This window comes from Calonectris borealis, chromosome 1 (genome assembly GCF_964195595.1).
Source record: "Calonectris borealis chromosome 1, bCalBor7.hap1.2, whole genome shotgun sequence".
Lineage (NCBI taxonomy): Eukaryota > Metazoa > Chordata > Aves > Procellariiformes > Procellariidae > Calonectris > Calonectris borealis.
The window spans coordinates 207,898,688-208,125,381 of record NC_134312.1 but is presented as its reverse complement, the minus strand read 5'-3'; the positions used below and the strand labels follow the sequence as shown (position 1 = coordinate 208,125,381).

The following is a 226,694-nucleotide window of genomic DNA, read 5'->3' as shown; positions in this document are numbered from 1 at the left end:
GGACACCACGTAGCCCTGCAGCTTTGATCAGACTTTTGGGAACACGTATGGAGTTCCTGCCTCTGCTGTAGACATCCTGTGAGCCTGGTTATCCAACAGACCAAGGCTAACATGTTCACACTAAGGAAACCACAGGAGAAAGTACAACGGGTTTCTTTATACCAGTTTTAATTTGGTGTAGAGTTCAGTTACTCATAGAGTTACTATGAATAACGTTATGCCAGCTAGAAGTCTTGCTGGAGGACAAGTGACATGGAAAAAAAGCGTCATTCTTAAGAGAAAAAGGAACTCAAGAAAGGAATAAACCATCATTAGCAAAGTTGACGTGCAGATTCACAAAGGGATATTTTGGCCAATGTATGTATTCTTAGACATTCTTCAGTATTCACCTTAAAGACGCTGGTAAGTTTAATGAATCAAATAATATGCAATGTGCATTCTGACATATTTCTCTTTTAAAAACTACACTTTTGGAAAATTTATCAAATTCCTTCTAAAATAGATTTGAAGAGACACAGCCAACTTGCTGAGTCGCCAGATATGCCTTTCCTAGAAAAAATTAGATGTCTTTCATTGATGGAAATTACATTCATATGTGAATTACACTCATATATTAACCTGACTGACGTGTATGATCAGTTTATGGAACTAACCCTATGGGCTACTTCTATAAGAAGGAGCTTTCCAAATCAAATCCTCAAATGATAACACAATAATTTCTAATAAGGATTTCTCAGTCAGCTGGTACCCTGGAGCTAGTGCTCTTCAGGCACTAATTTAAGGTTTTAAAATTTTTTTAGGCCTCTAGAGTTGAACTTCCCTGTTGTACTTAGAGACCAGGTCAGCACAACAGGCAATTTGAATACATACCCTGGTTTTATTTTCACTGTGTCACTCCAACATAACAGTGACAAGGGCAAATTCTGTCCTTACGTGATGTTCATTGACCTTCACAACGACCAGGAACCTTTCCTTTCATGTCAAATCAATATTGTGCGATAGATTTTGCCATCAGATGTGTTAACTTCAACATGAGCTGCATGGATGCACCTACACTCAGCATTTCACCCAAACGCTTAACACCACCGCAGGATTTTCCCAATGTTCCTGGGCACGAAGGATAAAACAGAGCAACTGTGTCCTGTGGAACAAGGTAGACCAGTCAGCCAGAGTGAAAACGTCGCAGGCAGCCCTCCAAAAAACATAGCTAGAGCATCTTTGTTGTCTCAAGCCGTGCAGAGGAATGCACGACACGTCTGGGGAGAGAGGGCTGCGCACCAGGCACGCGCCAGCGCAGCCAGCGGGACTGTAACCGCGCAGCTCCGGGAGACGCCGACTGGCTCTGCAGTTGCACGTCCTGAGGAGGACTAAGCAGCTCATCCAACCTTGATACCCAGGCAGCAGCCACCCAAACGTCAACACGTGGTCACCAGGAGCTGCAGTCGCTTGCTGGGTGCTTGCTCTTCAGCACAGAAGCAGCTGAATCATTACAGAACAAACAATTGTCTAAGCTTCAACTCTTTTATAGGAGTTCCTTATAATGAAAGTGCAGGATTGGCAAATGCTTGTTTGGGGTTGGGTTTCTTTTTTTTTTTGAAACCTAGATTTTTGAGTCCTAACCAGGCTGCTTTTATCAGCTTGCCTGACCTGTTCTGTAGCACATGGATTGGGATTTCATCTTGCGAGTCCTCCAGTAAGACACTAACTTGTGGCTGAGACAGTTTGTAACAATTTTATGAACTAGAAGAAAAAAATGAAATAAATTTTTTATTTTATTTAGACAGATATTTGGGATATGATTTGGAACCCTATTAAAGGGGCTTTGTCAAAGTGGTCTGCATGACCCAGAACGCCTAATTTAAAAATGAGGGTGATGTAAGCTTTTACCATGGTCTAAGCTTTTACTGCGGCGGGATCCTCTTCATGTCATCCCTGGTTCCTGCGGCTGCCGGACCGCCGTGCTGCCGTGGGAGGGAGCAGCGCTCTTGGCTGTGCCGCCCGTCCGAGCTGGTAGCGCTTCCCGCCAAGTGATTCGGATGCAGTGGGAAAGGTCAGCCCTCGCCCGGACCTGCTGCAGTTCCTGCTGTGCTGAGCCTGGCCAGGCCGGGAAAATATTCACTGCCACCCGTGTCTCCCACCCCCTCCATGTGGGCTCGCTGGCTACATCTCCCTGGGCACAGGAGAGAGGTCTGGGGACATTTTCTGGCATGGAGGCCACGTGGCGCAGGGTGACTCGTGTCCAGATTATTATACCCTCTCATCCTGCATCCAAAGTAGGAATGGCTCTTGGTCATAGGACCTGTTTGGGAGGGTGGTCATTGCACCCAAGCACTACCAGGGACCCTCACAGCCTGGTGGCCCAGACAACCGTGCTCCAGGGTGTGGAAGGGGTCCCTGGTTGTTTTTCAGCTCACTGACATAGATGTAGCTTCTCCAGCCAGCAGCAGCCCTGCCTGAAGCTCCCCCATCCCACCTGCCCCGTCTTCTGCCTTTACAGCTGGGATAGACAAAGGGGCACCTTTAGGGCATGAGTTTCTTGACCTATTTCAGACGTACTTTTGGATAAGTGGGACTGTGCCCTATTTTCCACCCTTGAGTGCGAGGGGAGCACCGTCTGCCACCTGCGCTGGAGATGCTGGGAGAGAGCCACGCACCTCCCGGGCACCTCCTCGAGTCAGCATCTCCAGCCGGGACGGGGAGCGCGGGCGCAGCCGGGGTGGTGGGGCACAGGGCACGTGCCAGCACCCCTCCCCTGTCCCTCCCTGTGCAGCCCCCGGATGCCAGGGAAGGACACAGGAACCATTTGCGGGTGGGAGTCAGATATAATGGAGGGACTGAGCAGCACTGGCAAATACCTGGGAGGGCAGCAGCCAGCAGAGCTGGGGTGGCGGGGGCAGCCAGGGAAGGTGTCTCCCCGCTTACCCCATGGGGGAAGGCGAGCGGAGGGGGACTAAAAGGGCGGATGCGCTTCATGGCAGTCCCTGAGCATCACCAACAGCAGCGGAGCAGTTAAAGTGTGGGGAGCCCTTTTTTGTTTGCTACATCTGAAAATAGCAGAGTTTTGAGCAGAGGCAGCGCTGTGCTGACATTTGTCCCTTCGCCACTCCTTGCCGCTCAGTTCATGGGGCAGGAAGAGCCACCCGCTTGGAGATGGAGCCCGGCTAACGAGGAAAGCCTCTCGAGGAATGGGACATCACTTCCTCGGGGCTGGCCTGCTAAAAATAGCTTGGCGGGGATGAATACTTGTGTGAAACAATCCGCAACCCAACATGATCTGGTACACGCTGGAATTTTTTTAGACTAAAATGAGGCATAATGCGAGGCAGGCAGGGAGGGAAGGAGGAGAAGCCCATTGCCTGATTTCTGACATCTCATTAGGGGTCTCTGGCAGTGGGGAGAGAGGGGCAGATATCTCCAGGAGATGACCCAGGGCAGGGCATGGGCTTGGGGACCTGGCCAGCCCCCTTGGGGTACCTAGCTCTTGGGGTACCCAGCTCTCTGCTTTAACTTCAGCAGGATCCCAGAGAAATTTTTTGTGCTGCAAGACTACACCAACCCATTCACCAGGAGCTAAAATACCATGTGCTGTTTGTTAACCCTTGCTGGTAATGAAACCATGTCTTCAGTCAGTAGGAGAACATCGCAGCTCTCTTGCAAAGAGGCAGACTGAGCTCCCAGAAGCTGCCAGATGCACATTTTTCTCACCCCCTCCTAAAATATCACTGTCATTTTAATTTACTCAGACGAACGAGCAGTTGACTAAACAGTCATTCATTATAAAATTCCTATTAAGAAAAGAGACACTTGGGATAATTTTGATTGATTTACTTGGCAGAATTTTGATAGCTACTGAAAAACATACTATTCATGTTTAGGTGAAAAATAAATGGAGTCAAATAAGTGTCACTGCATAGTACTAGGAGGTATATACAGCCACATGTAAAAATGCATAAACACAAACATTTCTGTACAGCAACTTTTCCTTTCAGTCTGTATAGAGAAACACTGGTTTATAATATGGGGAAAATATAAAGCAGACATACATGCAACAAGGACATGACAGTTACATAGGTCCCACCTGCCTCCCAAGAATTACAATAATAATAACAATAATAATAATAATAATAATAAAAGCCTTTTTCAGGGAAAAAATTTGAAACCTGGAATGTTTTCATATTGAGGTTTCCAGAGAGCTTCAGATGTCAAACATATCTGAAGGTGATTTAAAGGCTTGATTCAAAGCCCTGTGAAGGCAATGGAAAGACTCCATTGGTTTCAGTGAGCTTGGGGTCAGACCCAGCTATTTAACCACGATCCCATTCTGCCCTCCCCCAAAATCCAAAGTTGAAGTCTGCAGATAAAAATAAACAATCGTATCATACAAAACTTTGTATATAGAATACAAAAGGTAACCGTTGACTTTTTGTATAAAATACAACTTTTTGATAGTATATTTATTTCACATATGTATAAATATAACCCAAATAATATGATTTTTATTATTCCTACCAAAATATTATTACTTTTTGTGTTTTTTTTTTTTACAAAAGTTTACAAAACAAATAATTCTTTATATTTACAACCCAATACTGCGAAGAGTGCCCGGTCAATGATGAAAAATAGACTATAAGGGTAGTGCACTTAGCCATTGCAAAGAAAGAGAAAAAAGACACTAGCTCCGTTCAGATAGAAGTGTTCTGAAGAAATGATATTGGATTCAAGTTTTGGTTGCAAGAGTCTTTCACAAGCTCACATTTCAAATGCATCAGGCATATGTTTACAGGACTGCAAATGGCCTCTACCTTTGTTGAACTTACTTAAGACAGGATGAAATTTTGATCCCGGGGATGGCACTCACAGCCCAGTGTCTTCTCAACTCCAGGCTGAGGCCAATGGGACTACCTCAGCATTGAATCCACCACCAATGATATCCTGAAGTCTTGGGACCAGCTCCTCAGCTGAACAATTTCTTTACATCATTTGAGGATCTGGAAAACAGTCTGGTCTTAATACAGAAACCAGTGGTGGCTTATTGAATGGCATGTGAGGGTAGTTGAAGTTACCAGACTTCAGCGCCCATCGCTCATGAGGATACTAACTCAGCCTCGGCGTTAGTGTCATCGCAGTTGTCTGTTCCTACCAGAGCTTCGGCAGGCACTGCTGACCTGCTCATGGACGGGGCGTGTGCCTGTCTGTGAGACAGACGAGTTGATCTTCCCTCCACTTTAAACTCATGTAGCTACTATTTCAGTCTAGTTTTGCACAATTTATAGGGGACTCATTTGTTAGACCGTGTCTGTATCTCTCCAAACTTAGATGGGGTGCCAGTGACCCGGGCTGAAAAACTCTTTAAGGACTTGGAAAAATTTGTACTGGCATATCAAAGGGACCGCATGCACCCCAGCCAAAACTGGGGAGAAGAGGGAGCTTTCTGGGCAGCTGAGCCACCACGTTACACGATGCAGGGGTGCACAACGATCACTGGCTGGGGCAGCAGAAGGGACTCTTCAGCAGGCTTTCTCGTCCCTGTTATGAAAAACATGTCTGGGACTGAACAGCATCACGGACCAGCCCGCCTCAACTGGCATATCTAGCTAAATGCCCACGTTACACCTTTCCTGGAGGTGCTGGTGCTCGTTTGTGTGATGATGCTTCTTGAAACATCATGAAAAATTGTGCCCACATGAAATGACAGGGTGAAATGACTGGAAAAGCCTTATTAAAACCTCTCTTGAGAAATAGGTCAGATAAGTGCAGAGGCTATTGTCAAGTAGTCTACTCATCCCACCACCACTAACAAGGATGAATAAAGCACTTGCATGGGACAGAGCAATGCCTCTTGGCACCGAGGCATCTGAACGTAGGCATTGTATTCCTTTGCCACATCTAGTTTTAGCTAGTTCAGAGGAGGCTGTGAAACACGTCGCACCACATCATTTTAAAGAACAGCATTTTCATTTGAATTGCAAGATCTGTTCCCATCTATGAATCCTCCTGTCTGACTCACTGCGGAGCTGCTTTATAGTGACATAGCACCTCCTTCTGATGCCCTTATTGACCAAGCCTGTAGGAGAAAATTTATCACGGTTGAGACTATTCCCTGGCACCGAGGTGAAGCGGTGTGGAACAACCTGTATCCTTACTGCTCTGCTCTGTTAGCCTCTGGGGCAAGGTGGCTGCAAACTGTCTATGGGAATAGTCCTTGCCCCAGGTTAACTCTCTAGTGATGCACAGAAATTGCTCAGGGCAATGTTAGCTGGGCCATCCCCCAACCCGGAACAGATGATTGAGTCCAGTGCCCAGAAATATTCCCCAACACTGTTTCATTTACCAGCACAGATGTGGAGCCTCCTACTGTGAGTAACCCAGGTGGTTATAACTGATCTGCATGCTAGCTTCAGGGGCAGAGCCTCTCGTACTCTGCCCGACGGAGGCTGTGGGGACCTGGGCCATCATTGGACCTCTTTCAGCTCCCCCCATATGGCAAAGGGAAAGCGGGATGGAGCCAAAATGCTGTGCAATCAAAGCGGTAGCCTCTCCCCAGACAGAGATGCTGGCATTTCTGCTGGGGTAAACCTGTTCGATAGAAGAGGACTGGGCTGAACTACCTGACACTCGCCGTGGGTTAAGATGAAAATTGGGACAGTGGCTTAGCTGAGCCACTTCATGCATCTGCCCTCCTCTAAGCTGGACTGGGAAAGTAGTCGGTGAGGGTCAAATCGTGAGCACCCTTCTCACTTAAGTTGTCCATTAAGTCACTGGAGTCCCTGGGGTAGGGCAAGGTGGCAAAGTGAGGATCCTGAGCTTTGGTGTAGTTCATCTCATGTTTCCCTCAATGCCCCAAATGATTGTGCTGCTGGCAGGACAGTAGCCTCCTCTGATACTCGCTGCAAGCACTGATGAAAGGGAGAAAGCGAACGCTAGAGCACACCGAGTCACGCGCCGGATGATCTGTTTCCTTCTTCCCTTGGACGAGACCACTTACCCTTTTGTGTGCTACAAAACATAGAGGGTTTAAACCAAAATCATCGGGAAAGCAAATGTGAGTTTGTACTGTGTAGAAGTAAACAGTTTTTGTAACGCAATGAGATTTACGCAGGGCCTGATGCTGTCAGGGCAGAGAAGTCCCGAGGAAGTTAAGGGCTGCGAACACGATGACTGAAGAGCTCTGGACCACTTGCGCTCTTACTTGCACTCAGAGAAATGATGTTCCACAACCCATACCACTGTCTGGTGCTTGCGTGTGTGGGAAGCTAAACACATTTTTCCACGCAGCCCTCGTGAGAAGAACGGATGGGTTTGCTGTGTGCTGGGCACTGATGTGGGGAACAGACCCTTCACGTGTTCTCACTCCTTTGTGGCAGGCATCAATATCACTTATGTTATCATTCCATCAGGGGAGACTTCAGTTTTGTTCCTAGAGCAACTCTTCAAATAGGGCAGTCGCCCTATGTGGTATTTTAAAGGACAGCCCAGTTACTGGAGTGTAAATTAATAAAGCAGGTTGTTGGCATCTAAAGAGAAAGCTAATGTCCTTAGTGCCTCTTCATCTGGTTCACCCTTGGTACTGTCACTTACGAGTGGTTCCCCAAAATTTCATCGAGGTTGATGTCTTTCATCCAGTCATCGTTACCAGGTTCCGTTTTCAGTAAAGAATCTATAAAGTCTGAGTCACTGTTGAGCGCAGGTCCTATACTGTCACCTTGCTGGTTCAGAAAGTCAAACGCTAGGTCATTACCATGGTCACTTCCTTGGTAAGCCCGAGAGTTTTGGTTGGTAGGTGTGAAACTGGTTGATGGCAGAGATGACGGAGGTGTCATACTTGCTCCTGACTGATTCAAGGTAGGCACAGTCTGTCCTCTCAGCTGGTTAGGTCTTATGCTGAGACCTCGTAGTGAGCCAGCAGATTGTCCATTTAGAGTCTGGTGCATTTGGTTCAGAGGAGGCCTCATTTGGACTCCCGCTGTTAACTGATTAGGAGGTGCCAATGCACGTTGAGGAAAATGCTGGTTGCCTACGTTGCGTTGCAAAGACTGGTTAGGATACGGAGTGCCGGTGGGGAAACGGACACCTGCGGGTTTCAGTGCATCCTGCTGCTTCACTGCAGCTTCTTGCGGGGCCCAGTTCTGGGCAGTGGCAGTAGCTGTGATCATCACGTTGGCTGGCCTTTGTGTGGGGATACCTGTGGCTCCGTGGTTCAAGCTGGGCCTTACTTGCTGCGAGTTGACCACAGACCCCGTCCCAAAAGCCGCTACGTTGTTTCCCTGCGTCATGGTTTGCTGTCGAGACATCATGGGGTTATTCTGACTGGGCAGAACTTGATTTTGGTTTCTGTGTGGCTGCATTTGGTTCATTCCTGAAGTCACATTGTATGCGCTTGGTTGGTTGCAAGGAAGGTTCCCGTAGCAGCCCATACTCCGAGCGGCAGGAACAGAAGGCATTCGGGTCCCAGTGGGGGTGGACATGAGGCTGGAGCTCTGGGGCATGATGCTATGAGTTGAAATTGGGTTGGATAAGGACATGTTGTTGGAACTCATACTCACAGCTGGTGAACCACCTGGAAAGGAGAAAACAAAAGTGTTAAAACAAACATGAGCGCATCAATGCATGGTGTCATTCAAATACCAACAGGTTAAAAATCCAGTTTTCTAGCAGCAGAATTTCTTGAAGGAGATACTTTGCTCTTAAGAGGACTTGCATGAACTTGCTCAAGGCCTTAAAGATGCCTATCATCCAGAGGGTGGTTTGGTCTGTATGAAGCCATTGGTGGTCTTTCCATCCCTTCAGAAGACATCAGATAAGCCAAAACCAGTGCTCATTGTAAGAGAAATACTGGAGCAGGGAAGGACAGACAGAACCACTGGGCAGGAGAGAAGAATTTTCTGCCTTTTTTTACAGAAGCGCTAAACAGCTCAGACAGGATAAAGCCTGTCTAAGTGAGCAGAGGCAGAGAAGATCAAGAACTTTTCTTCCTTACAGGGCATGGCTCATCCTGGTTCCCTCTAGAGACAATGGGGAGTGATAGGCACCATCATCAGGCCCCTTTTCCACCTTTCTTAGACACCTAAGCAGTGGTATCTATCCCTTCTAGAAATGCCTGTCCCAGGTGCTAGCAGGAGCCAAGACTGTGTCTCACACATTTGCAACACTCAGAACCTCCCTCCCAGCCAGGTGCTGGGAGAGCAGCCCAGCCCGGTCTGTGACCTGCTTGTCCTCCCGCGTGGCGGCCGAGCAGGCATGAGGACATGGCCTGGCGAGTGCCACCCATGTGCCCCTTCTGAGCTCCATTCCCAGCTGGGCTATGGCCATTTGCCCCTGCAGAAGCTGACTTGCCCATGAGGGAGCCACACACGATACCCGGTGTGCAGGCATTTGCTGCACATGAACATCACCTTTTGTGCATCAGAAAACCAGAAGTTATAAGTTAGCACGAATCTACCATTTGTGGTTAATTCTGCTCAGTGGAGGACTTTCCTGCACCTGACATCTGCCAATGAATCACAAGAAGAGAGGTTTCGCTTCTCTTCAGCCTCCAAACCTCGACACAAGCTCACTTCTGTGGCAGATTTGTGGCTACATAGTCTCTATTTTGAGGCCACAATAAGTCACTTGTGCGATGTAGGCTGATTACTTATGCAGTGCAAAGCTCTGAATTAATCCCTGAGAGATTGGTTGAGGAAGACCAAACATTTTCTAAACACAGCCAGCGTAGGTGGCACTGTGGAGAACCCCCCTCTGCACACAATCAGCTTCTCCACAGCTTAATTCCCTTTGCTACTGTCGCTTCCAGTACAAGCCCTACAAGAAGTGCAGCTAGGAGAAGTCAGGTTCAAGGCAAATGAAAGGAGATGTTTCTTCACACAGCGTGTGGGTCAGCCGAGGAAATCTTTGCCACATGGCACAGTACAAGCTAAATTCTCGTACCACTTTGGGTGGCTCCCAAGGTGTGAGAAAAACTCTTGAATGGGCTTGCTACCAAGGTACCACCACATTTCGGGAATTCCCTGATCCTCTACCAGAGGAGGAATGGAGGAACATGCAGCCCTGGAGCTTTGCTATTTCATAGGTAGCAACAAGTAGCAATTGTTGGACATGGGACACTGCCTTGGTTTGGTCCTTCGTACACACAACAAAACCAGACTGAATTTGACTAACTTTGACTACGTCATCAAATCTTATTATATATTAGTCTGTGTGATTAATTTTATTAGTTGGTCCATCATTAATTCCTTCTTACCACACAGGTGCTTCAGGACTGTGATCATGCCTGCAGCGTTCTCCAAATACGTGTGGCATGTTTTCCAGTCCTTCGGTCCTTCTAAGCTCTTTTCAGAACTTGACAGTTTTCCACATTTGATTTCAAGGCTGTACATCATAGCCGGTCACAGTAATAGCTCTTGCACATCTCCAACATGGATGTAAAGTAACCTCTTTTTTTCTTGTTCAGCATCATCTCAGACTATGTTTGTTCTTTCGCTTGCAATCACACAGCCTCTTCCCAGTGATATCTATCAGCCATTTCCTTATGTGCCATGTTAATTTTGTATCACTCTGGTTTCTTAACCAAAATAGGCAGTACGAAGTCAGATGCTTTAAAGGACATTGCCTGAAGAACTATTACCTTTATCAACCAAAGTTGTGGTTTCATTGAAAAAAATACCATGCTAGTTTGAAAAGATTCTTTTACATCAGCCCATGTTGCCTGACATTAATTATATTCCCTTCCTAAATTCTTTATTATTCAGGCTGTATCAGCTCCCCAGTATTTTTGCTGAGCTTTGCAGTAGGTCACTAGGGCTGCAATTACCTACTTACTCTTTTAATTTTTGTCATGGCATTAGCAGTCTTCCTTGGAGTTTCAAGACTAAATAAAAAGTGACATTAAGAATTTGGAGAACCTCTCAGCCAGCTCTTTTAAAACTCTTGAAGACAAATCATGCGCATACATATTTAAAAAGTCTATGTTTAGAAACAGCTGTTTAATATACTGTTCCTGTTGAAATTTCACCATAATGATGTTCAGTTCCCTCAGACTGGAACCAAAGAAAAAATTATCATACATTTCTGCCTTTTCTGCATTATTTTTATACATATGCTATTTCCATTTAGTAATGGATGCAAAGGATTCCTTTTTTCCTTAAGTACTTAAAGATAATCTCTTCCCAAATCATTGTTAACACTGAGTGTAGCTCCACAACCAGAGTTGCTTGTTCCAAATCAATATAAACATATATACCTAAATTAAGAAGCTCACCTCATCCTGGAAGGCAGGCTTTTCCACAAACTGGCTCCAAGCAGGAGACACTTGACTGTAGAGAATGTAATTGTCCTAACAATTATGTCGTCCTAACTTAAGCACCTAAATTCAGTCCCCGAGCTGGGCAGTCCCTGGGACAGGAGATGCTATGAGGAGTCCACCTGGTTTTACCCCCACAGGTACAATCAGATTCTCCTCCCCGTTGTCCCAGGGAGCCCCTGAATGAAGAGAAGAAAGTCAGTGCTCAGCAGGCAACCTCACGATTAGCCCCATCTTTGGCTTTGCTAGTGGGTTGTGTGTTGCTCACTCCCTCTTGGAAATACTCTAACAGCTTTTCGCAGGGCTGATAGAGATGGGGGACCCTGATTCTTTGCTCCCGTATGCCGGTGCTGAAGAAGAGGAATGGCACAGAAATCGGTGGCATTTTGAAAGAGCTGGTTCTCTCCCTCCAGCTGAACTACAAGTTTGTGGAGTCACTTCACTTGCTGCTAGGATGAAGGCCCTCCCGGGGTGACCCTGCTAGCCCCCAGGGCCACCATCGCACTGCTCCTGCAAACGCCACGCTCTTTAAAGAGCACAAGTGGTCGAGACGTGGGTTGTACTTGTTGTGCAAAAGATGAAGTTTCCTCTTTCTTTGTATTGCTATTTTTATCCTTTTATTTTTAACGCAAATATTTTCCGTTCTGATTTCTTCCAGATGGGAAGAAATGTCTTCCCCGGCAGTGCTGTGTACAGCAGCTGGGCACCCCAGGCTACGGCGATTCGGAGAAACGCCTTCACTGCCCGATTCACCTGCTCTTGTCTTGGGGGTTTCTTGCCATGACATGGCACTATGGGGAAAAGCATAGAGGAATAAAATGCTTAACCAAGTGTCTCCAAGCCCCTATGTAATTTTATTTAACTTTTTGTCTCTTCTTCCCTGACCTGAGCAAAGCTATTCCCAGAAAAAGGGAACAGATTCCCTGCTGTTACTCCCTTATGCAAGAGTTTCCTAATCCCTCCATCTGGTAGCTTTGCTGTGAGCTCCCAGCACAGCCCTTTCTCCCAGGCTCGCCTGAAAAGCTGCTCCCCTCCTTGGGCTCGCTCAGCGGGGACTTGAGATTTGAATGGACAAGTGCTGCCAATCCCACATGTTTCAAATCCAGGAGATGGGACTCCAAATACCATGAGATTGGCAAAAAGTCCATCAGATTAAGAACAACAAGAAGAGCCACATAACAATGGCGATCTACTTATTTTGGAGCCTTTCACAAATGTGGCTGCAGTCATTTCCATTTTCTCTCTCGGGCTAGAAATGGATTGTTTTTAAGTAAAAACCAAGGATCTCAGTTAATCATTTGATTCCAGGAATGAGCCTTTAAACAACACACCAAATCACGGGATACCCCAGCAAACCGCTAGCAACACATTTGTTTTATGAGTGCAGGAGGTACCAAGCCGGCAAGCAGGGCTCTCTCTGCCCTGTGGCATTGCCCTCACCATGGGTCTTACGCTGGCATCAGTGATGCTTGTGCAAATTTACTGAAGATGATAAATACTCAGGCCCGTTAGAAAGCAGCAGTTTCCAGACTGCAGCAATCTTATCGCTGCTGGAACTTGTAAGCAAAGCAAAGGAGTGCATGAACATTGCCTAAGCAGGCCAGCCTGGCCCGTCCACGCATAGCCAGGCTGTTGGTGTCGTGGCCAGCAGGTTGGGCAGAGGGTTGGCACGTGAGCGAGCTGCACTTGGGAACTTGTTAAAAACATAATAGAAGCTGAAAAAGTTTTGCTACAAAGGACAGGTAGGAAGGGAAGACTCAGATCCCTGGTTGAATCTGCAGAGCCAACAGTTACGGAAAAACAAACCAACCAAACCATCTTTTTTTTCCTCAGTGTGTTGTATACAAAGATATTGTAGAAGGTAAAGGATCCTTTTTATACTTAAATGCACAGATGCTTTACAGTATAAAGACCATCCTTTGATCCCATCTGCTGCATTTCCTCCCACCTCCTCTCTCTCCCCAGCATCTTTTCCTTACTCTGCCTTTGCTCTCAGAGCAGCCTCCAGCTAACCAGCAAGATGAACACCATGAAAAGCCAAATAGGCAGTCCTGTGCTCCCAAAACTAGACCCTCCAAAAAGGTGAGGGCTCAAGAGCTAAAACCACGGGTTAGTCCTGAAGTGTTGGGCATTTTCTGCCCTGGGCAGTTCTGGCTGAAAGCAGGGGCTTTTACCCCACTGTTTGACGGATCTGTTGAAATGCTGCTTGTAGAGCAGCACTGAGGCCATGACCGTGGCATGTTAAACAGACCAAAAGTTGAGATGCTCATGCTGGTTGCCCATGATGGCGTCATATGAGATACTTAAAAATCAGTATGAGGGTCCTCACACTGTACATGAGCAGCCATTCAAAGGGCTGGGTAGTGCTCATCTCAGTCTCTGATGCAAGACGTACCACGTACATGAGAGAAGCATCTGGATAGAGTGAGGTTGCACAGTCAAGAGGACACCTTTGTATCAAGTATTTGGGTTCACTGCCTCAGGCAGTGCTAATGGGGGAGCCATCTCTTTCCCTGTGCCTGAGACAGGCAGCATCAGCCTGGATGAACCACCAGCTGGTTCTCCAGATCATATATCAGCACTTCTCAGTGGTGAGGGGCAGTAAGGCAAATAGCACAGGAGAGCAGCAGCCACCACTCACTGCCTCTGCGGTGATGTGAGTGGATACCCAGAAAATCAGGCCCTTGTTATCAGTGCACAAATGACTCTTCTGGATGGTCTTCCAGCTGGAAGGAAGGAAGGAAGGAAACAGTTTCATTTACTACATGGGCACTTACCAGGATATTGGTTTGCTTGTTGCATGTTGACCACATTCCTTCTTTGGTCTTTATAATCTGGTGGTGGTCGTGTCAAGTGTCTGTTCAGCTGATCTTGTGGAGTGATTTTCTCCTAAAGGATTAGAGTAGAAATATATTAATTTGCTTTTCTTTATGCTTTCCTGGCTCTGTGTTTTGCCCACCACTTTCTTTTCTCGGTATTTACAAAGCTGAAGTGTTGCTTCCTTTCACCCTGTCTGGTGGACAGGGGAGGCAGCTGTGAACCTGTGCCATCACCCACTGAAGGCTGTATGGAAACCTTTCTGCTGGTTGTATTGTGTTTGAGGTATTATTGTATCTGGTCTAACTTTCCTTAAAATCACTGAGAGTTGCTCAGCCTCTGCGAGCATTGGCCACGTCTGCACTGCAGTACAAAGTGTCCTCCAATGTTCTGCACCTTCTTGCTCACCATCCTCATCAGACAGAGGAGCCTGATGGTTCCTCATGGCTCCCTCCCTGCCTGTGCAGCTGGGTTTTCTTTCAGAGAAAGCACAGAGGCAGACCGAACACCCAGGTCTAACCCAAACACACAGCCGGGATGCAGCTGGGGAGCAATGAGGGTCCAGACCTGCAAAGTCCACACCTGCCCCTCGGCTGCGTCAATGTTCATCAACCCATTTCACCCATGCTGACGTCTCAGCGTGCACAGCTGGCAAAGAGCATTTCAGCTTGTCATCCACAACCCCAGCCATGCCCACCCCTCACTCTCTCCTTCCTCCTACCCTAGAGGAGCTCCCACAAAAATCAGCAAAACCCATGGCTTTGTCTTCCCCGGTCCTCTCCTCACCAGGGATGCCAGCAGGACGCATGGCCAGGGTTTAGCAAGGACAGTGCTGGGCTGGGCTGGCTGGTTTTCATGCCACTCATCATTGCCCTGTGCTTCCCCGTACACGTACGTGGTGCTGTCATTCCTCTTACACTGGGCGTGCAAGCACTGGGGGAAGGACAGCGGGGAAAGATTGCAGAAAAAGCTGATTAGTAGGGGAGATTTTTTTATGTTTGGGCACGGACACATCTCTGGTGAAGGGAAGATAGAAATCCAAGTCCTTGAACTGAAATTTGACTACCTGCCCTGTGTTCATAAAGATCTGGGAAGCGCAAGCACTGGAGTCAATGGCAAATCTCTCATCAGCATCACCGTGAATTGATGCCTCCAGAGTGCTACTGCCCACCCATGAGCAACGACTCCTCGGGATACATGGCCCCACGGCAGGAAAATGTGGGTTTGACCACCTCAGTCACTGTAAGTCATTGCCGGTGCGCACGTGTCCCCTGGAGTCGTGGCTACTGGGCAGCTGCTGGGCTGGCTTCACCCCTTCTCTGCAATGCGCCCGAGATTCCTGCCTGGCTGCCAGAATGGCAAACTGGCTTGTCAGCGTGAAAAAGAGTCAGGCCCTGGCTGGTGTTGGATGTCCATCAGAGGGACAATTTGGGGATCTTCTGCTTCAAACCAGCACGCAAACAGACCTTCTCATGAAAAATCTGTTTTTTCTTCTGCCAGGAGCACTTTACAACACTGGGAGGAGAGCCTTTCTTGCGGTATTTAGGTATTTCCGTAATGCACTCTGGGACTGAGGGGTCTGATTAAGATTTATAAGGTTCGTTTTAACATGCCGCTCGACCTGAACCCTTGTGAAGAAGAAAGATGAGTTATCTCCCAGGAAATCCCTGCAATACATGTGAAAACTGTAGGCAGGCTTTGTGTGTATTTCTATGAACATGATACAAAAGCAAATGCAAGCTGATTAAAAAAACGCATTCTGTAGAGCGATTTTTATTTTTGTTTTACTTATTTTTAAGAAAAGCTATATGAGCAATTAACTTTCTGTTCTGCTAAAAATTCTGACAGAAAACTGCAATGTTTTGAGCTGACTTGAAAATTCAGTTTTCTTCTGCATAAATTAAAAAGTCAACAAATATTTCCCTCATAGGACAAATGAAATCCTTAATTTCAAACTCAAGCTTTCTAATTCTATTTTTGGAATGGAAATAAATTTGTAAACAAAAAGATATTCTCTATAAAAAACGGAATAATTTTTTTTAAAAACATCCCCACAAAAACGTGAATGTTTTTCCACTTCTGTGTTGTTCTTTAATTATTGAATGGCATTCACTAAATGTGTCAGTATTTCTCAGTCTACATCTTTATAGAGAAAAGAAAGTTTTGGATTCAAAATGTCAGGCCAGCATGAATGGGTCTACCCTGTAGGCTGAGAGATGCAGGTTGAGGTAAATAAGCCCCAGCCTCGGGGTCTGCTGTCATTGCAGCCTGGGGGAAGCCAAGCAGGTGGTGGTGTCACCTGCGTCCTTCCCCAGAACCCTCCCTGCAGCCCTTCCCCAGTTGCCACAGGGCACCTGTGTTGCTTTCTGCCTGCCCCAAGGGCATGCCGAGCTCGGCTCCTCTTCTAGGACTTCTCTCCTCTCCGTGCTTTGGCAAGCAGGACTACCAAGGAACGGTGAATATGAGGATGCAGAGGGCATGTGCTACTGCTCTGGGCAGCTGGGACTCCCCCCAGTTGCACTGGCCGTGGGTGATGGGCCATGAAGAACCTTCAGCTGACTCAGTTTGTGCAGTATCAATGGCAATGCCAGTTTAGTGGAACAAAGCCAGTGGGTTCTAATATTTGTCACTCCCAACAAGACCACAAAATATCCCCCACGCCTCACAAAATGACCAGAAACTCCCAATTGGTCTCTCAGATTCCAAGGAAGAGAGAAGAACTGGCTACAAATATCTGGAAATGCAAAAAGAAAAACAGAGAAAGGAGGACTCATGTACGATCCCAGCCAAGCGCACAAACTTGTGTTGAACACTAAAATCGATGTACCTGATCCTTGTTTACACACAGGCACTTTATACCATGCTGCCTAGGTTGCAGAGCCTGGAAGTCAACTTTCCTCTGTGGTCAAAGTAGCGTAGCAGTGCACCTTAGCTTATCTTGCAAAGAAAACCACTGACAATATTCATATGCCTCAAAATAAGCATACGCTTAGATGGTTCTTATAACGAAACCATAGTAGCTCAGATACTTGAGTTGTTTCATATAAACTGAAGAAGGTTTCAAAAGGGCTTAGCAAAGTGCTGAAAAATATGAGGCACGCTCTAGAAGGCATTGCCAAAATGACCTCGAAGTTTTGGGGGCTTTCTTCCCCCGGTCTTAGCTTTCCTTTCTATTGTTTCTATGATAATCTTTTCCGTGTAAAATAGGGAATTGGAAAACTTACGGCTTCTGCCAACATCTGCTGCTGTAGAAGGAGTTGTTTTTGCTCCATCATTTGCCGTTGCAGAGCCTGTTTCTTTTCCATCAGTTGCTGATTCAACATTGATTGCTGGGATGAGTTCATGTAACCACTTCCAGTGTTTGGATTTGAGCAAGAACTGGAGCTTGGAGTGGGGCCAGCTCCCTGGCCTACCACAGAGTGTTGATCCTGAAACAGAAGAAATGGTTCATGAAGGATGAAAATGATAACAAGCATCAAGAAAAGGAAATAATGCTTTTTATGCAATTAGCTCAAGTACAGGACACAGCCCACAGAGGACAAGCGACCGATACAAAAGCTTTGACAAAATAAGAAGGGGATTGAGTAACTTCATGGCTCATGGAAGACTCTGAAAACGTGCCAGGTGGTTCCAGTGGAAAACCTCAATGTTGTACCAGGAGCTTGGGAAACGTTAACAGAAGTAACGGAGCCGTCTTGGGGATCTTTCAGGAAACTTGCATCGGGCCGTATGGCAGTTTGTTTGACCACAAGGGAACAAACTCGGCGTCTGCTGGTTCCTACCATCTGGCGAGCAGCAGCAAGAAGTTACAGACTCATTGCTAGAAGTGGCATCTATTCTTAGAAAATGCAGAAGCGGTAAGTTGCTACTTTGCAGTGGGGTGAGTGGTGCCGCTTTCATTCGTCCCATCACCTCCCTGACAAGAGCAATCTCTGAGAGATCGCTAATTGTCTCCCATTAGCGGCAGGATTAAATAGGCTTAGAGTTTATCAGCTTCCTTGGTAAAACAAATGTGTAACTAGACAGGACTTTGAAGAGGGCTTTAGAGTCTCCCTGGTCTTTGTGATTGATCTAGCTCCGCTTCCTCTTCCCCGTGTGCAGCTTCATGAGGAAGGAATGACAAAAAGTCATCTCAAGGCGCAATGGGGAAGGTACTTGGGAACTCAGACCGTGTACATACAGGATGAGAACAAATATGGGATGGCAACATGCTGCTTATTTTCTTTTACCCATGGTTTCCCTTGGCAGCAATATGTTTTCTGTCTACTTGCTCCACCACTGTTTTGTACTTGGACCTTTACCAAATGTAGGAAATAGTTTTCTCAGTCCACACACAAAAATGTGTTACCCCACAAAACTATTCAGCCTATGTTGGATTACTTGATGGTCAGGTATTCCTTAGCTGCCCAGCTGCAAAGAAAATAGGAGACACTGGAGAGGTCACAAGAGTCATGAGAAACATCAGTTTTCTGACTCCACTTTGTTGCAATTCACCATAGGAACCAAACCACTTAATTCTGTATAACCATAATATAGCAGTGTATTTGCTCCGCAACACAGGAACCCCTGACAGCTGCAGTCTGATGGTCCCTGTTATGCAGCGGTTCTCTTAATACCGAGGTGTAACCCCAAGGTCTGGTCTACTACCCAGGTAAAGCTCTGCTCCATGGCCATTGCCTCCCATGGCATCCAGGGAAATACGGACTGACCAACAGCGAAGCAAGGACTGGCCAGGCATAGCCTACTCATGCCCTGAAGGCTGCGGAGCACTGATGCTCATCACTTTGCAAACTCCAGGAAAGCTCATTTCCGTGCCTTAGCTTTGGCACACCCCCCACCCCCAATAACACACACACACTACAAACTAATCCAACTTATCTTTCTACCATCTGGCATGGAAGAAAGACAATGATTGTTATGGGTATTTCTATTTTAAAATAGTTCTGTGGCTTTAGATGGGGCCACACGAGTGCGTAGCTAGCTAGATAAAGTATTTGACGTCTGTTACTGAAATAAAAACCATGACTTTCTTCTGGAGCCACCTGCAGCCCCCAAGGCAGTGTTACAAACCCACCCTTCAAAATTTATTGGGCTCTTACACAATTATATCCCGCACACTTTCTTTCAGTTCCAGAAGGAATCCAGGATTGCTCGGCACTGCCACATTTTTCATCCCTTATGTTAGCTGCAAGATAGAAAATACCTCCTCTCAACAGACCTGCTTGCCAAGTTGTTGCGCAAACTTTTTTGTCTTTCTTAAAATATTTTGAAAAGAAAAATATGTTTCAATAAATTGGCTTTGACTTCTGTATTCAAATGACAACTCTAGCTTGAACCCAGCCACATGTTACATCCATTAATAGAATTCATCTGTTGTGTTTTCGCACAGATAATGCAGGCTCCCCCAAATGCGCTTTCATAGTCCTACATAAAAAAAAAACCAACAAAGCCCAACTTTTTCTCTCCCTTATCCCTTGCCAGCCCATATAAGCCGTGGGGAGGGATTTTGTTTTAAGATAAACCGCGTAGTGTCCATTCAAGATACCTATCAAAGAAAGCTCTTCTGTAATAGCAATTGGCACAAAACACCAGCTGCTTGGCAAACAGGCCCTGAGAAAACAGTATAAATCATCAACTTGGAGCCAGTTTGGGTTTTTTTGCATTTGGTCCTTTCTCTGCTGTTCATGAAACATCAGTGTGAGCCTATGAATCTACGATGTGTTACTTCTGCCTGCTGCTCTTCCATCAGCAGCAATGCGATGGGAGAAGGAAGAACAGTTTCCTAATAAATCAGGGGATTAGCTGCACGGCAGTTTGACCCTTCGTGAACTGGTGCTATCGAGCCTTACTCTCACCCCGCGCTTGCATCGCTGCAAATCAGAAGGCAGAAGGGCTACACTGCTGCCAGGGACGTGGGGCGACCCCGCTTTCATTGAACCGTTTCATCCTGCTCTAAGCCTGGCTTTACCACAGCAGCTTTACTATGACTCCACACATCTAAAGGTGCCGGTGGCCTTTTGAACTTCATTCCTGGGTTCCCATGCCTGCAGTTTATGCACTTTAACTTTAGAAACCCCTGACCAAAGAAAGCCTGGAGTGGGACATGCGTGTCCCCTCGCCCAGGAGCGCCTCTGCCCAGCGGGCTGCAGGGACAGCCCAGCATCTTGCCTGCATGGTGCCTTGCCTGCACGGTGACACCATGTTGTTTCCCTGCATGGGGAAGGTAACGCTCTCCCTGCTTTGCCTCCAAAGAGGTGATGTGATGAGGAGCTCACCGCTGCAGCCAGCTGGGTGTTAGGGATGGGCTGGAAGCATCGTACCTCCGAGAGGTACAAGTGTCAGTCTGGGTTTGCTCCCAACTCCTGCTCCACTTGCTGGCACCGCTTGTGCACGCTGCATCCCTCCAGCCCCCAGAGAACTGCAGCCCTTGCAGGGCCATGCCCGGTGCAGCTGGGGCAGGGACAGCAGCCAAGGGTGACCAAGCACCACAAACCCCATCTGCTCTGCTGGTGCCAAAACTCCAGCACAGCGGTGCCCTAGGTGCAAAGCAGGCGCCTTGCACCCCGTTCTCTGATGTTACAGTGAGATATAAAACCTACGAGAAGCAGGAAGAGTGGCAGAGGCAGTGAAAGCTCCTCAGAGCTGGTAGCACAACTGGGGTTTTGTTCATAAGCATCACAAAGAACATTATGCTCAAATGTTTAAATTAGCAGCAAATCAAAACATGTAAGACTGAGTCTGCCTTTCACTATCCCTGCTGCAGCTGACTTGTGTTCATACAAATGAAGGCAGGTTTTGGCTTCTAACACACATACGGACTTTCCAAAATAGACTTGACTTTTCTTTTCTTTCTTTCTTTTCTCTTTTCTTTTCTTTTCTTTTCTTTTCTTTTCTTTTCTTTTCTTTTCTTTTCTTTTCTTTTCTTTTCTTTTCTTTTCTTTTCTTTTCTTTTCTTTTCTTTTCTTTTCTTTTCTTTTCTTTTCTTTTCTTTTCTCTTTTCTCTTTTCTTTTCTTTTTTCTTTTCTTTTCTTTTCTTTTCTTTTCTTTTCTTTTCTTTTCTTTTCTTTTCTTTTCTTTTCTTTTCTTTTCTTTTCTTTTCTTTTCTTTTCTTTTCTTTTCTTTTCTTTTCTTTTTCTCTTCTTTTCTTTTCTTTTCTTTTCTTTTCTTTTCTTTTCTTTTCTTTTCTTTTCTTTTCTTTTCTTTTCTTTTCTTTTCTTTTCTTTTCTTTTCTTTTCTTTTCTTTTTTCTTTTCCTCTTCTCTTCTTTTCTTTTTCTTTTCTTTTCTTTTCTTTTCTTTTCTTTTCTTTTCTTTTCTTTTCTTTTCTTTTCTTTTCTTTTCTTTTCTTTTCTTTTCTTTTCTTTTCTTTTCTTTTCTTTTCTTTTCTTTTTTTTCTTTTCCTCTCCTCTCCTCTCCTCTCCTCTCCTCTCCTCTCCTCTCCTCTCCTCTCCTCTCCTCTCCTCTCCTCTCCTCTCCTCTCCTCTCCTCTCCTCTCCTCTCCTCCTTTCACCTCCCCTCCCCTCCCTTCCCTTTTCCATCCCTTTCTCATCCCTTTCCATTTCCATTTCCCCAGACCCTGCCTGTGAGTTAGGATCTGGCTGCATATCAGCTCTGTTGCCCCTTTTGGGGCCATTCCCGATGCTCTCACTGAGAGGTGCTGCAGATTGCCTCACCTTGGTCTTCTGCTCCGCGGGCAGGACAAGCCTGACCAGCCTCTGTCCTGCCTGTGCCCTGCCAGGTCTGGCAGCTCAGGCCAGCGAGCCTCTGCCCAGCACCTCCTGGGCTGCTGCAGCTCTTCACTGCGGGCTCTCCCCCGTGCCAGGACCCCTCGTGCTGCTGCTTAAACCTTCGACACAAAATGCTGCTCCCTGGGCCAAGCCCACAGCAAGGAGCTGTGGGCAACGCCGGGCATCGCTCCCTCCACGACCCCACAGCGCCGCCGGCTCCTTCCACACCGCTCTGGAGAGGCTTCTGCATGGAGCTCAAAGAGGTGTATGAAAGGTTCCACGGAAATGCAAGACGTTACTGTGTTTCCCAGGGAAAGAAAGAGTTTTTCCTGATCGTGGCTTTTCTATTGAGCAGCAACAGCAACGTGCGGCTGGAGAGAGGGAGTTCTGCAAAGCTGAGAGCTGGCAGGACAGGACAAAGTGCACCTTCCTCCCTTCCTCGCCTCTCCCTTTCTCTCCAAAGCTTGTCAGGAGCCCCTGAAAGGCTTTTGCAAGCTTGCATTTCTAAATTCCTAGTTCAGAAGCAGTTTAGGGACACTTGGCTGGAAAAAGATGTGCAAACCTTTTGCCTCTTTCTCCTGGAAACGCCTTGAATTGATGAATAATTTTGGTAGGACAGAAGGGAAACAATGGTCAATTTTTTACTAAACCACAATGTCTGCAGAGGCTCTTTGCTTCCCAGCCAGGAGCGTTGGCATCTGTGTCGCAGGACGGGCTTCTGCTTCTTGCAGATTTTCCCTCAAAACGGGGGGGGGGAGATTTTTTCTGCCTTCCAGTTGCTCTGTGGGGCAGCTCATTTTGTGCCCAGGAGTGACAGTGCCGACTTTCGCTCTCCTTTTGCATTAGTTCTGGTTTAAAGATAGAATGAATTTGAAGAAAAAAGTATTCTTTTCACTGAAACCTGCTCAGCGACGGATGCTGTGTAAAGTTTTGTTCATCCTGTGCTTGTCATTCCCACTGAGGAGCAGTTTGATTCAGTTGCATTAATTGGCATCACAGGCAATTCAGAGTGAGGATGGTGCAGATCAAGGCACCTCTGTGGATTTTCTCCTCTTAAATCAGGGACTGGTGGCTCTCCTGACCCTATGAGCTTCTCAAGGGCATTATGCTTTGACTGTGAACCACCCTGAACACTGAGCACTGGAAGGAAGAGGAGGAGGACTCCAAGGAGTGACTCACCGAAGTCCTGCCGCACCATCTCAGGGTGGTGCGAGGCTGGTGGCAAAGCCCAGACCCCCTGTGACCCCCTGGTGTGAACCACCACCGCCTCAGCTGGCATGCTGCTTTCCACAGCCAGAAACTGGGGTTCTCAGGAGGCCCCCGGGGCCAAGCACAGGGCAGTACCAGGCTTATTCAGAAGAGCTGATCTCACTCATAGAATCATAGAACATTTAGGTTGGAAAAGACCCTTAAGATCATCGAGTCCAACTGTAAACCTAGCACTGCCAAGTCCACCACTAAACCGTGTCCCTAAGCACCACATCTACACGTCTTTTAAATACCTCCACAGATGGTGACCCAACCACTTCCCTGGGCAGCCTGTTCCAATGCTTGACAACCCTTTCGGTAAAGAAATTTTTCCTAATGTCCAATCTAAACCTCCCCTAGGGCAACTTGAGGCCATTTCCTCTTGTCCTATCGCTTGTTACTTGGGAGAAGAGACCAACACCCACCTCGCTACAGCCTCCTTCCAGGGAGTTGTAGAGCACGATGAGGTCTCCCCTCAGCCTCCTCTTCTCCAGGCTGAACACCCCCCCAGTTCCCTCAGCTGCTCCTCATAAGACTTGTGCTCCAGACCCTTCACCAGCTTCGTTGCTCTTCTTTCATGCAACTTTAGGAAGCCAAGTACAGGGGGCTCCATCCAACGGCCGGTCTCAGCACTTGCCAGCCCCCTTCTGAGCCACCTCTTTTCTGCTACATCTAATGCAAGCAGAAACACCCCTTTCTGCTAAACGCTGGGGTTTCCATGGACATCTGGACTCCAAGCACTGCCTGCCCATGTCCTTGTCTCAGACAAGAACGCAAAACTACAGCAGGACCATGGCAGAGTGCCTGTCGAGTAAGAGCTCTTTCAGCTATAGTGAAAAAGCTAAAGAGTTTTCTTATTTTTAGGAATAACTCCCACAGTTGACTGGAGCGCAGAGGGCTGCTTTCTGTGCCAGTGTACACTGTGAGAGCCCCAAATAGTTCCTGAGGTTACGCTGATTTGCAACAGCTGAGGATCTGATCTACACATCAGGGCTGGAAATAACACAGACTGAGCAGAAACACAGCCAGCCCAATTCTCCCTTGCCTTATTGCTTGTTCGGCCCAATGGGGGTGCAAAAAGCATCTTCCTGAGCACCTCAAACTCATTCAGCCTTTTTGCATATCTGGAACATACAGCGTAAAAGTGAGTCTCCTGTAAGTTTAGGTCTCTAAGTAAAAACTTAGTTCAGATTCTCTCTAAACTGCCTGTTGCCCTCTCCCTTCACTATGCAGAGGGATGGGGCTGTATAATTAGGCTCTAGATGCCTAATTTAGACAACTAAGTTAGGAGCCCAGATTAGATGATAGGAACATTCCCTTACACTCCTAATTTCAGATGCTTATAGTCACACCTGAGTAAGACGCCTGGAAGAGTGAGTGTGAACACCCCCTGATCTGCCAAGCACTAGTGAATCGCTTTCTGAGGATGTTGTATAGAGTGACCTAAAAGCCTCTAAAGTTAATCATGCAGAAGATACTGTTATAGGTTGAATTTCTCCTAATACCCTGCCAGAGAGTAGTCCTATGCATTCCAGCAAGATCATATTCATATGTATAAAGAGCATTTGGAAAACCTGAATATTGCAAGATCCCAAGACCTGTTTTTCCTGTGTTTAATAACCAGAGATACAGCTGGGTGAAGACTGCAAAATATTTCCCTTCAGTAATTTTGTGGAGTGTTTGTAAGAAGCTGGCTCAGCCACATGAGACCATCTTCCGTGTTTTTCTCCTGTGAACATCTGAGCTCTCAGGACAAAAATTTCAGGGCCAACCATGTTTCCAAGGCACATACACAAGGAATCACGGACACTAGCATTTGCGATTTCACAAGCCCGGGCTGCCTGCCAGAAATACTTGTGCCTTCATCCAACCAGGGAAAAGAAGCAAATGCTGTGTCACTCCTCCAACAAATCGAGCAATGGAGCTCGAAGAGGAAATGTGGACGAATCCCTTCATATACTACAAAGCTGGAAATGATCATGACAGTAGGGACCACACACCTGATTTCTGCAGCCTCACGAGTGGGAGCCACCCATTGGAGTGATAGGTTTGGATATCAAGTGATGCAGCAGATACTCAAGATGCAAAGGGATAGGTACTTCAGCACACCCAACTGCTGCAGCTCTCACTGGGAGAGCCAGGGAGGCCAGGCTTTTTAAAAGGCCGGGTTTTTGCACACACTGAAAGTTAGGTGGACCTCAGAACTATTTTCAGAAATAGGTAATTCTCCTGCTACTCAGTATTGCAAAAGTTTATGCAGAAAAAGAGTAAAAAACAGACACTGTGCACAATCTTCTAGGTAAAAATGGGCGATCAAATACCCCAAAGGAGCCAATCCCCACTTTTGGTGAGAAACCACAGGCAAGAAAGACTTTGACAGATAGTTATTTGGGCAGCTCTTAATAGAAACCTTTTTTAGCACTTTGCCTTTTCAGCACCAACAAAGGAAGCTGCTCACTCCTGAGATATCCTTGTGAACTGATTTTCAGCTGCTCACTCCTGAGATATCCTTGTGAACTGATTTTCAGCTAGTGATTTATTTGTAGCCTTGCCGTAATCCCTTGCCGGAAAGCTGCAGAGCCCTATAGCCACTAGCAGGCACTCTTAGAACAACCTTCCCACCCCAACTCCTTAAACTCGGGCAAAGCGGGAGCTGCATCTTGCAGGGACCGAGGCTCAGATTCAGCACTTGCACAATCGCATAGCAACAGACCCAGGAACAGTGCCTCATTACGAGCCTTGTCCGACAATCAAGTCTTTAACGAGAACAAAGGTTGACAGTGATTAATCATTAAGCAGTTTCTTGTTCCTTGCTGCACGTGTTGGAGGCCGCCTCCCGCCGAGGCAGTCTGGCAGATTTCCTGTCTGCGCTATACCAGGGCCCGCGTCCGGACACACAGAGACGTCTTTTCCCAAAGCCAAGCGCACAGATGAACGTCTTGTCTCCGTTTCTGAGCACGGCAAATTCGGAATGCATGCGCATTCTGCAAAAATAATAAACCCTCAGCTGTACATCTGATTGCTGTATATTCAGGCGAAACGACCTAAAGGGGATTTGTTCACGTCAGAAATTTTCCCAGAGACTTCAAGGATGGATTATTAGTATTTTACCACGTGCACCCTGATGAACTTTTAATGTGATCTTCTGGCATAATGTGTATATGAAGGTCTCCATTTTAGAAAGATTTTGTTTATTTGCAATGAAAATAGCATGCACGTGTTGAAAGTTCAACAGAGGAGGTTATTGTGAAATGTCTGCATCAGAACAGGAATGTTGGCTCCATCAAAGTCGATGGCAAAACTCCAGCTGACTTCAACAGGGCTAGAATTTCCTCCCAGGTCCGCATCCAGCCACAGGGGCACAGTGGCACCCTTGGCGTGGAGTGACCTCAGCGTACAACTTCTAGACAAGGTACTTACCTGGTTCAGAGAGGCACTAGCAAAGAGCCTCCACTAATGTACCCGGGCAAAGACTACCCTGAGATCTGTACGGAGCTCTGGTTTCAAATGCCTCATGTGCTCTAACTTATATTGAAATAAGTATGCCAAAAAACATGAATGATGAAGACTCCTATCAGGTTTTTGACAAGATCAGACACATACTGATTTGTTCTACTTTAGCATTATCGTTTGCAGTGGCTGTAATATGCAATATCCACATTGCAACAAGCCAAGCCCTTTAGTTTATCATCACACAATTGCAGGAAACTAAATTAGAGAGGTTTAAGAAACTGCCACTCCTCCAGCTAGAACAAGAGCTGGGGCGAGTGGACCTGTTTTGCCTAGTACTTCAGGACAAGGTACGTGCATGCTCGCAGGCTCTGTGCCTCCACTAAGGAGTGGTAATTTCCAGCTGAGGCAGTGAAAACTTCCTAAACTGATTGAATTAAACACTTGTGATTATCTATCTGTATCTTTAGTGTGGGCATATATTATCTATGGATATGTATACCTTATTCATCTAAATGTTCTTGTCTTGTTGCCATATGTTTATTATCTTTCCCAGAAATTATCTAGCCTGAGGATGATACAGAGCATGGAAAATTTCAGCCCACTTCGAAAAACTATAAGCAATCAAAACCAGGGTCCTTTAAGACCCAAGAAGTGTTGGGTGAATTCAGTAATAGGTGGCACTCTCATACATAGGTGCTTATATTTAAATGTCCAGTTTACAGAGCAGTGCTAAAAATGACACTGAAGTCTTACATATAACAGGCCTACATATAATGTGTGTCCTTTTTGCCATATTATCCTCATGCTTCATCCTCATGTTTCCCTCCCTGCAGCAGCTCTGACAGTCCCACTAACCCAAGGGCATGTGGGCAACATACAGGGCAGTGTGGTCCAGAGGTCCCCGAGCTCGTGGAGACCTGGGCAGCAAAGACCGCATGGAGCAGTGCGAAGTGAACTAGCTAAGTGTGGAATATTTATTCTCAAAGACCACTGTTTGTTTTCAAAGATAAACCATGCTGAGGGACATTGAGCTGAGGGACGTTTAGCTCATGAGGACGCTGCATGAATGCAGCCGTCTTCTAGACCTGAACCCGCCCAGCGTTGTCACTGTAAGATCAGGTCAACACTAGTGCTGCATTTGCAAAACTATTACTTTCTAGCAGATCTAATGGAAACAGAATAAAACAGTCTGCGCCTTTTCTTCTCAATCATAAAAACTAATGTAAAATTCTATAGGAAATTAGTGTAATTTTTTTATCCTCTTGATTTCCAGGCTATTCTCTAGCTTCCTCAGCTTTTCCCACTGGCATTTATCTAGGTTTTCTTTGCACCTTCCATATCCCTCCTCATATAGGATTCACCCTCCCTATTAATTGTCTGTAGTTTAAACACATTTGTGTCACTTCTAAACAACAACCACAGAAGAAAAAAAAAAAGGGATGATGACATAATGTGAAAATTTTCCTCAAGCAATAAAACAAAGCAAAGCAAACACCATAAAATGCCAGTTTTTCTGCGGGAGGGTATGAGGGAGCAGGCAACCTGAACGAAATATTTAATGAAGAAAGAAAAAATAATTAAACACAAAGAACAATAACAACAACAGAAAAACCACATCACTGGGACCAAACACTTGAATACAAATGGGCACAACATGGGTGACATGACTGTCAGAGACACATATTAAGATCAAAGCCCTCCTGCTGAGAATACACAGCAAGAACATGAGCATCCTTAAACCAGAGCCTCCTGGGATCCGCTTTCTAAACCAACAGTTCTGAACTCTGATGGAAAACAATGCCGGATACTGAAAAGCAATGTGTGAAGAACAGCTCTGACCTGCGTCTCCCTGCGCTGATTAAAGCCTTGGATGGGACACGCGGTAGGACTGGATCTCTTTGTTTCAAGTTGCCCGTCCTGGGACAATGACTGATGCTAGCTGAAATCAGCATGTGGGGCTGGGGACCATGTATCACTGGCCACCGAAGGGGTGGAGGGGACAACAAATCGTTTCCTCATTGTGACAGCCCGTGGTGCTAGTGCGATGCACACCGCAGGGTTCAATGGTGCAGGTATGGCTGCCTGTCTACTCGGTTTTAAATGAGTCCCTAGCACACAACCCCAACAGTGGTCTTCCCTCTTCCTGCTGAAGGGCCTTCTTCTTTTATGACTGCTGTCTTTGTTATAAACCAACTTAATTTGATGTCTGTTAATTTGCGGGAATTGACATAAACCTTAGGCTCCTGCCATCCCCTCTCGCTCTCTTGATGAATGTGATAAAACGATGCCAGTGGCCACAGCAGCCTGAGGGCTTGACAAATCTACCTATCCTTCATTTGTCTGTGCCAACAGCAGTTTCATTAAAATGTGAAAACACCAGGTTTCCTAAAGAGCACTCCAGGGATTTGCCTCATTTTTCACTATGAACTCAAGATGTAGGAAGAAACGTGGTTTTATCCGGTATCCCAGAAGCTCTGAATACCTCTTCTCTGGGGGATAACAGAGTTAGAGCTCACCCACTTCTGCTTTCAGACCTGCAGAGTTTAGCTCTTTGCCTGGCCGGGTTCCCATCGCAGGAATTTATCTGCTGCCTCATTGCCCCTCTGGTAGCATTACCTCTGGTAGCATCTGGAGATGGCAATGCTACATGGTGGTTACTTTTTTTATCTAGCTTCGGAAAAAAAAAAAGGTTAGTCAAAGGTGGCAGAAGGCCACTACCACTGTATAATGGCACAGGCCCTTCAAGGAGAGCCTGGCATCTCACCAAGCTCAAAGAGAGGTGCAACAGTACCTTAGTGAGTTGTTTCTTCTGTTCGTTATCTGCAAGCTTTAGAAAGCTGAAATGGAGCCAGCTACAGAGGTCAGAATAGCTCGATCCACCAGGGACTAGTCCTGCCTTGGACAGCATGCCTGGGAGGAATTATCTGAGGAAAGGCTTCCTTAAATCAGATGAAGTAAAAAAGAATTATACTTCTGGCATTTATTTAAGTTATTTACTGCCCAAATCTTGCAGCGTGGGAAAGAATAACAGACTATCCAGGGCCTGCCATGTTCCAGCTATCAGATAAAGTGCGACTCCGGAGAATGGGAAGGTTGGTGCCAACAAAAACCTTCTTGGACTTCTGTTCATTTTGCATTATTCTTGTGCAAGAGCAGTGAAAACCTGTTTTGCATCCCCGTTTTTAAATAGACCTATTCACATATGGAAAAGAACAGGTGGACAGGGTATCACTGTCCTGTTTTCTTTCTCTGAGCAGGAAAGCGCAAATGCAATTGCCTGTGTCTACAAATCATCCTCAAATTATACTGTGGCATTTCCCACAGTTGGGGAAAGAGCAAAGGTCAGTAGCCCACAGGGCAAGGACTAGGGGTGTCTGCTTAGCCTGTTACATTCATGCTGTCCCCTGCCAGACAAGCCCTGGGCTTGTCCGCCCTGACGGGGACACAGCATTGTCTTCTGGCAGGGCCTGCGAAGAGGAGATGCAAGTTCTGCCCCCATCTTTGCACGGAGGTGGAACTTCGTCCATGGTTTGAAGAGTGACCTGACCTCTTTCTTTTCTCTCGTCCTTTTAAATTCTTAGTCAAGTTACCATGAGCTCTAGCGAGCACAGCCTGGCACCAACAGGTTCTCTTTTCTGCTGCTAAATGTGGCCGTAGCTACATGTTTTGTTTCAGTTTTCCATGTTCCTGCTATTCTGTCTGGAGAGGTCCTTGTGTCCTTGTTTCATGTGTCAGCAAAAATGCAGATGAAGGAAACTTCATTGTGAACTTTGCTTTCTTGAATGTATAGCCTGGCTTCGACTGGCACTCAGCCTCTAATGCCTGTAGGGAGGAATTATTCCAGCGCCCTCCCCACTGCCATTGTGTTCCCTACACCAGCTCTTTCCTCCTTAGTCTCACAGCACATACTAAAAATATATAAGTAGTAGTATATATAAGCAATTAATATAGAAATCCCGTGTCAACATTACATTGCTCTGCTTTTCTCCAACAATTTGGAGAGATCAAATGCAATTTGTGAACAAGTCAGCAAGCAGACCTGAGAATGAAGTAAGGAGCCTTTCGTAGGCATCTGCAATGCCTCTTGAGAGGTGTTGGACCAAGACAGCGCAGACAGAACACTGAAGCAGAAACACCCAACTGACCTCTTAACTGTCCTTTCATAAAAACGAGGAGAGAAAGCAAAAGGAAGACTACAAGGAGAAGCCAGCTGAACTAAATGAACTGCATGGAGTTGTACTACATTCTGTAAATACTTGGTTAGGCAGCACAGAGGTGAAAAATAGGAGTTGGCTGGGTTTGATTTGGCTTGTCCTGTACAGGTCATCCCTTTGCAGTCCTGACATTTGGACAATAATGTAGAAGAAGAGAGAAGCATTCATTTATTGCAAGCTTGGATTATTTTGGATTTTAGATATTCTAAACCTGCATATTTACTATGCTGAAAAAATATCTTGATCTGTGACATCCTTTTTCCTGTCCTAAAAAGCAGAAGTTGGATTCACTCTTGGGCAATAAGCAGGATATGCCTCCTTTAACTTCCAAATAAGGTTTAAATGGTATTTCTTTGGCTCACTGGTTTGTACTATCTTGCACAGAAATAAATTTTACCCAAAGGCTGCTTTGCAGGGTGCTGCTGCAAGTGACCTTTCTTCTGGGCCACATAAAAGTTTCTGGTAAGTTTTTTAGATGTTACAGGCAGGAGAACCCTACCAGGCTGGAGATTGTGTGGATTCAAACAACAGGAGGAAACTCTGACACAGAAGAATTCACCTGCATTTTTAATTAAGGGAAGGGCAAAAATCTTGTGATGTGTCAAACTGTGGGTTCAGAATATTCTGAATATCATGATAAAAGTTTGAGACTGGGTAGCAAGGAGTTCTGATGTGACATTTGTGGGGTTTGACACCAAAACTCTTGATAAATTGTCATAAAGTTACTAGGAGTCTTGATAAAACATCTCTAAAATACCGTGTCCCTCTTGTTATTACAAATATAGAAGTGTTATGATGGGAAATAATATGAGTTTTAACCAATGGCGTAAAGTACCTCAAATGTGTGTTGAAATATGTATGATTATGTAAATTAGATTGCTTGGGATATGTAGGGCTAGAAAGGGCAGGTTTACGAAGTAGTTGCTTGGCGTGGTAAAGAGCTTCTTCCAAGTTCATCTTGTTCTCCAGACCAAAGAAGTGTCAAATTCAGGGAATAACCCCTTACTAGCAAGGTCTTGCTCTGTAAAAATGCTTCCTTGATTTTAGTAATAAGAATGTTAGCTGTGCCTCTTGATTTCTGCCATGCTTCTCTGTAATAATTTTTGTGTGACTAATCAGAGTCGAATCTAATGAAAATAAAGTGTTAATTAAGCTTTATCTAATCTCAATCTAATCTGACAGCAGCAACCCACATCTGCTGCTCTGCTGTGCACTCCTATTTGGACCACCTACTATACATGGATAATTAGGTGTCGCAACTACTATGGCATCTAAATTCAAGAGAGTGCTGAGTGATTTGGACAGCCATCTTAATAGCCAGACCCACCAGTCCCTGCCTTCCTAGACATAGGATGGACAGGAGTTACTGTATTGTCCCATCTAGGAGCCAGAAACAGATTCATTTCATGTCATTATACAGTTAGGTATCTAATCCAGTCACCCAGGCTCTCCCTGTTGTTCATGGAGTGAAGGCAACTCATTGCCTCCAGAGAGTTACTGGTCAAGTCTGGCCTCTGAAATGGATGTGGTGAATCTAGAGGTGCTTCTGTTCTTCTGCTGAGTGGAGGAGCATGGGGGGCTAGCTTGGACATGAAACCATATGTTGAAATGAGACAATTCTCACCTGATGGTGAGAAATCTGAATAAGAAATTGCACAGCCATCAAGTCTGTAGTAACAGATTTAGAAGCCAAAAGCAAACGCATTGGAAAGATCCCACTGGGCTTTGGACCAGGCTCTGTCATAAAGAGAAGTTCTTATCTGCTGTGATATGTTCGAGGGGAAGCAGGCCAAAGGATGCACAAAAATACTGTACACCTTCTCATCACATAAAGAAGGAAAGCAAATGCAATGTAGAGAAGAGGCATTTTGTGGCACTACCCTTGCATACATTATCTTACTTGCAAAGCTTCTTTGTCGTGCTATTCCTTCATTCTAGCCTTGGTAGAAAAGGATAACATAGTGTAAGGCCACTGATTAGAAAAAGACTGGTTTTGCCTTAAAAAAAAAAAAGTTAAATGGTAGCTTTTTACCCTGCTTCCATGTGTATCAAAGTTAGCAATCAAGATCATGACCCAACAAGATGTTTAAGTTTCTTAATTTCCTCAGCCTTGATATCAGTGGGATATCACTGCAATCCAAAGAGCTCTTCATAATTACACATAAAATACTGTTTTTCACAGTTCTGGGTATTTTCAGTGTGTCCACATAAAGACATTTCCCATATTTACAGTGTAGTCCTTTTGCCCAGCGGTAAAGATGAACTGAAGTTTATCCTGTTTGGGATGGTCTGGTTGAAAGCCAGTTAGACTTTGGAAGTAAGGAAGACCACTGTCCTGGTGAATCTGGGCCAAAATATCAACTTTTTCTGCCTCTGATTCCTACAAGGCCTGTACAGCAACACCATTACCAGACAGGAGGGCTGAATGGTGTTATTATTTTGAGTCATCAACATACAATTTTCCATCTCTTCTGCTTTTGAAAACATTAACTTGTTAATAGGATAATGCGTCATTAATAGCTTTGTTTAGTGTGCAGAAACTCTGGTGCTGGCAACAAATTTTGGGAATGTGGGGACCCAACCTCCTTCAGTGCTCAAGCCTGTGAAAGCATGGCTGGAGGGGAGGGGAGTGTTTTGTGCATAATATAGAGATTTCCAGGTTTTACTGGCTGTCGGGGCAGGGTACATTTGATCTGGAAGGACAGAGACAGAGTCATGGAGCAGCCAGGTGGCATTTTGGATGAGAAGAGGTGTACTTTAGAAAAGTCATATTACACCAAATGGCATGGAGGGCAATGCCTGCAATAAAATATTGTTCAGGTGTGGACCTTAGTAGTAATTTACATGCCTTTAGACATTAAACTGGATGTGTTCCTTGTTCATTCTTCCTGTCTTTAATGAGCTTTTGTTTTGTGGCCTGTCTGCTTGTGGCTGATGCTTTAGTAAGTGAGGGACATGGAGAGCCATGTGCAGAGAACTCGAAATCCAAACACCCTCATGGAGAGACGTATTTGCTTCTGGCCTGCTCCTCTCGAGCTCTTCTGGGGGAATTACTCCGATTAATGCCCATCATTTTGCAAGGATAAGGGATGACCTAATGTATTTTCCTTTCTTGCTCAAATCAGACTTATCTAGTCTTTGTCCATACACACTGTATGACCTGGTTTTCCTCTCTGAGATAAGTCTTCCTAAGCTGCTAAAAGCTGGTCTGAAAAGCCAGCTCAGAGGTCAAGTGAGCAGGATTTCATGATTTTACTGAATACCTTTAAGGAGAAAATGAAAGCTTTGGGTTACACTGCTAGTCTGCCAGCATTAGACATAAGCTGGGTCCAATGAAATCTTGCAGTGCTCAGTTCACCAGTGGAAAGCACATCCATCTTGAGATACCAATGGTTCCCTACCCAGGGCAGCGATTAGTTTAGATGAATAAAAACAAATTGAAGGGAAAAAACATTAAAAAAATCCTACAGCCCATGCTGACACCTTACAATCTGGTGTGAATAAAGATCTCCAGAGAGTCACCACGAGGACTGTGCCTCTTTTTTGCTCCATGAGCTCTGGCAGAGAGAAATTCTCTGCTGAAATTAGGGGCAAAACTCCCACCAACCTAAGCGGAGCCATAGGCTCCCTGAGAGTTTGCACAGCTCTGCATGCAGATGGATCACTGGCCTCTGCAAGGAACAGACATCTAAAGTCATGGCACACTGAAAATATGTGGCATAAATGGCACAATGGTGATATAGATAAGCAGACGGCAGCTGATATCTTCCTTCCTAACAAAGAAGGACAGCCCTCTTTACAGCTGAGAGACCTATCAACATCTTTGATATCATTGTTCTTGGGGGAACTGCTGAATAAAGGGGCTCTGTCTTTTTGAGCATAATTACAACTGATTTTTTTTTCCTGATAAAGAATGTAGTCATTGAGCCATAATGACATTATTTGATGACTTAAATTCATCCTCTAATCCCTCCAAAATGGTATAAATTATTGAATAAGTCACCCAACCCTATAAAAGCACTTTAAAAACATTTTGTTCAGCACGATAATGATCAGACAGAATGTAGCAAGAGTTACAGTAAATTAGACTCATGCTCCAAGCTGGCTGCCACTCAATATACTCATAGCTAAATTCTCACCTACTGAGTAAGACACTCTGCCATGGATAAATTAAGACATAGTCAGTTCTAAAGTGTGTTGGCAAGGACCTTTAGTTCCTTCCCATTTTTAACAGAGTTGCACATGCGATTTCTGGAGGTACTATAAGAGAGCTGCACAACGTTGTGCCTTGGAGAGATGCTGTGGTACCTCTGAGCAAGCTCAGAAACAAGGAAAATTAGTTTGCGTAGAGCTAATGTTTCCAGCACACCATTTCCAGCATGTAGATTAGCTTCTCAGACACTCCCAGCTTCTCTGCTGCCAGCCTCAAGCAGTGCCACAAGTTAACCCTAAGTTGCCTACACCTCATCCAGAGATGAACCTCCCTGCTTAGGAATCCGTGTCCACCAGCATCAGAGCCGCTCCTGTAGCGTTCCTGTGCTGTGAGGAAACAGATTTACTCCAGATCCAAGACCACCATCAATGAAAGCCTTGCTGTGTGCACCCTGTCTCATCCTGCCATTTCCCATCTCTTACATGGCAACGGCGATGCCCCAGTAAGGCGAGTCCTCACAACGTTGTGATACTGCGGTAGTGAAGTGGGATCCTCATCTGAACTGAGGTCCTTCACAAAAATTATGATCAGTTGTCATTGGTGATAAAATAACACCAACTATAGATAAGATATCTGAAATACTCAGCTGAGAAGACGGTTTGACAGCATTAGTAATCATACAAAACTTGTTAGTTTTTATTAGTCGTATCAGTTTGACAAAACAATTATTCATGATGCTCCTTAACAAAGAGCATGTTAACTGCTTGAGTGTTACCAGTGATGATGACAGATAATACACAGCAATAATTACAACAACACTGCTGTAATTTCTGCATTTCTCTGAATTGCTGATAGGTAGCTGACAACATTATAGAGCCGAAGTACCTTCCCTAAGTGATTCCCTTTACTACTGCCTAATAGAATGTGCTGGTTTGGGCTGGGATAGAGTTAATTTTCTTCATAGTAGCTGGTACAGGGCTATGTTTTGGATTTGTGCTGGAAACAGTGTTGATAACACAGGGAGGTTTTCTTTACTGCTGAGCAGCGCTGACACAGAGTTAAGGCCTTCTCTGCTCCTCACCCCACCCCACCAGTGAGGAGGCTGGGGGTGCACAAGAAGTTGGGAGGGGACACAGCTGGGACAGCTGACCCCAACTGGCCAATGGGCTATTCCATACCATATGACGTCATGCTCAGCACATAAAGCTGGGGGAAGAAGAAGGAAGGGGGGACGTTCAGAGTGATGGCGTTTGTCTTCCCAAGTAACCGTTACGCGTGATGGAGCCCTGCTTTCCCGGAGATGGCTGAACACCTGCCTGCCGGTGGGAAGTAGGGAGTGAATTCCTTGTTTTGCTTTGCTTCCGTGCACAGCTTTTGCTTTCCCTATTAAACTGTCTTTATCTCAACCCACGAGTTTTCTCACTTTTACCCTTCCGATTCTCTCCCCCATCCCACCAGGGGAGAGCGAGCGAGCGGCTGCGTGGGGCTTAGTTGCCAGCTGGGGTTAAACCACGACTTAGAGTTACTACAACCCTTAGACTTGGGGCACAGTCATGGACTAGCAGATACTTTTGAATCAGGTCCATTCTGAGGAATTTGACCCATCTTACAAAACACTGCCTAGGTTTGTTCATGCTGGAACGGAGAACCAGTGTGCTTGGGAGCCAAGCCAAAGCACTAATTCTGCCCAGTTGCCAATGTATTCTGGGAAATTTCTGCCCACAAGCTAATCTTCGGCTTGTTTCTCTTCATTGTAACTGATGTCTCAGCAGAAACCCTGGCCTGACCTTCTCTGCTGCCCTTAATAGAATCATAGAATCATAGGATCATTTCGGTTGGAAAAGACCTTTAAGATCATCAAGTCCAACCATTACCCTAACTGCCAAGTCCACCACTAAACCATGTCCCTAAGCACCACATCTACAGGTCTTTTAAATACCTCCAGGGATGGTGACTCAGATCAGTACTGTGCAAAAATCAGTGATATATCCACAATACAGCAAGACGCAATACAAGTTTCCCATATGAGTTATAGCTGGTTGTAACAACTTTTTCCTGTCCCAAATAAAAGAGCCTAAGAACTAGCAAACAGCTCCAGTTACCCAAGTATCCTGCTTCCAGCAGCAGCTGGTAATAAATGTCTGGTACAGGGAACAGAGCACAAGGAAAGTGTTTCTCCCCCTTGTATACCTTTTCCGTGTCACTCATACCTGTACCCTCTGTCAGGCCCTCCCAGATTTCTCTTTTTCAAGCTGACGGGTGCTGGACTCTTTAATCTGTTTCCACCTAGAGGCCATTCATACCTCCTGATCATCTTTGCTGCCTTTCTCTGATCCTCTTCTAGGGAGAACAGAACTGCACACAGCCGTCAAAATGTGGGTGAATCATAGGCTGAAACATTGGGATAATGATGTTTTGTAGTCCGCTTTCTATTCCCTTTCTATACTTTGTACCTGCTATTTGCATTTCCGATAACTGTTGATCCTGATATTTTCAGAGAACTACTCATAACAACTCAATATATCTCTCCTGAGCAGTGGCAGCTAAGTCAGTGCTCATGATTCTGTACATATACACAGGATTGTTTCTTTTAACCGTGTCTGTTACTCTGTATTTATAGACATTCACTATTTCATACAGCCCTTCAGTTTTCAGAAACCTTTTCTCCACTTTTTGCATCTGGCTTTTGGTTTTACACTTAATAATTTGTATTATGAGCAAACTTCATCACTTTATCACTTTGTTACTCACCCCTTTTTCTAGATCTATGTGTCTCTTGCACCAGAGGTCCTGGCCTTAATCCCAATGATGAAACTTCTTTATTAAGAACCTGACCATGTATCTCCACAGTTTCTTTCCTAACTTGATCCGACTTTCTCTCTTAGCCCATTGATAGTCTGAACTTTGTCAGATAAAAGTCTCCACATCTCCTTATTTACATAACAGAACTGAAAGGAAGTGGAAGTTCATCTTAAGGAAGATGGGGAGCAGGAAACAGGTATCTGCTAAAACAGACCCAAAATCCATCCACACTGGCACTCCCAAGTTACATTCTTTCTGTAATCAACCAGCAGACCACTTCCAAAACCCAGGATAAAACCCAAGGATCCCAATATCCTACATTCTGGCATTTAGAGACACCAATACAATCCTACATGTGAGCTAAAGCATCTTGAAATCTGTTCTAACCAATGCCAGCTAGAACGGTCCTGCAGGGACTACTGTCTCTAGACAAGACCGTTCTTGCGTGACCCTGGCCATGAAATGGTCCCTGTGCCTACAAAGTAGTGGAAAGTATAAATCTGGTTATGCTGGCTTTCCAGCTACTTGGGGATGCCTGTACCTGAAAAATCTCAGTTGCCCTTTGAGGACAAATATCCATAGCTTTCATAGCACTGGAGTGATGCATTTAATAATCTCCAACCCTGTCTTCTACTTTGGAAGCCAACATGTGAGGTGCTGACACAATGGACACAATCCCAATGTTTGTATCTTGGGGAGAAATAAAGCTACCACATTTGGATTATTACCTTAAGATTTGGATTACTACCTTAAGGTTCCATACTATCATAAGCACGTTTTGAGAAATGGGAAAAATATAAGGATCATTGAGAAATTCCTGTCACCATGACATCTCCTGCAATTTTCTGGGGACCAAACCAAGCATACAGCTGATATCTCCGCAGGGAAGATATGGACTGGAGATTGAATCAGGGTCACTTCCATAATCTCTGAAAATGTAAAGACTAATATGGGCTTTTGTTTCTCCCTAGATGTCAGGCTGGAGCATCATTACATTGAGACAAAGAGGTGGAGAAGGAGAGTACAGATTTGTAGGAGATATAGAAAGATTTGGAAGCCAGGCTTCTGCCTCCTGGAGAAATGAATCTTTCAAAGAAAGCATTCAGTGACAGTAATACAACTTCCCGATTTGATTTCTAAGACCTCCATGAACTTTTCCTTAGGAAGACAGCGGTCCATATTTCAATGCCATCACAAGACCAAACAGCATTGTTTTACCTGAGGTGAAGGTCAACCTGAGAGACGCTTGTGCCAGAGATGCCCAACATAGAAGTCTGTGTGACCACTGGGCCTTTCTACTCGTTGCCAGACAGCTCATTCAGAAAGATTTGCTAAATGGCTCTGCCAAACTCTGTAACCAGCAACGTGAGCCATCAGAACTATACTTTTCCGTGGCTTTTCCTGGAGTTGTGTTGTCCCTGGCTGATGTTTTGACTTGGCAAGGAGCAAACTTTCTTTTCATTCCTTCTCTGATCTTTTGAGAATCCCATCAGTAATGCCGGGAGAGCGAAGCGTGAATCATACGAAGCAGCGATGGAAAACTGGCTGAACATCCTCTGGAGAAGACAGAAGTCAGCTGCCCCGTTGTGCTCATCACTGCTTTCCACCTCTCACCTGACATCCTCTCCCTGATTCTCTCTTGCTCTACTCTGTCGAGTTTTGAACATTCTTCACATTTAGATGGGAGAGGATTTGTCCAGTGGGATATTCCCTGAAAACTGGCCTTTGCTAAAGTCCTCTCTGCAACAGCAGCACTCTCTCCCTTTTGTAATGACTCAGATGAGTAGGCCCAATGACTCAGTGATTTGGAGAGCTTAAATATCAAGGGACTATTGACAATAGCCTTCCTAGCTTGAGTAAGGATTACAAATCTCAGCGCTTTGGGATTGAAGGGTTCCCTCAGCACCCTCCCAGCTCTTTAAGTTGTTTGTACCCTCCCTCCCCTGTGTTGCAAAGGCATACTCAGGTGGTACTCTGATGAGAAATTGGAAATAAAACTTCTTTCTTTCCCGTGTCTGCTTAGGCGTCACTCTGGGATCTTCAGGGAACAGAGTCCGCATGAAGAGATCAGCGTTATCCCACAGTTTCTGACCTCACAAGACCCTGAAGTGTTTTAGCGTTTTCTCATCCTGCACCTTCCCTGTCTCTTTTCTCCAAGAAAAGGGAATATAAGCACCTAAGATCGTTGCCATATTTCTACTGAAATGCAAAGGACTCAATTGCCAGGAAGCCTCTGGACAAACTGGCACGGGAAGTTTGAAAGCCGCAGATGAGGGCAGCGCGCCCTTGTCTCCGTGCCAGGTCCTCCCTCCCGTCCGCCACAACGAATGCACCTGGCAGCATTAGGTTGCACTAGCAAAGAGTAGGCAGCAGAAAAAGAGACATTTCCAGGAGCTGGAACAGGCTGGAGAGCACATAATGGGAGATGAGAGACTGAGCAAAAAGAAAGAGAGAGGTTACTAAATGGACAAGAGCAAAAAAAATTGTAAAGAATTATTATTGATTTGCCTGAATGTCCTTTTCCATATACGCATAGAAAGCACCTAGAACTACAGTGACCAAAATAAAGATGCTATCCAGATAAATATGTGTTTACATGTTTGCTTTGATGTAGGTTAACAATCAGGAGTAGAGGAGATGAAAACATTCTCAAATAATCATACTCTTAAAAGATTACATTAAGCTTTGATACACTGTTGATACATCCAGGCAGGAAGAAAAGATTATTTAAACTCAATGTGATTTTTACATATGTAAGTAATTTTATTTGTGCACATTTTTGTTCTGCTTTCTAGGGGAAGGAAAATGTGATGTGCTCTGAGTGCCTGAAAACTTCATCTTGACATTTATCTCATTTGTTGAAAACAGATCCCTCTGAATTGATTTAATAAATGCTTCAAGTGCCAAGTTTCCTGCTTGCAGCAATTGTTTTAGACAGTGAATGAAGGTATTTCAGTACCCTTCCCCCTTTTTTTGTTCCAATGCCACAAAACCACCATTTTTTTTCTTCCAAATTCTCACTCTTTTCTTTATTTCTTAAAAATTTTCAAGTTCGACAATAAGATTGTTGCTACTTTTTGTTTTGTCCTAAATCCTGTAAATTCCTTCTCCTGCCAAATCAATAAGCAACCAAGTGAAGATGGGAAAGAATTAATACCAAACCTTGTTGGAGGTACTTAGCTTTTTGGCAGTGTGCGTTTTCAAACCCATTAAAAGTAAACAAAACATTTGCTTGTACATATTTGCAAAAAGCTATCAAGTTTTATGACAGTAAGAAGGCAGCTGCTTAACTACTCCCCTGGCATTCCAGATTGGATTTCAGAGCGCTAGGACTGACTCACATGTCATTTGGCACATTTTGTAGAGGGACAGCGTACCTTATTTTTCACTAGGAGGGAGAAGCAGCATTGCAGCACTGAGAACAGCAATGTTCCTTATGGGCTCTGAGTACATGTAGAATTCTTCAAACAGGAGGATTTACAACCTTCCTTCTTCCTCTGGCTACTGTTATTATTGGAGTTGTTATTAGTATTATACTAGTTTAATTTAATTACATTGGGTCCATTATTGCATTCTGACAAAGAAATCCTGCGGTGTTACTGTCTTCTATGGTGTTAAAGTCTTAGGACAAGCACAAAGAAAACTTTTTAGATATAAGAACTAAATTCAGGAAGCTTGGAGAGCTTTAAATTTCAGTAGTAGTTAAATCTCAAAAGACACAAGTTTGTCCTCCCTTCCCTTCCCAGCAATCCACTTCTTTTCTCTTAACTGGAACAACCCCTAAGCTTCTCATGGTGCTGCTATCTGGAGTCCACGTAAAACTCATCGGTGGCAGGGATGGCATAAATCGTCTTATTCTCCCATCTTCTTGTTGTTGGGAAAAATCATGCAAAAAATGTCTCCTTGATTTTGAGAGGAACTGGCAATGATGATTCCAATAGCATAGATTCCTTCTGGAGGAGCAGGTCCATCCGCTCACCCCGACCAGAGGAGTAGGTGAGCCCATACCCGAAGGTGAAGTGCTTCATGAAGTGACCCCTCATGGAGACCAGCGTAAGAGCCCCAGCAAACTGTTAATCCTCCAGTGGCCAGTTTCAGGATCCAGGTGAGGGAGAAAGATTTGAACTTTCAAGAAAATGAAACACAGATCATCCGAGGATCACTTTCTTAAATCCCTGGCCAGCTGGTTGGCTGGTTAGCCATCTACACACCCAGCTACTCAGCTACCTATGTGACTGCCTATTATTTTTCATCACCATTATATCTTAACTCCTCCAGATCTTTGAGATAGAATCTTTGAAGAGCTTTGAAGATTAAACCTTGCAAGTCTTTAACAATTCACAGATTTGCAAGTCATTACTATGAGCTATTGCTTGTGCCAGTGCAAAGAAGACATGGAGTTTCCAAGCTGAATTAAGTTGACAGCACAAAATATAAATATGATGCACCTACATTTCTGCTTTCTCCTTTCTCTTCGCATTCTCTCTCCCACTCCTTTATTCTTTGTCCTTGACATCTTCTTTCTACTTCCCAGCCCTAAGATCCACCAAAGGATGTTGCCAGGGCCTCCTGCTGCTAAAGCAAGACCCATGGTTCACGGTTCCCAAGGGCTTAACACTGGCTTTAAAGCCGGTGGGAGCATCTAATGGTGCACGTCTATTCCCATCCACTCCGACAGGAGCAGAATCATGCCGAATCTATCCATTTTTAAATGCCTCCCTGTAAGGTTCTGAGCCGGGTCTCAGGTAGCATATGAAAGTGGAGCCCTGCAGCAATATACATTTCTGTATGTTCGAACTCTGACGCTGAAGAAGGATGTTTGAGCCTATTATATTTAATTCTTATCAATATGTGCTGTGAGGTATCATTTCTTCTTTTCCATGACAAACTGACACAGGTATCTTTGTTACTGTCAACTCATCCAACTCCAGTTTACAGAGAACTTCTCTCATGACTGCTGCCCAATGAATCTTATTCAGATGGGCTCCCATGTGTGTTGTGCTTGCTTTCTTCTTTTTTAATCAGCTGGCATAGCCCCAGATATTTCCTGATAAATCATGTCTAATGTCTGCCTTGTGGTTTTCTGATGTGAACAACAACAACAACAAAATAAAAAATCAAAGTGGTAAAAAGCAATATTAAAAACACATTTAGTGCAATCACACACTGGGGGGAAATGAAGAAAGCACTAAGCTCTACCTACTTCTCTACAACCACCTTGAAAGTTTGAAAGTTACAGTGAAAACACAGTGGGTTGTAGAGAGAAGCAGTAATGAGAATCAGAGGATTAAATCAAAAAACAATTAACAGTTTTATTCTTGACATGCTGTTTCCTGCATTTGGTTTCATTTTATCTTTATCATTCAAGCATTTGCATAAGTGCTTAACTAAGGTGTTAGTAGCATTGCTCAATGAAGTTCAACATTTTGCTGGATTAGGAACACACATTTATCAGTCCCCATTGATGACAATTATTGTTATTGCGGTTCCCGCTATTAAAAGCTTTCCCTTCCAAGGCTTCTGTAGATGTATTTTTCTTCCCGCTTACATTTCTAGATTTTTAACCTTTTATTCTCCTTTATACCCACTCTTACTGATTGTCCTACATCTTTCTATTTGACCTCTTTCTCTCTTCCCCTCCAGACTCTGCTTCCCAGCCTCATGCAACCGCAAACAGTGGTGGCGGCCGTGATTCAGCAGCTGCTCGGCCAACAAGGGTCAGACAAACATCCCACCGGGAGGAGAGCGGCAGCTTCAGCACTCCGAGCTGCGGAGAAGGCGGGAGGTGGGATTCACCCTAGCTAGGGGCTACTCATGGACATTGAGTGTTAATTTAATCTTCCATATCATTTGCTCACAGCTGCTTTCAACTCTGCTTCTCCTTCTGACAATGTCTAAACTTTCCAGCAGATGGCATCTCCCCCTAACTTCTACCTAAGCTCACCATGTGCCCAAAGACAGAGCCTGCAACCGCTTTCTTCTAAAACAACCAATTTTACAATTTATTTGTGCAGGAAACGTGCTGAAGGAAAGTGCAAACAGGAATGAATCTACACCATTACACGTTCATTTTGCAACTTGAGCTACTATGTTTCTCTCAATGTTCAGACAATTATGTGTTTTTCACTGCTGGAGAAGAACCAATGTTTATTCACAGGTCAGCTCAAAAAAAGCAACCAAAGAGTGCAGATCATTTGCATCTATTACAACAGGAACTCTAAAATGGAGTATAATCTATTACTTCACCAAGCCAAATGGAAGCAACAATAACAAGGGCAATTAGGCTGATGTACAAGACCTTCCCTTCTTAAGCAACAGCTGTCGAGCTGAAGCAGTTGCAACCCTCCACCCTCAGCCAGATACTGCGTGAACACATGCAGTAGGAGAACACTCTCTCGTGCCCCCCTGTGTAGCTGCATACTGTCTTTTCATTTCACCTTGAGGACAATGTGGGCGTGACTGAGTGACACCCAAGAACTTTGTCCCAATGGTTTGCTAAGTTTAGATAGGCAGGATTTAGATCAAGCTTTGACTAGCACAGCCACAGCAGCACTGTCAGCTCTGCACATCTGCGGATGCACCTCCAGATGCTCCTGAGAGCCCAATTCCTTTGTAGGTCATGAAAGAAACAGGGAGGGAGAGGGGACAGAAAGTTGGGGAGGGGAGGTTTGGAGGAGGGTGGTGGGAGAAGCATTTAGGAAAAATGTGAAGAACATATTGATGGGATGCACTGAAGGAAAAATTTAGGACACTACCTCTTCTTGGGACACCATGCTGGCTAAGTCCAGCTCTATTCTATCTCCAGCTGCCATTGCTTCACTGACCAGTGAAAAGCAGTACACTGGAGAAATACGGATCTTTTCTTTCCAAACTTAGCTGTTATGGCTATCGAATGAATAAACAGAAATGATGCTCTTAGACTGGTGTGACCACATATAATTAATTATCACAACTCAACCGCGAAATGTTTACAGAGAATTCTTCATGAACAGTCCAAAGTTTAAAAACATGCCTCCAGATAAAATCATGCAATGCAATTATCTGTATATCAGGAATTTGCATTGATGCCCTACAAACAGAAAATGAGAGTAAGTATGTAGAGTAAATGAGCCACTATCTCAGGTCTAACTTTTGACAAGATGGTTTCCCTGAATGCAGTCTGAGAATACCAGTGAGTTATATTCATAATTGGATTTAAGAAGTACATAAAACAGCAATCACAGAAGTGATAGTAAACAAGAGGAGCTGCATCAAAGATACATTTTTTTCTGCATTAAGACCAAAAAAGCCTACTCATATGAAATGTGATTAGCACTGGCACACTTCTCATATTTATTACATTTATTATCATGATTAAATTGCACCACTTGTGTGCACAATGCTGCAAAGATGATGATCTTAGAGTGCTTTCAGCCGCAAGTGACCTAAGGCTTTTATAACCTGAAGCCTCCTTCTTGGAAAGGCAGACAAAGCCAAGCCAGAAACTGAAGATGAAAAAAAAAAAATCTTTTAGTTCAAAATCCTGTGTAAATAAAACCTGGATCTCTATAATATGCTTGCTGGTACTCTGTTCAGTCACGTTTCTAGATAATGAGTGAGATTTAATAAAAACTTTCAGCCAGAGTCTGTTCCTATTGGAATCACTGGTCATTTTTTTAGTTGAAGAGGGGCAGATAAACTAAAGTTGTGTGTTTTTGAAGTTACCACCCTGTCATTTAACTGGAGTGGTCATTTCCTTTAACATTTTGGACATGATTTCCATTCCCAAAGAGAGAGCAGCTCAATGGCAAAAGCTACTAATGCAGCACGTGCCAGTTTCAGAGCACCTAAGCATTCAGTAGTTCCTTTAAAGTGGCCCTCTAAAATCCCCCAAATTTCTGGGGAAACTGTCTTGGTGAGGACTTTTAAAAAATTATTATTTCAGTTATAACATGGCTTTTTCTCTTCTTTAAATGCCTTGTTTGAATTTTAATTGAATTTTAATTTAATCTCAAATTAATTTTTATTTAATCTCAGATTTCTGGTTTCAAGCACATAGTAAATGAGCAGGAGAACACACATTTGCTGGGCAGTTTTTCCCCCCAAAGGCAGTTTGGTGCCTTAGGAAAAAGTCAGAGTGGAAGATTAGTGCACCACAGGTCCCTTTTTGATCCCCCAGCAGCACAGCAGGAGGTGGTGACCTGGCACCTCGGTCCCCGAGGGGAAGGCAGGCTGCAGCAGGGACCTTCGGGAAGAGAGACGTTGAGGAGGTTTAACAGAGAAGGCTACAGTCCCCGAGACCCTGGGAAACAATTACAAATTTTAAACAGCTCTGGGTTTGGGCTGTTACAGGACACCAAGAAGACTCTTGCCCTGGACTGGCACCAGGGTGATCAGCTCATGCAGGAGACTTGGTAGCAGGAGTCTCCAAATCCACAAGCCAGGGGCTCAAGTGAGACAGTAGCCGCTGAGCGAGGGATGACAGACATGGCCGAACTGAAGTCCTATCGGCTATTTATGCAAATATGTGGGGCCACAGGAGGCTCTCGGTTCCTTACTGAGGGAACAACCGAAAGCAGGGTGATGCAGAGCCATGCGGGCGCACGTGTGTGCCGCAACCAGCACACGCTCAGCGTCTCCCCCTCCCCAAGACAGGCTTGGCAAGGTCTGGAGGGCTCGGGGAGGAAGGATCCCCCCCACAGAATGGCAGTCTCTGTTTTTTCCCCAAGCACCGGCTAAAATCCAAAGACACAGGCTTGCCTTCACTTGCAGATGCGGTAGAGACCATGGGGGATTTCAGTCTTGGAAAACTAAGATCCCCTTCTGCCTATTCACTAAGAGTACAGGCTGCGCTGAGAAATGCCTTTGTGCTGGGCTTGTAAGGGGCAGCCTTAATTATTCCCGTTCCTCTTAAATCGTCTCTTTGTGCTACGGGCTCAGTCGTGATGATTTTTCATTTGAGAGGATTGCATCACATCAGACACGGGGCCATAAATCCCCCAGAACGAGCAGACTAGTGACAGCACTGGCCTGTTTTACAGCAGGGAAGTGTAAAGTTTATTGTCATTTTTAGAAGTGAAATGATTTTAAAATGACATAATCTTAAAGAAAAAAACCACACACTAAAAGCAACACTGCAGAAAGTTAATATCTTCCCCAAACAAAGTGACCAGGTTATGGGAAGGGGTGGGAGTGGGTGTGTTGGTGGAAGCGGCCAGAGATGAATGAAAACAGGAAAGGAGAGTAGCTCTGATGTGGCTGTGGTGGCCCGAACACCTTAACCCTTTGCTGTCCCTTTCCAACACTCGTGTGGCTTTGGGCTGCCTTGCCTCAAAAGATGCTCTGACCGATGAGTGTGCTCCATCTATGGAAGGGATAGACGGGCTCAATCATCCCACAAGGAGCTGCATCTTGCGGCACATCCCTCCCAGGCTGTCCCTTCCCTGGAGACAGCCAGCCGTGCACATAGGAGAGAGCCCAGAGGCCCTGGGATCACGCTTTATTTTGACAAAAAGTTTGGAAAAGACACACTGAGAAGGATAGTGAAGCACAGCCCAAAGATCTGGCTCGGCATTGTGCCGATGAAGTGTTTCAGGCATGGAGGGGGAGGATTTTTTCCCCCGTGCTCTGCACTGGCCTCCCGCTGCCCCTCTGAAGCCAAAAGCATCGCCCCAGGCTGAGAGCTTCGAAAGCCCCAATCTGGGGTTTTCGATTCTGCTGTCACCCAGCCAGGCTGGATGGGAGCACCTCTGCTGTCATGTGGGATTTGCTGAGCTACAAAAGTGGGGAAAGAAGCATCCCAAGGAAAGGCAGGGGACACAGAGGGAGAGGAACCGAGCCCAGCTCTGCCTGCCCCAGTGTCGCCTTTAGTGGGGAACTTCTGTCCTTGGTCGGGAAAAGATGCAAAGGCTCCCTTCTGCTCCTATAAAAATTGTCTCCAACACTCAAAGCCCCTTTGTGATCATGATGCCAGAGCAAAGCAGGACCGAACACTTCCAAGGAGTGCATTAGCAGCCAGAAAATGCAGACCAGCAGCCCTGAAGGACAGTGCGTGGGTCAGTCTGAATTAGCAGAGGAAGGCTGGGAGGTCTGCAGAGAGCCCTGCAGCCCAAAGTCTCCCAAGCAGTATTTGAAGCTGATGATGGTCATCACAAAGGAGCCTGTACTCCGCATGTCCAAAGAGATGGAGCTCCGCGCAGAAATATTTCCAAACCCTGCTCTCGGGGACAGCCCGTGCCACTTGACCACACAACTCCGCTGCGCTCCTGCGAATCAAGCTCCTCGCTCAGTGCCATTACATCAGTTAGCAACATGCCTCAAAAGCCAGTTTTTCTCATATACCCAGCCTCCACTCCGCAAGTGTTGGGTTGCATTTTCAATTCAAAAGGGCTTACGAACTCAGGTCCCTTCTCCACAGCGCGCCAGCCCCGGTGTCTCCAGAGGCTACGGCGTCTCGTGAGCCTAACAAAAGGCAGTGTATGTCTTCCCCAAAAGGCCTGACTTCCACAGTCAGAGCAAGTGTTTCAGTGAGTTACAAGGGACATTTCTGTTCAGACAAACGCATTTCTGCAGCCAGCTGCAAATCCATCTAACAGTAATGTTTCTATTTCAGTAGGCAAGTCTATTATGTCAGAAACCGTCTAGCCACAATCGTTCAGAACACAAAAGCAATCGCATAATCCCCTTACTCTGTGCGAGATAAGCAAGGCTCCAATAAATGGAGCACTTCTTCTCTTGAGGATTTAATCCCCATTTGAGGGCTTTTTTATTGTTATTATTATCCTTTCTAATCACTGAGGAGTAAGCAAGGATTTCAAATCAAAACTGCCCCTAAAGATTTCCATCTTTATATACATGTACATATATGTATACACACATATACATATAATTTTGTGTAGATATATATCACTGCATTCACTCCTAAGATTCACAAGAACTTCTTTTATTCTGATTCCACAAGCAGGATCCCTTCCCAGCAGAAATATGAAGTGCCGCAGCTCCGTGCCAGTGGTTTCAAGTTGCAGGCTTTAAGCTTTCTATGACCTTTGTACAGAATTTTAATTCTTTCTTTTCTTTCTTGCATTTCTAGCTCGAGGGTGATGACGGAGACCTACCGACTCAAAGGGGTCCCATCACCCCAAAAAGCAACCGAAAAGAATAAAAGTTGTGAGCTTCATAGGAATCGTCACCCAGTAGGCAAGGTAAGTAATAAAACAAACTTCATGGAAAATAATTCACCAGATTTCTTTTCTGTTTTGACAGTAAAAGGGGAGACCAGCTCTTTTTCTTAAGTAACAAGACATTTGCAACCAGGGAAAGACATCATCTCCCCAGTTCTGAACCAGGTCGTGGTCTTGAACAGCATCTGTCTCTGTTGGGACTCTGTGTCAGGCACTCAGTAGCGACTTTCTGGACTCGGTTGTCCTGGCTGCAGGCCTGGGAGAAGGAAAAAGCAGCTTCATACCATTTCCTTTGGCCTGGAAAGAACTGTTTTCAGGATAAGTAGCAGATTGCTACTTCAAATGAGGAGTGAGATAGATAGAAGAATAAAAAGTCTGGAGATGAGAGAGTGAATCAAGTTTACAAGAAACCTCTTGGTCATGAATGATTAAGTGAAAAGATATTCCTCCCCGTACTAATGCCTCACAATTAATGTAGCATTTAAAGGATACTTAAGAGATGATATATATGAAACAGATCTTACTGGGAATGATCTCAGGCTCAGCCTTCAAAGCCCGACATAGTTTTTCTTATGCATACATGGCTGGCAGGAAGACCCTGCTCCTTCATCACAGCAAAAGTATGAAAGAACAAAAACTTATACCAAAAAATGCAAAACACTGAGAGCTGCAGAGTGCCTGGGACCACTTCTGGTACTAAAAGCAGGACTGCAAAATGAGGGTCAGCAAAACCAAGTCATTCAAGCTTTTTCCTGTAGCTTGGGGCGTACGTACACAGACGCCAGGGAGGGCATGGCAATACCGCGAAAGTGCCCTACAAGAGCATCTGGTCAGGCCACAGGCAGACAGTAGCAAGGGACCAGCTTGATGCTGCTTAAGAAATTATTGTCCCCTCAACTTCATGCCACCTCAAAGTTGGTTTTAATGAAGTGATTTTATTTTGCATTGCAGACTCCCAGCGGAGATCCTGGACTCACGCAGTTACTAAATACCAGCTGAGAGGTCAGGCTGAAGATGTAAAAGTGCTATTTCAAAACTGAAAAGATACCAACCCTGAAATTTGGCTGAAGACTAAATAATTTAAAGCTGGTGAAGAGCTATCTTTGAAACTGTTGTAACTGACTTGTCTTGTAGCTTTGTATAGGTAAAAAGTAATAGTGACTCTTTTGGGATAGGTAATAAAAATGCTTTTGCTGCGCTTTCCACTAAAGCAATATATGCATGAGTAGTTCTGGTTGTTATATACATACAAAATATCACAACGACATATCACAGTTTATAAATGAGTCAAAGAACATGTACAATTTTTAGTACACTGACTGCCATTTACTTTATCTTTGAGTGCATTGAGGACAACACATCTGTGATCTGGCTTGCCTTTATCTGCTTTTACAATAGAAGCATGGAATAACCTGCAATAATTACTTGTAGTTATATTGTGAACCAAAAAATTCTGATGGTAGTTGGATTATTCTTAGGAGTAAAATTAGGCAAGTGTATAAATATCAGCATGAAGGTATTATATGACAAGCTTCCAGCCTATGTGCACTGATCCATGATTCAGTGATGTCAATGGGAGAGATGAGCGTCTTGCCAGATTTTGGGCTGCTACAAAAATAAAAGTGCTACTGGCGTAGGAGTGAGGATGCACATTTTGAAAGGGTCAAGCATATTGTTTTCAAATCATCAGTGTTTTGTGGAGACATTGATATTTCAAAATGTTTTTTTGTTGAGGGTTTTGTTTTAATAGTTTTGGGGGCGGGTCGCTAGTCTAAATTAAATACTCAACACTGAAATGCCGAAAAAGTACAGAGGGAAATTTTAAATTCTAGTTCTGATAGAAAGGAATTTTTCCTTTATTTCTGGTACATATTAAAGTTGCCTCCACATTTGATAAACATTAGGAGAGCTCAGACTTCACAGATGTTTCATTTGGTTTGATAATAGAATTAAGTCCTTCATTGAAACATGACTTTCAAAAGGTATAGTTAGCATTAGATTTAAATTCAGAAAGCAAGAGATGTTTTTTTCCCATGCCAGAAATCTTTAATACAACTAAATAAGTTAAATAAATACAATTAGAAAAATTATTTTATAGAACCAAAGCCACTGAAGTCACTAGAAGGGTTCCTATTGACTCCAATGGGTCCGTGGGATAATACTGCAGATTTCAGTGCATTTAATTGAATGAATTAAAACCTTTCAGTTAAACTAAATTAAATAATTCACAAGGCAAATCCTACCCTTCAAAGGGACCTACCTAAAGAGTAGGAGATTTGCCCGAGGTTCACTTCTAACTGATTCTTCAAGGAGCTACTGGAGGCCTCTTCCCTCAAACTGTTAATTCAATGGATGCACAGCATGAGTCCTCCCATCCCTCCTTGCTCCACTGCCAGAGGTCTGGCATTAGCCGAGGAGGAACCACGAGACAATAACAGTGACAGGAAATGATAAATGCTTTTTGTCTCCATCCTCTTTTTGCCTCAAGGGCAAAACTTTTTATTGCAGCTGGTGGTTTCACCTCTGCTATGTGCTGGCAGCATGCTTGAGAGCAACCTCCGTTGGGAGCGCTTCCTAGTGAATGTAAATAAGTGCACATACAGCATGCACGTGAACAGCGCTGTGGAAACTGGAGGAAAAAAAGACTGCTGGCACCAGTACCCATCCACGTATACCAAACGTAGGAAAGCTGAGATGATAGACATAGGAAAATTACTATAGGCATAAGGTTCATGCAAAATTGGCACCTAGTAGCCCAACTTATTTCCCTGGTTAAATGGAATCTGTTTTGGTTAGCAACAAACATAAGAAACAGATTCAACAGTGTGAAATACATTGCCATAATCCCAGTTTAGCCGGCCAGTTTGGTTAAATTTTGTTTTCCAACACTGGAAACAGACTGGAGTATTTGGCCCTTAGGCTGTTAAAGCAGAGTCAGTGCACACGTAGGAGACTGAACAGGACTTTCTTGGCCATGAACCTCCTCAGCTGACAGATCAACCAACTGGTTACTTTATCATTCACAAAATCATTCGCATGGCCCAAGTCCAGTTATGGAGATTTTCTTGGGGAGGGAGAAGAGGGCATCCACCCACCCCACATCCCAATTAGTGACGTCTGGTGTGGTGAATGTACATCTGGTCTTGGGACAGTAAAACCCCCTGGTCTCTATGTGGCCTCCTGCTGTCGCCCACCGCCTTCCCTCTCAGCTTTGTTTCTGCCCACCCAAGACCACGTCTCTGTCCTCAAAAAGGGCACGGACTGGCTTAGGGTTTACTAAGGGTAGGACTTGTCCCACGGTTTTCTTTTTTCAAGCAATGTGCTGATCTATCTGTGGGGTTTTATACAGCCATGCTTTTGCATTGTATCTGCTGTGAACGTGGATACTCAGAGGGCTGGGCTCACATTTTCTTTCCATTGCAAAATCCCTCATTCGTGTCTTCTAGCTGCCAGGACTGTGAATGCTACCTGAGGCCTGAAAGTCAGGCTGTGTTCTTCTAGCCTGTGCATCATCATAGCAATAAAAACACAGTTAACTCTTCTGTCAGTGATCTGAGAGCCAGAGTATGATCTAGTCAGTCCTCCCTTAGCTGTAAGTGGTATGTGTCGCTAATAGGAAGGGGAAAAAAAGAGTAAAAACTTGTTTCTGTTAGTGAAATAAGCAGATATGACTCATAATGCACATCAGGGACCGATCAGTTGAGTAAGAAGGTATCTTTTTCATTCCCTTCCTTTCTGTCCATAACCAGTGACGCTTTGGCCTCAAAATGAGTATTGCAATAGTGCTACATATATATAGTCAAAAGCTTATTTTAGATGGTTTTTCTCCAAAAACCTTAGAACTTGGAAGGCAAATGGAAATTTAGACAAGGCAGATACTCATTTTATTCTCCTGCTTCTTTATTTTCCCTACTTCTTCCCATGCTTCTGACAGATCTAGCTAGAAAGGATACAGTCATTCCTCCTTCCAGGGGTGATTGTATTGGGTTTTGATAGAGACCTGCTGCCAACAGTTGGAATCGACTTATGTTTCAACTTTAAAATTCCCGTCAGCTGCGCTCGCTGAACTTTTCTAACTGAAGGAATCAGCCAACAGTCCAAACCCCTCTCTGAAGGGATTTCAGTGAGGTCTAAACTGAGTGCTTAGGCAGCAGCAAGTAGTCTGTAGCTAACGCCTCTGTAGCAGTTCTCAGTTACATGAACCAGTCATTCATCCACCCTTTCAAACTGCAGCTACTCAGCATCAAACCTGGGATGACAGCCACCAGCAGCTCTGGATCAGCTTTTCAAAATCCCCCATTTTTGACTTTTGGCACCAATGTCTTCGGAAGAGATGGATATGGCAGGTGCATGCTGACTGCTAAAATTAAGTTACATGCATCTGAGAGACAGCTGTCAAGCTGAGAGCTCTAGAAAACCTGACCTCCGGCTTGCTTGAGCATCTTCTTCAAAAAAATGTACTGGCTGAGTTCTCATTTTTGCAACCTTTCAACACGCAATAGCTCTCATGTCTTGCTCCTTCCATCATTACACAGCTCTATCGAGCTGAGTCATACAGGACTCATCTGGTGTGTTGGTCATGCGCCTGAGTCACATGGAAGGAGATGGCTCATAGCACCAACCCAGGCCACAGAGATGGCTGACAGCACCAGCCTCGGCCAAGGAGACGGCTCAAAGCACCAACCTAGGCCATGGAGATGGCTCACAGTGCCAACCCAGGCCACAGATACGGCTCATAGCACCAACCTAGGCCATGGCGTGGCCTCTGACCAGGCTGCTGGAGCAGGCGAGCAGGTAGTGTGGTGCGTCCCCAGCAGCAGCGCTTCCCCATGGCTTGGTTTCTGCCCCAGACCCTCTGGCCCACAGTGCATACAGCTCTCAAGGGATCACAAATCCATCCAAGAAGTTTTGCCAGGCACAAGTTCTGAGGCGTGGCAGAGGCCACCACACTCCCTGAAATGGAGGCCTGTCTCTAGGAAGGCATGACACAGAAGTTTGTGAGACTAGCTGAATTTGGGCATCTTTGTGATGCTGGTGAGGTGATGGATGTGCTGTGACCCAGCTGCCTGTATCACTCCAGTGAGGAGTCCTGTAGTCCTAAGCTGGACTGGGTCCTAGGCAGGCGTTTGGCTGCTCCGTTGCATGGCCTCAGAAGATGCTAAGCACTTCTGGAGATCTGGTTGCAGGCGTGCACGCTGAGGACTTCAGAACACTTACCCATCAGCCACACTCCGGCTGACTTGGACGTATGCTAAGATACCTTCAAATCCCTCTGTTGTGTGAAAAAGACTTTATGCAGGGGGTGATACCACCAGGTAATGCTCCAAAACTCCTTCAGGATAGTGGAAGGAGACCCAGGCTTGTCCACACCAGGATGTTTCCCTCACAGCAGACATGCTGGCATAGCCCCCAGTGGAGACTCACTGAAGGCTGACAGGAGTCCTTCTGCTGGCAGCTTTACTGCTGCTGAATGACATAAACTAAGCTGATAATAACGCCTGTCTGTCAGCATAGATGTATCCGCCCCAATGCTTCTACCAGTGCTGTGACCAGCAGGAAGGAGACGGGATGATGGTAAATACTCACTCCTGCAGCTGGCATTGCTGTGCTGGCCCCCGTGGAACTGGGGGTCAGGCCACTGTGTAACTGAATTTCAGGGGGCTGGGCTTTATTTACCTTGTAGCACATTTATATCACTCTGGGAGCATCAAGAACTTTAAGACGAGGAGTGACTGTGACTTCTACAACTCATTTAATGTCCTTGTACACAGCCATGGTGGCAGCATCGGTGAGGATCCAGCCGGGCACATTCCTGACTCATGGCTTTATGTCATGACACTCACAAGTTTGCATCACCTATGTAAAGTTCTTGGGTTACAGCCAGTAATGAGAACAAGGACAAATTCTCATCCTCCCTCTCTTCTGATGAGGCAAATATGCCTTTTCTCCAGTAAAAAGTGGAAATTCCACTAGGAGGAGAGGGTTTTTGTGTGTGAATATTTCACACAGTTTTACTAGCTGTCAACTGTACGAGCTAATTAAACTCACCTTCATAACGAAAATTATTTTTTAATTCCATGAAAATTATAAATTTGCATGATGAATGAGGAATCATATTGCAAAAGAGACAGAACCTTCAAAACATCATTTTAGACCTCATCCTGCTCCTGCCCCAGCATCTTTATTTCTTGTGTCTTCCATGAACCTAAGCTCTTCAATTTTCCCCCAAACACACAGTCACTGGGCTGCAAACGGGACCTGGTGCAGCTCCAGCTGGCCTTCTGCCATCTACCTCTATGGGAGCAGAAACAGCCCTGTTCGTGACCATGTTTGAACGCAACAGATACAGTATAGTATAATTAGAAAAGATTAACACATCACTCAATCCTAAAGGGTCATATAATCATTTAGGACATGGGAACAGTGTCAGTTCCTGATTTAGAGGCCTCATTTACAGATATAACGTGCTAGCTGTAAAGTAGCACAAAAAAATTCACAGTGCAATCTGTCTTGCTTTCTGAACCAAAACTGCCAGTAGGTACACAATGAAATGTCCACCACAACACGTAAATGAATGTTCACCAGATCACACTGAGGTCCATCCTTTGACTGTCTTGTGGTTTCATTTCAGAGTTATTTGTAACAATACAGCCCAAAGGCCACCCCAGCTGCTGTTGCAGCAGTACTGAACTAAGGGCAAAAAAGGATTTTTCCCACACCCTGCAAGCAAGGTAAGGATTTTTTTTCTCCTCTCCAAAGACAATGTGGTCAGAGGAATGTTTAGCAGAACTATACTTTTCTGGCAGAGGTACCCTTTCTCCTTCAGATCTCTTAAATCCATAGTTTTCAGTGTAAGATCAGATGCCTGGGAGTCCACAGATTACTTCGGAGGGTCAAAAAGTAACTAAGAAAAGCAAGGTTTCTTTTTGCTGTATTGGGTCTGTGGATCTCCTTGAAATAATGTGGGTTCACCAGCTGGAAGAGGTTAAAGAGCAGCGTGCTTAGCAGCCTGTGGGAAAGCTAGAAGCTGGAGTAGAGTCACGGAAAAGAACTTCAGATTTTAAAATTTTGTCCCCCCTGAGCAATATTTGCATCTCCAGGCTAAATCATAGAATCATAGAATCATTAAGGTTGGAAAAGATCTCTAAGATCATCGAGTCCAACCGTCAACCCACCACCACCATGCCCACTACACCATGTCCCTAAGCGCCTCATCTACACGTCTTTTAAATACCTCCAGGGATGGAGACTCAACCACTTCCCTGGGCAGCCTGTTCCAAGGCCTGACCACTCTTGCAGTAAAGAAATTTCTCCTAATATCCAATCTAAACCTCCCCTGGCGCAACTTGAGGCCATTTCCTCTCGTCCTATCGCTTGTTACTTGGCAGAAGAGACCAACACCCACCTCGCTACAACCTCTTTTCAGGTAGTTGTAGAGCACGATGAGGTCTCCCCTCAGCCTCCTCTTCTCCAGGCTAAACAACCCCAGTTCCCTCAGCCGCTCCTCATAAGACTTGTGCTCCAGGGCCTTCACCACCAAATGTTAGCAAATGCATCTCTTCAGGATGTTCTTTTGCCATGAAACAGGTAAGCAGAAATTTCCCTCATTCCTTACATACAGTCCATAGAAACTGCTGGTGAATCATAAACAAAGTGGGTGGCAAAGGAAAGAAGACAGAAAGAGAAAAGAAGGAAGTGTAACAGTCTGCACTGGATCTGTTACCCGTGAGTAATAAGGGCAGTTACGGAGAAAAAAATGTTTATCCTTTGCAATTACTAAGTGTACCTTTCATCTTGATCACACAACTTTGGTAGTAAGATCATGCCATTTGGCTGTGAAAAACATCATTTTACCTCTGCAGTATCCTCTCCCCAAGGATTTGTGCAAACATTACCTCAAACATCAAACATGCATATTTTAATGTACTGTATTAGTCTGCCTTCTATTAAGCTACAGTTCAAAACACCAGTGTTAATGAGTTCTCCCCGTTTCCAATAAAATAAAAATAGCTAGGAAAAAAATTACTTTTTTTCAGACAGGGGGGTTGAAATGATTTGTGTTTAACAAGTCAAACAAAGCTAGCCTTATTTTTACATTCATTTTTACTGTACGGCTTGGGGGATGAAGCTCAGCGCTGCCATCAGTGATGCCTTCCTGATCTTCCCCTGTAGGGACCGGCCAGTTTGCTGTGCTGGGCTGTCTCGTGTGTGCGGGTCCAACTCTGCCCTGTCACGGCACCCTGCAAAGTGTAGGGGGGTTTCAGTGCAATTACTCAGGATTTGCACCCAGGTGTAAACGAGAGCAACACCCGAGCGCTGGAAGGAGCAAGCAGGTCTGCCGGCCTCACCCCGTGCAACGCTCGCTGCATCGGCCGGCAAGCGCCGAGCTGCTCCTCCGTCCTCACACACAGGCTGCCACAAATGCAGGATCGTTCCTGCTATCTGCTCCGACTGCTCACAGCGGCTTCCTCCGTTCATCCAAACTAGGATGCAGTCCCAGGGGGGAGCTGAGGCATCTCGTTGTTGGCAAAGAACCTCATTCCCATGAAAGTAAGCACAGCTTTTACACCACCGTTTAATAACATGGCAACATTCTCATGCATTAGACTCATTTCCTCGCTGCCCTGACTTGAGAAATAAATACTGCCGTAAAGCAAGCTTCCGGAAAGCAAAGCAATTTCTCAAGCTTGCCTTCTCCTCTGAGATGATGTTTTAAAAAATACTCAAACATACTTTTGTCCGCTCTGTTTAGTGTCACTGCAGACTTTGTACCCTTCCGCAGTATACACCAGACAACAGTAACCACCTTATCTAGGGAGGAAAGATTTCTGAAAAGCAACTTCAGTTTATGTGAGCACGACTGAGCCTGCACGCACGTTCGCTTAGCCTTGGCTGCCACAGAGGTGGGTGTGAAAACGTAACGGAGTCGTGCAAGAGCAGAGTCATAGGACACAAGGCAGGGTGTGTGCGTGCAAGGTGTTGTCCTGGCCAAAGCTCATAGCCAAAAGTGGAAAGAGCTCACACGGATAAAGATGAACCAAATTACAAGGGTTTAACCTGGGCATAAAAAATACCAGGCTGAGGTGGTTATGCAGCCTACGCCAGCTGCCCAGGTCTAAATTTCTTTACCTGTGCCAGAACAGGATGGTTTGAGACCAAACTCTTGTTGGGTGCTTAAAGGCCAGGACTGTACTCACGCCTGGCCGTACAGCACCCTGCCCGGGGATCCGCCTCATCCGCCTGCCTCTCTCCGGAGCCGGCTGAGCCGTGGCATCATGGCCCCCCGCCTCCGCCGCCACCACACGTCACACCACCTCTCTGGGGCACCTCCTGGGCGACAGTCATTGGTCCCCGGGGGTCCCTGTTTCTCTCCATTGACTGCTGAGGTAATGGGGATTATGAGCGTAAGCAAGAGGCATCATGGTTAGGTAAGTGTTGTCCAGTGAGACAGCGGTGAACCTGAATGATTAGTAATTAAAATTCTTCCTCCAGGCCTTTTATATCATATTCCCTGAAATGCAGGAAATGCCGAAGGAGACCTTCACTTGTGGAGATGAAGAAGCACTGCGTTAAGGTTCCTACCGCACCAGACCTTTCTGTCACCATTACAGTGTATTAACAATTTTTTGTGATTTTTATATGTATGGCATATAAAATTAACAAACATAATTTATTACCCGCTCACACTGTAGCTGAATGTTTTACACAGAGGACCTATTCATCACTCTCTAACTAGTGCAAACAAACAGGGTTCCACAGTGTTGACTGATGGATATATCGGGTTTCTTTACTGCTGCTGCTGCTCATACTGCTCTTGAGTTAATAACTCCAAGTTTACTTTGCACATTGTTGTCTCTTTTTTTAAAGAGCATTTGGAACACCTAAAGCCTGATTCTTATTAACACTAAGTCCCTGTTACACCAAAGAGGCTTGAATATGTAATTAAATTTTTCTTCAATTAAAGGCTCCTTTCTACGGTCATAATGATATAAAAGGGATCTCAGCCTGAATAAGAATCAGACCCAAAATATTTGCTTAGGAACTTGCAATAGCAGGAAGGAGTAAATAAGGATCATTGTCACTATTTACACAAATCACCCTAGTAATCAGCAGAAGTCTTTTGAACGTAATATGAAAAGCAGGCATTAGTATTATGGGGGCTTTACATACTCTGCTTGAAAGGGATCCTGCAATAACTAGTTTAGAAACCTAATTTCCTTCATTTTTTGCAAAAACTTTTGGAAGTGAGCAAGACTAGTACCTTGACACTATTGCTTTTGGCTTCTCCATGAAATGCCATTCCAGTTTGGATCAGTTATAAATGGCTGAAAATCACCATTTCCCTTCCATTGCTCGTGTTCTTCAGGACATTTCTGCCGCCCTGTGAAAGCGGTCATTAAACTTGCCTTGAAGGCCACAACAGGAGGAGCAGATATGCCTGTAGAAACTGCTCTCCTAGAGCTGCCATCTTAAAAAAACCCTTTCCAAGAGGCATGGCGCACGATCACATCGCTGTGCCTGCCCTCACAGGTGAAAAGCAAACAGTAGATCCACTTTCACAAGCCCTGGGGCTGCTGGGCCAAAATGGGCCAGCTCAACGGGAGACCTGGCAGCCGGCAAAAATACTGCTGCAATGAGGGGCTGGTAGGTTAGGTGATCCTAAACTTCATTGGGGAATATACGGCTAAGCTAAACTCCTCCCAAACCAGGCACCATTTCTGGCATTCTTTGTATTAATAACCTTTTCTGCTATGAACAAGCAGTGTTATTTCTGTGGCTCCAAACAGAACTGTGTGTTACAATGGTCACCTTCAGAGCGGCCGAGAGATGTTCACAGATGGACTATAGGAAACAACGTCGCTATATGTTGGGACGGCCTCCAGTATATCTTCCGGTTTCTGCCATTTAGGGATTTTCTGAGTGCAACTTTGCATCTACATCATAGTGTTTGACTGCCCTTGGCAAATATTTCTTCTGAATTTGCCCAACCCCTATTCTGAATCCATGCTTATTTTTGGAACCTACAGTGTGCAGCAAAGATGCCCACAAAAATTGTTCCCCGCTGTTAGGTATAGGGCACCTTCCTTTTGCTTGTTTTGCTGCCTGACAATTTCATTAGGTGCCTGCAACTCTCCTGCTAGGGGAAACAGTGGTTAATTCTTCCCTGTTAGTCCTCCCATGTCACTCATGATCTCTATCTCTATCTCCTCTCTCATACCTTCTTGTTGTCTGAAAAGTCTCAGATTAATTATAAGGAAGCTGCTTCTTCCCTTCCATACGTTGCCTGAGGTGGATGTGCAGATTGCAGGTGGTGTTTGGGATGCAAACACCTAGTGGTACAGTGGCCTTATCCCGAATGTATATATACGTGTGTGTGTGCCCTCCCCACTTCCACCACAGTGACTCCTACCATTCACTTTGCTGTTTTGAGCAAACTTGGTGAGGGTACTTCTGGTGAGTGCAGACTTCATTTCCTTCTCATTCACTACAGGACTTGCCCTGTGTTTCCCACAGGACCTCAGTAACACTCAGAACTGATGGACAAGAAGGGAGACTTGAGTCTGAATGGGGAACAAAAACCTACTTTTCCCAATCTTTGAGAGCATTGTTTTGAAACGTAAAATATTTAAATGTACCTTTTTTTTTAAAATGTAACATAGCACTTATGAATAATATTTTGATTACCATTTCAATAAGGACAGAGTTGCCCTCTGCATTGTCATACATGAAAATATATTTGCCTTTTGTGTAAACAGACATATACAAAGTAGTTGAGATGCAAATTCAGAAGCCTTGGTGTGAAATCAATTTCTCCTGTGATCTACATTTGAAAGTGTAGATCTTACCTTTGCATCTATTTGCTGTTTTGTGAAGTGTGAAGATGCTACTCTAGCGTACATGAGCTCATTTGGATCACACATGAGTATCGACACACACAGCCCCCCTCAGCATGGAATGTAAACCTCTGAATTTTTAAACTGGTTTAAGATATATATATTTTAATATTAATGAAATGAAATTCTGACCGCTTTGGTTGCTGAAACCTCTAAATCTTTAAAAGGAAGTTTCCTGAAAATACTTATTGACATTTGTAGGAATCTTTGCCTATCTGAATTTTTGATGGGGGATTGCTTGGTCAAAAAATTTTAACTTGAAAAATTTATAAAAACTGCAAAGTTTATGCTAATTCTGAATCCAACCCTATTTTGGAGACTGAAGCTAAAGCTGTACTTATGCATCTAAATAGATGGCCTGTTTTTACAAGTACTGATCTACTTCATCTCTCCTTGACTCAGTCACTTTGTACCAAGACGCCTATTTAGATGCACCACATGTATTTCTAATGCTTTAACTTCACCAGCTGTGTTAGAAAAAAGTGTTAATCTCACCATCTCAATTTTTAACCTTTACAGAACAGTTAATAGTTACTCACTTCACAGAAGCTTTATGGATGAATTAGTGTGTAGAAAACAATTAGCATATATTACATAATTTCATTACTTCTGCTATCACTACTATCTCAGCGTTCCTACTGATATTTGTGCATGAACTTAATTTGGTTTAGTTTTTGCTTGTAGCATTTGCGTGGCTAAAATAACACAGAATTTGGGCACTCGACATCTTTTTTTTTTCACTAACATTTATAGCATAATTCTAGCTCCTGCATTGTTTTGTTGCCACAAAAAGACCAGAGATGTAAGAAAAAATTGGGAAAAACACAATAAAGACCATCCCCAATATTTACCTTGAGGGATGCAAGAGACCGAGAGGCACCTTGAAAACGTTGCTCGAGAGGACATGGGGGAGCAGCCATTCGCTTGCTTCTTGCCCTGAGAGTAACGTACTATGTTGTCCACATCCATAGGCTCAAATGCAAATATCAACACAAAGTTATCTAATTAGTAGCCTCACAATTGCCTCTGGGTTTTGTATGTTGTTTTTGCCAGGCTTGGTTTTACATAGTAGTCTCCTCTGTTTGAAAGACTATAATGAAGGTGATTAAAAAGATTCATTAACATTGTGCCCGTTTGAGCACACAGTCCAAACATTTCTGTATTCCCTGGTATCAAGCGCAGTGATCTTCACGCAAATGTCCAAAGGACTTTTAGCCTTTTTAATTTTTTCCACAGCTTGACTTTAAGTAATGATTCATATGCAAATTTATATACAATGACTGTACCAACTGACTAGCTTTCGATTTGCTTTGGATTCTTTGGAAGGAAAATATCCTCAGAGCTCATAAGAACAGTAGACCATATATTTAAGTGAATTCTACAACTAAATGTCTGCAAGTCTATCTGGTGTCCCTAGCCATGTCACCTACTCCACTTTGCTTAGTAGTGGCTGACACAGCTCCCCACTTGGTTCCTTCAAAGAAAGGGCCACATGAGGCGACAGCCAGAAGACTGTATTGTGTCTTTGCTATGAAAACAGAGGAGTAGAAAGGGCTCTCATTTTAAAACTGAGTGCCTTACTATCAAATATCATCTAACATTTATTCTAAATTTTATCTTACAAGCAGTTAGGTTTTTGGCCACCAGCACGCTCCTTGGGAAAGCCAAAGAATTTCTCCAATTGCTGGGAATGTGCTGCTAATTTCCAGCCTAAATTTACTTATGGCCAATTTCAAAGGTGGTTACTACATGCACCGGTTGGAAAACTTGTCAGAAGAAAAACAGGGGTGGATATGTTAAAGTTATATGGTTTTTGGACTAACATTCTCTAGATCTGCATAAATAATTTGGCTATGGACACATAAGTCCTACTCTGCAGCTTTAAAAAGCTCAGGCTTAATAGGGAGATGAATTACTGTATCTCCACAAACCAAATTTCATTAGTATTTTCAGGTGGTGAGTCCAACGCCTCAGAAACCATTTCAGGCAGGATTAAAAATCTGCAGAGATTTTTTTTTAATGCAGCATATATATAACTATGGAAAACCCTTCTGAAGAACTGCTCCAACGCTTCCCGGGGCCCCAGAGCTTGGCCCACAGAGAAGTGCTGCTTCTGAAAAAGGCCACCCTTGATAGCACTTTGAATACGAAACAAGATTTTGACAACACAGCTGTACTTAGCCCATGAAGTAGATTTCATGTTTACCAGAGAGGCCTGTAATTTGTGGATGGAGAGTTATTTACGTCTTTTAAAAATAAAACTCAGCAGTGAAAACTCTACATGAAGAAGAGAAGATGCCAAAATCAAGGACTGTGGCACGTTTGGGTCTCCTGCATCAGTGTGATGGATACTGCTGCCTTCTCGCTGTGTTAAGCAGCGAGATGTTTCTCCATGGTGTTTCAGGTCCCCTGAAGAGGAGCCAGGGCTGAGAAGGGACAGTTGTTGGGATGGAAGTACGAAAGGAGGGCTGCGGGATTAAAAGTAATGATAGGGCTGCGAGGAAGACAGCAAAGGAAGACTTTGCACCCTTCTTGTGCCATGAGGCTGGCATGCACAACAGGCCAATATGGAAGAGGAATTTGGGTTTCAAGTATCTTCGGCTTTTTTTAGGAAACCCTAGCCAAAGACGAAAAAAACAGTCTGTATGCTATTGGTAGGAATATGTTAGTGAAACAAGTGAGCTGGTCATACAACCTGTTTGACAGAAAGCAAACAGAGTGGAGGAAGTCAGGTAAAGTACAACAGCTATGACTGGAAATGAGACACCTAATTTGTTTTGTATTTGCTCTGATTCAGTTGATGCAGCAGATAAACAGTTAATGCAGCCAATAAAGAACAAATGCAACAATCAAAAACCAACAGGAAAAGGCCATCACTTGCCATCATGTGAGCAAAAACACTGCACTGAACATCCTCCCCGCTGGGAAGTGGCAACACCAGACAAAAGCAAGAGAAAAAAAAGAAATATTTTGGAAAAAAACCCTCCCTACCCCAAACCTGTTTCTTCCTGATGGAAATTTTTGAAGTCCAGTTATTACTGTTTAGCCTGTTTGTTCACAGGAAAAACAGAGGATGATGGAGCTGAAGAAAGGCTCAATTCTCAGCCTGTGAAATGCTCGTAAGACCCACTTTAGAGCTTGTGGATCCCATGCATAACAAGGCCCATGGACTCTGCTATAGGGCGAAAACGCTGGAGAGAGAGAGACAGGCAAGTTCATACTTGGCATGCTACAGAAAGGGTTAAAAGTGGTCAGTTCATCACTCTTCTGTATGGTGCCTTGGAAGTTTTCACAATACCAGATGTGCGAAAAAAAAAGAAGAAAGAAAGAAAAGCGAACACTGGTAGACATCCTGGTGCCCTGGAAGCAGTTAAATTAACACCCAGCAGGGACAAATTTGCAGCTTTGGGAACAAGCTTAAAGTTAGTCTGTTTTCATTCCTGGAGCAAATTTGCAAGTGTATGACAGTGAAGTATAGCCTGGGAAGGAGCAGGCGGCTTTGGATTAAGGACGGATAGCCAGAACTCACTCCCACCCTTCCTCCTCCCACTCTGTTTTGCACTTAGGCTGTGAAGCTCCCAATACTTCTGCTAATCCCTATGTCTTCCCATGTCTTTTACCAGTTCCAGTAGGAAAAAAAAGCCATTCATTTCTTTTTTTTCCATTCTAGCTGAAACCAGACAAGACTGGAGTCACCCCAGCAAAGTCTGCTTTAGCTGGGATTGCAGCTTACAGTCATTCGGAGAAATCTAGTTCTCCAATGGATAAAGCTGGATGCTCTTCTAACCAGAACCAAAGCACTAAATCCTTTAGTCATTCATCACTCACTTGGAGCCAGGCTGTGGCCCGGCTTGCAACCACTGCAAATTATAGAAAGGACTGGAAAAAGAAAAGACTGTGAGAGTGCATCTAACCCATCTTCGCAGAATTACGGAAAGGCCTCAGAGTCTCTCCCTCTTACAGGTTACAGAACAAAGTGGCTCCACAGAAGTATCATCTTCATTTTCACACCTTGGTCCTTGCAAATATTTTGGTATCAATCAATCAGGGGGAACTTTCAAACAAGGTGGACTACACAGCTTCTTATGAAGGCCTAAGAGGACCATTCAATCTCCATCTTTCTTCCTCATGTGTATCTTTTGCCAGGCAGGAATAAACTATGTGTTGGTTACTCAATGGCTACGCTTGCAGCCGGGGATGGTAGAAGAGCTGTAGGGTCCCCTGAAGGGAGAAAACCAGAGAACGGGATGCATTCATTTTTTTCCAGTGGGACAAGTATGCTGCTTATTCTGTCTCCCTGACTGATGGAGACTGGCAGGATGAATAGCACGGACTGAAATACGTAGTGTGTCCTTTCAGCTGGCAATTTTAAGTGCTCTGGGTGAGGCAGGTCTGGAAAGCTGCATTTCCTGCCCTGTCCTGAAGACTTCCTGCAGATGCTTTGGGAATTACTGGACAACAAGCCTCTTGTGCCCCTTCACTTATTGCTGGCACACGATAGAGAAACAGTTTTTAGGTGTTATCAATCTTCCACTCTCCCCTTTGCAAGGACCATAGGTGCTTGTCCCCTGTGCGTCAGTAGCTCCTGTTCTGCCCCATTTCCTCCCATGCTATTTCCCACCCTCGGATCTGCTGCCCTCCCACCCGCTGCTCCTCTGCCTGCACCCAGACTTACTCTCATCTTCCTCCTCCTGAGCTCCCTATCCTTCTCCTTCATTCCCCCTCACCCAGACCCAATTTTCACTCTCTATTACTGTCTTCCAGGCTTCTTCCTACCCTTGGACCCTCACCCTTCCTGCACTTTACTCCTTCACCACCTCCTCTCCCAGTCTCTGTCCACCCCATCACATTTGTCCTACTGTGGATCTGGTCCCATTTGACTGTTTCTTTCCCTTGCACTAAACTTTCTGCTCCCTGAGTCTCCCCTACCTTCAGTTCCTGCCCTTCCACACCCGGACTCCCTCTTGCAGTCAGTTGTCCACCTTCCACTCCCTCTCCGGCCGCCCCTGTAGCTGAAGTTCCCCAGCACCAGCCACCTCAGTCGAGTTTAACAACTTGCTGCTGCTGGCAGGAGCGATCCCATCTCCAGCTACGTGCTCCTGCCACTTCCCTCGTGCCAGTGTTGGCTTTGTCTGACCCCACAAGCTGGAGAAAGTCACTACAAGAGCAGAAAACCAACACAGAGAGAAAAGGGATAGTTTTCTGCTGGTTTTGTGAGAGCTCGGACAAGTGCCAGAGTGGTGCCAGAGGAAGCAGTGGACACAGGGCTGGGGTGGGGGAGGACTCCTTGCCCCTTTCTGAAGCTCCTAGCCTTTAGATCAGTTCTGCCATCCTGTGAAACCCCACCTAAGAGTGTCCAAAGCCTCTTGCCCTCCCCTTCCTTTGACATATTGGCACACAATTCAATGCACTGTAGTTTCAATCTGCGTGTGTCTTGCAGGCAGAGCAGCACAGCTGGGCTCATGGATGCAGAGAACCTTCTGCAGTGAGGTTATGCCCCACATATGTGTCTGGCTTTGGTACTCTGAGCTGTGCCTTCCTCACTGGTTACATAGGAAGCTTAGGGGGTTAACATTAAATACAGATAACTGGTATGACAGAGAGGGATAAATATCCCTCCTTTTACCCAATTTCTGCGTTGTCTACTGATTCATGATATGATGTGGACCTCACATGAATCCTCACCTCTTCCTATGAAATTGGATGATGGAGAATCATTCAACTCTCACGTTTCCACAGCTACGTCAAGGCTAAGTATTACTATTAAAAGACTCTATGAAAGGCGCTTGGCTTTTCAGATGGACCAACTGCTTCAGGCACTCAGCCCCCCTCCAAATTCCAGCTGGGGCTTGACAAAACAGAGCCTCGTCAGAGGGGACAAAGAAGTGAGGACTGTTTTTGAAGAGATGACATGAACTCAACACGGTTGGCCAGGTCAATGTGGTGTGAGGCTGCCCTCGAGACCCCACTCCTTCCCTAAGCACAAGGTGGCAAGCAGAATCTCAGGCATAGCCAGGGCATGTCCACCCATGCACGGGTGTCTCAAAGGCCCCTTGGAGAGTTGGCAAGCCGCTGGGTATACCTCGATAGGCTGTCTACCATCAATCTATAGGTACAGAGGGAAAAAGAGGCATCAAACACTGTTGTAACTACTCCAGAGGTCTCCTCTGGGGGTCTGCGCAGGCTGTGAAGGTTGAGAGCTGTAGATGCTGGATCTGTAGAGAAGACTCTCAGATCAAGGAGCAAAGGGCAGTCAGGTCAAGATGAGCAGATGCGGGTTGATAGGTTCAGGCACTATCCTGGGACACAAGGATAGCGTCTCTGAGACTGACACTGGGTCTGGTTCAACTCCAGACTCTGTCAGAGGATTCCTCTGCAACAGTAAATGTGTCCTTATCCAACAACTCCAGTGGATTGATTGTAATGGCTTTGAATGAGCTCTTCCTTCTCTCTTTCCCAAAATATATAATAATATATAAAATATACAGTAACATTTCCTTCCTCTCAAGGTTTGGCTGGCTTGCTTATTTAGATTATAAATTCTTCAGGGCAAAAGCTGTCTTTTACACTGTGTGTGTACGTTACCAGAAACAGGCATGCAGCAAATGAAGCAGGCAGATGGTTCTGGAATAGTTCTGTTGGAGCATCTGGCTGATTTTCTGGATCAGTATCACATACAAATGGTAAATTCACCCGTGAAAACTCACATTAAAGGAACATTTACTAGGTCTGATGCTGTCTTAATGACAGTCATCTGTGGCCTAGGGCAGGTCTCCACCATAAAAACACCAGCAGTAAAAGTAATATTTACCATTTAAATATTCCTTCATTTCGAACCCCTAGAGAGACAAATTACTGGGAGTTGCTCTTGAGGACTTCGGGGAATTAAAATAATAGGAACACTCTAGGGAGAGAAATGGGAGCTGGGGCTTGTTAATTTTTTTTTGTTCCTTGACTTCTTGAGTTATTCATAAATTGCCTACAAACAGGCAAAAACTTACAGGAAAGGGTTTTTCACCATGCCAGCTCTAAATGGCTGTGGAATTATATTGTTTTTCCAGGCTGCCTTTCCAAAATCCCTGCAGGAAGTTGACTCAGGGCTTGACTCTGGCCTCAGATGCACACACAGCAATAGCAGAAATCCTCACTTCAACAGGTAAGAAGCCCTCACAGATATCCCAGCTTTATGGAAGAGATGACAGGTCACGACCGACTAACTTGCTTAGTAGCAGAGAACCCGACCTGAAACATGCCCGGCCCCTTGCCTCCTGATCAGCACTGCATCTTCACAGTTCCTTATCCTAGTCTTGTCCTGTTACACCTCCTTTCCAGTTAATCTAATAAGCACAAACTCATGTCCTGTCTTTAGTGATGGTTCCCTACCTTACCCCACCACCCCAGGCCTGTAAATGGTAATCTCGGCCACCAGCGCTGTGGATCTTCTCACCTGTCCTTTCCTCCTTGCAGCCACCATCATCTTCTCTTATGTACACACCAGGTACCTTGGCTGTCCCTCTGCTTCCCTGCCCTAGCCCATGCCTTCCAGGTGACGGTGGAGTAAAATCAGAGGACTGAAGCAGCTAGCACCCTTACTGTGCCTCCTGTCTCCAACAGCAGTATTTTTCCCCATGGCCAAGACAACTGACTGGCTCATGAAGTGCCTCCTGGATCACTGCAGTCCTCAAGTCAACACCTCTGGACACACAGATGGGTAGAAGCTGAAATCCTTCAAATTCCTTCTGTAAAACTCATCTTTTCTTCGATTCTTACAGAAGCCAGATCAACACTGTCCCTTTGAGACGGGGGCCATTTTTAATCCGAGTTTATACAGTTCTTCACAGAATGACATTTTGCCCTGGACCTCCCAGGCACTTTCACAATGGTAATAAATAATAAATAAGACTTCAAGTGTGCTGACATTAGCAAATAACTCATCCAGGCAAGTGCAATGATGGTTTTTATTGGTATCTTCATGGAAGTACCTTCAAAAAGCAGTCCAAATGAGACAACAGGGACTAGCTCAGCTACGTCCCAAATCCCCAAACCCAGAAGCATTTGACCTAAATGGCTAATATTCTACTATTCTACCAGTGTAAATACTTTATGCAAAGAGTTCAAGAAACCTTATGGAACTGTCAGTGTCTCTGAGCCTTTGAATTACAATGTCCTCAGGGACTGACCATCCACAGTGTGATTGTCTATATATTTCATTCAGCAAACTGAGCATGAATGATAAAAGGCTCTACCAAGACAACTGTCCACCATGACAATACAGGAACTTATGACATTTTCTCTCTGGTTTCATGTTCATAAATCAGCTATGACCCTGCAATCGATGGTGGTTATTGGGACATACTCAAGTTTTTATCCAGAATATTTAATTCAGAAGCCCTTGCATGAAGGAATGCAACCAAAATGGAGCTATCAAGAAAAGCTGTCATCCAAATATTATTTTTATAGCGAGCATTGAAAGAAAGGTCACATTGTTATTTTCTTACACTATGGAACAATTTCTATTACTGCAGATTCCAAAAGCCTGGAATCGTTGTTATTTATGATCTAAGTCAAATTTAAGCCCTGTTTTGTACCAATTACCACAAGCCACTCTAGGTTTTCTCTCTTCATTTCACAAATATTTGCAAAATAATTCCTTCACACTTGAAAACAGAGAGGTTGCCTCACCAATGTGTGCTCTTCTTTTCTTCTTTAGTGGTAAACACAAAGGTCTAGGAAAATATTGTTTTGACATGAATCATCCAAAGAAGCCACATTTTCTTTGAGAAATTTCAGAGACTAAATTAGAGGTGTAAGTTATCGCTCAGCAGTGAACGATAACAAGAGTTTTTCTATCTGCACTTTCAAAAAAGCCATTAGATATTTTGCTCCTGGTGCTTCTTCCTCGTGTAGCACTCTAACAATCTGACAGTTTAACATAGACTTCTTATTAAATCCGTATGGTGCTCATGCTTCAAAAAAGAAGGTAGAAGGCCATATCCTGCTGCTTACTATGCTGCTGTAAGCCCAATTATGCTCTCCTGAAAATAAATAAATTACCCTGGGTTTACACTGGAGAAAACGAGAGGAGAATCTGTCTCAGCATCTCTGCAGAGCTGCCAGGTTAGTTGAAATACCGTCTCTATCTATCCCTTGGAGATATTTAAAAGCGATGCATATATATCAGTTAAGCACTGATTTTCTGGGCATTTGAAGGGCTGGTGTAATGAGGGGACCTGCAAGGGAGGGGGTCACCTCAGCACCTGGAGCTCCTCTGAGTGCAAGCTCCTCACTGGTGGCACATCCCTTGGTGCAGTGCTGCACGGTGGCCGCTCTCCAGCCAGATGGGCCATGCTGTGTCCCTGGGTCATGGAGCACCTGAGAGGCCATTGGCCACATGCTGCAAAATACAAAACCTTGCTGTCGGAGAGCATGAGGCAAGAGGCACGTATGGGACACTCATACTTGGAGCAGGTACTGGAGAAGGGATTGCTCAGTATTCAGTAGGAAGGGAGACTGGTTGGATTTAAAAGGTGCCTGTTAAGACCTGGTGAAGAAAATGATCTAAGGCATGCCCCAATTAGGGCAAGTAAGGGCAAAAAAAGCCCCAAACTGCAACTAATCACACCACATTCCTGGGTTCTTGGAAAAAAAAAAAAAGAGAAAAGAAAAAAAGGAGAAGATGATCCTATCCTCAAAGCGATTATAAAGGAACAAGGACTAACAAGGCCCTGAGCTCTGCACACGGAAACACTGTCATGGGCTGTAACTACACATGGGTTGTAACACCGACGCTTCCAGAGCCTTAAAAATAAGGACCACTGGTTGTTCGTGTAAAGAGGGGGCTGAAGCTCTCATGATCCCTTGTGTTGTCCTTGCCCCCAAAGCCGAGACTAAATAGTGCACATGCCCACATGTAGCAGAGAGAGTGGCCTTGCTCCATTAGGGTTCCCGTTCTCATGAGCTCAGCCTTCTTTTCTCCCCTCCCTTGAGTGAATGAAGTTGAATGAAAAAATTTGGAGAAAAAGTCAGCTTGAAACCTTTGAGTTTAATTTGGCTTTCGGTCAAAACCAGAAGGGGATGAATAATATTTTATTTAGTAGATACAGGCTTTTTCTTTTTTTTTAATTGTTTTTTGACTTCTTCACAGAAGGATAATGGATCTTATTGAACAAGTCTTATGGCTAATCAAAAACTTTGAAAATATGTGTGGAATTTCTTAGACTAGTTAAAAACGTTGAGTTTTTTGTTCAAAAACCTTAAGTCTTACTTCAGAAGCATCTTTCACTGACTGGACTACATTTCTTTACAAGGGTAAAGTTAGACTTCAAACTTCTACCGAAGCCCAGTTACAGATTTTCGCCACATCAGCCCAGGTTCTGTAGAAGTATTGCAAATCTCATTAAACCTGTGCAGAATTTGGAGCTTCTAATTATTCCCTAAACAAAGAGAGTGGTGAATTTCTGAGAGTTTTCTCAAGACTGTGCATATGTTGCATCCTGATAGACAATGGAAAGGTGAATCTTTCCCACAACAATGGAGAATAAAACAGAGAAGCAAACAAAACCTTCATTCAGATCAACGTTCCAGGAAATCAATATGATTTCCATAATTTTTATGACTTTTCCCTAGAGGCAAAAGTCATCTAATTAGCAAATCCCACTACAAGTTTGCTCCTATTTGACACAAAGTGAATGTGACAGGCAGAGAAATTATAAGCCTTACATTTCCAGTTAGCAAGCTTGGGCTGATAAAGTCAAGTTCAAATGCTTTTTTGGGATCTTAAAACTTGGGGAGTAAAAATCCAGAGGGTGAGCTGGTTCAGCTAAAAAAGTGCATTTATAGTGTTCCAGTCAATGTTATCTGATGGCAATGTCACAGCAGCCCTTTATGAATGTGCACTCACATTTCCATCTACAAAGCACACCAGTACTGAGATGGTCCTTATAGTCCACAACTATAATCATCTGAGGAGGAGCTGAAGGGTACCAAGCAGAATCAAACCTTGATTCTTCATGAAGAAAGAGGGCATGAGTAAAATAAATATTAATCATTAAGTTAATTAGTAAATGCCGATAATTAATCATGCATTACCATTAATGATGTGTAGGAATCCACAGAGGTGGGAGATGATTCTCCAGGAAAGAAGACCATGCAGCCTAAATGAAGTGATGTCCCCATTGCTAAAATCAGTGGGAGTTAACCCACCAGGTTGCTTTGACCTTTGTTGTCTTTATTGGAATATAATGTTAGGGGTGTCTTCTCCCACTCTGATTTAATATTGAGACTGGACCTATGGGGACAAGCAGGCCTGACCAAGGGGTTGGTGGGCCCTTGCAGCTGCGCAGGCAGGCCCTAAAGGAGTTCACAGAACTCATAAATATTGCCAGGTAAACAGTTATGTTCAAACCAATCCAAAATTGTCTTTCTAAGTATCATTCCAGCAGCTACAGAATACTCGACTGAGAGAGACCTACCTGATTTTCTGAATTTCAGCAGAACTTTGGAACACCTGGTAAGGATCTCTAAAAAAGTCCAGTTATCTCTCTAGCGCATAGAAACAACATCATTCTTGCTGCAAAAGCCCCGTAATCTATGTTTACAAAGCTTCTAGCTGTGCTGTGGGTCAGGTAGGCACGTCCTTCAGACAAAACTGTGGAAAGTGGTCAGATGACAAGAAATTTTGGAAAGCTACTTGCAGAAGTCTGTGTTGACAGGCAAAACTCCTTCCTTGGTGTGATATCTAAAGTTTGGCACTCAGCAAAATACATTTAGGGAAAGTTTCCCAAGCCAAACGATCTTGTGGCTGCACAGGTGAGAGATCCCACAACACTCATGATAAATCTTTCAAGTACTGCTATGGCCATGTTGCCAAGTACCATCTTGTTGGCTTGCTTCCCTGAGCAGCAGCCCAAGAGGACACAGAGCAAGGAGGTAACATTGCCTCAAGCAATGTTGCTCTCAGTGTTTTTATTCCTTTCCAGAATGTGACCTTGCATATTTTTTTCAGAAAAATAGTAGTGTTTGCAGAAGTCCTGCCTGTCTCCCCTGTGCTGACAGATTGCTGGAAGCTTCATCATGGCTGAATGAAGAAACTGTTAAAATTCATCTCCCTGCCAGTCTATTAAGAGAATGGGGAAATGCGCCTAAGAAGAGAGCACACAGTGGCCCAAGAAGGAGAGGAACAGCCAGCAGAGACCTCCCGTAAACCAGCAAAGCTGTAGTTGTGCTTGCTTCCTGCCAATGCTCGTTCTCCAGCATCTCCTGATAAAGCAGCATCTCCTGATAAAGCAACATCTCCCCAGCCAAAGCTACCTAAATGTTTCACCTCGTATCTCTTGCTAAGGGATTCTCTGTTGGAGAAAGTCCTGGTTGGTTGGTCAGGGAGTTTAAAAGAGTTAAAAGGAGAAAGGTTTCCATGCATACAACTATATTTACTTTACTTTTTTTTAAGGCATCAGCCTGTTTATGCAAACAATTTGACCAAGAAAGTCCAGTTCTGAATGACTCATTCACAATGCTGCTTCTCTGGGACTTTATGGAAGACTTAGGCTTTCACTTTTCAGTAGTTTCTTATAGCTGTTTTTCATATATAAGAAATCCACAAATTATCTCCACACCTAATTGCCATTCCATACCCTCAAATATGTTGAACCACATTTGCCCCACCAAAACTCCCCAGAGTGGCTTAAACGTCCCAAGATCAAATACACGTTTTACTTGTTTTGCACCTGGTTTCCAGTTTCTGGAGTACAGTGAGGTTACATATTCAAACTTCGATTGGCAGGTCTGAAACTTGGGATCCTGGTGCACAGTGACTTGACACAGCATAGCTGAGCTATAGTAATGAATCGTGTCAGAGCAGTGTCTCATGATAACACCGTGGGAGCTGGCCATGTGGTATATAATTGTAGACGTATCTGTGGCAACCTTCACCTTCATATCTAAGCACACATTTTATCCACAGAATATTCCCAGAAGTGTGATGGGTGTTTATAAAGCTCACAGATAAGTCTTAGTTTTCCTTTGCCAAACAGATAACAAATGTGCAAACAGTATTTTTGTCATGTCAGTCAAAAGATATCTAAAACCAGAATTTCCTAACCCTGCCTCCCTGAGGAAAACGATGGCATAAAAATTAACGTTGTAAAATATATTATCTAAGATAACACAGGAATTCATTAAAATTTTGCCATTCAAAAGAGCTTAAATTTTTGAAAGCTAGAAAACTTAGATAGGGGTCCAAAATAAGCTTGCATCTGCCTACTATCTCATCTTTCTGACAAGTATCTACATAATATATATCGGTGACATATTCACTCCATTGCATTAAGAAAAAAGTGTGTGAACATGTCTTTCTTAAAATTCTTATAAATGTGCATCCATGATAAACCTGAATAGGTGCTAAAGCCCTTCTGAAGTATGTGCTGAGATGGTCATTATCTGCCACCAGTACACATCTCCTGAAGGAATGAGCCAGGAAAGGAAAAGCCTTTTTACTCCTTAGGCCAGAATGATTCTGTAACAAATAAGGAGGAATTTGCCTTACCTGTCTGTGCTGCTGAGAGACTGGATACTGCAAACCTGAGATTTGCTGGCTTTGCTGCATTTTCTGAAGCATCAGTTTTTGCTGCATTGCTAGGGGTACATTAGGTGGCCTTTGAAGAGACTGGTTCGGGAGAGGCTGAGCAGGTTGCGGCTGTGGCTGTTGTTGCTGCTGTTGCTGTGGCTGTTGCACAGGGGCTGAACCCTGTGCCTGCTGCGTGTAGTGCAGAAGGGCAGGCTTGTTTTGGGAACCCAAAACTGAAGGCATCTGCTGGTTTGTTTGCTCTGAGTTAAAGTGAAACAAAGGCTTTGTGTTGCCATGATGCTGCTCTAGTGGTGGCTGAGCGCTGTTGATAAAGTTTCTGTTGAGGTCCTGAGGCTTCTGTTGCATGATTATGTCCATGGGATTGCTCTGGGGAGTGGTTGGTTTATAAACATAGTTGTTCATCCCTTTCGACTGGTTTCCATTCACTGGTACCCCGAGCATTGCTGAGCTTTGTGGGCTGAACTGCTGCTGGCGAAAAGAAGGACTGGGGATTTTCTCTTGCACGAAGGGTCCAGGGGAAGGTCCTGATGGAGACAAGGTGGACCAGTTGGCCGTCTGGTTCTGCTGCTGCTGTTGCTGCTGAATCAAGGCATGCTGCTGCCGGTTGGCTGCAATCTGTTTGAGCTGCTGTGCATGAGACACCTCCTGCCAGTTAGGTAATGGCCGACTGGACGCAGAAGAAACCTGCGATACCTGTGTTTGACTCTGAGGCACCGAAGGGATGGGTGAAGAGGTGGACATGGCAGCGGTGGCCATAGTGAAGGCTGGACCTGTAGAAGAAGGCCTCATCTGGGGGGAGCCCGCAGGAGCCTGATTCATGCCTGGTGCATATTCACTCTTTATCACCATCTTATCCATCTGCAGAGATCTCACAGGGCCCCTCTGGCTCTGCTGCCCAAGGTCAATGTTGAATGGCTCATCTTGTTTTATTGTGGCATTTATCATATTCTCTAGCTCGAGATCACTCATTGGTGGCACTGATATGTTAGTCAGTTCATTAAATAGTTCCTGAAGCTCCAGATCCATCATTTGTTCCCATGAGTCTTCCCCATATCTGTTAGGGAACATGTTCTCATGGGATGTCTGGCCATCTAAGTGTTTGCTGCAGGACATTGTTTCTCCTGGTTCTTTCTTTACCTCTTTCAAAGTCATATTAAACATGCCATTCCCACTAGCATGTGCATTGTTTGCTAGGTTGCTGGCCTTTCTTTGTGATCCTTGCCCCACAGACATAGTTCCTGACATTGACTGGCTTTGGCAATTGTTAACATGTTGTCCACCTTGTCCCACTGAGATATTATCACCCACTCTTATCCTCTTAATGTCAAGGAAAGAGCTCTCTGAAACACCATTGGGCCTCTTGTTGTTGACAGGGGACAGATTTACCACCAACTTTCTCTTCAAGGAGCCTTGGAGCTGAATGAAGCAGAGACAAAAAAAAAATCGTTAGATGACACCGAAGAAACAATCTGTAATCAATTTGCTAGAAGGATCTTGCAAGTCAACAGGCAAGTATGCATTGCTTAGTACAAAAAGCTACTCTGGGCTTTCTCAGTCAATGAAACTATGCAGAACTGTAGGAAAATACGTTGTGAGACATCTCCCTGCCACCACCACCCCTGTCCTTGTAGCCACTAGCATTTTTCGAGCACTGCTGCCTCCTATTGATCACAGACCCCCTTTCCCCTCTGGGTGTGAGTGGAGGGAGGTGGCCAGAGCTGTAGCTGGCAAAGCCTAGGGCGTATCTGCCCCAGGTTTGTTCCCATCTACTGTGCCAGACAGATCTAAAGTAGGTAGCAGAGACTAATGCAGTCATGGAATCTGCCCAGTGCTGCAGGATTTCACTCTCGTGATTTTGGTATATGATCCAAAAGACCATTTTTGACTGCTGTGGAGTCCAAAGGTCCTAGGAGATATTTTAATGGCACACATGAGGTCCAGGCATCCCGATCTCACACAGGTTTATACTGGCCAGAGATGTGTATAATTAAAGATGTTAGAAGTTAACTTGTTCAAAACTGAAAATGAAGCCACTGGAGCCATGTCAGGTTATGTCAGCCATGTACTGCCTGATTATTTTCCAGAGATGATATGAATACATTAAGACCTAATTGTTTATGCCCTGAAACATCTGCTATAAAACACACAGTCCATGCAACACTGCTCTGAGAACTGTAACTCTATTCCTTCCCTTGAATGTTTACAAGGATACTTTCATCTGCTCGCAAGCCCTGCGGGCCTACCGAAGGCAAAGAGGTTCACGCCCTGTCCACCTGATGTGGACACCTGCCGCGGTTCTACGCACAAATTCCCACCCCGCGCACGCAGAGCAAAGGTGCGGTCCCATGAACTGAAAAGTTTGGACTTGGGGCAGATACCCTCAAGTAGAGTTGCTTCGAATTTCAAAAAGATGGTTCATAAAAGAATAGATGACTTTTAAACAAGCACAGCTGTCACACCTTCAGCTCTGTACGTTAAAGGCGCACGCCAGGCGCTAGGCACGGTAAACGCGCGCGCGCAGCCCTCGCTCAGTCGGCACACACGCCGTCGCTGTGTCAGCTGTGGGCCACGTCAGGAAACTCCGCGGGGAAACATGGCTCATCTTCTGCCTTTCTGCACCTGGGCAGAAGTGCACCGGCCCTGGAGGCAACGGGACAATGTCGTCTGACAAATACCTGTGAGTGCCAGGCAGGAAACAGCGCCCGAACAAACTGCGATACCTTGGGAGCCTGCGGTGGGCAGAGGGAACACCGAGAACTCTCATTTTCCGGTTAACTGAGGAAGGATGATTTATGAGATCTTGAAATCACATTCTTTGTATCGTGCAGTTTCATGTACAGAAGTCCATGGACACCTAATATTCTCTTGTGGCCCCCATTCCCCTCAACTTCAGGCTTATCTATAGGTAAGAGCCCTTCCCAGATAACTCCAGGTGTGAACACATTTATTCTGGTGTGAATGCCAGTAAGTTGCTTGGGAACTGTTCAACTGACAAATATATATTTCCTCAGTGCTCACCTATCCTTCCATTGCATCAGCAGGTCACTGAGTTTACCCCTTAAAAATAAAGCTTGTAATTTCTCTCTCTGACACCGAAAATCTCATCTCATATCTCAGGTTAAGTTTCCAGCATAGCCTTTGAATCACAGATTCATGTTTTCATTTCATAAAGACAGACATGCTGGTGCCTAGTTGTGCAAGTCCTCAGACCTCGTGCCTTCAAGAGTACATAATTGTCATTAGCTGTCCCCTGGGGGGGAATTTTGGGTGGTCACTTGCGAAGCGCACAGACTGTCTTTGGTTAGCGTGTTCCTTCTGACACATGAGTCACTGTACTTTCCTTTGCAAAAAACCCGGAAAGGTGCACTTCCTTTTACCATCACCTTTGATGTCAGTGTGTTTATTAGAAACCATTCTCGTGCCCCCAAATTAATCTTCCTGGGAAATGGGGAAGTCCCCAGGTCATCAGAATACATGACTTGGCAGCATGTTTTGCTTTCAGATGTGCTGCTGACAGCAAGGCTGAACAAATAACAAATAATATATCCTCTACATGTTTATATGCTTTATGTGGTTAATATGCCTTTCTGAGTTAATTTTGCTTTTGTTTGACATTTTGAATCTGAGGGAGCTGTTTAAAATGTCTTCACATTTTCAGAGCACCTGCACCAGGCTTTCTGATACAATTAAAAATGCAGGTGTTGTTGCACTGCGCTGTGCGTAGGAGCTGCTTTTCTTCTGCATTTGAACCAGCTGCTAGCAGACAGGGCGAGGTGCGAAGTGGTTTGCCTGGTGACACGCACAAGTCAGCAGCAGAGCCAGGGAGAGCACCACGATCTCCAGACGCATCCCTTAACCAAGCGCTCCCTCCCTCGACATGGGCTGGAGGACTCCTGGTTTCGTGACATCTGCTCTACAAAAGTGCCCACCAAAAAGGGCACTATGCATTTCTAAAGAAGAAGGAACAAGTGCTGGCTTATCACATCTCCCCCAAACCTTGCAAACACTGCCCTCTGAATGCTGGCAACACCTTGGTCAATAGATGTCCCCACCTTAAAGCAGTAATGAGAGCGAGTGAGGCTGCAAAGGTGCAGAAGACCCTTGGGGGACTTCACTGAGGCTGCTGAAAAGGTCCTGTTTTCACATCCCCCATGAGTTAGGGATGTGGAGGGCAAGGGCAAGGGAAGGATGTGGCAGCCCACAGCGATGAAGCCCCCTCTCCCTCCTTGCACCGAGCTGTTACCAATTATGCGTCAGGGCGGTTCGCGGGGGACCAGTCTGTGTTTGCTCAGCGAGACCAGCAGTGTCCATCACAAGCCTTTCTGCCTTGCTATTTCATCTGAACGCTGCCTTCTACGGGGCGCTGCTGCCCCAGCATTGTGCCTGGTTTGTTTTCAGAAGGGAGTGGACCAGGGTTCGATCACTCAAATCTTTGCAGTTTTCTAGCAATCACATTTTTCAACTGCTGATTGAAAGTCAGTACTCAAGCCCTTTCTCCCCAAGCAAAGCACAGACTCTTCAGAGGGTAAAAAAAGAGCTTGCTAGATTTCAAGCTCCATCTCCTCCAATTTGCAAGCCAGGATTGATTTGGGTCAGTAGACGTGAAGCAAAAGTTCTTATAACACATAGGCATGTTCCTCAGATCAAACGGGCTCACGATTACACATCTCGAACTGCTTGAACCGTGTAATACTGAAAGGCTCTGTGACGGGAAACGAGTGACATGACAGTAAGCGGGAGAGGAGGAAGCCTTCCATGCGCAGCTCCATCCCACAGGTAGGTGGGCAGCACTGTATGAACCATCAAAGAGTACATGCATTTCCTGGCAGCCTGTGTTATTGTAAGACCTTTTGCTGAGCAGGCTCTGGTGAGTCAGCACGCGTTCACGCACTTACAGCGAGGAAGCGCGGGATGCATTGATTTTCTGAAGTTAAAACTGGAGATCACGTTTGCAAGATAGCGCAGTGCTGTTACTGGCCAAACTGCTGCGGGATGTTAACAGCGGAGGGCAAAACTCTAGAGATGACTTGGTCTAAACGACCCAGTGTGACACCACGTCCTGTGCAGAGGGAAAACTAATTTGTATTTAAAACCTATTCTGAGTCTTAAAAAGGATTTGAGAGAGGCAGCTTCTTCTCTAATGCTCCCTGACACCAGGCCAAATCAGCAGGAGTTCCACCGAGTTAATAATTAGGGCTCATCAAAATTTGGTATCAAATAATTTATCTTTTGGCAAAAAAAAAAAAAAAAAAGGCTTTTGCTTCACCTTTCTTTTGCTTGAGATTTTTTACTAATTGGAAGATTTTGCTGAAAATTGATGATTTTTTCTGGCTCAAAAGTTTTTTTCAGAAAATGGCAACAAAACCTTCTTTGGGGCAAAAGCACAATTTGTCAATGAGAAATTTTAGAGATTTTTTCTCCAAAATATCCATATTTAACAGTATTTTTATCACATCTTAGAGTCATCTCTAACATTACCCATGTGCATTCACCTCATATCCCTTTCTACAGGGGCTGTCCAATATAGCCAAGAAACGAATCTGTCTGTGGCAGCAGGAAATGATAAGGACTATCTGGTTTCACTTTCATTAAAGTCTTATTTTTTGTGCACTTCATGCAGCTTCTTCAGTTGGACTTCCTTTAGGATTTGCTTTTTACTTCATTTAACAATGTGTTGGAGCACAGCACTTGACAGAAGTCCTAGGTTAACCATCCAGCAGCCTTCAGTTTCACAGCTCTCAGGACAAGTAAAACACAGCCTGTCCCTCTGACTTGCCCAAGTATCTCCATAGTGCCTGCAGATCTCCAGAAAAATTCATTTCCCAGTGCAACCCATCCTTGGCCTTGTACAGAGATGTTAGTAACACATCTGACTGTCAACTCAAAATGTTTATAGCTAGACACTTAAGACTGGACCAAAACACTAAAATGCTCCAAGCAAACTACAGGGAAAATATCAGAGTGAGATAGTTTTAAGTCTCCACTAACCCTTATTAGCCGAAAACTAAAAGGAAGATCTCCTACCACCTTTGTTCTCCCATCTCTCACATTTTCCTACCAGCTTTGCAGCTTTCTTAACTTGTGTGGTGGAACAATGGGGAGGAAACTCGTAACGTGCTGCTAACTTAAACACCAAGCGATTATCGCACCTTGTTTGTGAAGCAGGCGGCGCGGCAGCGTTAGCGATTCATGTGGACTAATACTTCTGATGTTAAAAAAGCAGCTTTGGATTTTATGCTTTTAATACAGAAGCAGCAGACAGATCCACTTTAAAAGGTCCCTTTTGGACTTCCCAGACTTTCTCACAATATGTGCTGACTGTATCTATGGCTGCACTGTAAACAAAATCCTTCATGTATCTGGGGAGGGGAAGGGGTAAAGGAATTACATGAAAAATACAGAAAATATTCAAACAATGAAACTGGCCAAAAAAAAAAGAATTCATTCCAAAGGAGGAAAAAATGCTGAATGCTAACTTCTTATTTATGCTGTGAAAGCACCTTTGCCTCCCAGGGCTGGACCCAGCGAGCCCCCCCTGGGACTTAGGGCCTGATCCTGAATGACAGCAGCTTTCATTTTCGAAACAGTGGTTTGCAGTGTTTGCTGCCACCTCCTGCGGTGCCTGGAGCTGAGCCGAGCTGGGGAGTGCCTCTCCAGGCAGGGAGTGGGGTTCACCAGTGCAGAGCCTCCCTGTTGCAGGCATCTCCCCAGCGTGCAGGAGGACCAGGCACCCCTCTTCCTTGTTTTCTTACCCCTTTGGACAGACACGACGGTCGTGGTGACTCACACCATGGCCAGCTGCGGAGCCACCGAGGTGCCCCGGGGCTGACACAAGGACGAGGAGGAGCCACTGCCCTGAGCTGCCACCTCTGGGTCCACCACAGATCCTAACGCCATGATCACACACGCACCCTCATGGCCCATTTCTGACCAGAGATGCACTTTTCAGGAATGGTCAAAAGGGCTCCCATTATCGCTTTTGCCACATATCTCCTGAAATCTGGTGGCTCTGGCTGTTCCCACTCTTCCCCAGGGCATTAGGTTCACCCTGATGTCTCTCCTGAAGATTTCAATAGCATGGTCCTCTTCTGAGCACCTCTCCCCAGCCCCTCTGCTCTGCACTTTCTCTGCACAGCAAAAGGATATTTATTTTTAATCTTTTGTCTTCATTTGCAACTTCTACCTGACATGGCTGAGAATGACATTGTCTTCAGAGAGATTTTAGCACTCCAAGTTCAGAAAGTCCAATCTGCTGGGTGATGCTGATCTGGGAAACAGCATTAACTTTTCATGCAGGACTGAGTGACAGAGCGGAGGCCCCGGGCACACCGCCCAATGCGGAGCAGCGCTGGGAGCTGCTGTGTCCTCACAGCACCGCAGAGCACTGTGCCTGGGTCAAGGCAGTCCTACCGTGGTTGCAAAGAGCTGTGCAAGAGCAGCAGATGCTGTTTCCCACTCCAGCCTGGTTTGCACAGGCTCGGCTCCAGGTGCCTCCTGCCACCCACTCTGTGCCCGCAGGAAGGCGACCGACCGCTCTCGCTGAGCAGCGAGGAGGAGGAGGTGCAGGTGCCTTCAGCCCCACAGTGTCGATGAGCGCGGCAGTGCGAACCAGCACACTTCCACTCTGCCTCACTCCTCTCCCATTTAGCTAAACATCTCCTGAGACCACTCTGATCACAAGGGGCAAGGTTTGCTGCCATGAGATTTTTGCTCTACACATCCCAAACCTTCCCACCGCCCATCCCTGTCTTTCTGCTCATAAGCTCTTTGGGAAGAGACTCAGTGCCTACAGGGCCTCTTGCACTGGCGTCCTAGTGCTGGTTGATCCTTAGGCATAAGCACCACTGTCAACAATAACGCTGACTGAGAGGTAACACAAGTTTTTCTCCCTGTTTACTGTAATAAGTGCCACTAAAACTGAATTTATAGTAACAGATAAGGATGTTCCTTGGCTGACAAGTATCCACTTAATTCTCATTAGCTGGGACCAAGGCTGGAATAGTAATCAGTATGTTAGAAATCCCACAATTTACCTTTGCTTATGGAAAAATTACATATCTTGCCAACTGAACATACCAACCTAAAAATGCATCCATATTATTCACAGTGTACTGCCTAGAAATATAACGTCAGGGCTTTGGTCCAAGTTGCTGAAGCACAATAATTATATTTTTCATGCAGATTTTACATCTGATGGATTATAAAATATCATGTCTAGCCACAGTCTTTTAGAAGAATAGGAACACAGAGAAACAATAGCCCTTTAACTAGGTCAAGATTGCTAATCAGAATGTAGCAGCTATTACTGTGTGCAAAACAAATAGGCATGAAAGATCTGTATTTCTTATCCTGCAAGCTGTGTATTTGTCTTGTATTTTTCTTTCTTTTTTTTTTTTTAAGATCCTTTTCAACCATGAATAAATTAACAATCACTTTATGTGAAATCTACAGAAATTTATGTCAACGTTTATTACCATGAAATGTGGAACAAAGCATAATGCAACCTGAGCTTTGGGAAATGTGACTGCTTAACTGATCCTATCCTGATGAGAAGGAAATATCAAATGCATTATAAATGTTGACAGGATGATCAGGCATGTAAAAGAGGTCATCCAACACCACCCTCCACATTGTTTACCAGTTTCATAAGTCAGCTTAAAGTATTAAAAATACACATACTGTCTTGCACAGGAAGCTCCTAATCCTTAAAAATGTGGCTGCTGTTATTTGATTTGCCTTTTAGAGATCAATAGCATAGCAGATTTCACCTAAGGAAAGACTGCTGAGAGCAGTCTGGTCCTGGTTTTCTGCCGAGCATCGCTTCCAAACTGGCTGTGCTTCATTAGAGCACATATCCATGCCCACACATGGGCTTTTATTACCTGTCTAAGCACTTATCTCCTCTGCAACACTCGGTATCAAAAGTTCGATCAATGGAGGAAGACAGCAGCCATCCATCCAGCCTTGGAAAATAAGGAAATATTTAGACTGTTTCTCTCTTCCTGCAAATCACTGCGTCACACAGGACACTCACGCCAACTGTTTGGCCTTGAGGTCTTCTGCAGGGTAAGTTACAGTTCACAGGAGATACAGTCATCACTTGTCAATTGGGGAAAAAAGATCCCTTCAGCATATTACCCAGTCGTTCTTCCAGCATGAGACTCTATCAGCCAGGACAAGGAAGGCCTGCTTCAATGAGAACTGCCTTCCATCACTGCATCATCTAAGACTTTTAATGAGCAACCGGCAAAATGGCTTCTTGTTCGGAGGAAGGAGTCCTGATCCTCTGCCAAAAACTTCAGTGGAAAAGTGATATTTAGGATCAAATCCAGGCCTGTGGTAAGAGAACGTCTCTAACAAGGTTGCTGCACTTGCTTGATGGCTGGGTTTGACCCTTATTAGCACCTTCCCCCTGCCTCTCCCCATCATGCACGTTCACCCCATTAAGAAGGACATAAAGTAAAAGCAGTACTTAATACACATTTTCAAAACCTTCAGCTTAAACATGCAGCGTCAGGACAGGCCAAGTGCACCCCACCAAAAGTTTGCCTATATGAGCAGAACAGGCAAAAATTTAGTAGGTTTTGGAGACAAGTAACAACAACGATTTAAGAGCTTTGAAGATACTCCTACGAAGAGAACGGACAATAGAAGGGAAAAATAAAAAAGAAAATGATGAAAGTTATATAATAAGACTCTAACAGATTAACTGCAGATCGAGAGGGTATTTAGCAAACTTGAACAGCAGTAAATTCAATCCCAATGAAATGATAAACTTTTTCTTCCAGTGCGGATAGAGTGTGAGGAACTACATGACAGATCCAGAGTTCAACAAGATCTAAAGAGGCACTGAGCATTTGTTTGGAAATGGGAAGATGCTGACTTATGAAAGGTGACGATAAAATATTTAGAAGGGGATGTGAAATATTAAACATCAAGGTTCAAACCTGGTTCATGGGGACTGGCTACGGTTGTCAGTGGGCAGGGGAGAAAGAGGTAAGGGGAGGAGTGGTGGTTTTTGCAGGCCTATCAAGGTGATCGTGTATCTTCTCCTGATATATTTGTCATTGCCATCAATGAGATGCTGCAAGGGTTTAGAAAGGACACGTCTGGCCATGTTTCACAACTTCTGTATTTCCAACACTTGAGAAGTCTGGAAGAAAACTGTAAAAATGGGAGTCATTTGACCACTATATAAATGTTTACTACTAATTGTACTCCTGAGTTTCAGTTAGCCTGAAAACACAGACAGAATGACAGAACAAGAATGAATAATAAGAATTGGTCTGAGACAATGAAAGATCATTAGCAGGTTACAGGAACCCCGAATGCCTTATTGGCTTGGACTAGTATGTGTTGCTGTTCAGGTGATTTTTGGTCTTTCTTTGACTACCACCTTGATGATATTTTATGAGAAGATTGGAAGAATCCAAACCCAAGAAAATGGCCAGAAAGGGTGAATGGAAAGGTTTGGAAACAAGCAACAACCCAGGAAGGAATGCTCCAGGAGCTGGAAAAGGTCAGTGTGGATAGAGAGGACCAGGAACAGTCCAGGGTAAGAAAAAGGCACCTACAAGCTAAAAAAACCCCCAACCATTCAGGTACTGAAAAGCTTACGAGGTCATGCTTAAAAGGAATGTGAGAAATGACAAGCGGAGTGGAGAGAATGAGTGAAAGATGTTTGCACAAGTAGACAAGTCAAATGCATGGAGACGTCTCTGTAGAAAGTGAAAATAAGTTTTCTGTCTTTCTGTTTCTCTCTGATTAGCAAAGAGAATATTTGATAGTGCAGAGCATCTAGCAAAAGCTTGGCTTTTGTAAAAAGATTTGCTTTGGCAAAAGGAGATGACATTGTAATAGGGTTCATGTGTCTCAAGAGCTGTTGATTCTGCACCAGATGCCATCATCACATGGTTTAAAATGTAACATTGAACAGTGTTACACTGGTCACTGAATAGGTAGGAAGAGTACGTGAAGACCAAATCTGGTGCAGGGAAGGGATAAAAGAGGGAAAGAAGACGTGAGAGCCGTGCCTTGGCCCATCTGTGGGAGACAGGCTCAGCGGCAGTGCCCCCAGCAACCCTCAGGTGGACTGAGGAGAGGCTCAAGGAGACAGCACCAAGGCGGGACTTGCAAACCTCCCCGGCGATGAGGTGACGCAGTTTGCACACTGCAGCCTTTCAGCTCCTTTGTCCTGCCCCTCTGAGGCAAAGCCCTGCTGCTGAGCACACACCGTGGTTTGTGGCTTGGAGCAGCAATGCCAGTGACTAAGACCGTCAGTGCAATCCCCTGCTGCGGACGCTCACGTCTCTGCAGCCATCCAGTCTCCTAGGAGCCTTTGTACTGAATGCCTTTATCCCGACTACAGCTTTCTTGAAGGGGATCGTTGGTCCTAGACTCATCATTGAGTCCCATGAGACACAGTGGGATGCTAAGCAGCTGATGAAGATACTCCTGGTAGTTCTGGATAGGAGCCCATCCCTGCCAGCTATGCATTACATCTTCTGTGGTGGTAAACCACGAAGGGTCACCACAAAACTTTCAGGTATTTCTGGCCATTATGATATTTTCAGTGAATGGGACAGAAGTGGATTCATTACAATTGATGCTTCCTATATGCCATATTTCCTATGATGTGCATCAATCACTTGTTGAGTGAATTCATGCAAATAGAAACAGCACTGAAAAATGAGCAGTTCTAGGCTTCTCAAAGAAAACAGCCATTCTCAAAGTCATATTTTCCTCCACAGCAGCCTTAAGCCTGTTTCTAGAGCCAATTGTGATCGCTAGCTTTGAAAATTCAAAATGAGAAAAATTCCCTGTTTGGCAATGACTGAGTGGAATAGCATCTCCTTCCTGACACAACACACTGTGGCAAGTGGACACACTCTTGTAAGACTGGACACAGGTACCACAACCATCACAAGAAACAGCATTGCTTTGACGGCACAGTGAAAATGGCTCAGCCAAGGACTCTAAGGATCCCTCAACTACAACCGAGCTTTGTTGCAACAGGGCTGCATCAGTTTTGTAGCCTACACGTTGACGATGCACCAGGTGTGGCCAGAAGCAGAAATGTTCAGCTGCTCTGCTGACTTGGATAAGGGAGTCCAGGCACCTAGAGTAAGTCCCCATAACAGTCACGCAGTGGAAGCCTTCTGCAGTTGTATAGCTCCATAGCTGGGTATCTTAAATTCCATCTCTGCAGACCACTAACACAGTAGAAAGAGAGTTCATTTGCTACTTGTCCATTTACCATGTTATTCACAGAAAGAAAATAAAAGTATTGTGGCAAGGGTCTTAGTGGAGAGTTCCTTAGAAGACCTTTAGGATCATAAAATGCCATAGCTGTGAAGGGACCTCTGGACATCATGTGGTCCAGGCCTTGCTGAAAGCAGAGCTACCTTCAAAGCTGCATCAGATTGCTCAGGACATTGTCCAGGCAAGTGTTGAACACATCCAAGGATGAAGACTCCACAACCTCTCTGGGCCCCATTCCAGCTCCCCTTTTTTTCCTTATGTCCAGTTAGCAACTTGTGTTCCTTGCCTCTCATCCTTTTGTTTGTTCACTTCTAAGACAGATCTGGTACGTAACTGGAAAATTTTGAATGTAGAGTGAATGGAGGAAATGTATAAATTTGACTTGTCTCCAAGTCAACAATATATATGATGATGGAGGAGACGGAGATGAAAGCATTAAATGACAATGCATTTGAGAAATGTCAATCTCTGTTTCTATGCAGATTCCTTCAGGGAAAGCATCAATAGCTTTTAAATGACATAAACAATCAAAGGGTTGACCAAGCAAACTGATTCTCCATCAGTGAATCCGAGTTGCTAAATGATGCTTTTCCTTAAGCCCGATATTATATCCATTGAGATATCCAAGTCTTTAAATGGACTTTGCTGGGCTTTGTCGGTCCCTCCTTGATTATAAGGTTCCATGGACTATATCTCTATATGTTTTTCTGAAAAATACTCTTCATGCATTTAGACACTGTCAAACACATTAATAACGATCCCTGTTTTCCAGCTAAATTCCAAAAGACACTGATGCACATTCAGATCCTCTGAAAAGCAGACATCTACTTAGGTGTCAAAATATGAATCCCAATATAATTTAGAAAATACTAGACTGGATAAAAAATAATTTTCCATTTTGATAACTAATGTGAAACCTTTCACCTTTACAGCACCAGTTAATGGTGACTAGAAATCATTACAGTCGAAGGGCTGCACAGTAAAATGCTATATATGAAACTCTGGAGGTAGCAGACCGGTTCTTAGTGGACAAATGACCACATCATTCTTGGTGCTAATTAGTTCCTTTCGCCCTTCGTATGCTCCCCTTTCTTTCATAAGCCTTAGTTAGGAAGCTCTGGGTCAAATGTGCTCAGAGGGCACTCACCGACTTTCCACTTTCAGAAAGACCGACCAAAAACTCAGGATTATCAAAGCACTTCAGTGAAACTTTGCTTGCATATTACATAGACTAGACTTGCTTTGGTAGATACATATTTATCCTCATTTATGGTGTGGGAATACGCATTTTATAGCCTATTAAAATATCTGCAAAAATTCAAAGAGATCTCTGTCTAGAAAAAAGTCTTACTTTGTTGGCACACAGACTTCTGTCTATGGCGATCTGTACTTAGGAGAAGCGTTTGGAAAGACAGGCTTGGGACATGGACCAAATCTGAGCAGTCTCCAGGGCAGTTGCTGCTCTGGCGGACACCGATGACTTAAGGCTTTAGGTCATCAATCAGGCACCTTTCACACGCACTTTAAAAAACAGAGGTGGGAAAGTGTTTTGCCACGTTCCCCAAGTGGAATTCAAATTCCAGGGACCCTATATATGCTGATATTTGTCTGCACACATGCCCTTGTCTCTGAATCTGTACTGAAGCCCAATGCAACAGTGAGCTAAATTTTCTGTTGCTGTAAACGGATGCAGCTACACTGACCTGTATCAGTGTTTTATTAAGAACCAGCCCTGGAGCCTGAAATCTGGATTGTGAACCAGCGTTTACTGGAAGTGCGGATTGCAGCAGGAACTTTTGTTGGATGCCTATTGCAACAGACTCCTCACTTCTTTTTAAAGTGCCTCTAGTGTTGCAGGCTTTTACTAAGGGAACACAATGGAGCTGGCAGAAAAGCAACAGCTCTTCACCATCTCAGAAGAGCAAAAAAAACCCAGCAGTCCTTAAGGATACAGCACTGCTAGGTAGCTGGGACAATGAATTAACAAGGGCTGACTTTTCCCTCCCTCTGTTTTCAAGGATAGTAAGTAACAAAATCTGGCAGGCTGAAAAGCCCCTGCTCGGAGGAGAGAGACAAAGAGGCATCGTGTCAGCTTAAAAAGGCAGAGTTTTGCATTTACACAATATGCCCATTCTTGTTCTCCTTGACTCATGGAAAAATATTGAACATCGGACAAGAATGTAGGAATGTGTCTGGTGTCTGATCTCCACAAAACTCTAAACGCCGTTTGCATTCACGTAAGAAATAAAGAGCAGCTGTCCAGGCTCCCTTGATGTGTTAAGAAAACAACAGTAGTGATAGCAATATCGTTATAATAACAGCAGTAATATAATTTTTAAAACTGGCTGTGTAACTAGTACAAATAAAGCACGAGCCCAGGCGCTCCTAGCCCTTAATCCCGAACACAGCTCAGCCGAGCTTTCTAGACCATTTGCCTGTTGCAAGCATCGCAAAGGCTTCTCTCCACCGACTGCATCTGAAGCCACTGTTTGTTTTCCCGGATAGCAGAGGTTAAAGCTTTTTATTGCTTTTTTGACTTTAGATGCCATAATACTTGCAGTGCCTATATTACCATCTATGGCAGACAGCCTGCGTGTCTGCCAACTGTCAGGCAGCCTATTCATCTCCAGTTGCCTTTTGCCTACTTTCTGCAGCAGAAGAATTTCGCTCCACTTGATTTCATGTGCTGGAGTCCTGTTCCTGCCGACGTTTCTGCTGCTTGTTTTTAAACACAGCCTGGCTTCAAGCCTGGGGGGCATGGGAGCCCGCAGCCCCGAAGAACCTGTGGCTCCTATGTCGTGTGCAGCTTGCCAGCCGGCCAGCTACGGCCCTGGGTCTGGGCAACATCATATTACTGGCAGTATGTGACTGGGGGTTGCTGGATAAACCCAATCATTGACTGGAGGAAGAGGCAAGCAATGGGGTCACCATGGCCTGCACTAATGGGCTACTCTAGGATCCCCCAAAAAGCCCTCCTCCTGCTTGTCCAATGGCAAAGCTGTGGAACCTGGCTACTCATCCTCTGCCTAAACCCCTCTCTTCTTTCCCCAGTGCTTCTCATCCGTCCAAGGCATGTGGTCTGTGTGGTGAGGACATTGGTACACCTTATGTTTGGCCACTCCTGACCCAGGTGTTCCTGGAAATCCCCTCAAGTACTTGCCAGCATCTTTAGACACTAGCATATCTCTAACACATCCAATACTGTGGTATTTTACAATTTTACCAAAGCCTGCTTAGCAAGTAGGACGTGCAGGAAGATAGGATGGGCAGGTCCCCAGGCCATAAAGTCCAGACCCTGGATCAATCACAGCCCTATGCTATATCATCCTTTGCCTAAACAAATCATGCTCCCATTTAAGAGAGCCCCTGAAATCAAGAGAGGCAATGCTGATATCTCCTGGTTGCCTCTTTTTGCCCCCCAGTACATTAGTGATCTGAAAACCTGGAGACCTGCATATTTCGTGACCCGCGGCATGAGCTAGTGACTCACAGGAGGTGGAGGGAGGATGAAGAGCTCTGCCAGACCTTGTGACAGGGGTAAAATAGATCACTCAGTTGCATGAGGCTTGTCAAATTGGTGTGTTTATTTTAATTTTTCCTAGGTGTGACCCAGCTTGTGGCCTCCTTACCCAGGCTGTGAGAAGCCTCTTGAAATTTCACTCAAAATCCTAACCCAAAAGGATCAGTCTCCTAGTTCACAATTACCAAGCCCCAAGTCATGGGTTGCCCTTCCTGCCATTACTGCTTTATGAAATTGCCTACAGAAAAGAAACGACACCTTAAAAAACGCTCCCTCACACCCCCCTGCCAGGAAGCCCACAGCCAGAGGCATTTGCCTACCTCCCTGCTCCCCGAGGAGCCCAGGTCTAGAGCTCCTGAAGTCAACAGAAAGGCTGTTGTAGACATCAGTGTGTCTTGGATCAGGCCCCAGCTACCCAAGAGAAGAGATGGGCTTTGCAGCCCATCCAGATGGTTAACAGCTTTAACATACAACCGCTGCCTTATTAAATCTACAGTAAATTAAATGAACACTTAAGACACTCAACTGAAAGTGCTATTGACTGTGGTAATTAAATCGAAATACCCAATTAACCACACCAGAATAGGAAATGAATATATCATGGGGCACCACTTTGTAGTGTCTGAGCCAATCAGTTGTTGTCTATACCTTAATTTGGGCTGAAATAATTTTTAAAGAGAGTTTATGATTATTTAGAGATGTGTTTACATAGCACATGCATATATATGTCTATATATGTGTGTGTATATATACATACAGACACATATTATACTATTATATTTAAGTCTTCTGTCTGGGCTCTTAGTCTTACGTTGGCAGAGCCATACTTTTAATTCCAGGTCAGCCACCATCTTCCAAGATAAACTCGCACATTATTAAAACATCTAAATCAGAAGGATTACAAATGTCCCGCAGCGGATTTTTTTTTTTTCTTTATTAAGAACATTTACATGAAGGTGTCTGCAGTTTCAAAGCCATTTCAGACTGAGGCCAAAGTGAATGCTTGGCAAAAAAAAAAAAAAAAAAAAAAGAAAGAGCCTTTTTTCTCTCTGTTTAGCCTGTGCTGTCAGGTCTCTGCCTGCTGCTCTAACCACAGCCACCCCAAAGCAAAGGTTTACCGTTAATTAAGACATCTAAGCGTTAGGATTCTTAGGCTCTGAACCTCTCTCCCTTTCCTACCCCTCCTTTTTTCAATCAGGAAAAAATCTCACCTACAAAGGTACACTTTGCCCAAATATTGATAGACTGCAGTGACAAACCTTCACTTCTTCACTCCAGGCAAGTCTCCTGGTGGAAGGTGCTCAGCCATCCCCAGTAACAGAGCCCCCCACCGAAATGCGGTGGTTTCGGGGCAGCCTCAGGTCGGAGAGGACCTGGGCACGGCCACCGCACCCTGCTCTCCCGGAGATGTGCACAAGGCCCTGGCTCTGGTTTGGCCTTTGGAGGGGAATTTGCTCTCCACAAATCACGAAATTGCAGCCTTGTAATAGCAGCACTCGGAATGAGAAAAGGCCAAGTCGGGTTACAGTCACTCAACCCTACTAAGTTATTTGGGTAGTGGCAAGAGGAGTTATTTTTAATGACTTCAAATCCCAGGCTCATAGACAATAACCAGATAGTGTCTATGAGCCTGCAAGCCTTAATCTTCAGCTCAGGATCCAGCAGATCCTGAGAAAACATGTGACAGGGTGGAGGACATCTTCTAAATTTCGGGTTTTGAGTAGAGAACACAATTCCTTCCATTTCCTCAGCCATCCCACTCATCTTGGCATTGCCCCTGGCTTGCCCTGGGGTGGTGACCAAGTGCCATTCCTGCCTGGCTTCAGTGTCTTAATGCCCAACGGACAAAGCTGAGGCAGGTGGCTCTCCTTGATGAAGCTGCACCTTGCGTCCCTGTGGGACTGCGTTCGGAGGGTCGGAACTGCTGTCCTCCACCCAGGCTGCGGAGCTGGGGAACGCAGAGGGGACCCTACAATGGTTCTGTAGTGTTTTGGAGAGGCCATACAGGTACCATTTCTGTAGGTCTTCTCTTTGCTTTGGTCACACCTCCATTTTGGCCACTTCCATATGTTTTCTGGACCAAACTGATCTCTTATTGTTCCTCTCCTCATAAGTGGAATTGCAGCCCCTGTGGCCCTCTGCCACTATTTGTGCTGGCAGAGACCAGTGGATATTGGCAGGCAAACTTGGATGGGATTCACACAGTGAGAGGGCAGGGAGGGAAGAAAGGGCACACTGTGGCCCTCAGTGCCTTCGCTTGCCTTGCAGAGAGCATGCCCATGGATGGAGGGAAAGGAGGTCACAGGTGGGGTGAGAGCTCTCCTTGCTGGTCAGGAGACTGGGCTGAGGCAGGTTTTGAAAATCTTAGGTCTGAAAGATACCTTAGATCTTGGTAGGTATCTGTAAGACCTGTTCTCTCTCAGTGGAACCTGCTCAGCTGGCCCCAGAAGCTTTCTTCTGTTCATCTGACAACACTTCTGGATATATTGTGATGCCGACCGTACCTTGTGAAGGAGAGGCGATACAGCCATGTACCAAACGTGCTGGAAAAGATGCCTCAGGCTTCAAAAGCCATGCTGCTTTGGCCATCCCTTCTTCACCCTACTGCAGAGAGAGGCAGGAGAAACGAGGCTGCCATTGACCAAGGTGGCCCACCTTTATGCCTGTGAGATACCCAATTAAACCAGCTCCGACTGAAGTGAACAGAAAACTCATATCGGGCCCCGAGGCCGGTCCTTGCTGCATCAGAGCCTAAAAGAAGAACCTGGCCCAGACTGCCTGGCTACTATTCAAAATGGCTCTTAGTTATAAAGAACAAATTGTAAGTTCTCATGTAATGTCCCTGGCAGAATCCAAACTTGTAAAAGAAAAGCCTGTAAACATCATTCCCACTCAGGAACTGTGCAGTGTTATTTTCTGACCCCGATGCACTTTGACATATCGCAGAACTACGCAGGTTGAATCTCACCCTGCCGGTCCTGAATGACAAATTTCAAAAGGTTTCTCTCCTTTTCTTTCCCTCACTGCCTAATACAAAGAAACGTCTCATTTTGCTCATGTAGATCTAAAATGATGACATACAGCTTAGAAATGACTTCAACTGCAACAGGAAGATTATGAGCAAGAGCAGTTCATAAGCTCCAATTCTGCCTTTACCTGCTGGGAAACCGGGGGCGAGGAGCGGGTCCCTGAGCCCCGTACCCCTCCGCTGAGCCCCGGGGTGTGCTTGAGGGATTTGTTTACGTGCCGGAGGAACAAAGTCATGTCATGGAAATTCTGCAAACGGCTTTGTTGAATTTTACTTTTGCATTTTCCAGCTCTTAGTTGAAAGGAAGCACAGCTTCTCCGAACCTGAATTCTCCTCTGCTGGCGGATTATTTATTAAACAGTGATGGTAGGCTGAAGCTGTTTTCACTTAAGAACAGTTCGTTCAAAGCCTAACAGAGAAGCAGAGTTGCCATAGTTACCTGAGCAAGCCCTCAGCACAGCACAGTTCCTTCCTACAACCCAAGAGTTTAGGTCAACTTGCAAGTTTGTCAGACAAAGCTTAACGATTTGCTATTTCATGCAAGTGAATTGCATTTATCAAGCGAGAAGGTGGTGTGCAAACAACAGACAGGATTGCTCTCCACCCGTTTGGTTTTTTTTTTGCTGGTCCAAGAAGCCCGTGGGGTTCACACCAGCTGGTAATTCTGCAGGGTATCTGGACAGCTGGGGAGGAGTTTGGAGTAAAAACACATTTAGATCTTGGCACTGGTTTCGGCCGTCCAATCCAGCCCATCATTAACAGCTTCTGTACAGCACTGCTCTTCCTCTAGGGGCTGTAAAAATGAACAAAACCTTTGTTCAACCTAAACTTCCTTTCCTTGTCTGCCGTTCCTGCAGACTTTCCATTCTAGTGGTCCTATTGTTTCACTTGGAAATGTCAGAGAGCTGCACAGCATGCCCATTTTATAAGGAATATGTTCCATTTTAGGAGGCCAAAATCGTACACTGTGTTGTTCCACAATTAATTTACTTGAAACTTGGTTGGGCTCACTATGACTTGTCTGAAATGGCCTTCTTTCTTTCTCTTTTTTTTTTTTCTTTTTTTAGGCCCCCGCATCTGTATTTAGATTGGTAGCTACCGCAGGCACTAGCTTTGCACCTGAACAAACAGGATCGCTGAGGACAAGATTAGCTCCTTTGTGCCGGCTGATTTGGACACTGGGCATCTCAATGAATGGGCATTTTGCTTTTGAACATCCCTTACTGGAAGCGGCAAAAAAAGAGTAAATACTCTGATTGTATCATCTGTTAAGTGGGTCATTCCTACAAAGGGGACTGGAAAATCTGCCTTCCTACTCACAGTTTCCTTCAGTTCTCCTTGCTGTAGCGTTGGAGAGAGCAAAAGGGAGAAGCATGTGCGTAGAGACTTAATTCTCCTGGGAACCTGGAGAAGTTGGGCAATCCACAAACTGGCAGTCCTGCGTCACCACAGTGCCTAGGTTTCCATATCATTCTGTCCTTTTCTCCTCTCGGCTTTTGATCACGGTTTCAGGTATAAGTACATCCTTGCCAATGAGCACAACTCCCATTTAATTAGGAAGCAGGCGATGCGAGCACAGCGAAGAGCAGCCACATACACTGGCCACCTCTGTCAGTAATAGCTTAAGTTTTGGGAGACGACATCGGTGGGTCTTGCTAAGGGGCTGCGATGTGGGATGGATAATGTTGCTGACCTGGGACCAGAGACTCCGAGGGATTTAGGCCCCTAAATCCTACCCAAAATCAATGGGGATTAAGCATCAAAGCTGCGTAGCTGTCTAAACTCCTCTGGAAGATCTGAGGCTGAGTTATAAGGTGCCCACTCAAGCAGTCCTCACCTCCACTTCCCTTTCTGACCGATATGGTTGACATACATTTCAGAAGACATGAGTTCATGTAGGTATGGTACAATTCAAGTAAAAGATAGCAAAGAGGATCAGGGGACAGAGAAGAAAAGAGTAAACGATGAAGCAGAGAGGTAAGGATGAGAAGGCAACATGACAGAGGTAGAAAAGCAGATAGAAAGAAAAGAGAAGATGATGGGAAGGCTGAACAAGAAAGGAAAGGACATGGAAAAAGAAGGGAACATCCCATCTGAGAGAATGAGGAAGAGGAGAGTGACAGTGCATGATTTAGTCTTAGGAATATTAGAGAACAGAAGACATTGAAGGAAGAGATCTGCAGCAAGATCCCGGAGAACTAAAGAAGAAAGGAAGAGTGAATGAAGTGAAGGAATAAAGGATGGCAGGCCCGGAGGGGTTCTTTCTCTCTACTGTGGAGACAGGTCTTCACTGCCCTCAAGTTTTAAGGAGCAGCTCATATGGGAAGTACTTTGTCATTAGAGAACCTTTGCAGGACCACCCATGTTACGATCTACTTTTAAGTATGATGGCTATATTAAAATAGCATGTTCCTGGCTGGATGATTGGCACAGGGGACATTTGATTTCCAGACACAATAAGCACCAGGCCATTTGAGTTTTGGTTGCTTAGGATCTTTGCCCCTGTAGCACTTCCCTCCTCGCCCTGCCAACACCGACCCAACTCCAGTCAGATTTGACAGACTGGCAGGAGTCTCAGAGAAGCAAAGCTCTTACACATTGCATGAAAACTAGCAGCTGGGAAGAGGAGAACATCCAACCTGGGGCACAGACAAGGGAGGTGCTGGCTGAACCCGGCCCTATTTGTTCAGCAGAGACTGGCACAGTTACAAATTGACCCAGTTGGCATCTGAGGTCTTTTGCCTGGTGAGGGTGTTACAGGACACAGGAGAAGGAGCTGGGTGCGTTGCGCTTGGTAAGAAAAGGGAATGTAAAGGGACAATTACTCAAATCTGTAAGAAACCCAGCTTCTTTTCTGTTTCTTTACCGTCTCAATTTGCAGAGGTAAATTACCCTGGATGATTTGGGCCATAAAAGCTTATGAGTCATCTTCACTATTTAGCTGTGAAAGATGAGACAGTTCAGTTCAAATCACTCATCTGAAGACATGTTAAATAATTAACAGTATATGGTCTGCAATGCTATTTACCGTCCCACGGGGCTGCTAGTCCTCTGACCTTGTAGCAGCCTTATTTCATAAACAACGATCCGCTGGATTGCACACTGACAAAACTCCTTAAAATAAGGAACTGTAATTCAGCATCAGCCTAATCGATATGTGTGGTGGAGCAGGTAGTTTGTGCCAGTTCTTTTGGGCCTCAAGTAAATAGAGTGAGTTAAACAATAGGCAAAACTGCAGAGGAAAGAAAGGGAATGCAGCGTACGCCAGTGCCAAAGCTTGAATACATTCATACGATGTAGTAAACTAAGGTCACCGCCTTTGTTAAGAAAATCTTGGCAAATTACATCTGCTGTAGAGGTCAGGCAATTATGTTCACAAGGAAACACAAACTTGCACGTTACTTAATGTTTCCAGCCTCCGTAGCGCAGTCCTACGTCAGTTTAAATATACAACATCCCCGATGAGTAACAGAGACTGCTGAACACGCTGCTTTCTTACAAGCTCAGTTCTAACAGTGGTAGAAACATTTATGGCAAAGTTGTGTTTTCACTGAGAAGAGCGACCTCCTTGAAATGGAAAAATGTTGAGAATGACTCAAAATAAAATTAGTGCTTTATTTTGCCTCTTTCCAAGTTTTCTATTTTATGCTAGTTTTTATTTAACTTTGTTTCAGGTTTACTGCTCCTTTTTCGTGTTCATAATTTCATTGCAGGTTTCCCAGTGCTCTCAGCACAGGTCAGCCTCTCTACGCTCTGACTGGCCAAGTGTCCTTTATCACAATATTTGTCAAATAGTGAAAAGATAAATTAGCAGATAATCACTAAATGTTATGAGTTGACATTAGCAGCAAACTAAAATGCCAGGTCATTCAGAATTTTGCAAAAGTAAACTCTTTTCCATGAAAAAAAATCTATATTTTTTCTACCTTTATCTTGATTTAGCTGAACTGCTAACTATAGTGTGCAGTTTTTGGCTGAAAATGATCTTGGCATCAGAAAACCAGAAGGTGGCAAATATGGCACCAATTTTTAAAAAGGTTCTAGGAAAAATGCTTATACCAGGCAAAATGTATATATAAAAAAATTCTAAAGAATAGCTTTAGGTGACACCTGGATAAATAGGATATACTGGAGAAGTCCAGCTCAGCTTTTGCAAAGGAAAATTGTACTTCACAACTCTAGTAAGGTTTTCTGAAGGAGATAGCAAGCATGTGAACAAGAGGAATTCAGCTGACATAGCTTAACTGCAAAGCTTGTGCCCAAAGGCGCTCAGCAAGATCACTTGTTAGAGATGCTTAAAGAAACTACGCTGTTGTAGGGTGAGAGGGAAGCTCTTCACATTGATACATTATTGGTTAAAAGGCAGAACAGAAGGGTAAAAGCAAATTATCAGTTCTCACAGTGAAGGGAGATTACCGACATCTAGGTGATAGAAGAGCAGATGAAATTCAATATAGACAAATATAAAATCCAGCACATGGGAAACAGTCCTTACTCTACGTACAGCGATGGGTCCTAAACTCAGTCTTACTCCCTGGGAATGAGATCCCAAGGTCAGAATAGACAGCGCTGTAAACACCATCTCAGTGCTCAGAAGTGCACGTGCTCAGACAGCAAGCCGAATGCCAGCAAGGGAATAGAGAGCAAAGCAAAGACACATCATGCTGGCACTGTTTAAATCCACCCCCTGTCTCAAAAAGAGCATAGTAGAAAGAAAAATATACAGAGAAGGGCAAAAAGGACAGTCAAAGGGAAAAAACAGCTTCCATAGCAGAACCAGTTAAATAGACTAAGATTTTTCAGCCCAGGAAAGGAAAAATTGAGGGAGGAATATGATGCAAATGTATAAAACATGTTGCATGGACTAGGTGAACAGAGACTGATGAATCTTCCAATGCAAGAGTTGGAGGCCATCATGTAAAATGAGCACATGGCAAGGCAAAAGCAAACAAGGAGGTCCTTACGTGGAGCTATTTTTAGCAAGATGTAAATTTAAATGGGTTCAGAAAGCAACTGGATAAACTAATTGAAGAAAAATCCATTCAGCTATTAAATGCAAATACACCATTTATTCATGGTTAGCCAAAGATGGTTGGAGGCTGGGAGAGCATTCTGGGGAAGGTTAATGTATGCTTATCTGGTTGTTGTGACCACTAAGAGTGACCACATACAGAACCAGACAAACCTTTGGTCTTAGCTGGTCCTAACTTCTTATATTCTTAATTTGTGATTGCTCTGAGATTTAAATCACAACATTTTCATGTGTTTATGAAATGAAAAATCACTTTTTTTGCTATCTCTGTTCATTTCAAACTGCTCTAAGATTGGGGGTGAACATTTAGAAGGAATTGGGAAGGAATACAAGAAATTTTTAGAATCTCATGTCTTCTGGCCTGCAAATGTCATTTGTTATATATATATTCACATAACAGACAGGAAAATGGAGCTTTCATGTGGTAGAGATCATTGGGTGCTGGTATAATATAACAAACACTAATGAATGCTAATGAAGGGATCTGTTTCTTCAGACACAGTTGATTCTGTTCCATACTATATAAAGCAAGCTTCCAAACTCCTCTCTCATGACTAAGCCCAAATTAACCCATCGCAGCGTTGAAACAAACTGCTAGAAAATGGAAGCATTGGTCTGTCTGAAGCATCTCCCTACACAGCTCCGAGGCTGAGTCCACGACACTGCAGTCTTCACCTTTTAGAGATCAACTCAGCCATGACCTCCAGAATAAGCGGGATTGTTATTTCCCTTGGGTGAAATCCGTTGAAACTGATGGATATGTTATTATTGGAAATCCCAGTGGGGCTGAGACTTTACTTCCAGTACTTAAGTTTTGAGAACACCATATGATTTAGTTGTAGTTGTGTAATCCTGAACTGGAAGCAGGGAATGGGTGATCTAAGAACAGGTTTGTCATCTCCAGCCACTAAATACTGACAGGTTAAAACTTTCATTTAAACACAAAGCATGGAGGAAAACATATTATTGTTCTGCACTAAAAATGAGCAAGCAGATCGACCCAGGAGGGCACAGGTGGTCCAGCCCTACCCAGTCCTTGGACCTGACGTCCTTTCTCTACTCCCGGTCCCTCTGCTTGCCTTGTGTTTTCATCCTTCTCACTCCCTGTTTCTCCTGATAAAACTAACAATGCCACAGTTGTTTTGCTCCCTGCCGCTGCTGAGGGCTCTATTTTTAATTGCAATTAATGCGGGGGCCTAAACAAAGCAAAACTTATCTCTCGCCTACATTGTTTGTAAGGGGGCTGTTTAGTCTGAGGTCACGGTGCGTGCCTCTCGCCAGGCAGCTTCGCAGCCTCCTCCGACGTCGAGCAATACCCGGGGCCTGTGTGACTCCTGCCAACGAAAACTGCCTTGCAGGTTTGCTTCATACAGGGTGTTTTTTTTATCACTTGAGGCCTTTCAAATATTCCCTTGAGCACTCAGTGCCTGCAGCCTCACGCTCTCCGCGCAGGTGCGTGGCACGGTGTGGATGGATGCTGGGGAGATAGCACTGTCTCTTCTGCCGTGACCATCTTGCGCCTTTTGGGCAGGAGTCCATTTGTGAGTAAAGATGCCTCGGCAGCTCCTCTCCTGACCATGGGTTATTTTGGCCAGAATCAGGTCATCTTGACCACAGTGGACTTAATGTACCTGACCAAGAGGGATGCAGATGGGTTATCTAAAGCAACAACTCACTCCTGATGGTGCCTGAAAACAACAGCTGATGCTCCGAGAGCCCATTTCCTTGGGTACCAAAGGCTTATGAATATGCCCCAAAGCATCCTAGCATATACAGAGAAGCAGATATCTCAGAACTGTTACAGCTTAGGAAGGACTTCAACTTTCTGTAATTCAGTACAGAGCTCCTTTCAGTTAACGTGTTCGAGCCTTCCTCATCTACCTGAGCAGTTTTGAATACAAGAAATCGTCTACCTATGGCAAACGGCCTTTGTAGTCCCTCAGAGTTCACCACGCAGGCAGGCAGCTTTGGTGCTGCACCACCTGAGCGGGCAGCTGCAGTATGCCCTAATAATATTATAATTTTTTTTTCTTTGGATCTTTTTTTAGGATTAATTCCTAAACTGCTTATTTATCTAATTTATAGAAGCTGGTTACATTCCAATTTTGCACACAAAGAAATAATAAAACCGTCTTAATTTCAAAAGACCTTGCTTATCAAATGCATTTTTCATAGACAAGATATTTGTTGAGCATTAGTGTATCAAGGCAGTTTTCTGTGCCTGTGCCAACAGCCACTTTTCCCCGAAGAACTGAATGTATTTGAAATATTTTGAACCCCCACTTTCTGCTTCACTTGCTAAGTAATTTCACATTTCTTCCAAAAGCTGATCTTCTTTCATCGGATAGCAATCCATATTATTGCAACCTTCTGGAACAGAGGAATGCTACTGAGAGAATGAATATTTAGGTACAGAAGTAATTTAATTTTTTGCTTATTTTACTGCAGGAAAATGCTAAATTTGCACATTTCTAACTAGCATATGTGTAGATGCACTTTTTGCTTAAGCTGTCCAAACCAGGTTATGTTCTACGAGCATGCTTAACTAGTCCTCAGGGTTATTTTTTCCTACTTGCTTTTAACATACCAACAGCCAACAATTCAACTGAAGGTCAGCGCTAGCAAACTTCCATGCATTCGACTTCCCATGCATTCAGGCAACCTTATGTCCATCACTAGCAGATTCTAAAGGCATGCAAAAATGCACAAGGGAGATTTATTAAAGGATGCCTATATTATTAACTGCTTGCAGCTGCCCTGTTAAGAAACAACATCATCAGCCTCAGAAATACTGAAGCTGGTTACTAAAATAGTTAGGGACTAAGCTGTCTACTTAGTTTGAGTATGTATTTTATTTGAGCAAATGAAGTGAATAAGCATGTGTGCAAATGATCAGACATGCTGATTTGTGTGTGATTACTCAAGTCAAATGTTTAATTTGCATAACTGAATGCAAATTCGGTACAGAACTGCAGGCTAATGTGAAGCATGCCATTTGGCGCCTGACAGTTTTAAAAATCAGACTCAAAACCTCCATGCTTAGTGTAACTAAATCAGAGCAGTGGAATTCAGCACAGCAGATATCTATCATTTGATTCTGCTTATAATTATTTGCCAATAAGGGAGGATGACATGTAAACAAGCAGCAGAACTACAAGTCTGCTTCATTTTCTATCTCTCCAAGAGAAACCACTATTCTGAGCTTCTAGTGTATTCTTTCTCGCCTTATATTTTAAATAAAAATCTCTGACAAAGAAAAACCTACAACTGTACAAGGATATGCAAGGGCTCCCTTAGAATAGCTGTTTGGTTGTTTTTTTGGAAGTGGAAGTTTTCCACTGTACGTGGTCCTCAAATTATTTTTAGCTTTGTTTGTTTACAGTCTGGAATGACATATTCAATGTGATTTGATGTTTCCTAGTATTCTTGATCCACTCTTTTCCAAGGGAAGCAGTGGAAAGTCTACAACGTAGTAAACTGAATGCAAGACCTCGTACGAGGAAAATATTTGTAGAGAACAATCTGACACGGATCAGGAGCTGAACTAGATGATCTAATGGACATTACATTGCTGGAGTCTAATGATTCATAGTAGCAAAATGGCAAAATGGCAATTCTAATGCTATTTAAGAGCACAGCGAGTAGGGTTTTTTGGTGTATTTGAAATTCTGGCTGACTGTAACATACAAGAAAGCACATAAACTCTGCTCAGGATGTCTTTTTATAATGTCTATAGGTTGGTTATAAACCCAAACATTTCATAAGCCAGGCTTGGGAGCAGAAAAATAACCAGGAGATCAAAATGTGGCTGTAGAAATCCCAAACTGCAGCCTACGTACATATTCCAATTTGTATTATTTGAAGATACAGTCCAGCTGAGACTGCTGCTGAATGTGGAACTACTGCCTGTTTAAACTGGGAACTACGAAAGAAAGACACCCAAAGCTCCTACAATCTAGGAGGCAAAAGATACAGAGTTAAAAAACACAACAGCCCTAACAGCCCCAACAGCCCCAAATGGCATTATTTTGCATACCCAATTAATGATTTATGAGTGACCGAGGTTGGCAACACTGAGGAACTGACTCATGAATGCTCTGCTTTCTCCATCAAGGAAAAAAGAAGCAGAGGGAAATGTCAGAGCTGCCCTTTGGTTGTCTTCCCCATGGTGGGCAGAGCCCTCTGCAACCCCCCAGTGCGGTGCAGAGGGGACAAGGACTGGAGCAGCCCCACGGAGGGCACCGGTCCCACAGCACACACTTGGCCTTAAAGAACTGCCAATTCACCGTCTGCGTGGAAACTGAAGGTCTGTACATGTGCCTTGTCCAGGTGATGGCTCTGGCTGTGCAACCACTAGAGGAGCAGACGTGAGCGAACCTTGGACAAAGGCGTTCTCGCTGCTCCTGCTGGACTACCTCAAGTCTTGTGTACGAATTTTCTGAGATAAACCCCAAACCCTGATGATAGAAATAAGTTCTATTTATTCAAACATACTAAAAATATCTTTTACTACCACCCTGCATAATGTAAAAACCTAGAAGAAAGGCAAGTATTGATCATGTGTGATGGACTGGTAGAAGAAAAGTTTTCCAGTGACCTGTGTGAGCCTACACATATTCACCACGCGTATGCATTTCTGGGAACACACTGTATGTTAGCCTGCAAATCCCACTGCCTCACTCTAGGTGAAACAGAGCTAAGATCAAGGACAAGGATTGTTTTTCAAAGGCAATAGAATAAGCAAGTCTGTTTCTGAAGAACCAAGATATTAACAACTCTGTGAGAGCGATGCAGATATGTCAGGGAGCAGCTGAAATTAATGGAATAGCACTTCATTATAATTCAGCTAAGAATTTCACCTTCTGTCGATACAAGTTCACTGGTAAATTCATAAAGATCAGTATATATGTACATATACATCACACCTAACCTGTCTGAATTCAGCTTCCAGCCATTAGAGTCCATTCCAGTTCTGCCCGTGTGGCAGCAGGGCTTTCTCACCCACCTGTGGTACCCCAGACTAACAAAGTCAGTCCTCACCCTTCTTTTTCATAAATTAAACAGACTCAGCTATAAGACACCAAAATTTAATTCAGAAGCAGTTCCTTCAATTTTGTCAGACCCTCTACAGATATGCCGGTTCTCCTCCAGTAGAATATATCCATATGAGTTCAGACTTGTAATTCAGCTCCTGCAGCTTGACGTGTTGGCATGTGTCAGCTCAGTCATGGCAACTCCGCGTCTGTGTGTTTTTCTGTGTGCACATGTGTTCATAGTCCCTAGCAAATGGGGTATAATTCAAATAATCGTAAACTAAATCAATGACAATCCATCGTAAACTAATTCAACAACAGCGGGTTATGCTGTCACATTTCCATGTATCTGTCAGGAGCTGCGCCTGTGCACGCGGACAGTTACCACTGGTAACCAGAAGAGCACAATTACTGAAGTTGTGGTAACCTAATCGAGAGTCTGAGCTCTCTGTACATACAAGCTGCGGAAGAGGTGTTGGTTGATATAGGTCAGATTTCCCTGCCTTTTCTTGACGACTACTTTATTCCTTTTTCAGTGATACTACACAGGTCTTAGCAGCAGTTGCCAAATTTCAAGCGCTGATTGTAACCTCACTTACAGAAAAAAACTAAAATTCTTTTGGCCAGGAACTGCTAACTGAAAGAGCTCAATGATTTCAGTGTACTTTGTTAGGATTTATAATCTTCAGGGAAAAACACAATCAGCATTTGCAATACAATGTTAGAATACAAAAAAGCAAGTAGAAATAGGAATATTCCCCCAGCCAAGAATTCTTGCAGACTGGATCTGCTGATGTGCCGGCGGCTGCCGGGGCTTGCAGGCGAGGGGCTTGCGGAAGAGCGTGAGGATGTCTAAGCTGTTAGGGTGGGCACTGACAGACAGCCTAGGAGGTTTAGTAAGAGCAGTGTGCCCGTCCTGGCATTTTCAAGTCTTAGGTTGTGGCTCTGTAGGGAAACTATTCTGATTTAAATGATAGCTGCCGCTGAAAATGGTCCTGCTCCTCTCCTCCCACCCTTCCTTGTGCACTGGCATTTTTCTGGCCTCAGATGAGCTGGGTTGGAGATCTGAGCCAGCTGACGTCTCTCTCCTCATTCCTGTAGGGTTAGCTTTCTGCTGATTTAGCTTTCTGAACAGGTTTGCTGGTGGGGGCAGAAAATTGTCGGTGCCAGCAGAAGGGGAGCGGCGGGGGGCACAGGCGGGGAAGGGAAGGAAGCAGAGCCCTCCTTGGCTGCAGCAGCTAAGCATTGAGTCCATTTAGTGGCATCAAAGTATGACATCGCTAGCATTCCTGTCCCAGAAAGGAAGAACAATCAATTCAACTTTAATTCTTAGGGCTTCAAATCTGATTTTTCTAGCAAATAATTTGTTTGATGATAAGCTACTTCATTTTGCTTACTGCAGGCAGTGCTGGCAGATGCTGCTGAAATGGGTCAGCATTTTGAACCTTTCTTTTCCCCGAATCCTCACAAATGCAAACTGTCCCTGGTCACGTTTGTGTAAGCCCTCTGGGAACAGGGTGTCGTAGGGAGAGACCAGCAGCCAGTCCCACATGTGGGTGCCTTGGCCCTGGGCAGGTGGGGCTCTGAGATAGGCTGAGCACAGCCCAGACCACCACAGAGAAGGACGAGGAGGGGAAGGAGGACACGGGGAAGGGGAGGGATGGGGCCGTGGGACTCAATGGGAACTCAGGCATCCTGACTGCCGGCAACGTACACTGGCCGACACGTCTTATGGCTTCCGTGCAGACTGTGCATTCCCTCGAAGGAGGGAAGGAGGAGGAGTGCAAAGGAGATGCACTGTGGACCTGTCATCTCATGGCAACAGTGACCCCAGAAGGCTGTTTGTATGGCGTCTGGCCCCCTCAGTCCAAACACTGCTTTACAGAGGTCCAAACAGCACAGAAAGTGGGCCAAAACTAACCAAAACCAACCAGGCGGTAACCATCATTCACCCCTTCCTCAGGCTAAACCAACGTAAATGCTTTCTAATTGAATTTCCAGATGTCTAATACAAAATAAATACGAAAAAACAGCTTCAGAAACATAAAGGCTGCAAGTGACGCCAGGCATGTGGAGGTCAGGTTTACGCTGCTCTCTTCCCCATGCTGCCATGCTGTCCTGGTCTCACCCCAACATGCACGCGGTCACATTGGGGGTGCCAAGACTAATCCATTAGTGCTGCACGATGTATGTGGGGCAGTTTCAACAGGGTGAACTAAGAGAACATAAATCATCCCTGACACAGCAGCTAATTAGGCCAGAGAGAGCCAAACAGCGTCAGCGATGAACCACAAGAACAACCTTGTCTTATTTTGACACTCCAGGCTTGTGAGGTCTCCTCAACTTCTGAAGCCTCCTTAGCTCAACAGATTTTACATGGAGCAAATGGCACATCAGCGCCCACATATCCAACAAATATAAAACCGGAGAATTGAAACGTCCCAAATCTCCAGTCTGTGCTTTTATTCTCTCTCCATTCTCCCTCTCTCAGACTTTAATACTATTTTTTGTTATCATCTGGTAATTTGCTGACCTCTCACTTCTTCCCAACAGCTGCAGCTTACAGACTTTGTCTAACATTATTCCAATGAAAGTTTAATGAGATCTTTGCTTTAAATAACCTAATGAAATAAGGGTACCAATTAATCCCTTTGGGCCAAAGTCAGTTCCTCTTTATTTTTGTTCTCTAAAAGAGGCTGTAAAAGTCCCTCCTGCAGAGGGTGGTCCTGTGGAACTTCATGGAGATTAACCCTTGATGTTCGACTGAAACTGTGTCATGGGGAGTTGGAAATTTTCAGTCAAAAAGGTTTTTCCATTGCAGAAATGATGATTTGTCAAAACCAATATATTTTGTGGAAAGTATTTCCAAAGAAAAAAGCATTACAGAATTTCAGTGCTACAAGAAACCAAAAAAGTCTTCCGAAATAAAACAAAACCAAATGTTAAAATATCAAAATTCACCATGACATGGAAATTCTTAGTTTCAGCTGGTTTAGCAGAAACTTTCAACTATGCGAATAGCTTGACCTCCCTGATTACTTCTCAACAGGTCCTCAACAGCATCCACTTTACGCAGCCGCGCAGAATTCCTAAAGCCAGAAGGGGATCTTAATGTAAAATCTGGCTACATCTGTGTGCAAAGCGAGACACAGCATGCCACTCACTAATTTCAACATTCCTCGACGAGATGTTGCAATATTAGCTATGCTTGCTCTTGAGGACTCTGACATGGGCTCTGCCTCCACTGCAGATCGTGGGTCAAGCACTGGGATATTCGGTGAGGTTAAGTGCTCGCTGGACAGCTGGGAATGGCTGGGCTGCAGTAGCACAGACCTCTGGGCAGGCTCTTTTATTCTACTGAGCTAAATCAATCTGGGATCTCCCTGTCGCTGCTGTTGGACGGCGTTTGCTCGCTGAATTAGCTCATTTAACGTTCATGTATCTCAACACTGCGCTGCAATCTGCAGTGTAGACAGAGCATTATTTCTAATCTAAATTTATCCAGCTTCAGTTTTCTGCCACTGGATCCTGTTATGTCTCTGTCTATCCATTCTAAAAACCTGCTATTATTAGAAATAAGCTACAGAGTTGAACGGATCACATCCATCATTGCTTTATGATCCTCCCACTGTTTTCCTCACTTCTAAACCACAGTCTCCCTTCTCTGCATTCGGGTCTCCTTTTCTCAGCCTCTGTTTTACAGTGGGGAAGCAAGCGCAAGGCTGCGAGCGCAGCACTGGCTGGGGATGCGGCTCTCGCTGGAAGAGGGCGATCAGAGGGCAGAAAGTACTGGCAAGTGCATCTGTTGTGTTGCTGGGTTCAGCATCACTGCAGGCAGGCTTGCATTATGTCAATGTTTCACATGGGTGGTGGTGCCTGAAAGATTATTCTGGCTTTGGCTTGATTTCTCACCTGATAGGTATTTAGCTTCTGTCATGCCCTGCTTTGTTCTAACAGTTATACGCCAATAAAACTACCTTCTCTTCTCCCTCAAACTGTCCTCCAAACCTTTAAGCAAAGCACGCTACATAAAACAGGCTCCGTCATTTGCCTGGTTGTCAAATCACGACTGGTTTTGGAGAGAGCTCAGGTACGGATCTCATCGTGCGAGATCAGGTTCATCCACGGGGACGAGGAGAATCCTTTGTCTGCAAAAAGCAGTTTGCAAAGTTCAGTGCAAGTTCCCTGCACAGTCCTGACGTTTGTGCTCTGCCCACACAACCGAACTGAACAATGAACTGAGGGAAACATTCCTCCGCCGCTCTCGCCGAGCTGCCAGAGCGGGATGCAAAGCTAGGATTTACAGAGTTAAGAATTACACAGGGTTATACGGCTATATAAAATGCAATTAAGATGCAAAGAATATTTTATAGCCTGCCTGCATCAGTGTCATAGAATTTCATAGCTGACTCTGTGTTTTTCCATTTCCTAGAGCACTCTTTAAAAGCTGAAGGAAATGTATTAAAAGCCAACGAGATTAAATTATACATAGTTCCTATTACTTTGCTCTTATAAAAGGACCTCACATGGACACCTCAACCTGAAACACAGGAATGATGAGGTTATTTTTGCCATAAGCCAAACATATGTCCTTTAGGTTATGTAAGAAATATTTGTGGTCCCTGCTGGTGTTGTCAGAATGTACATCATATATTAGATTCCCGAATACGCAGAAGTACCCTGCTATTAAAGCTAAACAAAAGGGATTTAACGGGTTGGACTAATGAATTTCAGGAATTGATTATCCACGGCAGTATGATACTGGCTGACGTGTTAAAAACAGTGAAATAATGTAGGACCTTGCCTAAATAAGATTTATACACAGTGCCAGCTAGCTGGTAAAAAATAGCAATAACCTTTTAAAACATTAATTTAGGCTTTTATTAGAATACAAAGAACCTCCAGTTTTTGAAAGCAGGCATTGTCTCCCCTTTTAATTTCAACAGCACCATGGCTTGAATACAACACAGCAGGGTGTGTGTTTTCTGAAGTTGGGTTATTATCAGAGTGCTCAATGCAGTTTGCCAATAAGCCTTTATTTGGCAAATCTTAAAACTGCTGACAAATGAGATTCTTCCTACAGCAGTAAAACAAGGCACAGTTAAATATGCCTAATTACAAAAACACACCGAGAACCACCGTGAAGTACGTAGAGCGCTGAAAAATCAAATGATCTCTGCTTCACAACCGAGGGGCTGGCATCCCAACGCCATCTAACCACATGGATTAAAAATATATAAACCCAAAAGATCTGGGGACAAGCTCCTGCCTGGCTTATGCCTGATGCAGCCAACAGACCCCGTCCTGCCCTCGCTCGGACTGCAGTGAGCCACTGCCGTCAGCCACGCTGCTTCTGCTCCTCCAGACCTCCCGCTGGCTTTTAGGAGCCATCTAACCACAGCGAAATGAGTGCCCGTAAGATCAGAAGCAAGTTTAAGCATGCAGGGGGAGAAATCTGAAAATAAATTTCTCATCTTGAACCACAAGTTCAAATGATAGTTTGCCTACAAAAGTATGGCAGCGCTTATTCTTCTGGACCTCTGCTACTTTTTTCTCCATAGGTGTGAACTGATCTAGAGATGAGAGTGTGATTAAAACCTTGAAACTAAATGAAAAATAAATCTTTTTAAAGTGAGGTAGTTCTTCATATCTTTCTCCAAGGTAAGACTGGGTCACTAACGGACTTGTTTCTTTTCTCTAGTAGTGTAGGATAATGTGGACTTTGAGTTCAGATGTGAATCTCACTCCAAGACAATTATACTTAGCGCTGATGAACTCTATTCTAACTCCAAGGGAATTACTAGTGTTTTGTGGGAGACTAATTTGCCCACTTGGGCTAAAGGTTGTTTCTAATGTACCGTTTTGTTAATATACCTTTCATCCAGCAGCATTTCAGTAGCTATTTGTGAGCAGCATTCTCTGATGAGAGAATATAAGCAATGAAGAACCACAGTGAATGTGACTAAGAAACAGAAAACAATTAACAATTCCATTTTGACTGAGGAAGAGAGTCCATTCAGTTGACATAGTATAAAATTTGCAAACAGAAAACTCTCTTGACCTCAGTTTCGGACATTAATAATATTCCCAGGCAAAACTCAAGACAAACAGGAGTAAATCAGTACAGCTATATGCAACATTGCCGTTTCATGTCTATGCTGTATTTTTTGCATATTTTAAAGATTTCATATTTACTAGAAATATTTATAAAAACACATTAGGAACCACAAAGAGAAGTAGCCCATTACAGCAAAGGCAAGTATCCAGTAAAAATGCCAGAGCCTCAAATAAAATGTCCTATAATATAATGGAGTGTCTTATTTGTTACTGTGTCCCGTCGCTTCCTTCAGCTACACTGAGTGTCCCTGAATGGGGATTTACAGCAGCCACCACAGTGTGTCTCAGTCACTTAGACTGAGACTATATTTAAGACAGAACTTAAGGGTTTCATGTTTATTCTCACTACTTTCAGGATCAAATTGTCTTAGTTTCCAGCATAAGTTTTCTGAGCATTACACTCCTAAACTCAAATTTCAGTTTGAAAATTGAAATTGGTACTTTCCCAGTTCTTCTGTGCTAGCTGAGGTCTGATACGTTTGCAACAAATAAATAAATAAACAACATTAGCAATCTTGTCAGAAATGCCTGAAATGCCTAAGGAACCCCAATTTCCCCTTTGAAAAGCATTTAAATCATAAGGGAGCACCAATTTAATAAAGAATCAATTTACTCAGGTTCCTGAATGCACGAAGTCACTTTTGAAAATAAGCCCCAGCCTCTAAGGTCATGTAAGCGCTTTTGAAAACTTTATACGCTAGCTCAAATTCACCTTAATTGGATTGATAATAGAGTTCAGGCTGAAACAGGATTCCTGGGAATGATGCGTAACCAAAAAAAAGATCCCGGTTTCATTGTGAGATCCCAGGTTAGGCTTGCAGAGCTGGCAGGGCGAAGAGAGGAGCTTTTCATTGATCATATATGATCTGTAGATAATTGAGACACAACAACAGAGCTCTAGATGTGTATCTTTCTGAAAAGGGCAGTTGTTAAAAGGATAGGGGGAAACTTTAGGAGAACAATACACAATATATTAGTCTGGAAATTAACAGCCCTTAGTGGAATCAGTATTAGACGTACGGAAAGTGCACTGTTCGGGTCACTCAAAGCTGCGCTCATACCTAAAACTAAACTCCTGTTTATGATGTGCTCGTAAACGGCTGTGATGTGAGCACGTGGAGTAGTGTGCTGCGGTCCCCAGCGCCAGAGGAGCGGGGAAACTGCAGGAAATTCAGAAAGCAGCAGCAAAAGAGATGAGGCAGACGGAAGGACCAATGTATGCGAAAGGGTTAAGAGTTAACTGCGTATAGCCTGCCTGAGCACTGAATTAAAGTGCCCAGCTAATATAAATGTCTTGGGAGCAGAGTTATTATTTACAGGGGTGTTTTAAACCAGGGAACATCAGGAATGGATTTAAAAATTTGGACACATGTAAGGCATACATCACTTGGCAAGTTAGCGTGTGTCAGCAGAGCCACAGGAACTCTTTACCTGTGCACTTTTAGCCCAAAAGCTCATTTGCCCTAACCTGCCCTGAAATAGGTTAGAGCTAAGCTGCATTTGTTGCGTGCTAGGAGGGGGCAGACAGATACCACCAGAGCTGAGCTCAGCTGGGGTAAGTTGTTCGTGAGGCCAGGCGCTAAGGAAAAAAGAAAAAAAAATGTTCTGGATATCAGCAAAAAGATTCCTGACTCTGAGATCCACTGGCTTTTATTGTTGTGTCTCTAGGAGGAAGTGGAAGGGTTATTGCTTGGGTTGTTTAAAAGTAGACTGACAAAATACAAGACAGTGTACTGCAAGGAATAACTCTGAACCAGCAAGGAGATTAGTTAGATGTCCCAATGGTCTGGACAGCTGTCTTCATCTCTTATTTCTGCAACTTTCAGATGACTTTCTGTAGAGTATTGGGTGAAAGAGTCTAAATAAAACAAAAGCCCCTCAATTTCCCTTTTGTTCCAGGATTCAGTTTACTGGAATTTTTAACCACTCTGATGTTAGAATAAATGTTTTCCCACTTGCTGTCTGAAATTGGGAGTGACAAAATACTCTGAGAAAAGATGTTCTCATAGCATTTCCAGCTGGGACAAGACACAAAGGTTGCCAAAAATCTCGTGAGAAAGTTTATTATCAAGAGATTTCCGACCCCATCTTTCAAAGCTCTGCTCAGCGCTACAATATTGCCAAAACTGATTCCAAGCTCTGCTTCTCCTGAAAGCTGTCCATCACTCCCCGCTGCAATTTTAGGCACAACTACAACATCTGCAAGGATTGAGGCTGCTGGGCAGCGGTGGGGGGAGCAAGCAGGAGATGCCTCAGCCCTGCTCTGCCTTTCCCGCATGGAAGCCCATGGTTTAGCCCACACGACTGCACCAGACTTAGTCCAAAGCAAAACACCCCATAACACGTATAGGTGTGGACCGAGGGTCCTTGGCACCCACAGAGCTCTTCTGTCCCATCACATAGCGTGCTAATCCTTGCTAATAACCTGATCACCTGCATCTCTACTCATGCAAGCACCTCAGTGATGCTACCCCTCTCTATCTTACTTCATGGACTTAATGAGTGCAGAGCTTCCCCACCAGATACAGTTTTAAAGATCATCTTCATGGCAAGTGCCTTGAGTTCTTCAAACAAAAGATATCCTGCAAAATATCACAGAAAGACTGCAATTAGTACTGAAGTGCCCCAGGAGCCTGGGGATATCTCACCTCCATGATATTCCTTACAAATATATACATTGTTCCAAAAGGAAACTATTATCTCCCAAATGTTCTCATGTTCAGTAGAATAACAAAGCTCTTTTTTTTTCAGCACGAAATGGAAAGGCTTTTGGTCTTCACAGGTTTCTTCTCACACCCTTTCATAGAGATAACATGGGAAAAAAAAAGAACAAAGTGGAAAAAAGAAAGGGAAAAAATACAGGATGAAGAAATTTCATTTATCAGCTTCAGATTTTTCACTTTTTATCTTTTCATCCAAATCAGAAAATCTAAACATTAAACTTTCTGATAAGATTTTCATTTCTGCAGAAGACCTTTTTCCTAAAAAATTAGTACACACATTAAAAAAAACTAGCTACTTACATCACACAGCCAAAGCCTTGGCCTTGGGGCTGCACAGGTTTTAGTTTACAAGCATGAGAAGTTTAAATACAAGACTGTAAATGTTCTTTGATACTGGACTGATTGGAAAAATCCCAAAAGCCTTGAAGTAAAGAGGAAAGATGTATATTTAGAATTAGCAAGGAAAACAGCAATTAAATAAAGTAAACAATAATTAAAATATTGCAATATAAAGACTAGGATGTTGAAAACTTGCATCGACTAAAGATCATATGAAAAGAGTGCTTTTTTTGGCTCAAACCACAATGCCCAAGATATCATTAAAGTTAGACAGGACAATGTGGAAGAAAACTGTTTTATACCCATGTTACTCTAACTTCATGACAGTGTAGTGATTTCAGTGGAAATGTACTGGCTTAAAGCTAGGGGAATGGTAAATCAGGACCTTTTAGGTTTTATTTCCTGATAAGAAAGCATCTGACTTTTTAAAGTGTGATGAGCCTGATCCTTGGCTCTATGGCTTTAATCTGGCTTACACCACCTGCAAATCCTGCCCGATGTACTTTGTATTGCTTGAATTTAATTAAGGGCTGGAAAGGTCATGATCCATGTGACTGAGACAAACAGGAAATTCATCTATAAAAAATTCTGAGAAAAACCAAAACTCCCCCAATTCTATTTGAACTTACAAGTTTGGCAACAAAAAAAATAGACGCTCTCAGCTCCAGGCCATGCAGCCTTTGATTGCCAGCTATGGGAATGTGCAGGTGTTAAATCACCCACGGCAGGGCTGCCCCACGGCTCCCTTCGGGCAAACCCCCGCTCTTTGATCCCTCCCCTGATCTCAATGGGAGTTCCCCCCTCCCCGGCTGGACCACGGGAATTGGAAATGTTCTCTCTGAATACGAAATCAGCCTCACAGATCCCGTATCTCAGGCCCCCCTCTCCGCATGAGTGAATTGGAGAATGGGGAACAAGGCTTTCTCCCATTTTTCCGGAAGTGAAACATGGCATCCGTCCAAACGCTTGGAGAGCGATGTGCCATGGACGGGCAGTGGGAAGGAGACATCTAGATTACCTGTGTGGTGCAGACGGTGACATAAATTGGCACAGTCCTGCTGTGGGCTTTGTTGTAGGTGATACAGACCTTTTATCTAACCTAACTAGCGATAGGACGAGAGGAAATGGCCTCAAGTTGCACCAGGGGAGGTTTAGACTGGACATTAGGAAAAATTTCTTTACTGAAAGAGTGGTCAGGCCTTGGAACAGGCTGCCCAGGGAAGTTGTGGAGTCACCATCCCTGGAGGTGTTTAAAAGACGTGTAGATGTGGCACTTAGGGACATGGTGTAGTGGGCATGGTGGTGTTGTGTTGATGGTTGGACTTCATGATTTTAGAGGTCTTTTCCAACCTTAATGATTCTATGATTCTATGATTCTATGATTCACTGGTCTTCCCTGAGACAATACCTGCATTTCAAAGGTTTGGATATAAACTTTGATTTGATAGATTCTCCTAATGTGTACGTATACTTTGCCGTGCTCACCGAACAGCAGCCTTTCTTAGGAAAGTATCTTGCAATGTTATATGGCAACTTTGCTGTAAACTTTGAAAGAGCCCAGATCTACCTCCCCCGTAGGCTTGTGCAGATCACTACGGAGATTAGACTCACACTTCTGTAGTACCCATTTACATACACTGGAAGTCAAATTAAGACTGCCTTTACAGTATATCTATTTGAAGAAATTTAGAGGAGTGCATACATTTGCTACTGCAATAAGTTGTCAGAGATGCCGTGTGGGCACAGCACATCCAAATGGGAGTCAGGAATGAGAAAGAAAAAAAAAAGACATGTTTCAAGCTTTTACAGAGACCAGCAAGTCAACACTACAGGCTCAGCCCCTAAGATCAAGGTGCTCAATGGACATGGATCAGAAACCCAGAAAGTCACTGAGCAGCAGTCAGTATGGATGACGCAGGTGTCCATGGTAAAGGTAAAGCCTGCCTATGCCAGATACAGGACGTGGTGTGGGATTGACCAAGTCTATGGGCTGGGCTCTCTAGAACCTATGAAGACCAACACTTTGTCCCGTTGTTCTTTCACACAATAAAGGTGCAGCAACAGCTGCAAAAAACATATCTCCAAAAATGTGAAAAATCTGACATAACTAATTGCTCAAGGGGGAAGACAGTCACCTATGCTATGGGCTACTGCCATTGCTTAAGGTGCTCAGAGTATCATGAAGACAGTATAGCATGAAAACCTGAGATGGAGAGAAGATGGAGAGAATGAGAGTGGGGAGAAAAAACAAAACCTAGCTATTTTTACATACTTTGGAGATTTTAATATATTGCCTGTTTTTGTGCTGATAATTTGGAGGCAAATGCAGGCATATAATTCCAGCCCACAAGAGGGAAAAGAAATCAGGAATATCAGCATCGGGTTTCATCTGTGGTCTTCAAACAAATTTGATGCCTGTCACTTAGTACAAGAATACTGAATGCTGACCTGAATCCCCTCTCAGACTAGTTTTTATTTCTTATCTTTTAATTCTCGTTCCTCTGAATCGTAAAGAAGAACAGAATCAGAGTCTTGTATCTCTAAATGTGGCATCTTCTGTAGCAATTGATTCAGTAGCTTAATTCTGCTGTGAAACTACAACATGAATAAATGTGGGTACATGTTAAAGCATTCAACACAAAGTACCTTTTGGCAGGCTCACTCATAACTGTTTACCCTGAAGGTTATTCGGTTTGTTTGTTTGCACCTTTTCCTGTAATACCTCCAATAATCACTGTCATGGAGAGGATGTTTCGGTAAATGAATGTTTCCCTGAATTAGTAGGTTAATTTCTAGGCAGTAGGAAATGTTCTGATGAGCGTTTAATCGTCACCGCAGCACTAGCAAACAACAGCAGCAAACAAAGCCAGATAAACTACGCAGCCAAAGACCCTGGAGTATTTTAGAAGTGAGTTGAAAACCTACTGGGCCAGATCCTCCTCTCTCATTTATATTCACACAGCAAACCACATCCTGTCATTGAGAACTTGGTGAAAGCGAAAGTTTGCCGTGCAGAAGAGCCACGTGCAACTACTAACAGCTCCGAGCAGGGACGTTACGCGGCTCCTGCCTGAGCTGGAAATAAAGTGCTCTTAGGAGCACGTTACAAGTTGCTACCTCGAGAGCAAAGCTGCCCTCGGGTAGGATAGCTTGAATGTAGGAGAAGGCAAGAAATGCTTTTCTTGATACTTCGAACAACAGAAATGCTTTTTTGATACTTGGAACGCATCCCCAGCAAGGAATAACGTGAAAATAGCAATGCAAACCACAGGCAAAGGGATCAATCTGCAAATGGTGTAAACTGATAGGGTTGTGAGAACCCAGCTGACTAATGCTTTGGAGATACCTGGGCCTTTTATTTCATTTTACTGAGAAATTTATAACTAATTATCACATAGTTTAGTGAGGAAATTTTTCTGCCTTCCTCTTCCTCCTCCAGCAAATCAGACCTAGACTACGCACAAAGGGTTTGTGTACACAGGAAACTAAGCCAAATTACAGATGTGAATTTAAAGTAGATTAGTTAAAGCACGTTAAATCCTTACATGGAAGGTTTCATTCAGAAATAAAGTAACTGTAATTTGCTTTAGAAATGAATCAAGCAAACTAAAGGCTCCTTTATGTCTGAATAAAAGCATCCACCTAGGGGTTTAATAGGTTTTACCTCAAACACTTTAAATTCACATTTTAGTTATTTCACTCTATCTTCCCTGCAGATAAGCCCAAGCAGTACCACTTTAACTGAGTTTTTGTTTCAGGTTCCAGCTTAACCTCTGCAGCCACTCTTAAACCGAAATACGGGTATCTATACAGGGCTTTGCACTAGCTTTCCTAAATTGGTTTACAAAATAAACCTAATTCAGCTTCTGTGTGGAGATAAGGCCTTAATAGCTGAAAGAATGGGGTTTGTAGATAAATGAGGAGGGATGCCATAAAAGCTCCATTGATTTCTGGCTGTGCTTCTGTTCTAAATCCCATTCTCTCCTAGTCTGCTGCCTCTGTTGAAGACTGTTGGATCTTTCTTATTTTCTTTAAAACTTCAGCTGAGTTTCAACTTGCTTCACCAGACTGACAATGAAGACTTAATCCCTCTTGGAATTTGCAAGATGTAAAAGGCTGTGAGTTAGCCCGGCTTGACAGGACTCTGATTGGGAAATTGCAAGCGCTGTTTGCTGGTACAGGTTGTTCCCATTCATCAGAGCCATCCCCACCTTCAGCCGGGACTCCGCAGAGCCAAAGCCGTTAAAAAACGGGGTGGTAGTGCGTGGGGCAACAAAATCCCCCCCTTTGCATATGAATCTGATCTCATTTCAGCTTCTGGTTAGCTGCAGACTTCTATATGGCCACAATCTCACTCCATGGTTTGCACGCTCTGTGTTGTTCAGGAAAATACTCCAGATTGACACCACAGGCTTTTGGTTTGTTTTTAATCAGTAGAATAAAAACACTAGGAAAAAGCAATCTGATCCCATTCAGACGCTTTGGTCGTGCTGGTAGAGATGGAGTCCTCATTGTGAATGACACCACAGCTGGTAAAGCATTTAGAAGATGCTAACGGCTAACGACAGTGACAAACATCTTTTAGGAGGACATAATTTGCAATCAACTAAGGCAAATATTTATACATGCCATTACCACTTCCTGGTGGGATTATTGTAATCCGTTATTTACAGGCCTCCATGCTACCGTACTTCCTTCAGGGATTTGAATTTTTGCAGAACTGTGGCTCCAAAATGCTCATCCCAGCCAAGATTCATTACTCACATTACAGGGAAAACTCCACTGACTTCCTCTGCAGCATAGAAGTGACTTGAAAGACTTTTTGCTTGTACGCAGAATAAAATGGTGATTCATCCATCATATCTATAGTGCAAAACTGGTTTGGGTCTGAATTCCAAAGGTATGCCATAAATTGCTGTCATTTTACAGAGCATCTGAGGGTTTACTCACAATCTAAACGTATTAAGGACCAAAATCAATGTTGGTAACACAAAAGTGACTTCACTAGTTATGGCTATAGAAAGTGTCCAGAGCCTTTTCAAGGGACTTGATTAACTGAGAAGTAATTACATTCTGAAAATTGGTGAGTAATTTCACATTTGTGGCACTTAGAGGCCAGCCTCCCTTCTCTTTTGCTTTAGTGCAGACAAATGCTAACCCCACGAGCTTCCACGGACGTCAGGGGTTGCTGCTCAGCACTCTGCGAGATCACGCTGCTCCCCGAGGTGCAGTTGTGTGCAATTTCAGAGCCAAGAGGCTTTGAGTCACAGCCGCGCAGCACACGGTAGCAGGAGTTTCATAGATGTTGCCACCAGCTTTTCTTTTTCCTTGGCCACAAACTACTGTCTCCACCACGAAGCTGGCAGACAGGACCACAGGAGGGGTGTTCAGCCTGAAGGAGACAGATGAAAGCCGGTCTTACCCCGCCGCTGAACGGTGCAGCGCAGAGGCTGAGCCAGAGGCCGAGCTGGGGCTGGATAGGAGTCAGCAGAGAGCTGCAAGTGGGAGATGCTTTAATTTTTGCAGCAAACTTCATCAGGGTTTTGTCTGTCAGCACCTTGACTTTTGCAAACCTCAGCCTCCGGGAATAGCTGATGTTGGGCAACACAGCCCTGATCTTTCAGCCTCCTCGGCACAGGCCCACCGAGCCCCGCTGTACCACCTCACCACCTCCCAGAAGAGGCTTTGACAAGGCACACTGCGAGCTAAACACAGAGGGGTTAATTTCCAGGCAACCTCCAGAGACAAATACGAAGCTGTCATCAGCTCAGTTCTAAGCAGATGATTCTGAACATCTTAAAAAGAAGACACTATTTTTGCAACAGTGACAGGGGGATAATAGCATAAGGAGATCACCTTTAAACTGTAAAACATACATGACAAACACAACAATTTTTGGAACATCTTCACTGGCATTAGCTAAACTGGGATGAAAACATCACTCATCATAACAAATTTTGACTGACAGTCCCAAACCCCATCACTCCTGAAGAACACATAATTTTGAGGCTGAGCACAACAATGTGATAAACAAAGCTCTTCAGTGTAGCTGCTGCCAGCTCTGCACTGCAGAGCAGCTTTGCGTGGAGTGTGGGTCTTAGGGTGAAACCAAGTCCTTCTGACAACTTTATTCCTCTGCAAGACGGAGCTCCTTACACAAGCTCACCTGAGCAGGAGACAGCAGTACTCCAGGTCCAGTCCACAGGGTGGTACAAACCCTCCCAGCAATTGTTGAGTATCACAGACCTCACCACCGTCTGCTCCACGGGCAGGATGCCATTCTTCAACCTAATCTTGGAAGGATGTTTAATGTACGTGTTGGCATGCACATTTAACAAACATGTAATTAAACTCCCTTCCAAGCTCTCAACCACTGACACTTCTCTTCTCCTGGAAGAGGCTGGCAGAACAAACGGTGTGTGACGAAGGGACGGTCCCCTTTGCACAACACACTACTCAAAGGTGACACTCAGATGTGACAGCAATGAGCACGCGACTGGTAAGAAGTGAGTGGAGGCAAAGATGGAGCCTAACTAATTTGCAAGCAGCAGTGACGTTTTGAAGTTTTCAAAGTCTAGCTCTGGTCCATGTCTTTCTTCAAAAGAAAAAAGGGAGACAGACCAAGACACCCAAGGGCTAACGTTACTTGGAAGGAAAGATGGAGCTGTAATCAAGCTGACTCTAACAGCATGGAGAGCTGCATAACCGCCTCTGTTTTCTACATAGACAGAAAAGGTCAGATTTCTAGCTACTAATCAGTAGCTAGAAAGCAGCCTCAGGATTGGTCTTGGCATCATTTCTGGAAAAGGTTAAGAAGTCAAAGTTTATTATTGTGACATTCTCAAATAATTAACTTATGAACGAGACATGATTTTTTATCAAGTGTAAACTTAAAAGGCATCTTCTCGTACACTCAGCGATCCAGAAGTCATAGAAAAGTCTGGGAAATAGTTTCCACTGCCTTGGTGTATCAATCTGAGACCATGAGAAAATGAGGAAAGGAAAAGAGGCAAGGTCTCTCCTGATACCTGAAGAAATAACAAAGTAGTAGAAGCCATAAAAGATAAATCTCTCTCCAGAAGGTGGAGACAGTTCGCAGATGCCCTTTTCCCTAAAGAAGGCAATGGGGCAGGCACTAGGGAGAAATGATTCCTCTTCAAAGGTCGAAATCGGTGAATAAGACTTCAGATGTCTCACCCCAAGGGACTCCAACTTCGGTTCATATTTAGATGAGCTAAGTAGCCTGCGATGGAGAAAGGGCATCAGACATGGTGGCAGGTCTTAGCTCAGACAGCAGGAAAGAAACCAGTGGCTGTAAGAGCGATTTGGTATATGAGTGATAGGCTGCATTGCTTGTACGTTGTTGCTTTGAGTCCTTTTTGCAACCCTAAAAGCTTTCTCTGCATTTCTAGGAGCAGTTTGGAAGTGGGACTCTGACTATACTGATATCTAATATTTCACCAAAGCCAGTATTTCCTCCTTGTTTCAATAGCATAACTTGAGATTTGGGGCTATTTTAGCAACTTCTGCATGCAGTCCTGATGTGCATTGCATGCATCTGATCTAAGGCAGAATTCAGGTGCTGGGCTTGGGGTAAATAAGCTTTGAATGTGTCTTCGTAAGCCTGTGTCACCCACGACTATCTGGCACAACAATGCCAAGGAGGTCTTTAATCATTACTTCTGGTTGCTGTCATTGCTGCAGTCAGTGACTCAAATTTTCTCCTAGGTGAAACCTGACAGCAAAGCAAGTTGGAGAATGATTTTTGTGTGGAAAACAGTAGGGGGGCATAGAGTAAGGTTGTGTATCACATAACATTAAATCATCTCCTGGTGGCAGACAGTGACTCTGTCTCATGTAATAACAGTCCATTTGGTCTTAAATCTCGATGAAGCAGTCAGCTGTGCTGACAGAAAAACAAAAAACCAAGAGGGCAGATGGGGCAAAGCAAAAGTTCCTCTGACTGCCTGAAAATGAAGCCCATGTTTCATGAAGGCAACATGAACAGTTAACACACAAGCATCGCTTCCTTCTCCCTGTTGCTTTTGACCTGGTAGCCAAAAAACACAGCGCACATGTGGCGAATTTGATCTCTAGATAACTGCACTCAGTAGAATTGTAACAGTGCATTAGCATGAAAAATAACATACTGCACAGCTGCATGAAAGTGGATCTGGTGCTTGTCACATATATTTTAATAGAAGATGCCTAGAAGGTGATCTCAGAAAAAACATGTCACAAGGCAAAAGACAAAAAGGAGAAAAAACACTCCCAAATCTCTGTATGTTCTTAAAGGGGTTTTGACGTACAAAGTGTAGGTTTACAAGAGTTGAAATAAAATTGTTTCAAGCTAGAAATCTCTGTAATCCTTTTTATGCAGTGAACCTCAGGCACTGAGGGCTTTGGCAGACGGGCTCTGGTGAATCTTGCTGGGGTGGTGCAAGGGAAGAGGCTCGCTGGCACCCCATCCCTTCCCTCTACCAGCCGACGGATGGCAATGCGTGTCAGTGCCTCGGCCACCCACCCCATAGGTGTCGTGGGCTGAGCTCACCCTCATCGGGGCACTGGGGGCAGGAGGTGGGAGAAGACGCTCCCTTCTGCAGACTCGTGTCCCAGGCAGGACAACCTCCCCAGGGCGGTGGGGTGGGTGGCTGAGGTGGCAACAACTTACCATCCCCGCAAGATTCACTAGAGACTATTAACACCCTTAGAGAAACAAACTCACTGGACTACTTTGGTTTAGACCACATTTAGGCAGCAGCCTTAAACGTGCAGCGTTTTCCGTGAGTCCCTAATCACAGCCATCTATATTTGAGCTTTTATTTCAAATTCTTGCAAAGTGATTCCTCCCTTGTAAAAGAAAGAGGGATGGTAGCTACATGTAAATAACAAATATTGCTAAGGCTGCTTATCTTTGGAAGGTTTCAAACCTAACCTCCTCCAAGGTCTTCCCAGCAAATATTTTAGAGCTGTATCTTCCCCGCAAGACCTTGCATTCCTGAACTGTTTACTGTCCACGCGCTGATAACCTTGACAGTCCATTTTTACAAGGTCTCAGCTAAAACTTGGAGGGAGGTTGGCGATCTGTGTGAGCTTTCCAAAAGTGTTGTCTTCCACACTTGTCCATTTTCCAGCATAACAAATCACTGACTCTTTAAAAATCCCTTGTTGTTAGTATTTTGGCATGTTTCACTTCAAGAAGAAGACAAGCCAAGAAAACTCAGTGATGATGTTATTAAGCTAGACACGGAGCACCTGAGGATTTCAGCTCCTCTGCAGTATTAGGAGAGGTTTTATTTTATTGAATACCATGAGTGTATGAGGATGAATACCTCTGTCTGCATCCTAGAAAGCTCCCTTAACTACCAGACTATTGGGTAAAACAAAGGCTTTATCTGGCAACTTTAACTCAAGCCCCAGTAAATATTTTTCATGGATAGAAAACTAAGCGTAAATGACAGATTTAGCTCAGGGGAGTTATGGTCAGGCCTGAACTGCACTGACAGAGCTCTGCTGGGAAGCCCGAATGCTGCCTGCATATAGCCAATATAATCAGCCCTGTGACCTTCTCGGTTCCTAGCATTTGACAAAGGGAAGAAAGTACTGCATGAAAAGCAAACCTCTAAAAACAAACGCGGTGCACTCTTCCTAGGGTGCGCGATACCTCTGTTTGCTGGGATGGCTTCTCCCAGGGATGCACACTCGCACTCTGGGGTGATGGGTGACCTCTTTAAAACAAAAAAAAAAGCAATAACCCCCAAGTCTGAGGTAATTTAGTCCAATTTTTACTGTTGCCTAAAAGGGCTTGATCATCTCCCCTGAAGCTGAATCCCCTGATCTTGCTGAAGGAGACAGAGGGGAGAGGAACTTCTCCCCAGGGCCAGGGCTCCCTTGCAGAGGACAGGAGGGGGAAATGCCTCCCGGCCCCCAAACTTTTCTTTTTTCCAACAAGGAGAGGCTGCAGTCACCGATATTTCCACGTGAAGAGCAAAAAGACCTCCGGAGCGGTGTTTGCGAGGCGGGATGAGGAAGCATCAAGAGAAGACGTGGGGGAAGGAAGGAGGCAGCACCCCCTGCCTGTACCGGCAGTCGTCCCCCTCTGGGGAGCTCCAGCCCCCCCGTCAGGCTGCCAGCGCGACTGGGGCTGTCACGACGGCTGCGTGAGCAGCGTGCGGGCCCTGCCGAACCTGCGCCCCTCCGGGACGTGAGGCCTCTGGGAGCTGGACCGAGCCCACACGTCGGAGTGGAAAGGCCCCATCCTGCGCGGTGTGGAGATCTGCTGGGCAGCCTTGGGGAGGATTCTGCTCTTTGGAAATTGGACTTTCGTGAGGGATTTGGAAGGAAAGCCTACACTTTTCAAAATGCTCCAGGAGAGGGACTGGAGCCGGGCTGTGGGGCTGGCCGGGATTCATGGCCTCAGATAGCCCGGGAGAGCTGGCTCCATCCGGGATGCCAGTGAAGCGGGGGAATGAAAGGGGGGAAGGCAGGGAGTCCACCACGCTCCGGCAGAACTGTGCCGAAATCAAAGCCTCTCGGCGAGGCTGCTCGGATTTGTTGAGTCAGCGAATTCCAACCGAAAAGCATGTTTCTGCATTTTCTTCTGACCCGGCCCAGTGCCGAGCTCCCTCACCCAAGATGGAAGTCCTGCTTGGCCCCCAGAGCAAGGAATACAGTGCAGAAAACTGGCCAGGAGAGGGTGTGGGAAGAAGAGGGCTCGGGAATTGTGGAAAGAGTTGGCACGGGGGTAAAGCCAAAGAGATGAGTGGTACTACTTGAAAATCAGACTACTGCAGGCCTTGCTTCTTGTTCACATGCTCATCCCTTCCTTACACAAGGAACGCAGCTGATGCCAACCACCACAAGTTGCCCAAGTGAGCAAAATTTATTGTAAAATGAACAGCAAAGTCTTATTCTCTGTACAGCCGTGAGTGCGGTCGTACAGAGAAACCCCACGCTCTGCTTAACGACAGAAGCATGGGAGCCCCTGTGAGAGCTCAGCCCTTGAGGAAACTCATAGCCGTACAACACGAGAGCACAAATCTGCGGGGCAGATCCTCCTGGCAACTTGGACTCCTACTGCAATTATAAACAAGATCTCTTAGCCTCCAAAACTGAACCCCAGCTACTGCAAAGTGGCAGTTATTTTGCAAGTTAAAGCCTTTCATCATTGCCTTTCCCCCCTCCCTTCATTTAAATGTCTTGATTTCTTTTTAGAAGGCAGCAGGGAATCCTTGCTAGATGTGTATGTGATGGCCAGCATGCTGGGACTGAGCTCATTTGGAAGACCGGTGATTTCAAAATCAGGCTTCACATTAAGCAATAGCATTGATGAAGGACAAGGTGTGGGAGAAGGGGTCAGATCTGTGTCTGCTGAACGTGCCAACTAAAGCTATGTTTGCTGAGGAGCTACAGGGCTCAAAGCCTGAACTCAGCTCTGTTAAAGCTCATTCCTGCTCCAGTTCAACAGAGGAAGGATTGGGAGTCCAGCAAGAGCAGGTCTAGTTGTCTGTACAAAGTGGGATACGTCCCTACATTGTACGTACACTTTTGGAAATGTGCCACCCCACAAAACACCTGGAGCCCAGCCCTGCAGACCTTACTCAGGCAAGGAATTCCTCGCAGCTCAGCAGCACACTGACTCGTGGGCAAAATTTTGCAGAAGCAGCTCCCACAGTATTAAATGGCATTTACAGTTATCATGCACCTATCATGTAGTTGAGTAATTATTTAATTTCAGAATGAATGCAGAAACTGTTTGTTTCTGGAAAACACAGACTCATATCCTGGTGTAGGACATCACATTGCCTTCAACGGGAGAAGGATCGTGCCCTTCTGAGCATTTATGCCCATCACTAACTGTATGAGCAGGCAGTTTTTTGCAGTTCTTCCTCCCGTCAGTGACCACTGCCCCATCTCTGCATCGCAGGGGCCGCACTGCCAGGCTGTGGGCAGTGCAGACAGCACCAGCCCTCGTTCCTGCAGGCTAAGTGTTGCTGTGCCCGACGCAGGGCTCACCAAAGTCATCTCACAAAATCTCATTAAGCTCGGCTCAGTTTATTTTACAAATGAGGAACTGACTGCGGAGACCTTCAGATCCCTCAGATAGCATAAATCAGCCCCTGACTCGAACAAGCTGGAGGTCTGGGTCCCAGATTTTTATGAGGCTAAGCACAAAAGGCAGTGGAGCTGGGGTAGAAATTGGGTGAAGGATGCCATGGTACCATCGGCTTGCAAACGCCGGGACTGGCAAGCTGCTGCCGACTACCAGGCTGCTGACCAGCGAGACCATGCAGATCAACATGGCTGCTGGAACCAAAAGCAGGTCTTCTAAGCCCGTGGAGATCGGTGTGGACATTGCTATTCAGCGGCTTGACCACCCCGCAGGTTATCAGATAGCTCCTCCACCCCCCGAAACGGTCCCCGCTCGTGCGGTGCCCAGCTAGCACTTGCCTGCCACAGGCAGAAATAGTTTTTATTTTAATGAGAGGGGATTGCAACGATTTCTGAGACAAAATAGGGAATAAGTGCAAGACAGCACCTAACTCCAAAGTAAATTAAGTCATTCCAGCTGCTTCTCGCTCACGGTAGTTTAAATTGGGTCTGCATTTTAAAGTTATTCTGTAATTAGTAATAAATTTGAAAGTGACCCAGAAAAACAGAGAAGTTAATCTCTTCTCTTAAAGTGTGGGAGGAGGATATCAAGTTCTGAGATTTTCACGTTTTCTTTTTCTTCTTGTCACCTTATTTCATTCAAAAGTGATAGCTTTAAAACACAGCGATGAAAAAGTTAGGTTGTTCTGGTGTCTTCTAAAATAAATTTCACATGAAATACAGTATGTGTTAAAGGCATTTGGATTCCCAGGGAATGTGGGTATACATTTCACTTGTCCTGTTACAACTTCCTATGAATTTACTCAGCTGGCTTCAATAAAAAAAAAAAAAAAAAAAAGAAAGGAAAAATCTGTGGGAATCTTTCTGTGTGTACATTACGAAGCTACTAGGCCTTTACACTGATAATTTAACACCAGCTAAGCACATGTGCACAGATGGGAAAATCTGAGTAATTTGGTTGCATGTGCTTTCCAGCTTCTTGCTGTAGAGATGGACGCTGAGCCCTGCCTGAAGGCTGAACTCCCGAGTACCTCTGCGGGGCTGACAGCCTCTTTCCAGGGACTTAGCGTGGTGCTTGCAGAAGATAAAGCCAGGCCACAGGAGCGTGTAGCACTTTACCGTCTCATGGTAGGACCTTTCTAGGTAAGGAACCCATAGGTTGAAAGCTGCTGCTAAGGTTTATTTCCTATAAAGGGACCAAACGGCTGGTGCACAACTGAGAGCCATTATTTCCCTGGCAGTGCCCGCCAGCAGCATTGTGCTCTTGCTCTCAGGTGAGTTTTCCAGCGAGGGAGCCGTCGGTGCTCGCTCTGATGGGAAACATCCCTGCTCGCCATGCTCCGGGAGGAAGCTAGCACGTGTGCAAGGGGAGTAAGGCCCCTTTTGTGAGACCCAGCCAAGCGGCCTGAGTTTAACATTAAAAAGCTGCTGAGTGCTGTAGAAGCCGAGGTCCTATTTGCAAAAGGACCTTCCAGCTTTGACTCATAAACTCTGATAATTCGTGCGGGGCTAATTTAGCACAGCCAGCTGTCTGCACGGCCCCTGAGTCAATAGCTGTGGCTCTGGAGCAGCACTGGTGTGCATACCTCAGCCCAGGGTGTTCAGCTACTCTGGAGTTCACTTTACAAATATATGGGCAGGGAGCTGGTGGTGCTGGTGCATGGTCTAGGTTGGGTTTAGCCTGAATGGCTGAAGGGGTGACAATGCCCAGCTTTGCTAGTCTGTGCTGCTCTCCAACCACTTCTGCTAAGTCAGATAGGCATCATGAATGATATCCCTCAGGCACATAGGGTCAGGCTTCAAAAAGATGTAGGAACCCACAATGTAAATAGATGACTGCACCTGAAGAGGTGCTTTACTCTTCTAGTCTGGTGTCCATGTCCCATTGGCTTCAACAGACTTGGTCTTTACAAAAGCTCCGTGCCAGTTGGCACCTAGATCCCCTTGGTGTCAACGGGATTTGGCTAAAGACCTCTTGATCCTAGTTGCTCTCTACGCCTTTAGGAAACTAAACCTCGCTGCAGATCTAGGCTGGAGGAGGTTAAATCTCATTGAAGGGGAGTCCAATTGGCTGTGGAGCTTATGTGGCTAGGACACACCAAATTCTCTGGCTGGTGGCAGGCGGGAGTGCTGTGGTTAGCATCACGTCGAATGGCAGCCGATTCTCCGCTCCTAATAAGGAGGTGCAGCTGGGTTAATTGGAGGCAGCTTTCAGCACCGAACAATGCTTGAACGTGCTCCATGGTAGCTGCAGCGAGACAGCACAACTGCTGTGCCCCACGCCATACTCTGTGTGGGAGAGAGGGGTTATTAATATTAATGTTAGGAAAAGTGGTCAGCCTATTACAGCACCGGGTGATGGGCGTTTCTGTGGCAGCTGCCACCTTGCCAGCACACCAAGGACCATAGACCTCCAGAGATGAAACTGGGAGGCAGTTACGCTGTGAGCCAACAGACTGAGCGTCTTCTTGCGGTGGCAGCAGCCTCATGCGGAAACCTACAGCACACACCACCCTGGCAGTACGCTGGCGACGTTCTGCAATGACCTCTAGTAACCTGTTCGCAAAGGGTGAAAGCACATCTGTAAAATGTACCGCTTCTGGTTCTGTGCTGCGGTCCAAAACAAGCTATTGAGCAGCTGGAGCTCTTGAAGGATCACATAACCAGATACTAAGCTCTCGTTTAATAATTCTTCAGGCCTTAAAAAACTATTTATAGATCTCCCATTTACCGAATGTATGATTTCACTACATAGCATGGCATCCATTTGGTTGCGTTACCATTCTCAGCCAACCCTTTTGACACCTCCAGCTGTTTTTCAGTCCTAAACCCTCATAGAGGGACTCATCTAAGTGTGGGCAGTGGGGAAGGTCAGTCCACTTCCTCTGATATTGTTGCAACACTCATCTCTACTCTTTTCAGCACTTGCCCTCCATTTTGGGAGTGTAGGAATCTGAGATCCTCTAAGCTGTGCTTTTGGAGATGGCACCATTGCTTCTTGAAAAAAAAAAAAATTAACTTGTGAGCCTCAATTACATTTTTCTAACATCTTAGTGAATTACATGCAAGGCTTATGCTGGCTTTTTTCATTAAGTAACATGTACATTAGGAAGAAGACCTCACATGCCCCAAAGCAAGTGACTCCCGAATCTTCAGATCTGCTAATTTCTACAAGGAAGCTTCTTCTCCCTTTTTAAACATGGAACTAGTCAACAGAATAGCAATAGCCTTTTTCTTAAAACATAATATAAAGAAATCACAAAGAATAAAGCACCTTTCTGAAAAAAAATTCTATGCATTTTTCAGCCCTGTTTAACACCTTACAGAAATAATAGGAATTGGTCTTTCATACATCTCTGTCTTTCTGAAGTCCTTACAGTGTTTTAGCTGTTATTTGCTGAATTGAAAACATAGGCTTTGACCAGAGGCTGGGTGGTGTCATTTGTCTGGCTGCAGATGTCACAGCAGGGGCCAGATTTTCACTACATTACCACAACACAGTTCAAACTGCATCTAATTAGTGGGTACCAACTACTGCTGCCCGCCTTCTCTTAAAATCTCAGGAAATAGCCACGGGTAAACATTTCACCAAAGCAGCACATGATGAAGTTGAGTTTTCATCAGCTACCTCAGCTGGTCCCTCTCAGCCCCCTGTACCAACATCTGGGCCAGCTGCACACCCTTGCCTGGTGCTGGGGTGAGAGACAGGCTGCAGATGATGGGCACGAGCCAAGCAGGTCACTCAACAATTTTGTCTTTCCTAGCTCTCTGAGAGGCAGCTCTTCCTCCCCCATGGTGTCAGAGAATGAAGAAGCTACGGTGGCAACCTCCATGTGTTTGATGTTCTCTTCTTTCCACAAACACCGTGTGCTGCCTTGCAACCCCTGCGAATCTCCAGCCTCCCATGCGAACCTCTTCATGTCAAATTGTGAGTACTTCTGGGGCCTGCGAAACAGCAGCGATGATTATGGTGACCTGAAGCTTTGCAGAATAGTGAGCAATGTTAAGCCATGTTATGCTAATCATGTTAAGGAGTTAAACCATTATATATCACCCCCCACCCTCAACTGCAAGAAGTGGTGTGTGAAACCCCCAGCAGAACAACCGAAACAGGGTCACAGATTACTTCTGAAAGGTAACATCTCTCTAACCTGGGAAGCCGTCCCCTTGCCCCACACATGGAGGGAGCTGCAGGAGGGAGAGGACAAGTGAACAGACAAGTGGATATAAAGAAAGGGCAACAAGGTGGACAAAAAGATGGAAAGGAAGGAAACTGGTGTTCTTCAGCTTAGGAAGAGACGACTGGGGGGGCATGGCTACCAACAATGTCAGCAAATGGGGTTGGGGAAGGCAGGACAGATATCATTTCTAATATGTTGGGCTTGATAACATAGACAGTGCTAGAGCTAAAAGGCTGTTAACCTTTAAGATATCTTTTTATTTAAGTAAAAAACTAAAAGCATCAGCAAGAGTTCTCTATGGGGCTTAACAACTGCTGAAGCCTCATGCAAGGCGTCTCGCTACTGGCTAAAACTTCTCCAGCTCTTTCTGCAAGCACCTGTGAGCACCTCCTTCTGAAGCAGCTTCCCTGGCACGCTCCTCTTCGTGAGGTGCAGCCTTCATCATCCCCCCTCCAGCCACATCCTCTACATCTTCTTCCCATCACTGCCGGTTCTCACAAAAGTCCTGTTACCAAAAGAAAAGCTCTCCCCTCAAGAGACTTCTTCCCAACACCAAACTTCCACTTTGGGTCACAAAAGCTTGGTCCATGCTAAGCAGGAGTAGGAGTCCTCGAAATAATCATCACCAGCTGCAGAGCTGACACAACACGAAAGCTGCTTTCACGGGATCCTATCGAAGTGCAGCCATCGGAGGATGTTTCCTCAACTTCCTGAGCAGATAGCTGATGGTTTCCTGACAAGGAGACCATTCAATCCCAGCTTACCAACATAGTGGGGCCGGGGGGTGAGTCCGGGAGCCACAAGAAAAAGAATGGCAGAAGATGCTGAAGGGTTTTTTGGGTAAACCTGAAATTTTATGGTAACCACAAGAGGACTGAATCCTCCTCTGAACATCTCCTCATCAAAATCCAAAGGTATTTCAAACAGCTCCATGAAGGGAAAATGAGTAACTTCATATATTCCTAATCAGAACGTGCTTTCATGTTAGGGCTAAGCAAAAGAAGGTGTGAGGTTTCCAAATGACAACGCCACAGCAGTAATTTAAGGTTAACTGTATGTACAGCCCTACAATAATGTACGTAGCACTACAGCAAACACAGCTACCTACACACGGTATAATATCAGCATGTGTTTCATAAAAATCGTTGGCTTGAAAATCTGCCTCCCAGGGGTGTTGCAAGCCTTAATTTAACCCTTGAAAAGCCTCAGAGAAAAGAGGCTTTGCAGTGTTTTCATCCCTTTATACAAAAAAAATGGGAAAAAACCCCCCAAACCATCAGCTGTGCAAATCAACCAAATAGCAGTCAAGTCATCACCTAACATTTGCATTTGGAGGTGAAACCATTTGGATTTTTGTCTGTCATGCATGTGCAAGACAAATAACACTATGCGCGTATACTGTCCCTTCAGGGAATTAATAAATCCTCAAAACACCTCACAATGCTCATGAACAGCCCTGTGGAAATGATATTACAAATTGTCACAGCAAAGAGATGTATCCGCCATCTTCATGAGAAATACAACGAAGTAACAGCGCACAATGTGGGTTTGGTTATTTAGTTAATCTGTCTGCAATTGACAAATTCTCTGCCCCTGAATAAGAAACATATAACTATTTTTAGGTCAAACATTAACAATTCGGGCTACCTTATATTATGGGTGGGAAGACAACAGATCAGTTTTTAAACAGAGAAAACAAGAAACTCATGTTTCAGTCACATTGTGACTCAAAGCCAAGAGAAGCCAAGAAATTCGAAGATATTGGCTAACTCCCACAGAACCGCTTGAAAAGCCAACTTTTAGACCCAAGTGAATTTCTTCAGCAAGTTATAAGTCCCTAAACTTGGCTTTTAAACGTTACTTGCTGACACAACCTTAATCACAATGCTGTAAAAGCTGTATGTACATAATAATAATCTTAAACTAAATGTTTCCAGTGTTCAGAACTTTTCAGGACTCCCGCAGATACCCGCATCTGAAATAAAATATTTAGGAAAGAACCACTTGTCTTGGATGTGGTGACTAAAGGCAGTATATGCAGCACTGATTCTGTCTGAATATTGAATAAAAAATTCAAATGTCAAAATGCACAGAGTAAGAACCCAATCTGATGAGATGAGAATAAATATTTGTCCATCTGCAATGCTCTGTCAGTTAAATGTTAGTGCTCAGAGCAAGGACCATGTACCACCATTCTTGGGGTCTTTGTCTCAGTCTCACACCGGTCTGTTCCCAGTGCTGGTAATTATTATAAAATGCTCTGAAACCCCTGCTTGAAGGGTCCTAAGTGCAAAGCATTACTGGGATAGACTGACATTTTTAAAAAGCTTAAGAGATTTCCCGCAAACAAGGAGATTGTCAGGCCAAGATTTTCTCCTTGTCTGAATAGGACTGAAAAACCTGTGCTCCGTTACACTAATACTCTACCGCTGACAGAGCTGGGATTTGCATGGTCATACAACCATTTGCACCCCAGCAGAGACGATTTTCTGAGCACTCTCAGACCCCTGCGACTTTACTGGGGTCCTGCTTCCCAAAAACTTCTGAAAATGAGGCTTCTTTTTAATTGTACTACAGCATTTCTCATGCCAAAAACATCTGGGAAAGGCAAGAGCTGACAAAAAAACACTAACTTTTTTTTTTTCACTCTCTTGTACATTGTCTGAAAAAGGTTTAAAGCTAAAATAAACTTCTCTGAAGCAATGTGCAGTTCACAGACAATGGCAGCAGCTGCAGATAGCAGAGGTTCATTCCTGTTTATTATATTCAGTAAAACTGAAGGGAGAACTGTGGCAGCACCAACTTAATGGTCATTTGAACATAATTATTAAGAGAGCATTGTTCTTTGGAAAGATGCAAAGTGTCAGACGGAACTTCACACCCTTGTCATAAAAACCCCACTTATTTCCTACCATTAATTGGATAAAATGGGCATTGTAGGATCGGAGGTGGAGGGAAATGGGTTAATGAGCGTGCGTAGGAGGCAAATGACACTGGAAACTCGGTTGTCTACAGAGAGTGGGCAGAGGAAACAAAATCAGATGTGAGCAAATTTCTGGAAGGGAATCGGGTCGACAAAACTCATGAGACAGCACTTTGTGTTCTGATCATCCTTGAACAGTACGAAAAGCAAAACTCTGGCCAGTTTGCACATGTGTTTCAAAAAACAAGTCGAGAGAGAAACAAAACCAGCCATGAATCAAGGGACTGTATCGACAGCCACAAAGCAAACTCCTTTTGGAACCCAGCCATATCCTTGCATCCTACAGCGTGCGCTGTGCAGGCGTTCACATTGCGCCTTTTGCTGCCATGAAACTCCCTCCACCTGGCTAAAAGCTGGGGCAATTCCTCCCCATAAGCCCCAGTGAACCCCTTCAGGGCTCTCTCTCAGTCTGTCTTTTCTTTAGCTGTCTTTCTCCTTTCCAAATTGATGTTGACTGTCTTGCAATGGTTGTCTGATATTAAATGTGGACTTAGTTCTCGCCACTCCCTGTAAGCAGGCTTGATGCCAAGAGCAGCACGTGGGTTGGACTCCATCCCCTCCACGTGCAGGCTGTGGGCAGAGCTGCTCTTCAGGCTCTTTGGGGTTGGTGTGTGAGCTCCTGTGGCTGTGCCTGACATCTGGGTGTCCTTCCATGGACAGGCGTGGATGGCAAATAATTTCTGAGTCTATAGCTCTTCCACCAGCCAGTGCTCTCCAATGGGTATGGTGGACGTATCTATAGGGCAGCAGTGTGGGAATGCACGTCCAGACCAAGTGTAAAACCGTTAATCTGTACAGACCATCACATTCCACCCCCCATGGTTCAGGACCTGTATGTGAACCATAAAGTCCATTCCATGCCCTCGCCTGCCCAGGCACAGATCTGCAGCACGTTACATGCCAGAACGTTGTATGGGGCTACAAGCTCAACCAGGAATTCTGCTCCCTTCTCTGCCAGGACCCCCACTGATTTCTGTGAATGTTTTATGCTTCAGGGAAGGAACTGTTGAGTTGTTCCTGGGCTGTAAAACTTATTTTCCTTAGCTGCTAAAAAAAAATGGCCTTCAGACTTGAGCTGGCCAACACCAGCCCCCATTCCGTAGCTATTCCCAATGTTCATTGGTATATAACTGCAAAGGCAAGTTATTGGACCCTTTGGAAAAATACATTCTACCTTTCAGCAGAAAGAACAGTGATTCTTTAACAAAATGTACTCCCTTTTTCTGAGACTGACCTTCCTCTGTACAAAGCTGTGAGTCTTTTTTCCTGTAAGTACCAGGGATTTTTGGTACAAGGATAATTGGTCTCACCTTTCACTCTTATGTTAGCTGGCAATTTTTTTTTTTGTTTAAATTTACTCCTGCTAGTCCTCATGCACAACCAGTTTGTGCATCTAAGTCAAAGACATCCAAAACCCACTTCTTTAGCCTGGTCTCCCACTAGAATGATGTTTATCTGACTGTGCTGCCCGCCTGCCTGTCTAATTGCCTTCTCATCCCTTCCAGGAGTTTCAGAGCAGTTGGATAATTTCAGCTTAATGGGCGGTTGGAGTCTCAAAGGTCACAGCTGAAGCTCTAGGAGGGCTTCCAAGCCCCTCTGAATGACCATCGTGGCCCCTCCTGACATTGCACTGAGATAAAACCCAGGCATGCATCATTCCCCTCTTTGCTGCTGATCTCCCGGCTCCACTGCAGGGGCAACAGGCTGTCCCCAAACAAGTCCCCCAGGAGATGGCTAGAAAGCCAGAGCTGCAGGTTGGCTCCTTAGGTGCTTTAGAAAATCTGATCAAATATAACTGTTAAGTCTACGTTTGATTTGGTTTTGTCTCATCCAGCAGTTCAGACTGCACGGATAAAACACTCTCTGCTCCAGCAAACCGAGGGAGGAGGATACATTCCTCCACTCAGCTGGAGTTACAGGGAACCTAGCCGGAGTCGCTACTTTTGGCCTTCTCGCTAGATCTCGGGAAGTCACTATATGTTACACAAGTAATTAACTGTGCTACAAAAGCCGGGTGAGCCCTAATTCCTTTCTGGCTTTTGCTTACTGGGCTGGGTGTTGACAGTACTTGGAGCAAGAGACCCACACATAGAGTATAAAACTAAACCAAAAGCTTTGGTTAAGGTTCAGATTTGAGGAAATTTTAGATTGTGGTCCAAAATTTTGTGCTTTGAGCTGCTCTGTAGTCTGTGTGTTTCACGGCATAGGGGAATAAGAGTTCTTTTGCCATAATTCATGAAGAAGCAGGAAATTCACCCCTCAGTCCTTTTGAAAGCACACTCTGTGCTCAAAGGGCCAATTAGCCCTTCTGAAGGCAGCAATAATGCTGGAAAATTTCTGGTCAGACTCAGAGAAGGGCATCACCTATAAAACAATTTCAAGGTGACCAAAGCTTGCTGGAGTAGATATGAACCCGTCCTCCCAGCCAAATGCCATTCTCAGATTGCATGTACGGTTTCCATCAAAATTAATGCAAGTTCTTCAGTGGCATCCAAAAATCTCTCAATGACATTGTGAAAAGCAGAAATTTATCATGTTTATTTTACACCATTTAAACTGCCTTGCTCACAAGCTAATTAAATTGTGTGCAGAGTTGAATGGGAACTTACTGCCAAAAGAAGTAGCGGGTTCAAAAAGTGAACAGACAAGTTCATAGAGGACTGGTTCAGTGGTGTCCACATCTGGTCTCACTATGTTGGTGACTACTGCAAACTGGCAATGTTTACCAGGTGAATGATCATCTAATTTCCTGCACTCTGGTCTAAATATCCACTCCTGGTCATTAATAGACACAGGGACCAGGTTAGATGGACCTTTTGCTTTCTACCTCTAGGGATGTCCTTGTGTGCAGTAAAGTGAGCCCTGCTGGATGTTGTCTTAGTCAGATGAGTTCATGACTTCTTACCAGAAAAAAATTCAAAGAAAAATCTGAATTTAGGGTTCACTTTCAGCACAGGTAAGTGAGGGGAATGTTCTTCAAACTATCATCTGAATTCCCTCCAGTAAAAATAGTGACATTTTAAATTTTTTTTTTTTAATTTTATCTACATGTCATAGCCAAGAGACCTCTGGGTACTTCAAAAACTGAATTAAAATTTTAATAATGTATTAATAAACTGAGTAAAGGAGATACAAAATTCTTCAGTAACTCACACATTCCTTCTATTGATTTAAGTAAAAAAGGACTAAATTTTAAAGAATAATTTCAAGAAAAATATTATTTCATTCTCTTTTCTAAAGGCAATGTGTTGGTAATTGAGGATTTTTGTACCTTTATCATTCAGATAGTATTGCTATTTTAATCCAATCTAAATACAGTGTGTTTTTCTTTAAGACTAAACCTGTTTACATTACATTTAAAATCTTGACATCTTTTACGTGAGACTTAAGTAATCTATTTCTATAATTAAAATTAAACACAAATAGTATTCAGGCAGTGCATGCTGTTACTGAAGTTTTAAGAAAGTAAAACAACAGGCTTCGGGGAAGTCACTTGCTGAGCACCTGGAACAAGAAGTTGCTGAAGTGATAAACCAGCTCTTGACAGCTGCAACTTGTTCTGCAGGTGCAGAAAGCACTTCTTCTTCCTCTCAGTTCCTTCAGCTTAGTTCAGTTCAGTAATTACTTCACTCAATGCTAAGACACCACTTGAGAATTAAAAAAAAAGCGAACCAAGCTTCTCTCTCTAGTCTAGGAATAAAAACTATGTACAAGATGTTTTCACCCACTAGCTCGAAACTGAAGGACAAGATGGCCTGAAATAATCTGTCCAATCCCGTTCCTAAAGATGGTTTTCCTATCGTTTAATACATCAAGTAGTTTTTAAAAAATATATTAGTTTTGACATACTTATTCTTGAATTATCTATCATATTCAGTTAATAACAGGCAACTTAATATCATGGTGTTGTAAATTTATTTTTATATTCCGACTCCACGTACATGCAATTTGATACAAATTACCAGGAGAATTTCAGTAATAAAAATGGCTTTATTTCATAATGTTATCTATTATAGATAACATTAAAATTTGAATACATATGTGGTAAAGTATGCTATGGCTTCAATGTGTATGTATTATATATGCTCTAAATTGTTAAAACCACCCAATTTTAGTTTAAAATCCATTTTTAGCTGCAAGTCAATATATTTTAGTTGTTATGAAACAATAACTTCAACTTTTCCTTTGGAAAATATCTAAATTATACAAAGCAAACCAAGACTTAAAAGGATTATTTAAATTAAAGTTATTTACTTGATGATTTAAATCACAATTGTGATCAGTACTTTAACTCATTCTGTCTTACATGTATACGTTAATGGCATACCTTTAGCTTATAAATGAGGCCCAATTTCCAGTGCAGCCAACAAATACATAAGATGAAATTTATAAAAAAACCCAACAACCTGAGTTTAAAATTGTTGTGTTTTACTTTCTACTGCCGGCTATGGAAGAAATCTTTGAAGGAATTAATTTATATTAATACTGGAAAATATATGAAGAATAAAAATTATACAGTTGATTCTATATTAAAGTTTAAAAAATGAAAATGTAGAAGAGGGAAAAATAATGTTTTCAAATGTATATGGGAAGACAGAGATGCTGGGGTAAGGAAAAAAAGCTCTACACGGACTTTGCTTCTGTTGCACAGTATTGAGAGTCAACTCACACAGTTGGTGGAGATTTTAAAAATTATTTCCCCACAAAAAAGCTTTATAATCCAGAAATGCATGCATGAGAATTCAAAGCTGCTGCATCTTTTCCTTTTACTGTTTCACAAAACACTTGGCTCTGATCTCACAAATACTCCTTGCTTCCTTACAACTTGCAGCACTTTTTTTTTTCACTGCAGCTGCAAAATCTATAACTCCAAAGTCATCAAGGCGCTGCACTTTGAGGAGCAGGGGGGAGCAGGGAGGGGGGAATCCGTTTGCTTTGAAGCCCTGTGCTCCAGAGGATGTCATCCCGGTTCCTCGCTGGCCTCTCTCTTAAGCCTGTTAAAGGGTACTAAAAGAACTGTCAAAACTTCCAGTGCAGTGCGGCAGCACTTATCCAAATCCCATGAAAGTAACTGGTCTGGTGTGATAAAACAAGCTAGAAACAAAAATGCTCTTAGTTAAATTGAGCTGAGGTTGATGACGCTTCATGTTGGCCCCTTTCCAGGCCACAAACATACCACCCTTTCCTGCAAGCGCTCGTGATTATAAAGACGACTCTTGAATCACCTAGTTTGATCTTCTGGTTTATCATTGCCCAGATCCTCCTACACTGACCCCAAAGATTTCAGTTCATTGGTGTCCTCAGGAGAGACTGGCATGTGCCCCAGGTGGAGGACAGAAGAAAGTCAGATGCTGCTGATGGTGACTCCTGAAATGACACCTTCCCTCATGACTGCATGATTCAAAAAGCCCCTTGTACCTTCTCAGGCTTGAGCATCAAGTCTGAATAGCATAGTATTATTTTCATCCATCTCTTCATGTCTGCTATAATGTCACATACACAATATGGTCACCAGTTTGCAAGGTGGTCCCTATAGCACTCAGGAGGTACACCCATTTAGCAGACAGGTATAGCTCAGGGTTAGAAATAAAACATCAAGAACAAGCAGCGTCTAGCAGCAAGATGGGAAAATCCATCACAAGGCAAAAAATACCCATTGCATGGGTTGAAAGTGGGAAAATATTTCCTCTTCCAAACACGTACTCAGAATTGCCCAGCATGGCATTGTCCAGAGGAAATGCATGGGCAACTGTAAGCATTCACAAGGCAAAGGATAAAGCCTCAAAAGTCACAAAAATATGTAGAAAACCAAAGGTAGCCGCAGCACAACCAATTTGGGATTTTTTTACTGGCCTCCTGGGATATATTTGCAGAAAGATCAAGTTTAGGTCATATTTTGCCTCCTTTTTCTGCTCAAAACTTAGAGCTACAATGACGGGCAGAAATCAAATGCTTCATGGCATACTTTGTAAAGGCAAGATTCAACTCCGGTTTACAGAGTCAGGAGTAGGTTTCCTTTGCTCCTCACACCTCCCTATGGCACCTCCAGATCAGATAACAGCAGGCTGTGCTAACGAGAGGCTGACTTAAAGGTAAGGTGAAGATGCAGCATTGCCTGTGTTACAACACCCAGCGCAGCACGACGAGTTCAGTGCATTTTGGGAATTCAAAGCCTCGGCTTCTCATGGAATCACCCTAGGGATTGGAGCAAAATGTATAGGGTTTAGGATTAAATCCCAAGTGCTGACAACACCAGCATCCAGCCTCACTCAGGAGTGTTCAACAGAGGAAAGCACAGGTCCCAAGCCGTGGAATCACCACCACTCTCCTCTAGTAGCGTGCAGACCTCTTTCAGCCCCCGTTAAAAACCAAATGCAATTATACGCTCTCCATAGCATAGCACCATGTTGTTCTTCCTCCCGTTAAACGACACTTTAGGCAATAAACATGCGGCACTGCCCGGTCGCTGGGTTAAAGCCAGCCGGCAGCCTTCCACCTCGATCAGCAGGCAGCAAGGCACGCTTGGGGATGCGGCAGGCCACACCTCAGCACAGTGGGGCTTTGGGTCGTAAAGTGAAATTAAATGAGATAATTAAGGAGGCGCTTTGTTTCATTTCATGGAAATGTAGAAGGCACCTCCGCTTTCTGCAAAGCTAGAAGTATGTTCATAAAAGGGACAGTGCTGGTATCCCTATATTAAATAGCGCATTGGCCATAAAAGAAAGAAATCAATGCATCTTCCACCTTTTTATAGGGGAAGCAGAAGTCTCTTAAAAGTGTGGTTAGCGTTGTTGTGGGCAGGGAAGGAGGGCGGTTTTACCACTGATGTCATTGCCAGCATCAGCCTTTTATGGTCATGACTTAATAGTTGTCTCTCTGCTTCAAAATCAACAAAGAGCAGAGAAAAAAGGCTCGCTTCCTCCTTGGGAAATGGTGTACGTTCAGGGAGGAAGCTGCCTTCCTGTTTTCTCCATAATTGCAGCTTTGCATGGTTTTAGCAAGTTCCACAACTGTAAGCCTCTTCCATATGGAACGTGTTCCTCTAAACATCTGGCTTCTCTTTTATTGCAGTGATAAAACAGATTTATTTTCTACAAACCATATAAAATATTACTTTCTCAGTGTATGATCTACTGTGCCTTTAAAAGTAAAAAATATACAAAGAGATCAATAGACTTGCATGTTTTTTCTTTCACTAGTGACAAAATCCTTTTCTAAAGACAACTCAAGGATTAATTCTGAAACTGGAAAGGAAGACAGTCTGGACACCTACATTTATTATCTCCATGTTTCTTGATGCAAAGCAATGGTACAAACTCGGATCTAAAACGAACTATAAATCCAGCCAAAGTACATTTCTTAGATCCAGGTCAGAGTCGAACGTGCATCTCTCACACTGATTCTTAGCCTATACGCATCATCTTGTAACTATCACTGGAAGAGAACGAAATGCTTTGATTAGTTTAGAAGTCATCTTTCTAATTTGCCTGGGTGATATTAGAAAAGAATGGCTCGTGCCAAGAAATTCAGAGGGCTATACAGTAACGAAGAGAAGAGCATTCGTCGATTATCTAACGGCAGTCTGGCTGTAATGTCAAATTTCAGTGGGCAGGGCACTCAAGCAATAAACCAGGAAAAAAGCCATTATAAATCAACAGATCGTCTTGGCTTCCCATTCCATTAGCTGTTATTTTTAGATGTACCGCATGCATGGCTAAGCAACAATGCTGCAGAGTGCTCCTCCAGAAGTTTTAATCTTTTTCTCTCTTCAGCATTTCACCTGCTGCTGCCTGAAATGACACAGGCGTTCACTGCATGCAACAAGCCTAAAAATGAGCTATAAACAATATTGTGAAAGATCTGGCCAACACTCGCTACAGGGATGTAGTCCAAGCGTGGCTTCTTTAGAGAAGTGGAAAAAAATAAATGAGTCATTTTCTAGATGCTTTGACAAACCCTGGATTGAGCAAAGTCTGGCTTCGTGCATCAAAAAACGGTGATGCTTTATACCTCTGCTTGCAGCTTTATACCAGTACCATTTCCAGACTTTTGCTGCCCGCGAAGCCCATCTGCCCCTGTCAGAAGGGACCAATGAGGGGAAAAATGACTACGGATGGGTCATTTATTTGGGAGAAGAGAGGGGGTGAGAAACAGTGATGAAAAGGTCAAGAAATGGGAAAAGGCTTCATAAGGCATGCAAGCTGTGTGAGCGGTGCTGTCTGGAGGTCCTGGTGGTGCATTCCTGTGCCAGACCACCACAGCCTAAATCAGGACAATCAACCCAACCGGCTGTCCTCGCCACACCACACACACCAGACCTGCTCCTGCGGTCAGGACGACCAGGGCTGGGGTGCCTCTCACCAGCAGGACAACACCTGGATGGGACAGATGGAGCATCCTGATACTACCCTGTCAGTGCCCTTTCCAGATCCATCTGCACTAGCATCCACCACCTCCTGACAGAAAGTTTGCTGCAATGTGTTAAGGACAGAGAACACAGCTCTTCATTTAAATGAAGACTGTATCCTTGAACATGCAAGGGTTAAATTTGCATCTTGTGGGTCTACAGTCAAAGCCAAATCTGGGCCACCTAGACTAGAGACTGACTGGAAGCTGAAGTGAAATCAACCGCTCTGTGCCATTGCTCAACCCAAGAGAGGAGTAGCTGTAGCCTAAACCAGCTCAGGAAGGGCTAAATCCCGTGTGAGTGGCACAGGTCCTCTCACTGCGGCTGAACCAAGGGTCTGCCTTCACATCAGATGAGAGTCTGTGCATGTTTAGGGCCTGATGGTGGCACAGCCACAGGTCACCGGTGCTCCTCAGGCCTGCCGGCTCTCACTGCCCTGCTGAGGGGAGGAGACTGGGCAGAGACTTGGCTTTGCTCCTCCACCATCATGTGCCAAGGAGGATCCCTGATGACAGATATGGACCTGCGGCTGCTTATGTCCTGCCTGGAGCAGTCACAGTCTCCCTTCTGTATTTCTGACCAATAATTAACTCCCAGTCTAACTCAACGTAAAGAAGTTTTCTTGCGAATACTTGCTATTTTTTTGGTGCCTAATGGTGCCCGTGTAATGTAGCGGGATAATGTGAAAAGTAATTCACTTGAAGTAGATAACACCCCTTTCTCCTTAAAATGGCATTTCCTACCTTCTCCACATAACTAGCTTTCTTGCAAAATGAATGTATATATTGCATGAAAGACTTATTGAAAACCATTAGATACCCTCTTACTAAACACACCCATTTTTAAAACTACCTCAAATTTACTTGATTTCTGAGCACAGTCTAAGAAGCTGCTGGTGGAAAATTACCAGACATGGAGAGACCTCATTACAAAGTTTACACCTATATTTGTCATAATCACTTTAGATATCAGTGCTACTTTTTCTGATGTCCACCGCACCTTCTGATAAAGGTAAATACAGGATACCGAGAAAAAACACCCCTATACCTTGATGGTTTTGAATCACCAATGCTGAGAGCCTTGTTTCCACGTGAAATAAGTGAATGAGTAAAATCACTCATAAAATTACTCTCTGAAATGTAATATCCTATAATTTCTTTGAATGTGGTCCCAAGCCACCAAAGGACTGAAACACAGTAAGTACCATAGGACAGGCTGCCTTCGGAGGATGAGGAATCTCATTGTTGGAGGTTTGCAGGAACAGGCTGTACAAGTACTTGATTCAGAAGTTGATGATCCTGCCTTGAGATAAGATGGGAGAAGTTGGAGTTGGGCCTCCTCTTGAGGTCCTTTCCAAGCCCATCTTCTATTATTCTAGGTGAGCAGCTCTATTTAGGTGGATAAAACCCACATGCCACAGCTAAAGCTAAGCATATGCTTAAGTGTTTTGCCAGAGTGATGCACAAGTGCAAAACAGATGCAGCATCTCTCCTGGCTTTAGGATATACACTTTGTTCTTCTAACATTCAAACTCTCCCACAGCAGTAAGAAGGCCCAAGCGCAAACAAGCATGGCTGTTGGGAGAGCAGCTTCCTTGCGCTTGCTGTCCCTCACTGGAGAGACAACGGGCAGAGAGAGGTTTCCATCCGTTGTACAGGGCACACAGCTTTCTCTCAGTCTGAGTTGAAAACCTTCACTGTGATCAGAGAGGAATCACCCGGGTTAATGTGTGTTTAGGTTTAGACTGTACAATTTTAACCATCAGCTGCACTGGAGAGGTAGCACCCGTGTTCCTGTCCCACTCTCAAAGACAGATGTGCACGCTCCATTTAGTCAACAAGAAGTCCAGGTTTAACTCCTGAACCTCCCCTTCTCAAGCCGGGAAATTTCCTGAAGTCATACAAATTGTTTCCTACCTGACACAAAGCTTAGATCCCAAGAGAAAGCCCAAGTCCCCTTTTTTCTCTCCTTTGTCCCCAAAGTCCAGCGCTGCCTTGAGTCCCAGGGTGGTTTATATATTTCAGAAGCAAAACTACGAGTGTCATCCTGAGAAGAAACCTAAGAAGAAATGACTCAGCTTGGTGTTCCTGTGCACCACGTCCTTGCTAGCTACAACTGCAAAAGACCTGACCTAGTAGACAAAAAATGATCCTCCTAAACATTAGTAGCATTACCATAAAACAAACAAACAAACAAACAAACAACAACCAAAAAACCAAAAGGAGAGTTATATTTTTGTGTGTAGTTGTGTTACTTTAGGTGAGGCAGTTCCTAAGAACCAGGGACAAGGTAGGTGGCATTTCCAGTTCAATCCCAATTTGCACAGGGTGAATGTGGGTGGGCCTTTTAGGTTCTCCATGCCTCATTTTACATTTGGGCAAACTTGCTTAGAGGGGTATCACACTGATTAACTCATTAACATTAGGAGAGAGCTTTGTATTCCTTGGATAAAATGACTGGGGAAGTGGGAGCATGTCATTATCATGTCTGGGTAATGAAGAAACAGTCCTCAGCTGGTGTCAATGGCAGGGATTAGCTGGTGTATGTAGAGCATCTGTTACATAAACTGGATCTCAGAAGCCTGTAGAGTCAGATGCTATAAATCACTTCACTGTATTTGAGATGTCTATTTTAATTCGTGTTCAGTGAAATGCAGTTAAGAAACTCAATTTAAAAGGCTGGATCCTGAGTCTTTGCTGCAAATGCAAAAGGAAAGCCAAGTGTCTGTGAAATGAAGCCCTCTACCTCCCTAGTGCTTCAGGTTTCCATAGTGCCAGCCACAGTGAACTGGGTTTTAAAACCAAGTGAAGCAGCTGCCCAAGACCCTGATTTCTGAACACGTAGGAGAGTTTGGGTGGACCACATGAGAGGAAACACAGCTGGTGAGACAACATCAAGTTGACCAAGTAACTGAGAGGTTACTGCATGGAAGAGGTCCCTGAGACCTATCATAGCCTCTCCCTGCCCTAGGACCAGCATTGCCCAAGCTCTTTCTGCAAAGCAGATCATGGAGGAAGAGAAAGGCCAGCATCCCCTCAGCAGAGGTGGACGATATGGGCCTCACTGTGACACAAGGAGGAGCCGGAGTCAGCTTTGAGGACACGTGCTCCAAAGAACCCTTGAGAGGGCTACAGAAAGGGTGGCAATGGTGAGGCTTGTGTTAAGCTTTGTCATCTTGGCATCCCGCCTTTGCTGCTTCCCAGTTCTCTTTCCCACAGCTAAACAGCCCTGCATGTTGTGCCGACATCTAGCATGGGATTCAACCTCCGTCCTTTCCCCAGGACTACAGTCCTTCAGTCAGTGGGGGAAGAAGCACCTCCTGAGGGCAATGCAACCCACCCAACAGCCAGGACAGGCACTTTCTGAACGTGCTTGTCTCTTTCCACTGCCTGCAGAGATAGTCTAGATAAGCAGCTGAGACAAATGGCCCAAGTTTCTAATCACTAAAATGAAGTAAATCCCTCTTCCCAGGGATGCTGAGGGGAAATCTGGCTTCACTGAAGTTCATGGGGTTGCAATGGACAGGGATTGCTTTCATCCCTGTCTGGTGCTCCACACTTCGTCACTGTTCAAGTACAGAGAGCTTGACTTAAAAGATATATTCTGTGCTGTTGCAGGCAATGATTGACTGTAGTTTTACCAATTTCCTTCCCTAGCAGACCAAAGGTTTTTATTCAAAGTGCTAAATCCCTCCTCAGATTAGCTGCTTTGGTGAGAAAAAAATGGCTTTTTTATAGACGCTCCAGGATTTTATGAATGTAGACAAATTAAAGCACCTTAAAAATAAAGTCTGCAGAGACTAAGGGAAATCTGGAGGGCAGTCTAAGTGCAACATGCTGAAAAGTTGTGTTGTTTTTTTTTCCCCTCAATCATTTTACTAGTTAATCTTCCTGGGAACAGACTGATATTTACTCATCCCATGACAGAGCAGATTTGTCAGGAATCCAAATGATACCAAGGGATAAGGTTTAAGGAACTCTACCATTAGTCATCACATGGGAGGAAGTGGCACAGTTCTTTGGTGATGGACTGTGCTTTTCTCCTCTTGTAGATTTTATTTTAATTTCTCCACATTAAACAGGGAAATGTTATGAATTTTCTGTGGGGAAAATAAATTACAAGCTCAGAGAATGATCCCCCATCACTAAGGCATAGGGGAAAGTCTGTGGCCATTGTGGCTGTACAGCATCAAACAAAATGACAATGTTCTATTAGAAAAATAATACATGGAAAGAGTCAAACACTACATTTTCCGTACTAGCTTCCCCTGACGTTCTCATGGCTCCCGGCTGGCTCCCAGCATTGCTCCATGCTGTGCCGTGCAGACTCACCAGCACAGATCTCCACCAGCCTGGGCACCACTGTCCTGCACTCTTCTCCAAGGGGAGGAAGTGCTGTGGCTTTTTCCATCTCCCTACAAGCCATGCTTTGCTTTCTTTTCATCTGGTTGCCAGCTATATTAAACTGCTGTTAAGGCAAGGGTTTAGAAGGCTGAAGATCAGAGTTAATTTCCTTGCTCTGCACTAACTCTTTGTATAACTTTATGGACAACCATATACCTGTGTCTCTACTTGGAAATTAAATACCCCTGGGGTCATTCTCTGGTGTTCACCACCACCAACACAACACAGACCACATCCAAATCATTACACTCTTCTAACTTCCAAAGTAGGGTCTGAATACACATTCAAATTGTCTATTGGGAATGGTGAACTGTACCAGTGAAAAATTTGAGTTGGTTTGAGACAGAAATCAACCATGGGCCATTCAAACAGGTAATCACATTTGTACAGGCAATCGTGTCTCACTACCTTGGGACATGATTGTGTCACCACTTTTTGTAGGTGCTGGGTCTCTGCCTCCCCGCACTCCATCTATCAATGAAGGATCATAGCAGTTCTTTCGCTATGACATGGAGTTAAGGTGTCATAATATGTCATCTCTCTGTGACAGAAGTAATCACAGATAGGAAAGATCAATATGAGTATAATCTTATGAAATGCTGCATTCTTCCAACACGCCCCTGATTTATTCTATCCAATGAGTCAACAAAGGCTGCTATGCATCTTGCAGTTTTGGTCCCAGAGGTGCAAAGCACTGACAGTATGCAGCCCTTTGGAAACAGCTGAAATAAAAGCAAGAGTGTGGCCTGACACAGTACTTTGCATCTCACTGTCTCAGAGTATTTGATGCCCTTTTCCAGGATGTATACAGCCTTGCTCCATAAATGGTCCCAGAGGAAGTCAAGTGACATGCTACACACCGTGAGCTCAGTTTGGGCAGGCTCTAATATGCACAACATACATACTGAGATGGATGAACACAACCCCATTCACATACAGGAAAAGGCAATGTTTGGTCAGTTGAATTGCTCCTAGGACTCCACTGATTGCATTGCCTAGGTCTCCGTTGAGTAAAGGAGGAGTTTAGATACTACAACGATGTGCTTACAATCTGGAGCTGGATCCTCCCACATGGGTCAGCTGAGCCATGGTAACTCGCCTTGCACGTACTGGAAGACTGCAGCAAAGTAATTTGTCCTATTTTACCCTGTAATTAACTGGGGTTGAAATAAGTCTTTTACATTGGCTCCAGGCTAAGAGCGTGTATGCACATGGAGAACTCCACGCCTCAGCTAAGGTGTTGTGGCTTCAGTCATGGTAACTTGGGCCTAAATCTGACCATAGCATTTTTCCAACTAGATCCAGGTAGAAACTGCCATGCATAATGGGTAAAGTTTTTGCCTAAGTGCTGTGGAAAATAAATGGGACTTGCATTCATATGTTTCTTACTCACCAAGATTTATCCTGCTTACTACCATTTCATTGCCTTCCACAGAATTATTATTAATTCACTGTAGCATATGTCGGAGAAAAATCAGGAGCGCTGTCTTCCCCTGATAGTTCTCAGCTACTAAATCATTGGTTTTAAACTCAGAAAGGTAAGAGGCAGAGAAAATAACCCCTCTGTGAAGAATAATCTACTTGACGATACCTGTATTTCATAATTCTATTCTATTTGTAAGTGAACCTCTAGTAAATCAAGATAAAGCAACCATTTAAGCCATGAATGCAGTCCAATCTGAGAGACCGAGGTCTGTACAAAGCCTGTGACAACTCAGGCAGCTCAGTCAGTCTTATCACTACTCCTGTTGCATGTATATATGCCACTCTTCCATAGGTCTTTGCAAAAGTTGAAGAATATTTTGGACATGCATATATGGCTGTGTGAAGTGAGGCCACTCCAAACCGAGTGGATGGGAGCCAGCTCTAGTCCAGAATTACGCTTCAGCTAATGCGTCCTGCTGATCTGCTGACAGCAAGGAGGAAATAAACAGGAGGTGAAAAAGAGAAGACCCACAGAGCAAGGAGGCATTGGAGAAGGAATCCAACCTCTGAGACTGGTTATACATGCAAGGAGCCCGGAGTCTGTCCTCAAGCCACACAAACCACCTGGACAAAGCTTGTCAGCTCCTACACACCTATGTTTGTCTAGCGCCCTCAGAGAGGCCAATAACAAGATGGGAATGAAGCAGCCACACATCAAGAGTATGTGCAGGAAATGCAGCACGCTGCTTTTCCATAGCACAGCTGTGGAGATCCAGCTATCAGAGGCATGGAGCTCACCACCAGCCCTCCAGTCTGGTCCCACCTGAAGACAATCAGGATGCGCAGTGTCCCCTCAAATGTTTGATTGCTTTTCAAGAAGCCCTGTGCCCACCATCACTCCCGAGAGATCACTTCAGCAGCTCCCAGCCAGAAGGGCTGACCCGCGGACAGAAGTTGCGCTGCTTTAGCTAGGAGGGAACACAGATAACCATTCCGAATGTGCATTACAGAGTTATACCATGGCAAGTTGCTTAAGCCAGGACGTACGTGCAAGCTGACACGTATGGTGAATAAGCAGTTGAACATTGGAGAAAGCCCACTCAGAGCCAAAGCAGTTTAATGGACCCTGGGAAATGTCTCACAGTCACTGAAACCGGGATAAGGTCTGCATACAAAATCAGGTCAAGCTTCCCTTGGGAGTCAGAGGGGAGAAACTCCCAGCACACTGACAAGCACGAGGTCTACAACGCAAGCAACAGCCGCCTTCCCCTGTTCACACACACCCCGATACTCAGATCCTTGGGCAGGGGGATGGACAGGAAGCCCACACCAAGCTCTGCGGTACCTTCGGGAGTCCAACATCGGGGCACAGTGGGGTTGTCACCTTGTTAACCTCACACAGGAAAGTAAAATAAGTAAGTGTGGCTGCCAAAACTGTACAGAGGCATCCTCGGCTCATGAAACCACACCACAGTGTGATTATTTTCCTCTTAGCACCCTCGACATCATTGCAGACCATGCTGACCAAAACCACCCTCTGCACTCCACAGGTGTATTCAGAAAGGAGCCCAGGGATTAATTTCACATCATCATGGCACGGTACACAACAAACCCCTACTAACACCGAGCGCATTGTGGTGGTGCTTGGCATTGTCTTTCCCTACCTCCTTATCTTCTTTTCCTCTACTTAAGACAAGGCAACCAGCTCAACCTCATGGTGATGGCAACATCACACTGATGCATGGAGTTATCGTTACAGTCTTCTGTCATGGTCACTGCTTGTCCCATCACACAAAGTAGAGTCTGCATGAACATCAACAAGTGCTTGGAACAGGTTTTCTCTGCACAGCTTGGCTTTCATACAGCTGTGGAGAACGAATTTCTGTGGTCCCTTGCAGGGAAGCAGTGTTCTTCCAAAACAAACAAAAACCTCAAACCAAATGAAACTAAAAAGATGGTTTTTTTTCCCCCTAAGTAAACCCAAAACTGGAAACTTGCATTGTCGTAAAAGAAGTGCTGACTGGTTCCCAAGCAGGTAACAAAAATGTTTACCCTCCGGTAAATCGGATCATTTTGATCGTAGAGTAATACAGCACAGCATGAATTTGTTCTCACAGTCAGGTCCTTCCCTCCAGCATATTTCTGCTCAGGGCAGGCGTAGCATTGCCTTAGACTCCTCTGAACTTTCCTGACAGGCCCCTAAATTTTCAGAGCTACCCAAATGCAATGCAAAAGCAAATAATTCCCCACGCTGGTGTCTGGCTGGCGAGCAGCATGTTAAATAAGGCAGAGTCACTGAGCTGAGCGGCGCGGTCCTGCAGAGCACAGCTCCGTCATCAGAGCACAGCCATCCCCGGCAGCTCCCCACACCAGCGACGGGCACACCAGCTCTCCTGGCCGCACGGGAAGACTGGATTCAGCTTCCCAGGTTGCAAATGGCATCCCTTGGAGCAGGCTGTCGGGGGCTCGTGGGCTCTCAGTCCCGTGTCCCATTCTCCCCGTGTACAGCCCCGACGTTGCTCTGCATCAGCCCGGGTGCTGCTGCAGCTGGTCACTGCGAGCGGTTGGAGGCAGCGTGCATTGTAAGGGCTGTCAGCACTGCAACCAGTTCCAGTGACTCTCTTTTTGATTTACATTTTCTACATCCTTTCTGAGAAACCTCAATTGTCTATTTAATCCCTTAGCACTGGAGCAAAAGCATTCAGCTGTGCAACCCAGTATAGCAGGCGCAAATTTGATACCCATTAAAGCTGAGGAGTTACCAGGCATAAAAACCCATATGGGGACAGTATAATCTCTGGTGTAATTCCATTCATTTTCATGTACCAGTGATGAATCTGACACAGCATCTCACACCAGCTTCCCACATCCTTCTAGCATGTTCAGTAGAAGCAATTTCAGCTTGCATTTATATAGGTGTGAGCAGAATTAGGTTTATTCTGCTGATGTTCTCTGATGTTCCCCTGCATGCTCTGGTCACGAGCAGGGACCACAGCTTTGCTGACTCTGTACAAAGTTTTCCATACCAAATAGGTCTCTTGATCACCACCCCATTTTTAACTCTGCTTACCTCCAGGGTGTGATGGGAGGTGGGCGTAGGGGCAGGCACACAGGGCAATGGCATGAAACGCTACGCTGCAGCAAGATTCAATTAGGGCACGACTCAACCTTGGTGCACGAGTCAAGCACTGCTCTCCGCAAAGAGCAGAGATGTGCTTCAAAGGGCTGTCACACAGGAGGTCCAAAGATGAGAACACGGGCCTGACGGTTTGTAATATACTTACCACTGGGTGCAGCTGAGCATGTGTGTCTCTGTGAAGTTTTATCGTCCGGATAACAAATTACACATCAGGATGTATGAAAGTCACAAGTATTATACCCTCACTTTTTAGGCCTGGCACTAATGTATGCATTGGGGTTTAAAGCACTTTCTTGCAAGTTAAAACCCAGCCCTGCTAAGAATTGGTGTAATTCAATACTTCCTTTGAAAAACCTCCCGTAGGAAGATTAGAACAATTTTAGTGATTACAGTCTATCTGGGGTCCACAGATGCCAGTAATCTATGGAAATTGTGAACTCAAAGGATTTATGTCTAAATGTGATTTAAAATCCGCTACCAAATCTCCATCGTGGTGGGGTTTTTTTTTAATGATTTCTTTCTTTCTCCTCTCTCTCTCTTCTTTTCCCCCGCCTCAGAATTTCTGTAAGTGGCTGTAATGTCTGTCTCGAAGACAAGCAGGCGCAAGCCAAACAAGAGCTGCCTCCTTTGTTGCAGCCCTGCCCGCCGTGTGCGAGCACCGTCCTCCACGGTAGTTGCAGCAATTGCCCCAGACGAAGGCTCCGCTCTGGAGCCTGTCTGCAGCCCTCTCCCTGATGAAAGGCAGCTGCGGACGGGTTTCAGTTTATTCTGCTTAAAGATCTATCACGGACTCCCACGTGAATGGGAATGTAAAGAGAAGTCACAAATCAAACCTGAACCGTGCAGCCCACTTAGGCGAACGCTATTTGCGCCATATGTTTTGCAGGTTCATTTCATTGGAATAGTAAATTGGTCTAAAATTAGGGCCAGATTTTAGAAGGCAGCACCGAAGATGTGTCCTCTGAGCATGCAGGCACGTGAACTCAGCCGAAGGGACAGGTCACTCCCAACCTGCGAAAAGGCAGGGTAAATGGACACCTACACGCAGGACACGGGGATGGGCACATCCCCTGAACTTTTTGTGTGGGGCACTTGTGTACAGCTCCTCCCGTGCCTGTCTGCTGGACTCTGACCTTGGCACCGGCTCTTCCCCGTGTGGATGCAGTTTTTACTTCCCAGTGTTGGGTACTCCACACGCAGATCCTCACGTATTTACGTGGACATACATCCACAAATCTTTAGTATAAGCTTTTCAATTACAGGGCTTTCAAACAACAACAACAATAACCTTGCCTTCCCAGCCTGTTCAAATAAACTGTTGCAGATTAAGGGCCTGAAGTTTGTCAAGTTTAAACAAATACATAGAGCACAAGGGCTCTGCAGTATTGCATTCCCGTGACAGCCGGCTCCCAGCAGCTCTCCGAGGCAGAGGGATGCACTGGTGGGATTGCTCGCCCATCAGCTCCCCTCTCACCAGCTCAGAAGATGCAGATCCAGCGGGTCCTTAATCCAAACCAGGGTTTTGGTTTTACAACTCTGGAACAAGGAGGTTTTGCTTACCCCAAACCTGGCTTCAATTTTATCTCATTTCCATAAATAGCACTAGGAAACTTTGGCAATGTTTTGCCACATTTTCCAGTGGAGGACAGGCAAAGACTCAAGGCCAGTGCTATGTAAGGGTATCTGAACAGTGTTTCTCCTGCCTCTTTGCACCTAAGAGCCTCTCAAGTCTCCTGCTCAGGTGTTTTATCCCCTTCTGCTTTTCAGTCCATATTTTCGAGCTGTCGTTCCCTTGTGTTTCACCTCATTTCCTCCCAGTTTCCACCTCCATTTTGTCACTTAATCATGTGGGCCTCTATAGCCTCTCATTTGCTTGTGGTAAATCTGGCATCTTTATTAAATCCAGACTGCTTCACTCTGGGGGCACATTTACAGGTAAATCTCCTTATAGGCAGCCACCTCTGACTCGATAGTACATTTAATCCTGCAGCTGTCAAACGAAAGGTGATAAATCATCTACCTCTGATCAAATAAATCCCGCCTCTTTTCGTTCAACCATGGTACTTCTCCTGCCTTACTGAGGACGGGGTGTTGGCTGGGGCCATGATAGCTACGGGCTGAACTTTTCAATGCTTGAAGATCAGCTCCCTCGTCAGCAACATCTAAACTCCTGTTTGTTTAATTTGTGCTGAATCGGGGCCCAAAGAAAGTGATTTTTTCTTTTTTGTTGTTGTTGTTTGTTTGTTTGCTTTGGGGGGGAGGTGGGTTTTGGGGTTTTTTTGTTGGGTTTTTTTTTGTTGTTGTTTTTTGTTTCCCGAGGCTGGAAGAAGGAAAACAAAGCCCAAAAGCAAGCTTGGACCAAAATCCTGCTGTAGAGCCAGGAAAGGGTTACAGGCAGCCCGTCTCCATCCTGTGAGAGAGAATGGGTAGGCAGCTCTGCCCGGGCAGCCCCTGCCTCTACACAAAGCCGCATTGAGCCGGGGCAGGATCGGGGCAGGAGGGGTTTGCAGAGCAGTTGTAACTCCACAAGCCCGCTCCTTTCACTGCAAAGAGCCAGCAAGGCCCCTTGGCAGCTCCCGCCGAGTTCGCAGGCTCTGCCAGCCAACGGCTCCCTGTTTGTTCCTTTTTCTTAAAACAACAAGGCACACAGGGAAAATAAATACAAAAAGCCCCCGGTATGTGTGTAGCATTAAGCTGTAAGAGCCGCTGCTCCAGTCCAAGGACTTTAAAAACCTACGTTTTCTTCTACCGCGCTAATTTGGCCGTGTTGCACCTGCAAAGTATTTTTTATTCCAGCATCCTTCTTAAACACAGATGTACATGCTGAGCCGGGAGCCTTCTGAAGTGCTCTGTGTTGACTTAACTCTTTCCCTCTGGACTCCAGCGACTTCAATAAGATCACTTATGCCAAGGCTGAATGCTTTGAAACCCCCCCGCTCTCAGGTGCACGGCCCATGTGCTCCAATTTGTGTGCCTAAATTTCTATAGCTACCTATATCTACCCCTTGACTTCCAATATAGGCTGATCCATACAGCCCATAAGTCCCTTGACTTCAGTAAGGCTGTTCAGTACCTATAAAAAAATCAGGCCACTTGTTTTGAAGTGCTCAGACATGGATTTAGGCTCCAGACGCTCAAAAACTACAGCTCAGATTTAGACATCTGCATCTGTACCACTGGCAAAGTGTTTTTATTTTTGGAAGCATTGAGCCCCAGCAGCTCCCATTAATTTCAGTAAGAGCTGCTGGGAGCAGAGTCTTGGAAACCTCTTCTGGGGAAGCTGTGCTAACATTAGACTCTTGTTTTCAGAAGCGTTGGCTTGAAAAGAAATGACACACAAACAGGAGGAAGGAAAATGTTTGTTTAGCCTTCCTATTTAATAAACTCGTTCCATGAGCAATGGATCTGGTAAACTCCAGTTTCTTGAGGGTTGGTGCCCTGTGTCCTCAAAATCCCACCACCAAACAGCAGTTTGCTCAACTCCTTTTACGTTCCCAGCCTGTTTGGTGGGACAAACTGCTGTGGCCAGATCTTGCTGGCTGGCTGGGTAGCTGGCTGCTGCCATTGAAAACTGAGTGACAGCTGACTTTCCTCCAGTGCCAGCTTAATTTCTTCCCCTTTCTTCTAACCAGACTAATTTTCATGGAAACTGCAGAACTTATGTGTTGCAGACCTTTAACCTTCTATCAAATCTGGTTGAAAAAGTGCCCAGAAGTTATTACAGACAAGAAACACAACTGGATGAGATTTGTTTCCTTAGGAACCTAGGCTAAAAGGAAAAATTAATCAGATACTTGTGGATATCTGAAAAATTCAGGCTAGAGAACTGAGTTATAACCAATAAAAAAATCTACAAAAGACAAAGCCAAAAAAGTTTACAAGGCTGTGAGACCTAAAGGCAATTAGAAGTTTAAATGCAGGCACAGACCTGAAAAACACATACAATAGACAATATGTGGCATTTTCTTCCATTTTAACCTATGCCTGTGTGAGACAGGTGAGAGCGGTGGTGTGTGTGGTTCCTCTATATGGAGAGCACGTGGCTCACATGAAGATTCAAGTAAGTGTCGCATCCAGGTAAATCCCTGAACAATGCATTGAAGTGTCTATAGCTACGAAAGCAATCATTCACACCAAGCCGAGGATCCCTGCCTCGTGTGCCGCCGCAGTTGCGAAGCGTGCGGTGCCTGGGGAAGAAACAGCCTAACTGGAGTTTGTGTAGATGACATTTGCCATGCTTTTAAAACAGTTATAAATACAACCCAAAGAGCCATAAATTCCATCTGTGTTCACAGCCGAAGGAGACAACAGTATCTCGGTCTCCTCTTCCATGAGATGGGAGAAAATGTCAAGGGAGAACACTGTGATTTTCTAGAAAGCAAGAAAATGAGGAAGAGAAATCCATGGCAAAAGCAGTTCAAGTATTTTTAAAAAAGGATGCTTGGGAAACGAAGCCTCTCAGAGCAGTGGAACTGTATTGAAAAACGTAGGAAATGTCCCATCTCAGGATGGGAGGAAGAGGTGCCAGGCTGAATCAGTGGTCTTGTATTGCTCTTTGAACCATGATTGCTCTGGCTGTGGTCTCCAGGACTTGTTTTTGGAACAGGCACCCCAAGCTGCAAGATGAGAGAAGATTTATTCTCCTTCCCCTTTTATCTTTCACATAAGAAGAAACTGTTGATATAAAATTTTGCTACTACATCTTCCGAACAAGATATATATATACAGAAGTTGTATATGCCAGACATAAGGGCTCAGCTGCCCTTGCTGGCAGGAAATATTATTAACAGCTTTGGCTGCAGATAGCGATGCAGTAGGCAGTTAACATAGCTTGGGGGATGGCGGTGCTGAGATGTTCAGGAGAAGAACACAAGGCGAGTCCTGGGGTGGGCTGGGACAACATACAGGAGTTTCATGAACTCCATACGTGACCCTTCCAAACTTTTTCCTCCAAGAATTGTGAGGAAAATCCCCAAACGCCACATTTTTGCGAAGCAGCAATCTCACAGTATTTCATTTTGGAAGCTGTCAAATACGATGCTTTGAAAATCCACTGCTGTGGCTGCCAGGGATGGGTGACGTGGGCACCGGGTGTCCCGGCTGTCCTGGCTGATAGGTGCGATGCTTGCTGTTACGGGGTGGCAGAGAGGCTGCCGGGGCTCCCCTCATCTCTGCCCATCTGCTCACTGGGCTGCATTGGAGGGAGAAGCTGGGAAAGCCTATGGTCGGCCTCCCAAGCTTTAAGGCTCCCTGAAACCTTTCATTCTGCTAACGAGCTGGTAGGATGCAGCAACGGCCAGGGCTCCCTCGTTAAGCAAGAGGTCCCCCCATCTGCAGGACACCAGTAAAGCCTCCACCACTGCAGCACTGAAGCCTTTCCTACTATTCTCCTGCATCTGTGATCAAGGAATCCAGTGCTAAAACTGGTAATAAACCCTCATCAGATCTATACCCTCCAGTTTCAGTAGCTGGCCATGTTTTAATCCCTCTCTAGGTTTTAGGTTATCAAATGTCACTCGAAACCTGGCAAGAATACATTTTTTTCCCCACCTTCTCTCAGGGCAGTGGTAGTGGGAAACACGACTCTGAGGGAGTCCTGCCCCACGGAGTTTTCCTACCTGCTTGTGTTTGTTCAGTTTGATGGCAACATGGGACAAGCTTTGGCCAGTCTCAAGTGACTCGCTAGATTGCTGAGAGCTGTTCAAAGAAGATAACTGAAGGAACAGACATCAGGAAAATTTTCTAACTATGGCTATGGACTAAGCCAGATTCTGAAATGGGTGCTGAAGTGAAAAATGGGCTACATGGCAATAATATAATGGTACTGAATTTAGAGTGTGAACCCAAGATTTAGCCTCATTCAGGTTTTGTAGGCTGTCCTCAGAAATGCTTAATGTAGGACTAACAAAGAGCACTGTAATACAGACAGATCCTTTCTCTCGCTGGGGGCCTGCACCCTGCCATCCTCATTCATTCCTTATTCATAGGGTGAAAAACCCCATTGATTTCCGAAGGAGATATTTCAGATCAAGGGCTGAAGCATTTATGCCTAGATTTCCAGCCCACTTCTGAACACTAACGACAATGCTGTGACTCTGTAGGGATACATGCATTTAAACCAGCATCAAAACTCCTTTATGGCCAAGATTTAAAATGTTGAATGCATTAGAGAAGAGAAACATTTGCACTGTGTTTCTTATTGTTGGTTGCCTTTCTGTAAGTGCTTTCAGCACCACCAAATTAGTCCAGAAGTGGTTAAAAGCAGCTAAAGGGAGCTTTGGAGGACTCGGTGTCAGCTGGCATTCTAATGAGAATTAGACAATCGGAAATAGACAGCTTCGAGGCCAAACAATTAGCCAGACAATTAAAAGGCTCTACTGTACAGGGTTTTATGTGGGATACGATAATGCAGCCGCAATATTTGTGCTAATAAGGTAGACGGATAAGAATGAAGTTAATTTCCCTTCTCAGCAGCTAAATGAACAGATCGCTCCATTTTAGTCAAGCCCAAAAGGACGTAACTTTCCCCTGATCGGAAAAAAAGGTAAAAGAAAGAGATAGAAATGGTAGTCTTTGACTATGGAAATAAAGCTGGATATTCAATTGCTGTGCAGCTTGCAGTGTCCGGCGCCAATGCCGCTCTGCTCTGGTCTCTCTTCTGCCTTCTGCAAATGCCACTTTTGCCTGTGTCATGGCTAAATGTCTCCCCGTTCCCATTCTGGATTTTTCCACATGTACAGGATAAGACCATTATACCCATCTATTTTAATATTTTTGAAAATGTGTTGCTCACTACAGATGAGAGGTATGACAATTTCATGTGAAAAATGAAAACAGGGAAGAGCATGACCACAAGCTGCCACTACCCCAAAATATGCAGGTAACTTTCCTGCATTTGGAGAAATTGCAGGGTACGGCACACCACGGGGTGTGGAGGATGAGCCTCACCCTGGGAAAACCCCCTTCCTGACCACGGTGTCCCCCGCGAACACAGTACACCAACTATGGAAGAGACATGGGGGAGGCCAGAACGGCCCCAGAAACATGCCCAACTCCAAAAGGCTTATCCTTCCCCTATATTCTGAAATCCTATACCTCCCTAACCCTACAGCATAGCAATGACATGCCAAGAGACAGCCAAAGACCCAAGTCCCATTACACATCCAGTTTTGTGTGGGGCTGGCTCAGTTACTGCAGCAGCATCTTTCACTGGTGCTTGCAGTCTCCCTCAAGGCAAAAGCCTCTGAACTTTAACATCCACCTGGGCTAGGGAGAACTGCACCCAAACCCCATGGCACGAAGTAGATGCTACCAGCTCGGTGCAATGGACATGGTCCATTCGCCTGGATGTGGTCCTGGGCTGTAGGTGGCCCTGCTTGAGCAGGGCGGGTTGGACCAGATGACCTCCAGAGGTCCCTTCCAACCTCAACTGCTGTGTCACGGTGTGGCTCTGTGATGTGCCACGCACCAATGATGCAAAACACCACTGAGGCTTCGGAGACTTTCTCCTGCACTGCAAGTGTCACCTCCAGGAGGGAGGGCTGGGAGTTTGCAGAGATGTGTCTAGAAGCCCCATTCAAAAAACCACACACACACACACACACAGACACAGAGAGAGACACACACACAGACACACACACACACAGAGACACAGACACACACAGACACACACACACACACAGAGAGACACAGACACACACACAGACACACACACACACAGAGACACAGACACACACAGACACACACACACACACAGAGAGACACAGACACACACAGACACACACACACACAGAGACACACACACACACAGACACACACACACACACAGAGAGACACAGACACACACACAGACACACACACACAGACACACACACACACAGACACACACACACACACAGAGAGACACAGACACACACACAGACACACACACACACAGAGACACAGACACACACAGACACACACACACACACAGAGACACAGACACACACACACACACACAGAGACACACACACAGAGACACACACACACAGAGACACACACACACACACACAGACACACACACACACAGACACACACACACACACAGAGACACAGACACACACACACACACACAGACACAGACACACACACAGACACACACAGACACACAGACACACACAAGACACACAGACACAGACAGACACACAGACACACAGAGCCATCTGAGGTTTCTGGTTCCCTGTACTATCTTCCCCTCTCTTTCAGACGGCGCAGGCTGCTGCCAGAGCCTGCCATCACGCTTTGCATTAGGTTACTGGCTTCTGTGGTGTACCAACAGTCATGTGTTGCTATTTAGCAGAGAGCACCACCAAAACAGTGAAAATGAGCTACTTTGGTTTGGTGTCTCCTTGCAGTTACAAAAGACCAGAAGCAAATTGTTATACACGGGATAATTGAATCCCCAGGAAAACAAGCCCTTTGGAAAATGAGTCGTTGGTCCATTTTATAGTGGGGCACACTGTTGCTTTTCTGCTGTGATGGTAGGGCTTTTGTATCTTCAAGATTTACTGCACATGCATAGGATAGGTCAGGCACGGCCAGCTTTTCACCCTGCTCCTCTCTCTCCTCCCTCTCCCAAAAAAGCCATCTGAATGGACACGTGGCAATATCACACACTCAGAGGCAAACGTATTTACAATGCATCGGCATGGCTCAGTTCAGTCTATAATTACCCCATTATGGCTTCAGCCAAGCCTTTTCTCCAATAACACCCAGATGTACCAATTACTTCTCCTCTATAATGAAAACAGATGAGAAACAGGTGACGAGCCCTGTTTGTAGCAGAGGGAGGGAAAGAAAGTTTTGGCTAATCAGAAAATGGCCCTGACAAGAGCCCTGTATCAGAACAGCATGGTGAAGGTGCCTTCCAGTCGCCGCTGTCTGGCAGGTCTGATGCGGAAGATCATATAGCTATCTATCACTTTAATATATTTAATACAGGCATCTGTACTATTAACCAAAATCTCTTCTGGGCCACTGGAAACTGGAAGCATGTGTTTGAGGCTGCGTTCCCATCTCACCGGCCCTGGCACCATGAACTCTGGTCAAGGTCTGCTCTACCAAGCGCCCCACTTTCCAGACCGACCCTGAGCAGGAGGCCCCTTTGGAGGACCAGGTGTACATTGGAGTCCTTACCCCTTCCCTAGCCTGTTTTTAATAAGGCCTTTTTGTGTGATTGCTCCTTGGTCCTTGCTCTTTTTCCGAGCAGGCACACGTGGAGTTGAGGATCTCCACGGTGCAGAGATCACCGTGCAGTGGAGCCGCAGGGGCTCAGTTGCCTTTTCCCTGGCCACACTGACACAGAGACCAGGGCAGGAATGTAAGATGCAAATAGCATCCCTCTGGATGACTGGATATTGCATTTCTAACCAAAAAGCCTTTCCCAATGACTGCTTTATCAAAACCTGGTAGGCAAGCAGTTTTGTCCAAAAATTCCTGACCGTATCAAAACCCCTGGAAAACAGGCAGCGTCTTCCTCCATTTGAAATCATTCTGCATTCACAAGCAGCAATAGGGGAAATTTTACCAGGCTGACATACAGAATGCTCATATTGATACTAGTACTGTTGCCTACAAACCACAGCACTAGCAAAACAGTAGTTACCCCCAGCTTTATGAAAGGACTTCAAGGATGCATTTGGTCTGCCTGGCATATACAACTGAAAGCTACTTAATTTTAATTTTGTGCCTCACGTACATAACATCCTCACTAACGACAATGAGTAGAGTGATGGGTGGGAAGGTTAACAGACTAACACTAGTCTGTAAAAGAATAAATTCTTAAAAACCTTATGCAATAGCCAATGCCTCCCAGCAAATACATTTAAGTGCGAGGGCTTTTTCTGCTATGACATCATTACTATTACGAATGATGCTGTAGCACTTTTACTAGTATGTGGAGAAGTGTCGTTCACATATGACTAATAGACACTTGTTAATCATTTACATGATTGACGTGTTAGTGCTTCCCCCCACACTGATTCAGTCACATTTGTCAATTTGCTTTTGTTTATTTTATTTTAAGCAGCTCTAGCAACAAGATGCGTGAAGCCTGGCTGTGGGTTAGCAGTGCCGTTATCCGAAGGACTGAATCACCAGTCCTCTGTGAGCATCGCTGAAGGATTTCACTGGAGACGCCGGTGCAGAGCTCAGGCGATCAGCAGTGCTTTACGGATGGGTTTTGACATACTGCCTGTAACCAGATGAGACCTGGGTCCTCCTGAAGTCAATGGGAAGTCCACAATTTCACCCAGTAAGATCCAAAAATGCCTGTTACTCCAGGATATTTACTACAAGGAGGGCCAAGCTGCCCAGCTTTTGTTTTCTATTGAATTTAGCTATGATTTCCGAGGTTTTCCCATTGTGTGGCTTTGGCTTCTGAGCCCATCTGCTACACTTCAGGGTATGTTTTCATTGTGGTGCGTGGGCTCTTGGCTCATTAACGTGGTGTTAATGGAGTATGGCAGCTAGAGCCTTCCTCCACTCACTGATAAGACGCTCTTTCGGGAAGGAGGTTTGCCCACAGCAGATTCAGCAGCTGAAGCATTTATCTGCCGTGGAGTGTTAATAACTGTCGGGTTATAATTACCAAATCTCAATATTTACAGAAAACCAGCCTCTCTATTGTGCAGCTAATAGCGCAATCTTGAATGTACGAAATGCCAATTTGCTATGAATGAGGAGCTGCTTGCTAAAATTCAAAAGCAATTAAACCGTAAGCAGTAGCTGACATTTCATGATTATACTGTTTACCAAGACGCCACCACTTACTGGGCACAATTTTGGCAGTGAAGATGCTCTATGGGACAAAAGGACCTGGGGAGCCTCCTCCTCAGCTACACCACAGAGAGGGTTAGCGCACGCCATGCCTTGGGTGGGAGACTGGAAAACTCAAATCATTTTCAAACCTCTAGAAATAAGGAATAAATTTTTTATGATGAGGGTGGTGAAAGACTGGCACAGGTTGCCCAGAGAGGTGGTAGATGCCCCATCCCTGGAAACATTCCAGGTCAGGTTGGACGGGGCTTGGAGCAACCTGATCTAGTTGAAGATGTCCCTGCCCATGGCAGGGGGGTTGGACTAGATGACCTTTAGAGGTCCCTTCCAAGCCAAACTCTTCTGTGATTCTGTGATTTGAGTTGCCTCAAACAGCTGGCTGGCAGCCAGATCCTACCGCACCTTCTTTAGCTGCTCTGATGTGAGATCAGATTGTGCACTGAACAGATGAGGTGGCTCCTCTGTTTTCTACTACTAAAGAGAGGGAAGGTACATTCAGTTCCCCTGTCTTTATCCCTTAGCTCAACTGGTCTAGTGTGTAAGTCCTTAAATGTGTTATGTGTCTTCTCCGCATGAATGAGGGATCTGGCCCTCCACATCTGATATGTTTCCTCATACCAGTGATTATACTGTACATCCAAATAAGCAGAAATAGGCAAGTAATTTTTTTTATTATTACTCCTTACGCAGCCTTTTTTGGTTTTGATGGCCCAAAGCCCCTTTTTTTCTTCCTCAAAGAAATGAAAAGTTCTATTCAACTTAGGTCGAAGAGAAAAATCTTCATTCAACTTAAACTGAAACATTTTTGTTTCCCTGGAAGGATTTTTCTTTCTTACTGTTTTTTATTATTACAAGGCTGAGAAAATTTCAGAACAAAACTTTGTTTCCTAGTGAAAAAACAAACCACTTCAGTTATTTCAAAAATGTCAAGATATGCCTGCTCTGTCATCGCCAAAACCACTTGCTAAATTTCACAAGTATTGGTAAAAAGTTTTGGTTAATCCAAAGCTGTACTTGTTTTGCAGCAAGGAAAGTCTGTGCCCTAGAACTTCATCCCAGCCTCCAGAAAGCAGCCTTTATCCGCATTATCCCAGAGCACCCTGGAAATCATGACTGCAAGGCTCCCTCCAATACATCTATATAATAAGAGGGTCACCTGTAGGAACTTTACAATGGATTAAATGCGACAGAGGAAGCCTGCCTGGTTATCACGGCAGATCTATGGATATTGTGCTTAATGCAAGGACCAAGACCTGCACAGGAGACACTTGGTGCAGAATGGGACCCAGACCCACCCCTGCAGAGGAGGAAACCTGGCAGAGGATGCCTTAGTGTCCTCATCCCTCCTCCGAAAGCCTGGCCAAGGGGGATGGAGGGCAGCCGGTATCCGTGCGTGGGGCATATCCTGGTTATCGCTTCTCGGCTTCAGTCAGGTCATGCATTTGCTCTGGGAAATGCAAATCCAGGACTGTGACCCTGAGCTTTAGGCAGCTTTTGCAAGCCCTCTCTTCCATTTTGCCTGCTCCCACACAGCCTGCAGCCCGGTGCTGTGTCCCAGGAGCACAGCCCAGCATCCGACCCTTTCTGACAAGGAGTGGTGTAAGGATAAGCTGTTCAAAACAGTTTCTGTGCCTACTCTTTTAAGTTTTTGGATAGGAAAAAAATCCACTTTTGCTAATACTCATTACAGCTAGGGATAAAGTTCCCTATCTCTCGGCACATTTGGTAACTATTTACTTAACTAAATGGTGAAAAAGAGAAGCCTCAATTCTCCAGAGTTGCCTCCCTCAGCTTGTTTATCACTGTGTTGCAATGGCTCTGTGGTTGTGAAATCTCGAGCTGAAAACTCAAAAGGAAATTTCTAGTGACAAGCTTTCCTTGAGGCTGTAAACAAATAGAATTCATTAGGAGGAAGGAAGAGAAGCAGAAAACATCAAAATTAACACATGTGCGCACGCGCCTGCACGCACACACACACACGCACACACACTGCTTTTTCAGAACTGTGCTGAGGGAAAAAAGTAAAAATCCTTATGCCAGGCTTTTTTTTTCCCAGGATAACCAGCTTGATCTAATGCTCCCCGCAGTCGGTAGGAAGCTGAGCTTTCTCAGACTGCAACAGAAGTTGGATTGTACTTTGAGGCAGCCTATTTCATCTGCCATGCCCTGAAAGTGCTTTACCCTTTCTACACCTGCTTGTGCAAACTCCAAAACACGGCTCTCTAGGAGTTCTCAGGTGTTTGCTGATAGACAACGTATTTGCTTAAAAGAAAAAGAATGAATAATGAATTAAAAAGAAGACTCTGAGCCAACTGTACTAATGGCTTTTTACCTGTAGCACCAAGAGCTTGTATATTCTGGCTTCGTGTTAAAAAGCGTGCTGATTAAACCATAATATTATGTTTTGATCTAGCCTACAGCTGAATGAATTACTGGCAGGAAACACAGCTCATGAATTCAATCAAAAATCCTTTCATTTGTCACAGCCGCTTCCTGTCCGTCTTTTAAACATCTGCTTCTCTTGTTCGCGACAGAAAAAGTCTTTGTTAAAATAATAAGCATTCACCGATCCTTCCCTCGAATAAAATGCGCAGTTTCTCAATGAAACATGCTTTCCACCCTGCTTCAAGTTTATTTTACGTATCTTTAATAGCTTCCTCGTACCCCTCTCTTTCTTTCCGCTTTGAAATTCTGGAAAATCTCAAGCTGACAAAAGAAGGCACTTCCAAAGCGCGAGCTCGAGCTGCCCCCGGCCTTTCTGCCAACAGGACCCAGCGTTTGGGAAGCTTTGCTGCAATCCCTGCCAAGAACCGCTCCAGCTCCTTAAATGGAAGCCACTTCCTCCCCGAGGAGCCGAGCAGCCACCCAGCCTCCCGGGGCAGAGGTGTTTCTCCAACGTCCTCGCTCTCCCCTGCCTGTGAAGCTGCAGCTGGGACGGGCACAGGCTTGCGGAAAGTGTCACCGGCCCCTCCTCATCAGCCCCGGGCCGCCGCGGCTGCTCCCGGCCGGACAGCCGGGCTAGCAGAGAAACCGAGAGCAACTCCCGTCTTAACTTTTCATCTCCAGTCACTGCAACGACCGCTTCGCTTCGTGGTATCTCGGATCTAGGCTATTCAGTCAGTTGTTTGTGCAAGTGATGGATATCGGCTGTGCAGCCCCCTCCTGCTGTCCTTAAATGTCTCGCAAATCCACAACCAACACGCTGGTCTTTATGCGCACGTTTGGCACTATCAGCAACTCCACATTTCTTTACAAGCTTCTAACAGGGAAGAACAGCAGCCTTCCCATGAAATTTTACATCCCTACTTTGACGTAAGCCTCTTTCTTTGCTAATTACTTCTTAATAATTAATTACCTACTTCCTGTAGTTCTTCTGATAGCACTCTGAGTGTTCGCTTCTAAACTTGAAGGTCCATTGCCCAGCATCAAAATGCAGCTAACTCTGGGGTGAAGCCTAGGAGTCGTCTAACAAATCTCAATAGCACCCAGCAAACCCGCCAGCGCAGGCGTTAGGCTGCACAGTTTAGGGCTGGGGGAGAAGCAGCTGTGTTAGAAAGAACCAGTAGTACCTCCCTGGGTCCTCCCGCAGGATGGCTCACGCTGTGTGTGCCAGCCCTGTGCCTCTCCCTGAAGCTGCCCGAGGGAGGGTGACCCTGAGTGACTGACGCGGTCAGGGTAGGGGCAGACGGCTATTTATCTTGTGAGAAGTGGGGTTGAAGTATTCTTCCCCATTCTGAGGAGCTGGAAAAAAGGAGCCAGTCCGGTTAGCACATTTTCATGGGTTTTTGCATCATGCGAACTTTCAAAATGTGAGACTTTGCTTGCAAGTGACTGAAAGCTAAGATTGCATGTGAAATAGGCTGATGACAGACAGGAGCAGAAAATAAATAGGGATACTTGCATGATGTTTTTCCAATGCTCAAATGACTATTTTTTTAATTTCCAATTTTCCACTGTATGCTTTTTTTTTAATATTTATTTTAATGTAATTATTTTTGAAGAATAGATTACTTTTCTTGCAGGAGAACCTCACTTTTACTTTGATTCTTTACTACAATACAGCTTCACCTCATGATCCCAGCGTTATATCTGAATAAAAGTGATGTAAATTAGGGTTATCCCAAACTTAAGAATTCCTGCAGTGGGTCAGCCCAAAGGTCAGTCTGTCCCAACACTCCATCTCCAGCTTGGGCTGACAGCAGGTACACGGGGAAGACGATGGGAATGGGGTAAACACATAGGAATAAATCCTTTGTATTTTCCACCAACTGCCAGCTGTTTGTAGCTTAGGGATCTCCTAAGACAGAGCTGGGGTGTTTGCATTTCATGGCTGTCAATGGATTTTTCTTCCTGAGATATGTTTAATTGCTTTTTACCTTGCAAATTTTTAACACGTACAGCATCACGGGGCAACGAGTTCCACGGTTTAACTGCGACAGCTCCCTCGGCCTGTCTGGAGCCCGGCACCACCTCGTCATATTGGATGTCCCTTAGGTCTTGTATTGAAAGAAACAGCCCAAATGTTTCCTGCTGACTCCGCTGGAGGGCATTCATGGTTGTCAGCACCTCTGTCCTATCCTCTCACTTATTCCCTTTTCTGACAAGGGAGTCCCAAACATCTAGAAATTGTCCTATACTTTGGTACCTTTTTATTTCTAATATACCCTTTCTGAGAAGGAAAGGCAGAACTAGTGAATTCGTACGGCTCTGGTTTTCCTCTTTTTTCCTAACAGCTCCTGATGTTTGATGGGTTTTGCACTGCTATCAAGGAACAAGCTGCTGTTTTCACAGAGCTATTACAACTCCGGGATCTCATTCCTGAGCAGACACAGCTAACTCGCAGTCTATCAACTGGCATCTACAGTTAGGAGTTTTTCCCATGCACAACACTCCGCATTTATCTAAATTAATCTCGTCTGCTCTTTTATTGCCTCACTCCTAACTATAGTGAGTGCCTTCTGCAAGTCTTTGCAGTAAACTTTCATTTTTATTACTCTCAATAGCTTACTATCAATAGCAAACGTTGCCACCTCACTATCCACCTTCTTTTCCAGATCATGGGAGATAAGAGCTCCTCCAGTCCTGCCCTGAGCCATTTCTCCCCTCGTCCCAGTTACAGTGACAAACCCATGCTTCTACTGGTAGAACTGGTTTTGCCTGTGGAAAGAGGTTTTCCAATACTGGTACAGCTTTGCCAGATGTGTCCACACTAGGAGTACTTTGGCAGATTAATCTGATGATATTTTTGTGCCAATACAAAAAAAACCCTCTTATGGTTCACAAGCATCCCTCGGACACAGTATGAAACCTGGAAGGAGTGCATCGTTCCAAAAAGGAGCAGGGCAGTTTAAATAGGGAGACATCAAGGTACTACATAACTTTGGATGTTTAACCTTGGGGTCTAAATCAGGAGGGTAGTTTCTACTGGTCGATGAGCAAAGAACTCCTCCAGGGGTATAAATTAAGAAAGGAAAAATGGAGCTGACAGCAAACGTAGGAGCATAAATTATTTTCTGTAAGTAAGTAAGCAGACAGTTGCTGTCAGAGCTTCTGCTGCACATCCCCACACGGCCACATTAAGATTTCTGTGGTGGCCCATGCAACTGCAGTAGTGAATTTTAATAGGTACTTGGAGGGCTTCTGAAAACCAGTTACTTAAGATCTGCGATATCTTTCTGCTCCAGTTGACCCAAGCTGAGGCACTTCTTCAGCATCCCATTTTCCTGCCCTCTGCACTATTGGGCCTCCAAGGGGTGTGGGGCAGCTGACTGTGTGCAAACGCATGCATATGAAAAACGCCAGCCAATACCAACTTGACTTCAAGCTAGAAAAAACAATAAGAGACAGGATGGACCAGGATGGGAGCTGGAGTCACTGCCCATTCACCTGCTGAACTGCAACAAGAGGTCTTGCACGGGGGCTTTGCCTGCTGGATGCTGCTGGTGAGGAGATCGCAGTTCACCAGGTGGTGTCAGGGCAGGAGGCTGAGCCACGCAGTGAATGCGCGAGGTCAAGCATAAGGCGGTTGTGTATGTCTTGCATCCAGGCACCTGCAACCTGGTGAGTTTGGAGCCTCCCACCCCTCCTTTTTTTTCCAAAAAAAGACACTAAATGCAATTAGCAGGCAGCAGGTTTCATGCAAACCAAAGCAAGCACTTTTCAATCCAGTGCAAATTAAACAGTGGAGCTCATTGCCATCAGCTGTTGCAGAGGCCAGAAGTTAAAAGAGCAATTAGACAAACTTGTGGAGGGAAAGTCACTTGGAATTACTAAACACAAAGATACCATCTCTGGCTCAGGAGCTCCCAGCCCTATAATTGCATCGGGAAAAGGACTGTGCCATGTTTGCCTGTTTTCAAACATTTTTCCTCCAGCATCCACTCCTGGCCAGAGCTACGACAGGATCCTGGACTTAGAATAGAATAGAATAGAACAGAACAGAATAGAATAGAATGGAATAGTATAGTTCAGTTGGAAGGAACCTACAACGATCATCTAGTCCAACTGCCTGACCACTTCAGGGCTGACCAAAAGTTAAAGCATGTTATTAAGGGCATTGTCCAAATGCCTCTTAAACATGGACAAGCATGGGTCGTCGACCACCTCTCTAAGAAGCCTTTTCCAGTGTTTGACCATCCTCTTGATAAATAAATGTTTCCTAATGTCCGGTCTGAACCTCCCCGATGCAGCTTTGAATCATTCCCACTTGAGATACCCCTTTCAGACCCAGGGTGGTTGTTCTTCACCCATGTGTAAAAGTCCTGCGGCTCATTTCAGAATAGTGCGTGTGCTACTCCAAGAAACCCCTCTTGCTTTTGATTGTGAGGGCTTGGTTAATAGACCCAGGCAAAGTAAGCTCCACAAAATCTGATTTGTCTAATGCACAAGGTCCTAGATATATCAGTCCTGCCAGCATTTCTTCTTCCCAACTGTTCCTGTGCTGTGTATCACCTGATCAAGAAAGGCAATGCAATCCACCGGCCTGAGCGCTGTGCAGTGCCAGGGCAAACACGGGAGATTTAGAGCATGCAGGAGTCTGGCCTTTTGTACCAGATGTGTTTATGTCAGCCTGGGGTTCAGAGGTGACTATTCAGGCTAAAGAATTACCCCCCCTCTGGCCTCTCTGTTGAGCATCTAATTGTTAAATGCCAGAAACTAATTTCGTTTTAAATGATCTTTAACATCATGCATTTTAAAAAAGGCTAGGAAGCTCCTACGCTTCAGAATTGCAACTTGACACCCAATTCCCATCTGTCTCCTATTAACAAAAACAACCCAGATAATCTACAGTCGCATGTGGAAAGAGATTCGACAAACTGATGAAGATGATACAGTGCGGACCACAGTATCATCATCAGTCAACAGCATCTTAACAGTACTCGTCTGAGCCAGTGGCTAGTTTAAGGAATGACCAAATGAAGAGAAGGAGATAAAATGAACGGATAGGGCCAACTATGTACATTGACAGAGTGAAACTCCATTTAGAAAGGTGTAGAGGGTGACTGACTTGAGTTCGAGGCCACTCCAAAACTCCATGTCATTATATAATGCACCAAGTACATGGGCAATCTTGGCCCCAGCTGCTCATCCTAAGTGCCTGAATGAAAAGAGAGGAGACGTGCCAGGAATAGTTTGGATGAGACAGGACACGTGTATACAATAAGGTGCAGACTGGCCTACGATCCGCACTGCTGCCTCACAAGCGTGTGCCCTGGCAGGGGATTCAGGCAAGCTTTATCAATGGGGCGAACGTGAGCGGTTCCAGGGATTTCCTATGGACCTGAGCTTGTGTGGTCCGGGGAGAGCAGATGCAGGTAGACCGGAGCGCAACAGCCGGATGCCCCAGCAGTAACCCTGCAAGGTGGAGGCTTTGGGCTTGGACGACAGCCAGGGATGCGGTAGAAAAGCCCTGGAGTCAAAGGGCTCAGTGACTTTCAACTCAGCCTATACTGCTCAAACACTCAGGTGGCCCATTGACTTCAGGCCACCAGAGAAACCATCTGCACCCCTTGGAGGGCTCCCACTACCATGTGTCCCCACAACCCCACACAGCCCCTCGCCTACAGCCCGCAGAGCTTTGCAGTGCCCTTCCCTGGAGGCACCATGCTACACTGACTGCCGAGGGGGAGGAAGAGAAACCCGTACAGCGGAAGAAGAAAAGGCTGGATTTCTGATCCACAACTCCCAGAAGGGATGGGACAGGTGCAGAGGGGGAAACCATGGACAAAATCTGCTGCTGAAGCCCAGCACTTTGCAATATTTCCCATCAGCAACTGTGGAGCTCACTTTCCTGTTGCTAGGGCCCAGGGTGCCTGCTGCTGCTGTTGCTGCTATAAATAAAGTTTCCATTTCAGGGTAAACTAAGACAAGCGGTGGTCGCTTTTTAGGGAAATCTCCTCTGAACACACAGAGAAACAAAGGATCTCCACATCCGCCTGCCGCTCGGCCGGCCCGAAAGCAGTGAGCGAGCTTGCACGGTGGAAGGCAGCTGAGGAAGAGCTCCGTGGTGGCAGGCAGGGACCGTCCCTGGCTGCAACCTCAGGCTGACTGTCTGCGGAGCAAATGGGAGCTTTCTGCAGACACACAGCCGGTTCCTCACGCCGGGAGGATCACACGCGATTTTTGTGTTCGGAGAATTCCACTGCGAATAATTATTCCTTTGATCATGTTAAAAGAGGAGCCACCGTGTGCTTGAATCGTGGCTTTGCTGTGAATTACCAATTTGGACAGGGAAAGAAGGCTGTGAGAACAGCTGGTCCAAGGAAAGGGCCTCTCTGACAAGTTCCTCTTTTATTCCTTTTTTTTTTTTTTTTTTAATTTGTACATATTTCAACCAAACTGTGCTGCTGTCAGGACAAGCAAATCATTCCAGGAACTGCTTTCATTATCGTTACCAAAGTGGAAGTCCTGTGCAGTGTTTGCTTTGGGCCCAGGCAGCTGCCCGAAGACTGCACTTCAAAGGTCTTTTCTCGGCTCACATCGCAGCACCACCCTGGTTTCCTAGCCACAGTCTCCTCCAGCTCGGGACCTGCTTCTCCTTTCATTTCTCCAGTCGCTTTAGCGTCACCAAACATCAGTGGGCTCGGTCAAGTGCAAGTATCTTGCAGCAGAAAATGAAGGGTCCAAGGCAGCTGACTTTCATTACCTCACTGAGTTGCTAATCCAAGAGGACAATTTGTAGCTAGCAAGTGGCAAGAATTGGGCTTTATTGGAAAAAAAAGCTGGATTTTCCTGGAGGATGAGGAAAGCTCCCTTCTGGGGCATTCACCAATGTCCAAAGGACTCAGATCCAAATGAAGGTCAAATGCTACCAAGACCCTGTGTGCAACCTAGCCAGGAGTCCTTAAGTCCCATCACCATCTCACACCATGGTCTATCCCAGGTAAACACTGAGATAGAAAAAGATGAGCCTGGCTGTGGTGTGCAATGCTTCATCCCACACTGAACCAGACTATCCAGCTATGGGAAAGAGAAGTCGTCAGTGGCTCTGGCTCTTAGGGCTTGCCCGGTAACCTCACCGCTGGTGTTTGTACCACCAAGGCTTGCCTCTGACACACTGGCACTCGCTGCATGCAGCCACTGGAGAAGAGCAAACCAGAGACATGCAAGCATTTCAGCTTGAGTATGCCCAAATGCTGAGCTAGGCTGGGTTTGACAAAGTAGCACTGACTCCATCAAGCTCTTTGAGGAGGTTCAGAGGCTGCCTTCACTTTTTGCTGCCTAACGACCCCGCCGCCACGGGGCATGAATCTGCTTTGCGCCCGCGTTTGAGCAGCTTTGCATCCCAAATGCGGGGGTCCCCCTGGGCTGATGGGCTCGTGAGCTGTAAAGCCACTATGCCCTCTGCTACAGTCAGATTGCTACAGACACTGCCCTGCTACTGTGCCAGCTCCCGGCTTATATTGACTCCAATAATTAATTGCTTTTTCTATTTTTAAATATGAAAGGGTCTCTGTTTGGCTGTCAAGTGCAGTTATCGCAGGCATGAAAGAGCCAGTTTTCAGCTGAAATTTATCCAGAGGTTGTTTGGGATTTGTAGGGTAGATCTAGGGGCTGCATTTCTCTCCTGAGCATAGTTCCTCCGGGTTTCGTGCAGATTTGCCAAATCTCACACAACTCCAACCTCCCTTTCCCTGCAGCTTTAGGGCTGGGATGGAGCGTCGCAGCCCTGGGGGCTGCCCTGGCTGGGCTAGCCGGAGGTCTGCCCCACCGCGCTTGCTGGACTTGAAAGGTGGATCCTTCCTGCTCATAAATCACATTTACTGGAAACGGCAAAGTAGGTGCACTTCCCCTCTTTGTGCCAGACTCCACTTGAGGGCTGTGAAGGCATCACCCTCCCGATCTGGGAAATGTCCCAGCGGTGGGGAAGCAGCACAGGTCCCAGCCGGTGTCACAGCAACACCTGCTTGCCTTTACTGAAACAGGATCACAACCGCCTCTAAGGACAGAGGTTTAAACTGTATTTTTTCTGATGGGATGGAAATAAATGTAAGCCAGCAACATTAAAGCAGCAGTGAGGCCAGGCTGCCAGTGTGACCTGGGGTGGCTGGAGGCTGCGATGGGGACAGCCAGGGCAGCACAGGATCAAGGCAAAGCCTTCACAGCATCTCCCTCCCTGTTGCTGTTTATTGAAAGAGCTACTTGGGCAAGTAGTTAAGAGTATCTCTGTCCTATAAGTTAAAACACTAGTGAGCTTTACCTATATTTTTGATTTACCTTGACTTGCAAAGTGAGTTGACTGTAGACCGCAGGGTGTTTTCCCAGGCCACGTTGACAAACCTGAGTTTCTCTGTCTGGATGAGCACTGAGCTTGCTGCACTGCTGCATGGCAGCATGCTGGCTGCAGCCACGGGGTACCACCTCCTCCCTCTGAGGGATGGGGTTGGCATAAACCATGGTGCTTGCTGGGTTAGAAACCATCAGTTGATGGCTCAGGGATCTGAATCTGTTTGGGTCACAGAAAAGCTGGCCAGGACTTTTCATCAGGCTGTTATGACGTGCACCACTGCAGTGACAAAACCAGCTTCTGCTGGCAAGGTTTCGTAGTGCCGGCCAGGTCTCGCCATGGACATCCATCTGACACCACCTTTCAGCTGGTTGTATTCTCACCCAGCCGCTCGTTAGCTAAAATGCCTTTCTGGAAGCAGCTGCAAGTGGCTGTACCTACACCAAGGAAAAGGCTTAGGTTAAATCAGGTTTGCTAGCTCATGTTAGCCAAACCCGATGGAAGACTGACTCACTTTTGGTAAACAGCTGTGGTTGTTTAAGATATTACCACCCTGGGTGTTTGACTCTGTCGGAGTCACAGCCCTTGGAGCAGAGCCGGCTGGAGAAAAGAAGCAAACATGCCTTGGGCTTCCTTGTTCGCTGCCTGGCACCTTAGCGTGAAGCAGCCTCCACGCGGTCGTCTCAGCCCTGGGCTGCCGGGATGCCCGTGGCTCGGGTACGTGTTGCTTTCTGGGAGGCTGGGGAGGAATAATCTAGCAGAAAAGGGGGGATGGATGGCACTGCGGCGTGAATTCCTGGAGCTAGACTTTCAGAGCAAGGGTGGTACTCGAGGGGCAACTTAAGCCACCCAGATCCGACATTTCTCCCTCTCCTCAGCCTAGCGTTAGGGGGAAGACAGGCAACAGAGTCACAGTCCAGCCGTCAGGAAGTCACAGGGACACCCGTGGTCTGCGCAGGTACTGCCCATTTGTGTGCGCGGCGTTATGATTCCCTGGAGCACGCCCGAGGGCTCACTCCAACCAGAGCAGGCTCCAAGGCTCTCCCAAGGCTTTTGCAATAAAATGGGGGAGAATTCCTCCTTCCTTTCTGGGAAACCTGGCAGCAGGGATAGGAAGCCAGACATGCCACAAAAGTAGCAATCAATCAAATAGTTTTCTTAATCAGGACTCACTTTGAAAGAGCCCCAGCAGGCTCCTGAATTTTGCTGACTATTTTGGAGGGCTGGTATTGGTAGTGCTCTGAAATCTGAAAAAAACTTACTTATGCAAGTAAGATGGGTATGCATATTTCTTAAGTTACAAAGGATGTCTCCAGCGTGACAGTGTGTGGTACCTCACTCTACCCCCATCTGCACAAACCAGGAGGGATTCCCACACCAGGCAGGGGAGAGTCAGGGCCTCTCATTTTGTCTTTGCCTCACCCTGACTATTGAGTTGAAGCAGGCATTGAGATAGCAGTCCTTACATTTTTTCACTGAGTTGAATACTTCCTTTCCAAGACACTTTTGCACCGACTCCTGCAGAAGCCAAAGCCAACAGTGTACTAATACCTGTGCAGCACTGCTGAGGAAGAGGTCAAAATCAGGCTCACTCTATCACTTATGCTCCACGTCTGAGGAACCGAAGGTAGTCTTAATGATTATGTTAGGGCTTTTGCAGATTTATGATATAATTCCAGGCTGTCTATGGGCTTTCTCCCCACCTTGTCTAGCTGCCTACAAATTGGAAACACTGAATGCCTGAATATCTAATATCCAGGGTTCCTGACACAGCAATGGCTGTTATTTGGAGTTTCACTTCTCAAAGTGAGTAATGTCAATGTGTGTGACCGCGGTCAGTTTATCACTGTGACAAAGACCCAGCTAAAGTGATCGGGGACACTATATATCAGAATATATCAAACCCCAAAGGTTGAATCTGGGATGCATTTCTCCACTCTGATTTCATGATGTTACACTGTCGTAAAATGGGAGAGCTGACTCTAGGGGCTGGAGACTGTGATTCTGTTATCGATCTGCTCCTCCTTGTCCCCTCACTGGATTTTTTACTGGAAACACCACAAGAGTTTTGTGGGGTTTATGAGCTATGCATTTTACGAACCAATTTATGCACCATGCTCTGCTCTCAGCTGCACCACAGTAATTCTGGAAATATTCCATTTCTTATTCAGTAACAGGGCAGAGAAATCACTGCAAGCTCCCGAATTTCGTTCTACCTTTAGGGCTGCAGCACGGTGGTTTTTACAGGTAAACAAGAGAGTTCCAGTGAAATACAAATGTCGAGTCTGGTGGGAGAATTTAACCAACTAAACAAATTCCCAGCATTTGATCACGCTTGTAAGGTACCGGAGAGCAAAAAAAAAGTTATGCTCCCACACAAACAAGAGCAATATTTTCAAACATGATAGCTGCATCTGAAGTTAAAAAAAAAAGAAAAAAAAAGAAACCAACAACCTCGGCAGCAGCACAAAACATCCTTTGTTGCCGGACGTGAGAAAAACACTACAGTTCTAAAAAAAGCCATAGGAAGGAAGTGGAAGAACCTCAGAGGCGAGTGGGAGTGCGAAAGGAATGTGGCTGCATTTTTCCCCCTCTCTGCATGTAAGCTTGCTGTTTGCAGGCAAAGGGAGAGCTGTTGGGGGAGTTTTACTATTTGGGAACTTTGCTGGGCAGAAGTGCAGTGCATATTAAAGCATCTGACTTTTCCGGGTCCTCTTTCTGGATTTTGTAGCAAAAAAACCCCAAACAACCCCACCCCAAAGGACTAGCAGGTTTAGCATCTAAGTTCTGCTCTTGGTTCTACTTCTGTAAGCTAAAAAGGATCTCATTTCTGATGATTACTTTAATTCTTGCATTGAGTTTTACCACCCTGATGCCCCTGCTCTTTGCAGCCTCCTTGGTGCACCCACGACCAATGAAACATGGGAGGCAGCAAGCACTGCCGGCATCGGCACTGAAACATTCAGAGAAGCTCTGAATTATATTCCTTGTAGCTCCCGAGCCACTGAGATTGCCAAAAACCAAGCAGAAGAAAACAGAAGAGTCATTTGAAAACAATGTCATGAAAAGGAAATCAATTTCGTATGCATTGCTGAGATTAATGGCCAGCATAAAAGAGCACGAACGTGCGGACCGCAATCTTAGAAGGTCTTTATGTCACGCTATGGCAGAGACTTACGGGCAGAGTAACATGTACTCTCTGCTTACAGTTACCTGCATCTTTAAAACGCCTAACCGGACCACCAGGCCAGCCAATATCCCAGTGGCCCAGAATAATGAATTACTTGCTAAGCCACAGCCACTGCTGGCAGCATGTCTCCAAAAGGCATGCATTTGCTGAACAGTGCTATATGGGCCACATTCGCTTAACCTGAGAAAATGCTTTATCATTTCAGCAGGAATTTGAATTCTCTGGAGAACCAGCAGTAAGAAAGAAAATTGGAGATTTTGAACTGAAATAGAAAAAAAAAAAGAGGCTGAGATAGTGAAAATCTCAATATACAAGGGATTTCTTTGTTTATTTGTTAGTGTTTGTCATCCCACTGCCTGGCTAAATGTTGCGGTAACTGTGAAATAGCTAAATTTTGTTTTACAGGGGAGTGATGTAAACTCTGAAAGGCTTCACTTTTCATGTTCCCTCTTTGCAGTGGTGCAGTACGTTCCCTCTCTTCCCAACAAGAAATATCATTTATATTTAGCATTTCTCTTCACTCGCTCTCCATTATTAATGAGGTTTGCATGAGAACATACTTTCTGTTTTGTTCTAGAGCTTGTTTGCTCCTCTGCTGCCTGCAGCCACACTGTGCATCTCCATATGCTGCTGCAGAGAGCAAAGGCAGTCAATGAGCACAGGGGGGACAAGGAGCAGAAGCAATGACCCTCCTGACAAGCCAGGCTAGCCAAGGGTCTGTCTCCCCCTTCCCAGGAAGGTGAGAGGGAAGCAATTTTGCTTCTTCATAAAAAATGGGACAAAGCCCCCACATAGCCCGTGGCTACTGTGGCTGCCATGCTTCACGTTCCTAGTTGCTAGAGATTTGCTGTTATCTCAGTGTTAATGTGGAGGAGCTTATCTCTGTGTCCAGTGCTTCCTGTGGGAATGCATGGACCCAACTGCTGCCTTGCGTTTAGCAGAACTCCTCACGCCAGTGCAAACCAGGTGGAAAACCGTGTCCCGCTAGAAGACTTCTCAGCCACCTCTGTGCAGCATCAGGGAATGGGAACCTCATGTCTTCTCTTGCCGTGGGCTTCCTCCCGAGTACTGAGTCCAAGAAGGCGTCCCAAAGATGGTTTGCTCCAAGCTGAAGTTTTTAAAGTTACTTGCATGAGCAACCACAAGAGCCCTTGCAAATTGGAAATAGACCCTCTTTTACAGCTCCCTGATGAGGCAGAGCAAAACAACACCTCCATTTTACAAAGGGGACCAGCAGCCAAAGAGAGCTGAAGGATGTGCCTAAAGCACATGTGGGAAGTCTTTGGCAGAGCAAAAGGAGCCATGACTTCCAAACTGGCAGGACAAGCTCTTTCCGACACAGGCCCTTGTTCCCGTCCTTCATAACAAAGGCCTGACTCAGGCCCTTGGCTCTGGGTCCTCTGCACTGACCCACTCTTCACCCAGACCTTTCTCCAGGGGCGGTCAGAGCTCTTGAGTTTTTATGTGGACTTCTCAGTGCTGCTAGCTGACAGCAGCTCAGGGCATTCCAGATGCCAGGGTGAGGAGTGCGTTCCAAACATACTGATAGACAGTTCCTGTGGTTCTGCTTTTTTGTTTACGCACGCAAAACCAGCCCCGACTCTTCTTCAGCTCCTTCTGCACTGAGAGACATCTGGAGCCCTGATGGCCAGGGAGAGCCACGGGAGGACGTCCCGGTGGAACGCACGGTTACAGCACTGAGCTGTGATAGAGGAGCTTGGTGCCCAGTCCTGTCTTAATCTTCCTGGGTGATCCTGAATAAACCTCAGTGGATCCACAGCCCCTCTGTTTTCTCTGGTTGCCTTCAACACCTACCAGGTCAGGATTCAAGTTTCTCTAAGGCTATGGGCTACAGTCATCATGACTACTGCATCTTAGCAGTAAGCTCAAGAAGAGATGCAAACTGTCTGCAGAGAGACCATCGGTCACTATAGCACTAACAGAGAGGGACGGGCTTGACAACTAACGAGCATTTCTAGTGGGCAACGTGAATCCTGCCTTCAGTGCCCAGCTTGCTTGCTGTATGGGGCAGCTCTTCCTCCCATCTTAGTTCTGCAGCTCTTCAGGGTAGGACCTGTCTCCTACAGCCTGCGGTACAGCAAGGACTCCCTCTGGGGTGGGGGCCCACCATTCGTGCTGTAATACTGAAAGTCGTAACAGGACGCCGGCTCCGTGGTGGGAGGCAACACCCACACGCGCAGGGAACGACGCTGGGAAAATTCCTCGGCGCTCCTCCCACGGCCCGTGTGCCCCAGCTCTGCCAGCAGATATCTGCAGGGGGCCCTGGGCCTCCTGCGCACCGCCTTCCCCACAGCCCCTCTGCTCCCACCGCTCCCTCCATCGCGCAGCAAGACCAGTACGACGCGCTGATGAGGATGCAGCTATGGTGGTATAAGGCTGCCCTGCATTGCCTGCTCTTGTAGGCTCGACAGCAACCAGTCAGGACAAGACTATTCCCAGAAATCATTCTGTTCTCACATTAATGAGATCACTTTTTATGAAACAGTGTGAAAAGTTAGATCAGATGTATTTTTCTCTGTGGGAAATGCATTGCTATTGTCTATGTCTATGCGTTTGTCATTCATAGCACCATCAATAGGATGACGGTGCGAAGAGCTGTGTGCACTCTTCCCTTCACTCTCCATCTCCACACTTGGGTGAGTGGGGTGTTTTCCCGGTGCCTTCACCATCACCAGAGTTTATTTTTAACTCCCTGACTGTCATTGTGCCTGTTTGGTGACTTCCAGTGCTAACAACAGCTCAAAATTGGCTGTTGCAAAGCTGACACTTGAGTTAGTACCAACCAATTCAGCTTTTGGTTCCTGCTCGGTGGCGGTGAGCGAGAGGTGAAAGTGCTGTAACCCATTACCCAGCCCCTGAGTCAGCCCAGGCCATTTTTTTTGTTGTTTGTTTTCTTTACAGCAATCTCTTGAGTGGTTGCAGAAATGCAAACAGAAAGCACTTCTGACAGATTGAAAACAATTAGGAACGTCTCAGAGTCACTGGAGCAGAGATTTTGTTATGATAATAAAGAATGTTCTTTGCTGGTGTATTATTTTAAAAGGAGAAAATTAAAAAGAAATATATCATGAAGGAGCTGACAGTGCTCAAAACCCACATCCTGTTGTTATCCATGGGCCTGGTACTATATACCGCTGGCAGCTGTGAGATGAACTTTCCCATTAGGCCCCTTCCAAGCCCTTAACCCTGACCCAAAGGGACCTTCTTTCCCTCTTTTAAAGGGAGAGAGAGAAATCAATCTCCCTGCTGATTCAGCTGCGGGCCTCTTATGTCCAAAGAATATTAGCACTGCAAAAAGAAGAAGAAAAAAAAAAGTGCAGATTGAGGTTTTTTAATGATGTGGATCGGTGATATTTATGGACTAAGGTTCCTATCCCTGGGACCCATTTGATGCAATCAAATTACTTTCATAAAGCATCAAAGACTCAGATTCTAAACTGAAAACCCTTGTTTGGTCTTAATTCCTTCCAGCATGCTTAGAACTAATAATTTCCAAGACCAGATTAAAGTCACGGATACTACTACTCCTAGCTCTTGTAAACTTCCTCCTGCAGGACTGCCTTGCTTGAGAACCATAGACACTTTTCTCAGGCTTTTTAACAGCTACACACATGTCTTTTTAATTTCCTAAGACAAGGCTAGTTCCTTTCAAGATGTTGCACTGGCTCACTGCTATTACTGTCAAAACTTGCTTGCTCTCCCTCTTTTGCCTGTTCTTTCTCTGCTTACAGGCTTCTAGGAATATATTAAGCTGTATTTTTTAAAACAGCAGTGTTTCCTCCTTCTTAGCTGCCTTGTTTTACAAAAAAGAGAGAGAGAAGGGAAGAGAGACAAGCGGAGAAAGATAAAGGCTCAGAAAGAAAAAAGAAAGAAAAAGAGAATGAGAAAGAAAAAGAAAGAAAAGAAAGTGAAAGAGAGAAAGAAAAGAAAGAAAGAAGAAAGCGAAAGAAAGAGAGAACGAGAAGAAAAGAAAAAGAAAGAAAGAAGGAAAGAAAGAAAGAAAGAGAAGGAAAGAAAGACTCCCGCCACACTTAACCCTAAAGCTCAAATCTTTTCAATCTTTGTAAAAAGCTAACAGTGCCTCATTTAGAGGCAGAAGTAAAAAGTTCACCAGAAATGCCCCCATCTGGAAACATTTACTGGCTTAAGGTATCTCTGTCTTTTGCCATGTTTCTGTGAAGTCAAGCTAAGCCAGCCTTTCTGCTCAGATAGTCAGGATACAGAGGCAGAATAGCCTCTAGCCCGGAGCCATGAGGATACTCGTAGTGCCTTGTACTATGCCGCTGTCACAAAAATCCTGTTAGCGCAGCACTGCCTGCAAGACACGCTCTGAAAGAAGAGAACGCAGTCATTTCGGGAGGTCTTATACCCAGCGAAAGGTTTGTGTCTGGTCCTGTATACCCAGAGTGACTCCTCTGAAGCTACTGAGCAGATTGCAATGGTCTTTGAGGTGGTACCTTAGCTTCCCCTAGATGAGCTGGGGCAGATCCAGGCAGGGAGACTGGGGGTGGATAAATGGGGGCAGCTCTCTGGAGAGCTCCAGCCAAGAAGAGCAGCCCCAACAGCTCAGTGAAGATCAGCAGGTTAGCGCACCCCAGACTTGCCACGCAGGCAGCTCAAGGAGCACTCCAGGCTCCTTGGAGTCTCCACTCACAGCTCTTGTCCCCAGCATGGTCCCAGGGTAACTGACTTTTAACTTTGGCTGATTTCACATGGATTCCCACTGGCCTAACTGTGTCCAAGCCATCATTTTGTTTTGCAGATTCATGGCAAATCTCATATCCTCTGTGTGCAGATGGTGTCCATGGACGGGGTCAACTTCTTCAATGCAAGAGCTCTGAGAAAGGGAGTGAACGCCTGACGGGAGATGGCTCTGGGGCTGAAGGTGCTGAAAGCTCCAGTATCTCTAGTGCTTTTGCCATAGTCCTAGACACAGAAAACCAGAGGGAGGGAAGAAGAGAGGGAAGAAGGGAGGATGCTACTACTTTGTACACTGAGAAGCCCTCCCTTCAGCAGAAAATAGCAAAGCTGCCTCCTCTTCAGCCTTTCATAGATAATTCTCATGGGGGCAGAGGCAGTGTCTGGTGTTACCAGATCAGAAGTAGGCTACTGAAGTAGGCTACAGTCTGGTTAAGTCCAAAATTAATCCAGGTAATTCTTTGCTACTGTGACAGTAGAAGGATGGACAAATGCACTGTAAACACACTACATTTTAATGTTATTTCTAGCTTTGGTATCTAACATGAAGTATCCAGGTTGGAAAACTCTGACCTAAAGGTTTGCTCCATCTCATCTGTGAATGAACTCAGCAAAGGTTTTCCTGGCCTGAGTAGGAAGTGGTGAAATTTAACTCATTCATGTGCCAAAATCACTTTAAGATCCTTGGTGATGAAGCGTTATGGAAGAGCTGAGTGCTCAGAAATTGTGACTCAGCCTTTCCCCTCTCCTGTCCCACTCCCAAAAATTACAATCAGGAATTGGCTCAAAAAGCGCTATTTTTTTTTTTTAAAGAAGTAGTAATGGAGGAGGGAAGTATTTTATTGGACTCTTAGATCTGAAGTGACCGTGTTCATCTTTCCAAGCTCTTCTCTGCTCCTGAAAGGGACAACTCTGATTTTTTCTCCCTTTTGGTGCAGATCTAGATGTCAGACATAGGATGTGACTTAGGAGGAGCCACTGTAGCTCCAGCGACTGGGGGGCTGTGCAGTCTGTGTGTCTCCTAAAGTACTCCCTCTCACGGCAATGCAGCTTCACAACTTCTCTTCTTGTCTGTGATCCCTGAGTGTGCCACGGACCAGGGGTGAGCTGCGCCTGATGCGGGGATCTCATAGAGGGAGGGAGGCCACAGGGCTCCAGCTGCAGGGCAGAATGGGCCATGGTGGAAAACCTACACCTTTGGAGTAATCACAGGACTCGGGGACCTGGAGGTTGAAGTGAGACCATCCTCCAAGGTGAGACTGCTGCTGCAGTCAGGCAAGCTGGCAAGCTGCCAAGGATAAGGTGTTATCATCATTCTAATTAGCTGCTGAGTTACGATCCCTGATTTCATCATTTCGTGGAGTGCACAAAGAGAACTCCAGGGGGAAAGAGCCTTAGCACAATGCGCACTTTCAACACAAAAACTGGGCTGCCAGGATCACATCATCTTTTGGCTCGTGGACTTACACAGTGGAGGATAGGAATGTGCTGAAAAAGGAAAGCCCTCTCTACTTCTGAGCAGCCCCTAAGGTTAGGGATGTGACAGAAGCTTTGAGGGGAATGAAAATTAAAAAAGAACTAGCTATTTGTTTAAAAAAAAGATGAATTAAAAAAAGAATATAACCATGCGTAATCATCTAATTGTGTGAACACTTTCCTGTTGCCGTCAGAGATAGAAGTTACAAAGAGGACACTACTGCACATCACAACACTGATAAAAATTATTGTAGGAAGAGTGGGTTTCTGTAGGCTTCACATTTGGAGGGAGGAGATCTAGAAGAGAGGATGAGGAGCTGGTGATAGAAAGGACAGTCTGGGAGTTGGAAGTTATAGCCATGCGATGTTGTGACCTTTCAAGCCTTAGACTTCAAATGAACCTTGGCAAAACAAGACTCTGTCCAGAGGGCCAGGCATGATGGCAACAGGGTCATGTCACATGAAATGTGAGAAAACTCTGTGTCGGACAAATAAGAAGCAGTGAACTCTGCAGCGGGCCTCATCAGCACAGCTTCCCACCCCAGAGCGAGCTCTGGTGTCTGCCACCACCTCCTCAGACCGGCTCTCCTGTTCGCAGGCACCCACAGCTCTGCCAAGGACTCAGAGACCTTTGCTCCCCTCTTTGGCATCTTCTTGCCTTGTCCTAACTATAACCCATGGTTAGAAAAGAAAAGGTTAATGTAATTCATCTTCTCTAGTGCTTGTCTCTGAAAGAAAATTAGTTTTCCTGAAGTATGCAGATATGGCATCTTATCTGTCATTCTGTAGCCAGCGGAGCCTTTTAAGCCTACGTGTCTTCTCCCCAGAAATCCCAGTGAACGTGGGGCTCTGGTGGCTCCACGGAGACACAGGCACATAGAGCACCTACACCAAATCCCTCTGCTGCTCCACCTCACAGTCGCCAGAGGCTGAAGAAAGGGTCTCACAAGAAACTGTTGCTACCACGTATAACCAGCTATTGTAACCACCACCAGTAGCTGTTCAACACGAAAGGTACAAGAAGCTCTAATAAAGTGCTTACGATTGCCTCGGGGATAACAATCCTTTCTGCTATTATCAGTGGGGAAACTGAGGCATGGAGAGGCAGGGAGTTGCTCATGGCCACACAGAGAGCGAGTGGCCGGACTCCAAGTTCCTCCACCGACGCTCTCAGCTGCGATCACCCCTCCAGGCCATGCTGCCTGCCACCAGGAAAAAACAAGAAGCAGGTCTGCAATTCGGCAGTTTACAAGACTATAAATACAGTTCAAGGTTGCGGTGATACAATAATAATCCGCAGGAGTGAAACCTGAGCCATTTATGTGTGTGTGTATAACCAGGGCTGGGAGATGTGTTTATAACGCTGCTCAGAGATTTCCTCTCCATTATACTTTGAGCAAATGCGTACTGTGGCAAACATTGCTGAAGACAAAATACTCTCTTCGTGTAGCTGTGCTTTCTTGGTCCTTTCTCATCTTCCAGATGCAGATGTTTTTCTTTCTCCCCCTGCCACTCGTTCTCCTCCTTGCCATCAAAATCCTTCTTTCCTTCCACTCCAGCCTTCACACTCACCTGGGACAACAGGAGCAGCCAGCCAGCAGATTGGCCCAGCTGGGAATAGCGCAGTCAGAGTCCTTCTCTTGCAGAACCAGTAGCATGGTACAGAGGGGTAGGAGGCATGTATAAGGGAAGGGAAAAAGCTAAAGGTAGTAGAAGAATAGTCTGGCTTCCCAAATGCTGCCTGGGAAGTTTCTAAATTGTACAGTTGATGTACAGGTGTACACCAAACTAACCAAAAATATGGAGTAAAGATGGCTATCCCCACCTTCTCTCCAACACAGTTTGGGAGTCAGCTGAGAAGAGAGGTCACTACCTCCTTTCCCTCATACACATCCCTCCAGAGATGCAGCTTCCTTGCAGCTTTCTTTCCCTCTCTCCCTGGCTGCCTTGCTTTGCTCAAACCACAAGACACAGCTGGAATCAGGGACAGGCTGCTGGGCCAGCACGCCCCCCCCCTTTTTTGGTTGATTGTAATCTCACCTTCTTGTGTTTTCAACGTACTCATCGATTCTCTATTCCGTAAACAAGTCAAGGCTTCACCTATATTCATTCACAGTTTTTGCTTCGTGAGCTTCTCCTGTGAATTCACTCCATGTGTTATAATACTGGATCATGTTTAATTTATGCTATTGAGTCTCTCCTTCAGGCCAGCCTCCCTGGGCAGCAGCCCCAGCTTTTTTGTGCCACTGTCCCAGGACAAGGGCTTGGAAACTGGACCCTTCCCTCTGGAGCTCTCTTGGCTTTTCCACTCTTGTTGGCTCAGCTCCTTTCCCTCCCAGCCTACCAGCTGTTCTGGGAACAGCAGCTACACCCAGAGCACCCCAGGCAATGACCCAAACTGCTTTGTGCCCTTAGGACAGTCGAAGTATGCCCTAGTTTGGGGTGCTTTCATGTACCAAATCCCCACGTGGCCTGATTTCTCAGAGTGCTGGGCAACTGAGGTCAAAGTCAGTGCGTACCAAAGAGGTACACCATCCCTAGGCATTACAGCCAGGCATGTGAGAAACAGTAGCACCCCAACTGAGGGGACAGATTAGACTGTAGAGCATCATTCAATTCCCAGGGGAATAAGCTAAAATCTTTAGGTGAAGGTCATAACTAGTCCCAGTCATGTCAAATAAGTAACTCCCACAAGCACAGTTCGCACCAACTGGTTCAAATGCATCACATTCCTACTCTAATCACTGATTAAAGAGGAGGAAACTGCACATAAATTCTGTTATTGCATGGGCTGGACTTAAACTCCTATCAGTTCATATCTTCTTGTAACCATAAATCTTCTTCAGTGACAGCAAGTTTTTACCAAGAAGTAACCATATATTCCTAATATCTGGCAGCTGGCCTAAGATCCATAGTTTATAAAACTTGTTTTAAAATAAGCCATAAAATTTGTTACATATATTACTGTAAACCCCCAGGGTTTAAAAGGCAAGAGTTGGACCACAAAATCATGAGACTGGCTTAAAAAAAACAATCCAGGAGATTTAAGAAAGAAAATAATGAAAAGAATCCAACATTTATTCACTACCAGGTTTCTGAAGCTATAATACACATTGACTAAATGTTCACAACATTTTTTTCCCTACAGCCATGATGGGGTCAAATATTTTTGAACAAACTTGAGATTTCTACTTTCTCACTGTCTTTCAGGGGCTGCTGGTTTACCAGGGAAATAGTATTATTAGAACTTGCCATCATAAACGTATGAATTCACTGCACAAACCAAATGAAATTGGTCATTACAGAGTAAATCTTTTTGCTAATAATGACACTGACTATGATGGAGTCATGCCAGAAGTCTGATGCCATTCTGGTTAAGATTAGAACATTATATTGTCCCACAGATACTAGCAGACATTCGAATAAGCTGTCATAGTTGGCAGTCAAGCCAGACCTGCCCAATCCAATACATTCTTCAGCTGACGAAACGGACCAAAATGATACAATGGGATCTTCATGGGCATTAGAAGGAGTTGGAAAGGGTGAGGCGATTTGGCAGGTGTAGAAATGAGATTGGGAAAAACAAGATAAATATTTTCCCTGTGAATAATTGTCCACAAATCTGCAAGTGAGACAATAAAACCCGGCTTACTGGAATAACTCCAGTCCGTGAAAGAAAGGTCTTTGGTGAAGATGGTGCAGAAGGGTGAGAGCAAAGGAGCATCCCATACAAACGTGGCTGTGAGGCAGCACTCTGTGAAGGCAGGATGGCTTTGGGAGCACCAGTGTCTGGTGGGGACTGTGCTGCCCAAATCCTGTTCAGTTCTGGAAGTGGAATAGCACAGCCAACAGCTTCCAGTGGTTCCTCTGGGAATGGCAAGCAGCTTCTGGTGTTTGTGCATGGTGTTCCCATTACAAAGGCTACTCATTTTTTATAAATATTTTGGGCTGTAGTCAGACCACCTACTCTAAGTATCTAATGTAGTACCCTACCACTTTGATACCTAAGGTCAAAAAAGAGGCTCATGTTGCTATTCACATTGCCTGGCTCTTGGCACAATCAATACATAATCTGTTCACAGTACCTTCTGGCATCATGTCTGAGCTAAGAACCTACCTACAGAGTGGTAAGGATTTGGTCGGGTGGTGTTTGGATGGTCCACTGATTTGAGTGGTGAAAGCTTAAAGCAGCCCAGAAGTAACTGGGACATTTAAATAAGGCACAAACCACAACTAGTCTCCTGCTCTCCTACTCTTTCTCTCTGCAGACATTACAAGGAGCTGGAGTAAGCCCACCCTACCTAGCAGGTGGTTTGAATCATAACTAAGATAATGCCTGTTGCAGACAGCCTGAAGATGACCGTTTTATTATCTGCTTGTTATTGATTCTGGTTATTTTCATGTCAAAATTGATCTCCAAGCCCCCACAGATCTCTGGTACAACAGGCATCTAAAGATGGATAAAGAGGGAAAAGGTTTATACTTGCTGAGAGAAATACTGACTTGCATATTTGCAGTTATGTCTGTATAACCTTCTGAGCAGCATTTGGCCCTAAGTGGCTGGCTGGGGCTCAAAACATTTCTAGAAAAATGCATCAAAATAATCTTTTTGCTAGGCTGTGAGATGATGGTTGTGTAGCTCCCCTGAGGGTGCTGTAGCCCTGTAACCAACAAAGGCTTTGTAAGCCTTTCTGGAAAGGCTGAAGCCCAAGCAGAAGGCGAGTCTGGCCCAGGTCTATCTGGAGTAGACGTGCTCAGTCCTGAGCAAGCAGGAGGTCCAGTCTCAAAGAAGGGAGTGCTATCCTGCAAGGGCAGCTCTGCAGAGTCCTGTGCATCTTCCCCCTCCACTGGGTAAGAGCAGCACACAGAGTCATACAAGCAAAAGGAAGGATTTTGCCCCTACAGGAAGCCTTGAAACCTGTATTGGAAATTTTCCTGAATATAACACATTTATGAACAAGCATATTGCGGGAAGCACATAAAACGGATATCACTACCTGGTCAACTACAAAGGATCTGGGGCTCCCTTGATTTCATAAGGTATAGAAATATTTACTTTATCCATTGGATGGTGCCAGAGGTTTTGGATATTTGGCCATACTTAAACTGCTTTACTTTTGTAAATAATTGATAGGAAAAGAGGAGAAAAAATGCTTACGAATAGTGCTGGTAGACACCAAGGGTCCCTCCCGCACACTCAAACAACATGAAAGTTGTGACACAAACTGACAAAAGAAAGGAAATTTATAGATACTGCTGCACCATTAAGCCAATCCAAACATGTCCTTTGCGACACACAGCTGAAGGAGGTCACTTGCATATTTTGATTCCCAAAACAACAGAACAACCCAAACTCCCTGCCCAGAGCCACCCAACGCCTGCTGGTGAGCAAGCCGTGGAGTGCGCGCATGTGCACAGGCGGTGCAGGTTCCCCATCCAAGCGTGTGGTCCAGCTGTGCCTTGCGGTGGGAGGAACGGCCTGGCCATCCTCTCCTACTGTTCAGGCTGGGGAATGGGATGGGTAAGCGTTGCCTGGGCTCTCGTTACACCATGGCAGCTGTGAGACTCTCCTGGGCTTAAGGCCAGGATTTTCACAGGGAGCAGAGGGAGCAGGGTGTATAACTCTACCCCCTGAAGCTGCTCTGAACATCATCCCAACTGATGGCTAAAATTTTGTCCTAAGTTACATCCTCTTGGACACCGGTAAGGGCTCCTGGAAGTGCTGGGTTTGAGTCAGACATTATTATCAAGGTTTATCCCTTTCCCTTCTCACAGGGAAGCTGTTAAAAATAAATTGTAGAGGTGGAAGGTGGTAATGCAGCCGCGTCTTTCTTCATCCTCCCTTATCTCTGCCCCTCTTCCAGAGTTTCGTTTTGGTGGATGTGCCTGGTTCACAGAACTGCTTGCATTTCCTCTGGCGTAAAAAAAAAAAAAAAAAAAAAAAAAAGAGGCCCAGCCCTTACAGGAGTATGCGCAGAGGGAGGGAAAAGCCTCTCTTCACCAAAGTACCCAGAGCTCATGCTGATCCACGACCTGTATGGACATATTCTCTCTTCAGGCCAACCCAAACACACAAGAAACTCCATGCTTGTCAACAGCGTAACTGGAAGAATTGGGCTACGTGGCATTTAACAGGCACTCTCTCAGAGATGCAGGTTATTATTTTGATGACCGTGCAACCTACAACCCTCCTCGTCTCTGGGGATTTTGCTATATGTACTCAAACACATCAGCATTTCTGTTACCTAAACCTCTACTTATCAGGGCTTATGCATCCACTGCAAACCATTCTGAAATTAGCTGTGCTGTTTATTTCTCTGCATATGCTTTTAATAAGTGAAAAGCAGCTACGATCTCCTCAGCTGAGTGGCATTTTGCAGCACATTTGTCCATATTGAGAACTGCGTCTGCTTAATATTTGCAAACCAAGATAAACAGAAACAAAAGAAAGGAAAAACAATTTACAGCTTTCCAATGCACACAAGTCCAGCAACATTTTTCTCTACCAGCAAATACATCACAAACACATTAGGCCAAGAGCGGCAGATGTAAGGAGTGCCAGGTCTTTGAAATAGTTTATTTTACAACCAATTAGACCAATCGTCCACAACCTAAAAATTCTCTAAGTTGGCAGTCACACCAGGTAAGCAGAGACCTCTGCTAAAACGGCCTACTAAGATGTGGATGTAAACATAATTGCTAACTCTATTTCTTTTACATAGAAAAGGATAACATCTGGTTAATTTACTCTGCTACTTTTTTTTTCCCCCTAAGTGTACTCACCTATATTTTTATACCAAGTAGCAAGCTGATCACTGTATTTCTGTATGTAGTGAAAGGTTGGGGAGGAAACTACCACCTATATGGTCTGCTTGGCCTCTGCAGTTTTTCATGTTCTTCCTATATCACTCAGGGACGTGGGAACGGCGCTGCTTTCTCTCAAAGGTAGCGGAACTGCATTTCTGGGAAGCGCTCACTGCAGCCCCACTTTCTGCAGAGCGTTTCGTTGAGGCCCCAGGACTCGCAGCTCTTACACACCCTGAAAGCATCCCCACCCTCATGAACTCCTATCTTTCCTTACACGTTTTTTATCATTTTTTATGTTATGTTATCGTATAAGAAAGCTGATCACAGAGCAGCAGCCTCCCAGAAATTGTTCCTCTCTCACTACCTTAAAGGCTGTGTGAGCCTGTTGAATGCAGACTAGCTGAGGACAGCAGAGGCAGGAGAAGCAGGAGACCACCATGGCCAGCAAAGTGGGAATCTGTCTTGGCTCCTTCGTGGTTGTTCGGCTCTGTCTAAGCATCTCCCCGTGACAGTTTTACAGAGGGTTTGAAGGTAAAGGGAAAAAATTTACTTGATGTTTGGTACATTTGAAAAATTCCTCCCCAAAACTGCAAAGAGACTTCCTCGAAAATTCAATTAGTAGCTAAGGGGGCCACTAAAAAATTCAGAACAGGTGGGGACTAATCAGAGAGCCCACAAAGCAGAGACACGTAGCTTGTATCTGGTGTGAGTGAGAAGGGGAAGTCAATCACGAGACAAAAAGATGACAATGTGGTCAAAGCAATGAGTGAGGAAAATTATCTTTTTGACAGCACTTTGAATAAATTCATTTGCCTTTCTGTTCACACTGCCTTTACATTTGGAGGCTTTCTAGACATGACTTTTCAGAGTGCACTCTCCACACTCTCAAATTGCAGTAATTATGAATTACTCCTTTCAGATACAACCGAAGTTTTACACAAGATTTTTAACTCGCACCTTTGCCAAGGCCTGAATACGAAGGCTGGGTCACAGAAGTTGTCCCAGTTTGGATAGCTTACACCAAGAAATGCTCACCAGCAGGACTCGGGCTGCATAATGAAGTTCAGAATTGTGAAGAAGCGTTAAAAAATGAAACTATTCCCCAAGTGCTCATGGTGTGACTTGCACTGATTTTACCAGAAGTTCTGACTTGCTCCCAAGACCAGAAACATTCCCAGGAATGCACATCTAGTGTACATTAGTCACTATTGGGCTAAACAGCAAAACACGCTGTCTATTTAATGAGTTATTCTCAATTTAAGGCCTATAAAGAGTCTACTTTTCTAATAGAACTTTTTTAATTTAGCCCCATTTGCTGAAGATTGCCCATTTAATGCAACACATCATTATGTTTTTATTGTTAGCTTTTTATGAACTGTACCAGATTAGCTGCAGAGAATTTACACTAGATGCCCTAATTAGACCTTTATAGGTAGCCATAATTTTCTTTTCATGTACCCATAAAGACTGATAAATTAATCTGCAGGAACATGAACCCCGTCATCTTTTCTCCCTCTTCACCACTCACTCCTTGTTCTGATAAAGCCCTAATGAACCCACTTGCACAATTCCCTTCTGTTTTGTTTTCCTTTAAAGGCTAATTTCAACTAGACAATTCAACCAACTGCAATATTTTTCCATATATGATGCCAGAGAATAAGCAGCAAGCATGATCCTTTCTTATATGATTTAATCATTTCCATTCTGAGCAGAAAACGATCCATCAACAATGGCAAACAAAGAGGTGTGCTCCATAAGGTTTAACTTTGGATCATTTATTTAACAGAGGGGAAAAGCAGGCAAAATAATAAACAGCAAACCCCTCAGCTGCTAATTGTCAGTTAATTAGCAAAAAATGTCAGAGTAGAAATAGAATCTCTTAAAAAAACAGTAGCAACAGAAAGAGTTTTCTCATTTACAGTTTTGAATATGCCTTTCACACAGAAGACAGCACTCCTAAAGGATCCAGTCTCTGATTCAGCAAAAAACATTTTTAAGCAGCAGAATCTTAAAAACTTCATTAAATATATGCTTAAAACTCTGCTAACTAGAAGTGAATTTGGGGGTGGGGATAGGATAGGGATGTTTTGCTTTAGATGGGGTACCAATCTACTCTACCTACCTAATTGTTGCAGGATCTCCATTCAATATTTTTTGTCCTTCTCAAGACAGAAATCAGTGAAGACAAATAACATGGTCTATTCATTAGTGCTGGCACCCACTTGCAAACTGAAGAGCATAACTTTTGCTGCGCTAAGTCCTTATCAATGACTTGTCTTCTTAAATTTTGGCTCAAATTCAACAATTGTAGAAGGGATTGTTGATTGCATTCATGGCTGCAAAATGGCTAACTGCACTCCTAAACATGTACAATTTCTTTCTTGAGTATTGAAATGAAAGAAGCTGTGCTAGCAATATCGGCCATCAGCTACAAATGCGGAAGCAGCGTGCTTGCTAATGAACTATTCAAGATATATCAGGTAAAAATGTGACTTTGGGTTATTAAATGAATGAAAACGATATAGTTGTCTCCATTGATGGAATGTGGTGCTTAAGAGGTCTTGGGCATGTTTCAAAAAGGACACTACACCAAAGTGTCTGCTGTAGTCCACTACACCAAATGCTAAGGAAGAAAAACGTAATTTTAAAAAACCTGGGGGTGGGGAGGATTCACCACAGATGTACCCACAGTGAGTGGTAAAGGAGCTGAGTCACCAATGCTCTGTGGGATTACAGTGTGCAGAGGAAGACAGGATGAGGCCCTCATGCACCTTGGGATCAGAAAGTCCCACCACAAAGCTCTCCTTAACATAGGGCATTGTAGTTTTTCTTGGCTCCTCTTTTACTAGGGTGGGATTTTTTTTGCTTGGTTTTCTAAGGAAAAGAAGCACATGGGGTCCTAGTCCATGTGTACTTATATGTGAATAATTGCATCTGCCTAGCCTTAACCCCTAATTCTTATATTTGCTGGCCAATTTTAACCAAACATTGAGATATAAATGAACCTGAAAACATTTTAGGTAACTATATGGCTATTAACAATAGGCAGACAGATGTAGAGAAAGCAGAAGTATATTCATTTTCCCACTGAGGCAAAGGTGCAAGATGACTGATACTTTAGTAGACATCAGTGAATCCACTGAAGGTAGCCAGGACTCACTTGTTCACAGCCCACAGAACAACTAGACGTGTTTCAAGGGATGTTCCCCCACACAAGCTGCATCAGTGTAAATCTGGCACTGCAAAGTGACATCAGGACCCAAGTCCACCCCAGGGTCAGGTATCTAAGTGGGAGACACCCAGCTGGCCTCTAGACCCGTGAGCCTCCTGTACCAGTGGAGGGCAGGGGGTGCCCTTCCTGCCACTGCCCCTCTCGCACCTCTCCTCTGACCCCCATGTGGAGGAGGAAGGGGTGACTCACAACACGCCTGGACCCTCATCCATCACACAGTGTCTTCAGGCATTCATTTCCAGCAGATCTCAGCAGATCTGCTTTTGCCCCGTGCTAAGCAACCAGCACCTCAACTGTTAGCAACACTGCAAAACTTAAACATCCCAAATCTTGCAATCATGGATTAAGCAATCTTGCTCCTAATTTGTGCCTCCTGCTTATTAACTTCTGATAATTTTTTTCCAAAATAACAAAGATAAAAAGGAATAACAAAAGAAGTACATAAAGAAGGGGGTGAGAGTGGAAAACATAGTTCAAACTCTCCCTAGATAAAATCGTTCCAAGAGTGTAATGAATTTTGTACCAAGCACCAGTCTTGCCAGCCTCATTTAATTATGGGGCCATATATATAACCCCATTAAATTAAGTAATCAGGGACACAGTTTGGCTCCTGGGCTCAGCCAGTGTCTTTTGATTACATTGGGGGAAAGAATATTAGGCCTTTGGAACAGCTATAGCCCGCGTGTGATTTTTCACATTATTACTGGCGAGCACTCAGGACGTGTTTTTGCAAATGCGTGGCTCACCAAACAAATCTGAAAAGCCTGTGGAGGTCTCAGCAGGAAAAATGCTCCTTAGCCCTGTCTTACGGCTAATTCTGAAGGGGGTTTGCTCAAGTGAGAATATGTTCCCAGTAAATAAAAGACAGAAGATGTTTTAGTAGCGCTTGCATGTGCATGGCAGCAATGCCAGACCTACCGTGTGTTCTGGACAAACACTGGCATCATGGTGAATGATCATCATCTACCAGGTGCTGACACTGTGTGTGTTACAGGACTCCGAGAGGGAGCAGCTCATTAGCCATGTCCTCTACTGCTATCATCTCCCTTTGTTTAAACCCAGAAACTGAAAAATGCCGCCCTAACAAAGAATAGTTACTGTTGCCCTCAAAGGCTGGTATTGCTTTCTGACACCTGACACACCACAACATGCTCAACCCTGCCCAGGTCCCGAACTGCATGCTCACAGAGTCTCCTTTGGGCTGGCCACAGACTTTTAGAGGCAGGGGTCCAATGGGAAACATTTGGCTCACAGCCTCGGTTAGAACTAAGCCACGTAAATGTGAGTCACTGCATCCTATAGCAGCAATTCACACCATACCTGCTTGCCCAGGCAGCACTGCTGCCTAACTGTGACAATGAATTATGCTGCTGAAGAGGAGCATTTACACAGTCTTTATGAAATGCCCTAATTCTGAAAGGTGCAGAGGGGGCTTCTTAGGAAGTTTGAAAGCCCCAGGAGCTCAGCACCATCCCTAAAGTGACTGAACATTCATGGGATTGGACCTTTTGGTCAAGCCTATGTTGTGATCAACTCGGGTATTCTCTGTGCATACCAAAAAGAATTACAATTCATCTTTAGGGATTGCATGGGATCTGCTCAACACCTTCGGTGCTCAGCAGGAACGAAATAAAAGCATGGTCCGTATATTTTTAAAGCAGGATCTGTCGTATACTTTTTACAAATTTAAAACATTTCTTTGCTTTAAAGAGCTAAAGCTTTTTGTGTCAGAAATCATTCAGCAGAGTTGGAAATAGCAGCGGTATCCCCAATGTAATAGCACCACTCCCCAAGCATTCAAAAATCATGAGTCAGATGCCCCCCACCAAAAGAAAAATCATACAATTGGCTTCAAAACATGCACATAAAAATGTAATCAATTCCAAATATGGTTTTGGATTTCTCAGGATAAAATCGGGGTCATGTTTCAACCATTTTTCTGACACCAAAAGCACTAGAAATTTTCTTTGTTTTTCAAGTCAGAGCTGAGAGATTCTCACATAATCCATTGTTTCTAGGAGCTGGGGTTTTAAGCAAAATAGCAAACACTGGCTCATGATAAAATCACAGAGCTGGCAACACCGCTAGTGTGATACTTTTCTCCTACCATTAAAAGCCTGGCAAGGAAGAGAAAAACACTAAAATGTTCAAAAGGCTCTAACAAACTCTCCTTTTGTATAAAAACCACGTTTTCTTTAACCTCTGCTCTGTGCATTAAATTTGATAGGGATCAAACTCGTTTTATTAAACCATCACTGCTGACCAGCACGGTCATCTACAGCAAGAGCTGCACTGGAGACCTCTCTTTATGAAGCCTTCAGAGCCCTTCTAGAGGTGTCACTGGGATGTGAGGGCCATCAAGTCCCAAGTCCGAGACACTGGGATAAATCCTGAGTACAAGACATGCCGTGTGACCAAGGAAAAAGGTCGATACGTATCCTTGCACCAGGCAAATCAGTCCCTATAGTGGCCTCCTCTCCTTATGGCCAACAGCCGTTCAGCCCGGGAGCTCCAGGCCATGCCTTCATGCAGTCTCCAGTGCAGTGCAAAGAGCTCTGTGCTGCACCCCATGACTGCCTCCTGTCCCTTCACTGGCACAGAGCTTGTCTGGCCATGCATGGTGGCATGCTGAGCCACGGGGCAGGCTCAGGCAGGTGAGATCTCACAGACTTTGGAGGATATGTTCTGGCTGGGTCCGTGCCTTATACGTGAGCTTGCTGTCAGTACAGAGTCAACCTCAAGGGCTGCCTCAGGGCCTGTCTGACTTATATTGTAGAAGTACCCCAAAAGCTTTTACCTCTATCTTAAATGGCCTTATTTCTTATTTGTCTTTTTCCTCCCCTGGCAAACACTGAGGGGCAGGACATATTTCACCTATTTATAGAGCTCTAGGCAGGAACAACTCACCCTAAACTCTTCTTTTTATTCAATGGAAAAGAGCAAGCATTGCTAAAGTACAATTTTTCTGACCTATTTTGGATGTTCATAGATCAAATCCTACCCAAGGTGTTCTTATTTCTCTCCACAGACCATAAAAGGATCCAAGGAGATCAGCTCTGCTGTAGATATCTAAGATGTCTTTTGGAGGAGGGCACTGGAAGACTCAATAGATGCACGTACAATAAGATCTCCTTATTTAAGCCAAACCTCCTGCAAGGTTTTATGATAGGACTGGCACTTGCCTCATTAAGGAACAAGCAGGGATGACCATTTCCCACATCACCATTCAAACCCCACAGTCACTCCCTAACCACAGGGAAAACCAAGCCTGTAACCACCAACAAAGCATGTTTTGCATCCAGCTCAGATATACACTGTTTCTGTGCTCAGGAAAACAGCGCTATGCCTAAAATGTTGTTTATAGCATCATATGTCTCTTCTTGGACTCTTTGGACAACATGAAACCACTGTCTCCAGCCAGTTTTTAACAAGAGTTGACCAAAGCCAGTGAGAATTTGGCCATAGCTGCGTGAATTATGGGCCCGTAGTTTTTTCCTAATGAAAAGACAAAGACATTTTTGATCATAGCCTCTGCTCCTTGCTGTCCTGGGTATTTTGTTAAGGTTTGTAAGAGTTCTCCACAGAAATAAACCACCTGTGTCACGTTTGGGAGGACTGAATGGCCACAGGAGAACATTTCCCACTACACACAGCCTGACACGCAGTCCCAAAAGTGACTCCTGTCCAATATGGTCACACGTAACAGCACTAAGCTCAGTCAAAAGGTTGTCAATACCCACCAGGAAGAAAGTTTTTAAAGATGCATTTGGAACTTAGTGGACACATTTCACTTGAGAATATAACCCTGCCTTCCTCAGTCCCCTTCAGGTCTAGGAACAAACATAATGGTCAACTCAGATGTGAAGAGTAAGTAATTATTCTGGTGGGGCCAAAACTGGAATCCGTGTCACCAGGAAGCTCAAAATACGGATACTCCTGTTTTCCAGAGAGAGGGAGCTGACGCAATACTCACGGAGAACGCTAAGCCAGGCTTTGAATGAAAGGCAGTTGTTGTTCTGAATCCCCTAACACTGAGCTCAACCACAGTGCCGACTGCCCTGCTCAGCAGCTTCATAAAGCATTTGGGGAACTTGGTAATAGAGTGACTAAACTGCCTGAATTTTTTTTTAAAGTCAATTTAAAATGGGAAGGAAGTGAAAGACCAAAGAAAAGCAAGCATAGTACTGCTTTTTGATCCTGGAGTGATTGTAGTAATTGTAATCTTTTATATCTAGCCGCTCTTCATAGTAAAATAATGAAAACGATGTCAAGACATAATAATTTGCTAAACATCTAGAGGGAAAAGGAAACCCAAATAATAGGCAGCATAGATTTAAAATGAGTGTTTCCTTTTTTGTTAAAACACACACAATTACCAATGGATAAAATCTTAAAGGAGAAATAATTCAGTATGCCAGAATAGGGCCACTGTGATGTGGTTTGAAAACTGGCTGAAGGTTCATAACCAAAGGCTAATGCTCATGTAAATGTAATGAGTTCTGCCCTGTGAGGCAATGCATGAATCAGTGTATTAAGGAGGATTTTTCTTTTAGTACTTACTAATGATCTGAAAGAAATAAACAGTTCAGGAATGAAATCGCCAACTGCTAACAGAATGGGAGAAACCGCAAGAAACAATGAAAACAGAGGAATATTGCAAATAGAAAGAAACCTGCAGTTAGAAAGTGTAAGAAGCTGAAATTTAATTTGGGCACAAAAATGGCAACTTGTTGCCTGTGGAAAATAATTACTTGGCTTACATACACTCAGCAAGGTGGAGTCCAAGTGCAGATTCTGAGAAGATGAGAGTACAGAGGAAGAGCAGATGAATGCCAAAAACATGCACACCCAGAGCCTCAGAGGTATCCAAGCTCTCAGCTCACACTCCTTTTTACGGGAGGCAGGTACCTCTGTCCTCCTGAGAAATTAGTCCCACGGCACAGCATCACCGACTGGAGGGCATTAGTCCGCAGCTGCATTAGCCTGACAGACCGACAACTGGCTTCCACGTCTCGGCACTGCTGGGCCGGTCGGAGACAGGCAGAAGGGGACTGAGCATGGACACACAAAATGGTCTTAATTGGTTGAATGCCCCGATGCTGGGTGCCTGGGAGGGCATCCTCGGCTGACAGCAAGCTAACAGGGCTGCCCTGCCCAGAGCTGGTATGCAGCGGGTTTGCTAGGGCTCAGCACGTGCGGCTCCAGCCCTGAGGGCTTCAGGTGGCCCATAAGGAGATGCTATGCTGGAGAGAAGAGACAGGGTGAGAGGGATAGGGACTGTTCATCCCCTGGCAAGCCCAGGATGAAGAGAAGGGATTGTGCCCAGGAGGCAAGTTGGCATAATTTATGAGGAAAACTGAGGAGCTGTATGGAGAGTCTGGCAAGAAATTAGTGGGGGACGATAACAACCTGCAAATGCTTAAAGGATGTAAAAAACAATCAGAAAGGCAAAGAATTTAGGGCCCACTTTCCACAAAGTGTTCAGTCTCCTTTAGCTCTTTACATATGCCTATGTCTGGTACTCACAAAGAGATGAGAGCTGAGCCTTTCTGAAAATCAGTTTACATAAATATAATGAGAAACTGAAACAGGAATGAAATCAGTGCTGAATCTCAAAAAAAGACACCCTGATGCTGCGATGCTGTGGGACGGCATCCTGAGGGATGTTTCATCACTTGGGCCTTTTTAAACTGGATTGAAGAAAGCATTAGCACTAGTCCTGCAGGGAATCTGTACTTCTGCAGGGAAGAGGTAAACTGTTTGCACCAGCAGGTGTTTTCCTAGTCAGCCTCAAACTTTTAATTACACAGTGCAGGTTCACTCTTGGGCATGTTACAGGAAAAGAGCATTTTGAGCCCAAACCCATAGTTTCCCAGCCTCCCCGAGCTCTCACCCATTTGCAAACAATTGCGAAGGTGGAAGAATTCAGCGAACAGATGCAGTCTGCCCCCCTAGTCCCATCTGTTCACATCAGAAAACCACCACGCAATCTGGCAGGGAGAGCTCTCTCTGCTCAAGATAGACACTGGCCTGGGCTGGGAGGAGAAGGGAAGGGGGGGCCAGGGAGGGGTGGTGGTCGCAGGTCAGATCGGAGAGGCACTGCCAGCGCAGCGTGGGAAGCTTGCACAGCATCTGCCAGTACCACGTCTGGCTCAAGCCGGAGCGAAATCCTCCAGCAAAGTCTGTCAAAACACAAAGAACCTGTGTGAAGCTTGTTGCATCCCCCTGCGCGCACATCTTCCCACAAATGCCGCCGCGGCAAAGAAATGTCTCTCGCTCACCAGCCAGCCAGAGGAGGCTTGTGAATTTGGGGATGTAGGCATGAGAGGATGTGCCAAATACACAGCGTTGAAGGCAAGGATGAAGTAAATGGGTGTTCAAAGGTGCAGGTGTGAAAGGCAGGGGAATACGGACTGCAAAGTGTTTGGATATTGCTTTCCTGACGGCAAATCGTTAACAGCAGTGCTTGGCACCATTGAATGGGATAAAATCCGAGCGATTTGGGAGCCTCAGTGACGTGGACTTAGATCCTGTGTATCCAGCGGTCCCTGCTTCTCCCCTAGAAGCCTGACTCAGGGCATGGCCCACTCACCCTTCCCTTCTCCTGCAGGCTCCTCCTGCAGCCTTGCTGCTTGGCTGAGCTGCTCCAGGCCGCTCGGGAGCACACGAGGCAGCGGCGAGGTGATGGAGCTGCGGTGTGACAGCCACCGGCACCGGGCAGAGAGTGGGGACGGCTGCCAGTTCACGCTCCTCCCAAGCCTCCTCCTCCATCTGTGGAAACAGGCCGACAGCACTTTGCTCCTTCTCAAAGGGTGTTGCAAAGATCTAGATCCATGAAGCATTCAGCTAGTGCACCTTTAGGCAAGTACCTAGGCTGTAAAGTAGCCACAGCACTGCCCTAACTAAGCCACCTTCTAGTTCTCCCTACGACAAAAGTAGTGTAAAAAGAGCACGCAGCCAAGGTGCAGTGTTAACGATGAGAAACGTACACAGCCTGCTTCTAAGTAAATAAAGAGATATAACATCAATGAAAAATAGCAAAGCTGTTCCTCCCCCACTGCTGGCTAATTCAGCACTTTACATGTGAGATCACAAAATATTAATGGGAAAAGGCAAAGCCATAATGCTCTTCTCCTACTGATAGCAGAGGAACAAACTATTTTTAATCCTTTTTTTTTTTTGTTAATAGATTTTCTTGCCTTGGTGTTTGGGGGTGCTTAATATCCTCTGGGAAAGATAAACATCAGTGATTATTTTAGGCCTGTATGACCTTGCTGAGAAGTAACATGACTCCGTGCAGGGCTGAGAGCAGACTTGGCAGAGCCTAGTTGTAAGGAAGTCTTCTATTGTGCAGACTTGCTTTGCCTGTGAAGCAATATGTTTTTTTGTCTTGCAGAGTGGAGCTCAGAGAAAAGACTCAGCCTGCACCAAACTCTTGCAGAAAACGATTGACTCATTTTCAGAAAATCAAACAGGATCACAGGAGGAAGTAATAACTGGCCTTTGGAGCTGAACGCTTTAAAAACCCCTCCTCTTGATTCACCCTGACAATGGCAAAGGAAGAAGATAGCAAATGACGGTGGAAAACAAGGCACATTCTGTTCAGTTTCAATCAGTCTTTATGACAGATTTCACTAAATCTTTAAAAAACGCCCACCCTAACATCTCTGGCGATGTTTTCTTTTAAACTAACAAAGCAGCGTTTCAAATTCCTGACCACGTCTTGGTTGGCCAACAGCAGAGCCTCTTTCCCGAACAAAATGATTTGTTGTAGCAGAGAGTGGAGTAAGCCACAACAGCTGTAAATCTGCATTTGCTTCTCTGCACAGCCCTGCTGCACCTGCAGATGAACTTTCAGTTCTGAAGCTGAAACAAACAGCCCTCGCAATAAATGAATTTATTAGCTGTCACATGTCCAAACTACTGCAGGGCACTTGAGTCATGGATGGAGTTATGAACAAGGGACAGGTTATAACCAAAGCAGCATAATGCAATTATTTTTAATGCTGCTTCCACCTAGTCTATTGCTCCTTTTAAGTCCTCTGCAATTTTGCCAGGGAAGCCCAGGGTGCTGTAGTGGTCTGATGCCTTCTCCTTCCCCTCTCCCCTCCCACTCGCATGCAGCTGTATGTGCCGTGTACACCTGCGCCATGCGGCTGCAGTCCTACGCAGCATCCCTTGCCCCTTCCCAGCCAGCCAGCTGCTGCACCCAGCCCTTAAAAAGTCACCCATTTGGAGTAAAAGTGGGGCTATGAGCTATCCTAACCGTGCTTAGCTTTCAGCACAGCTCAAAATCCTTTTTGGATCAATTAAACTTAAGATTGTGGTTTTGGGCTGAGGGCCTGTTTTAAGACAGCATAAAGAAATGCAGGCCTGGTGTAGTTCTCCGTGAATTCAGCAGAGTATCTGCCATACCCCAAGTGAAGAATGTGGCAGGATCTAAATAGCTTCAGTTTACATGTGGGTCAACCTCTAAGGAAAAGCACTATCAAACAGCACAAAGAAGACGTTCCCAGGCACCCAGGATCTTCCAGGATACCCACTTCATGAGCTTATCTTTGATTTCTTCTCCCCATTAGAAGGATTTAGGTGATCTCAAGGAGGCAGAAAATCTGTCTTGCTCAGCTGCAGGAGACAGCCAGGAGAAGGAAAGTGGACTACTGCAGCTCCGCTGATGTGTAGCACGACTTATTCTGCAGACCTTCTACCTGGCTGGGGCAGGGGTAAAGCAATACCACAGGAATTCACAGCCCTTGCAGAAGTTTGTAGCAGCCATTTGGAGCAGCAAGGCTCTGTGGGGAGGAGGCTGGGGAATATGGGTATCTCCTCATCCTCCTCATCCTCATCCTTCATCTCCACAGCCTGTCCGCACTATTGCCAGCACCCTTGGTTAGGCTCTGTAATTAGTCTCTGCCTAACCATGACCTTTCCTTCTCGCTTGGCTAGCCTGATATGCTGCTACCTGGTAAAAGGTAAGACTTCAGTGAGAAGACATCACTAAGACAAATGGAGAAGCCTTTGGTGTGTACAGGGGAAGATTTGTACACCGCTGCCTAATAAAAAAAGGCGTCAGGATGAGGGTGCAGTTAGGTTTGAAGTGAGTTTACAGCTTCACCCCAACTTCCTCTCTGCCCACTGCCCTGAAGCTCAGATAAGCCAATGCAAACGGAGAGAATCCCCTGGGGCCAGAGGAAGGAGTGCGCAGAGGTTTCCTTCCCTTTTCTGCCCACCTCACCCCAGTTCTGCCAGCTTTCTTTCCCTGATGCTTGCAGAAGAACGTAAGCACCATTGACAGCCGTATCTGGGGGCCTGGAAATGGTATAAGCTAACATAGCTATACCTGCTGTTGGACATTTCCTTAGCTGGGCCTGGCTCAATAGCTATTAAGACCATTTTTCCCTTGGGGAAGGAAAATAAAACAGGAGCTCCGGAAGCTGACTTCCCAAATTTCTCTGACACCACAGCATGCATGACCCCAGAAAATTGCTGCTGCAGTTTATACTAGCCAGCTTCTCTCTGGCTAGTGGAGGAAAAGCTGAGAAATGTTAAGGTCCTTAGAGAAGCACACATCAGTAGTTCCTCGGATGGTGCAGCATACAAAAGAACATGCGTTTTCAAGATGTGGTTCAGTTTAAGGATGACTCCCTGAAGATAAACAACTTTGTGGATACTTTCACTGTGCACTCAGTAGAAGATTTTCCTTTGGAAGCCAGTGGTAGAACTGGGTCCGAGTGTCAGTAAGAAGCCCAGCCTGCATGCTCAACAACTATTAAAAACAATCCCTTCATTTCATAAGACCTCGCCGCTTTTAGATTCATCTACATCTGTTGTCCCCTTGTTTTTGTTGCTGAAAAGACTTGGAACAAATTATCTCCTGGAGTAAACCGGTGTGTCTCAGCTGATGTCAGTAGTGCTGCACCAGTTTGCACCAGTGGCAAATCTGGCCCCAGCCACACGAGAATCAGGAAGCTGAGGTTACAGAAAGGGTTATTTGCACTACAGGAATGAATGACAGCACAGTTTCAGTTTCCTGTGTGAATACATTTCTCGCGTCCCTCACTTTTGGTCTTTCTCACACACTGCATCCCAAGCACAGCATGCTGCGAGGAAAGATTAAAGATGTTGCAGATCTCATTAATCTGGAGTGTCCCTGAACACGTAGCTACTAGAACGCTGTGGGGAGGACACAAATTTCTGTGCTGAACCAGCAATGTCACAAAACAACTAACAGTGAAGAGGAAAAAAATAAAGGCAGGATAATAGTAACTATTCTGAGCAGATGATTAGCTTTAAAGCAACAACTCTACAACTCCCTGGGTAAGTCCTCTGCTGGTGTAAGCTGTCACAGCTCTATCAAGCCCAATTATTTACACTAGTTGATTTGTCCTGCTGTATTTGGAGCACAAGGTTAGTCCACTTCTTGTTGCAGCAGTGGTAAATTTCTTGAGACACCACAGCCATCAAGTAACTGGAAAATCAGTTCCCGAGGTAAATCCTGTTAAATGCAATGAGATACAGCAAGGAGGCAATGGGTTCACTGACAAACCATGACTGGATCCCATGGTGACATCTAATCTTTAGACCTTATCTAGATCACACTGAAATCAATAGGAGTTTCTGTCACCTCCCATGTTGGCAAGATCTGTCCCCAGCTTCTCAGCTAGAGCTCCCAGCTCAACCCCAGAATACTGCAAGCCAGCCTAACATCAGAGACTGTGATGGTACCCAGGCAGTCTTCTACCCTTGGAAGTAAACAGGTGATGCTGTTGGCTGCAGTTCATAGAAGGAGTTTCACATTGTCCGAGGTTTTGCAGGATTCACCTCCTGAGTATGATTACAGGAGGACTGCAAGCACCAGAAGTTTGTCACTGACTGCTGCAGAGCCAACATTTCCGTGTGTGTTCCCTGCCCAAATCCCATAGAAGGTAATTTTGCTTTTTCCTGTTCTTACAGAAATCAGAGCTTTACTAGATGACAGTTTATGATGAACATTTATACCATCTTTCTCTGAGAAGTGTATGTTAAAATAGCATTCCTAGATGCATCTATTATAACACTGAACAGTCAGGTAGGAAATTCTGATTTAAAAAAGAAAATCAGAAAATTACCCCCAAAATAGTTCTTTCCTATAGAAAATGGATTTTTTTAAACATCCAGAAGCCCTGAAAGCAAGAAGAGTCCAAAACAAAACCCTGCCATTTCCCACCTGCTCAAATACATTCCAGGAAGATGCATGTTCCTCTATCTCAATTAAATACAACATGAGAACATGGCATGGCAGCCAGGGTTGTAGGGAAAAGTCACACTTCCAACAAATAAAACTATGCAGCTGTGTTTAAACAGAATAACCCTGTCAACCTATACCTAGTTTTTCTATGCTCAAAGGGAGTGTGGTGAGAGGGCAGCGGCTAACCAGGGATGCAGGCAGGGTCTAGTCTCCTGAATGGGCCCTGTGGCCCCAGTTATTCCTTCTCTAACATGGGAGTAATGGACTGGGTGCTTTAATAAACTGCTTTGAGATCTGCCCGTAGAAAGTGATTTGTAGAAAGCATGCATGGCTACTAATTCTACCTCCAAGGAATAATGGCACTACTCAGAGTACGGGAAGCTCAGTATGCACATAGTTTTTTGCTGGACCTGGGCCTTGATTCATTTTTTTCCCTGTTTACTCTATGTATTTACTTTTTGCACTTCATTCAGGATAGATAATGAAAACAGTATAGTCTGCTTCCACTTTTGTTTCTGGAACAGATCAAAGACTTTAATGGACTCGGACTCAGCAGAACTCTAAATGCTCCTTTCTGTACAGATACAGCCAATTAAATGGCCCTGTTGGCTTCCAGGAGGATTACTTGAGATCTCATTATTTGCACTGCTTTGAATTCAGTCCTTAGAAGAGAGTGGACATATTCTGCCAAAAAAGAAAAAAAAAAATGTGGAAAATAGCGAAGGATTTTTTCTGCATCTCCTGTATTTAATGCAATCAGCCTTAGCAAAGTGCACTGCACTCCTCCTTGTTAAAGCAGTCCTGTCCTTTTTTTTTCTCCCTGTCTTGGAATTGCTACAGAGGGATAAAGTTCTGCACGGCTCCCTCACTCACACAGTTGTAATAAGTCAGCACAGGTTGGCTCCCTGCCCAACAAAACACAAACTCCCCTGAAGTCTCCAACTTTTCCATGGCAACACCACAGTCATCAACACAGCAAACAATCGCTCCAACCCCTTCTATGTCTCCCCTCTTAGCGCAAGGAAGGATAGCATTGCACCCGGCCCATGGACCTGTGCTAATTGTCAGGCATGAAAGGAGATAGTGACGGAGATCGCGTTACCCTCTGCATGGAGCTTTAGGTGAGATCAAAGGAAAGAAAAGGCACTGAAACACTCAACACTTCTCAGTGTACTTTTGCTTAAACAAAAAGGTTTTTGCTACATGTACAAGACATGAAATGCCAAAAACTGTAAGGGTATTGAGCCTGAATGGGGGTGCAAACAGCATGACGAAGCCAGAGCCCACAGCTGAGTAGAGTCCCTCAGCCCAAGAGAACCACGTGTCACTCCAAGGTGTCTAACAGCCTGATCCTTGCCATGGTTATCCATGTGCACTTCTGCCGGGCCAGTGCCTGGCTTTCAGGGGATAACAGCAGACTGATGGTTCTGCAAATAGGATTGTTCCCCAGCTCTGTGCTGTGAGTAGTACTGCTCATGATGTGCATGGGGGGAGCAGTTAGAGCGCTGGGTCCTGATCTGCCACTGCTTCGCATTGGCGTCCTTCACACCTGTCCAAATAAGGGCCAACACCAGGACTAAAGACCACCACCCTCATCTGGTAGCATTTTACTCTCACTTTGCATAGGTATATAAGACCTCACAAGCTGCAAGGCAATAGAAAATGAGGCCCAGAAGGCCCCAAAATATCTTATTTAAACTAAGAGCTAGTGGTTTTCAAGCTGTGGTCTGCAGACCCATGAGGGTCTGAGGACTACTTCTGAAGGGCCTGTGAAAGCTAAGCAAGAAAAGCAAATCAATTGCCATGAGGCTTAAATCAGTTGTAAATGAACCTTCATATGCATTGGATAACTTTTAGAGGACCTGCAATTTGTAAAAGATTGACAGGTATGTCCACAGGCTTTATACTGCCCTGTAGACATGGCAAGAACCTGCTCTGTGCAAGGAAAGCTACCCTGTTTTTGGATAATTTGGGGGTATATGTGACAGCATGGATAAGAGTATGGGCAGTTCTCTGCCATTAAACCTCACCAGTGTAAACTCAAGAGTGGATATAGTTTTCCTGGCATAAGCAATATTATAATTTCTTTGGACTATGATTTTGCTTGTTTAGTTTTAAGGCCCTCGTTAAAGTAAAAAAGCTTTGTAGGCTGGAAATGCCATAGGCCGACTAGCTCCTTGTGGACAAAGTACGATTTTGAAGGTAAATTGGCCCCAAAACAGCCATTTCCAATTCAAATCCTAGTGCAAAAGAATGTCCTTCAGGCTTTACAAAATTATTTAGCTATTTTTATAACATTTGAAAAAATGATTTCTCTGGAAAAAGTTCAAAATGGAAATAATACACCAAGTATTCAGGCTTAAATGGAGGCTTAGGTAGCACTGTGCTTTAAGTGTGCTTGGCCTTGGAGTAAGTCTGCCCGAAGGTATGAACCTCTGCTGCTGGTCTGAGGGAGTCAGTCTCCATGGCAAAATCCCACCACCATTAGTCTTTCTTCACCGACACACGTGTGACTGAGGCACTGCGGGCCACGGTCCCTTGTACAGAGGGTCTGCGGTTTGCCTTGGTTCAGTACAACCTGTGGGAGAATTTATCCATCCTTTGGGGTGAGTGGTGCAAACAAGAACTGTGAGAAGGATTTTGGTGCGGTAACAGCACTTCAGTTACACGGGTTTCAGTCCAAGTTAGTGCAGAACTGCAGAAATGCCGTCAGCCCGATTAACTTCTTCAAACCTACCTTAGAGACATTTGGTGGATAGTAAATAGCTTAAGCAAGAGGGTGAGCTTTCTACACGATAGACAGACATACGGCTCAGGTAGAATTTGCAGCAACTAACACAAAGCTGGATACCCTAACGAACACTGCCCTACCAATGAGTTTTACTCTCATTGACATCAACAGTACTTTGCATGATGCCCACAGTGTGATGAGATCCTACTGATGATACGTTCAATGCCATTTTAAGATTGCTTCACCCTGGCTGCTGGGTTACATCTGCATATGTTCGATGCCATTTTAAGATTGCTTCACCCCGGCTGCTGGGTTACATCTGCACAGTACAGGTGCCAAAATATAACCCGCTGGTCAGTGTGTGTTATGCATTCGTTTCTGTGGCTCATCCACAGAGGAAATGAGTCTCTCAGCTACTACCCTAAAAAAGCTGGTTCTTCAGCCCACACTATGATAGCTCGTAAATTTAATTCTAGAGATCTCTGACCTCTAGAATTTGGTGGTGGTGAAAACAGTGGTTAGCATGCAAGTCTCTGTGTGTTAACATGAACAAGGACACAAAAAAAGAGGTTACCCTGTGATTATGTACTGATGACCTTGAACAAAGCCAGTCTATCCAAGCTGAGTTCTGCTATGAAAATGCTTTTTAATTTGATTTTTCCTTAGCTTAAGAACATAACATTTCACTTTAGGCTTGGGCCCGGTCCTTTTTTCTTCAGTGACAACGTGACCACTGTCTTCTCTGTGAAACGGGTCACGAGCACAACCCCAGTGGCTCGTACCGAGACACAACACCACAACTCCCTCCTGGGACTCCAGGGACTATGTGATGCACTGCCACAGCAGTCTCAAAACCTACAGACCCAGGAAAGCAATCTGGAGCTTTGCGTTAGTCTGCCTCATCTGCTGTGTGCCCCCATCAATAGGCTGGGGAGCCTAAGGATGGATGTGATGTTCTCCCTGTCACTCCCTCATGCGCCACTGGTGATGGCTGCAGACGTGCATTGGGATGTGAGCCCCAAGGGGATCCCTCAGCCAGAGGAGATCAGATTGGATTCCAGCGAGACCACAGGAGCAAAGATCAAATGGCTTATTAACCAGAGATGAAATTTCAGCCTTGTTGCTATTGGTACAGATTCTCTTCTTTCTCTCACTGGTGTTAATCAGAAGAAAATAATGAGATTGGGTGTAAAACTGAAGGGTCCTGCCCTAGCCAAGGGTCTACATGTTCACTTTCTGCTTTGTACTGAGCCACTCGAGTGCCTCTCCACATGCAAAGCCATTCCCTGTCAGTAGATCAGACTCTGCAACACCAGGTACTCATTCTCTTCACAGACTGATGGGGCGAAAGCTCTCAACCATCTTCCTAGTGTTCCTGTGCAAGCCAAGGAATCACTTAGCCCACGCTGGGAAAACAAATGTGAAATCCTTCTTACCATTATCCTACTTTATGGTGCAGCCCTGCCCACTTCACATCAAAGGTCTCCCTTGCCATTAGCCACAACAGCCCCAGGTACCACTTGCTCTGGTTTGCATGTCTGCACGCCCCACATCAGCGTGCTACTTACTGCTGGCCCACAGCCTTTATACACACCAGTGGGCAGCATCACCAGTGCAAGCTGCAACTGTTTAAATAAGAACCAAACACTTCTGCTTAATTTTGTGTTCTCTTTTTCAGGATAGTTTTCATGAATGAGCAGACCTTCTTCTGCCTGCTGTGAGTGCTGGGGAAGGCACTGACTGTGTCTCCTGCTAAGCAGCCCATCCTGGCTATTGCAGAAAGACTTGGCACCCCCCATCCCTAACCTGGCTAAGAGGCAGGAAACTTTGCGTGTTGGTTCATGTAGGGCCACTCTATTTCTGATGCTGTGTCCTGGGAGTACAGTCCCCTGTTTGAAAGAGCCTGAGGGCCTTAATGAGCCCTCATAAGCACATCTGGGTGCTGACCTGCCCTGCTTGGTTTGGGAATCACTTGTTGTGCAGAGTGTGCATCTTTCTTAGCGTTTACACAGTTGAGTTTCTGCTGGAGCGTAACTGGACAGTCCTTTGCCTCAGTAATTGCCATGTAAGAGGAATTGCTGGAATTGTTTCTGTGATGCAAGAGCAGACAAATAAATAAAAGGGGGAGGCAGTGATGAGAAGGGTTGATTAACTCGAGCATCCTAACCATGGGCTACTGAGGAGTGTCACAAGTAAAACTAACTGGAAATAAACACTGACAGTAGCTATAGCTTATTCCCATCAGGGAAACCAAATGAAATCCAAGGGTGCAGACTGTAGGACTTGTTCAGAAAAATGATCTCATTAATAATGTTCCTGAGCAAATGATCAGAGGTATCATTGACATCAAGGCCATAGCCTTGTATTTGAATTTTGCTGGAGAAACCCTCTAAGACACAGGAAACATTTGAACAACTCATTTCTGGTTGTTCTATAGGTTCTCACAGTCTCCTGCACCAAACATGTCCTCACCACCGCAAAGTCAGTGGGATGGGGAAAGGACAAGAAGGTCTGCTGTTTGCAATGCTCAGTGCCCTGCTTGTACAGCTCTTTTAACCTTTGCTCAACAGTATGTCTCATTTCTGTCTCTCTGCCTCATGCTTTTACCAAGGCCCCAATCTCCTTCCTGCCATTCCTTGATAACAAGGTAATAGATGCAGTAAAGATACTGATATGTTAGATTAGATAAGAGAGACTCTGACCGGCACAGTTGTTCATGCAGGACTCAAATGTGTCTCGCTATAGGCAGCTTTGTTTTGCTTCCAAGTCCATTGCTCCATTGTAATCTTGTACCCTTGCAGACTATTTCAGAAGCAGCTAAGTCCTGACGGGTAGCTACTTGCTCCTGTGAGAGACAATGGCTCTGGACTCCCCTACAAAGCACTCGCAGTAAGTTGGTGTCCACAGGAGCTTCAAAGTGAGCATATGGAGGGGTTTGTGAGGCAGGAAAAGGTGATGGCTAAAGAGGGATTAGGTGTTAAGGGAGAAAGCTTCATCTGAGGAGACAAAGCGTATCAAGAGAAGGAAGGGCACAAGTTTTAGACATGTGAATGTTTTGTAATAGGGCTCATAAAACAGGAGATCTGGCCACTTGGTGCTTGTTGCATTGCTGCTGTGGAGTTGGTCAAATTGGATCAGTGGGTTTTTTCCTTGAAAAATGAAAAAAAGAACTTGGCAGGAGCCAAGTTCTTTTTCTCCTCCTTGAAAGGATGATTATCCTGCTCTACCGATTCGCTTTCCTATTCCCAGGGTAATTTTCAAGCTTCCTTTGCTTACATGTCATAGGATTGCACAGAGAGAGACACTCAGGCACTGACAGCAAAATTTCACTCTCCTCCTTTGCCCTTCAGCTCTGCTTCACCTCAACTCCTAGCAGTGGCCTCTAACACCACACTAACATCGATGGTTACCCTGTGTGCTGGGAAGTCCAGGCATCCCAGCACCCAGCAAGGACCAAGCACCCGTGAGAAACAGTGAGCCTGAGAGAGGGAGTTTCAGCATTAACACTGGATTTCCTGGCTGGGACCTGCCTGTGCGTGGTATGCCTAGCGTCCTTTACAGGTAAATCCCTTTTTAATAAATTATTGCCTTCATTTTTTAAAATATATTTTCAGCAATATATTTCAAGAACGAAAAGCCAAAACAGAGGGAAAGCAGAAACAGTGACAGATCAGAAGAAGGCAATGATAAAATAATAATTCAGCCTTCTCTGAAGGAGCAACACTTACATCATCGGCAAAAAAAGAGACTGGACAGTCTCTTACTAGCATAATTTGGGATTTTTCCTAGACCACACATACTAGCAAGGAAGGAAGTGGGCCTTTTACATTTATTTTCTAGTATTTCTAACTTTCAAAGAAACAACAAGGCCTGTCTTTATACAAGGAATTTAAAAATAGTGTTTTCACTGTACAGCAAACCAAAACGTCGTGTTAGTATTACAAGCATAATTTCATAAAGTAAATAGGTAACTACTTCTTAGGTAAATACAAAGAATACTTTGACCTCTGGTGCTGATGGATGATTCATTGACTGATGCACTGATGTCACATGTGGGTCTTTTTTGTCCCCAGTCCATATTCTTGACTCAAGCAAAATCTCCTACGGATAAATTTTCCAAAGCACTCCAGAGATTTTAGGCTGAGATCCAAAAATCCAATTAGATGTCCCGTTCCCATTAGTCTCAGTTCAATACAGGGAAGATTAGATGCCTAGATGTTATAAGTCAGAAAGATTTGGACTCCTAGCTGTTCCCAGATTGATCATTGAGATGCAGGAGAGGAATTCAAGAGTCCAACTCACCATCAAGCACAGTCATAGAAATACTGCTAACTTTGTAAGAACATTTCCTTTCTAAGACTTAATTGTTCTTCATTTAATTGTAATTGCTTTAAATAATCTGCACATGAGCATGCAATACAATTACATTACAGAACATTACAGTGGCATGTAGGCAGAAGCACCACCAAAATGTTCAGAGACACTCAGATTCCGGATCACGAGTTGAAACGTAAGACATGACCAGGAGAGCCTCCACATTTTCTGCCTTGCCCACACCACCATGCTCTATTTAAGAGTCATTAAAAATACAAGATAGTGGATATACTACTGTTCTTAAAACTTTGGTATACTCTTAAGTATTTCTGAATCAGGCCAATAAGGATGCCTTCTCCAATATGGGGTCCCACTTCAAGGAAGCAGCATTCAAACTGAAAAGCATTTAATCGTATGTTTAACTACTTAACTTCTTTAAGTATTTTTCTTAACTGGAGCCTGAGCATTCATAACTGCATGCCCAGTTGGTGAGCACCCATGGCCTGCAGTGAGAGGCCAGAGAACCTACAAGTGCATTGTCAACTCACAGAAGTTTTTGCTCTAAGTTTCTTGTGACAATGACACAGGACCTTTGAGCTCATCCTTTATAAAACTAATGAGAGGAGGAGAGAATAGACTCGTGGTCATTAGGTTTCCAGTTGAAGCAAAGAGAGAAACACAGCTAGAGAAGCAGTACGAGGGAAGATGAGGAGAACATGTGGAAACCATGTGTTCAGCATCTCTGTTAGCCTGGCCCTCTGGCCCTTCCAAGCTAGAAAAACAACATTCTGAAGCCGTGTCAGGAGCATGAAAGGAGAGAAGGGAAGGCAATAGCCCAGGTGAGAGAGGGGTGACTGTGGAGGAGGAGGAATGGCTAATAGCTTTGGGAAGTGGAGATGGGGACAGCAGAGAAGGACTTGACGAGGGGAAGGGGATGAGTGTGACTTTTGTGACCAAAAGAGGTGGCGCGAGGCTGTGGTGAAGAGTCCTTCTGACCTGGGTCAAAGAGCCTATGCTTTGATGACAGCCTGGGAGACCCAAGCACAGACAGTACCTCCTGGGAGCGGGCTCCAAGAACCACATAATGGACCGTTTCAGCAAACAGTGCTTTCGACATACCAGTCATCCAAATGCAGTTACCCTTCACGGACTTGACAGAATGAACACACATCCAGTACACTAGCAAGGGGGTTATCGACCTCACTAGCCATCCTGGCTCTATCAGAGCCCCTCAGAAGTATTGTGTGTGGTACAAATGTATGCCAAAGGCCTTACATATGGTAGGTATATATAGAAAGTTTTAGAAGTACATACTATTTACTCAAGGGACTGGATTAACTTCTGCAGAGCTATTCTGGTCCACCTGTAAATACATGGACTAAAGGGCCTTATGAAAAGTAGTTACTGTATATTGGCAAGTGGCACTTTTTAAAACCTGAATATCTCGTGTTATGAATGCTGGGGTTTTGTTTTGTTTTTTAAGTACCAAAAATGACAGGATCGTGTTATAAAACTACTGGATACCAATTTTTTTTTTCTTCCCCAGTTCAAAGCTGTTTTTTTCCCCCAGGGCTAAAAAGCATGTTAAACTTGCAGTATAAACTGCTGCTGGGAATTACCCTGGTTCTGATGCCTTTGCTTAGATGAATAGTGAGGTCTGTATGGCGATTGACCAAGGCGACAAGAGGGGAGAGGACTGCGGTGCTCCCAGCCCTGCTCACACAGGAGCCTCACAGACTTCAGCCCAGGCATGTCTACAGCTTCCTTAGCTGCCGACTGCAACACTGATGGCACCCTAAGAGCTCCAACATGGAGGATAGTTATGTGTAGTCTGAGGATGGCCTTCACGCTGCACCTGGGGCTGTGCTCTCAGGTTCACCATCGGCACAGACAGCAGATCGGGCCTTCGGGTTGCCTCAGGGCACCCCTGGAAGGACAGTCTAGACTTACCCAAAGGGGTGGCTCAGAATAACTTAGTCTGGAATCAGCCATTATCTCTGCTCTGTAAACTCACGACTTTGATGGAAAGCAAGAGGATTTTGTGGTAAAAGGAAAAAAAAGCAGGGAGGCGGGGGGATGGGGCCAGAGTGTGTTTGCAGCTGCTGGCCATCAAATTTCAATTCAATCAACATGACTGAGTTCCAGCTCCTGAGAAAGAGAGCTTTTGACGACATATTGACATAGCCTGAACTACAGTGGTCCAAGTGGCAGTACTATAATTATGAGGATTATATTTAATACTGCACTTGGAAATGAAGGTCTGAAACACTGTGACTCTCTCTCCCTAAAAGCTGGCCAAAATATGTCCTAGGAACCATTATGGTAATACACAAAGTTGGTAGGAAAAAAGAAACATCGGAACTCAAATCATTATGAAAGGGGATCATGTGGCTGGCAGCTCAGGTCTGCTGAGAGTTGAGCAGTGAGGAGGAAAAATGAGTGTGAAAGGAAGGGCAATTGGATTTGCAGGAAAAATGGAAAGCAGTTTTTAAAAGTAGAGAATTAACTGGTTTAAGGAAATAAGCCAATTGATAATTAATACGCTACTTACTTTTGAATTCGGTTTCTTTGTAGCATGTCGTGGATTTCAGCCAGGCTGAGGCCTGTTTGTTGAACAAAGACCAAACCCTGCAAATACTTCTAGACTTGCTTAATTCTACACATCTTGATTTCAGTGTGATTACCCATGTGTGCACAATTAAGCACATGCATAACTGTTTCCGGGAACTGGGCCATAGAGGTAAGCAGCCCCATGTTGAAAACCAAGTGTATCTAGCTTGGAAGGATGTCGAACCAAAAGCTTTCAGAGAAGCAGAGAGAATGCATTTCTCTGGAAAACAAAATAATTGACTATAAACTAGCGTAATGACCAGAAATAAAGAGCTTGATCCTGCATTAGGCTGATGTTCCACAGTGCCACGTCCATAGTATTTCCCATAGGTGGTTTCAGGAGGGGCCAGTCAGATCAGAATCGAGACTCAAAAGCTCAGATGTTGAGATATCGTAGCAGTGAGGAGAAGGGAAAAAAGGAAAAAAAAACTGGGGGGAAGGAGAGGGAAAGAGGAGAAGGGGAAACAGGCGAAAGGAAAAAAAAGGGAAGGGGAAAAAAGGGAAGGGAAGGGAAGGGAAGGGAAGGGAAGGGAAGGGAAGGGAAGGGAAGGGAAGGGAAGGGAAGGGAAGGGAAGGGAAGGGAAAGGAAGAAAAAGAAAGGAAAAGAAAGGAAAGGAAAGGAAAGGAAAGGAAAGGAAAGGAAAGGAAAGGAAAGGAAAGGAAAGGAAAGGAAAGGAAAGGAAAGGAAAGGAAAGGAAAGGAAAGGAAAGGAAAGGAAAGGAAAGGAAAGGAAGGAAATTGGAGTGTCTGGGGATGGTTTCTAAAGCAACAGAGCCCTAAACAAATGGTCTGATTTTCCAAAGTGAAAAACATAAACTGAACAGCCCATGCAGCATTTTTGCCAACTGTCACTGGGGTGGCATTTCTGAAATCTGGTGGAATGACTCATCCCAAAACAACAACTGTTGCCAACAAGGTCTTTCCTTCAGGTCTAGTTACTTGAATGAGAGAGCTGTAAAAACAAAATAAACAGAAAAATCAGAGGCAACTCCTTGTCTTGAGGTTCAACTCTGAAGCTTCCTGTGAAGCCATCCACTCTCCAAGGTGCCTCCCCAACCCACTGAACAGGAATCCAGGTGATCCTCTGGGCCAAGGAAGGGATCGGCCCTGCTGGAGTTAACCCCTTGTTCATCAAAACAAATACCTCCTTCTGCATCTAGTCGCTACCTCTCATACCATGCATATGTGCAGGATGCATCCTCCTGAGCCATTCTGCCCTCCATGTTAGGGATTTCACATGGTGGCAAACATTACCAGGAGAAGCATGACCCTGCCGACAGGTAACACAGTCCTCAAATGTGTGACACCCTTAAATTCAGTGGGAGCAGACCTGGCCCAAAGAGTACACTGTCGTGTTGTAATTAAACACAGCCCCATCAGCACCCATAAGCATCCTTCTTTGGCTAGTACAAAATACAACAATTTCAAAGACGCTTTATGAAGCGGTGTTGTTTTGCTGAATAATTTATGTCCCTGAGTCCTCTGAAAATGAGCAGCATACACTTCAGCGCTGCAACAGCTATTCAGTGGAGACAGTGCACATTGTGTTCAGTAAGCTCATTGCTCAAACACTGTTGCCATGACTATAAGAAAGAGATTATACTATTGTTTACAAGAGACTCTCAATAAGTCATTACCACGGTAGCCAGAGTTTTGCCTCAAGTCAAAATTTTTGGGAAGAAAAAAAAATCTCACAGGTATAATTAACTTTGTGATCAAGATAATTCCATTGAAAGACTTTGAAAACTGAATACATCGTATGGTGAGGAATGAAAATAAGTAAGAATCACAAGTGTCTCAGGATTGTTGACTCTGGTTTTCTGACTGTTTCATTGGTAAATTCCATGGAGAAGGAAAGCCCTGCTGACTAAATAACTGTTGTAACTCGTTTTCAAGGAAGAAATAATTTATAGGGCAAGCACCAATGTAGGAGTTCAACTGTGATGAGTAACTCTAAAAACAAACCACTTTGTACACAATGTAAGGGAAAAAAGGCTTAAAAAATCTGACTTAGAAGAAAAGTTTGGGATTATGAAATACGGCTTTTCAGTGTCCTGGAATGAAATCGATACCTAGAGTTAGTTCTGAATCCTCTAATGCATATGTCCAGTACATGACCTCTTTATCTCAATAGTGTGCTAATGATCAATAGTTTCCAAAACTAAGAAGTAACTCTGAAGCTGTTGGAAACTCGTCCTCACATTTCCTATGGACAGTAACAGGCCGCAGAACACAAAGCAAAGAGATGATTAATAGAGTGCTGGACTAGAAGTCAGGAAATCTGGGCTCCGTTCCCAGCTCTGCCACTGACCTGCTGTTTGACCCTGGGCAAGACGCTTGACCTTTCTGTGCTTCTGTTCCTCCTTCCATTCTTTGTCTATCTTGTCTCTTGAGGCCCTAAGGTATGCAGGGAAGGGCACAGTTCTCACTGGGTGTTTGTATAACACCTACTCTAGGGAGGTGCCTGCAGAGTAATAAAGCCAGGGTACCACAGGGATGACTCTTGCACAATAGCATGTTTTGTTTCAAAACAGAATAGCCACGATGAACCTTCTTGGGGTGTCATCTGTTAGTCCAGGATCTTACCGGGTCTTTCAGCCAGCTTCAGGCTCAGGCAGCAGGTAAATGGGTTTGCAAGATCTGCTTCCTCACTGTGTCAGAAGCACTTTCATGCCCATTTCTAATTGGTACTAATTTCTCTGCACCTTGATTCAGCTGGGTTTGCAAGCACATCAGAATTATAACTGAGTGACACAGATAAAAATGATTGGACTCGATGATCTTAGAGGTCTTTTCCAACCTTAATGATTCTATGAAAATAGCTACAGGAGCCATTTCTCAACAAAAGGAATTTCTTCAGGGAAATGCCAACACCTGTATGTGAGGCCAGGGCGTGAGGTATTTTCAAATTAAAAACAAATTCTAATTTTTCAGGAAGTGTGTTGGAATTTTGTGTAAGTTATTCAATTAAGCAATATTTCTGAGTCTTTCTCCCATCCCAAGCCATAAACATGAACCTTTCTCCATTACTACCAGATGGGAGGCAACACATGCAGGACAAGGTGGCTCCCACCTGCTAGTGCTGGGGTGCAGCTGCAGCCTCGACAGAGAGCAGATGACTTGCGTATATGCTCTCAGTTCCACTCCCATTTTGCTCCCAGTTTGCTGGAGCGTCAAGTACATTAAGTGCTTTGACACAGCTGACTTAATTGGGAGACTAATTTGAATACAAACTGATGCAGAATCAAGAGCAGGTAAAACAAGAAAATACGAAGCATACATTTATGATTATGAATGAAAAGTTGGGAGATGCTTTTCTCTCCTAAAAAGAAAGGGCACTGCCACATCTTGCACTTCTATTGTGAATCTTGGCAACGCGGTGCCATAAAAACCCAGCTCTGGGAGTTTGTATTTCCAGTACTCATACCTGTGGGTCAAAGGCTGAAAACGTGATTTGAGTGCACCTCAAAGGCTCAAAACACAAAAATCAAATAAGAAGAATCCATCAACTCATATACATTGCCTGCAGCTTTGCCAAAGCAAATGTTCAAATATCCTGTCTTAGGCTCCATCAATAATGAATTTGGCTTCTAAGCCGTAAAACTCACCATCAGATCTCAATGCACTTTACAAAGGTGATAAATAGTATTTTTCACAAGGAAAACTGAGGTTTATGGAAGTGAAATAACAGGAGTAATTTGTTGAATAGATCCTAGAGTCAGAGTAGAAACACTGAGGTTTTAGTTTAGAGTGCGCTCACCCAAGAACTGTTGCTTGAGAATTGCAGGTATTTTATGTTAGGTATTGGTGTTGGCACTTCAGTACAATTATGGATTGATTACCTGCATCTATTCTTGGAAGAACTTGACAAGGTATGACAAATTCACAAGTTGGCTCTCAAGTGGCTATAGGAAGCTTTTAATGGGAAATCTGGGGCATAAATAGTTTATGCTTTCATCTAAAAAAAAAAAACACCCAGAAAAAATCTGTCTCTTAATACTGTTAAGTTGAAAAAGTGATCCAAATCTCACTTGGCACCAGCTCCTTCTTTTCTGCAGCCAAGACCACTGCCTCTTTCACTGCTCAAAGCTGTTCCAAACTGTAGCAGCGTGATATGGGTAAGATCCTTTTCAGGTTTACAGCCACTGATTCAGATTTGTTGAAAACACAGCCCTGTCATGAATCCCATTAGCTTCATCCTACTGCTGCTGGGAGTACCATCACTGGGAATTCATACAGGGGAACGCTGACATGTGGACACCAGAGAGAGGCCAAAGAGCAAAGACCTTGTTCCTCTTCTTTTCGGAGCAGCCAGGTGGCTAAAGCTCTCTATGTACCATGTAGCTGATTGTGTGTCCTCTAAAGTGTTGCATAATCTTTAATTTAATGTTTCTTTAATCACCTTCCTGAACTCCATAGAAGTGATGGTGTCAGGTCATTATCATGTAGGGCTGGGCCCTCAGAGGAGACCAGGGTCCCATGTGCTAGGCAGTGAGACAGTGCCACCTGAAGACCTCAATCATAGAAGGGAAATAGTGGCAAAAGAGGGGACATGCGCAAGGTCACTGGCAGAGCTGGCACCTCTGTGCCAGTGCTTTGTTAGCTGGAGCAGCTTGCCAGTTTCCAGCTCCTCCTACACCACATAGGAGGTGCATTAGAAATGGAGCAGTGGAGATACTACCCTTCCCAAAGTTGTCAATGGGACCAGGATGGAGCCCTTCTTTTCCAGTATTGAGACATGGGTGAAGTTTCAGTTTCATAAGCCAACAGTCTTGATAAGAAAGGCAGACTACCAGTGGCCTCTGAAGATGGTATCTTGGTAGAAAGGACCGTTGACAGCAGTTAGGAAGAGAGGCATGTTATGGCCTTTCTTAACCCTTCCTGGGTTTTTTTGGGTCACTGCAAGCTAACCAAACCCCACATATGCCTTCTGCAGGCAGTGTTCTTTGCAAGGGGAGAAGTAATAATAGTGACATAAGTCAAAGTTCCAGCAAAGCAGCTTCTCTGACTCAGACGTACCTTTCTAAGGTTTAGATTTCCCCACAGAGCAGCTAACATTTTTGCTGGAGCCACACGTCTCAGTGCAGGAGAAACAGAAGCTGTATATCACTCTCCTTTGTTGTGGTGCTACACACAAGGGACTCAATTTGAGTACCACAGGGGATGCGAGAGCTCTATCAGAGGACATGCTGTAATAATCAGGGAAGTTTAAGAAGCCCATGGGTTGGCCTCGGAGAGCGTGTCAAGTCAGGCAGACAAACTGTTCTTCTGCTCGCTACCTGCAGAAACTTTGGTGGTGGAAACAGCCTGTTAAACAGTTTCAGAATAGAGGAGACTTTCATTAAAAGTATTCAAAGCTTAAAAAGCTTCAAAGGAGGCCAGTGATTTGATTGGAGAGCTAGGACTGAAACAGCTCCTACGCTAGCATTACATTTAACAAATTCACTTGCTGAACTTTTCATTAAATATAGGTTTTATGCAGCTTCCAGGGAGTCTTCTTGATTTTGGTTCGGAAAACGTTCTCACAGCCAAGGGGAACAAAGATTTTAAATGGCGCCCCTGTCCATCCTAACCAAATGGCTCCTGGGAAGCCAGCAGGTCCATGACAGCAGGTCAAAGTTTTCTACCCCCAAAGGCAATGTGACTTATTCATTTTACCTGACTTGGATACATAAATTGTCTTTATCAGAATCCAGCTTTGGTCCCGCAGAAGCACAAGGAGCAGACAGCGGTCCTTCACCTCACAAACAGAACATTTCATTGCTTTGGCACCAAACTTTGTTAGTCAAAAGATCCCACCCTATCTTTGCAGAATGGTTTGTTCTTTAATCCACCTGTGCTCACAGCACCGTAACATCACTTCACCACATAGCTGGTCACCTTATACTGCTTGCTCCAGCACGCTTCCAAAAGTTATGTACGTCCAAAACCAGAAAATGCAGCTATTTCTGCCAGGGTATAGCAAACTAGCAAACAAAGCAGAGAGCTTGGGAGATGGGGGAGGTGTAAACTTGGGCCAAAGATACCAGAGCACAATCCTTCCTTTTAAAATATTTGAGGATCTTTAATGCTAGCAACAGGGGAGGCCAAACCTCAGCAAGCACAGTGTGGATCATAAAAAAAAGTTATTAGGAAACAAAGTCAGGGCTTCCATGATCATTTAAAGGATCTCCGTGTAAAATAACTGCCTAATTTGAGGTTTTACAAGCCAAACTTGGCTCTTGGCACCAGTCAGGCAACCCTGTCTTCCACTGTGATCCTCAGGGAACTGGGACAAACCCATTAACTCTTCCAGATTTGTACTGACAATTTAGGGGAGTAGGAGGAATTAACCCATTCTCCTCTTCCTTGGCTACATCGTCTTTATGGGACTGTTCTCCATTTTCTTTTTCACCTGCTTGCAGACTACATCTGGGAAGCAGGCCACTTTTACGGTCACTCTTCTGAGTACAGAAAATATATTTAATATTTTTAATTAATCTCTATAATGATAAATTCAGCGCAACTTCGAGATGAGTGAAAGTAGAACAAGTCACCTGTGACTGATGACAAATATCACGTAACACACTCAAAGAAGATGTTGCCACCGCTGCGATGGCTGCAGTGAAAGAACCTGACCAGAATAATACAATAATGCCCGTGAAACAGAGTTCTTGGCTTGAACAGAGCAAAAGGAACAGTGCTCAGCCTATGTCAGAAGAACGAAAGAATAAATAGGCCACCGGAGATTTGAAACTGCAGTGCAAGAACTTTGGTATTACCAGTTCAATGCTTAAGCCACTGAGGAATGCCCTCCAGAGCTAACTGTTTATATACAACATAAATAATATAAACAGCTAAGTGCTGGAGGGCATATACATACATATAGATGTATGTATATAAGAAAGACAGAATATTTTATCTGTTCCACTCTGCACCATGAAAAGTAACACCACCATATAAATAAACAAATGTCAGCTCTTGGGAAAGGCAAGGAGGCAGAAAGTACAAAAGCTTTCCTAGCCGTGTCCCGAAGAATAGATTTCTCCTTGACATGCACCCACATCCATTGGTCCAGCTAAAAAATCTGCTCTCCGCTCTCCAATTAGAAAATGTTTCTGCCAAAGATGCTTTCTCAAAAATCGAAGTAACATTGCCAAATAAAGCCCAAACCAAACCCCACTAAAAACTCTCCCTTCTGCTGGTTTTAAAATGACCACTGGGAAAAGATAATTATCAAATAATGATATCAACAATGTCAGATAACCAGTTCAAGCCCTGATATGTTCAAGTGAACGTCGTCTCAAATGTTATCGAGTGTCAGTTATTTACTCTTGAGTCCAACTGTGTAAACGACCCATCCAATGCCACTAAACATGGCAGGCGCACTTGTAACAAGAGCAGTGGGACCTGCAAAGCAAAGGAAACAACCCAGCTATTTTCAGGAGAGGAAGCGTGGGGACAATCTTGGTTTTGCAGAACAAAGAGCATCCTGATAGCCAGAACTCCCCAAAGAGAGCTATGACTGCCTTCGCGCTTATCTATGTGGAATTTTTTTTTTAACTGGTGGAGCTGCAGCAAGTCAGGTGGAGTTTACAATCCCCCCGTGGAGTCAGAGATGTGTCCAATCTCACATGCTCAGTGTGAGACTCACACAAACACTCCTGTCTTGTGCTTCCTTCTGCCAGAGCTGTACCTGCCACAGCTGAAGCTCAGAGCCACGCCTTGTTCCAGGACCCTGCGCACCTCAGATCTGCCGTCTGCTGTTAGCAAGAAGTCTGGAATTAAAGGAATCACCATGGGTGCAAGTAAGGCTTCCACTGGATTTCCTCTTGGGAAACACTCCATAGAGGATGAATTCTGCTGCCTTAGAGACGGTTCTCTTCCCCATCCATTGGTAATGCACAGGACAACAGGCTTGGTCTGCCTTGTAACTTCCTCTTTCAAGTACCCTTGGAATAACTGGTAGAGCAAATTCCTCCTCCAGCTATGGCTGGAGCGAAAGCAAGACCCCATTATTTCCTGGCCCATCCCTGCCCTCTGAACTTTCAAGAACAGGAGCACAATGCTGTGCTACCTGGTGTATGACCCTCAGCCACTTGAATTCATCCTACTCAGACACCGTGTGGTTTGTTTTTCCTTTTTAGTATTTGCAACAATGTTCTAAGGAGCTCTTGGTAAGGGGAACATGTGCCTCCATGACACAGAGACGTGACTTTGAACCGATGCCTTTCTCTGTTCCTTAATTAGGCAGTCCTACCAGAGCAGCAAATGAGGAATGTCTGTGTCAAGCACAGAGTGGGAGGATCAGCGATGTGCAGTGATACCATTACAACAATACTGCTTCATGAGCCAGCATTTCTTCAGTGTCAAAACACAGTTCAGGGCCCCAAACGTCATGCTCAGTGAAGTCACGTACCTTGTCAGCAGCATTACTAAACGCTCATGTGCAAAAACAAGGGGGACTGTGTCAGACCTTTCCTTTGTCAAAGACACATATGTGCGGAGTTATCTGGGAGGTAATGCAACACGCAAGGTGGAGCGAGGGCCGTGCACAGCATTCTCCAGCGAAGAGCAGGTTAACAAGTGTTAGCAGTATTTCAGAAACAAGGACAACCTCTCTGCATTTAAAAGATGAAAATCTTTCAATATGTTCTTTGGAGTTGTTTCACTTAGCACTTTCAAACAGCTGCCTCCAGCTATTTCATAAGAATAGTAACAACTAGTAAAAAAACCTGAAAACAAAAAAAAAACCCACACAGGCCTGTTCCCTGATTTCAGAAAGTGGATTTTTCTGGGACATACATTATTAGGCAAAAACCTTTTTTTTCCCCCCGTAAGACAAGTGCAAAGCATTTCATTAATACACACTGGAAAAATAAGATAATGGCTTTCTTGATTGTGACGAGGAACGTGGGGAGATTTAATCTGAACACTGAGTCAGGTCGAAGCGCCTAAACTCCCCTCAGACACAATGTTATCGCATTAATGCTTACATCATCACCCTCACAAATGATGCTGAATAACGCAGCCTCAAACGTCGATCCACGCACTGCAGCGAACTCCCGGGTAAGAAGGGAGAAAAAACCACAAAGGTCCCGTTTTAGCATATATCAGGCACTAAGAAAGATAGGTTTGATATCTGGAGTGGAGGGAGCGATCTATTTTCAGCCGTTCGAATAGCAGCCACGGGCCTATCAGGACGCAGTCACTCCTCTTAATATTTCGCATGTGTGCCGAGAATTAAGAGTTGGAAGGCAGCACAGCGCAGCATACCCCTTCAAAAGCGAGGTACACGGACTGCTGGTAATAAAGTAACAGGAGACAAGGCTTCGCCTCTTTGACATGTTCAGAGCAATTTCCAATTGAAAAAGGTCAACATATCATTTACAAAGCGGCAGTGCCTGGAAAACTCTTGTAACTCTGCTCGGCAAAACACGTTCGGTGATAATCACAAACCGACCCTTTCTGGTGAAACTGGTGCTCGGAGCACCGGGCGTGAGGCACCGTCGCTCTGCAGCACGTCCCTGTACGCTCCCGCGCAGCGCTGCTTCTGCAAGCGCCTGCCGCTCGCTGGGGTACCCAGCGCAACCGCGCGCACGGGCTCCCGTTTCTCGGCACTGCCCGTCTGCCTCGTGCATAGTTCGAGGGACGGGGCAGCAAACTGCTGCCTCGAGTGGAAATAGCTGCCTGAAGCCCCGGTGAACGGGATAAAATGGGGCAGGGGGGCAATTTTGAACATGGGCGATACTTTAGCGCTACTTTTCACCCCTGCTTGGGGATGTGCTGATGGCGTTTGCTGCCGGTGCCCCTCCTCAGGGATGCCTGCTGTCACCGCGCTGGCGGGGCGCTGGCGGGGGCACGCGATGCGTTTCTAGAACCACGACCTGGTTTAAAAAAACCCCAAGCAGTCCCAAAATCCCTTCGAGGGAGGACGCGTCCCTCAGCTCCCCCGCCCCGGGCCTGGCAGACCTCCCACCGCCCCTCACACCCTCGATGCCACCGCGGGGCCCAGCACCTGGTAAGGACCATCGCGGGGGGCGCCAGGCGCAGAGGGTCGGGCCGGGCGGCCACGGACACTCCCCCGGACCACCCTCGGGCGGGGACGGGCCTCGGCCTCGGCGCTGGCCCCACCTTCGCGCCTCGCCTGAGGGACGGCTACCGGGGCGGGGGGCGCCTGAGGGGGGCAGGGGCTTCTCCTCACCGCCGCGCGCCGCGGCGCCTCCCCGCCGGCAGGGGGCGCTGTGACTCACCGCTAGCAGGGCCGAGGCGCGCTGCTCCCCCGCCGGCTGCTCCCCGTTGATGCCGCCGTTGCTGAGGAGGTGCTGGTGGTAGTCCGGGGGCGCGGCGGCGGCGGCGGCGGGGGCGGCCGAGCCGCCGGCGGCGGCCGCCTTGGGGTGCTTGCCGGCCTTGCGGGCGCCCTGCCCCTGCTGCACGAGGTGGAGCAGCTGCAAGGTGCTCTCCCGCTCGCGGTCGGAGCTCTCGGCGCGGCCCCGCTCGTAGCGCCCCTCGCAGCTGAGGTGGTGCTGGCGGCAGACGGCGATGCGGGCCCGCAGCCGCTCGACGATGGCGCTGTGCACCCGGGGCGCCGCCGGGCCCCCCCCCAGCAGCCCGGCCCCCAGCCCCGCGGCCTGGGGGGGAGCCGTGTCGCCCATCGCTGGCTGCCGGTCCTGGCCCTCCGGATGGGTCGGTCCTCACTGCCGCATGGAGGCGGGGGGGGGGGGAGGCGGGGGCAGCGGCGGGAGCCCGAGCCCGGGGGCTGGCGGCGGGGCGGAGGGCGGTCAGCCCCGCGCCCCCAGCCCACCCCCACCCGGCCCCCGGGCGGTGACGGCCCCGCGGGGGGTTGACAGATCGGGGGTGGGACGGGGCGGGGGGGGGGCGTCCGGCGGCCGCTAGGGCTGTGCCAGCATCGGCCGGGCGGGAGGGGCGGGGGTCGGGGCCGGGCAGCCCCCGCCGAGGGGCTCCGCGGGGCGGAGAGGGCGCCCGGGGCGGGGGGCGGGGGGGCTCCGCCGGGGGGAGGGCGGAAAAAAAAATGAAGCGAGCCGCTGCCTCCGAAGTGAATCCCTGGACGAAGGAGATCTCCCTCGGGAATGAGTGAGACTTGGCAGGTTTATGGATTTTATTTTATTTCGGGGGAGCGGGGACGTTATTCCTTGAAGTGAAAATTTATGCAAGGAAAGGCATTGCCGTGCTCGGCGGCACGGAGAAACCCCCCGGCGGACCAAAAATCTCGTAGATTTGGTTGAGTGGGGTTTGTTGGTTTGGGTTTTTTTTTTTTAAAGTCTTTAGTAAATGTGCAAATAAAGAGCCGGGGAAGGAGGAGGAGGCGGCTCGGGTTAGTTTAGTCTTTGTGCTTTCTCGTTTCTCTCGCCCGCTCTTTGCTGGCCGCTCTTCGGCTTATTACTGTGTCCAACTGTCTGCCGCTAAATTGTACTTCCTCTAAAAATAAGAGAGACGGATCCCCCGGTCCGGAACAATGTCAGTCAGTGGACTCCCAGACCACGCTTCGCCTTCAGTTAATCCGGCCACTGGATAAAATCCGTATTGCTTTCAGTGCTTATTTCCCCCCTTAGTAATAAAGCAGCAAGCTACGAACCCAGGCAAAGAACTCCTCTCGCACACTTTCCCTTATACTCCCAGATACTGAATAGTTTCAAGTACAGTTTCAAGAAAAGCACGGGGGGAAAAAAAAAAAGGAAAAAAAAAAAAAGCCAGCCCCTCTTCAGACAGTAATTACAAACGGAGAGTTGCACTTACAAACTTCCAGTATTTTGCACCCAGAACAGTCCAGCCACTTTTCCTTTGTGTTTTTGTATATTCCATCCCCGACCCGCTGGGGTGGGTGGCTGCCGGTGGGTTATCGGCGCTGCCTCCAGCGGACGCCGCCGCCGGGTGCCCGAGCCGGCGCTGCCCGTTGCCGCTCCGTGCGGTGCGGTGCGGCGCGGTGCGGAGCGGGTCGGCGGAGCGGGTCGGCGGCGCGGTGCGGAGCGGGTCGGCGGAGCGGTGCGGAGCGGGGGCGGGAGGCGGATGTCACCGCGCGGCCGGGGACGCGGCGCCGGGGAGGCCGGGGCGCGGCGCGGAGCCTCCCAGCGGCCGCGGAAGGGAGCCGGGCCGCCGCCGCCGCCGCGCCGCGGGAGGTATTTGCATGGGAGGAAGCCAAGGAAATCCCCTTTCCCCTCCTCGCCCTGTACCTGGGTGCCGGGCCGGGGCGCGGGCGGGCGGTGCGCCGCCTGAGCAGCCGCCGAGGAGCGCAGCCTCCCGCTCTCCCTCCTCCCCCGGCGGCGAGACCTTCAGGCGAGTACGAGGGAGTTCTCAAATAAATCACGGCGCTGCGCTCCTCTACCAGCTGGATTTCTCTGGAACAGACGGTAGAAAAACAAGCAGTGCCTTCTAGGGCGCTCTCATGCTCGGACGAGTGCACCACGCGAGGTCAGGCTTGGGGTGCAGGAGCTCCGGGCTCTGACCTGAGCTTCTTGGGTGTCCAGGGCACATCACGTAGCATCTGCACTTTGGTTCCTCCCCGGGAAAGCCAGAGTCTTGGTGCTTCTCTTGCTCGAATCCTCTATTTGGAGCAGGGGTGGCCGACGGCGAGATCTGGCCCCCGGTACTGGCCTTGCTGCCCCGGCAGCCGTCAGGTTCTGCGTGTTGCTGTAGGTGAGCTGTGAAGAAATATATGCAGGAATAGCTGGGAGCTGGTCGGCTTTATTAAAGCAATACGCTGTTGTGCTACTGTGGCTGTATTGTCTGAATTCCCAAATACCTCTTTGGGAATAAAAATGGCCCCCAAGCACGCAGATACACATCCCTGATGGAAAACCTTTAAGGTCTTTTGGGACTCTACAGCCCCTAATACAATGGTGCATCATCTCGTTTAGTTCTGCAGTGGGTCCAGTCAGAAAAATACACAAATTTCATCACAATGTTTCAGGAGAATTAAGCTGAGGATGAGGAGGAACTAATGATAACCCTCTCCGGTGGTTTTATCCCCTTCCAAGGTCATACATGCAAACGCTTTGAATGCCAATGATGAAATGACACATCCCTGGAAATTCCCCCAAAATACATAAAAGATATGCAGCATTGGACATATGGGAAACAAGAAAGCCCCCGCTTTCACAACTCCCATCTCCTTCATGTTGCAACGAACAGCCATGCGGGTTTCCAGGATCTGGCTGTGTGAGCACCAGCCAGAGTCTCCAGCACGTTTGGACCCACGTTTGCCCCAGCAAAGACTTTGATTCTTCGCTGAGGAGCAAGGACTGTGGAAGCCAGGTTTGTGCATGTGCTACATTCGGAGGAAGGCATTATTGCTAACAGGAAAAAGGGATTTTTTTGTTTAACCTTGAACAACTGAGAAAGAGTGGGTTATTATTTGATATATAACGGCAGCATGCATCTGTTGAGAACAATGGGCACAGCTGGAAAAAAAAATGAAAGTTTAATGTTTGTAAAAAAATAGACAATGTTACCTTTGCTTCAGGCCTCGCTAGAGCTTTTATTCATGCTTTATAGCTCAGATATCACCGCTGGGTTTAAGAGGGTCAGTCACAGACCGCACGTGTAACACTGACATACGAACCTCATGGAGAAAAAGCAAGGGTATTTCAAACGAAGTCTTGGCTGGGGTTTTCAAAGTTGCAGTGAGAGTATGAAGTCGGTGGTGCTGCTCCAGAAGGTACCAGGGTAGCTACCGGAATTCTCTCTCGCAAGCTTTTGTAGAACTCAGAGAATGATCTTCCAAACCAAAGATTTTTGAATTTTAACTTCAGACGTTTAAGATTCACTTTTTGCCAAGCAGCATCTTATGTGTTTTGTGGTTTAATGTATCCCTTTCAGGGCGAGAGACAGCTTGTTGCAGGGCTGCGCTGCAAGCCCCGCTGGCTCAATACACAGCGAATGCTGCCCCTGGTGTTTCAGAGAAGGAAATACCCTAAATCCATCCCTCGGCTTTTCAAGTTTTGCCCAGAAGACCCTGGTGAATGTTACCAGCCCCTGGACACCGCTATCGTTTTTGGCTTGGCTAGTTGTCAGTTTTCTTAAAAGCAAACCGTTCTTAACACCATCGTAACATCACTCGCGATTCGTGTCATAGGCATTCTAATAAACACACACACGATAAAACATTAACATAACAGGTCCTATATAATTAATTACTTTTTTCCTTCTGTCTACATTAATTTGTGACCTTTTTACATGATATTGTAATCTCACACGAGCTGTCCTATTTGAGCATTTTTTCTGTGTGAATTCACTACTGCTGTCAAATCTCCGAGTTCCCTAAGTCGGCAGCCCCTTCCAGATCAGCAAACCACTTATTTGTGCTGGGTTCACAGGCAGGAATTCTCACCGTAGACATCCCATTGAACTATTAACTTTCCAAAAATGAAACAAAAAGACTGTGTTGAACCTATGTCGCTTAAAAACTTGAGTACATGCTTAAATCTAGGCGCATACCTCATTCATCTGTGTTTAGAAATCACATATCAAATTACTTCAAGGTTATATTAACTCACTGGAATGACACATGCTTAACATCAATCCTGTGTAGGATTTTGCAAACTAGAACTTTGAATTTTCAGCCGTTTCCATTATTTGCTTTTCAGTGAGGGTTCTTAGCCATTTTGAACGATTACAGTAATAGACACATGTATTTCCTGGGGTACTCCCAGCTAGGCAGGCTCACGTACCATGCTGCTCACCTGGCAAATTGTTTAACTTTGGAGCAGAATCTGACTGCACCTGCGTCAGATTTCTTCTCCTTAAATTTTGGTCACAAGGTGCATGCAATTACTGCTCTGTTTAAACTGTAAAATAAGCCATCTTGAACACACACCAGTTTTTTAATTAAGAATATAATCCCCAGAGCAATCTAAAGAAATTGTGTCTACATCTTATTTAATAAACAACAGGAAAAACCAAACCAAAACAAAACAACCCCATGCCATCACTTAATACCTAGAAAAATACCAAAATTCACATAAACTATTCAGGGAAGCAGAGCCACTGAGGGGGTTATTATCAGGTTCTTTCAATACCATTTCACATATTTCTCATATTATTCCTTGGCTGGTAGATCATACTTTCTTACATTCTTTTGTGGCACCTCTAAATTCAGATTAGAAATTGGTATTCCTTATTTCTTAAAGCAGAATCAGAAAGTCAACTTTATAAAGTCAATTTTGTGTATGCTGGATATTTCTCTTGGAGTGGTATTGTATTTACATGTGTTTATCTAACACACCTACTCTGTTTATCCAGACAGACTTAAGGAAGGATAAAACTACAAGTCTTTATTTATCCAAACAAAAGTAAACTAGAGGAGTTAAGCATGGGAATTGCCTGTAATTGCCTGCTGAACTGCTAGAAATAGCTGCTTTTTGGAAACAGGAGAAGCCTTCACTGTCAAAAAAATGACAGTAACAGCTATCTGCTATTAGCAAAGTTTACCACCCCATTTGATCCACAAATGACTTTCTTTCCAAAAACGGAGGGACACAGGGAGAAAAATCACTTCTTTTCATACTTCACTGCAAGAACTGGACATAGAATATAGACCGAAAAGGGCCTTCTCTCCCAGAAGTACATCACATTAGTAAGCCTGATCCTGCGCATAAATACCTTGTGTGAACTTAGTATCACAGGGTCCAGTTACAGAACTTAAACTAGAGCAGATTATTGAAACATTACAGGAACTAAAGCAATTTCCAAGTATGATCGTTAATCACCCGCGCCAAGTCTAATCACATACTGAGCTCTCTTCATTGTTCCATTAAGACAAGTACTTTATCTTAATTAGAGCTACTACTTCAAAAATTAACAC

General features: G+C 45.1%; 1 protein-coding gene across 1 annotated transcript; it reads right to left on the bottom strand.

Moving 5' to 3' along the window:
* Positions 1 to 3,813: 3,813 nt before the first annotated feature.
* On the bottom strand, positions 3,814 to 221,529 carry MAML2 (mastermind like transcriptional coactivator 2). Its single transcript, XM_075140113.1, has 5 exons — positions 221,128 to 221,529; positions 74,305 to 75,762; positions 17,338 to 17,541; positions 14,074 to 14,185; positions 3,814 to 8,557 (listed from the first exon to the last, which is right to left on the bottom strand). The coding sequence occupies exons 1-5, from the start codon at positions 221,527 to 221,529 to the stop codon at positions 7,575 to 7,577; spliced, it is 3,159 nt and encodes a 1,052-aa protein (XP_074996214.1). The 3' UTR covers positions 3,814 to 7,574.
* Between the last annotated feature and the right edge of the window lie 5,165 nt (positions 221,530 to 226,694).

What these genes read in the sequence shown, in the direction of transcription:
- MAML2 (XM_075140113.1), bottom strand. Translation starts at nt 221,529, where the DNA reads ATGGGCGACACGGCTCCCCCCCAGGCCGCGGGGCTGGGGGCCGGGCTG. An exon ending in TCTCTCAGCAGCACAGACAG is followed by an intron (nt 17,542 to 74,304) that starts GTAAGGCAAATT and finishes CTTCTGTTTCAG; the next exon opens with GATCAACACTCTGTGGTAGG. An exon ending in AGCAGATGTTGGCAGAAGCC is followed by an intron (nt 14,186 to 17,337) that starts GTAAGTTTTCCA and finishes CTAATCCTTTAG; the next exon opens with GAGAAAATCACTCCACAAGA.